This window comes from Chlorocebus sabaeus, chromosome 11 (assembly GCF_047675955.1).
Source record: "Chlorocebus sabaeus isolate Y175 chromosome 11, mChlSab1.0.hap1, whole genome shotgun sequence".
In the NCBI taxonomy this organism is placed as follows: domain Eukaryota; kingdom Metazoa; phylum Chordata; class Mammalia; order Primates; family Cercopithecidae; genus Chlorocebus; species Chlorocebus sabaeus.
In genome coordinates this window covers 94,739,452-95,027,809 of record NC_132914.1, presented here as the reverse complement: position 1 = coordinate 95,027,809, position 288,358 = coordinate 94,739,452, and the positions used below count along the sequence as shown (strand labels likewise).

The window sequence follows — 288,358 nt, the reverse complement described above, 5'->3', positions numbered from 1 at the left end:
AAATTCTGGCTAAACTGACCTAACAGGATTCTTGCTGAAGACCGGTCAGGTTGACCACACATCTCACGCGTGATATTAACGAATGAGGAAACTTAGGTAAGGAGGGTGATCAGATGTCAGTGGTGGGGGTTTCATGCTAAACTCGCTTTGCAGGTTTTTTGGCTACAATGAGATTTTACAAGGAAATGCATAGATGAGCTTAGGAAAGGGTTCAGGAGTCTGATTAAAGTTTGGCCAAGCAAATGATCTTCGTCAGATCATTGTGGAAAGAGGCATGATGATGCCAGAGTTTTATATTTGCCGTGGTTCTCAGGACTAGAAGACTTGAATGCTTAAGTGAGGGAGATGGTAATATATTGCTAAAGAGTTCACTCATTGTTTATCAACAATAGATACTTTCATTTAGGAAAGTAAAATGACCTATGCATTATTTGCCCAGTGTGGTTTTATAGCTTGAAACACCCAGAACACAACTGCATTCTTCTCTCCACTCAGACATCCCTCCAACCTGAGTCTTGTTTTAGCTGGTGTGCTATTGTAGCTGGAAAAGGCAATTTAATGCGATTTCTTGTCCTTTTCATTGATTACAACTATTTGGTATATTCTCAAAGAAAGATGATTACAACTCGCTGGTTCTTAATGCTTAATTTATTTACATGCATGCCTGCTACAGAGTTATTTTATTCATCTCCCAAATGATGGCATAAAATCATTGAGAAATGATGGGCAATAAACATGGCTATTCTCCCGCAGTCCTCAGTGGATAACACCCACTGTCATTCCTAACATAGGTTGACCCATGTTCCATTGCTGTTAAAATCCAGCCATAATGAAATCAATGCAGGCATGAAATTCTTTTATTGCTACTTTGTTCTGACAAAACTTGCACAATAACAGATTTTTTAAGTTAAAATAAAGCCCATACCAAATTGGTATTTTTGTGTTAGTAACTGAAGCAAAACCACATATATTTCTCCTTTTTCTCTCATTCCTTTCTTTTTATTTTGCTTTTTTTAAGAAAAAAAAAATGTCATATTAGTTGGATAAAAGGGTGAATTTTTGGAACCATGACTGCATTCTAATTGTCTCTTCTGTTGTTGCCTGGGCAAGGCTATTCACATTAAGCTGAACAAATGCCACATTTGCATTTCTGCTAAGTGCTAGCATTTCTGTATTATTTTTTTATTTTTTTTGGCAATTCTCATTTCAGTAAGAACACCTGAAAAGTTACCTAAATTAATCTACCAGGTTTGCTCAGCTTCTCATCCAAACTGGGAAGAAAAAAAAAATGGGACTTTTTGCCAAATTGCTGAAAGTCTTGACTCAGCAGAAAGACCTTGCCCTTTTTATTTGGGGATTAGAATCAGAATGAGACAATAAAGTTAAAATGAGCAGAATGAGTGTTTCCTCTTTTTTTTCTTTTTTTCCTAACAAAACAGCAGAGGCGAGTTGGTGCCAGCACGCGGGGGGTATTAGCGTGCATCTCAGAAGGCAGGATGCATTAATGAGGATATTCTCTTTACTACTTATCTAAACAGCATCCAACAACTTTCTACTCTCTCCCTTAAGAAACAAAAATGTAGGGTCTATTTTATTTTTTTTAGTCAAAACAAAATCCACAATCATGCTGTCTCTTTCAAAATCACATTATTATGTTGTTATAAATAAGGACTAGACATTTCCCTTCAAGGAGGTTGCTGAAGGACTGCCATGAAAGTACTGCTTGTACTGTGATTATTGGAACTTCTAATGATGTTTGGTTCCCAAAAGACGGCAGAAAGGAAAACTCAAAAGGTAACCGAGCGTTCTATCTGCAACCTCATGACCTCCTTACAGAACACAATTAACATTGTTAGATTTTCAAACTTATTTCTGTTAAGAGCTAAAGAAAATGACTTTGGAAAATTAAACAGCAGAGAGGCATGAAGGGGTTCTTATTTTCATGAGAAAAAACACATTTCATTTCTTTCCCTTTTAAGTTTTTAAAGGATTCAAACTCAGTGTAAGGCAGTTTTGGTTTTACTAAAATATAAGAAGAGATCTTGCTTCCTAGAAGAGCAGCCTCACCTGTATCATTATTGTGAATGTCTCAAATACCTACAGAAACATACCAAAAGCCTTCCCAGGGTTTTGTCTAAAAGTCTGACTCAAATGAAGGGCATGGTTGTCTTTGGAAGATTATGAAATAATAAAGACTGTAGGTACTTAATCTAAGACAGAATGCTTCAACCAAGGAAAGTTTTGTTTTGTTTTGTTTTTAAAGGAAAGAAAAGTATGGATATTACAGATTCCCCTGTAGAGAGAAAAATGCTTCTGAAAGAGAGAGGAATAAAGGGCAGAATAGGTATATATTAGTTATCAAGTGCATGCTTTGCATCCCCTCTGCCACACTTGCCTGAAATTTCCTCATCATCCATCCTTAACCCTCGTTCCCATCCTTAACCCTCGTTCTTCTTTCAATGGGGCGAAGAATGCTCCAAAACAATCATTCACACCTGGGAAAAGAAATGGTCAATTCCGGCACAATTCCCAGGCTCAGATATGACAAGCCCACCCACAAATGTGTACATACTACTTAGGGTGTAGCTGTAAATCAGAATTAACTGCTGCATTGGATTGAATGGTGGCCCATAAAAAGATAGATCCATATCCTAATTTCTGGAACCTAAGAATGTTACCTTATTTGGAAAAAAAAAGTCTCTGTAGATGTAACTAAGTTAAGGTCTTGAAGATTTGATCATGCTGGATTCTCCAAGTTAGCCCTAAATCCAAAGTCCAGTATCCTGCTAAGAGACATAGAGGAGAACACATGCACAGGAGACAGAGATGTGAACAGGAGGCAGAGATTGGAGTCATGTGGCCACAAGCCAAGGAATACCAAGAAATGTGACAGCCAGAACATAGAAGAGGCAAGGATGGATTCTCCCCTAGAGCCTCCAGAGGAACATAGCACTGTCAACAAATTAATTTCAGATTCCTGGCCTCCAGAATTGTGAGAGAATATATTTCTGTTGTTTCAAGTCACCTAGTTTGTAATAATTTGTTGAGGCAGCCCTAGCAAACCAATACACCTGTGAAGACTGTAAAGATGCCATGTCAAGGTTGCACTCCAGAACAATTAAATAAAGCTTTCTACAGATAGGATCTGGACATCAGTAATTTTTAAAGTCCTCTGAGGTGATTCCAATGTACAGGAAGGCTAGGAACCACTGATTTGGGGCTTAGGCTATTGCCTTGGTTTATTAGTTAAAATTGCTTCCATCTAGATCTCGAGAAAGCCCTATTTTGAGAATTTTTTTGGCTATATGATTGTCATTTTGATTCTTCTGATAGAAGAATAGCTAGATCTTTGGACTTGCCCACAATATTTCACTTAATATAATCATGCCGTAGCAATAATAACAATAAGAACTACTATTCACTGGGTGCCTACTAGGTTCAGGTACTGGGTATAAAGTGATAAAATGGTCCCTGTTGGGCCAGGCACAGCGGCTCACACCTGTAATCCCAGCACTTTGGGAGGCTGAGGCGGGTGGATCACAAGGTCAGGAGATCAAGACCATCTTGGCCAAAGTGGTGAAACCCCGTCTCTACTAAAATACAAAAAATTCGCCAGGTGTGATGGCACGTGCCTGTAATCCCAGCTACTTGGGAGGTTGAGGCAGGAGAATAGCTTGAACCCAGGAGGCAAAGGTTGCAGTGAGCTGAGATCATGCCACTGCACTCCAGCCTGGTGACAGAGCAAGGCTCTGTCTCAAAAAAAAAAAAAAAAATTCCCTGACCCAGGGAACTTTACAGTTTAGGGAGAGATAAAAAAAAAAAATTGCATAAATAGGCAATTGCAATACAGAGTGATGAGCCAATTATGGAGAAAGTATAAGACACATTAAAAGTTCATGGGGAGAGGGTACATAATCTAGAGTTGGCATAAAGGAAAACTTCTGGAGAAAGTGGCATCTAACTAGGGCAAGGAAAAAAAAAGAGCTAAAAATGGGTTTGCCATGTGAAGGGAAGACGGAAGGTGTCCCAGGCAGAGAGAATAAACAGCATGGATGAAGGTGTACAGTAAGGGTCAGCAAACTAAGGCCCAGCCCAATCTGCATTCCCATCAATTGGCCCCAATCTCCCATGTGTTAGTTGAATTGTCATGCAGCCACACCCATTCATGTATGTGTTGTCTACAGCTGCACTGGCACCACAATGGCAGAGGGGAACAGTTTCAATAGAGACTATTTGGCCTGCAAAGCCTAAACAAAATTCCTATCATTTGGCCATTTACAGGAAAAGTGTGTTGTCCCCTGCTTTCGAATAAAACAAAAGAGCTCATTATACTGAGAGAGATGCAATAGGGCTAGAGTTAGAGTGTGAATGAGAAAGTAGTATGGGTAGAAGCTCAAGGAAGAGTTGAGACAGAGAATCTGCAGAGCCTGCAAGCCAGAATGCAAGGTCTGGTCTTTGTTTTAGTCAGAGTTCACCAGAGAAACAGAAATTGTAAATGTATTATAAGGAGAATAGTAACATAGTTATGGAGGCTAAGCCACAACATCTGCAATCAGCAAGCTGTAGACTCTGAGAGCGATGGTGTCATTCCAGTCCAAGTCCAAAGGCCTGAGAAGCAGAAGAGCTGAGGGTGTAATCTTTAGTCCGAGTCTGGCTCTGAAGGCAGATTAAGACTGATTTCCCAGCTCAAAGACAGGCAGAGAGAGTGAATTCTCCGTTACTCAGTCTTTTTACTCTATTCCGGCCTTCAATGAGCTGAATGAGGCCCACCCGCATTGGGGAGGGCAATCTTCTTTACTCAATTGACCAATTCAACTGTTAACCTCATCTAGAATCATCCTCACAGAAACACCCCAAAAAATATTTAGTTAAATATCTGGGCACTCCGTGGCCCAGTCAAGTTGATACATAAAACTAACCATCACAGCCTTTATGCAAAAAGCAATAGTAAGCTACTGAAGTGTTCTAAGGAAGACAGGGACTTGATCAGAACTGCATCTTGGAAAGAACACCCTGGCTGCAGTGTGGGTCATACAGCTGACAAAATTAATAGCAAAGATTCAAATTCAGACCGCTCTGGTGCTAAAGCCCAGGCTGTCTCCATTGGTCCAGGCTGATGCCTGCAGACAAAGCACAATGCTTCGAAGAATTCTTCATCTGAAAGCAGCCTGGTGAAGCAAGTCAGCCCAGGGCCTGATTGAAAACTGAGTCCTGTTTCTCCAGTGTCTGACATTCAGGCCCAGTATAAAGAAGTTGAAGAATCAGTTAAGGGTCCTTAGAAAAGAAGCAAAGGTCTAGAGATCCTCAAGGAGGCAAGGGAAGGCTGGAAGGCATGATTTGTATTTGTTGTCAGCTGTAGGGCTCATTTTCTTTCAGTAGAAAGCAGAAATGATCACAGGCAGATGGTGAACCCCTTGGCCTTGTTACAAATATGGGTTGAGGAGAGAATGTAGGGAAATGAAGAAGGAAGTGCTAAAGTGGTTGGTGGCACTGACCACAGTGAGTCCTTATTGAAAGTCCACCAAATGGAGGGATTTCTTCAAGGCATTATCAAAGAATTCCAGTTCAGTGACCTACCCTACTCCAATTCTAATAGTTTGAGTGTTGTGGATATTCAGAAAGTCAGTGTATCTTCTGCAACCCTCCCTCTCTCCCTCTCTTCCTCCCTCCCTGCCTGCTTGCTTTCTCTCTCTTTCTTTCTTTCTTTCTTTCTTTCTTTCTTTCTTTCTTTCTTTCTTTCTTTCTTTCTTTCTTTCTTTCTTTCTTTCTCTTTCTTTCTTTCTTTCTCTCTCTTTCTCTCTCTCTCTTCCTTTTTCTTTCTTTTTTGGAAAGTGTTGAAATTTCTTCATCTATTTAAATTGGATTTCAACCAATTGGAGATTTGTGAGTAAATTGAGTCATACAGTAATAATAAAGCACTTGAGACTTTCTTGAAGTTGAAGTAGCAATTTCATCTTTTTTTTTTTTTTTTTCCATCAGACGCAGTCTTCTGTAAGCCTTTTTGATGAGTTTTGTGAAAATAAAATCCATGTGGACTGGAATTTCTCAAACTTAGTTTCAGGTTAAAATTAAAGATAAACATTTACTGAGAGTTGATGTCTTGCAAAAAATAAAATAAGTCTTTAAAACAGTAATTTTTTCAAAGTCTTGAAGAACTTGAGAAAAATGGACTTTCTGTCAGAAATTCAAACTTTCATGTGTTAATCCTCCTCAAGCTCCATTGATGTGACATACCTGAAAAAATGTAGCTTAGGAGTAAAATTTAAGCAATCACATTCGTTAACCTTTTCAACATTGGCAGATCAGGTTAGGAAATTCTATGGCTGGTGTCATACGTGATGGTTAAGGTGTCCAGATGGGACAACAGTTAATGGTCATATCTGTCACTGACCCATCACTTCAATGAAGAGAAACAAGGGTCATTGTTTTACAGCTCTGCAGACACACTCCACTGAGTTTAAGCCCACCATGTCAATTGTATTTTTGAAAAAGTTATAGCTTATTTTATTTTATCTACTCATCAATGAAAGCATACTAGAGAATTGAAAAGTGGAATAAATCTATTTGTGATAGAAAAGACTTTGTGGGGTGGAGAAGCCAGAATCATGTATGATTATGGAAAGGGAGATCAATATATATGGAGAGACCTGGGTGATATAGATGGAGCAAAATAATTTGGAAATCCCTCTTCTAGGTGCCAAAGGGCAAAAGTGATACGCTTGCTTCCTTGCTCATATCCCTGGAGTTGATGGCCACTGGAAAAAAAAAAAAAAAAATCTTTAAAAATTTAAAAATTTTGTTGGCCCACTGATTAATAGGAAAAAGTATTTTTTTACCTTTTCTGACAGAAAAGGTATAATGGTCTACACTGAAATGTTAACAGAAAATGGTGTACATATTATTTGAGGTCAGCCATGAACTGTAAAAGCAAGATGACTTTTTACCATAGTCCTTTTGTTACTGTTACAAACTTGTAAAGGGCTAATGTTATTCTAAATCACTGCACTGTACAACCACAAGAGTTGCAAAAATACAAAAGACTTAAGTATAAGAACCAAGTTCCTTAAGTTATGATAAAATATTTTACAAACTGATCTGAAGCAGAAAGTAGGAGAAGAAAAGGAATATTTCCTTTGGACTTTGCTAGATGGAAACACCATTTTGCCACTCTTGGTTTCCATGAAGAAGGGAATTCTTCTCTGGCTTCTTCACCTTGAACATTGGAGAAGAATCATCACTGGGTGTGTGCATGCTGGCTCACTCTTCTTCCTCTTGAGAGGAGCTGCCAGCAGGGAACATACTTCGCTTAACTTTGTTGTTTCTGCAGGGATGGAGATGGAGGAGAAGCACAATACTTCAAAGAATTCTTCATCTGAAAGCAGCCTGGTGAAGCAAGTCAGCCCAGGGCCTGATTGAAAACTGAGTGCTGTTTCTCCAGTGTCTGACATTCAGGCCCAGTATAAAGAAGTTGAGGAATCAGTTAAGGGTCCTTAGAAAAGGAGCAAAGGTCTAGAGATCATCAAGGAGGCAAGGGAAGACTGGAAGTGCTGGCCCCAGCACTGGTGTGACCCAACAGATAGGTCTGCCTAATTCTGGAATTCAATAGTCGTAAGTCCACTTAACTTCCGGACTTGACTTAGTCACCCTAACTTAGTCTCTCCTCGTATTTTAGTTCTCTGTATCACATTTTCTCAAATTGTTCAAAACTCGAACAGAAAAGAAACCCCAACATTTAGCAAGCCTTCTGCATTTTCTGAATTAGTGTTGGCACAGATGGTACCCAGAAACTTAATGGCCTTTGAGAGAAGTTTTAGCTTCATCAGCATGTTGATTAGTAGCTGCTGTTTGTCCTGAAGTCACAATCCATGAATGTGAACACAGTTGGCAGAAATGTTCTCACCAGAGCTTAATTTTGGACACTGCATTTACTATGTATGTGAGAGAAAGTCTTTGTCCTCATATTGGCTTCTTTCTCAGAAAAGGTCTCTTGAGATCTTTCCACCTGCTAGCAATGTGTAGAAATTCAGATGACGGCAGCTCCAGTCACCGGTCTTATTTGAGTGCTTTGCTTTTTCAAGTGTACTTAGAACCTCGCAATTCCCATTCCCCCTTAGGGTCTTGTGTTACTAGAATTTTGAAGATACTTTCGTGAAGGGTGAGCTTTGTTCAATAGTTTGACTTCCATGCACTGCAAAATCTTGTGAGCAGGCATTTCGGTTTTATGTTACTGTGACCACTACCACTGATTCCCATCATGGAATTGCTTAGACCTAAGAGATTTCCCTTTCAAGTATATTTTAACTTCTTTTTATTATTCTTAGAGATAGGGTCTCATTCCATTGTCCAGGTTGTAGTGCAGTAGCAAGATCATGATCATAGCTCACTGCAGCTTCCAACTCCTGGACTCAGGCGATCTTCCCACCGTAGCCTCTGGAGGTGACACACATTTGTAGTCCCACTGACTGACTACACTTGGCCCATACCTGTAGTCAATAGGTGGGACTACAGGTGTGTGTCACCATGCCTGGCTAATTATATTTAATTTTGTTTTTTCTAGAGATGGGGTCTCACTATGTTTCATGGCTGGTCTTGAACTTCTGGCCTTAAGCTATCCTCCTGCCTCGGCCTCCTAAAATGCTGGAATCACAGGAGGGATCAGTTTCTCATGTAAAGTAGAAGTAAAAATAAAATTTTTGCTTCTTAAGCTTGAAATCCTGTGGGGGAAATTGTCTCTTGAGCTGTGAAACGAGCCACACACAAATTTAAGGTTAGTTCCTCTCTTAGCCCTGAAGGCAGCTCAAGACAGTATAAAAGAGAAACAGAACTTGTTCCAGAATTCTTCCCAAATTGAGCAATTAGATCAATTATTTCATCTCCATGAGGACAAAGTAAGTAAAGGGAGTCTGAAAAAATTCACCCCCACCTACCCATGGAAACAGAAGGAAGGATACGGTTCTGAGAACACATTTCACATTACTTCTTGGCAAAATTCACTTTGCTTCTTCAGAGGTAACAAACAGAAGGGAGTTGCCACAGGTACAACATTTGGTAAAATGTCTTCTTGCCTTTTTAGCAGCAGCTGGGAGAAGGGTCTGCACAAAAGCAGTGTAAATAATTGCTATACTGTTTTGGACAACTTCCCAATGTATATTTTCTTTCTAAAAAAAAAGTAAAAATAAAAACAAAAGCAAAAGCAACCCATGGAGATCAACTCCATGTGTGAAATTCACCTTTTCTAAGAAAAATAAAACCCAATTGTCATCCCAGCTTGGGATATGTGCTGGCATGTGGACTGGGAAATACATTTCCTGAAGGGTGAAAAACTGGAGTCTATTATCTATTATTCTAGTGGTTACCTGAACTATGAAAAGTTTAAGAAAAAAATAAGCTGGAGAAGGTTTTGCTGATGTATCCATCCATGTCTGGCTTGCCTCTGGAGTGGCTGCTGATCAGACCTCTGATGAGCAGGATTTACTTGGCATTGCTCACCTGGGGGTAGCAAGGATGCATGTGTACTTGACAGCTTGTGGTGAGAGGCAGTACAGCAGGGTGGTTGAGGCCAGCAACCCTGGAACTCCTTAGGTTATGTCAAATTCTGGACCTTCTGCCTATAGACAGTTTAACCTTGGGCAAATGACTTAACAGCTCTGTGCCTCAGTTTCCTCACATGTAAGACAGTGATAAAACTGTAGGACATGCCTCATTGAGTTGTTATTAAGATTAAATGAATTGCTCTAAGGCACTTAGAACAGTGCTTCTCACCTAATAAGCACCATAACACTGATATGATCAGGTCTACCAAAGCTACAAATGACTGGGATGGTGGGAAGAGGTAAGAGGTCAAGTATTGGACACCTGGTGGACCTGCATTACATTCTGGTTGTGCTCCTACTGCTAATGACTACTATGTATCATTTATTTCTGTGAGCCTCAGCTTTCTCTTTTGTAAAATGTGGAAAACACAGACTACTTCAGAGCATTGTCTTGAAGATTAAATGAATGAAAAGTTTCCAAAAGTCCTGTCCTGTATTAAATCCTCAATATGTCATTCCATTGCCTCTGATTTGCATACTTTTTGTGAAGTCAGAAGTGATTTGTTCTTCTAGACCCATTTGGTCATTTTTCTTTGGCTACATTTAAGAATTTCTCTTTATCTCTGTTTTTCAGCAGTTCAATTATAATGAGTCTTGGTGGGTTTTCCTTCCTTCCTTCCTTCCTTCCTTCCTTCCTTCCTTCCTTCCTTCCTTCCTTCCTTCCTTCCTCCCTCCCTCCCTTCTTTCCTTCCTTCCTTCCTTCCTTCCTTCCTTCCTTCCTTCCTTCCTTCCTTCCTTCCTTCCTTCCTTCCTTCCTTCCTCCTTCTCTCTCCCCTCTTTCTTTCCTTCTCTCCCTGTTTTCCTTCTTTCCTTCCTCTCTCTCTCTCTTTCTCCCCTCCCTTCCTTCCTTCCTTCCTTCCTTCCTTCCTTCCTTCCTTCCTTCCTTTCTTCCCCTTCCTTCCTTCCTTCCTTCCTTCCTTCCTTCCTTCCTTCCTTCCTTCCTTCCTTCCTTCCTTTCTTTCTTTCTTTCTTTCTTTCTTTCTTTCTTTCTTTCTTTCTTTCTTTCTTTCTTTCTTTCTTTCTTTCTTTCTTTTCTTTCTTTCTTTCTTTCCTTCTCTTTCTCTCTCTCTTTCTTTCTCCCATACTTTCTCTCTCTCTCTTCCTTCCTTCCTCCCTCCCTCCTTCCCTCCCTCTTTCTTTCTCTCTCTCTTTCTTTTCTTTCTTTCTTTCTCTTCCTTCCTTCCTTCTTTCTTTCTTTTCTCTTTCTTTCTTCCTTTCTTTCCTTCCCTTTCACTCCCTCCTTTCTTTGTTTTTCTCTCTCTTTTCCTTTCCTTTATTCCCTGCCCTAATCACAATAAAATGAAAGTTTAAGTCATTTATTTTAGACCTTTATGGTTTTCAAATGTAAGTATTTAAAGCTATACAATTCCTTAATCATTGCTTCAGTTGCATCCATAAAGTTTGATGTATCTACATTTTCCTCCAGATCAAAATATTTTCTAATATTTCTTTTAACTTTTTCTTTAACCAAAAAGTTATTTAAAAGTCTATCACTTAGTTTCCAAATGTTTGAATATTTTCAAAATGTATATTCTAACATCTAATTTAATTTTGTGTGGTCACAAAATATATCTTCTATGATTTTACTTTGAAAATTTTTGAATGTTTTTTATGACCCAGAATATAATATCTTAGTAAACATTTTGGGTGAATCTAAAAAGAATATATATTCTGCTCTTATTGGATGGAATGTTCTATATTTGTAAATTAGGTCAAGTGGTTTGATAATGTTCAAATCTTCCATATATTTGCTGAATTTTTGTCTATTTGTTTTATCAGTTGTTGAGAAAGGGATTTTAAAATCTCCAACTATAATTGTGAAATTGCTTATTTTCTTCTTCTGTCAGTTTTTGTTTCATGTATTTTGAAATGCTGTTATTGGCTGCACATGCATTTAAGTTTGCTGTCTTCTTGATTAATTAATATTCTATTATGCTATGTTCCTTTTATCCTTGATAGTATTCCTTGTTCCACTTTCTTTGATACTAATTTAGCCACTCTAGCTATATTACGAATAGAGTTTGTATCATGTATCTTTCCATTCCTTTTAAACTATCTGTATCCTTATTTTTAAAGTCAGTTTTCTATAGACAGCTTATAAAGTGGGTTTTTCTCTCTTATTTTGTCCAAATATTTATTTTTTAATTGGAGCATTAAACAAAATATTTAATCTAATTATCAATATGGTTGAATTTTTATCTAGTATCTTGCTATGTTATTTCTATTTGTGCCGTTTGTTTTGTTCATTTTTCTGGTTTTTGTGCTTTCTTTTGGGTTTGTTGAACATTTTTATGGTTACATTTTATCTCCATGTTGGTTTATTAGCTATATCTGTTTGTGGGGATGTTTTCAGTTGTTTCTCTGATATTTATAATCTACATCTTTAACTAAGTACTATCTATATAAAACAATATTACATCACTTCATGTATAATGTTAGTATCTTGTATTTGTCCCCTCCAATAATAATAGCACAATACTTTGTGCTATTAACAAATGTATTTTATTTATATTCATTATAAGCCACATGATACATTTCATTATATTTTTTACTTTAGACAAGTGTCATTTAAATAATTTTACAATATATTTATCACTTCCTTTACTCTTCATTTGTTTTTGTAAATTCAGATTTTCATTTGATACAGTGTTCCTGTTTTCTAAAGAACTTCTTTTAATATTTCTTGTAGTGCAGGTCTGCTCACATCAGCTTTTGTGTGTCTAAATAAAAAGTCTTTATTTCTGCTTTATTTTTGGAAGCTATTTTCATGGTTATAGAATTTTAGGATAACAGCTATTTTTTAATTTCAACACTTTAAATATGTCATTCCATTGCCTCTGATTTGCATAATTTTCATAAAGTCTGAAGTGATTCTTATCTTTGCTCTTTAAGATCTATTTGACCTTTCTTCTTTGGCTAATTTTAAGATTTTCTCTTTATCTCTGTTTTTCAGCAATTCAATTATAATGAGTCTTCCTGCACTTTTCTTTCCCTTCATCTCTCCCTCTTTTCCTCCCCTCCCTTTCTTTCTTTCTGATATTTTTTCTACTTAAAGTTTCTTGAGTTCCTTGGAGCTGTAAGTTTATAATTTTTATGAAATGTGGAACATTTCTGACCATTATTATTTAAGAATATTTTCTGTCCTACCCACCCTTTTACTTGTACTTCTATGATGTCTATGTATTAGACAACTTGGTATTTTCTTTAACATTTTTCTCTTTTCTTCAATCTTTTTATTCCGTGTATTTAATTTTTGGATAGTTTCTATTATTACGTTTCCAATTTTATTGATCTTTTTTGTAGTGTAAAATTGCTACAAATCCTATCCAGTAAAATTTTATTTTCACATAATTTATATTTTATTTCTACACATTTTATTTTATTTTTTACATCTTTTATTTCTATCTTTGTTACATCAACATTTTTCCTTCAAATTTCTGAGCATATTGGGCATATTTAACATCTTCATTTGCCAATGTACCATCTCCATCACGCTTGGGTCTGTTTACATTGACTTATTTCTTTTTTTATGTTTCTAGGACTGCTTCTTTATATGCCTAGCAATTTTTAATTGGATGATAGGCATTATAAATTTCAAATGGTTGAATGTTTTTGAGGTTTTTCTTTTTTTGGCTTTTCCTTTATTGAGTGTTGGTAGGCAGTAAGTTACTTGTGGATCACTTTGATCCTTTTGAGACTTGCTTTTAATTGTTTTCATTTTTTAATAGTAAGTATGGGATTACTTTATTCCCACTAGTGATTTGTGACTGTTCTGAGCTCTCTACTGAATGCCCCATGCACTCAACACAGTTTCACCACTCTGGCTTCCGGAATCATACATAGTTCCTAGCCCCATGTGAGCTCTGAAAACTTTAGCTTGTATGCCCCCAGAATTGTTCTTTCCCTGAAAGTTGTTCTGTGCTTGATTTCATGGAGTTTTTTCTTATTCATCTGTAAACTGGTATTCAGTCAAAGACTCAAATTGACCCCTATGTTAATTTTAGGGCTTTTTCTCTTGTCACTCAATTTTTTTCTGCTATTCTGCCCTGAACGTTTTAGCTGCCTCAGCCTTCCCAATCTTTGATCTCTGTTGCTTCAACTTTCAGACTCTGTGGGGCTCTGTTTGGATTCCTCCTCTCTGTATCAGAAAAAAAAATTAAGCCAGAGCAATTTTAGGACTCACCTCTGTTGTTTTTCTTTATTAAGGATCACAGTCCTGTACTGCCTGTAGTCAAAGTCTGAAAGCAGTTGTTTATATATTTTGTCTACTTTTGTAATTATTTATGGTGGGAGGATGATCCTGGATCCTATTACTCTCTCATGGCCAGAAGCAGAAGTTATTCACTTTATTTTTCAGTGTTGGGCATGTCAGTCAAATAAAATATTTATCACACTAATCTATAGAAGAAGAGTACAGTGGAATTATTTGGCTTTTTAATAACAATAGCTGGTTATTATTAAGAAACTATCAGTATGAAGTATGGTTCTGGATGCTTTATGTATCTTTTCTTATTTTGTTCTCATAATGGCATTTAAAGCAATAAATTACTATTTCCACTTAACAAGTGAGGGAACAGTGGCTGTAAACAGAAAGTAAACATAGGAGTTAAGATTCAAAGCTTGGGCTGTCTGACTATTAACCCGGCTTCATTTCTTCCCTCCATTTGAGTTGCATGAAAGAGTGGGTGGCAGTACATGAGGAATTAGTAGAGTGGAAAGAAGATGTTAGGGTTAACAGAGAAACTAGAGATGAAAGAGCATGGCCTGGCAAAGCCACTATAGATGTGTGGCCTCTACTCATGAGTCATAAACTCCTCAGTTATAGCCCCATCTTAATCTAAAATGATGTGTATATCTTTCACTCTGCAAAGCTCAGTTTAAATTGACTTCCCCTAATTTTCACTGGTCCTCTCCACCATTCCTAACTCACAGAAAGTTTGCAATTTTTCCTCCTGCCACTTGAAGTCTTTGGTTTGTGAGGTTTGTGTCGGGTCTCTTATTAATTTCCTCTGATTTCTTGCTGCTCAGCTATGTCCCCGCAGGTTTTCTCTTTGGGATTTTTCCATCTCTTTCTGTTGCTATTATAAAATAGACCTTTAGTCTCTGGGGTTCTTTCCGTAGAGTTTTAATCATATTTTTGTGATTCCTATTACTTAAAAAAAAATTCTTCCTCGATCACCAACTTCTGCCTAAGCATGAGCCAATTTCCTCACTTGTATTTTTGGCATAGACTTCTTGAAAATAGAACTCATTCTGCCTTTTCTGTAGACACATAATTGCCTCTCCCACCTGGATTCCTGAGGTAGTCACAGCACACAAATAGCACTCAGAGATCTACTTGAAAATCTCTTAGTACCCAAATCCAATATCTTTTCATCAGCCCTGCTTTTATTTAACCTAGTCTCTGATTTGGGGATTCATTTGGTCATTAAAACCCCTTATCAGCTGTAGTTATTCTCCTTTTCTCTTTTAAGACTTACTGTGTACCCCGGCTGGATTTCTTACAGCTCGGCATTACTTCATATTCTTTTCCTCTCTCGGTGGGTGATAAATTCGGTTTGGAAATCAGGAACCTTCTTTCATCTAAACTTGTTATTTGTACAGTACAACTTGTCCCGGAAATGTGGCTCTCACTTCCTATTACAGTACAAATGAAATTCAATTCAAGAGTGGCAGATAGATCACATTACACATATCAACTCTAATGGTCTCAAAGTGGCTACCAAAAATACTGAGCTGATAAGGCCTCTGAGGACTTCTTAAGATTAAAGAAGGAAAGTTTCGCTATGAATTAGCAATGGTTACCATGTTTATAGGAGGGGAGAATGATGACACAGATGTCAAGTGTTTGCCACTCATGGAAACTTTGCCTTCCCTTGTAACAATGGCTACAGGCTGACTTGCAAAATTTAAGCATGACTAAAATTTCCATCAGTACTGTATTTCACCACAGATGCACATTCATGTCTATTTTCTATATTTTGTTGCCTTAATGAGATTATAATCTTCCTCTCTTTTCATTTATTTTGACCCCTAGGGAAGTCTGTTATTGTGGCAACATTGGGACCCATGTTTTTAAATTTGATGTCTACCATTTCATATTGACCTGGTTTTTGGTCTAATCTCTCCCTATCCCCTAAATATCTCTAGACTAGAATATCTTCTCCCATCAAATATCTTCCTTTTTATATTAAATTTTGATTTCTACACCTAAACAAATAGCATTGTTATTCCGATTCTAGACCAAGGAATAGAAACTCAGTATGCTCCTTTGAGTTTGGAATTTAAAATTCATATTTTGTAGGTTTTTTTTTTTTCCCCCTGGGATATTGCCCCTTGTTTGGTTGGTTATCTAATGTGCATCTTATGTTTCAGACTTGCTGGCATCTTTTGAAATGAAAGGCAGTGCTTAAAGTTTTGTGCTATGCTTTGTTAAACATGAAAACATTTGTGCTTGTTAATATTCTGTTGTTTTTTTGGTATCTGCTATGTGCTATTAAACATTATCACCTTTTTTTTTTTTTTTTTTTTTTAGGTATTTCCATCATTTACTGACATTTCGTGTTTGGAGGAAACCTAAAAAGCACAGAATTGGTGTCAGACATGATGTGATTGTCAAACGCCTATTGGTTTTACCTGAATGTTTCCCTCTTCCCATTCATTCTTTGACTGGTCTCCTTGTTGAAAAGAATGGCCTCCCATCACCAGAATGGTCATACGTGTTCAACAGTGACTTTGGGGATCGAGGTGAGGATTCAGTAGAGATACTGGTGATTCTTTTTGCCTTCATGCTGGTTTCCCCCAAAGAGTTCCATCTTAACAGAGGAAACCATGAGGACCACATGGTGAACTTAACAGTACAAGCCAAAGCATGGTTGGGTATTTGATGTTTGTTTGTTGTGACTGTAAAATGTTATTTCTCCAGAACTTCTTGTTTGTTAATGCCTTTAAAAGTAGTTTTCCAATTTTTTTAAAAAGTGGAATATGTACTATGTAACATTTGAATTTTTTTTTTTTTTTTTTTTTTTTTTTTTTTTTTTTGGAGACAGAATCTCACTCTGTCGCCTAGGCTGGAGTGCAGGCATGATTTCAGCTGACTGCAACCTCTGCCTCCTGGGTTCAAGTGATTCTTGTGCCTCAGTTTCCCGAGTACCTGGGATTACAGACATGCACCACCATGCCCAGCTAATTTTTGTATTATTATTAGAGACAGGGTTTCACCATGTTGACCATGTTGCCAGGCTGGTCTCAAACTCCTGATCGTAGGTGATCTGCACCCCCTTGGCCTCCCAAAGTGCCAGGATTAACAGAAGTGAGCCACCGCACTCGGCCACATTTTTTTTTTTTTTTTTTTTTTTTTTTGAGATGGAGTTTCACTTTGGTTGCCCAGAGTGCAATGGCACGATCTTGGCTCATTGCAACCTCCACCTCCCAGGTTCAAGCGATTCTCCTGTCTCTGCCTCCAAAGTAGCTGGGATTACAGGTGGCTGCCACCATGCCCAGCTAACTTCTCTCTCTTTTTTTTTTTTTTGTATTTTTAGTAGAGACAGGGTTTCACCATGTTGGCCAGGCTGGTCTCGAACTCCTGACCTCAGGGGATCCACCCGCCTCGACCTCCCGAAGTGCTGGGATGACAGACATGAGCCACCACACCTGGCCCAGATTCTTTTCTTTTTAAATTATACTTTAAGTTCTAGGGTACATGTGCACAACATGCAGGTTTGTTACATATGTATACATGTGCCATGTTGGTTTGCCGCACCGATTAACTCATCATTTACATTGGGTATTTCTCCTAATGCTATCCCTCCCCCAGCCCCCCCCCGCCCCACAACAGGCCCCAGTGTGTGATGTTCCCCTCCCTGTGTCCAAGTGTTCTCATTGTTCAATTCCCACCTATGAGTGAGAATCTGTGGTGTTTGGTTTTCTGTCCTTGTGTTAGTTTGCTCAAAATCATGGTTTCCAACTTCATCCATGTCCCTGCAAAGGACATGAACTCATCCTTTTTTATGGCTGCATCATATTCCATGGTGTATATGTGCCACATTTTCTTAATCCAGTCTATGATCGATGGACATTTGGGTTGATTCCAAGTCTTTGCTATTGTGAATAGTGCCACAATAAACATATGCGTGCATGTGTCTTTATAGTAGCATGATTTATAATCCTTTGAGTATATACCCAGTAATGGGATCACTGGGTCAAATGGTATTTCTAGTTCTAGATTCTTGAGGAATTGCCACACTGTATTCCACAATGGTTGAACTGATTTACACTCCCACCAACAGTGTAAAAGTGTTCCTATTTCTCCACATCCTCTCCAGCATCCATTTTTTTCCTGACTTTTTAATGATGGCCATTCTAACAGGGGTGAGATGATACCTCATTGTGGTTTTGATTTGCATTTCTCTAATGACCAGTGATGATGAGCCTTGTTTCATGTGTCTGTTGGCTGTATAAATGTCTTCTTTTGAGAAGTGTCTGTTCATATCCTTTGCCCACTTTTTGATGGGGTTGTTTGTCTTTTTCTTGAAAATTTGTTTAAGTTCTTTGTGGGTTCTGGATATTAGCCCTTTGTCAGATGGGTAGATTGCAAAAATTTTCTCCCATTCTGTAGGTTGCCTGTTCACTCTGATGGTAGTTTCTTTTGCTGTGCAGAAGTTCTTTAGTTTAATTAGATCCCATTTGTCAATTTTGGCTTTTGTTGTCATTGCTTTTGGTGGTTTAGCCATGAAGTCCTAGCCCGTGCCTATGTTCTGAATGGTATTGCCTAAGTTTTCTTCTAGGATTTTTTATGGTTTCAGCTCTAACATTTAAGTCTTTAATCTATCTTGAATTAATTTTTGTATAAGGTATAAGGAAGGGATGCAGTTTCAGCTTTCTATGTATGGCTAGCCAGTTTTCTCAGCACCATTTATTAAATAGGGAATCCTTTCCCCATTTCTTGTTTTTGTCAGGTTTGTCAAAGATCAGATGGTTGTAGATCTATGGTGTTATTTCTGAGGCCTCTGTTCTGTTCCATTGGTCTATATATCTGTTTTGGTACCTGTACCATGCTGTTTTGGTTACTGTAGCCTTGTAGTATAGTTTGAAGTCAGGTAGTGTGATGCCTCCAGCTTTGTTCTTTTTACTTAGGATTATCTTGGCAATGCAGGCTCTTTTTTGGTTCCATATGAGCTTTAAAGTAGTTTTTTCCAATTCTGTGAAGAAACTCATTGGTAGCTTGATGGGAATGACATTGAATCTATAAATTACTTTGGGCAGTATGGCCATTTTCATGATATTGATTCTTCCTATCCATGAGCATGGAATGTTCTTCCATTTGTTTGTGTCCTCTTTTATTTCATTGAGCAGTGGTTTGTAGTTCTCCTTGAAGAGGTCCTTCACATCTCTTGTTTGTTGGATTCCTAGGTATTTTATTCTCTTTATAGCAATTGTGAATGGGAGTTCACTCATGATTTGGTTCTCTGTTTGTCTGTTACAGGTGTATAGGAATGCTTGTGATTCTTGCACATTAATTTTGTATCCTGAGACTTTGCTGAAGTTGCTTATCAGCTTAAGGAGATTTGGTGCTGACATGATGGGGTTTTCTAAATCTACAATCATGTCATCTGCAAACAGGGACAATTTGACTTCCTCTTTTCCTAACTGAATATCCTTTATTTCTTTCTCCTGCCTGATTGTTCTGACCAGAACTTCCAAAACTATGTTGAATAGGAGTAGTGAGAGAGTGCATACCTGTCTTGTGCTGGTTTTCAAAGGGAATGCTTCCAGTTTTTGCCCATTCAGTATGATATTGGCTGTGGGTCTGTCATAAATAGCTCTTATTATTTTGAGATATGTTCCATCAATACCTAGTTTATTGAGAATTTTTACCATGAAGGGCTGTTTAATTTTGTCAAAGGCCTTTTCTGTGTCTATTGAGATAGTCCTGTGGTTTTTGTCATTGGTCCTGTTTATGTTATGGATTACATTTATTGATTTGCGTATGTTGAACCAGCCTTGCATCCCAGAAATGAAGCCGACTTGATCCTGGTGGATGAGCTTTTTAATGTGGATTCAGTTTGCCAGTGTTTTTTTGAGGATTTTTGCATCGATGTTCATTGATGTTTATCAGGGATATTGTTCTAAAATTTTCTTTTTTGTGTGTGTCTCTGCCAGGCTTTGGTATCAGGATGATGCTGGCCTCATAAAATGAGTTAGGGAGAATTCCCTCTTTTTCTATTGATTGGAATAGTTTCAGAAGGAATGGTACCATCTCCTCTTTGTACCTCTGGTAGGATTCAGCTGTGAATCTGTATGGTCGTGGACATTTTTTGGTTGTTAGGCTGTTAATTATTGCCTCCATTTCAGAACCTGTTATTGGTCTATTCAGAGATTCCATGCCTTCCTGGTTTAGTCTTGGGAGGGTGCATGTGTCCAGGAATTCACCCATTTCTTGTAGATTTTCTAGTTTGTTTGTGTAGAGATGTTTATGGCATTCTCTGATGGCAGTTTGTATTTCTGTGGGGTCGGTGGTAATATCCTCTTTATCATTTTTTACTGTGTCTATTTGATTTTTCTCTCTTTTCTTCTTTATTAGTCTTGCTAGTGGTCTATCAGTTTTGCTGATCTTTTCAAAAAACCAGCTCCTGGATTCATAGATTTTTTTGAGGGGTTTCTTGTGTCTCTATCTCCTTCAGTTCTGCTCTGATCTTAGTTATTTATTGCCTTCTGCTAGCTTTTGAATTTGTTTGCTCTTGCTTCTCTAGTTCTTTTAATTGTGATGTTCGGGTGTTGTTGATTTTAGATCTTTCCTGCTTACTCTTATGGGCATTTAGTGCTATAAATTTCCCTCTACACACTGCTTTAAATGTGTCCCAGAGATTCTGGTACGTTGTGTCTTTTTTCTCATCGGTTTCAAAGAACATCTTTATTTCTAACTTCATTTCATCATTTACCCAGTAGTCATTCAGGAGCAGTTTCCTGAATCATTGTTTTTCAGTTTTCATGTAGTTGTACAGTTTTGTTTTGTTTTGTTTTGTTTTGAGATGGAGTCTTGCTCTGTCGCCCAGGCTGGATTTCAGTGGCACAATCTTGGCTCACTGCAACCTCACTTCCCTGGTTCATGCTGTTCTCCTGCCTCAGCCTCCCAAGTAGCTGGGAACACAAGTGCCCGCCACCATGACTGGCTAACTTTTTTGTATTTTTAGTAGAGACAGGGTTTCACTGTGTTAGTCAGGATAGTCTGGATCTCCTGACCTTGTGATCAGCCTGCCTCAGCCTCCCAAAGTGCTGAGATCACAGGCGTGAGCCACCACACCTGGCCGGTTGTGTGGTTTTGAGTGAGTTTCTTAATCCTGAGTTCTAATTTGACTGCACTGTGGTCTGAGAGACAGTTTGTTGTGATTTCTGTTCTTTTACATTTGCTGAGGAGTACTTTACTTCCAACTATGTGGTCAGTTTTGGAATAAGTGTGATGTGGTGCTGAGAAGAATGTATATTCTGTTGATTTGCAGTGGAGAGTTCTGTAGATGTCTGTTAGGTCCACTTGGTGCAGAGCTGAGTTCAAGTCTTGGATATCCTTGTTAACCTTCTGTCTCATTGATCTGTCTAATATTGACAGTGGGGTGTTAAAATCTCCCATTATTATTGTGTGGGAGTCTAGGTCTCTTTGTCAGTCTCTAAGGACTTTCTTTATGAATCTGGGTGCTCCTATATTGGGTGCATATATATTTAGGATAGTTAGCTCTTCCTGTTGAATTGATCCCTTTATGATTATGTAATGTCCTTCTTTGTCTCTTTTGATCTTTGTTGGTTTAAAGTCTGTTTTATCAGAGACTAGGATTGCAACCCCTGCTTTTTTTGCTTTCCATTTGCTTGGTAGATCTTCCCCCATCCATTATTTTGAGCCTATATGTGTCTTGCACGTGAAATGGGTCTCCTGAATACAGTACACTGATGGGTCTTGACTCTTTATCCAATTTGCCAGTCTGTGTCTTTTAATTGGGGCATTTAGCCCATTTTTCATTTAAGGTTAATATTGTTATTTGTGAATTTGGTCCTGTCATTATGATGTTAGCTGGTTGTTTTTCCCATTAATTGATGCAGTTTCTTCATAGCATTGATGCTTTTTACAATTTGACATGTTTTTGCAGTGGCTGGTACTGGTTGTTCCTTTCCATGTTCAGTGCTTCCTTCAGAAGTTCTTGTAAGGCAGGCCTGGTGGTTACAAAATCTCTCAGCATTTGCTTGTCTGTAAAGGATTTTATGTCTCCTTCACTTATGAAGCTTAGTTTGGTTGGATATGAAATTCTGGGTTGAAAATTATTTTCTTTAGAAATATTGGATATTGGACCCCACTCTCTTCTGGCTTGCAGATTTTCTGCTGCGAGATCCGCTGTTAGTCTGATGGGCTTCCCTTTGTGGGTAACCCTACCTTTCTCTCTGGCTGCCCTTAACATTTTTTCCTTCATTTCAACCTTGGTGAATCTGACAATTTTGTGCCTTGGGGTTCCTTTTCTCGAGGAGTATCTTTGTGGTATTCTCTGTGTTTCCTGAATTTGAATATTGGCCTGCCTTGCTAGGTTGGGGAGTTCCCCTGAATAATATCCTGAAGAGTGTTTTCCAACTTGGTTTCATTCCCCCTGTTACTTTCAGGTACACTGTCCTTTTTGTTAATGTTGATGCTATTCCTTTCTGTTTGTTAGTTTTCCTTCTAACAGTCAGGTCCCTCATCTGCAGGTCTGTTGAAGTTTACAGGTGGTCCACTCCAGACGCTTTTTGCCTGGGTATCACCAGCAGAGGCTGCAGAATAGCAAATACTGCAGAACAGCAAATATTGCTGCCTGATCCTTCCTCTGGAAGTTTTGTCCCAGAGGGGCACCCACCTGTATGAGGCATCAGTCAGCCCCTACTTGGAGGTGTCTCCCATTTAGGCTACATGGGGTTCAGGGACCCACTTGAGGAGGCAGCCTGTCCATTCTCAGAGCTCAAACACCATGCTGGGAGAACCACTGCTCTCTTCAGAGCTGTCAGACAGAGACATTTAAGTCTGCAGACGTTTCTGCTGCCTTTTGTTCAGCTATGCCCTTCCCCGAGAGGTGGAGTCTATAGAGGCAGCAAGCCTTGCTGTGCTGTGGTGGACTCTGCCCAGGTTCGAGCTTCCCAGCTGCTTTGTTTACCTACTCAAGACTCAGCAATGGCAGACACCATTCCCCTGCGAGGCTGCTGCTCACAGGGGAGTGTACATATGTACATACATATAATGTACATACATATAATGTATATACATATAATGTACATACATATAAACGTATGTATGTACATATGTTTATATGTGTACATGTATTTCATTATATTTCAGCTTTTATTATGAGACTTGATTCTCTAGAGTGCCATTCATGGAAATGCCACTCTAAATGCTTTCTAGAGGAAAGCAAAGGGCAAAAGAACTGGAGGGACACAACGAAAACACTGGCAAACACTGGCTGCTGCCTCGCAGGTTGATCTCAGACTGCTGCACTAGCAGTGAGCATGGCTCCATGGGTATGGGACCCACTGAGCCAGGCATGGGATATAATCTCCTGGTGTGCTGTTTGCTAAGACCATTGAAAAAGTGCAGTATTTGAACAAGAGTGTCCCATTTTTTCCAGGTACAGTCTGTCATTGCTTCCCTTGTCTAGGAAAGGGAAATACTCCAACCCCTTGCACTTCCTGGGTGAGGTGTTGCCCTGCCCTGCTTTGACTTGCCCTCTGTGGGCTCTACCTATTGTCCAACCAGTCCCAGTAAGATGAACCAGGTACCTCAGTTGGAAATGCAGAAATCACCTGTCTTCTGCATTGATCATGCTGGGAGCTACAGGCTGGAGCTGTTCCTATTTAGCCATCTTGGAATGGACCCTCCATATCACATGTGTTTAGTAGATGGTGTTCATGTTTGTGGAATCCCTTCATTGTAATCACAGTAGAGATTCCTGATCATAGCAGCAGGAAATACCCAATAGGCTTGTCAAACCAGTTTGTTGCAAACCAACTGCCCCTTTCTCCAGAAGTATATGTGGGCAGGCTGGAAGCTGTCTGCCATGCCACCTTGCTGTTAGTCTGTGTGTTCATATGGCTATCAATTTGCAGCCTTCTCCACAACCCTAGGACACATTTCCACACTCCTACTGAGCTATCTCTGCCTGAAAACCCCATGCCATGGAAAGGTGCCCGTGAAACTGCCAAAGGGGTTTCAGAAATTAGAACGGTATAAAGAAATTGAACTAACAATAATAAAAATAATGATTTGGTTTGTCTGTGTCCCCACACAAATCTCATCTTGAATTCCCATGTGTTGTGGGAGAGACCTGGTAGGAGGTAATTGAATCATGAGGGCTGGTCTTTCCCATCTGTTCTCATGATAGTAGGTAAGTCTCATGAGATCTGATGTTTTATAAGGGGGACTTTCCCTGCACAAGCCGTCTCTTTGCCTGCTGCCATTCGTGTAAGATGTGACTTACTCCTCCTTGCCTTCTGCTATGATAGTGAGGCCTCCCTAGTCATATGAAACTGTAAGTCCATTAAACCTCTTTCTTTTGTAAATTGCTCGGTCCTGGATATGTCTTTATCAGCAGCGTGAGAACAGACTAACACAAATAATGTATATGCATGTATAGTTACACACACGTGTATGTATGTGTATTGGTATACCTCTGTGTGTATGTATGTACATATGTTTATATGTGTATATGTATTTCATTATATTTCAGCTTTTATTATGTGACTTGATTCTCTAGAGTGCCATTCATGGAAATGCCACTCTAAATGTTTCCTAGAGGAAAGCAAAGAGCAGAAGAACTGGAGGGACACAACAAAAACACTGGCAAAGATGAGACAGATTTTCTTCTGAGATTAGTGAGATGAAACTAATGAGAGGAGGAATACCCCAGAGAAGGAATTGTTCATCCAGGCCAGCATTTCCTCATTTTCTGGACCAAAACTCATTTTCTGGAGTTCTAGTCCTAGGGGATTAGTAGGTGCTAGCTGACATAGAACAAAGTATTCTATGCTTGAATGAGTTTTTTAAAAACCTGGGTTATCCAAGTTAAACTGGTTTCTTTTCTGCAGGACTTCTAAGGTCTTTCAATATGGTAATGAACCCTTTAACTCCAACAGTGGGCAAGAGGATGGGACATTTCTCAACATACTTGATGACAGAACTTTTCTTTGCAGACACAATAAAAGGCTGGTGTTGCAGGAGCAACTGGTAAAGGTCGTTTTACTTTGAGTCTTGATACATAGATATTTATAACATAAATTTGAGAATACTATGAATAAACACACATAATTATAGGGGTAGGCTTAACAAAATAAAAGTTTCATCATACCACCATTCAAAGGGTCAATAGGAAGCATTTCTTTACGAAATGTTTTGACCCAGAAATTGGGAAACACAGAAAATTTAGGCGCTTTTAAAGGAATTTGATTTCATTTTTATGCTTGTAATGTACAGGCATCGGTTTCATGCTTTTTCTTTGAAGCTGTTTTGGAGATAAATAGCTGTTCAGTAACCATATACAATTTATGAGGGAGAAATTATAAATTCAAGATACTGACTTGATTTGCTTTAAGTTGTCTTCCCACATTCAAGAGGATGGCAGAGAGGGCAAGGAGCCCTGCTTTATCACTTTCCTTCTTCTGTCAGGAAAAAGAGGTCACTGATGACCATCATTTCTTTTCACAACTCACATTCCAGCCATAGCCTTATATCTCCTTATAACCACTCTCTTCTCTGAAACCTCACCCTATCCATTACTCCTCTTTGAATCTGTCACTTTTCACCATATCTTTCCTTCATTTCTATATCTCTCAGTTTTATAAAATGAATCTTCTTTACTGACCTCTTTCTCTTTACTACCCATTCTCTCAAATAATAATCTGTGCTCTGCCTCCTTTACTTTTTCATTTTACCTCACTCCTCGAACTTTTTCCATCTGGTTTTTGTTAAAAAGACCTCTTCAAATAGAAAATATTTGCAAAGTATATATCTGGTAAGGATTTAATATCAAGAACATATAAAGAACTCCTAAAGGTCAACAAAAAGAAGACAACCAAATTAAAAAATGGGCAAATGACTTAAATGAACATTTCTCCAAAGAAGATACACGTGGCCAATAAGCACATGAAAATGTGTTCGACACCTCTAGTCATTAGGAAAATGCAAATCAAAACCACAATAAGATACTACTTTTTACCTGTGAGGATGGCTATACTTTTTTTCTTTCTTTATTTCTTTTTGTTTGTTTGTTTTTGTTTTTTGAGACAGTCTCGCTCTGTGGCCCAGGCTAGAGTGCAATGGCATGATCCTGGCTCACTGCAACCTCCGCCTCCTGGTTCAAGCAATTCTCCTGCCTCAGCCTCCCAAGTAGCTGGGATTATAGGCATCTGCCACCTTGCCTGGCTAATTTTTGTATTTTTAGTAGAGATGGGGTTTCACCAGGTTGGCCAGGCTGGTGTTGCAGGAAGTCAGGGACCCTGAATGGAGGGACCATCTGAAGCTGTGGCAGTGGAACATAAATTGTGAAGATTTCATGGACATTTACCAGTTCCCAAATAATACTCTTATAATTTCTTACACCTGTCTTGCTTTAATCTCTTAATCTTGTTATCTTCATAAACTGAGGATGTATGTCACCTCAGGACCACTATGATATTTGTGTTAACTGTACAAATTAATTGTAAAGCCTGTGTACTTGAACAATATGAAATCAGTGCACCTTGAAAAAGAACAGAATAACAGCAATTTTCAGGGAACAAGGGAAGACATCCATAAGGTCTGACTGCCTGTGGGGTTGGGCAAAATAGAGCCATATTTTTCTTCTTGCAAAGAGCCTATAAACGGACATGCAAGTAGGGAAGATATCACTAAATTCTTTTCCTAGCAAGGAGTATTAATAATTAATACACTGGGGAAGGAATGCATTCCTGGGGGGAGGTCTATAAATGGCTTGTGTGGGAGTGTCTGTCTTATGTGGTTGAGATAAGGACTGAAATATGCCCTGGTCTCCTGCAGTACCCTCAGGCTTATTAGGGTGGGGAAAAAAACCCACCCTGGTAAATTTGAGGTCAGACCAGTTCTCTGCTCTATAATCCTGTTTTCTGTTGTTTAAAATGTTTATTAAGACAATATGTGTACAGCTGAACATAGACCCTTTTCAGTAGTTCTGATTTTGCCCTTGTCCTGTTTCCTCAGAAGCATGGGATCTTTGTTCTGGCTTTTGCTCTTTGAAGCATGTGATCTTTTTGACCTACTCCCTGTTCTTACACCCCATCCCCTTTTGAAATCCTTAATAAAAACTTGCTGGTTTTGCAGCTCAGGTGGGCGTCATGATCCTACCAATATATGATGTCAGCCCTGGAGGCCCAGCTGTAAAATTCCTCTCTTTGTACCTTTTCTGTTTATTTCTCAGTCAGCCAACACTTATGGAAAAAAGAAAGAACCTATGTTGAAATATTGGGGGTGGCTTCCCCTGATAGACTAGTCTCAAACTCCTGACCTCCAGTTGATCCACCCACTTCGGCCTTCCAAAGTGTGGGATTACAGGCATGAACCACTGCACCTAGCTGGCTATAATTTTTAAAAAAGGAAAAATAGGCCAGGTGCAGTGGCTCATGCTGTAATCCCAGTACTTTGGGAGGCAGAGACAGGTGGATCATGAGGCCAGGAGATTGAGACCATCCTGGTCAACCTGGTGAAACCCTGTGTCTACTAAAAATAGAAAAATTAGCTGGGCATGGTGGCATGTGCCTGTAGTAGCTGGGACTACTCAGCTACTCAGGAGTCTGAGACAGGAGACTCGCTTGAACCCAGGAGGCATAGGTTGCAGTGAGCTGAGATTGTGCCACTGCACTCCATCCTGGGTGACAGAGCGAGACTCCATTAAAAAAAAAAAAAAAGGAAAAATAACAAGTGTTGGTAGAACCCTTGTAAGTTGCTGCATTGCTGTTGGAAATGTACAATGTTATAGTCACTATAGAAAAGTCAGTAGTTTCTCAAAAAACTAAACATAGAACTATCACATGATCCAGCAATTTTGTTGGTAGATACACCTTGAAGAATTGAAAACAGCAGCAACCCAACAGATATTTGCACAGCCTTATTCATTACAACATTATTCACAATAATTAAAAGGTGGAAATAATGAATATGTTCATCAACAGATGAATAGATAAACAAAACATGATATAGTATATGCGTACAATAGAATATTATTCGTCCATAAAAGGCAATGAAGTACTGACACATGCTATAGCACAGGCAAACCTTGCAAACTTTCTGCTAAGTGAAATAAGTTAAACACAGAAAGACATGTATCATACGATCCCACTTACATGAAAGATCTAGAATAAGCAGAGTCCTAGAGACAGAGGATTAGAGGTTACTAGGGGCCCAACATTGTGAATGGAATGAACACCACTGAATTGTACACGTGGGAATAGTTTAAATGACACATTTTGTGTTATATATATTTGACTACCAAAAAAAAGATCTCTTTCAAAAAACTTTGTTCCTGAGGCAGGACAGAAGTCTGTGGGTTTTGCAGGATCTTTGTCAGTTGCTCAGAAACCACATTCTCAGGGAGACATTCCTGATGACTTGATTTAAAGTTACCACCCTCTCCCACCTTAGCATCCCCTACGCCTCTTTCATGCTTTACTTGCCTTCATAATACTTATCTAGCTGAAATATTGTGTATTTTAAATTAATTTTTTGTTTTCTTAGTGTATCTCTCCTAGCTAGAATGTAAGCTTTATGAGGGTAGAGATTTTTACCTGGATTTTTTTTTTTTTTTTTTTGCCCCCTCTGCTATATCTTCAGTGTCTAGTGCTGTGGCTGGCATTGTGTAGGCCTCGAAAACCAATCTCTGTGGAATGACAGATCAGTGAAAACATTCCTAGAAGAGTCTCAAATAGTTCCCAAATGGATCTAGTCTTTCTTATTCTTTCTGCTTCAGATGCCCTTTGAACAAGACAAGAGTTTATTCTGCTATCCTGTAACAAAATCAAACCAAAGACTAAGGAGAATGAGGAATGGTGTGAGGTGATAACGTTGCTTATAATGAAATACATTAGAAGATGAGGCTAGCAGCTGAAATAATTTTTTTAAATCTATTTTTTTTTTTAAATAAAAATGCCATGATTGTATTTTAAGAATATTTGCAATTCCCTCTGCTAACCTAAGCAGAAGCAGGCTGGGCTCCAAGGATTTTCTCTGAGCATGCCTGCGTTTTCCAAGGATTAAGCAACAACAACAACAACAACAACAACTGCTACAAAAAAACTCCAAAAGTAACCACTTTTATTTGTTAAATGATAGCATTGAAAAAATGAGAAGAGGAGGTCAAGAAGAAAATCCTCCCCATTTAAATTTCTGGAGGTTTCCACTGCTAGAAAAGCCCAGGTGTCTGGACAGTGAACCAGGTGTACTCCCATTGCTAGATTCAACTGCCAGTTCCTGCTCTTGGTGCTACTACTTGAATCCAGAGGAAGCTTCCCAGCTGCTCAGGCTGCCCTGTGTGCCCCTGCCCTGGCCCCCGCTTCCCTCCTTCCTGGCCTTCCTCTTCACTCTGCGCTCACCAGCCTTGTTAACCTGCCTTGGCCCCTAGATTCTGAGTCCCTGCAGAATGCAGGGCATGTAAGATGATGTTCCTTCTTTCTCTCCCTCAGCCCTTACCTCAAGCAGATGCTCATTATGCATCTGTCCAACCATTCCAGTTGAAAAAGGAGTTCCAAACAATGAATTAGGCATGTTGCCAGCACAAATCTACAGGCATTCAAGAGGTCTAAAATTATTAAAACCCTTGTGGTCTGCTGAAAATTGTTGTTATAATTCAAGGCTCAACTCAATTATCTCCTCTGCTTTTGAAGCCTTTCCTGCACACCCCCACTGTCCTCCCTGAGAACTTTGTTTGCCCCTCTACAGAGCTAAATGATCGCATATTGATGCTTTTTCTATTCTGTGAACCCCTCTAGGATAAAAACAATGTTTACATATATCGGTATGCCCTGTTCCTAGCTTCCTGCCTGTGTAAAGCAATATTCAATATGAATTTGTTGAATTTCTCTGATTATCTCTGCCTGCTTGCCTTCCTCACCCTCTGTCTCTCCCCCTCTCCTTTCCTCTTCTTTTCTTTCCATTCAGCTTCTCAGAGTCTTTTCCTTCCTTCCTTCCTTCCTTCCTTCCTTCCTTCCTTCCTTCTTTCCTTCCTTCTTTCCTTCTCTCCTTCCTTCCTTCCTTCTATCCTTCCTTCTTTCCTTCTCTTCTTCCTTCCTTCCTTCCTTCCTTCCTTCCTTCCTTCCTTCCTTCCTTCCTTCCTTCCTTCCTTCCTTCCCTCCTTCCTTCCTTCCCTCCTTCCTTTCTTCCTTCCTACCTTCTTTCTTTTCTTCCTTCCTTTTTTCCTTCCTTTCCTCCCTCCTTCTAAGACCTAAATCTGGAACTTTTAATGGACTTTTCAGCAACTGAGTCATGAAGATGCATACCAGGATTTGTTCATTTTCCAGGAATCCTTCTACCTGCCTAAACATCTTACTCTTCACTCTATTTTCATCTCTTTATCAGAATCAATGGTTCTTAACTAGGGAGCTGGATTCCTAAATATCCAGCACAAAATTGTGTGTGCACATCTGCATATGTGTATATGCATGTGTGTGTGCACATGTGTGTGTACATGTAAGTGTGCATACATTCATACATGTATGCATACAAGTGTGCATACATTCATGAAGAGAGGATCCAAAGGAATCTTTGAGCCCTGCCTTCCCCAATCCTCCAAGAGTTAAAAACTTTGATACTTTATTTTACTATGATATAAAAGATAAATTTATTTTTATAAAATAAATACAAAGGCCTGAAAAAAGATAAAAACCATTTAAAATGTTTCCACAGTCTTCAAAGCACTCATCTACCCATAGGCAAGGCTTTAAGGAGATTCTTGTAATGAAAAGTAGAATAGTGACCTGAGCATTGTATCAGGATATCAAATCTACACTCTTGATAACTACACAGAACTGTGATAAGCTGTGTCCTACATTCCAGGAAATGTGCAATACTCTGAACAAGCTGACAGATTTAGGGTTTTATCCAGAAACAAATTATCTTTGTTTGTCACTGACCAGCAGAAGTTCCAGTTTCTTGAGTTATGCAGCCTTGAAAGACATTTCCTATTTGAAAAGGAAGTGCACCATGGCTGCCTCGGATGGATGAGGGCATTTGATGGGTGTGTGGTCAATGTATATGTACCAGTGTGAGAAATCATTGTGAGCAATTATGAATATTTTGGAAGCCTAGTATTCGATGGCTTGTGCAGCCACTGGCATCTTGTTCAACAGGGACTTGTTCATCCAACCCTCACCCTTGGTAGGATGGTCATTAACCATTCAGAGCTTTGATTTAAAAAAAAGAAAAAAGAAAGACAAGATCAGAGGCTCTCTTTAAGGTACAGTTCTATTTTAGGGGTTAGTAGAAGAAAGAAAAGAACTGTTCATGCCAAATGAAAATTTCTTTCCCTCTTTAAACATGTGTAGTTGAAGAAGATCATATAAAAAAGTGTGCATTCACTTTCAGGCAGTGTCGGAGGAATCCTTTCTCACTCAGTGAAATCAGGGGATGGCTCTCTTGCTACAAAAGTATTGATAAAACAGGAGGTTCTGGGGCTGAACTGTCAGGAGGCTTGGCTTGAGACCCTATTCCCCCTAACCAATTGTGTGGTCTTTGGTAATCATTTGACCTCTTACAATAATATCACCATTTACTGAATAAGAGATTGTGTATGTTATTACATTTTATCCTCAAATGAAAAAAGTGTCATTGACTCTAATCTAATAGAAGAAGAAACTGACATGACATGAGGTTAGATAATTGGTTCAAAATCCTACACTTAATATATGGGGAGCAGGGTCTCCATCTAATCCCAACGTTTATATCCTAGTCTACTACTCCCTACTGCTTCTCCCTAAAGGATAATCAAAAAGCATTTATACTTCTGGGTTTTTCTTTGGGATGTTTTTTCACAGCTGATGGTCATAATAATAAGACTTATATTTTTTTCCATGTGCATATACTTACAACTGGTCAGGTGCTGTGCTAAATAAAACTTTTTCTCAGAAACCCAAATGAAGAAGATATTAGTCAAGGTTCTTCAGAGAATAAGAGCCGACAGGAGACATATAGATATAAATAAAGATATTTATTATCAGGATTTGGCACACATAATTTTGAAAACTAAGTCCCAAGATCTGTAGTTGGCAAGCTGGAGACCCAGGAGAGCTGGTGTTGTAAGTTCTAAATGAAGCCCAAAAGCAGGGGAAAACCAATATCCCAACTTGAAGAAAATCAGGCAGCAAGAGACCAAATTCTTCATTCCTCAGCCTTTTGGTAGTATCCAGGCCTTCAACAGATTGGATAAGGCCCATTTGCATTGGGGAGAGCAATCTACTTTACTGACTCTACCAATTTGAATATTAATTTCATCCAGAAACACCATCACAGACACACCTAAAATAACATTTAACCACATACCTGGGCACCCAGTGGCCTAATTAAGTTGACATGTAAAATTAACCACCACAATCCCCCTAATATTTTTTAAGAGAAGAGAAAGCTGAGACTCTAAAGAGGTTGTCCAGTGTCATCAGTTTATAAGAGGCAGACGTGATATTTAAGAATTGTGTTTTATCATGAAATACTATGCACCCATAAAAAAGAATGAGATCATGTCTTTTGCAGGAACATGGATGGAGCTGGAGGCCGTTATGCTTAGCAAGCTAATTCAGGAACAGAAAACCACTACTGCATGTTCTCACCTACTAGTGGAAGCTAAATGATGAGAACTCATGGATGCAAAGAGGGGAACAATAGACACTGGGGCCTACTTGAGGATGAAGTGGAGGATGAAGTGGGGGCTAAAAAAAATAACTACTGGGTACTAGGCTTAGTATTTGGGGATGAAATAATCTGTACAACAATACCCCATGACACAAGTTTACCTATGTAACAAACCTGTACATGTACCCCTGAACTTAAAATAAAAGTTAACAAAAAAACAGAAAAAAGAAAGACAAAAGCACAAACTAAGGAAACATTATCCAGAATTATACTGTTCAAAGTAAAAGCAGATAAAAATTATGCTTATACTATTGTTGAAAGGTTGCAAAATCAACAGCAAATTGAAGATAATATTATACCAGGAAAAAAAAATTGTTTTATGTTGCTAAAGCCCAATTTCTTATCGGCTCCTCCTTTCTCTTATCCATACCTGTTTAAGTAGGCTTTATCCTTCTTGATAGTGACAGGAAATGGGAAAAGTAATTGGGCCAGGCAGTTGTGATAATGCCTAGTAAACCAAGTAAATTTACAAAGCCATGAGGTGTGAGTTATGAGCTCTATTATCTACATGTCCTAGAGTTTCCTTTCCTGAAGTGATGGCTCCAGGTGGAACAGGTAAGATATTGAAGAATCACCAACATACATATACTTCAATGATATCAGAAAGAAATGGAACAGGTCAGCAACCGAGAGAGTCTCCAGCCCACATTTATTTATAACTCAAGCCCATCTCCTAATAAGTTCATTCTTTATTGCACATACACCTCAGCCCTACAAATTTCATTCCAATACGTCCTCTCAGATGGAGCTAACTAGCCACATGGTACTCTGCATCTAATTATTTTTGCACCATTTGCATTTTTTATTGCATCATTAACATGAGGAGAGTACTCATTGCTGGGGCAACCAGGAGTGATGTCAGCATCACTTGATCTTAGCCAAAATCTTCACCTCAATTGGAATTATTGGTATCCAACAATATCCTTGACTCCCATTTGTGTTCACAAAAGTTTAAACACTCTGTAGTGCTTTGTGTATATGGGAATTTCTACCTATACTTTCCACAAATTAACTGATAACTTTTTCTACCCATACCAACTAAATCCAATATATTTCCCTTCTTCAAAGCAACAGCTTCTCCTCTATGTTAATAAGCTTTGGAGTTCGACTCTTCAGCCTCTTTATTTGGAAAAGCAGGATAGTAATATCTACCTCGATGACTCCATGGGCTCATGAAAAATGCATGCAATATCTTGAATTCCTCTACAGTTACTTTTTCTTATTTTAATTTTAATTTTATCCAAATAATATATGCAATGTTTTCAATACTGATAAAGCGATTCCCTTGTGATTCTCACTTCTCTTGGGCAATCACTTCCAATTTTCCTTTAGTGTTTCTTTTGTTATTTGCCTCCATATTTCCAAAACATATCCTTTGTAAAAATCATGCTAAGTTTGGTCTCTGTGGGTCACATGGCTTGGTTTTCAGGTTTATATATAGTTTCTCTATTTTCTATAGAAATTTTCACTCCATATCCACAACCCAGCTATGTCTGGCATCCTCAACTAAATAATATCTTTATTTCAACCTTTCCAGAGAATAAACTTTTTGTCTTATCCTGAGTGGGGAGACCTATGCACGTTGATGAAAGGTTTTAACAGTCCAAACAGGAGTTAGTAAAACTATGACCTATGGGCCAATCTGATCTGCTTCTTATTTTGTAAATAAAACCTTATTGGAGTACAGTTATGCCCACTCATTTAAATATTGTCTACAGTTCCTTTCACACTGCAACAACATAATCACATAGCTGTGACAGAGACCATAGGATGCATAATATGGGTTGTCTGTGTCTCCACCCAAATCTCATATTGAAATGTAGCTCCTATAATCCCCACATGTCATGGGAGGGACCTGGTGGGAGGTAATTGAATCACAGGGGTGGGTTTTCCCATGCTGTTCTCATGATAGTGAATAAGTCTCATGAGGTCTGATGGTTTTATAAAGGGCAGTTCCCCTGCACATGCGCTCCAGCCTGCCACCATGTAAGATCTGCCTTTGCTCCTCCTTTGCCTTCTGCCATGATTGGGAGACCTCCCCAACCATGTGGAACTTTGGTCTACTAAGCCATTTTTTCTTTATAAATTACTCACTCTCAAATAGTTCTTCACAGCAGTATGAAAATGAACTAATACAGTAAATTGGTACCAGTAGAGTGGGGTACTGCTATAAAGATACTCAAAAATGTGGAAGTGACTTTGGAACTGGGTAACAGGCCGAGGTTGGAACAGTTTGGAGGACTCAGAAGAAGACAGGAGGACATAGGAAAGTTTGAAGCTTTCTAGAGACTTGTTTAATGGTTTTGACCAAAATGCTGATAGTGATAGGAACAATGAAGTCCAGGCTGAGGTGGTCTCAGATGGAGATGAGGAACTTATTGGGAACTGGAGCAAAGGTGATTCTTGTTATGCTTTAGCAAAGAGACTTGCATCATTTTGACCCTGCCTTAGAGATCTGTGGAGCTTTGAACTTGAGAGAGATGATTTAGGGTATCTGGGGGAAGGAATTTCTAAGCAGCAAAGCTTTCAAGGAGAAGCAGAGCATAAAAGTTTGGAAAATTTGCAGCCTGACTATGCCATAGAAAAGAAAACCCCGTTTTCTGGGGAGAAAGTCAAGCCAGCTGCAGAAATTTGCATAATTAATGAGGAGCCTATTGTTAATCACCAAGACAATGGAAAAATGTCTCCCGGACATGTCAGAGACATTCGAGGCAGCCCCTCCCATCATAGACCTGGAAGCCTACGAGGACAAAAAATGGTTTCCTGGACCAGGTCCAAGGCCTCCCTGTTGTGTGCAGCCTTGGACTTCATGCCCTGTGTTCCAGCCACTGCAGCTGTGGCTGAAAGGGGCCAAGGTACAGCTTAGGCAGTGGCTTTGGAGGGTGCAAGCCCCAAGCCTTGGCAGCTTCCAAGTGGTACTGGTCCTACAGATATGTAGAGGACAAGAATTGAGTTTTGAGAACCTCTTCCTAGATTTCAGAGGATGTATGAAAATGCCTGGATGTACAGGCAGAGGTGTGTTGCAGGGGTGGAGCCCTCATGGAGAACCTCTACTAGGGCAGTGAGGTAAGTATATGGAGAGTCAGAGCCCCTACACAAAGTCCCCACTGGGGTACTGCCTAGTAGAGTTGTGAGAAGAGGCCACCATCCTCCAGACCCCAGAATGGTAGATCCACTGACAGCTTGCACCGTGTGCCAGGAAAAGCCACAGACACTCAATGCCAGCCCACGAAAGCAGCCAGGATGGGGGCTGTACCTTGCAAAGCCACAGAGGTAGAGCTGCCCAAGGCCCTGGGAGTCTAGCTCTTGCATCAATGTGACCTGGATTTGAGACATGGAGTCAAAGGGGATCATTTGGAAACTTTAAGGTTTAATGACTGCCCTACTGGATTTTGGACTTGTGTGGCCTGCAGCACCCTTTTCTTGGCCAATTTCTCCCATTTGGAATGGCTGTATTTACCTAATGCCTATACCCCCACTGTATCTAGGAAGTAACTAACTTGCTTTTGATTTTACAAGCTCAAGGTGGAAGGGACTTGCTTCTTCTCAGGTGAGACTTTAGGCTAGGACTTTTGAGTTAATGCTGGAATGAGTTAAGACTTTGGGGGACTGTTGGGAAGGCATGATTGATTTTGAAATGGGAGGACATGAAATTTGCGAGGGGCCAGGGCAGAGTGATATGGTTTGACTGTGTCCCCACCCAAATCTCATCTTGAATTATAGTTGTTGTAATCCCAGGTATTGTGGGAGGGATCTGGTGGGAGCTAATTGGATCATGAGGACGATTACCTCCATGCTATTCCCGTGATAGTGAGTGAGTTCTTATGAAATCTGATAGTTTTGAAAGGGGCTTTCCCCACCTGCCCCTTCGCTTGTTCTTCCCCTTGCTACTACCACGTGAAGAAGGACATGTTTGCTTCCCTTTCAGCCATGATCACAAGTTTCCTGAGGCCTCCCCAGCCATGCAGAACTGTGATTCAATTAAACCTTTTTGCTTTATAAACTACACAGTCTCGGGTATATCTTTATTAGTAATAGGAGAACAGACTAATACAATGCACAATACCTAAAATATTTACTATCTGGCCTTCTATACGATGAATATTTATGTCCCCACAAAACTCATATGTTGAAAACCTAATACATACATGATGGTATTAGAAGGTAGAGGCCTTTGGGAAATAATTAGATCATGAAGGCAGAGCCCTTATCAATGGGATTAGTGTCCTTATAAAAGAGGCCCCAGAGAGCTTCCTTGACCCTCTTCTACCAGGTGAGATTACAAAAGAAGACATCTCTCACTAGACACCAAATCTATTGGTGCCTTGATCTTGGACTTCCCAGCATCTGGAACTGTGAGAAATAGATTTCTGTTGTTTATAAGCCCCCCAGTTAATGGTATTTTGTTATAGTGCCATGAACAGACTAATACATGGCTCTTTACAGAAAAATTTTGTCAGCCCACAAACTATACTTACCCTGCACTACCAACTTCAAAATTATCTGGTGCCTTCTACTCCCGAAACCTTCCAGGAATCTGTGTTACAGTATTAATCAGGTTCCTTCTTATCAGCATTTCCCCACTACCTGCAGTTGAGTTTCAGTGTTCTACTCCCCGATATGTCAGTTACCATTTGAATCAATTAGTCATCTGAATCCTATCTTCTTAAAAAAAATTGCTGTCTCTGCAGTTGTTTTAACTCACATTCTTGTCCTTGAAGATTTATGCCACTTTTCTTGCCTCAGTGTTCTTTTAGTGGGGTTGAGAAATTTATCAATTAGTACTTTTCAGAAAATGATAAGCCACACAAGGTATTTCAAGCAGGAAATAATTTAATTTAGGCAATGTAAATGTTTAGGACACTGTGGAAAGGGCAGGGGTCAAAGATTAAACAAAGCCTCTACTTGTTCTCAGGTTCACTGTTAGCTCTCACAGTTGGAAAGTTGCAGAAATCACAGGAAACCACTAGTGACTGTCAATAACATTTGGGACACTGAGTCAGGTGCAAAACTGCAAACCACCTAGAGGCAGCTGCAAACCTCACATCCACTGAGACTACGTTTCTGCACAAAAGACCAACAATATCATGTCTACCTCCTACCTTTGCCCTAACCTGGAAACACTCTGGCAAGGGATTTTGGGGGATGTGCTCCCAGGCATCTAGTCCTTGGAACACAGGGGAGGAAAACAGAAGGGGAATGGTGCTGTGTTGCCAACAGTCTAGCACAAGCAGAGATGAATAAGGAATTTCACTCTACCATATTTAACTTTTCAACTTTCACTTTTTCCTCTGTACCATCAAGGATTCCCTGAAGCCACTAGCTGCTCACTAGATGGAACACTGCACTCTGGGTACACAGACAGGGGTTGGATACTTAGAGTAGTGTGACCTTGGGCAAATCATTCAGCTTTGACTTCCTTTGGTCAAATGGAGAGAGAGGAAAAAACAAAAACCCAAACAAAAACCCAAAGACCTACTTTAGGAATGCTGTGAAGAGAATAAGATAGTGCATGCTAAATGTTTAATAAATTATAAAATGCCACAAAAATGGAAAGTATAACTATGTAGACAAATTAATTCTGGCTTATTTTTCTGACTCCAAAGAATTGCAATGTATATCTCCAGGGAATACGTCTACCTGTCAATCTCATCTTGGACTTCTTTTCATCTGTCCTTTTTCATTAAAAAAAAAAGGTATTTCAAACCCTAAATGTAGCAAAATGTCACCATTGTGCTACATTTATATCATTCTTCATCAGCCTATGGCAGATGTTCTGACAGAGGAAACCGTGGGCAGCTCTAAGACTTGAGGAAAAGGGGCTCAGAATCTACTTTCTATTACACAGCCTTGTTTTCATGCACAAGTCTCAAGGTTACAAGATGTCACTTTTATTTTTATAATTCTAACCGTGGTTTCTTCTTGGAAGTACCAATCTCAAATATTAAGTACATGTTACAGCCAAAAATGAAATCTGTCAATATCTGTGGTATAATAATAAAAACTGTGCTTTCACTAATTTGAAAATGCTCCCTTTCTTCTCTTATTCAATGCTAGTCTTCTGCCTTGATTATGGATATTAGTAAATTAATGTGTACTGAAATATGTACCAGGGATGTGACGCAATGGAGGTTAGATTTGTATTTTGTGTTCACTCTTTTTTAGGACAATGGGGCAGAATGCATTATTGGAATCGTAAAGGTGGATTCTTCTAGAAAGATGAAGATGGAGGACTTTCAAATCACTGGAAGCAACTTTATTTAGATGTGTAGGCATAGGGTCATTGTTTCATTGTCAAAAAGAGGGTATATTCAAAGCTTATAAAGGAAAAACTTCTTATACTCTGAGAAGATCCTTGGAGAGAAGGAAAAGAGTATGGTAATTCTGGGTTCACAAAAGGACAAATGTCAGAAGCAATTCTGACACTTAGAGAACCTCCTGGAAGACTTATGCCCCAGGACAGGGCCTCTCAAAGTATGATTCATAGACCCTTGGGGATAGTGAGTACATGAGGTTAAAACTATTTTCATAATATAGTAAAGCATTATTCACCTTTTTTTCTTAAGTTGTATTGGCATTTGCTCCAATAATGTGAAAACAAAACCAGTGGTGGGTCAAACTTAGCACAAATCAAGACAGTGGCACCAAGCTACTGGCAGTTATGATATTCTTCACAGGCCTACATTTACATTTTTTATTTTTTATTCTTTTATTATACTTTAAGTTCTAGGGTACATGTGCACAATGTGCAGGTTTGTTACACATGTATACATGTGCCATATTGGTGTGCTGCACCCATTAACTAGACATTTACCTTAGGTATATCTCCTAATGCTATCCCTCCCCCAGTCCTCCACCCCACAACAGGCCCCAGTGTGTGATGTTCCCCTCCCTGTGTCCAAGTGTTATCATTGTTCAGTTCCCACCTATGAGTGAGAACATGCGGTGTTTGGTTTTCTGTTCTTGTGATAGTTTGCTGAGAATGATGGTTTCCAGCTGCATCCATGTCCCTACAAAGGACATGAACTCATCCTTTTTTATGGCTGCATAGTATTCCATGGTGTATATGTGCCTCATTTGCTTAATCCAGTCTATCATTGATGGACATTTGGGTTGGTTCCAAGTCTTTGCTATTGTGAATAGTGCCTCAATAATAGGCTCAAAATACAGGGATGGAGGAAGATCTACCAAGCAAATGAAAAAACATACAAACAAACAAACAAAAAAACAAAAAAACCCCACAGGGGTTGCAATCCTAGTCTCTGATAAAACAGACTTTAAATCAACAAAGTTCAAAAGAGACAAAGAAGCCATTACATAATCATAAAGGGATCAATTCAACAAGAAGAGCTAACTATCCTAAATACATATGCACCCAATACAGGAGCACCCAGATTCATAGAGCAAGTCCTTAGAGACTTACAAAGAGACTTAGACTCCCACACAATAATAATGGGAGACTTTAACAGCCCACTGTCAACATTAGACAGATCAACGAGACAGAAAGTTAACAAGGATATCCAGGAATTGAACACAGCTCTGCACCAAGTGGACCTAATAGACATCCACAGAACTCTCCACCCCAAATCAACAGAATATACATTTTTCTCAGCACCACATCACACTTATTCCAAAATTGACCACATAGTTGGAAGTAAAGCAATCCTCAGCAAATGTAAAAGAACCAAATTATAACAAACTGTCTCTCAGACCATAGTGCAATCAAACTACAACTCAGGATTAAGAAACTCAATCAAAACTTCTCAACTACATGGAAACTGAACAACCTGCTCCTGAATGACTACTGTGTACATAAAAAAAATAAAGACAGAAATAAAGATGTTCTTTGAAACCAATGAGAACAAAGATACAACACACCAGAATCTCTGGGACACATTTAAAGCAGTGTGTAGATGGAAATTTATAGCACTAAATGCCCACGAAAAAAAGCAGGAAAGATCTAAAATTGACACCCTAACATCAAAATTAAAAGAACGAGAGAAGCAAGAGCAAACACATTCAAAACTAGCAGAAGGCAAGAAATAACTAAGATCAGAGCAGAACTGAAGGAGATAGAGACACAAAAAAATGCTTCAAAGATCAATGAATCCAGGAACTGGTTTTTTGAAAAGATCAGCAAAACTGACAGACCGCTAGCAAGACTAATAAAGAAGAGAGAAAAATCAAATAGACACAATAAAAAATGATAAAGGGGATATCACCACCAACCCCACAAAAATACAAACTACCATCAGAGAATACTATAAACACCTCTACGCAAATAAACTAGAAAACCTAGAAAAAATGGGTGCATTCCTGGACACATACACTCTCCCAAGACTAAACCAGGAAGAAGTTGAATACCTGAATAGACCAATAACAGGCTCTGAAATTGAGGCAATAATTAATAGCCTACCATCCAAAAAAAGTCCAGGACCAGACAAATTCACAGCTGAATTCTACCAGAGGTACAAGGAGGAACTGGTGCCATTCCTCTGGAAACTATTCCAATCAATAGAAAAAGAGAGAATCCTTCCTAACTCATGTTATGAGGCCAACATCATCCTGATACCAAAGCTTGGCAGAGATACAACAAAAAAAACAGAATTTTAGACCAATATCCCTGATGAACATCAACGCTAAAATCCTCAATAAAATACTGGCAAACTGAATCCAGCAGCACATCAAAAAGCTTATCCACCATGATCAAGTGGGCTTCATCCCTGGGATGCAAGGCTGGTTCATCATACGCAAATCAGTAAATGTAATCCAGCATATAAACAGAACCAAAGACAAAATCCACATGATTATCTCAATAGATGCAGAAAAGGTCTTTGACAAAATTCAACAGCTCTTCATCCTAAAAACTCTCAATAAATTTGGTATTGATGGAATGCATCTCAAAATAATAAGAGCTATTTATGACAAATCCACAGCCAATATCATACTGAATGGGCAAAAACTGGAAGCATTCCCTTTGAAATCTGGCACAAGACAGGGATGCCCTCTCTCACCACTCCTAGTCAACATAGTGTTGGAAGTTCTGACCAGGGCAATCAGGCAAGAGAAAGAAATAAAGGGAAAATTAGGAAAAGAGGAAGTCAAATTGTCCGTGTTAGCAGATGACATGATTGCAGATTTAGAAAACCCCGTTGTCTCAGCCCAAAATCTCCTCAAGCTGATAAGCAACTTCAGCAGTCTCAAGATACAAAATCAATGTGCAAAAATCACAAGCATTCTTATACACCAATAATAGACAAACTGAGAGCCAAATCATGAGTGAACTCCCATTCACAATTGCTTCAAAGAGAATAAAATACCTAGGAATCCAACTTACATGGGATGTGAAGGACCTCTTCAATGGGAACTACAAACCACTGCTCAATGAAATAAAAGAGGACACAAACAAATGGAAGAACATTCCATGCTCATGGATAGGAAGAATCAATATCGTGAAAATGGCTATACCGTCTGTGGTAATTTATAGATTCAATGCCATCCCCATTAAGCTACCAATGATTTTCTTCACAGAATTGGAAAAAACTGCTTTAAAGTTCATATGGAACCAAAAAGAGCCCACATTGCCAAGACAATCCTAAGCCAAAAGAACAAAGCTGGAGGCATCACGCTACCTGACTTCGAACTATACTAAAAGGCTACAGTAACCAAAACACCATAGTACTGGTACCAAAACAGAAATATAGACCAATGGAACAGAACATAGTCCTCAGAAATAATACCACACGTCTACAACCATCTGATCTTTAACAAACCTGACAAAAACAAGAAATGGGGAAAGGATTCCCTATTTAATAAATGGTGCCGGGAAAACCAGTTACCCATATGTAGAAAGCTAAAACTGGATCCCTTCCTTACACCTTATACAAAAATTAATTCAAGATGGATTAGAGACTTAAATGTTAGACCTAAAACCATAAAAACCCTAGAAGAAAACCTAGGCAATACCATTCAGGACATAGACACGGGCAACGACTTCATGTCTAAAACACCAAAAGCAATGGCAACAAAAGACAAAATTGACAAATGGGATCTCATTAAACTAAAGAGCTTCTGCACAGCAAAAGAAACTACCATCAGAGTGAACAGGCAACCTACAGAATGGGAGAAAATTTTTGCAATCTACTTATCTGACAAAGGGCTAATATCCGGAACCTACAAAGAACTCAAACAAATTTACAAGAAAATACAAACAACCCCATCAAAAAGTGGGTAAAGGATGTGAACAGACACTTCTTAAAAGAAGACATTTATGCAGCTGGCAGACACATGAAATAATGCTCATCATCGCTCACCATCAGAGAAATGCAAATCAAAACCACAATGAGATACCATCTCACACCAGTTAGAATGGCGATCATTAAAAAGTCAGGAAACAACAGGTGCTGGAGAGGATGTGGAGAAACAGGAACACTTTTACACTGTTGGTGGGACTGTAAACTAGTTCAACCATTGTGGAAGACAGTGTGGCGATTCCTCAAGGATCTAGAACTAGAAATACCATTTGACCTAGCCATCCCATTACTGGGTGTATACCCAAAGGATTATAAATCATGCTGCTATAAAGACACATGTACATTTTTTAAAAACCAGTTTTATTTAATAATTCCTTTGATGACACAATAAAAATTAATATCTTTATTAAACATTGGCCCTTGAGTTGCATTGTCCTTTTAGGACTCTGTGTGACTAACTGAGAAACACCCACAGAGCAAAACTGCTGCATGCTGAGGGTGAGTTACTGGGGGGAGAAGCACTAGTGTGATTATTGGAGTTGCCAGCTGGACTAGTTACTTTTGTCATAGAACACCAGTTTTACTTAAGAGAATGACTGACAGATGAATTACAGTTATTCTGAGTTGGGTATTCAATGGATATTTTCTAAAAAATTAATGCCTCTAAGGACTTTCTCAGTTTTAGCATTGAAACTCCAGCATTTTCCCAGGAGCCCCTTAGTCTTGGGTGAACGGGGTGATTGGTCATCCTAAGTGAATCTGTCATTTTGAGAAAAACACTGACAGTGTCTGTTGTCAATGATAATATTTGAGCTTTCAAGCAAAAATTAGACATTTGGAAAACTTGTATTGACCACCATAAGATTGACAGCTTTCCAAATCTTAAAGACTTTTCTGACAAGATGAAGGAGATATTAGTAAATGTAATATTTTATGTTGCATAATAAAATGTATCAACATTTGGAAGATCTGCATATCTCAGTGAATCAATATTTTCCAAAAGGCAAATGCATGATATTTCAGTTTTGCATGGATAAGAGACTGATTAAAGTACAAGACGGACAGATGAATTTAATGTAACAGAGCCTGAAGAGCTCACTGATATGGTTTCAGTTTCTACATGACAACTAACCATTAAGAAACTACTACCTTTGGAGTTTTGGTATAGTATCATAGAACAATATCCACAATTGTCTGAAAAAGTAATTACATGCCTCTCCCTTTTCCAATGATGTGCCTGTGTCAGGCAAGATTTTCTTCAACCAAAGCAATAAATCATAGCAAAATGAATGGAAGAACAGATAGGAGAATCCAACTATCTCTTATCAAGGCAATGATTAAAGAGATTTGCAAAAATGCAAAAACATAATACATTTCTCACTAGATTTTATTTTGCTTTGGAAAATATACTTTTTTACAGAAATGTATTATTTCTGTTAACATATAGTGGGTTTACTGCTTCTATTTTTCAATAAATTAAATATTTTAAATTTATCCATTTTTCATTTTAAATGTGATAAATATCAATAGGTGTAACCCACATAAACAAAAGCTCTTTGGGGACCTTAATCATTTTTAAGAAGGTAAAGAAATCCTCTAACCCAAGTGTTTAAGAACTACAGCTCTGGGAAGAAGTGTGCTCACTAACTGAACCAAGACCGGGTGCTAGAAGGCATTCTTCCTTTAGGAGTAGCAAGTGGGAGAAGCCGGCCCCTACCATTGCTTTCTGAGCTCTACCTGCTCCCTTCTCCCTTTCAGGAGATCCATACTCCAATATTTCTCAGTTGCTATGTGAATCGCCTTCCTTAGCCAGCTTCTGTGCATTAGTCATGATGGATTAAGGTCATCTGCTCAGCCACAGAAGCTGAGATAACAGGAAGCCAAACTGGAATCTGTCCACATCCAGTCTAGCTTTCTGTTATCCCAGCTTCTGAGACGTCCCTCAGGTATATCTGTGATATTCAGGGGTTCCCTAGGTATGGAATCCCTGAATTCACTGTAAGTATTGAGAATAATGGCAGAGGCAATGGAGCATTAGTGCTTTAGAAGTCTTGGCCACATCCCTAATGGAACGTGTAAGGGACACCAAGGTCACTTAGGGAGAGGGTGATCTTTCCCTTAAAATTGAGAACAGACGTTTCTCTGTTTTGTCAAATTACATATACAATGACATTTCTAAAGGCAATACATTACATTTCACATAATACATTACAGATTATAGGCTATGGAAGAAAATAACATTTTTTACTTTTCCTTCTTAAATATTAGTAAATTCATTTTCTTCCTTCTCATGTTTTACTTCATCTGCCTTTCCAGTCCTCAGTCCTGGATCAATTCAAATTTCCACTTTCTCTACCACTTTTCTCCAACTATTAAGCACAGCTACAGATAATGCCATAGTGGTGCCAACTGGCATGATCATCGATGGATAGATAGTTTTCAAGACCAGCAGAACTCACAAGCTCTTCAGCAATTCTTTACTTTGCCCCTGGTGACAGCCTTTTGTCTCTCCTATTTAGCTACTTCAACTTACTATACTCCTCCATCCCGAGTCTCTTCAAAGTTCTGCACCAGTGTTTTAGGGCAGGGATCCCCAACTCCCAGGCCACAGACCAGTACCAGTTGGTACTGTTAAGAACTGAGCTGCACAGCAGGGTGTGAGCAGTGGGTGAGTGAGCAAAGCTTCTTCTGTATTTACAGCCACTCTTTATTGCTCACATTACCACTGGAGCTCTATCTCCTGTCAGATCAATGGCAGAATTAGAGTCTCATAGAAGCATGAATTTTATTGTGAACTGTGCAGGTGAGGGATCTGGGTTGTGTGCTTCTCATGAGAATCTAATGCCTGATGATCTGTCACTGTCTCCCATCACCTCCAGATGAAACCACGTAGTTGCAGGAAAACAAGCTCAGGGCTCCCACTGATTATACATTATGGTGAGTTGTTTTATTTATTATATATTACAATGTTATTATAATATATCCTATTATATTATAATAATAGACTATTATTAGAATATGTACACATATTCTAATATGTACACACTAATAATAGAAATAAAGTGTACAATAAATGCAACACCCTTGAATCATCCTGAAACCATCCCTCCCCAACAATCTGTGAAAAAATTGTCTTCTATGAAATCAGTCCTTGGTGCTAAAAATGTTGGGGACTGCTATCTGAGAGAGACGCTATGTTCAACAGAGCTCAGTTAACAGCATTAGTGAAAAGAGATCCTGAGAACAATACCTGTGGGAAACACTGGGGCAAACAAAGGGAGAGAGATTTCTTTTCTGCAGAACTTCTAAGCAAGATTTTAGCAGGCTACATATGTCAAAACTCTCTGAGAAGAATCAGTATGTTTCACAGACATCTGACCATGTAATTCTTTTTTTCACATAGCCAGACTTAGGGAACTTGTTTCCATGAGATAGCCTTAGGAAAATATTTATTCCTTCTAGCCATCTCTACTTTCATTTCTTTCAGATTATTTACTTCCTAAAATCGGTAATGACCTTCTCACTACTTCCACTTAAATACTCATAGACCTAATATTCAATACAGCATAATAGTGAAGCAAATAGTTGGTAGAATCAAACATCCTAGGTTGGAATCCTGGCCCAGCCATTTACTAGATGTGTCACTTGGGTACTTAAACTCAAATAATTCTTAATCTTAAGAAATGTTTATTATTCTTGTTTAAAATGATTCTGATTCTAGATGGCTCTTCTATCTTGGGAGAACAATACGCATTTAAGAAATCAAAAGATTAGTTTTTCCATTAAAATACTTTTGTTTTAGGCAGAACATTGCTTTGTTAAAAATTGAAATATTTCAATGCTTTTTTTATGATTTCATTTTTTAGATTATACTACATGGAATGTTAGGTGATTGCAAAATCAGAGTCCTAGTTTCAACTCTGCTATTTCACTTGTATAATCTTGGGAAAATTTTCTAATTTCCCCTCAACCTTTGTGACAATATTCTCATCTTAAAATGGGAATAATTGTACTCATTTATACTGTAAAGATTAAATAAAATATATAGAGAGAATGCTTAGAACACTGTGAGTGCTATAAAAATGTTAGCTAATATAATTATTAACTCTTTGATATAATTAATATTTTGGAGAGAAGAGACAGCTCTTACTCATTTTTGTAACCCTTGTCCATTGCACAGTACCTGGTATAAAATAAGATCAAATAAATGCTTGATGAATAACAATACCTACCATTATTAAAAAGTTTTATAATTTATAGCATATGTTGGCATATATTAACTCATCAGATTCTTGCAAAATCTTACTAGAAAGCCAGAGCAGGAATGAGTATCTCTTTTCCTCTCTAAAGATGAGAGAGATAAACAATTAAGTAAAACAAAGCAAAATGAATTTAGAAAACTTTCCCAATATTACACAGGATAATAAGCAGCAGAGTTGGAACTAGGACTCTGATTTTGGACAATCGCCTAATATCCCATCTAGCATTATCTGAAAAAAATGTATTATAGAAAGTATTGAGACATCCCAATTTTTGACAAAACAATGTTCTGCCTAAAAGAAAGATATTTTAATGGAAAAACTAATCTTTTAATTTTTAAAATGTATGTTTTTCTCCCAAGATAGAAAAGCCGTCTAGAATCAGAATTATTTTAAACAATGAGAATAAACAATTTCAAGATGGTGTTTAGTTCAGAACAAAGAATGACAATTTGAATTTCATTTGGCAGGCAAGACAGAAATGCATAAAAGATGAATTACAGTCTTATTCTCTAAGTCTAAAGGGAGTGTCCCAAATCAAACTACTCTTTTGAATAATATGAAGAAATGTAGAAACAAATTACCCATGTGGAGTATAAAAAATGCACTTTTTGGTGAGGGGGCTGAACTCCAGGGTTGAGATAAATGAAGATGTACAAGAAACTGCTGCTTGTTAGAATGGGAAGGCTGCGCATTTCTGTACAAGCACGTTTTGCTTGGAGGCAGCATCTAGCCAATATCCTGTCCCTATCTGTCCATAAAGAAGGGTACTTAACATAAGCTCAGCAGTTTGATTGTTCATATGCTGTTTTCTCTTTGAACCCAAGTTAGTCTTTTCTCCTTCTTACCAGCTCTTTATGTATTCAGCTCCAGATTCTCTCTGGTCTTCATCCTCACCCATCTTTTCTTGGCCTGTCTGAACTCTGACCAAAGAGTTCTACCAAAGATCAGATACAGTAGTAGCTCCCCGGGCCATCCTACTGATCTTGATTCCAAACTCTTCACCTTATCTATACCTACTTGGTTGGCTTGGATATGCTGACCCTGGCCTCAATTCCACTTTTTGGATTTTTTATACCAGCAGAATACCTTGTTCTGTATCAGGGATTGGCAAACTATGGCTTGTGGGCCAAATCTGGCCTGCAGCCTACTCTTGTAAGTTGTCTTATAGGAACTCAGACATGCTGATTCATTTTTGTGTTGTCTATGTCTGCTTTTACATTACAACAGCAGAGACCATATGTCCCACAAAACTTAAAATATTTAATATCTGGTTCTTGAAAACAAAACTTTTCTGAACACTGTTCTATACTAACAGAAGCCTCAGATGTGGCATATTGCTTATATTGCTACACTCTGTCCTAAACTTCTAGCCAGATTCCCTGCCCTCCACACCTCTCCTGGCTTACCCTCTTCTGAGATGACAGCCTTTCAGTTAACAATTGCTGATTACCAGGTAGCAGAGGCCAATTAGCAACATGTATGTTGGCTTTTCTTTCAGGACTATTATTCTAAGAGGAGAAGCTTCTTGGCTATTGCTTCCTCTATGTTTCTCTAGTCTAGATTTTTCTGCAAACTTTGTTATCTCTTACTTGCATTTTTCTTTAACTTTCTAACCCATTCCTGCCCAATAATTTGTGTTTAAGGATATATTGATTTTGCATAATGGTTTTCTCTTGTATTACACACATGACAACATTCTCTTTAGGTAACCTGAACAAAATTCTGGTTGGCTAATGTGCAGAAACTCCTGCTCTTGTCTTGTCTATGTGCCCAGCCATAGACAAGATTGTTGTGGTTGCTGCTTTCATCCTTTGAAAAGAGGGATACTGAGGTTGAGTCATTCCAGAAATGATGCATGATTTGGCAGAATTTTCAGTTTTCCACAGTATTCATTATCTATAGTTGGGTAAAAAATTTACCCCAAAACTTAGTGACTTTGGACAACCACATATATTATCTCATAGTGTCTGTGAGTCAGGAATTCAGGTGTGGCTTAGCTGGGTCATCTGGCTCAGGATCTCTCCCAGGTGGCAACCAAAGTGTCAGCCTGAGTTGTACTCATCTCAAGACTCTCTACTGGGGAAAAAGCTGCTTCCAAGCTCGCTCCTGTGGTGTGAGCAGCATCCAGTCACTCCTTGGCTGTTGGCTGGAGGCCACTCTAATTTCTTGCCACCGAAGCCTCTCCATAGGCAGCTCTCAACATGGAAGCTGGCTTCATCAAAGCATGCAGGAAATACCAGAGAGAGTGCAAGCAAGACAGAAGTTACTGCCTCTTTACTAACCAATCTTGGAAGTAATATTCTGTCTTTCCTGCCATATTATATTCATTAGAATCGAGCCATTATACCCAAGGGGAGGAAATTACACAAGGGTGTGAAAACCAGGAGGCAGGGACAGTGAAGGACCATTTCAGAAGCTGCTTATCATACTGCCTTCCAGAATGCATATGTGCCTACAGCGTTTAGCCTTCCTCCAGTCTCCTGTCTCTCTCTCTTGTTCTTCTTCTTATGCCATTCAGGGCCAAGATGAAATATGTGGCCCTTTTCACATCCATGCTGAAGCCTTTTCTACTTCCACAATCTGCAGTCAGGCTAACATTTCATTGTATCAACTGAACCATTATGCCAAGGAGCTATCGTGCATTATTTCCTTTTGGATTTGGGAAAACTTTAAATGTTTGAGCAAGTTATGGCTCCAGCTAAAAGCACATTTATTGTTCTCATTGGAGAGCACAGTTACAAATGCTGCTAAAATATGTGCTTTAACATCAGTATCATTTTTATTAGGTTTTCCTTCATGAGCAAGACTACATAATAATGGTCTTCTATTATGTGTATCTTTTTGCATTTTTTTGGTTACACATATTGGATTGCTTTTCACCCATAGCAAAAACTCAAAGATTGCTCTGTGCACAAATGTCTTTGTCAAAACAAAGATTTTATGCCAAAGTGGTATCATGTAGAAAGTAATACTTCTGATAGAGACATTTGTGTTTGCTGGCTATGTTTAGCATGACGAAATTAAAGTTAATTTTTTCTGTAGCCTAAGCCAAAAATAACACCAATGTTCCTTCCATGCCTCACTTCCCACAGAACCAGGCAATAAACACCCCCAGGCCACATACACTCCATGCTTTAAGGGCCATCCTGGACTCATATTAATGCCAGCTTATAATTCCTAGGCTACCTCTAACAGTTTTTTAATGAACATTAGTCCTGCTGCTGCAGCCCAGACAGCAGAAGTGTAAAAGGAAGTCAGCTCTGGTGTATAAGGAACAGCTTCCAAAATGCCTTGAGCCACCTAACTAAAGATTATTTTTAAAAAATAAATAATTATTGCAATAAGCTAGTTTATTTCTTCATAGATCAGTCCCTCCACTGTCCCAACCTAATTAGAGTCATTTGTATTTAAGGGATATTGATTTTGCATAATGGTTTTCACTTGTATTACACACAGGACAACATTTTCCTTGCTTAACCTGGACAACGATCTGGTTGACTGATATGCAAAAACCCTTGTTCAGACGTCCACCCTGGCATCTGTGTCTCAAGAAGAGAAGGGTTCAAATTGCTGTTGATGGTGTTATTGAGTATATAAATAAACCACGAAATAACAGAGGACTATGAAGGGAAGAGCTGCATTTGTTTGACCTTGTTAAAACTGTTATGCTGTGGGACTTGACTGCTACAATTAATATGAGCTTTGCTGGTTTTCCTCTTGGCTGGGGCCCCTGTGTGCTCTCTGAATGATAACTCGGGCCCATCCCAGGGACAGGTAGAATTGAAAAGTCTTTTTATTTCCATAGGCTTAAGCCAAACTCCTCAAAACAAGCTATTCCAGAGCTGAGCTGGAGCAAGGCTAATGCCGCGGTTGGCAACCCATGCGTAGCCTCCTCCTTGGCGAGCCCAGACGCCGCGCTTATCCACTTCAGCTGTCTTTTAAAAGCCTCCTTCTCACAAAAGACAGAGCCGATCTCAAGGGCCTGGGAAAATAGAAAATTCTCACACTGTGATAGGAAACACTGTCAAGACCTGAAACTCTATAGCAAAGTATCAGACACCAGTGTGTAGTCACAGATAAGGTGAGGGAACAGAGCTGTGTGGAATAAACAACTACAAAAAAATTAAAATAGGTGAGTACGCTGGAATTGTTACATTTAAGAAGCAACCAAGAGCAATTCACTTTTCAGAGAGTGTGCCGCCAATGTTCTTGTCATTTATTAACTATGGTATATATTTGTTTCCCTCCATATGTCCTTAAATGAGGTCTTAGGATGAGTGTGGAAATTTCAGGCTGCTGATACCCTGGACATTTTTGCTTGGGGTCAGCATAGTAGATTGACTTGCTCATTTGGAAAATTAAAAGGGAGATATATATGAATACCTAAAATAATACTATACAATGATTCCAACTGACATGCTTTCTTAGAGCTTTGGATGCAGGACCCACTAAAACCAGACAACTAAACACCAGGAACAAGCAATATAAGAAAAGCAACATTTAATATTGAGAGACTGACAGTTCACATCTATCCAGCCATATATTTCTGTAGTTCTTATCACCAAGGTACTTGAAACCCAAAGGATAAAGACCATGTACTCTCCCCCGACTAGGTGATTAGGATGAGCTCCCCTGCTCATGATGAGAAAAGTGAGAAAAGTCAGAGACTGCTTATTTTTTGATGAATGCTCTTCAAATTGATATTAATTTATATAAAAAAGCAGGTTTCACAAGGGTATTAATATACATGACAATGTAGCACACAGCAAAGAGAGTTTTTGCACTTTCAAATATTCTGGGACTGCATCTTCCAACAGAAATTGCAATTTCATTAGCATTTATGACTAGCTTTCCAGGGATGTTTGCCAAAGGGATGAAAGCAGAAACAAAACAAAACAAAACAAAAAACCACAGCAGCCCTTTCACAGGCCCACACAAAGGTGCTAATTAGTTAGTGATGGTTTTCCTCTGTGGGCAATGGCCCAGAATGCTGGGACTTACGACCGTAGACCTATTTCCATTAGGCCTAGCAAAACAACAAACACGTTAAATGAAATGAAAATTTTCCTTTGTGGAGTTTTATGTCAACGAATGGCCTCCAAGCATATAAGGAGTTGTTATGCAGAGCATTATGAGAAGTTACTTTATACAAAGGAAGTTAGCCACTGCCTAGGAAAGGTGAGTCTGGATTTTCCAACTGTAAGACTGTTTCAGTATAAAAAAGATGAGTTGCAGACAGAGGTGGGAGCAACATTCTTGTAATACAGATATTTTTTAATTAAGAAAATTGTTTTCCTTGAAATGAACACATGGTAACTTGACTCAATTTTCTTCTTAATATTCTAGAGTACAGTTTTCAGTGAATAAATACCAGCAGTGACTATTTGTTGAATATGTACCAGGTGCCACATTCTGTACCTTCTAATCTCCTTTTATTTTCACATTAACTTTGTGAGAAAGGCATTGTTGCCTTCATTTTTCAGATGGGGGCGATAAGGATCAGTAAGGTTGCATCACCTCCCTAAAGTCACATAGGTAAGATGTGATAGAATCAGGATTTAAACCAGTCTTTGAGTCATCCAAACCCAACTTCTTTATTCATCTGAAAGAGGCAGAAAGTTAATACCAGGGTCCTCTACCTTGCCCTGTCGCCTAGGCAGAATTCTCATTGTCCAAACGAATAAAACCCTATTCAATTCTGTTGAGCACCTTAAAAGTGGGTTAATTTAATAACTTAATTCTCTACTCCACCTGATACTGTGAGAACCCAGTCCCACAAATATTTGAAGTAGAATCATTCATTCCACAAACCCTTAATGGGCATCTACTATGTGTGACATACCGTGATAGTTGCTGAACCATGGAAAGGGAAGCTTCTCTGCTGGTTTGCTCTTCTTTGCCTTAGGCAGGGCTTCTGGGAAAGAGAAGGAATGATAGACTCCATTACAGGTGAAAAGGGAAGGAGAAAATGAACAGAGTTTGGGAAAGAAGGAACAGCTGTGCCATCGAAGAAGACAGGAGTGGGGCTTCCATGTTCGTTGTGGCTTTATTCATATTAGCCAAGAGATAGAGTCAACTTGGGTATTCATTAATGGTTCAATGGAAAAAACGTGGTACAGATACACAATGGAATACTATTCAGCTTTTTAAAAAAAGGAAATCCACTATTTACAACAACATAGATGACCTGGAAGACATTAAGCTAAGTAAACTAGCCAATTACAGAAAAAAAGAAAAACCACTGTGATCTCACTCAGTTGTGGAATCTAGAAAAGATGAACTCACAGAAACAGAGAGTAGAGTGGTGATTACCAGGGCTGGGGGAGGGGGTGTTGGGGAGATGTTGATCAAAGATACAACATTTCAGTTAAGCAGGAGGAATAAGTCCAAGAGATCTATTGTACCACATGGTGACCATTGTTAATAACAACATATTGTATACTTGAAAATTGCTAAGAGAGTAGAGTTTAAGTATTCTTGCCACACAAAAAAATGTGAGGTAATGCATATGTTAATTACTTCATTTAACCATTCCATAAAGCATACATGAAAACATCATATTGTGCACTGTGGTTATTATGCATAAATATTATACATAATATTTATTTGTCTATTAAAGAAATAATATTTTAAAGCCTTTTTTAATAAAAAAGACAGGAGTGAGGTTAGACCTTTGAAGAATACATGTGCAAATTAACTATCATCTGAATTTTGGAACCGACACATTTAGAAAAGGGCACAAGACATGCTGTACACTGAACTGGAAACATACTTCATTTTAAGTGATGATTTGGGGAGGAGAAATACAGGGTTATTGAGGCAAGTCCATGAGGTTCCTATGAAGCAGCCATTAAAAACGAGAACCCTGCTGAAGCAGGTGGATCATGAGGTCAGGAGTTCGAGACCAGCCTGGCCAAGACGGTGAAACCCCGTCTCTACTAAAAATACAAAAAAAAAAAAAAAAAAAAAAAAAAAAATTAGCCAGGCACGGTGGCAGGCACCTGTAATCCCAACTACTCAGGAGGCTGAGGCAGGAGAATTGCTTAAACCTGGGAGGCAGAGGTTGCAGTGAGTTGAGATCACACTGAACTCTAGCTTGGGTGACAGAGGAAGACTCCGCCTGAAAAAAAAAAAAAAAAAAGAATAAGAGCCATGGACTTCCTGCCTCCTAGGGTCCAAGTCAAATTCAGACCACTTGGCTAGTCAGCAGCAGCCTGATCTTGTATCACAAGATATGGTTTGCAAGTTATTCATTCACAAGGAGGAGTGAGAGAGAGTGCACAGACAGGATGTTGTCAGTGTAGATCCCACTGTCATCTCAGTTTACAAGTGAATTCCCAGAATTAGTTTCAACGTGAGAAGTTGAAAGGGTGGACATGAATAAAGACAGGGCCTAAAGCAAGCCCACTTATGCTGGTGACACATGTAAAAAGTTGCAGAAATGTTCTGGTCCCTGGTCTATTTGTCTGGGTCCTGACTTACCCCCAGCACCCCAAGCGAAGTAACACATTCTAAACAGAATTTTCAAATATCCTATTTCTCTTGAAAAGCATAAAGCAGACTGCTGTACATAACTCGTGGAAACTGTTACTAGCGACTCTACTTTTTCAGTATCCTGTCATTTCCAGGAATGTCCCATTCATTTCCTCATTGCGTATTTCATCTCTCTTTGCACTTCCATCCCACACTGTAAGGCATGTGAGAAAGCAGGAAGGTGCTTTCTACACATCACACTCTTTGTCCCTCAGTGTCAATTCCTCTGAGGAGTATGCTTTGATTTAGCCCCTTTTTAAAACCATAAACACTTCCCAGATTTCACTCTACGTTTCAGACTGTGCAACATAGAAGCTTAAGGAACCCTTCTGGGAGTTATTAAAACAGAAGAGGGGAAAAACAAGTCAGAACTTTGTGGGAGAGAGTGGCAGAGGGCCAAGATGGGAATAGCCATAAGTTAATAATTGTGTCCCTTTATAATAGTATGCAAGTGAAAGCTCCAAACAGAAAGCACAGAATTAGACGCTACCCTTCTAGGGTCACTTGACCCTAGTGAATCCCTGAGCAGTGCAACGTGTTGATTCCCAGAACTGCCTGTGGAACCAATGGAACCATGTGATTTCCAATTCTAGGTCCCATGGAAATATCAGTGGAGTCACAGAATACTCAAACCTGGAATCACCATCATTAGAGTGGACAGCTTGATGATGTTGGAATAGCCATTGTTGACATTCATATAATGGTCTTCCACCTTCTAAAACGAAGCCTGATGCACAGGAATTTATAGAAGTAAGCAGTCCTGGAGTTCACAGGAAAGCTCCCCTGTGGTTAAACAGTCAATGACGTCATCACAGAAAAATGTGGTGAATCCCCAAGGACCACTATTCTGTTTTTAAAGGAAATTGCTTTCCCATTAAATGTTTATGGTTCTCTATCACTAATCTGTAAGAATAACAATATAAATGAAGCCACACTCATCCTTGAAAAGAAAGAAAGGAATCAGGGTTTATGCCACAACTCAAAAGGCAGACATTGAAATGATTAAAAAGTCATTCATTCATTCATACATTCATTCGATAAATATTTGAAAGTGCCTACTATAAATCTCATGTCCTGTGCTCAGCACATGTGATGTAGTGAGTGATAGGCAGATATATATGTCCCTGAGTATCATCAAACTTAGAGTCTATCCAGGAAGTCACAAAGTGAGAATTTATAGGTTCTTTGATTATCCTTATGTGGAGGCCAAAGGGCAGAACCTGTAGTGTTGGTGTAGGACTCACAAAACCTCTCACCTTCCTAAGGAAGGTTCATTTGAACTGAGCTTCAAATGAAAACTATAAAGTACAGGCAAGAGAGTTCCAGGCGGAGGATCCAGCATGCTACCCTTTTGTGAATTTCACCCCTCTGTAATGCTTCCTCACCAGTAACACAGAAGGTTAATCAGTAAGTGGTAGGAAATTTGGGGGAAATGGGTAACTTTTTCATGGCTGCCAGGATGCATAATTCAAATAAAATTCCCGTCAATAGCCTCCTGCTTTGTACTTTAATTGATGTGTGTCAAACAGTCTATCTTCTTCTCAGATCTGTGTCCATGTTCAACATTTCTGGGCTCCTTCCAAAATGGTGATAGGCAGCCTTCTGACAAAAATAGTCAGGTTTTTTTGTTGTTGTTGTTTTGTTTTGTTTTTCTCCCCTCTTCCATTAGCCATGGCCTCTTGCCATGTAGAGTCTCACAAATGGACACAAACCAATCAATCACCCTTATAAAAATGTCAAAATTCATCCTTCCCTACTGTGAAATGAATGCACTGACCTTAACACAAATGTAGAAATGAATTAAAAAAAAATCTATCCCCACCATGGACCCCTGGCTGCCACATTTAGATTTTCAGACTTTTCAGTTTGACAAAGCTGACATTACTGAGAAGAATTTCTCACTTCTTTAAAAATAAAAATTAAAAAAGCTGGAAGCAGATAAATAGACCCCAAATTTACTAATAAGAATTTATTTGCATACAGGCTTTGCCGGTCAAGATAGGAAGAGACATTATTTGTTCAGAAGGAAGAAATGAGACAGAGAGACATTCATTTCAGACTGTCTTTAAAAACAAACAAAAATGAGTTTTCTCAATCTAGAGACCTTCTTCTAACACTTCACCAGGATGTCTGCTTCATGCAGTGTCAAGTTCTAGTTTGTGTGGCATAGAACTGGATAAAAGTGGAAGCCTTAAAGTTGGCAGAGATGTCAGCTCAAGTCCTGGCTCTATCATTTGTCAGCTCCGTGATTCTGAGTAGAAGACTTAAGCTCTTTAACCCTCAGTTTCTTAATTTGTAAAACAAGACAATAATATCTACCTCCTAGAATTTTGCAATGGCCATCTCTTGTTTTCACCAGCCTGGGCACCATTTCCACTCTTTTGGTATTAGCTCTTTAATTATCTTTGGGAGGACACACTTTCCACTCTCGAGGCATAAGGTTCCGGGGGATAACCCCACTTCTGGCTCTTGGGAAGAAACATGCATTACACAACCGCACAATCAGAGTATTCTAACCGCTTGGCCATGGGATCTGTTTCAAGGTTCTGTATGTGACACAGAGTGGGACAATGAGACTCCTACTAAAGATGTTTTAGGAAATTATTGGGAAAGATGATCTCTGGGAGCTGGAGTTACTAAGTATATAGGAATTAGACCTGAAGCTGCTGGAAACCTTGAAGAGAGCCTGCCAAAGCGTGAATCTAGCAGAGAAAAACAAAAGGAGATTGAGGGAGATAGAGTTAAGTCCCTGGATCCTGCTACAGCTCTGGAGTTTTGGGTTCCATATGTCAACAAATTCTCCTTTTTTGTATTGGGTTGTTTGAATTCAGTTTCTCAAAATTTCGATTGAAGTAAACTCAATTTATACATGAATTTCAAGAATTAAACAATAACGTTCATAAGGTACTTAGTACTTGGTATACAATAAGTCAATAAATGGAGTCACACATTGTGTCATGTGCACATGTGTGTTTATGCTTGTTTCTTTCTTTAGCACTTACAAGTTGCTCAAAGAGTTGAGATACAAAAAAATATCCAAGGTAGTAAGCTATGGCTCAGTTCACAGCTACTAGTAACCCCAGGACACTTTTAATTCTGTGTTTGAGAAACAAATCACCTTTTTGGACTTCTCGTTAATTTATTTGGACAATACTACCACTACCATCATTTGCAACATCAAAATTGTAAAAGAGGAAGAATGAAAAGAGGAAGGAAGGAAGGAAGGAAGGAAGGAAGGAAGGAAGGAAGGAAGGAAGGGAGGGATGGATGTTGATAAGCTTTTAAAGGAGGTATGATGCCATAAAACTCCCACTCTCCTGATTCTGTAATTCTTCCACACTCAGGAGTTACCTTCTCCAGGGATCCCATGCATTCCATTTGCCCCTTCACCTTCTTTATAAAAGCCTGTGTTTATTCAGGAAAAAAATAATCTGAAATCTATTCAGGGGCAAATGACTGATAATAGCTTTAAAAAGTTACCCTTTTTATGGATATTTGCATTTTAACAGAAATCAAAACAAAAACGAAAGTAACATGCCTCAGGCATCAAGGAGAAAGGAAGGATTATTTGTGGAGCCCCTACTATGTACAGGGCAATTAATATGCTGTATCTTATGGAATCCTCATTACCTTGTGAGATAGGTATCATACTCATTTTACAGATGGTGACACATGCTCAGAGTTCAATACTTGCCAAAGCCACATAACTCAAAATGGATGAATCTGAAATAAACCGCGTTGCAGTTGAACAAAAGCCCATGTTTTGGGTTAAGATTCTTCCTAATGGTCCTGGAACAGTGACTGTCACTAGCTGAGCATCTCACTGACTCTGGACATGGAAATAGGAGACACATTTGTGACTATTGACCCAGCATTAGGGTGAATGGAGACAGGACAGAGGACAGCAGAGTGACAAAGCAAATTTTATCTAAGATAAATTTTCAAATTCAACAGCAGGAACCACTCCAGCACTTTTTTAAAACTTCAGTGAAACAGATTTTCTAAACTGCATACCAGCACCTAATCAGTTTGGTCTTTCTTTCTCTTTCCTTTCAATTTTACTTTAGCTTCTAGCCTTATGCAGTTGGCTGTGTAAGGAGGCAAAAAAATTCTCTGTGCTTTGTCATCTTTTTTCTGTCATCCTCTACTTTCTCACATTGTAGTCTTAATTTGATCAGCAGTTATGAAAAAGAAACATTAATCCTGGGAAAAAGGACATTGTTCATGGCCAGACAGTTTCAGTATTGCTTCTAAAGTGAAGTGTTTTGTGCTTGGATATGAGTTTTGTCCCTTAGGACACTGTAATTCTTTCATGTGAGAATAGAAGGGGGACAAAGTTGCTTAGTATTGGATAGAGGACACCTGGTACCTGGAGGGCTTGGCAGAGATCATGCTAAATTCTGTACCCCAGCTGAGCTTTGTGCAAGAGGGTCCCAGAAGATGCTGCTGAATATGTTTGTAATCATGAGGGCACTAGTGTTGGGATGAAAGAGGGGGAGGAATGAGGGAAAAGAGAAAAAGAAAGGATGAGGTCCCTCTATCCATTGTGACAGGACAATCTCCTATGTCTAGGAATGTAAATCTAAGTAGTTGCTTTTTTATGATTATAGCTGTCATTTATACAGCACTTACTGGATCTCAGGTACCTTGCTAAGTGCTTTATGTGAGTATCTCACTTTTATTTTTACAGTAAACATTAGGGGTAGGTACTATTGTAACAGTTGAGGAAAATTAGGCTTAAGTTTTCAGCAACTTGTGCAGGACTTGCATGCTTTTCATCACTACACTGTACTGTCTCCTGAATGTTTACTATGTACCAGGCCCTCCAAGGAATAGGTGAATAGGTGAATGAACCAACTGTGATAACCTCAGCACTTGGCACAGTGCCTGGCCCGTGGGAGACATTCAATAGATAGTTATTGAGTAATGGATGGATGGATGGATATGTAGATGAATGGATGGATAGATGAATAGATGGAAGAATGGATGAACAGATGAATGAATGGATGGATGGATTAATAGAAGAAGGGGCAGATGGACAGATGGATGGATGGATGGATGGATAGATGGATGGATGGATGGATATGTACATGAAGGGATAGACAGATAAATAGATGGAAGAATGGATGAACAGATGGATGAATGGATGGATGGATGGAAGAATGGATGGATGGATGGATGGATGGATGGATGGATGGATGGATGGATGGATGAATGGATGGATGGATGGATGGATGGATATGTAGATGGATGGATGAGTGGATGAATGAACAGATGGATGGATGGGTGGACGGATGGATGGATAGATGAAATATAATGCAGTATGATAGCGGCACTAATAGAGGTAATCATGGGGTGCTGCGGGAACATAGAGAAGAAGAAATCAAATCTATTTAAAATAGATGATATTTGAGCTGAGATTTGAAGTAGGGGTAGAAGTTCACTAGCCAGCGGCTACCATCCATATAAGATTGACTTCAGTTGTACTCTCACCATTACTCTGCTCCAGCAAAGCAGTTCTGAGTTTTCTTCCATCATCCAGAGAGCCAGAGACTGCAGAGTAAAGAGCAAAGATCCCAGCCTGCTCAGTCTCCATTCACTCTTCTCCCCAGGGCGTTCCCAAGCCTTTCTCTGGCATTGATTTTCTTCCTTGTCTCCAATACAGACAGGCCAGCCCCCAGGAGTGACATGTATTGCCTACAAACCTGGTATCTGCATTTCTTAGGCTAAGGATCATTAATGTTTTTAAGAGCAGTGTATTACACTTCAGGTCTTCATAAATAATCATTACAACAATTATAACAATAATTAACAAAGCAGGAGCAGCAACAAAAATAGCTTACTTACATTATACAGTGCTTTATGATGTGCAAAGGTATGTCAGTGTGCATTACTTAATGATACATCGTAGCTGCCCCGTGAGAGAGACAAAGCACATAATCCTTCTACCATTTGACATAATTGGAACTGATACTCAGGAGAGAAGAGATAAAGTATTTGGTGAACACCTCTATATACTAGTTTAACACTGGTGATTGAACATCCTCATCTCATTGAGACTTGTGCTAGCTTAGTAAGTAGGTGCTCATGTTTGCCACTGAATAAAATGAGGTTCAGTAAGTGACTTTTCCACGGGCACCAGGGAAATAAATGGGAAAGCTGGGACTGAAAGACAAATTTTCTTATTCTCAGTGCAGTGCTCTTTGTATTTCAATATCTTGCTTCCTCATTCCTCAAGAGATTCAGAGAAAGAGGACTAGTGACCAAGAAGCCCACCTTTTTAAGAGAGTTTGGGGCTATTACAAATGGTAGGAGTCTTGGCAGTCATTGATCCACCCAAACTCAGCCAACCCTGGCTATAGATCACAGACAATTGGGTCCAGGGCCAGCTCTTGAAATATTTGAGGTTTCAAAGTTTGTCTTGGCCTCTTCAATTGCCTTTGAGGGCCATTGTCTTCCATCTTCTTTTTTGCCATTCCCCCACTCACTCCATTAAATTTTCTTTTATTCTCGATTGCTGTCCTTGGTGTTTTAAATGATGTTTTGGTTCTTAGGAATGAGAGATGTGTGTGCATGTGTGTATGTCAGTGAGTGAGTGTGTGTGTGTGTGTGTGTGTGTGTGTATTGAGAAGAGACTTATTAACGCTTCTTAGAATCTCAACACATGTGAAAGTAGCATCCACTGTGTCTTGCTCATTATTTTGTAAGAACCATCCACAGGCAATCTGCTCTCTTACCCTGAGAACAGAAGCAACCTGAATGGTGAGAACACAGTTATAAGGACAGCAAATGCAACTGGACTCTGGCTGCATCTACCATGCAGAACTGAGGCTCCCCAAGAGCTGGGGCAAATGAGAGAAGGGCAGAAAATCTTGACTTAGAGATGCTCTGAGGGGCTAAAGTATCTCCCTTACTCCCGCTGCCCTCACCAATGAAAATGGTGCCACCCACTTCCAGAGGCAGTGGGAGGCAATACATCTGCCCGTGTAGGAAAAGAAGAATGAGAAGTGAAAACAGAGATATTATCAAGGGGTTGGCAGACTTGGTCCAATAAGAATCCTGCAGGCAAAGGCATTGTGGGGCTTCCCACAAAGAGCAGGGAGATATGAGATTAGAGTAGAGAAGACCAAGGGTGGATGGAAGACTAGTTAGGAACCAACTACAGTAGTACTCCGAATGAAAGCTGATGGGGAACATTAACCAAGGCAGCAGAAGGGAGACTGGAAGAATAGGTGCCTTAGTGATTGGAAGGAGAGAGTCTCCAGCTGAGACCCAATCTTGAGGCAGGACTGAATGAAGGCACTCAGCCCTGAAGAAATGAAGGTGGAAACCAACATGAGTTGGGAAGACAGATCCCACAACACACCTGACCCCTTTCATTAGTTGCCAAATGTTTGCAGGCAGATCTATACGTGACATATGGTGAAGCAGGAGGAAGATGTCTGGCATGTAAATCAGTTTTCTTTGCTGTTTTGCCTTGACAATGTTAAGGTGAACACTTCTGGTCTCATAGGACCACCAGGGGCATTTTCATGGTCACGTCTGGTCAGCGCTTCTGATTTATGTCCTGTCGGGAAGATCTATTTTCGCAGTAATAGTTATGTTTCCACAGGTGATTTCCTTCCCCTTAGGATCTGAAATTGTAGCTAGCTCTGTAGTCTCCTGAGTCATATCACCTAAATGTTCCCCTTAGAAATTGCTTCTTTGAATATTCTCTATCAAAACCCAATAAAGTGTCTGAGAGCTTGTACTACCCTAGAGACTGGGAATTGCACACTAAAATCATATCCCAGCATATTAAACAAAAGGCCAGTTCCAGCCCCACCCCAGCAATACAGATCTTTGGAATTACAACGGGGCTTTAATCAATCAAAAGCAAACTTAATTATTGAATTAAGAACTTTTCTCAATAATCTTGAGACATTTAGAAATTGGCACGTGAGACACATTCAAACTGTATTGAGAGGCAGAGGTAGTTTACTAAAAACTGTAATTCAGAGAAAATTTTTCTTTACTAGGATTTTAAAAAAATTCCATGTTATACTTTCTACAACAGAACTTCACAAAAGCAGATATTTATACAGGCCACCACTCCAAGAAGAGTGATGTTTTCTTCCCAAGAAAGTAACCTGCTAGTGGTTACTTAATTCTAGTGGTGCATTAATTAGAGAACAGTCTATGCTGCTGTGACAAGGAGTATTAAACATTTGCTCAAGCAGGTCAAAGTTTTATTTCTTTCTTGGGGTATAAGTCAGAGCAGGTGGGTGATCCAGGTATCATTCTGAGAAGGGATTTCTTCTGTTTTTTTGACCTCTCATTTCCTCTCATGCTGTTCACCAGCATGATTGAAACTGAGTCACCAGCATCATTTTGTATTTCAGCTCTTGGAAAGGGAGAAATAAGAAGCAGAGGCAGGCAGTTTTCTCCTGGAGATGAGACCTAGAAGTTGCTCACTTATTCACAACCTGATCGGCCAGAACTTAGTTACATGGCAATCCCTAGTTGCCAGGGAGCTGGGGAATGTGGTTTTTAGTTGGGTGTCTATACACATCCCCTTCTAAAACTCAGGGATAATGGGGAGCCATTAGCAGTCTTGGCCATAGTGTTTTATTCCTAAACTTGGTCTTGCGAGCTGTTTTCTCTGTGCTCTGCCCAGGCTGAGCTTCTCGAGATTCTGAGCTTTCCCATCGTATCTTACGTCACTGCACCTGTGTATGCTGCACTCACTTCCTGGGATATTTGCTCTCCCTCTCAGCCAGCTCCACTCTTGCTCATCTTCTATAATTGATCTCAATGCTGCTTCTTGCAGAAGAGCTTCCTTTGTATCCTGCTATTTCTCTCATTGAGTGTGATGTTCTTTGTGTGCATATATATATGTAGAAGCAATACATCTGCCAGTGTAGGAAAAGAAGAATGAGGAGTGAAATCAGAGAAACTATAAAGGAGCTGGCAGATGTGGTCCAATAAGGATCCTGCAGGCAAAGGGTGGAAGGTGTTCCTTTAAGAGAAACCACACTTCACTACAGTAGAATGTACTGTTATTTTTGCATCTTCCACTAGGTCAGAAGTTTCTCAAACCAGGCAGCACTTTAGAATGGGGCCTTATTGCAAACTATTTAATTAGACTCTCTGGAGCCGGGGGCCAGGCATCAGAGTTTTAAAATGTTTCCTCAGCTGATCCAATGTGCAGCTAGGATGTGGAATCACAGAACTAGCTGAAGAGCAGAATTTTTATCTCTGGACAATTAACACTTGTACCTGGCACTCTATGAACGCTTCAATGAACTCTTAGTGAATGAATGAATGAATGAAAAATGGCTTTCTGCATATCAGTTAAACTAGATCCTAAACAAGAATTAACAATTCATATCATTTTCTTGAACACAGAATATTAGCACCAGAAGGGACCTTTGAGATGATAGAAATTCATCACATTTGACAGATGAGGAAACTGTAATTTGAAAAGGCCTCATGGTGAGTTCATGGCAGAGATCAAGTTAGTAGATGCCAAGTTTATAGGATGTCACACTACAAGACACCTTAATTTTATGTATCTATCCACAATTTTAAACATAGATGAATTCCTTTTGCATTGCCTTTTAAAGCAAGGCTAAGCTCCAGCTACCAGACCACACTGAATGGAAATGAAAATGTTTCTCATTCTCCAGACTTATGATCATTTCAGGGCATTTATTCATTGTTTGGAACCTGCTCATTATACCATTTTACTATATAATGAAGACAAATGCTCACAGTTTAGCTACAGATTTGGTTAATGACAAGATGTATAATAATACAAGATAATAGGGCCAAGCCATTCCATTCTAATTAAATATTTTTGTCGGATTTTTTTCCTCATTAATCTTCTTTTATTTGCCATGCTTTATGGCTATTTTTCTTTCTACCTTGAATACATATATACACATATTATTAAAATTTATATATATACATGTATATAATATTACATATATATACACACACACACACATAATTTTAAGAACAAAATAGTTTCAAGGGATTTGGGAATTGGGCTTTGTCTTCTTTATATGTGTTTATCTGCAGACAAGCCATTGAGTTTAGAAGGGAATACATCACATGTAACCTAGACAAGGCCTCTAATTGGTATGCTAGCCCACGCAAAAGCTATCTGATTGCATTCAGTAACTGGCAGGGACAGAAAGCATTTCTAAGGGAAATAATATCTTGCTGTGAATCTGGGAATATCTGTGTAAGAACTGAACAGTAAACACCAGCCTTAATTTTAATGCCTCATATTATGCAAAATTTTCAAAAGATGAGGTCTCTGATATTCAAGCTCATCCCCCGGGAAAGTGATGGTATCATAAGACTGTTATAGGAGTCAATGTCAAATTTCCAACTGCTCAGGGATGCAGTCAGAGCTTTAGACCATCGACATTTCCAGATCATCATTTTCTCTCATAAACAAAAGTATTTACCTGTTAAGAACTGTCAAAGGCTGAGATTCCACGATCTATCTGGCTGCTGGCAATCACCCCTTTTAGGTTGAGTTTTGATGGGGCAGTATTTAGGTTCTAATGGCCCTTAAAAGCTGCAAGGTGCAAATGTGAAACGATGAAATCCAGACCGCAATGGCCATTTGCAGAATGATCTTGCAAAGCTGCTGAGAGATTTGGCAGTTGATGAGGCATCTCCATCAAAATGTGCTCCCAGAAATGCATTCTCCATGATTCCTGTTTTATTTAATGGTGATCATTCTCATCCTCCACCTCCCTTCCCACAACTAAAGATGATTACTCTGATAGTAAGCTTTGTCCCACCCATCATTTTCTGTCAATTTTCTTGCCTCTGGAAAAGGTTCTGTTTGAGTTCTTAGATTAATTCTCAAGGCAAAGCACTCACCTCTTATTCCTGGGAATAGATACCCTGGGAGAGTTAACTCGGCAAACAAAACTTAGAGTATGATTTAAACACAACACATCAATTAACGTTTGAGGGGGAAATAGGAAAGGATTCAAGAATAACTTTCCTATAGAAACACGCACTAGACATGAAACATTCTGTGAATTCAGCTATACACATCTGTCAGTTAAGCAGCAGGATTGCTGTTCAATCTCCCATCCAATAATCTAGATTGATGTCCTATCAGCATCTGCACCATGAGCTGTGCATACCTGATGACATTTATGCCCAATAAAAAAAGGAAAGCAATAATCATACAGCAGCCACATAACCATTAACAAGCGATTTTTACTAACCAGTCAGTAGTGCCCCTTCTCTGAAGCCCCTAAATGGAGCCCCAGGATGGCATTCAAAATATTTCTCAGGACTAAATTCCTGGGATTAAAGGATTTCAGACATCCTTCTCTAAAAGCATTTCTGTGTGGCTTTTCTTTCCAACATTGAGCACATTCAACATCTATAAATATGATGAATCCTTAGTGCCCAAGACTATCCCTCCTCAGCTGAGCTGGGGAAAAATCTTGACCTATGCAAAACATATTGAGTGATGCAGGCAGATGTGACATTTAAAGGGATGATAGAGAGGGCCAGAGGCAATGGAGATGAAATCCAGCCTCATTTGCAAAAGGAGCCTGGTTTCAATTGCAAAGCCCTCATCTCTTAATCAGTAGGGTTCTTAGGAGAGTGCCCACTTTTCATTCCCTTTTTCCCACAAGGTAATCAATTACTTGAGAAAATTCCAATTCTGAGGCACGAGAAAAAGGGTTTCTGTTGTTGGTGGTGTTAGACCATGAGGCTATCATTTAAGCACATTAGTCAAAATGTATTAATAGATTAGGTGAAAGCAGGGCGTGGTGGTACAAACTTGTAGTCCCAGCTACTCGAGAAGCTGAGGTGGAAGCATTGTTTGAGCCCAGGAGTTCGAGGCCAGCCTGAACAGCATAATGAGACTCAGTTTCTAAAAATTAATTAGTTAATTAATTAAGTGCTTACTAGAGTAAGCACTTCCCAAGTGGGAAGCTGGAAGTACATTAGACATTAAAACTCACTTTCAAGTTTGTCCTGGTGGCATAGTTGATGACCACGGTATTACTGATATTTGTGTCTGGGTGATGGAGTACCAGAGGATGAAGGATCTATTCCACAGTCTTATGATGATGCTATGGTCAGTGGTGGAACATTTTTCCCATGGCCAAAATGTATGTGGGATAAAATTTTATCTCAGCAGTATGATTCGGGAACCCTTCTGAAATGACAGGTGAGAGGAACACTGATCAAAGAGTTGAGTCTCTCTCTCTCTCTCTCTCTCTCTCTCTCTCTCTCTCTCTCTCTCTCTCTCCCCCCGCCCCGTCTCTCTCAAGCACACACACATACACGCGCGCGCGCACACACACACACACACACAGCATTCCCTGGAAAAATTATTTTGGTGAAAGGCTCCATTATTTGTTCTTCTACTCCTCTTTTAGATATTCACCCAACAACACTGTACTTTTTATTATTAATACTTTTTTCAAACACTAACTCCAACTGGAACCCAACAACACTTTAAAAAGATTCCCAAAACATCCTGCAGGAAGAAACTCACAGAACTCAAACAGACTTATCTGACCGTAGACACTCCTTTCCTTCTGCAAGCACCTGTGAACACCCTGTGGATCTTGGGTCCTGCGGAAAAGAACTTTTGGGAAATGCTAAACTAACTTACAGGTATATTCTCCTATCCTGAGCCCCTGTTTCTTGGTCAGTGCTTTTTCTTCTCGGCTCTTTTCCCATTTTACTCCTCAGCCCCATTTCTCTCGCTTTTCCAGATTCTCTCCATCTCTTCTCCATTGACTCCTTCATACTTCCTCTGGTGATCTTAACGCTCTTCCTTAGGTGGTTTTTTCTTTGATTACCTCTTTGTCACCTTCCAAACCTGGACTTCTGTTTTTCTCTCCACATAATCTCTTCTGCAGGTCAGAGGGTGTTTCCTCCAAAGCAAATTCAAGAATCCAATAAAGCAAGTTGGTCTTTAGTCACTTAATTTGTGGTTTACTGCCTCTGCCAACCATTCTAATTCTTTCTTAAGAATCTTCGCATCTTTAGAAACATTGCTTTCTCAGCATATCCTTTTATTATTATTTCCTTAATATTTGTTTTCTACAAAATTTTTAAAAAATCTTTTCACTCCATTTTTTTCTTTTTTTGAGGCAGGGTCTTGCTCTGTTGCCCAGGCTGGAGTACGGTAGCATGATCTCGACTCACTGCAACCTCCCCTCCCAAGCTCAGGTGATCCTCCTGCTTCAGCCTCCCAAGTAGCTGGGACCCAGGTGCCCTCTACCATGCCAGGCTAATTTTTGTATTTTTAGTAGGGACAGGGTTTCGCCGCATTGGCCAGGCTAGTCTCAAGCTCTTGACGTCAAGTGATCCACCTGCCTTGGCCTCCCAAAGTGCTGGGATTACAGGCATGGGCACTGCGCCTAGCCTCACTCCATGATTTTTATCTTTATTTTTTCCATTCCAAAAACCTGCACCAGAGACTATTTTTACCAGCTTCTATGTTACATCCCTGCCTTTTAAAACATTCACAGTACAATATCACATATGTGTAAATAAATTGGTGTAATAAAGCCTTCCACATATTTGTTTACTTGTGATATTGATTTACCTGGTTTCATATCGAGAAGTCCTATCTATATTCCTCTAATCCTTTTTAATAAAATCTAAAATGGTTTCCCCTATTTTTTTGTATTCACGTACATTATTTGGTGTCATATGAATTATAAGATCTTTATTGTTCTGCCTAAGTGTTCTCAACTAAAAAACAAAAACAAACCTCGGGGTGTTTTGTTTTCCTTCTGAAATTAACATCATACATATACCTGACCTCCTCCAGTTTCTGAAATTCTTAGTAATTATACAGTCTATCATAGAGGTAATTCTTTATGATAGTGTTTTCTCTCTAAATGCACCTGGTATCTGTTTTTCATACAACAGTAAGTATACAGCTTCAAGAGGAACTACTGAGGAGATAGACAGAGAGATGATATACAGACAGGTAGACAGATAAATAAATAGATAGGTAGATACATAAAAGATTGTCTTTAAACTTTATAAAAAAATAAAGTAAGAGCTACCATTTATGAAGCATTTACTATGTGTTGCCAAGCTCTACTCATTTACACATTTGTGTCCTCTAATTCTTGTAACAATCTTGCAGTGTGGACATTTATACTTCCATTTTACAGCAAAGAGAGCTGAGTTTCGTGGAGATAACGCAACTTGCTTAAGGTTACATAGTTTCTGAGTAATCAAAGTGGCATTTGAACCCTGCTCTACCTAATTCCAGAGGTTATTAGGCCATACCTCTATATCTTTATCGAAAAACTGCCAGTTATTTCCACTAGGATGTGTCAAAACAGTAACTCTAGGACTCAGTTAGTGGTGCCCTAGTCCCATATTTGGATAATAAAGACTTTTAGGCTGTATACAACTACCAGCATGGGATAGACACTGGCCAGAAGAGCTGTCTATATCCTAGTGAGGGCAAGTTAGGCTGAATCCTTAAAGCATCATACCAAACAAACATGGGAATGCATCTTACAGAAGTTCAAGCTGGGGGTCAGATTGCACACATACACACATTCCTCCCCCACACAAGAGGAGACTGTGTTTATTGGACTACATGACCAAAAGCCCAGTAGCACACTTGGCTCCAAGCATGAATCAATGCTGAAATAGTACATAAATTGTGTTGTTAAGAATGCTTCTCTCCCTCGCCCCAACTCTTGGCACAACTTTACCTAATTTGGCTTCATTCTCAGGCAGGGTATTTATTCTCTTGCAACAGTAAGGTGGCCATTAGCAGCTACAGGCTTACATTTGTCCCTAGTGGAAAAGAGTCTTGTTTTTCCTTACTGGTTCAACAAAAGTCCTACAATTGACTGGGACAGTGTGGGTGAAGTGTTGCTTCATCAACTAAGCACTTACTCTGGCCATGGGAGTGAGTATACTGATTGTTCATACCTGGACCCTGGGTTCACTCCTAAGGCTGGCAGGAAGACAGGGTTGTCAACCCAAACTGAGCCACATGAACTGAGAGTTGGGAGCAGATGTTTCTGACAGAAGGTAAAATGGGTTCTGGGTGACCATAAATAACAACGTTCACTACTCTTTTATCAGAATTAATACAAAACTCTGCAATAGCTGAGAAACACGAGTGCCAAGGTTGACTCAACTTCTGCACTGCCGAATCAGGTTTCTTAAACTCCAAGTGATGAAGGATAAAATTAGTCATTTAGCTCTATTAGGAAGAAACAAAACATCATAAGGGCAAGGAGCCAGACATTCATTCATTTATATATTCATTCATTCTGCAAACACATGTCCATTTATTCTGACACTAGACATTGATCTACTATGTGTCAAGCCTGTGACTGGTGCAGGGGATGTAGATGAAAGCTAGTACTTTTCCTTAAGGAATTTACAACCTAGAAGAAGAGAGACAGAGAGGTTTCAATAAATAGCTACAACACAAGGAGGTAAGTACAATATTCTGTTTCCCCACCAAGGTGGCCTCTTCTGGTAGCAATACCCTCAGTCTACAAAGTATTTTCTAAAAACAAGGAAAGCACCATTCACGTATTAGGAAAATGTCATAATCAGTCATGTACTTGCTTCACTCATTAGGAATCTATTTGCTTTCTCTGGGCTTTTAACAAGATTTTCCCTCTTTCTTTAGGAATTCTGAATCTAACCATAGCTAACTTTCCTGCAAGTGAAATGGAAACAGGGCACAAATATCCCCAGATCATTTCCACTTATTTTGGAATGACTGGAAAACGTAATTTGGCCTAGATCCTACCTTACTTGCTATGAGGGCAGGGATAAGTCATTTAATATCTGGGGGCCTCTGTTTATACATCTGTGAAATGGAGATGATAATGCAACAGAGGATTGTTGGGAAAATTAAATGAGATATTATACACAAAGCTCTTAGAAAAGCACATGGCTTGGAGTGGGTATACAACAATAAATAGTAGTTGCAGTTGTATTTTTATGTGTTATTGTAATTATTATAATTGAATTGAAGATCAGAGAAGTTGAGTCTTACTCAGATTTCCTCAGCTTGTTAATGGCAGGATCAAAGCTCAGAACCAGGTTTACTGACTGTTATATGAGGGCTTTTACCCTGATATCACTGGGCCTCACCACTGTAAAGTTTACATTCCCAGTCATGCTTGGATCAGACAGGTCCTGAAGTCATTTGTATTCTTTCAGCACATACCTGTGGGGAGAGTGAGTGTGGCACTGACAAGAATAATCATATTTGGCATTAGTAGAATATTTTATACTTTTCAAAGCTTTTGCATGTGGTACCTCATGTGGGATTAAGTATTTGCCTTGGACACTCCATGCATGGATAATCAAAGTTAGAATTTTATGCTAGTTATTAGATTTGACTTCAGCTTGCTTTCTGGGAGACCTACAAATCAGTTTATCAAGTGTAAGTAGTATTCATCATGACCAGTTTTCAGGGAACTTAGGTCAGCCAACATTGAAAGTTTGGTTTGCGTGTCTTAGGAAAAAGCTGTATTTCCAGGGATTTGCCTTGTAACTGTAGAAAGGGGAGGGGTGGTGACAGAGAAGACACTAGGAATATCATGTAGAATTTAAGCTCTTGCCAGTATCCTGACAGGTACTTCCAGGAGATAGGATTGCCTCCCCAGTACCCCCACAGCTCCGAGTGAGCCGGGGGATACACTGGCCATGGGTCACCGCAGAAGGATGGGTTGACACAGCACCCACTGTCTGCCCCTTCTTTATATGAGGCAATATACACAAGGCTGTTGGCATAGTACCCATCACTTACCAAATGGCAGTTTGAGGATAAAAGAAAGGGCTTTAAAGTCAGAAGAATTTGAGTTCAAATACCTACTATGCTGTCTACCAAATGGTAACTTTGAGCAAGCCACTTAGCCTCTCTGGTCCTCGATTTCCTCATACTTTAAATGGGTATTGGGATACCAATCTGGTAAAATTATGATAAAGATAAAATCTATGAATACAGTGTCTGCAGGTGGGAAGTGTGTAAAACAGAAACTCTTATTAATACTAACTCATTATCATTAGCAGTAGTAGTTGGAAGTCATTATTTACTCAATTCTGAAGGCTGGGGTGGTATTCCTTAAGACTGTGTCTCTCACACTGGCGACTAGAAGACTAGAACACTGGTTGGAAGCAGCTTTTCGGGATGCAGCTCAGGATAGGCGCTAAGATTCCAGACAACCTCAGAGGCTTGAAGGTTCGTGCAGTTGAGGGGAAAACAGTTCATTGCTATACTATAGGAAACCAGCATCCACTGTCACTGAAGGATGCTGCTAGGAGGAGTCCTACACTATGTGGGAGCGCCACAAGGGCAGGTGTGGTATCAGTGCCTGAGACATCCTGCACATAGTCCGTGAACAAGGAGAAGCTCTTGAGAGACATTGCTGTTGGGAGGTATCACCTGGACCAGAATTTATTTAACCAGAAGCAATTACAGAAGAGCCCAGGGGGCTGGGCATGCTGGCTCATACCTGTAATCCTAGCACTTTGGGAGGCCAAAGCAGGTGGATCATTAGAGGCCAGGAGTTCAAGACCAGCCTGGCCACCATGGTGAAACCCCATCTCTACTAAAAATACAAAAATTAGTTGGGCGTGATGGCGCACACCTGTAATCCCAGCTACTCAGGAGGCTGGGGTACGAGAATCACTTGAACTAGGGAGACGGAGGTTGCAATGAGCTGAGGTTGTGCCACTGCACTCCAGCCTGGGTGATGGAGCAAGACACTGTCACAAAAAAAACAAACAAACACAAAAGCCCAAGGACCAGGAGTGACCACATTCCAGATTCAGGTGTTGTAGGAAATGTTATAGCTTAGGAGCTCCAGGTCACTCCAGTACCCAAAGGCAATCTAGGCCAGGTGAGTGTGTGCATTTGTGCATCTGGGAGGTGGTTTGGTAGGAAGCTGATCAAAGAGAGTTAGTATTTGAGTGTTTCAATGCCCCATCTCCACTCCAGGAGACCTGAAGGGGCTGAAGACCCTAATTTGGATAAGACCCTGAGACTGCTAAGGAGATCCTAAATTATAACCTGGCTGCAGGTGCCTAGTACGATGAGTAGCCTGAAAGAGGGTTTCATTAACAAAGGAAATGAGAGCCCTTGTATTCTATTTTATGGGAAATAACATTATCATCCCACAAGGAGATTTCAGAGGGAACATAACTCTGAACTAAATTATCCTGCTGCAAGTGCAGCCAAACTTATTGACCCCTTGATCTGTGTAGAATAACCTTTGCCCATTCTGGAATAATAAGCCTTCCGCAAACTTCACAGTGTTTTAAAAAATAAGTTTATAAAGAGCTTTTTTCTCCTCACCCCTTCACCTTGCTGTGGATTAAGGCTTCCAAGTCAGTGCTTTCTATGACCTTCAACAAGTTTATTATCTCTCAGAGCCTTGATTTTTCACTGAAGAATAAGTATATATAAACACATATACACACACACGCACGCACATATATATGTATATATACACATACACACATATACGTATACATATACATGTATACATACATATGTATTTCAACTGTACATTGCGAACATAAAATGGAGATAGGAAACTTTGAATAATGCTTGGCACTAATAATCGTAACAATGACAATAATATTATTTATTAAGTAGTTAATCTATGCAACATACTGGGATTACTGCTTAATCTATAACAATCCTCAGGTAAGGTAGTATTATTATCCTAATTTGACAGATGAAGATACTGAGACTTTGAGAAGTAAAGACGTTTGCCTAAAATATCACAGCAAGTAAGTAGCAGGGCCAAACTTTAAACTCAAGCATGCTAGTGTTAAAGAACCTGCACTTAACCACTTTGTTATATTTTCTCTATATAGTAATGATTCTTCCATTCAGCAAGTAATTACTGTGTCCCTATTATGTACAACGCACAGTAAGGGTCCCATCATGAACCACTGGGAACAACTTTTTTCAACAAACAGATTATTAGTTCTGTGTAAAGCATAGTAATTGGCAAGAAAGTGTTAAAGAAACATGGGTTAGCTGTTGTCTCTGCTGTTATAATATTAGAACTGGAAGGCAGAAAGAGGATGCAAATGGAACCCAAGGGAGTTCCATTGGTTCTGAGAAGGGAGAAGAAGCATGGGAAACTAAACAAGAAGCAGTTTGCACTAGAAGCTTTACCTCTCTGTTGTTTTTTCTTGTTTTCCCCCTCTCGGATGTCATGTATTAATATCATCTCCTTGAAATGATTTTGGAGAATACAAGTCAAGCCTAATTTTCCTGTGGGACTAGCACACCCAGGCCTTCAGAGAGCTACAGGTATCTGCTGTGTCAATTGTACTGTAAGCATGTTTGCCATCAGTGTGTGGCAACTCCTTTGAAGTCAAGACTTTCAAGAGACTGGGGAAGGAACTTGGTGTGAAGCACCATTTCTCAAATTAGGGACTGCCCTTTGGTGGTAATAAATCTACAATCCAGAGGCCTTCTCAGTGACCAGCCATTTCTTCAGGTGAAACTGAGTCTTGCTCTGGTCCTCAAGGCACACTTGCTGTGGCCTGGGGCAGTATCCAGTGTTCTGGCAAGGTGGAAACTCTATGTGAGATAGAGACCCAGGAAACTTCAGTGGGAACACTGGTGTAATCAGAAAGCCTACATCCTAAAGAACCTTGGTCCAAGAGCAAATTTCCTACATCTTCTCCTCATGCAAGATCCCACATGTGAGCTCTGTCTGTCAAGCAGGCACAACCCCATGACATAATTGAAGGACGACTAACAGAAGGATCACTGTACCTGAGGCTGAAGGACTGTGAAGTTGACCTTGCTGTTCCCACCATTCAAAACTAGCATCCACACCCTTCTGTTCTCAAGGATATCTTTCAATATCACTAAAACATGATGCCTATTAAGTTCATTTTTTTTTTTTTTACCATTTTAAGAAGCAAATCACTCACAAATACAGGGAAATATTTCCATTTTCCTGGTGAGAAAATAATCTATGGCTTAAAGTAAAAATGAACTAAGCCATGATTATATTCTGGCCAAGTAGAGAGGCTTGGCTATACCTCCTGAGTAGCAAAGTCAAGCTTTTCCCCTCTCACTTCATGGTCTCTGCTGCTGATCTGCTCTGTAGCACCTGGGCCCAACAGCAGTGGCCATGTTGAAATAGGATCAATTAGGGCCAACCTCTTGGATGTCCCATAGTCAATCTTATGGACAAGCTTGACTAAGGAAAGAAATTCATTATGACTAGAAGAGTAGACAGTTATTAGTTCCCAGATAATTAGAGCAAATCAGTGGGTAGCTTATTAACTATCTTAGTGGTGAGCCACTGTCTGATATTAATAACTCGTAAAATGTTTCAGAACACCCTTTTTTTTTTTTTGAGACAGAGTCTCACTGTGTTGCCCAGGCTGAAGTTCAGTGGCACGATTATAGCTCACTCATAGTCTCGACCTCCTGGGCTCAAGCAATCTTCCTGCCTCAGTCTCCCGAGGATTGAGACTACAAGCATATGCCACCATGCTCGGCTAATTAAATTTTTTTTTTTCTTTTTTGTAGAGACAGGGTCTTCCTATGTTGCCCAGGCTGGTCACAAACTCCTGTCTCAAGTGATCATCCTGCTTTGGCCTCCCAAAGTGCTAGGATGACAGCCATCAGCTACTACGCCCTCCCAGAACATTCTTGATGAAGCACTGGAAATTGAAGAAGTAAGTCCCTGCCTAGCCCCAGTGTGGCTGACCAACTACTCCAGGGTAGGCTCTTTCCATCAGGCAAATATCGTCCCTTCAGTTGACTCCCCTGTGAGACAATATACGAAGTTAGAGCTCTGACAATATTTTCTCCAAGCCACTGAGTTGCCAACTTCTGTGTGTCCTCACACAGGGGGCTGTGAGGGAGATCTGAGTGGCTGAGCGAAAGACCACATTCAATATCACATCTGCTGTCCGGATTTGTGGGATTTGTGGAAACTTCGATCAATTATTTAGGTTTTCGAGCTTCATTTTTTATCACCTATACACTGAAACTAATAACACTTACCCAATAGGGTAATGAAGAGGACTAAATGAGCTAATGTGTATAAAGTGCCCAGCAAAGAGTCTGACCCATGCTTAGCACTCGAAAGTTCTCTGACAAGGATGGGCGAGGTGATGTCCTATACCAGAACACCACAGGGAACAAAGCACTGAGAATCCAAGAGGGATATGCCTCTGGTGACCCCTGAGTGTTAGTCACCAGGGCCTTTCAGCATCCCAAGAGAGGAAGAAATCATCCCATCTGATTAGAATGTTTTGGAAAAGCATCAAGAAGGAGGTAGTATTTGAAATGGACTTTGATTGTTCATGCAGTAATGAGGGGAAGGTCATTCCAGGCAGAGGAAACAGTAGGAGCAAAGTCGAGGAGGTAGGGATGCATTGTGATTTGGGGAAAGTAAGGTAGTCCATATAGTCTGGAAAAAACGTTTTCAAATGGAGGGAGATAGATACAAGACCGAATGGCCAGGCTAGCATCAAACTGTGGAGGGCCTTAAATGTTGAGTCAATACATTTGAACATTATTCAGAAAGCAACAGGGAGCTAGCTGTTCACAGTCTTTTAACAGAGGAGTTAAAACAGAGGACACCATTGTAGACATAAATGTTATAGTAATAGGACCTTATTTTCATTAATTTTCCAACTAGGTATACAGCAAGGATTTCTCAGTTTAGTATGGAAGCTAGAAGGTGATACTTACAAAGTAGTAATGGCAAGAATCACCAGAAACAATAAGGTAAGGATCCTATCAATTAATATTTGTAGTATAACAAATCATCTCAAAATTTAATGGCTTAAAACAACCATTTACTTAGCTCTAGGGGTCAGTAATTTGAGCTGGGCTTAGCTGGGTCTGGAGTCAGCTGCCAGGTCAGCTGGATTTATTGTTGACCAGGGCACCATGGCTCTCAGCCAAGTGGCTTCTCATCTTCCAGCATGCTAGGCTGGGCTTGCTCACTTGGAGAAAACAGGGATTCTAGGAGAGTGAGTTGTGGTGTGCAAAATGGCTTCTTGAAATCCAGGCTTGCGACTGGCATATCATAACTCCTGCCACATGCTATTGGTCAAAGCAACTCACAGTGTCAACCAACATTTAAGGGGTAGGAGAAGAGACTAATTTCTTGTCAAGTGGACCTGCAAAGTCACATTGCACATCTGCCATAAAGAAAGAGTTCTAAGATGTAGGCATTTTTTTGTAATCTACCACATGACTATTGGGATTTAACAAATATAAGGATACCCTGTATACTTACTCCCATTCCTGGTTACATATTCAAGCAAATAACAACAGTGAATCCCAATAGACCATAAACATGAGGCATTCAGAAATCCTAATGTGAGTCTATTGCAGTAAGTTCTAAAGAGGAGTAAAGGGCTTATGGCTCACTGGCCAGGTGTAACCAAATGTGTTTGTGACTTCTTACTCAGGAGAAAAAAGCAAAATTTAATGGGCTATGGAGGAAGAATTGATCCATGAAGCAATTTGGTAGCAATTGCCAACAGCTTACCGAGAATTAAAGTAATAACAGAAAACTGTCTGAAATGGTTCAAGAGAATAACCTCCAACACTGAAAGTGAAATCATTTAGCGAAGAATAAAGATAAAGAGCCAGCATGGTAGTGCTGAGGCTGAAAATTCAAAAGAAAATTTCAGGGACTCTTGATTCTCATCCTTTTTCTTTCTACTTCTTTTATTTTTTTTTTTAATGCATGAAGAAAAAAAAAAATCAGACCCATCATCGCCAAACTCAGCATGCAATTAAAATAGCAGTCAGGACCAGCCATAATTTTGCCAAATCGATTTTTCACAATGATGTTTGCAACCCCTCTGAGGTTTGGAAGTAAAGTCTGCCTAGCTTATCCATTTCTTTTTCCTTACAAGCATGTGCACTCTGAGATTGGTATTGCTGGACTGCTCATGAATGCTAAGTGCCAGACATTGATTTCCGTTTTGGAGCGGGTGTGGGAGAAAGCATTTCAGTCAATGAGTTGGTGGTCTCCATCCAGTTCCCTAGCATACTAGTACCCCTAGCCGCACTGTGCCATGACAATGGGACCCTTTGTTGACAGTCTTGGCACAAGCACTAAGGATTAACTGGGCATGCTGCCTCCGCAACTCTCAGCTGCAGCTCTGCTCGGTTCAGATCACAGCTCAGGACCAGGAGAAAGCCCGAGAAGGCTTCATTTGTTACTGCCCATGGCTCACCAATGCTGGGGACAATCTGTTGTTTGAAAGTTGTACACTGGCTTTTTTATTTCAGACATAAGCTACACATGGCTCTTCTCACTTATGATGAAGGCAGTTAGCTCCATTATTTTCTTGCCAGGAGATATTCACAGTCCAGAGCATATACAGGAAAACACTTTGTTGGGTGACCTACAGCCAAGAAGTGAGTTTCTTTATGCCGTGGCATTTCCCTGTAAAGTGTGCAGTATGGAAGTTTAAAACAAGTTTTTGGAGTATGACAGCAATGGTATAAATGATTACAGAGTAAAATTTAGTGTATCTAGGAATGTTCTTGGCTAGGTTCACCTTTCTAAGATATCAAACTGTAAATACAGACTTTAAAGAGACTTTTAACGTAGAGTAGACATCTGTTTGTGTGGGCGGGAGAAGGTGTTTTGTTTTGTTGTTGATTGTTTATTCTGCCTGTCCAGCATACCTTCCTTTTTTCTTGTAAACACCCCAAGATACTTTTGAGAATTACCCGTCACCACCACTTCATCATACTCAGACCCTTAATTTAGGTGAGGTTGACCCAATCCTCTCAGTTCCAAGGCCGAACGTATGACTCAAGAATGACCAACTGGACTATTCAAACAACCAGTTGGGTAATCAAACTCAGTGATGATTTCACAAGTGAGCCCTTGACTGAAACCAAGACAATCTGAGTCCATTGCAAGATTTTGCTGGTACTCTTGGGAAAGAGGCATTATCATTTCACTGAGTTAGCTAAAGAAGTAAGGTGTAAGTTTGGGACTGCTGCTTGGAACAATTTAATCAACAAAAAGAGAGCAGCGGAAGGAGATGAAGAGGAATCAATTCCAGATGTCATATTTTGAGTCTCTGAATCCAGCCATGCCTAAAGCTAAATCTATTTCTCGACTTTTAAATTATGTAAACCAATAAATCTCCCCTTATTTAAACTAGTTTGAGGTGCATCTCTGTCCCTTGAAATTGAAAGTGCCCTCGTCAATTTCTAAGAGTCTCCAATTTGTGATCATCCTTTGGGTCAAGTGAATGTAGAGGCCACTGGAGGTGATGTTTTCTCATAAGTATCCAGAGATAGAGACCAGCAACACCAAGGGTGAATCACTCCTGTATTTCCCCCTTGTAGGAATGAATGACTTTGTAATGTTCAGAAACATTTTCTTCTAATATGAATCAAGTTCATTTTCTCTTAGATAGCCATAGAGAAATTCCACGTCCTCCTTCTGCAAATCTTCATCTGTGGGAAGACAAAATTTAAGTTGTCCCTTTAGTCTTTCTTTTGAGACTTTTTTCCTTTGGTCATTCTGTTTCTCTTTGCTCTGCTGGCTTAGATCTTGTCTTGGTTATTTTTTTGAAGTAGAGTGACGCTAATCTGATCAAGTAACTTCCCCATTTAAATCTCTTAAGTGGCTCCTCACTTACCTTAATATAATGCCCACCTTCTTTCCATGGGATAGAAATAGTACCTCCATTTCTAGCATCTAATTGGCTGGCTAAGTCCCATTTTACTCTCTTGTACCCAGGGCTCAGAACATTCCACTTCACTAACACTGTTCCTTTTTCGAGGCTTGTATCTGAGGTAAGCAGGGTCGCAGGGACAATATGAGTCATTGTCATCTTGGCAGCTCTCACAGTCCTGGGAAGAAGTATTACAGTAGCCATCAGGAGAGATTTGCTTGTTAGGCCTCCCTCCTGGAATCAGGTGCTAGCTCTGGGGCACGGGAAAACACCATATGTATAACTCCCAGAACTCCTTGAGGCATCATATGGATCTCCATCTACTGGTTTGGATAGTACTCTCTGAAACAGAGAAATGGGGATCTTGGGAACTTTAAAGAATGTGTTTCCAGTCACTGGAATTCACATAGGACAGGTAACAGAGAAGAATTTAGCACATCAAAGTGTGAGGGTGGGAGCATACAATTTTCACCCATTATATCATCTGTGCCCAGTTGAGAGCTTGGAATGGGTAAAAGGTACATAGTAAATATTTTCAAATGGAACCAAATATTTTAGTAAAGGTCTGACAGATGTTGCTAGAAGTATTGATTCTAATTTCTTCCACCTCACAGTTATTTAACAGGACCCAGAATAACGGTAGCTTTCTCACAAAGCACAACATTATTGATTCATATCGTTTGTGGCCAGTTAGTATTCTTAATAAGCTTGTGGCTAATCAAGCAGGTGTTTTGTCTGTGCAAAAAAGAAGAAAGGAAGGAAGGGAGGGAGGGAAGGAGGTAGGGAAGGAAGGAAGGAAGGAAAGAAGGAAGGAAGGAGGGAAGGAAGGGAGGGAGGGAGGGAGAGAGGGATGGAGGTAGGGAGGGAGGAAGGAAGGAAGGAAAAAGGAAGAGGGGAGGGAGGGAGAAAGGAAGGAAAAGAAAGAGAAATAAAGAAAGAATAAAGAAAGAGAAAAGAAAGAAGAAAGAAAGGAAAGAAAGAAGGAAGGAAGGAGAAAAGAAAGAAAGAGGAAAGAAAGAAGAAAGAAGAGGAAAGAAAGAAGAAAGGAAGGAGAAAAGAAAGAAAGAAAGAAAAAAGAAAAAGAAAGGAAAAAGAAAGAAGAAAGAAGAGGAAAGAAAGAAGGAAGGAGAAAAGAAAGAAAGGAAGTAAGAAACATGAAGGAAGGAAAGAAAAGGAAAGAAGGAAGGATGGAAGGAAGGAAGGACGGAAGGAAGAAAGGATCCAGATATTAAAATATTTAGGTGCTAATTGTTTTTTCTTTCAGTTTAGAATACATGAGAAAAGGATGTAGCTTTGCCTCACCTGCTCTACTGTATTCCAGTTATGCTGTTGGACAGATCTGAGTAAATTTATGATTTTATGATAATAATTCTAACCCAGTGAGTCCAGTATGAATCACACCAATGAATCATATCATTTCTCCAGGCACAGGTATGTCTTACAAATGTATCTTCCAGGACAAAATTTTAAAGGTGGTGCATGTATGATCATTTTACTTTACTTTATCTCTTGGACTTCATTAAATCAACAGAGAACCAAAACAGCACCCAAAAAAGTCGAAAAAAAGATCATACTCAAGACAGAAAAATGAACATGAAACCCTCTAGAACCATAAATCATATCTACTAAATATTGTGAAATATTGAAAATTTATCTATAAGAACAGAAATTATGAGCTAAATATATACCCTCAGACCTCTTTCAGCAAAAAGATCTCCCTAAAATAAGGGATGGTTTTATAAAAGTCTACTGAATAATTAAAGATAAGATAAAAGATTGTCAAAATTCTGAGGGAAAGAAGATAAGACTTTAAAAATTTTTAAGTGTGCAACATAATAATTTTTGACATAATATAAACACATAAACCACTGCATGAATCAAAATTTGAACATACCCATCACCCCCCAAATTTTCCTGTGTTCATTTGTAATCTTTTCCTCCTATCTCTCTTCACCACCCCATTCCCAAGGCAACAACTGATTTGCTTTCTATCATTATTGATTAGTTTGTAATTTCTACAATTCTAGAATATAAGTGGCATCATACAATATGCACTCAGTTTTGGACTGGTTTCTTTCACTTAGCACAATCACATTGAGATTCATCCAACTTACTGTGTATATTAATGGTCTATTTCTTTTTATTATCCCATGATTTGTATATACCATAATGTATCCTTTCACCTATTAGTGAACATGTGTGTTGCTGCCAAATCCAGCCGTCACCAAAAAAGTTGCTGTAAACATTTGAATATAAATCTTTGTATGGATATATGCTTACATTTCTTTTGAGTAAGAACATACAAGTGGAATGACTGATTAAATGGTAGATGTATGTTTAATTTTTTTTAAGAAACTGCCAAACTGTTTTCCAACATAGTTGTTCCATTTTAAATAAGAATTCCAGTTGATCCACGTCCTTGCCACCACTTATCAGAGTTAGTCTTTTAATGTTAGCTATTCTAATAGTTGTGCAGGCGTATCACACTGTGGTTTTAATTTTCAGTTCTCTAATGACTATGTTGAGCATCTTTCATATGCTTATTTGTCCTTCATAAATATTCCTAGGTGTAGTGTCTCTTAAAATCTTTGGCCCAATTTTTAATTGGGTTGTTCACTTTCTTATTATTGAGTTTTGAGTATTTTTAATATATTCTGGACACAAGTCTTTTATCAGATATGTGACTGGCAAATATTCTTTTCCAGTTAGTAGTTTGTCTTTTCAGCTTTATGAAAATAAGATGGAATCTTGTATATCATTTTTCTCATGTGTTTGGTGTCATATCTAAGAAATCTTTGCCTAACCAAGGTAACAAAGATTTGATTCTATGTTTTCTTCTGGAAGTTTTATAGTTTAAGTTTTCAGTTTAGGTCTATATTCCAGTTTGAGAACATTTTTGTGTTTAGTGTGAGGAATAGATTGAAGTTCATTTCTTACATATGCATGTCCCATTGTCTCAGCACCATTTGTTGAAAAGCCTGTTCTTTCTCTGCTAAATTGTCTTTTGTCAAAAAAACAACTGACCATATATTTGGGTCTATTTCTGGATCCTGAAATCTGTTCCATTGATCTATTTGTCTACACTTATGCCAATATTATATTGTCTTGATTTCTGTAGCTTTATAGTAAGTTTGAAATCATGTAGCACAAATTAAATAATTTTATTCTACTTTGAAAAAGTTATTGTAGGCCCTTTACATTTTTATCTAAATTTCAGAACTAATTTACCAATTTTTATTTTTTAAAAGGCCTGCTGGGATTTTTATTAGAATTGAATTGAATCTATAGAACAGTTTTGGAAGAATCAATATCTTAGTAAAGATAAATCTTCCAGCCCATGAATATAGTGTATTTTTCAATTTATGTAGTTCTCCTTCAGTTCCCTTCAGCAAAATTCAATTTCCGTTGTATAGGCGTTGTGTATCCTTTTTACTTTTTTTTTTTTTTTAAGACATGGGGTCTTGCTATGTTGCCCAGGCTGGTCTTGAACTCCTGGGTACAAGAAATCCCTCTTCCTTGACCTCCCAAAGTGCTGGGATTACAGGCCTGAGCCACCATACCCGGCTTTGTGCATCTTTTTCAGATGTTTCTGTAAGTATTAAGTTTTTTTGGTGTTGTGGAAAATGGTATGTGTTAAAATTTTTAGGTTTTGACAGTTAATATTATATTGGGATGTGGTTGGTTTGGTATATTGATTTTGTATACTAAAAACTTGCTAAATTTCTCTATTAATTTTAGTAGTTTTTATTAAAGACTCTGTAGGGTTATACTATTCCATAAGATTATGGAAGGCAAAACCTCCTATTTGTTTTTCTTGCATTGATTAGAATCTCAATAGCAATGTTGAATAGAAATGGTGAGAGCAGATATCTTGGCCTTATTCCTGATCTTGGAGAAAAAGCATGTGGTGTTTCACCCTTAAGTTTGATGTTAGCTATAGGTTTTCCCTAGATGTTTTTTTATCAGATTGAGAAAGTTCCCTTCTAGTTCTACTTTGCTGAAATTTGTGTCCAGAATGGATGAGGGATTTTATGTAATGCTTTACCTGTATAAATTGATATGCCATACGACTTTTATTTTTTGTCTATTAATGTGATGAATTACATATATTAATTTGGAACGTTAAATCAATCTTGGATTGCTACATTAAACTCCACTGGTTGGATTCAGTTCGTTAAAGTTTTGTTAAGAATTTTTGTGTCTATTTTCATGGGATATATTATTTTTTGGTTTTCTTTTTCTTTTTTTGTAATGTTTTGTTTAGTGTCAGAGTAATATTAGCCTCATAAAATGGATTTGGAAATATGCTATCTACTTCGACTTTAAGGAAGAGTTGATATAGTATTGGTATTATTTATTCCTCAAATTTTTGATACAAAGCATAAGTAAAATCCTCTAGGCCTAGAGTTTTCTTTGTGAGAAAGACTTGGGCTATGAGGTCACCTGTGGTTACAGTTTACTTTCAACTGATATTACATCACGTTACATATATTACAGAAACTTTACAACAGTATACTTCCATTTCTCCTCTGCTAGTCTTTGTGTTATTGTTGTCATAAATTTTACTTCTGTATGTGTTTTAAGCTTCATAATACCTTGTTATTATTTTTGTATTAACCATTCAATTACCTTTTTAAAAGATTAAAACAATAAGGAAAGACGTCTCCTGTCATTGAGTATCTGTTCATTTTTTTTTCCAGTCTTTTTTCTCTGTGCATAAGTTTGGCTAATTTCTATTGCTGTTTTCAAGTTCTCTAATCTTTTTTCTGCAATGTCTAATATGCCATTGATCATATCCAGCGTATTTTTCATCTTAGACAATGTAGTTTTCATTTTTTAAAGGTTGAATTGGCTCTTTTTAAAACTATCTTCCTCTATATAACATGCTAAATCATTCCTCTATCTTCTTGAACATACAGAATACTTTTTAAATAACTCTTTTAATAAACTTAGTCATTTCATCTGTGTTTTATATAGGTGGGTTTCAGTTGACTTATTTTAAATTCTATCATCTATGTCATTTGTAGTTGGGTTTCCATCACTTAATTTTTCTTTTCATTATGGATTGTATTTTCCTGATTCTTTTCGTGACAATACTTTTTATTGAATTCTAGACTTTCTAATTTGACCTTGCCAGGTGTTGTACATTTTTGCATATCTATAAATATTCTTGAGCTTTGTTCTGAATTGTGGCTAAGTTGTTTGAAAATAGTTTTTGATCCTTTCGGGTCTCATTTTTAACATTTATTAGTCTTGATTCAGAGCACAGTGTGGGATATTTTTCCCCTATTACTGAGCAAAACGCTTTTGAGAAATCTACCCAGTGCCTAATGAATTATGAAGATTTTCAATATTTCATCTATAGCTGGATGATCAGGACAGGAACTCTTCCTAACCCTGAGAGATCTCCAGGTATGTTGCCTCTGACATTTTGGGAGGGTTTTTCCTTACACTTCTGATCTGTACTTACTGATCAGAAGTACTCAGCTGAAGACTGAGATGAACCTGGCTGATCTGCAGATCTCTCGACTTTGTTCTCTTTCTCTCTCTCTCTCCCCTGCACTCTGTCCTGTGAGCAGTAGCCACTTTGGGTTCACTGTGTCCCCAGCTTCTTCTGTTCATTTCAAGGAGACTGCCAGGCTCTGCTAAGACTCTGCCTGTCTAAGCAATGACCTGAAATCTCTCTCTGAGCACTTACCTGGGGCAATCTCAAGGCTTACTTTATTTGTTTAATGGCCTCAATCTCATTTGTTGTCTGATGTCCAATATCTTGAAAACCACTGTTTCATGTATTTTGTCTGTTTTTTGTTGGTTCGTGCTTTTACGCAGAAGAGGAAGTCTGGTCCTCGTTATTTCATCTTAGCCAAAAACAAAAGCTGGATGTAAGAATTTAAAAGAAGTCAAGTTTTCCTTTAAAAAAAAATCAAGCAGGCAAAATTTCAGTAAATTATAGGATTTCTTCCTACATCTTTTCGAAAAAAAAAATATGCTTATAGCCACAGCCTCTGAAGATTTCTTAAAATAAACAATTCATAGGTGAAGAAATCATGGTAAAAGGTGTTGTGGTGAGCTCTGACTGCTTAAATTCATAAATTAAGGTTTTAAAGTATGGAGAACAATATCATAGAATCAAACATGATTGTTATAACTGTTGGCAACCTGATGTAATAATAAATTAAGTAAAAATTAGGGGTTTGCATAGGAAAGAGGATAAAGACATATTTGTCTTGTTTTTAATAGCAGTGAGTCAATAACGATGTTTAAAATTGAAACCCGTTATTGGAAAAACAGAACAAAACACAAATTTTAACTGCCTACTATTTTTCCTGATCTTTTCTTTTTTTAACTTTTGAGGTTTTTTTTTTTAAGAAAATAAGGGGTGTGTGTGTGTGTGTGTGTGATTCAGCAATTCTTTTGCATGTATTCAGTTTTTGTCTTCCTTTTAATACAGCCAAATGAACACAAAAGCTTAACTTTTTTTTCCTGAAAATCCATGAGTATCAGAATAAAAGAATTTAAAAAGGTATAATCTCATCATAATAAAGAAAACAGAAAAGGAAATTATAAGCAGATAATAGATTTCAACAATTTCTGGAAGAGAGAAAGAGGGGTGCTCGCTGATTAAGAAAATATTAAAAAGCTGCAGCTTAAATATACCTGTCTCCTGGGCAGGAAGCAGGGGCTACCGTGGAGAGTATTAGAGAATTACAGAGAGAATCTTGATTAAGAAATCATAGAACAAGTGAAGGGTAGCCATAAAGTTTGGTTGAACACAGGCAACGGATTTAAGTTACATGCATAGGTCAACTGATTCCCTTACCCCCTTACCCCCAATTAAAAAAACAGAGGGTTAGTATTTAACCCTTTAGGAAACTGTACTATTATTACAGATACTTTTGTTCCTTTTTTTTTTTTTTTTTTTGTGGTACATCTGCCTATCCAAGAGTTAAATAGCCTCGTCCTGTTGTACTTGCTCAAGGTCATGTGATTTATTTGGCAACAAATATTAGCAGAAGTGATGTGTTTCACTTTCAAGCAGGAGTGTTAAGGGCCAGCACATGGTTCACCGTGTCCCTTTGCCACAACACTGCCAGTATCTCTGAGAGGAGCTATTTTTGTTAGCCCAGGTCAGATAATAAAGCGAGAGGAAGTGGAACATAAGCCAATGCATGGTAGACTTGTCATAATCTTTGTTCTTGTAAACCATTGGGATTTGGAGGGTTGTTTGTTGCTATAGCATTGCTTAGCCTAAACTAATACAAACTTCAATACAAAACAAGGAAAGAATGCCCCCCGCCCCGACACACACATACACACACACATAAGGTTCTCCTTCAAAGAACAAACTGGAGAGAATTAAAACAGCTATTGTGGCTGTCATTGCTACAGAGGTAAAGCACTCATCATTCTCACTATTGTTGAACTTGGGAGGCCCTTATATAATAACCGTTGCCTTGTGCACTCACACTGAGGAAGAGCCTTCCTGCCAATTTTCTAGCTGTATACACAGTTCTCCCAGTCAACATTCATCTTTCTTCATTGTTAACGCTGCAAATAGACAAGTAAGGTTCATTATTCATTTAGGGAAAGTCCCAGTCTGAAGTGATGGAATAATATAGTCCAAAAATTATGAGGCCAGGGGAAATAGGGAATATTCAGAAAATAGACAGAAACAGAAAGAAAGGAAGAAAGGAGGGAGAAGGAAGAGAGAGAGACAGGAGAAAAGAGTAGAGAAATAAAGATAAATAAAGAATACCCTCTTTATTTTCCAGGAAAGTTGGGAAGATATTTTATCAATAATACAAATACAGGATGGTGTAACAGAGCTCTAGTTTTCCTCCCTAAATACACTTCTACCCTTCTTCCTAACGGCATGCAGCTAGACTATTTTTCATATTCCTTCACAGTTAGTTGTAACATGTGACAGTTCTACTCTATTTAATGTGAAAGGAAGCAATGCACGCAAGTATTGTCTCAGAACTTCTTTTTTCCTCTCTGTGTGGATGTGGCTATGACACAGCTTTGGCCATGCAAAAGAGAGTGACACCTTAAGGGATGACATGGTGGAAGACGGAGGGAACTTGAGTTCCTGAATGGCTTCAGGAAGCACAATCACCCCATCCATCTCCTGTCACTTACCCAAGAATGAAATAGAATTTGGTATTATTTAAGTCACCATATTTTGGGGCCTATTGTGACAGCAACCTAGATTTATGTCAATAACACGGATGATGTGAAAAAGTAACAGAGAGCAAAACAAGCACAGGGAAATTAATAAACAAAATGGCCAAAAAACAAAATAATGGAAGATAACTTGAGGATCTATCCCAGTACATATCACTAAAAAAGACAGGAAACATACAAGGGAACAGATAATAAAGTATCAATACCAAAGCTTCAATGCCTGACAACTAGAAGTTCTAGAGAAAGGATGAAAAATGTGAGCAGGAGAAAATTAGTAAAAAACAACAATAACAACAACAACAACAACAAACATTGATTTTATTTATACGAAATAAAAAAAAAAAACAGAATAACTGAATCTTTCTGTTAGACGTCAGGATAGTGGTTACCTTGCCAGGGTGATTAGAACAAAATGGGAGAAAAGTTTCTGAGGTGCTGGAATTATCCCATTTCCTGTCTTTACTGCTTGTTACAGGGATATTTTCAGCTTGTGGAAAAAAATAGATTATACTCTTATGACTCATGGATTTTTCTCTAAGTAGATTATATGTAAATAAAAATTTTTAAATAAAACAAAATGAAGAAATATGAACAAAACTTTCCAGCACTGAAGTGAGATGAATCTTTAAAAGAGCTTTTCAAGTCCTGGAGAAAGAATATACAAAAACAAATACCATTCTATAATTTCTAAAATTTCCTAATGCTAAAGATAAAGAGATCTTAAAAGTTGCCAAAGAGGAAAAAGAAGTAATTTATGTTAGAATAAAAGTAGATCATCATCAAACACCTCACCATCAGTCACACATGCTGAAAAATGATAAAATAGAGCCTTTGAAATTCTGAGATAATGAATTTGATCCTAGAATTCTATACCTAACCCAACTAATAAGCAATTATAAGTAGTCACATCATTTTCAGATGTGTCAGAACTCACTAAGTTTGTCTCCTTAGCTCAAAGTAGTTATTTAAGGATGTACTCCAGCGAAACAGAGGATAAGAACTAGAAAAGTGAAGACATAGGATATAAGAAACGGATAAACTGCCAGACGCAGTGGCTCACACCTGTAATCCCAGCAGTTTGGGAGGTCGAGGTGGGCAGATCAGGAGGTCAGGAGATTGAGACCATCCTGGCGAATATGGTGAAACCCGTCTCTACTAAAAATCGAAAAAAAAAAAAAAAAAAAAGAAAAGCTGAGCGCGGTGGTGGGTGCCTATAGTCCCAGCCACTTGGGAGGCTGAGGCAGGAGAATTGCTTGAACCCGGGAAGTGCAGGTGTAGTGAGCCAAGATTGTGCCACTGCACTCCATTCTGGGCGACAAAGCAAAACTCCATCTCAAAAAAAAAAAAAAAAAAAAAAAAAATGGAGGAAAAAACCAAGAGTCCAATGAAAAGATCAATTAGAATGACTGCTGTGTGACAGGCCAAAAAAGAATTGACTAATCGTAGAACAAGAAATCACTGTCCAATGAGCATGCCTTCAGGAAGAAGGGAACAGATTCCAAAGAGTAGTTAGAATGATTAAGAGCTAGACAAAATCAATTACATTTTTCTCCTCTCAAGGCAACAGACAATTAAAAACTCCAGAAAGCAAACAAGAATATTGTGTCCTAAATAAAAAACAAATTAGAATTTGGTGAAGTGTAAGAATAAAGAATCTTTTGACCTTGGTTCTGGAAACATTCTATTTTTCAGTGAAATAGGAAGAGAGAGAAGGAATTAGAGTGTTACACTGGTTCTGCAGGGAAACATTTACATAGTCATAATAATGTAAATGCTTTTAAATGCTTTCAACATTTATGGAAAATTATAACGATTCATCACAATTAGAGAACAAAATGTAAATGCTATCAACCTTGATAACACAAAGTAAGAGTACAAATACTTTTAGATCTGATATGTGAAAAAAATGGGAAAGGGAAGAGGCAACAAATATAACAAAAAGGTAATGTTGCTAGTATCTTTATTTAAAAATTGCATGGTCATGGGACATTTTTAAAAATTGTGCTAAAAAGAGATACATAAATTTATCTATGGTGATAAGACTATTAGAAATTGAAACACAGAATAAAAATGTATTACTTTTCTCTATTAATCAAATATACAACTTCCAATAAGTTATGAATGAAAGCACTTGTTAGGTAATGTTACTCAATACTAAAGGAAGCTTCTGAAAACTAGAACCAGGATCTACATGTTCATAGCATAGTGCTTGGCATATAGAAGTTCAAAATAAGTATTTGTTGAGAGAGCCAGTACTTGCCTCTTTTTGTTCTTTTGTTTCCTATCTTGAGTTGCTTTTTTGACAGAGCTGGGGCCCATACTGCTAACGTTTAGTTGGATTTTTAGACTTGTTTGAAAATTGTTGCATAGTACCTAAGATAAAGGTCTTATCAAGGAATCAAACAGAGGTCATCTCAATTAAGATAAATGGAAATCTCTAATGAGTGGTTAGCATGAAAATAAAAGCCTTAGGCTGGGCAAGGTGGCTCATGTCTGTAATCCTAGCACTTTGGGAGGCCAAGGCGGGTGGATCTCGAGGTCAAGAGTTCGAGACCAGCCTGGCCAACATGGTGAAAGTACCCTCTCCACTAAAAATACAAAAAATTAGCAACATGTGGTGGCGGGCACCTATAATCCCAGCTACTTAGGAAGCTGAGGCAGAATTGCTTGAACCCAGAGGCAGAGGTTGCAGTGAGCCGAGATCGCACCACTACATACCAGCCTAGATGATAGAGCACGGCTCCATCTCAGAAAAAATAACAAAAAAGAAAAAAAGAAAAAAAAGAAAAGCCTTAGTTGCACAATGGCTAATTTCCTAGTTTCTTTTGTGAATTTCTCTTAGGAAAAATAAAATCTAGTAAAGATCAAGATGGCGCCTCCCAACTCCAGGTTTTTCTTCAGTCTGATCAGTGAGTTAGAGACATATGCTATTGTGCATCTGGGGTTGAGGGAATGGGGTAGATGTTTAATACTTACTTAGTCCTTCCTTCCAGACAAATCCATTTCCTTTGACATAATTTCTGCTCCTCCATCAGTTGTGAGTATAAAATTTGATTATCCGACAACAAATCCTGGTTTAGTTTCCCGTCTTTAATCAACATTCCAAAGCATCTGTTTATTTAGCTTTTGCAAGCAACTTTTTCTCAAACCCCAGAGAATGCTTTATGAACAGTAACTCACGCGTTTCTGAAAATATTAGAACAATGTTCCTCTATAGCATTTTATTTTTTGGAGGACTCTGTTATCTTCATAGATGACAAGCGGTAACTACTTCCACACTCTCATTATTGACCCCTTTCTCTCTATAATGGGCTATTATCAACCTGATTTTAAAGGAGAGATTGTGCCAAGAGATGGCCTTTTCTTTAAAATGGCAACTTTTAAAACATAAAATAAGCAAGCAACTGATTCAAAACAGTTAAGGAGTTAGGTTTTCCTCATAATGACGTCATCAGTGACAGAATTAGCTGACTGTTATTTCTTTGCCTTCAATTGCTTACTGAACTACTTCAGCCAGAGCCCCCGGTTCTAGTCCTGTTATCTGGTTGGGGCTGAGGAAACTGGTATAGATTCTCTTGCTATGTAAATTCTTTGTATTTTATGACTATTGCCTTGAATAATATTCGTTAATCAAAGAGAACAGAGTTAAACAGACATTTATGTGCTCCTATCTTTTCCCCATTTAGATTCCATGGTCCAAGCTCTGGGAAGCTGCTAGAATTGCCATTTTTCAGGAATTTGTTTGTGAAGTGGCCAATTTACCTCAAGGCCTCTGTGGCTAACACCAAGTGCAAGAAATGACAGGCGTGCCATAGCCTGTCAGCTGCTACAAGTAAGTAACGTTAATGGCCACGACTGCAGAAAGGGGTGCATAAAAATCATAAAACAGTAGACTTGCATAGGACCATCCAATGCCATCATTTTATATATGAGAAAATTGGGTTTAGAGATGAATGGGTTTGTTCAAGGTCACACAGGTACTTTATCAGGGCCTTATGGTGTTGTGATTTCTTTATACTCCACCTGCTCACCACATTCAGCTGCTAGAATGATCCTCTGCCAACCCAGTTTTGTTACATCACTCCCCTGCTTGGAAACCTTTAGTAACCCCCTATTGTTTCTAGTGTCAGAGCTGTGAGGGGTGAGCAGCTGGCAGAAGCCCAGAGCTCTGTCAGGGACCAGGCGCCTGCAATGAGAAATAAATGGTCAGCTCTAGCAGCAGCTGTGGAAGTCAGATGACAGAGAGGCAGATCGTTTGGGTTCTACTCCCACCTGCATCATTCTAACAAGCTGTCTTGAGTTTGGATGAGCCCCTCTGATAGACAATTCAGACCTTGATTTTCTCATCTGCAAAATGAGCAAGTTAGACCGGACAGATGTCCATGCTTCCCTTCAACTTGGGGAGTTCATGTCGCACCCGTGGCTTTCCCCAAAGCCTCAAAGTTGAGATGTAATATGTACACAATGCCTTTTTCTCTCAGTGCTTTGTGGTCTTCCTTTCCTCCCAGGTAAAGAATGAGAAGGTTTTCCCAGTGCAAATCCTGTAGTTTTCCACTTGTGAAGGACTGAAAAACTATGGGAATAATTGAAGTCCAACATTATCCTCTTCTGAGCTAACTTACTGCCTGCAACCCTTGCCCACTCTCTCTTATACCAACCTTATTTGTTCCCAGTTGGATGTATCCCTGTTTCTTTCTCTCCCTTCTACAATTTTCCTCCTTCTCATAGATTGATCCTTTATGGATAACCATATTTCCATTTCTCTTTCCAATCTTTCCCTCTCCCCCTTCCATCTTTTTACTTTTTTCTCTCATTCTTCCTTCAGTTTTTCTATTCTGGTGACAAACGTCACTTGTCTGTCTCCCTCATCAAGAAAAGGATTATTTTCCAGTTTGGAAAAGCAGTCAATCAGAGGAGCTTTTTTTTTCCCCCAAGTTTCAACCAATCTAGATCATTGTGGAGCAGAATCAAGATTTCTAATGGGATGAAGAAAGGTAATTTTTCCCAGGGCAAAGAAATAAGATTGTTGACAGGAAATGACCCCAGTCTTTGACCTCTAACTTAACAGAATACTTAACCACACTGTTTTGTTCATTCAGAGAGAATCACCAGTGTACCTTTGCAGAAAAATATCCAACGAACTTGCAGGAAATCCCATTTCTCTGGTTCCTCATGAGTCGGTGTCTAACAAAGGAAAGAAAGAAAGAGTTTTGCTTCATGTTAAGAAAAGTTGGCAACCAAAGTTGAAGGCAGGTCTGGACGCTCTGTACTCTGTGTAGATTATCTATCACCCGAAGGCTATAGCTTCAGCTTCCTCTAGCCTCTTTTACTGCCACCCTTTGACCCTTAGAAAGTAGCTTTTCTCTGCAGTGAGAAATGAAATGTGAAAAGTGGGTAAAGAAACAGAATACAAAGGGAAAAGGTAGAAAAAAACAACAGAGTAGGATATAGTAGAAGGTGGCAAAAAGTGAAGGGCTTTCGCAAGGGAGATATTATTCTGCTGGCTTTCTGAAAGGTTTTCTCAACATGTGCATGCTGAAAACACAGGATCTGCTGCATGCCCGTCAGTGCAATTCCCAAGGCTCTGCTTTCATTAAATGCAATTTCCTTTCCTCGGGCCCTGCATTTGCGGCTGCACTGGTTATAGTTTGGGATATTTCATCCATTTGTGACCTTTCTTTTGCTGACACCCTGCTTACAGGCAAGTGTTCATGCCAGTTAACCTTCTCTGTTTTCCCCAGGTGACCTTATGAATTTCCAACAGGAAAAATACAAAATCACCAATTTGTTTGTTCATTACCCAGAGGATAAACACAAAGTGGAGAAGCCTTTTATCTTGCTGCACCGGCAAACCTGCTCATTACTCAGCATCGAACAAACATTTGCTAAGAGTTAATAAATCCAGAGTGTGGCTTTCTTTGTGTGGGGAATGTCCTACCATCCGGGGCAATCACTCATTAAGGAAAAAGAAATCCAACACACTCATATTTTATTCATGGCTTCAGAAATCCCGGGGGGGGGTGAAAACCCAAAATTTATAGACACAGAGAAACCCAAAACAAAAGGTTCCCACTTTCTCATTTCAAATGACACCTTCTGACCCCCAGCCCATTTGAGGAGATGCTAATCCGTGTACAAAATGGTTTCAATACCATTGCCATTTCAGTCAGTTGGTCTGATTGTTAGCACTGAGCCCGGCGACCTTTCACTATATCCCACCATTAAAAGAGACCAAGGTATATTAAAGCATTGCTCTGAATAAGTCCAATGGGTAATACATTTTTGCAGTCATCAATCACAAATATCCTCTGAAGATTATTTAGACTTCCTTGCCCAGCTGTCTGCTGTAGAGGTATCTGGGCAGGATTCACATTAACGGCATCAGCATAGCAACTCCAGCAAGTGTTAATTTACCAATGATTCCTGTGTCTGCCAGCCTAGAAAGGCTCTGCTGATTTATTGGACTTGAGCAGAACTCTCATCCATTATAGTTTGTCTTAACTTAATCAAAGGTATCTTCTCCCTTCGGATTGTCTCACCTACAAACTCCGCGGTCACCATGATAAATGTGCCCGCTTGACTTCTTTTTCTGATTACAGGGAATGAAGCATCACAAGTAACTTGATACATTCTGTAAATGCTGTGGCTTCAGTGCTGAGATGGCTGGAGTTATGTTGTATAGCATTGGCTATGTGGGGAGCTGGAAGGTGATTGCACTGGGGTTTTGACTGAGTGATGTAATTCATGATTGGAAGCAGAACAGAATTCACAGGGATTTCTTAGTTGTTTAAAAGATCAAGAAAGCAAAGCAATTTTCTTGTTTGTTAAGGGAGGCCTTTTCATCCCTCTACCAACAGCAATACGCATATCCATCCCCATTCCCACACACCCACCACACACACACACACACACACACGCACACACACACCATAACCCACAGACAGCCACATTCTCTGCAGAAAACGTGAGTGGCTTAAAACAGTTTTTAATCTAAACCCTCCCCAAACACAGTGGTTGATAAAAAGAGGATAAGGATGTATCTGAACAAACAAGAACTGGAGGAAACAACCAATACATTTTGAATTTTCGAGTAACTAATAAATTATACCCAAAGGAAAACGACACCTTTAAATAACCAAGTATTTTTTTGTATGGAAGAAGTGTCTTGTTTTTGTTTTTTTCATGGCTTATGGTAAATGTTCAAGATTAATCTCTCGACTTTGCCTTTGACCTCCTTTTAATTAACAATGGTTTGAAATTGGCAACCATGAATTTAAAATGTTATTATTTGACTAACTCACCTACCTCTTCTTCTTTGTAGATTTTGAGGTCCTCTAAGAAAGTCACTGTTTTATTCCTCTTTGCAACCCCAGCAATTAAGTTAGCGTTTGATCTGCTCAGCGTATTCATAAAATGTGAATGTTAAACCGAATATTCACATTTAGGAGAAAAACCCCATTAATTTTTGTTGTCTCCTATATATGGACATAGTTCCAAGGATAAATATGGACTGATAAAGCCTCCAGTTGACTGCTTCACTTTTAAATCATAGCCCTGTTAAAGAGCAAGCTTTTCTAAATTTCCCTGGTCAATAACTGCCCCACCCCTGCCTGGTCAACCTATGGTGTCTGGCATCCAGAAAGTCAGTATATATATTCCTCTGCTATTGTTTGTGGTGAACATATTTTATTCTGTTAAATACATCAGGTTTCTGTAGTACTGTGTTTAAAACAAAGCCTGCAAAGAGTAGACATTAAGTGACAAGTTCAGAGTTTAGATCAGAAGTCAGAAAAACATGGTCTAGGCAAATCTCGCTTATAGCCTGTTTTTGTACAGCTTACAAGCTGTATATGATGGTTTTGACATTTTTAAAGGATGTTAAAGAAAGCAATAAAAAAGAATATGCAAGAAAAGCCATATGTGGTGCACAAAGCCTAGAATATTTACAGAACGTTTAAAATATTTAGAGAAAAAGTTTGCTGACTCCCAGCTTAGATAATCTTAGACAGCCAACTTCTGAGCATTTTTGAGCATGAAGTAGTTTGATGAAGGTTGATTTTTAAGTATGTTGATCAAAAAACAATGTGTAGAAAAAACTGTACTAATAGATCTAGTATAAGGTAATAAATTAGTGAAAAGAAATGAGAAAATGAATGTGTCATCTTCTCCAGCAGTGTATACACTCCTTAAAGTAAGAAATACATTGACAGATTCTTGATTTTTCTGGGATGATCATGATTTTATATAATCTTATTATTTTCTAGACAGGTAATTTTTTGTTTATATTCTTGTAGGAGAATTTAGCAGATTATAAAATTTTAGTTTGTTTGAAGATGCTATTCCTTTGTATCATAGCACCTATTATAATGGATAAGTATACTATTACTCGAATCCATTTTTATGAAGGTAATCTTTTTCTCTTATTCCATATCATAATTTCTATTTGCATTTCATGTTCTGCAATTTTACTAGGATCTATAGGTTTATTTTTATTTTCTGTAACAGCTTTTTCTAACTAGTGCTTCTTCAATCTATGGGTTGATGTGCTCCTTCATTAAAAAACAACAACAAAACATTTCTAGCCATTGTTTCTTTGAAATCACTTCTTTGTTTTTCTCATTCCTTACAACTCTTGATACAGCTATCATTAGATTTTCTTATTATTGCTTTCACATATTTTAAATGCTCTCCCCAATTTTCTGCTTTATCATCTCTGCTTTGCACAGATGATTTCACTAAATTAGTGTTCCAATTTACTGATTCTCTTACCAGCCACATTTAGTATATGCGTTAATCTGTCCATTTAATTTTTCTAAAATGAAACTATTTGGTTCTTTTTCAAATCTGTATCCTTTTTATTAGGTCTAATTTTTCCATTATTGATTCTATTCCTTTTTATCCTGCAAATATTTTAAACATGCTTATTTTATTGTTTCAGAGTATACTCTTCTATTTATGGCAGTCTTGTGAAGCTCTCCTTGGGGAAAAGATACAAGGCTTATAACTTTTATGGGAGTGGAAAAAACATAGTGTGCGACCTAGAACCAACTTGCCATTTATGGAATAAATGACAATTTAAAGAAAGGAATGAATTATTAGAAAGATAAATTAGGACATAATTGAAAAAGATCATTTTCTTTAAAAATGTTGGAGTTTAAGATGCAAGTAATAGGGAGCAATGGAAGGTGAAGCGGGGTACCCTGGTAAAAAGAGATCTGTAGGAATCTCTTAATATCAGAATTTTAAGAAACTTTGGCCTTTTTCTAACACAAATGCTTTAATTACAGGGAAGGAAAGAGAATGTACAATATAACTTACTCTGCTCAAGAAGTTACAGCTGAGGCAAAGTATTGCATAAAAACAAGAAGATAAATAAAATTGGAGGAGGCAAGAAGATTGATTAGGAAGCTGTAGTAATTCAGGTGTGAAATGAAGAGATCTTGTACTAGGTTAGTAATATTGAAAATAGCAAGAAAAGGATAAAGGAATGATCTACAAGGCTCCTGAATGTTTGTAATATATGGAACAGTGTATAATGGAAAGATAATTCCAAATTGAAAGCTGAGACAACTGTGGGCCCATTAACATTACTATAGACAATAAAATGTTAAAAGAAATACTAAGAAGTTCAAGCAAGAAATAATGGCAGAGAGGAGAGAAGCCTTTTGGCACGTTGTATGCATTTGACATATGTTTATATTATTTTAATATTATTATTATTTTACTGCCCAGGGGAGAAGTATGGTTTAGTGGGGAAAAAAACTTGGGCTTTGGAGTTAAAAAAAAAATGTATGCACTATTGGGCATGTTATAACTTCTTTTTGTCTTATGTCCCTCACTTTCCTGCCTCACTAAAAAATTTTATGGATCAGATGTAACAAGGTGACTTGAAAGGCTTTGTAACCTACAAAGCTTTATTATTCAAGTGTGAGATACTACTTTTCCTTGTCATTGTATTGCAAGTAGAGTTAAGTATCTCTCAGTCATAGATTCTGGAGTAAAAAGTAATGCTCCAGGCTCAGCTTAGCTCCTACAAACTCTGCAATACTGGACAATTTCTTTTTTTCCCCTATATCTAAGTTTATGAATCTATGCAACGTGCATAATTGCAGTATTTACAGCTTGCTGGGTGGATAATATTGGGATCATATGTGTAAAGCACAAGATCAGGCATGCAGTTGATAATTAATGTTAACTCTTATCACCATATTGATTTTAAAGAACATGGATGTGTTGCATGGCTGAAATTACCTTTTTACAGCTCTGTAGTTCTTGTGGCCGATGAAGGCAAAATTCTGCCTGAATTTTAAGGGCTAGAAGATCTGAAAGCTCTCATAGTTAAAACCAAAGGATAATTTGATTAAAGCTGAAGGAAATGAACATAAATGTTGCTTAGCCCATCAAACATATATGAAGTGATAACAAGAACATCACTGTTTACTCAACTTTTGTAGCTGGAAGGGAAAAATATGGGTGGGGTGCCATCTTTTCTTTTCTATTCTATACTCTTGCATTGAGCACATATTATTTCTTTTAAAAGATTCATTTTTAGAATGTGCAGTTCTAGGGGAATCAGATTCTGCCTATTCTCAGACCAACACATGATGCTTGCAATGATTTTTCTCAACCTCTGAAAGTTATGAAATGTAAGTATATAGACATAACATACTGAAATGAACCACCATGGACACTAGTTAAGTTGGATAGAAATTTCAGACATTTCACTGTGGCTTGAAAGCAAGGAAACCATTAATTTCTAATACTCCATATTAGCCTGGCAACTGTATGTACCTAGCAGGTGTTGCCCAGGAAGCCATGTTTCCTCAGAATTAATGACATTCCATAATTGTAGCAATTTTTCTAAGTCTCTAGAGTGTCTGTAATTAAGAAGTTTAACCACACTTAAAATGATATAAAGTGTCATTAGTCCCATGCTAAATCATTTCAGATTACTGCTATATTTGCCAGTGAAATTATCCAGGTAATTTTCTCAAGCTGACTAATGTAAGGTTTCACACATGAGTACTTCCATTGAATAAAACTTCAGGCTTAGTATAAAAAAAATTGTTTTGAAGCTCCACAAAATTGACATGTAGAGCTTTGCTGTTTATTTTCATCTTACTGAGCCAGTTTCCTCATTGAGTGGGTTGGACTAGACCAGTGGCTGCCATTTCATTTGCAAAGTGATTTATTTCCCCTCCATGTAATCAGTGGAACTTTCCTTCAAATACAATTATAATTGAACACCCAGGTCAGCTCAGGCTGAAGAAAAAAATCAGAAGACCCCCCCACCAACCTTGTGTTCACCCCTACAAAGACCCATCCCTCTTTAAAACCTCCAAAATTCCCTGGACTAAATATTGGGTTGGTACATAAGTAATTACAGTTTGGGCCATTACTTTCAATGGCAAAATCCACAATTACATTTGCACCAACTTAATAACGTTTAGGTCCTTTCTAGTTTTGCTATTGTACTTCTAAGTAAGGTTCTACCTCAAGTGTTTAATTCGTTATCACATATTTTTTTTCTCTACAACCTTCCCTTAAAGACAAGTTCCAAAAAGTGAAGTAGTTTTAATTAATATGAAAAAGAAAACTAGGGTGAAGATTTCTCTTAAGTCAATAGCCCAGTCTATTGTCTTAAAATAAAATGGTAGCCAATAAAATATTTAGAATTAGCACATCTTTTCTATACCTGAATCTCCAGTGTGAGAGGGAAAAGAGTCAGATGTTCAACACAAAATGACGGTTTTCATTTATGTAGTCTTCAGCGCATTGCTCTGTTATGTTTCATTTTTCCAACAATACCTGTTCTAATAATGTCAGTTACTTAGGTTTACAGGGTAACCTGATAACCAGTCCAGCTTTATTCATTGATTTATCCCAGTTTCTTATGAGGGGTGTAAGAGATATGATGCTATAATTTAATTAGGTCAGAAACTGATATATGCTATGCAAAAAGGAATTACATGATTCATTTGAATCTTCAATCCTGAAATATATACAATCATAGATCATCACTACTCACCATCCAGCCATTAAATTGTCTTATGTGAAGTGCTTACATTTTACCCTTTCTAGTGATTTTTAGTCTTCTGGCACTTGTGCCATTCATTTGAGATCAAAATGTTCTGCCTAAATCCTTCTGTAAAAAATCTGCCTAAAACACTTCCTATATCTACGTTTTCAAGTCTGCTCTCTCTATTTTTGTGCAAGAACATTATTTGGCCTTCATTTAAGTAGATATCTTCATTTAGGTATAGAATTCTAGTTTTGCAATTATTTTGTTTCATCCCTTCAAAGATACCCCATTGTCTTCCTGCATTCTATCATTTTCATTTAGAAGACAGGCAATGTCCTATGGTTGCTCCTTTTGAAGGTAGTACATATTTTCTATGCTCTGACTGTTTTAAGAGCCTCTTCTTGTCTTTCTTTTTCAGTAATCTTTCTAGACCATGCTTAGGTGTATTTTTCTTGCATTCGTCTTACTTGGAATGTTTGAGGTTTTTTGAATCTGGTTTGAAGTCTTTCATCAGGTTTGAAAACTTCTTACATCTTGAATGTTTATTTCTCCTCCATTCTCTCTCCTTTCCTTCTGACACTTCAATTGCATGTATGCTATAACTTTTTACTATGTTTCATATTCCTGAAGGATGCTTTTCTATGTTATCCTTTTTTTTTCTGGATTTCTATCCAGGCATTTTTTATTGATTTGTCTCTTAGTTTACTAATTCTCTTATCAGTTGTTTCTAATTGGTGATCAAACACATCCCCTAAGTTTTTAGATTTTCTTTGCTATAATTTCCATTTATTTCTGACGTACTAGTACCAGTTTTCTGCTAAAATTATCCATGTTTTTATCAAGTTTTTTTGTACATTAATTATAGTTCTCTTTTTTGGTTCTCTTTCTTAGTAATTTTTTCTCTTGCATTCTGACAAGGCTAGTAATTTTTTGTTAAAAATGGACATAACATATAAAAATTATAAAGATAAACAGAGGGTCTGGGTAACATTATCTTCCTCCATATTTACACCATTCAGTAATAGTAACAAGGCACAGGAAATTATTTCAACTTAAATTAGTTAAAATGAATTAAAATGTATAACTCCTTCATCACACTAGCCACATTTCATGTGTTCAATAGCCACATGTGACTAGTAACTACATCATTAAACAGCACAGATATAGAACATCTCCATCATCACAGAAAGTTCCCTTGGACAGCTTTAATCCAGAGGACTTATTTTTGCTTCTGGATGACAGTCAGTCCATTGTGAGGTGAATAGAAGCTGGGTTTTACTCTTTGGGAAGCTAGATCTATTCCTGCTTGTTTTTATCCTTAAGGTGAAGCCCTGAGTCATTCAGCAGCAGCCCCTTACCTCTAATTTGTTGTCTCTACAGCTGTTAGGCTGCCCATGGATCTGGTCATCTTCATCTTCTTCTTTTTTTTAAAATCATACTTTAAGTTCTGGGATGTATGTGCAGAACGTGAAGGTTCGTTACGTAGGTATATATGTGCTATGGTGGTTTGCTGCACCCATCAATCTGTCATCTACATTAGATATTTCCCCTAATGCTATCCCTCCCCTAGCTCCCCACCCCGACAGGCCCTTGTGTGTGCTGTTCCCCTCCCTGTGCCCATATGTTCTCATTGTTCAACTCCCACTTGTGAGTGAAAACATGTGGTGTTTGGTTTTCTGTTCCTGTGTTAGTTTGCTGAGAATGATGGTTTCTAGCTTCATCCATGTCCCTGCAAAGACATGAACTCATTCTTCTTTACAGCTGCATAGTATTCCACGGTGTATATATGCAACATTTTCTTTATCCAGTCTATCATTGATGGGCATTTGGGTTGGTTCCAATTCTTTGTTACTGTGAACAGTGCTGCAATAAATATAAATGTGCATATGTCTTTATAGTAGAATGACTTATAATCCTTTGGGTATACACACAGTAATGGGATTGCTAGGTCAAATGGTATTTCTAGTTTAGATCCTTGAGAAATCACTACACTGTCTTCCACAATGGTTGAACTAATTTACATCCCCTCCAACAGTGTAGAGAAAGAGGATCTTTCTCCAAATCCTCTCCAGCATCTGTTGTTTCCTGACTTTTTAATGATCACCATTCTAACTTGGGTGTGATGGTATCTAACTGTGGTTTTGATTTGCATTTCTCTAATGACCACTGCTGATGAGCCTTTTTTCATATGTTTGTTGGCCACCTAAATGTCTTCATTTGGAAAGTGTCGTTCTTATCCTCTGCCTACTTTTTGGCGAGGTGGTTTTTTTCTTGCACAATTTCTTTAAGTTCCTTGTAGATTCTGAATTTTAGCCCTCTGTCAGATGGATACATTGCAAAAGGTTTCTCCCATTTGGTAGGTTGCCTGTTCACTCTGATGATAGTTTATTTTGCTGTACCGAAGCTCTTTAGTTTAATTAGATCCCATTTGTCAATTTTGGCTTTTGCTACTATTGTTTTTGGTGTTTTAGTCATGAAGTTTTTGCCCATGCCTATGTCTTGAATGGTATTGCCTAGGTTTTCTTCTAGGGTTTTTATGGTTTTAGGTTTTATGTTTAAATCTTTAATCCATCTTGAGTTAATTTTTGTATATGGTGTAAGGGAGGGGTCCTGTTTCAGTTTTCTGCATATGGCTAGCCAGTTTTTCCAACATCATTTATTAAATAGGGAATCCTTTCCCCATTGCTTGTTTTTCTCAGGTTTGTCAAAGATCAGATGGTTGTAGATGTGTGGTGTTATTTCTGAGGCCTCTGTGATGTTCTATTGGTCTATATATCTCTTTTGGTACTGTACCATGCTGTTTTGGTTACTGTAGCTTTGTGGTATAGTTTGAAGTCTGGTAGCATGATGCCTCCAGCTTTGTTCTTTTTGCTTAGGGTCATCTTGGCTATATAGGCTCTTTTTTTGGTTCCATATGAAATTTAAAGTAGTTTTTTCTAATTCTGTGAAGAAAGTCAATGGTAGCTTGATGGGAATAGCATTGAATCTATAAATTACTTTGAGCAGTTTGGCCATTTTCATGATATTGATTCTTCCTATCCATGAGCATGGAATGTTTTTCCATTTGTTTGTGTCCTCTCTTATTTCCTTGAGCAGTGGTTTGTAGTTCTCTTTGAAGAGGTCCTTCACATTCCTTGTAAGTTGTATTCCTAGGTATTTTATTCTCTTTGTAGCAACTGTGAATGGGAGTTTGCTTATGATTTGACTCTGTATTATTGGTGTATAGGAATGCTTGTGATTTTTGCACAATGATTTTGTATCCAGAGACTTTGCCGAAGTTGCTTATCAGCTTAAGGAGTTTTTGGGCTGAGACAATGAGGTTTTCTAAATATACAATTACGTAATCTGCAAACAGATAATTTGACTTCCTCCCTTCCTATTTGAATATCCTTTATTTCTTTCTCTTTCCTGATTGCCCTGGCCAGAACTTCCAATACTATGTTGAATAGGAGTAGTGAGAGAGAGCATCCTTGTCTTGTGTGTGTTTTCAAATTTAATGCTTCCAGTTTTTGCCCAGTCAGTATGATATTGGCTCTGGGTTTGTCATTAGTTTGAGATATGTTCCATCAATACCTAGTTTGTTGAGTGTTTTTAGCATGAAGCGGTGTTGAATTTTATCAAAGTCCTTCTCTGCATCTATTGAGATAATCATGTGGTTTTTGTCATTGGCTCTGTTTATGTGAGGGATTACGTTTATTGATATGCATATGTTGAACCAGCCTTGCATCTCAGGGATGAAGCCGTCTTGATCAGATCATGGTGGATAAACTTTTTAATGTGCCAGTATTTGGTTTGCCAGTATTTTTTATTATTTTATTTTATTTTATTTTATTATTTTTTTGAGATAGAGTCTCACTCTGTTGCCCAGGCTGGAGTGCAATGGCACAATCTCAGCTCACTGCAACCTCCATCTCCTGGGTTCAAGCAATTCTTGTGCCGCAGCCTCCTGAGTAGCCTAGGTAAATTTTGTATTTTTAGTAGAGACGGGGTTTCAGCATGTTGCCCAGGCTGGTCTCAAACCCCTGAGCTTAGGCAATCTGCCCTCCTCAGCCTCCCAAAGTACTAAGATTACAGGCATAAGCCACCACACCAAGCCACCAGTATTTTATTGAAGATTTTCGCATTGATGTTCATCAGGGATACTGGCCTGAAATTTTCTTTCTTTGTTGTGTCTCTGCCAGGTTTTGGTATCAGGATGAGGCTGGCCTCATAAAATTAGTTGGGGAGAGGTCCCTCTTTTTCTATTGTGTGGAACAGTTTCAGGAGGAATGGTACCAGCTCCTCTTTGCACTTCTGGTGGAATTTGGCTGTGAATCCATCTGGTCCTGGACTTTTTTTGGTTGGTGTAGGCTATTAATTACTGTCTTAATTTCAGAACTTGTTATTGGTCTACTCAGGGATTCAACTTCTTCCTGGTTTAGTCTTGGGAGGGTGTATGTGTCCAGAAATTTATCCATTTCTTCTAGATTTTCTAGTTTATTTGCACAGAGGTTATAAACACCTCTATAGTATTCTCTGATGGTAGTTTGTGTTTCTGTGGGATCGGTGGTGATATCCCCTTTATCATTTTTTATTGTGTCTATTTGATTCTTCTCTCTTTTCTTCTTTATTAGTCTGGCTAGTGGTTTATCAATTTTATTAATCTTTTCAAAAACCATCTCCTGGATTCATTGATTTTTTGAATGTTTTTTTGGGTCTCTATCTCCTTCAGTTCTGCTCTTCGTTATTTCTTGTCTTCTGCTGGCTTTTGAATTTTTTTGCTCTTGCTTCTCTAATTCTAACGTTAGGGTGTCGATTTTAGAGCTTTCCTTCTTTCTCCTGTAGGCATCTAGTGCTATAAATTTCCCTCTACACACTGCTTTAACTGTGTCCCAGAGCTTCTATACGTTGTGTCTTTGTTCTCATTGGTTTCAAAGAACTTATTTATTTCTGCCTTAATTCTGTTATTTACCCAGTAGTCATTCAGGAGCAGGTTGTTCAGCTTCCATGTAGTTGTGTTGTTTTGAGTGAGTTTCTTTATCCTGAGTTCTAACTTGATTGCACTGTGATCTGACAGACTGCTTGTTATGATTTCCATTCTTTTGCATTTGCAGAGGAGTGTTTTACTTTCAATTATGTGGTCAATTTTAGAATAAGTGCTATGTGGTGCTGAGAAGAATGTATATTCTCTTGATTTGTGGTGGAGAGTCTGTAGATGTCTATTAGGTCTGCTTGGTCCAGAGCTAAGTTCAAGTCCTGACTTTCCTTGTTAAATTTCTGTCTCATTGATTTGCCTAATACTGAGAGTGGGGTGTTAAATTCTCCCGCTATTATTGTGTGGGAGTCTAAGTCTCTTTGTAAGTCTCTAAGAACTTGCTTTATGAATCTGAGTGCTCCTGTATTAGGTGCATATATATTTAAAACAGCTCTTTTTGTTGCATTGATCCCTTTACCATTATGTAATGCCCTTCTTTGTCTTTTTTTGGTCTTTGTTGGTTTAAAGTCTGTTTAATCAGAGACTAGGATTGCAAGTCCTCCTCTTTTTTGGCATTCCATTTGCTTGGTAAATCTTCCTTCATCCCTTTATTTTGAGCCTATGTGTGTCTTTGCACATGAGATGTGTGTCTCCTGAATACAGCACACTGATGTAGCTTGACTCTTTATCCAATTTGTCAGTCTGTGCCTTTTATTGGGGCATTTAGCCTGTTTACATTTAAGGTTAATATTGTTATGTGTGAATTTGATCCTGTCATTATGATGCTAGCTGGTTATTTTGCCCATTAGTTGATACAGTTTCTCTATAGTGTCAATGGTCTTTACATTTTGGTTTCTTTTTGCAGTGGCTGGTACCAGTTTTTCCTTTCCATATTTAGTGCTTTCTTCAGGAGCTCTGTAAGGCAGGCCTGGTGGTGACAAAATACCTCAGAATTTGCTTGTCTATAAAGGATTTTATTTCTCCTTCGCTCATGAAGCTTAGTTTGACTGGATATGAAATTCTGGGTTGAAAATTATTTTCTTTAAGAATGTTGAATATTGGCCCCCACCGTCTTCTGGCTTGTAGGGTTTCTGCAGATAGATCTGCTGTTAGTCTGATGCGCTTCCCTTTGTGGGTAACCCGCCCTTTCTCTCTGGCTGCCCTTAACATTTTTTCCTTCATTTCAACCTTGGTAAATCTGACAATTATGTGTCTTGGGGTTGCTCTTCTCGAGGAGTATCTTTGTGCTGTTCTCTGTATTTCCTGAATTTGAATGTTGGCCTGTCTTGCTAGGTTGAGAAGTTCTCCTGGATAATAACTGCAATGTGTTTTCCAACTTGGTTCCATTCTCCCCATCACTTTCATGTACATCAATCAAATGTAGGTTTGGTCTTTTCATATAGTACCATGTTTTTTGGAGGGTTTGTTTGTTCCTTTTCATTCTTTTTTGTCTAAACTTGTCTTTATGCTTTATTTCATTAAGTTGATCTGTAGTCTCTGATATCCTTTCTTCTGCTTGATCAATTTGGCTATTGATATTTGTGTATGTCTCACAAAGTTCTCATGCTGTGTTTTTCAGCTCCATCGGGTCATTTATGTTCGTCTCTAAACTGGTTATTCTATTAGCAATTCCTGTAACCTTTTATCAAGTTTCTTAGCTTCCTTGCATTGGGTTAAAACATGCTCCATTAGCTCAGAGGAGTTTTTTATTACCCACCTTCTGAAGCCTACTTTTGTCAATTCATCAAACTCATTCTTTGTCCAGTTTTGTTCCCTTGCTGGTGAGGAATTGTGATCCGTTAGAGGAGAAGAGGCTTCTGGTTTTTGGAATGTTCAGCTTTTTTTTTTTTTTGGCTTTTTTTTTTTTTTTTTTTTTTCATCTTCGTGGATTTATCTACCTTTGGTCTTTGCAGTTGGTGGCCTTCAGATGGACTTTTTGCATTGTTGTCCTTTTTGTTGATGTTGATACTATTCCTTTCTGTTTGTTAGTTTTCCTTCTGATAGTCAGATCCCTCTGCTGCAGGTCTGCTGGAGTTTTCTGGGGTTCCACTCCAGACCCTGTTTTCCTGGGTATCACCAGCAGAGGCTGCAGAACAGCAAACATTGCTGCATGCTCCTTCCTCTGGAAGCTTCATCCCAGAGGGGCACCTGCCAGATGCCAGCTGAAGCACTCCTGTATGAGGTGCCTGTTGAACCCTGATGGGAGGTGTCTCCCAGTAAGATAGTATGGGGATCAGGGACCCACTTGAGGAGGCCATCTGTCCCTTAGCAGGGCTCGAGTGCTGTGCTGGGGGATCCACTGCTCTCTTCAGAGCTGGCAGGCAGGAACGTTTAAGTTGGCTGAAGCTGTGCCCACCGCTGACCCTTCCTCCAGGTGCTCTGTCCAAGGAAGATGAGAGTTTCATCTATAAGCCCCAGACTGGGGCTGCTGTCTTTCTTTCAGAGATACCCTGAACAAGGAAGAGGAATCTAGAGCGGCAGTCTGGCTACAGTGGCTTGGTCACTCTGTGGTAGGATCTGCCCCGTCTGAACTTCCCAGCGGCTTTATTTACACTGTGAGGGGAAAACTGCCTACTCAAGACTCAGTAATGGCAGATGCCCCTCACCCCACCAAGCTCAAGTGTCCCAGGTCGACTTCAGACTGCTGTGCTGGCAGTGAGAATTTCAAGTCAGTGGATCTTACCTTGCTGGGCTTTGTGGGGGTGGGATCCGCTGAGCTAGACCACTTGGCTCCCTGGCTTCAGCCCCCTTTCCAGGGGAGTGAATGGTTCTGTCTCACTGGCATTCCAGGCGCCACTGGGGTACCAAAAAACTCCTGCAGCCAGCCTGGTGTCTGCCTGAATGGCCTTCCAGTTTTTGTGCTTGAAACCCAGGGCCCTTGTGGTATAGGCACTCAAAGGAATCTCCTGGTCTGTGGGTTGCGAAGACCATGGAGAAAATGTAGTATCTGAGCCAGATCGCACTGTCCCTCATGGCACGGCCCTTCACAGCTTCCCTTGGCTAGGGGAGGGAGTTCCCCGACCTCTTGTGTTTTCCAGGTAAGGCAATGCCCCACCCTGCTTCTGCTTGCCCTCCATGAGCTGCACCCACTGTCTAACCAGTCCCAGTGAGATGAACTGGGTACCTCAGTTGGAAATGCAGAAATACCCACCTTTTGTGTTGATCTCACTGGGAGCTGCAGGTTGAAGCTGTTCCTATTCAGCCATCTTCCTGATTGTCTTCTTAAATCCATGGCTGTCACTTTCTGCTTGGCCTCCCAGCCTTTACTCCAGGTACCACTTATAAATAAGCAAGTGAATTAAATTGGGGAAAAAAAACCCAGCAACAATTGCTGAACTTTCTTCAATGCCCTTCAATCCAGCTTTTCTAGTTATTTCAGCAGGTGGTTCGTTTGACACAAGATCAACCATTATAGCCAGAAGCAGCATCTTCCCATTCTCTGTATAGCTCCCTGCTGTCAGGTTTTCATCTTCCCATGGAAATATGGAAATATTAAACTATTCTTGTCAAAGTCACTAATGACCTCTCTGTCATCAAATTCAGTGGTCAGTTCTCAGTTCTCATCTCACATGGACTTTCAATGGCATTCAAATGCTCCTCCAAATGTATATATTCAACTTCCTACTTGACTTTTCAAAATAAAAATTTAATAGTCATCTCAAATTTAATGCATATAGTTATAAATTCTGGATCTCCCCATTCTGGTTCTCCCTCAATATTCTGTCATCTCCATAAATGACAGCTTTATACAGAATTCTGAGTGCACTGGCAAAATACTTTGTATCATGACTCCTCTCCAATGACTTTCCATTTTACTCAGAACACCATCCAACCTTCAATCCCACAGACTCTGAGCCATAAATAATCTATCCTCCCTTTATCTCTCTGACTTCATTCTCCTGCCATAGTTCGTGTCTCTTGTTCTACTCCAGTTATGCTGGTCTCCTTGCTCTTCCTTGAAGATACAAAATAGCTTCCTTCATCAGCATGTTAAACCAGCTGTTCCCTCAGCTTAGTTATGCTTTGTCCAGATATATATGAGGCCTTTGCCAAAACATTACTCCCCACAAAAGCTTTAGCTGACTATTCTGTGAAAATGAGTACCTTTTCCATCACTCTCTACCCCTTTACCTTAATAAATTATTAAGTAGTGATGAAAACATGTACTTACTTGATTTTTGTCTTTGCTAGAATGCAAGCTCTACTGGAGCAGAGATATTATCTGTTTTATTGCTGCTGTATCCTTAGTATCAGCCACACTAATATAAAAATAATGCATCATCCCCATTTTACAGGTTATAAATGGAAAAAACAAAGAGGTTATTCACTTTAATCCAGGACATAGAGCTAGTAAGCTAAGACTGAATCTAGTAGCTTGAGTCCAGTGTCCATTCTTTTAGCTATTTCCTTGTACCCTCTTCTGATAGAGGAGGTTTTAATTAATAGTCTGGGCTATATGAATCCACACAACTTCTTTTACCTGTAGAAGCTGGGCTCAAGACAAAACAAAACAAAATAAACCAAACAAACAAACAAACAAAAAACCAGTGTTATCTGGCATGCCCACAAACCCTCCAGAATCCTTCTTGCTTTCTAAAAGTGGAAGGGAAGAATTCTTATCCCTAGTGGGAGCAAGACTGAGACACATTTCTTATTACAAGCACTTCCAATGTCAAGGCAAAATAAGACAAATGTTCAAGAAAAGAGGAGGCAGAAGAGGAAAGGGAAGAATGGAGGAACAGAGGAAAAAAAAGAGGGAAAGAGGAAGAGAGCATGCAGCCTCGTGCAGTTTCAGATTTTACTTTTTTTCACATATACCAAAACCATATCACAACTTAACCTTATAGTTGAATAACTTTCCTTTTCATTGATTCTTATTCAAGCCAGGGAGAGACGAGAGGTGTAAAAGGAGTCACGAACTCTTCTTAGTAGACAAAGCACACACTTTCTCTTAATAGTTCCCATTGGTAGAATAGTGAGAAGAAAGCCAAGGAAAATGTAGGCCTAGTTGGACAACAGAGGAACCATGTGATGAGAAAATCTTTCTCTTAGAAAGACCCAGAGCAAGCAGAGGAAGGATTAATCCAGAGAATAGTGTCTGTCTGCTAATGGTTAAACTATGAATGGGTAGGAAGCTCAGCAACTCATGAATAAATGAATTTAGTAGAGTCTACTCGGGTTATGTGTTTAAGATTGGAGGTTAAATAAGCTCTCACAGAAATAATACAAAGCCTAATTAGAACAGAAGAAAGGCATTTGACCCATATTTCCCATATGTTTTTAATTTCTAAATGTTTGCTCTGAAAAAGGGCCAAGGGATTTGCTACATTTTGAGGCCATCTATTCCATGCATGTACAATTATCAATGCATTACATAACTTATTTACATATGTAAAGACTTCCTCTCTATAGCTTTGCCTTACAGAGTTGTGCTGGTAAACTGTGTTCATTTTCCCAAATACCAGTTCTTTAGGTAGTTAAAGACAGGATTCGTATTCCCCTAGAGATCTCCTCTGTTATGTTCTCTACTCTCCTGTTTCAGCTTTCACTCTAGGTAAACTTCCAGTTGTTGGCTGGACATTTGGATCAGGAGGTCATCTTGCTTAGATTTCAATTTCAACGTGATAAAAACGGAACAGAATCACTCCTACTCCTAGAACACTCTTCTCTTGACTTTCTCATCTGCCAAGAAGTCATTTTTGACTCTGTTGTTTCTCTACTGCAATCCTGAATTAAATAGATCACCATGTCTTTGTGAACATTACTCCATTTGTTCCTTCTTTCCCACCTCCTCTGTCTTGCCTGGAATCCACGCCATAATGACCACTCCCTTTGACTTCTAATTGATGTCTTCTTACCTCCGCCTGCTCTTTCTTTCAACCCATCTAACATATCCCAGCTAAACCATATTCTTAACAAAATTGTCAGTGCTTTCTAATGGTCATTTAATACAATACAAACTCCTTAACCCAGTATTTGAGGCAATCTACACTATGGTCTGACTCTATGAGATTGTTTTGTACTAGATTGCTATTAGGTTGGTGCAAAAGTCATTGTGGTTTTGCCATTACTGTTAATTGCCATTAATTTAATGGCAAAACCGCAATTACTTTTGCACCAACCTAATATATCAACAAAAACACAATAATTATGGCACTTAGTAGATGTTTCCTTTTAGTACAGTAACTTGTCTAGTTGACATTTTGTCTCCTTTATTAGACTTAAGGTATGTAACTTTGCATCCTCCATGCTATAAGGTTTTATATGTCACAGATCATCAATAAGTATCATTAAGTAAAGGCTGAAAGTTGAAAAGCATTTCTATAAGTGGAATCACTGTAGGTAAATTTAGTAAATTCTGTCAATTACTGGGTTATTTATTTCTTACCATCCAATGATGTGCATACTATTATTAATCCCATTTTATGAATATGAGAAAATGAGTTTTCTGAAAAAGAAATAAATAGATGTGACATCCCACTAACCAGTGACAGGGTCAGGATTTGAACACAGACTGAATTGACTGCAAAGCACCAATGGCTAATTGCCATTGTCCTGGAAAAATAGCAGACATTATTGTTCTCTATACTGAGTACAACCAAAATGCAGTCTGCCCAGAAAAGCATGAGACCAATAAAACAAGACAGGAGAAAAACTTATACCTTTCTGACAAGAGTTGAGTGGTGGCACTGAGTAAAGAAGAAAGTTTAGCTTGTACTGAAAGGAGGAGTACATTTGAATGTGCTGCAAAAGCTTACATTTTGAGATTTTCTCACATTACAGTGAAAATCTTTGAGTAGTAGCCAACTAAATCGTATGTTGGGCTGAATTCAATTCATCCAACATTTTTTGAGGGTCTCCTATGTGCCAGGCACATAGGTCCTTAGCATACAATAAAGCAGAGCCTGACACATAGTAAACATTAGGAATGTTGCACACATTGTTGAGTTCTTGAATGCCTGAGTAATGAGTAATGATTCATAAAACACAGTTTCTGCTCAAAAGGTACTCACAGTCTGGTGGGGAAAACAGTTAAGAGACAATTATAGCACCGTCTGATCTGTGTTATCAAAGAGTTAAGTCTAGAGGGGAGGGTGGGCATAAGAACATAAGGGCCACCTAGCTGAAGCTCCCCGTGGAAGAAAAAGGCCACAGTCCCTAATTTCTGGCATAGGGAGGAAAGCTTCCAGCTACAGAAGGCTATGGATGCCTTCTACTTAAAATATCCAGGATCCAGGCGTGTGCCCAGCTATTTTTAATTAGCACTGCCAATAGGAAATGTGTTATCTCATGGAATGTAATGCCATCCACGCAGGAACCCAAGGAAGCCTAAACATTACTCTCAACTCTATTTCCTCCTCCCCTGCCTATGTTCAATTGGTTGCAAACTCCTTCCTAATAGTCCTCCTTAATAGCTTTCTAATCTGCCCCCTGTAGTCTCCATCTCCATTGCTACCACTGTAGTTTGGGTCCTGATAAATTCTCTCCCGGATTACTGCGTCAGTCTCCTGATGCGTCTCTCTGCCTCATCTTATCTTATTCTCCCACCCTGCAGCTGGAGAGATCTTCCTGAGAAGCAAAGCTGATCACAGTCCTCTCTGTCTCTGAATGTTAAGTGGCTCTCTATTGCACACAGGATAAAATATAACTCCTTATCTGACATACCCTTCAGGTGTCTACTTGAATCTTCTCTTTATAGCCTGTGATTCTGATGTACTGAATTGATTACCTATCTTGCTTCTTGTCATGGTGGATGATGATTCCAAGCTTACCACAGGCTGCTGCTTTATCCTGAACGCTCTACATTCCTCCTTCAGCTTTCTTCACTAGGCTTCCTCCGACTTACCTTTCAAATCTCAGCTGAGATGTGACTTCCTTAACAAGCCTTTCCTTGTTTGCCAAGTCTGGGTAGGGGATGGCTCAATCTTCTAACAGAGCACTTACCATGATGCATTACAATTATTTTCCCTACTTGAGCCTGGGCATCTTGCATCAGAGAGAAGTTGGTGTCTTTCCAGTGTCTATTTCTTATGCCTAGCAAAGCCCCTATCACTTAGTAGGAACTCAATGAACACGTGTTAGTGTAGCCTTTCTAGTCAGTCAGCACCATAACAAATACCCTCTCTCCTTGAGTAGGTATGAGAATCTAATTAGCGAGGCTAACCTAAGAAACTTCTGCAAGTCAGAGGTCAGATGGTGGTGGTAAACAGAGGTCTGTGGGTTGTCCCAGCGGATGAAGACCAACTATGCAATATGTATTATATAATCAGTGCTAACTCAACAGGCTAGAGAAAATGAGCTTGGAATCAAAAAGCTCTCCCTGGCCAGTCTAGTCAGTGTAAAGCTGTCCAAACCATCATTTAGCTAGCCACCTGGAAATACCTAGTTTCCCAAAGAATACCCTGACAGTCAAAATTGAAAAAATTTCCCATCACCAGTGAGGTTTTATTTTTTTTTAATTTTCTGTTCCAATGACAAGACTATAAAAGTATGTAACCCTCTATACAAATGACAAGAATAGAAAAGTCTGAGTATGGTATGAACTTCATATCTTATTATGCATTACATTTTATTAGGCAGAATGATATCAAAGTTAATAATGTGAAGTTTTGTGTAGGAACTGCTACTATTATCAGTAAAAATACAATGCTGAATTTTACTGATATTACACTTTTGTTTCTAAAGAATTTGCATTAAGCTCAAAGAGAGCAAATAATGAAGAGTGAAAGGAGACTTTGTTATTCAGCAATTTCTGTGATCTGCCAAAATGTCAAATAAACCATTTAATCAATCAGAAAATTAAAGAATGTGGCAAACCTCAAGGTAGTTTGAGATTACAGCTGTGCAAAGTACTTCAACTGTAGCATGGAGCTATGTCACAATAATAATTACTTCATGACTCATTTTTCTATAACTTTGTTGATGCAAAAACACAATTTAGGTTTCAAATTAATTGCAGCTGTGCTCCCATTTGAACCTTATATACTTTATTTGAGGATGTTTTCACAAATTCTTCCAACTTCTACTTTAATGAACTTCACTTTTATAGGGAGGCTACGTCTATTAAAAAGGAATTCTTGCCATATTTCATCCCCAAATTTAATTATAATCCTCAAATTTATTTATTTGAATAATTATGTAGTGAAATCAAGCTTGGGAGGCAATGTGAGGTTTTTGAAAAGAAACATGAAATATTCTAAGTTATCCCAGGATGGAGAAATTATTCACCCAGTCATTCAACAAACATTGAGTTCCTTCTTTGTACCAGGCCCTCTGGTAAACGTTGGAGAAAAATAGGGACAAACCAGAAATAGTCCCTGCTTTCATGGAGTATCAATTACAGTTGAGAAGAAAAACATGAATGAAGTATGCCAATGAATAATTGATTAGAAACCAAGTCAAATGCTCTGAAAGAAAGAAATATGCTTTGATGGGAATAAGTAACAGGTGAGCCTGGTCTGGACTAGAAAACTAGGAATGTGATATATGCGAGAAGAGTCTGAAGGCTGAATAGATGTGAACTACAGAGAGAAAGGTGGAGAAGTGGGCTTGGAAAGGCTTCCAGGTGGAGGCAGCCATGAGGGTGGGCAGAGGTGGGAAGGCACAAACATGTTTGAGGAAGCAAGGGATGCTAAGGTGAGTAGAGTGCCCAGAGAATGGGGATAAACCTGAAAAGGTAAACAAGGCCCAAATCATACAGCACCTACAGACCATGGTGGTGACTTGGGCCTTTATTTTAACAGAACTGGCAAATCATTAAAGGGATTCAGGAAGGAAAGAAAGTCAACACGTCACACTTGAATTTGAAGAGCTATGTCTGACTGCACCATGAGACTAGAGGCCCAGAGAGGATTCAAAACACATTGGAATTGTAGGCCATTGCAGCAGTTTTGGCATTTGACCTTGGGTAGTGGTGGTGAGGACAGAGACACAAATGGATTTCATAGATATGTAAGACATAAAAATCAATATAACTTTGAATTAGATTAGAAATGGGTCAAAAAAGTATTTCAAGGATTATTCCTGGATTTCTGCTTTACCCAAATGGTATAAACCACGAAGACAGGAAAACGTGTAGGAGGCCCAGGTTTAGGGCAGAAGATAACTAATCAGTTTTGAACTTGCTGCAAGTGATATACCTTTGAACCATTCTAGTGGCAATGTCTAGAAGAACTTAGATTTATGGATTTGGAATTCAGAAGAGATCAGGGAAGAAGTTATTGACTCCATGGACCTGGAGGAGATTTCCCAGAGAAAGAAGAGGAAAAGATCTAGGCCCAGGAAAATACCCAGAATCTTAAGTAACTTCAGATTAAATGTTTGGGCAAAAATAGAAAAACCTGCTAAATAAATGAAGCTGTGGCTAGAGAGATAAGAGAAAAACAGAAAATTGTTGTGTCATAGAGACCAGAATGACACGAAAGAAAACATATATATATTTAAAGCCACTGCTCAACAGCATAGATTACTATGGAGAAGTCAGTAAATGAGGATTTAAATAGTTCATTAGATTTAGCTTCATGGAGATTATTGGTGACCTTAGCAGCAGCTATTTACAGAGATGAGTCATGGGTTATAAGGCAAATTAGAGCGAACTGAGAGCAAGGAGGAAGTAAGAAAATAAAGATGATGGTTATAATCATAATAGTATTAGCTTACACTTGTATAACATTTACTATGTTCCAGGCACTATCTTAAGTCATACCTAATTTATTCTCTACAAAAACCGTATGAGAAACATCCTGTGGCTTTACCATTCCTCTATAGAGAGGTTAAACAACTTCTCTAAGGTCACACACGATGACAATTCTCTGAAGAAGTTTTGTACATGAAGGGAAGGAGACATCTATTTAGCAAAGTAGCTGAAAATAGAGGAAAGTAACTGAAAAGCTTTAGAGTTGACTTGTCCTCACCCTTTAAGGGAAACCCCTTGGTTTGTTTATGTAGGAATAGGAAAGATATTTGTATCCCCTCAAAGATAGAGGTGTGGGCTTCTATTTTATACCTATCAGGAGAAATGGGGTTTTATCGCTCAACCATGGTTCAGGAGATACTGGGTCCTGCTCGGCTAGCCAAGGAGGATCAGAATGGAAAATGTTCTGTGTAAAAGTTCACCCTCAACCTAAGAATTCGTTTTAATTTTATTTTTATATCTGTACAACAATAGGAGTAACTACTTTGAATCCTTATTTAAGATATGGAAATGGAGACTGGAAGAATGTCAACTCTATTTTCTAGTTTTATGATAGTCATGATGTTGTGGCCTCCTTCCTCTGAAACCAGAGTTCATATCGCTTCTCCAGGAGGCCATCTCTGATCCTCCCAAAGGAATCGACCTATACATCCATTAAATCCTGGGCTTCCCTTTTCAGCACATTCATTCCACTTTCACCACTCACTCAGTCTGTTCCCCTATCACCCCCACCATGCCATTAGTCCCAATTGGGGACCATGCCTGCTTTGTTCTTGGCAACATCCTTAGCCCCAGGCACAGGACTTGGCACATAAATCAGCAAATGAATTTCAAATCTACACATTACATTTCAACTGAAATGACATTTTTGTCTTTTTCATGTCAGTTTCTAATCTAATAACCCTGGAGATGTTATATCTTCATAGTCTCCATAGTGCTGTTATGGTTTTCAAGCATTTCTGCTTATGTCTCTTGAGGAGAGCCTCAGAACAACCTGAAATGGAAAGGATGGAAATCACCCCCAAGTTAAGGGGTTAATTTGGATTTGGATTTGATAAAACTGAAACAACTATTTATTGAAATTAGCTTCTATAATTTGAATAGGAAGGGGCTATAACCAAATGGTATGTATGAAAATAACATTTGCAAAAGCAAGATGAGGACTTGGGCATCAAAGGAGTAAGTAACCTCTTCATGGCCACATATCTAGCCAGGAGCGGAAGTGGGTCCTCTCATTGTATTAACGATTCCACTGTCCTGTTTACCAGTTGCCATTGCACACGATGTGTTCTGTGTTCCATTATCAAAAGCTTCTGTAGATTGCCACAGGATTGTTGAGCCTCTTTCGAATATCTACTTCCTCAATTTCCCTTTAGTTTTGATGTCACATGCCCTAATAGAATTAGGATATAAGCCTTCCTTAGCTGCACTGTCTGCATAAGGATGTGGGGAAAGTCTGAAAATCCACCCCACAGACACCTAGGGACCCTTGACCCTTTGCTTCCTCCTAGGAGGCAAGAAATGTAATATGTGGGTACTCAGAGGCTTTTGCCAAAATAGGGCCATGCCTACCTGTTCTAGCATCATTCTGACCTTTACCAAGAATATGGGGAAAGACTAGCAATATGGACAGAGAGAAACTGAGGGGCTGAGAGGGCTTGTAAGCTTTCCCTTGACTGGGTAGGCTCAATCATCAGAGGCAACAGGACAGGGGAATGTATCTGGAGGGGTGGTGGGCCCTCTGTTTGACCTCAAAGCCCTGATGAGAAGTAGAAGTGAAGGGATCTGACTGTATCACCTTACACAAAACATAGAAGGTAAGTTTGGAGCTGAGAGACAATATCTTGATATTGGCACACCTAGTATGAGTCCTGTCCTGGGTCTGAGAACTGCCATCAAGGTTATGGTGATAATATTTTGAAAAACATCCCAGGCAATCGCAGTCTCTAAAAGCCTTACTTTCCAAATCTGGAAGAAAAAAAATTAGGGCAATAACTTCCTAGTGAGATTGTTGAGAGAATTAATCAAGAAAATGTGTGCAAAAGACTGGGTATCTAAAAGACTATATTAGTGGATTATTGTGTTCTTAGTTCCAAGGTGTCTCAGAGAGGAAGATAGTGCAGAAATGGAGTGAGAGGCAGGAAAGCCACAAACATCTTAAGACAAAGTTGTTTTCTAGGTTTGAGAGGCTACAACTGTTGACAGATGGTGGGGGTCTCATTGGCTTTTAAAAATTTGAATTTGATGAAACTGAGAAAAATACTGAAATTAGTTTCTATAATCTGGATAAGAGGGGGCCATAACCAAGAGGTAGATATTTTAGATGAAAATAATATTTGCAAAAGCACGTGCAGCACTTGCTTAAAGCCTGGTTTTCTTTCGAGCTTCATGCCTTTTGGTCCTTGAATTTAATAGAAATTTGTGGCCCTGAAACAAATGGGTATACCCACATGTACACATCTACACATACAACCATAGTGAGCATCTATTCAATTTATTCATTATCATTCCTTTTGGATTTCTCCTGTCGACTTAAGTCATCTGTTTATTTTACCTAGGCTATTACATTTTCTTTAGAGACATTAATGCCCATTTGTAAATAACAGTGTATTCTTCATAAATGGAAATTACGGACATCCTGCATTTAGAGTAGTCGCCAGTTAAGATATATTTTCATATACTACTAATTTTTATCAGAACATAGTATCCTACTTAAATTCTCAACTGATTCATCCTTCAAAATCTGGGAATAAACAGTTCTTGTTTATTATTAACAGTAGTTAATATGGATATTAACTACCATTTGATCTATGGCATTCCTCTAACAATTAAATTCATGAGTAATGTAAGAACATCATAGCTGAAAAAAGTCTTATTAAGACTTTTTTAATGTGGAAGAAAACCATAGGACTAGTCTTGAAGATTTCAAAGGAAAAGCAACATATAATTTTAAGTTTTTCATTAATGTATATTTCTCTACAGAGAAATGAGAGACTATATGTGTTTATCTGTGAAGATAGATGTGGATGTCTCTAAAGGCTTATATAAATGTACATGCTGGTGTGAGTCGTCATTCCCACGAAGTCTCCAAATGACAATTTGGTGATAGCTCTGGAAAAGCCCAAGAGCTTTCTCTTTAGTAGGAATACCAACTATCTAATTGTTTTACTTTTATTCAAAGAAATTTAACAAATGCTGCTCATTTCTTGGTTGCCTTATAATTTTATGAAATTCACAAAAAAAGAGACAAATGTGAAGGAGCCAGATTGTGCAAGAGTCTTAGACAAACAAAAGATTCCGGAACAAGCTAACACAGTAAGTAGAACAGGTAGTGCAACTTCAAAGTTATATCATACACACCACAAACAGAGCTAATCTCTCAACATCAAGAGATACTCTTGTGGACATTTTGACCTTAATTTTAACAAGGAACAGGTAGACACTGGTATTTAAGAGTTAGCATGCTGTACTTTGATTCCTATTTGGTGACTCATGGTTTTCAAATATTTTCAGGTGCTGACGTGAGTCACCAAAGTCCTGTGTCTCTCACTCCTGGCCTTGTTAGTAGTCGGCAGTGTGATCTATGAACTCCATTTCCCTGTACGTAGAATGGGGGATTGAAATATATAATTTATGGTTTCTTTCCATTTCTAAAATGATTGCTTTCATTCTAGAAATTTAAGATCGAAGTTGAAAAGTAAATAGAAATAGCGTATTTTGACAGACACTCCCAGAGGGAACAAAAAAAAGGAATGCAGACAGCAAGGGGATCTGGTTAACTTTGTGCAAAATGGCATAACACTGATTAAGAAAAGAAGGTAAACACAAATTTTCTGACATTTACTTCTGCTAGGAGTGTAGACTGGTGCAACATTCCTGGAAAACAATTTGATGATAAAGAGTCACAAAAATGTCCATTAATTTCTAACTTGGTAACTTCACTACTAAGAATTTATTCTAAGGAAAAATAGAGATAAAAGTTGATGGGCAAAGAAAGATTCATTTCAGCGCTATTTATAAGAGAGAAAACTAGAAAAGCAAAACTATGTGTCTTACAAGGAGATAATGGTTAGAGCATGCTGAACTCTGTGAGAAATGTGCTTCTTTGTTGTCATAACATATAATGGTGGTATCTTGACACAATAATGCCAGGAAGTACCATATATGTTTACTTCTTTTAACAAATATTTGAGTGTCTACTATGTGCAGACATAATTCTAGGCTCTGGGGACAAAGTAGCAAATAAAGAGAAAGATTTCTCTTCCAGCCCCCCAGAAGTAGTAAGACTATAAACAAAGAAAGAAACAGGTAAATATGTAGTATATCAGATGATGAAAAGTACTATGGAAAAAAACAAGGTGGTGGGAGTCTGGAAGAGGAGGAGACTTGTGATTTTATAGTCACAGTCAGGGCAAGGCTCATTGATCACAGATTTTGGAGCAGAGATTTGAGTCAGTGAGCTAGTGGACATGTAAATATCCAAGAAGGGTATTCTAGGTCAAGGAAACAATTTCAAAGGCTCTGAAGTAGAAGTACACTTGGTGTATTTATGAAACACCCTAAAGTCAGCAGTGGGGAGAATGGCAAGAGATGAGGTCGGAAAGATGGGGTGAATGCAAGTCATATGAGCCTTGGGTGTCACTATAAGAACTTCGAGCTTAATTAAGCAAGCAATTAAGTCATCAACATTTATTGAGCCCTCATTGTGTAACGTAATTTTGAACTACCAATAAATTGCTTATGTATTCCCTGCTAAAACATACTCTCAGAATATTTGTTATCATTTAAAAAATATTTTTTTAATGTCCAATTAAACAGATGAAAGAGAAAAAAAGCTAATGGAATGAAACAACGAACTGTAAGGGCAAACCTTATTACCTTAAACCAACCAATTTATTTTGCATTCTTCTTGATAAGGAATAAAGGTGAAGAGAAAGGTAAAAAGGCCTAGTATTACTGACTTCCATCTCTGAATTATCATACGTTTCAGTCTCTTTTATGGAAGGTTGTTAGAAGGGCCATCTAATAGTATCAAGAGAGATTTTCCTCAAACCTCATCCCACTCCACCTTTTGGACATCAGTGTTTCAAATCCAAGAATAGTCTAATCTATAAAACCCGGGTCTGGGGAAACCCTTTCTGGAGTAGCTACCCTACAGAGATATGATTCCAGGAATTGGTTTAGAAGCGGAAAACCTGAGGCTCATGACCAAGAGGGTCCCATTACTTGGTGCTCACTGAGGTTTTGGGTTCTGCACTCCTGGTAGACCCCACCCTGATCCCAAGCTGCAGGTTTATTTCTTCCTCAGTCATGTCTCATGTGCAGATGTGGGTGACTTTGCTGATAAAGGTGGGCAAGAGGAAGGGTGTGTGCCAGCATGAGCTCATTCGCACCTGAGAAACACAGTGTACATGTCTACTTGGTGACGTCCAAATTGTGATGAGAAAGATCAGGCTCTGCGATTTGAACCATGGATTCAGTGTGCCTGTTACCACTCAAATAATGAGATAAGGTTTCCAAACTCTCTATTTCACCTTCTTAGGAGTCCTACCAACTCCGTAGCACCATTTTGGGATTTGAATATGTAGGATGATGTATGTTTTTTTTCTTAAGCTGCCCAAACCCAGATCCCGTGAATATTGTCCTCCAGTGACTAAGAAGACAATGTTGTTGGTGAGACCTCTGATGAAGAGAAATTTCTGATGAGGGCATAGAGTTAAGCAACATGAGAAAGATGGCTCTGCAATATTGTCACACTCTCATTCTTTCCTGATGCTTGTGTCTCCTGCTTCTGCCAAGACTAGTGGCAAGATTGAGAGATTTACTCATTCACTTGCTGAGGGAGATCACCTTTCATTGCAGCATTCTGTTCCACTGACCAACATATTTATATGCACTTTACGTAGGAATACCCTGTGAGATTTATTGCCAGCCAATACTTTTAAAAGGTCAGAATCTGGTGACAGAGTCAATATCCAGAGCTATTGGGAGCTGCTGAGCCCTTCTTGGAGACAATCACTTTTGCACAAGTTGCCTCAGAGATGTAGCAAGTATTGGAATTCAGATAGAACCACACAAGAGCACAGGGAAGGGGAAACTAGGCAAATACATGGCCATTCCTGAAATCACCAGCACGCTGGAAGCTTAGACTTATCTCATCCCATATGGGTAATAGCTGATTGCAGACCACTGAGACTCAGCAGTAATTAATTAATCTAAGTAAGTGTGTCCATTAAAACCTACTATCTGCTTCAAAGGGTACTTGTGAAGATATTTAGAAGTAAATATATTCTCCAGGGTAGAATACTTTGTGTGTTGGAAAAATTCCCAAGAACCACTCACTTAAGCTTTCATGAATTCCTTGACACACTAATATTCAATCCTTGACTCTTGCCTATGGAAATTTGATAAAGACATTAGTTTTTCCTTGATTCTAGAAAACTTTCTTTACATGAGGTCCCTATAGTAATTTTTCCTATGCCACTCATATTACATTTTATCTTAAGTGGTGTAGTAATATCTACTCTAAAACTCTCCTCTTTCTTGCAGTAGGCCTTTACGTGCATGTGTATGTGTATGTATGTGTGTGTGTGTGTGTATGTGTGTGTGTGTGCCCATGCATGCACGTCTGCCCTGCTTTCCTAAATATTATATACAATATCTTTCCTATAGGCCTTTTGCTTCTTTATTCTCCTCCTTGCTCCCCCTTCCTCTCTCCCTCCCACATCATCTTTCTCCCCTCTTTTCCCATTCATTTTTTCACAAATAACTAATGCCCTACTATCAGGGATATTTCTAGGACCTGGGGTTATAGGGGTAAGTGTGAGTTTTAAAGAACAAATTTGATGATGATAAAAGAACTCTGGATACAAATGTGGTGTCACTAATTTTCACAACATTCTATTTTTATAGCAATACACTTACATTATTCTGTAATTTTAAAAAGTTTCTGTTACTTGCAAAGTTCTTTTCTTTATGGGCAATTATTCCTAGGCTTTAGTGATAAAGTCAAATTCTAACTTTTATATATTTAAAACATAAATGAGCATCACAGTTACAACTAAATTGATAAATGTCCCCAAACACATTGATATGCAAACAAAATATGGAAGTGGAGAGTAGAGAGGGGATATAGTTCTTTTGGTACTAACAGTGGGTGGTTTTTAAGAAAAAAGAATCATTTGTCTTACTGGGGCAGTCTAGACACAAGGAAATAGAGAGACAAAAGATAACAAAAACTAATTTTTATTATAATTTTCATTGAAAAAATACAGAAAATCAATAAAAATGAGCAGAGGTAAATAGTCAATATTAAAACAGTTCAAGCAAAAATAAATATACAGAAAACAGTAAAAGTGAACGTAAGTCCATAGTCGACATTAAACAGTTCAATAAAAAAATTAAACTACTGATCCAACCTAGGCATTCGGGCCACATATGGAAAGGAGGTGCAACTAGACATTCTTGAAGCAGTCTTTTCTTTCTCAAAGGTGCTGCTTAGATCCAAGGTGCTGTTTTAGACTAACATCTGAAGGAAGGCGAGGGCAGAGGAGGGAGAGAAAAGGGAACAGGGGAGAAAATAGAAAGAGGGGAAGGAAGAAAAACTAATATTTCATGAGCTTTTAAAAAATATGATGTTAAATACTTTGTTAGGTACCATATGCATTACTTCATTTAATCCTCACAACAACCCTACAAGGTAGGTATTACTTCTCTTCATTTTAAAGATAAGAAGGGAGGCTCATAGAGTTTATATCATTTGCCCCAGGTCACATAGTTGATGTGGCAGAGAGATTAGAATGCAACTCCACTCCAAAGTCCTCCCACTTTCCTCCAACATCAGGTATTCCCCATTGTACCACACCCTTACGTGGAAAACAACTCTTGGTGGATTTATGGCTCTCAGGAGGAGCTGATCTAGCCCATCCAATGTATACCTTTTTTTGGAGCTTGGGAGTAGAGAAATCTGGACCACATTTCCAAGAGGGCAAGTCTGATTTGTCTATTTCTTCTTTGTTTCAGAAGAAAGACCTCAACAGGTGTCGAAAGAAGGCATAGAAGGATTGAATGCTGCCTACCCGACTGGCGGGCTATTAATAGTTCCCCTAGAGCATATTTGTTAATAGAAAACGGAGAAAAATGTATGATAAACAAAAATGTGCAAACCTAAATGTGCATGTTAATCAATGATTACGAATATGAATCCACCTAGATTCCTCAGCTGTCAAATCTAAGGATAAAGAAACTCAAAGGAACACCAAGCAGGTAGCAGAGCTATACACTAAATCATGTCTCCATCACATTCACAGCTCCACAGGCTAACGTTCTCTATACTGATGGTCCCTTCTTAGTTGATGATTTTTCACAATGTATTTCATGGCTTCCATCCCTACATGAGACTTTATTACTATCACATAGGAATAAAAAGCCATAAAGCACTAGAGTGAATTTATCTTGGTCGGATGCAAAACTTATTTTCTTCACATGACTTCACAACCATTTCAAAGCTAACCAATCATTTCATGCTACATTAAATAACATTTTAAACTGCACGTAAGTGACAGGAAGCACACTTAAATTGTGACATCACAAATTAACAAGATTTTATCCTTCCATGACATTCTTAGCTACAAGGACCAGGAAACAAGACCAAGAGACACTCAGCGACATTCAGCCATTGAATTCACCAAAAACAAAGGACACTGAGGAGAATTCCTGGAGAAAAGCTCATCACTTTGACATTGAACTTGGAAACACATACGGAAAGACAGAAGACAGACAAATCACTGATGCAAACTGAAACCAGAGGAATTATTTCAAGCCTCTTGCTCCAACTTCTTCCCCAGAAAGCTTTCTTACATATCCATGCTGGCTTTTAGACTTTTCATTTTGGGGCAGGTGGGGAGTGGGGATCTTGGTACCTGTTTGACTCTGTAAGCGTTAAGCTTTCTCTACACCTAAATAACAAAAGAAAACAAAAAAAGCATAGCATACTAAGGGACCACGAGTTCTAACTGCTCACCTACAGCCTTTTATAGAGAGGCACCCCCACCCCATCGACAAAAGAGAGAATGATGCCAGAAACAATACTATGCACTGAAATCTCTCAGTGATCTAAATAACTCAGGTCCAAAGACCAAGAACGTTCTTCATGCTGCATTAAAGTGACATTGCTCTTGGTATTATTAAAACACTTCTAAGTGGCCATGTTGAAACCCAGTTCTCTGTACCACTGAAAACTCAATACCATGAATCCCAATGGTTTTATCTGGCCTTTCAAAAATAAACTTGAGGTGCCTATCTACCAACTCCCAAAACAGCATTCCAGACTATTAAGCTCTGCCCTCTGCTTTATTTTTTAAAAATGTATTATTCAAATTCAAATACAAGAAACAAGAACTTGAGTTTGTCCTTAGGAGTAAAGGCTAGGTACGCTATTTCCATCTAGAGGTGACTACCATGACATCTTGGTTCATGTGAATCACAGGGAAGAGACTGGAAATAGTTAAATGAAAGGAAGTGCACACATAAATTCAATTATCATGCAGAAAACATGCAAATGATTTAAGCACTGCATCTGAAACTCTAGTTTATATTCATTAATCTCAGGTCGCACTTTTGAAGGAGAAAGACATGCTAATTGGGTCCAGATTAATGCACTCCCAAACCTCTCCAATTTGTTTTTAGGTGAGGGTTAAATGATATGTTTTAAAATAAACACAGCTGCTTGTCTGCCTCCACTTTCTACCTCCCAGACTCCACCTCTACCTCCTCCCTCAGCTGGCTCAGCTCTCCCCACTCGCTACCCCCGCAACACCCATCGCTCCTCTACCACATCTCTCCTTCCATTAGGGAAGGGGTTTAAGAGCCCTACCATTTTCCTTTTGAAAATAAAATACACTAGAAGAATAACACTGTTTCTTAGCTAGCTCAACACTTTCCCTTTCCCCACCAGCCACCAAACTCCAGAAACAGAGTCAATCACATAAATGGTGGCATCAAGAATGTGGATACATGGAAAGGCAGCCTTGCATTTGCTCAGGCAGCAGGTTCTTTCTACAAGTTTGGACCTGCATCCTTTGGATCAGTATTGAAGGGCAGTTTTAAAGTGTCAAGGCACATGCTTGCTGAAAGCCAACATTGCTGAAGGTTGGCATGGCAATCCTGTGACTGTTATGTGGGAAACTAGAGACTCAGGAGAGAACTTGGGGGTTTTTGTTGCTGTTCTTCCTCTGTGGCTCACTCAGCCAGCAAAAACTGGCACCGAGTGGAGGGCACTCAAAATGCCTTTCAAAAGGATCCCTTGCTTCCTTTCTCCCTCCTCCCTGACAAAATTAGCTTTAAATAAAGAAGAATGTTATTACTGATTAACTGACTGATTGATTTAATGTATTAAAACATTAGTTTGGGATGCACATTTTAGGAAGAATCTTATCTTGTGAGGAGTGAAGCTTTTGAAATAGCAAAATACTCATTTCCTGGACCTGATCTTTAGAAAAATAAAACAAAGGAAGAGGAACTGTGGGCTACTGGGAGTAGACCCAGGCACGGATCTGGGATGGAAGAAATCCTCTCTGAATGAGCAGCCACCAAGGAGTTAAACCAGGCACACACACACACACACACACACACAAAGCCTTCGAACTAATTTCACACTGAAAGTGATGTTTAATTTGAATCATGCTCGTCCCAAAGGGAAAAGGTTAGTCTTGTCACTTGACTCATATCCCCTCCCCTTCCTACTTTCATGTGAATTGAAAATTCAGATTCACCATTAATCATGATGTGACACGTTCTTTTTTCCCGTTCCAAAAATCAAATGAAAGCCTGGGACCACATCTGAGAACCCAATGTTTGGCTAATTCTCCCAACCTGCATTCACAACAGAGAGAAGACGAGAACAAGGGCACATACAGACACAGAGACATAAATTACTGGACGTGCACTCACAGCAATACACACAAATACGCACAGCTAGTAGCAGTCATTGGCTCGGACGAGAGCCTTTCCGCCTAAATTGATTTTTGCATATTTACAAACGTAAAATTAGTCATAGTAAATAACAACATGGGCAAGATTGATATTAAATCTGTCAACATCTTGGCAAATGCTCTGAGCACTCTTTAGTTAGGAAATACACGTATGATAGTCATTGCTCCTAAAAGAGAAAATGATTATACGCTAACCAAACCCTAAGTACAAGCTAAAGATATTCACCTCATGAAGCCATTCCTCAACTAGCCCCTTGGCACTTGCTGGAATTATTCACAGCACGAGCTCTACTTTCTCATTTTCTGCTGACTCCGTGTGGGTAATTTCTTTCTCATGATTAAAAGTGAGCTTGGCAGATCCTTCAAAGCGTGGCTTTAGGTGTGTTGGGGCTCTGAGTGCATTCTTTGTCTAAGGCAGGTCTCCAGTAATTCATTACTGGACCATTGGATGAGCAGGTCAGGGGAATATTCCTGAACCTAAAATGATTTTTTAAAAGGAAAATTTTATAGATATCTTTATATAAACATATTTGTATACTGCAACATGACGCTGACCAGATGAAATGAACTGTTTACCTTGGAAAGAATAGGTAGGGTTTTCTCTTCCAAGTAATCACTCCAGCCTTTCTGAATGTCATCCCAAAGCGATTCTGCCTCCTTCGACTTATCCAGCATCTGAGGTTGTGAGATAACCCTGGTAGCACTGGCCTCCTTCCCGGCCCCTTCATTATTAGCCTCCTGGTGGGTGAGATAGAATACAGTGAATGTAATAACCCTACTTCACACAACAGGCTTGCTCTCTCTTTTAAATGGAAAATCCCCTTATTACAAAACAAGGGGTGTTCTTTTTCTTCTACCTTTAAGTAGGACTGCCACATTCATTGCTTTTTACAAAAACGCAGCTGCTTTTTAAGCTACAGATAAATAGAATCTGCTAGGCGGTAATTCAACTCAGTCTGAATGCATTATTTTCTAAGACACTTTAGCGAGGGGCTTTTTGTTATAAACTGGAATGAACAAGGAAAGTCCTTTTCTCTTCTAATTATGAATGTGCTTTGTTTCCTACTATTAACCTACAATGTCAGATTGATCTTCTTCTTCTTCTTTTTCTGCAGTCAGTTCAATAAATCAACTTTTTTTTTTTTTCTGGAAAATTAGAGGGGTAATGATTAAGTCTTCATGAACTTCAATGACAAAAATAAAAATAGCACATGGGAAAAGTAAATGCTGAAACCATAAATAAAGACAATGAAGTGGCCCTCTGATGTCCAAGGTAACAAATCCTGTTTTGACACCAAAAGTTAAGATTAAAAGGATTTACTTAATTTTAATGAATTTAATTTTAATAAAGTTTTCCGGGCATCTCATTATATTTGTTCACCTAGAAAGGATGAAGGTATTTTTAAAATAACATTTCTATATAGAGCACCCAAATCACTCATGTTTGTTGTTTACTTGTTCATTATGGGTAACAGTTTGCAATGTAATCAGTCATCCCCACACTTCTAGAAGCAACTAAATGAAGAATTAAAACAGAAGAGGAAACACTGTGATAAAGCATATTCAATTTGAACTCCTGCAGATATTTCTTTAACTTCAAAGATAAACACTGAGAAAAATGGTGAGTTCCTAATAATATCAAAAGGCAGTCTAGAAACTGGAGGTTGGTTTAATTTTGATCCCAGTGTTGATATTCCTGACTATAATATTACAATAGACCATGGTGGTTATGATCTAGGTCTATAAGGATATATTGTCTTGCCAAGGTGGGGGGCGGGGGGGAGGGAATCCCACAGGATATCAGTGGGGTTCCAATTAAGGAAAAATAAATACTGCCGCAGCCCTGACAGTAAGTGGAGATTACCAGTATATCACAGAAGCACAGGCAGATGCCCCACTACTAAATTTACAGATTTAAAGCCAATGCTGTCATTTCCCTTCCTTTGGCAATAATAGAAAGCAAAGTGTTGAAGATGAACTCTGCATGGCATAGTTTCAGAGCAATTTACTCTGTTTGTACAATTTTGAGTTTATTTCCAATAACGGTGAGAGTGGAAATCAAAGGGGCCTTACACAAAACACAAAGTCATTCATGAACCCTAAACTGAGATCACATGCATATTCGAAAGACCCCAGACCCAATGTATACGAGACAGAGAGAGAGAGAGAGAGAGAGAGAGAGAGGAGAGAGACCTCAAAATCATATTTGCATCTAAAACCATGCTGCCTTTATTGTGTCGTTCTGTGTGAATGTTTTTAAAGGGGATATTTATCACAGGTGAGATGCAGACCAAATTTTCAGAACACTCCCTCTAGGAAGAGTATATCTGCAGTAAGTGTTGGTGACAGAGCTTTTGAGATTCTACCACTCTGCTTAGATTTGAATCCATTTTCTATCCTCCTGTTATGCCTGGGAACAAATGAGGCCCGATCAGGTTGCTGGCCTCAGTATCAGGAGTCTAAGTGATGCTGTGGCAACACAAAAAGCCCAGTTTACCCAGAATAAATAACCAAGCCCCTTCCCTGAGAAACAAATTGAAGTATATTAGGCATCACTATAAGAGTGAAATTGAATCCCAGGGCATCGATATCTCCATTGAGCTAACGTCACAAAAATAAGCCTGCTCTAGCAATCAGGAATTTATGTTTGCAATATTGATGTGTGAGGGAAATAGAAAAAAAAATCTCAGCTGTATATCTGAAAAAAATTTAATTTCCTAGATATCCTGATACAGTAACACCTTCTTTTTATAGAAACAGGTTTTACTGAGTTACTCACAAAAATATCTTTGGACATCTGCTATCCTCAATTCATTCTTTCTCCCTTTTAACCCTGAACAATCATTAACACAGACAAAACATAGAAGGCAGATTTGAATGTGAGCTTATGAGGAACAGCATATAATCAACATACTCTGCTACCTGTGTTCATCTTTTAAGTTAATGAAAAATTATGTGATGATAAGTAAACCATCGGCCAGAACTCTTAGCCCTTATCAAACTTCCAAAATAATTAAGTAAGTAGCTCTACTAAGAGCAACTCCATGATGAAGGAGAGAAAAAGACCTGTCCTTGTTGACCAAAACCCAATGGAATAGTGCTTTAACAACCTGGCCACATTTCATTCTGTGTTTGAGAAAAGAAAAATAAAGGCCAGGTCCAGTGGCTCATGCCTGTAATCCCAGCACTTTGGAAGGCCGAGGAGGGTGGATCACCTGAGGTCGGGAGTTCGAGACCAGCCTGACCAACATGGAGAAACTGTCTCTACTAAAAATACAAAATTAGCCGGGTGTGGTGGTACATGCCTGTAATCCAGGCTACTAGGGAGGCTGAAGCAGGAGAATCACTTGAACCTGGGAGGTGAAGGTTGTGGAGAGCCGAGATCGTGCCATTGCACTCCACCCTGGGCAACAAGAGTGAAACTCCATCTCAAAAAAAAAAAAAAAAAAGAAAAAAGAAAAGAAAAGGAAAAAAGGAAAAAAGAAAAATAAAGAGAAGGAGAAGCTAAGTAAAAAGAAAGAGGAGGAGGTGATGAAGGAAGAGGATAGAAAGGAGAAGGAAAAGGCAGAGGAGGAAAAATAAAAATACCAATGATTGCAATGAAGACACTGTTTCATTCCTTTCCATGTAAAAATGATTTTCTTCATACAATCTCTCTCTCTAAGCCTCACTTTTTCTCCTTGTAAGTCGAAGATAGTTGTGCCTGTCTTATTGGGCTCCTGTAAAGATTAAGTTGTATGAGTTACCTGTGATACACCCGGTAAGTAGTAGTTATCCAGTAAGAATCAGCCATTTTTATTATTGGCACTGTTAATTAGGTGACCTATTCCCTTTGTGCCCCTCTACCTGATTCATTCCACAGCCATCTTCCAAACTCTAAGCACACCCAGCAAAGCAAAACAACCCCAGTACAAAGTGACCCCCAGCATCACTTCACTTCGTTCTTCTACCAGATTCAAATCACTTTTGCTTACAATGGGAAGTCTAAACATGGACTTTGTTTTACCTCCAGGTTCTGAAGCAAAGACAGTATATCTCAGAAATGAGAAAGAGGAGGCACTAAACGTGTAATAATTAGAGCAATCAGCTAAGCCATTCTGTGTTCTGAAAGGGTTTCATAGGTATAGCTAAGTTTTCAATTTATTAAGAGGTGGCATCCACAGGGAGAAAATAGAGTCCATTTGTTTTCAGAGTTGTTGCCTTCCAATCCTGAATTTAAGTTAGTATGCATACCACACACATGGCTGCACACATACGTGCAGACATACACACAGTTGAATTAACAACCTCTCAGGTGTACTGCAGCTCCACTCAAGAAACAGACAGCTTTAATTACTGCACCTGAAAGTCTTCACTTTTCCTTGACTAGTGATAAAAACATTAAGTTGCTAGTGATAAAAACATTAAGTTGCATTGCAAATATCAAGTAAATCTGATTTGCAAAACTGCCAAAATACTCCATCTTTCCTAAACAAAATGCCATCTAATGACACCCAAGTCATAAAAGAACATCAGGACTGTGACTCTATTATTAAGACAGGTAAAATTTCAAATGATGAAATAGCAGCTTATTCTTAAACATAACTTGGTATATTCCATTTTAACTTTGACCAAAAACTTTAAGCACCTTGTTTTAAGTGAAAAAGACAAGCCATATTATGAAGATGAACTTTGGCATGAATATACAGTTTCTTCAGGAAAAAAAATACAGTGTTGTAAATATTAAAATTGTCTGCTCTTCGCCTCCTTTTTCCAAGTCTATTTTCTAAATAGGGTTGTCTGAAATAATCTCATTTTTATAAAGTCAAGTATCTTATGATGATCAAACTTGATAATTAGTGTACAAGAAAATGCGAAATCTTAAAAGGGTAACTTCAAAAAGATTTTTTCATCCTGGTGGCTGTTTGCCCATGAACATGCCTTCCAAGCCAGAAAGAGGCTCCAAGCTCCACTGACCACAGGAAATTCCAGCCAAGATTCTAATCTCCTCTGCAGAAGGCAGTACAGAGGCAATGGATGGGAACAACACAGCAGAGAATGCTGTTGAATTTGGTGTGCCCTACAAATGAGGAAACACTGATATCTCCCCAGAATCACAGTCAACATGGAGACGCTCTAAATATAAAAAGTAAGACAAGCTTTTTAATTTCTTGTCAAGGCTTCCTGACATCCAATACTTTCATGAGGTCAAGAAATGTGTCCCCAGCTTCTGTTTTCTGTTCTCCTTCAGGGAACACGGTGAAGAGGCCGCCCAGCTGCCTTTTAGCATGTCACACTTGGCTGACTCCCTTCCTTTCTAAGGGAGTATGTCTACTGCATTTGGACTCACAGAAGAAAAAGCAAAATTAATTTAACGTAAAAGAAATTCACATATTTTTGCCTCTTTAATATTCGAGAGAATGCCCATGATTTGTAAGTTGAAAAAGTCTTACAGAATGAAGATTACTGAGGCATAAATCACATAGGTAAAAACTGAGATGTAAGATGGGATGAAATCTAAAAGCTAATTAAATTCAACCAGGGCTTCTCAAAAGACAACATGCCCACTTATCTTCTTGTGCTAATATTTTATTTTTCAAGGGAGCAATAAATGGAAAGTCGTCATGGTTGTAGATTCCACAGTGTGATCCTTTAGCAAGAACCTGAGAAGGGGGAAGAAAGATTAGATGCATGGGTTTCTGTGCCGAATGGATGCTGGGACCAAGATGCAAAGAATAGATAAGTTAGACCTTCGGAGGAACTAAATTTGAAGCCAGCCGGTAAAATGGATTGAACCTTATTACCTCTAGTCACTGAGAAATTCCCAAGACAGTTGGATGCAATTTGAAAAGGTCAGAAAAATATTTCCTGCACAGCATTAATGCTTCATGGTTTAAGGGTGTACATTTGTGAGATGTCAACTCTAATCATTTTTATTGACTTTGCTTTCCAGAGACAGACGGTCTGTGAGGCAAGACCAATAGATAAGAGAAAGGCAATCTTATAAATGAAAATCTCTCTTATTTTGTTCTCTCACTTGTGACTGTGAACAATTCCAAATCTTGCCCATTTAAAGGGAAATTATACCAGCTTCACTGAGGGCTGACAGAATAGAAATGAAATCTAGGAAACTGTGGCTGTAATTCTAGTGAGATTACTTTCTTTTAACTGCATTTATTTAGCCTCTACTATTTGCTAAACACGTGAAACATAGATGATGTTGGATTTTAATCCAACTGTGCATATTTAAAATGAAACACCATAAAATACACCAAAGCATGGATGTTAATTTACTGTCAGCATTTCCTTGGAGGGAAGGTTTCATGAAAGAAGGAAATCCACAGGAAAGGATAAACATTAAATGAAAGATACCAATATACGGTCAAGATGTTATTTCAATAAAGGCTGTATTGTCATTAGAGCTCTTCCAAATACAAAGAAAAAAGATTTTTCTTTTTACTTGAAATGAGTCTTGGATGCAATAAGAACCTTTCAGCAAATATGTTTACAGGTCTTTTGTTGAGGGGGACATGCAATTAAAGGTCAAAGTTGACTTTTTAGTACAGAATGGGATGATCCATTCCAGTCCTTCAAAGGTTTAATCAACATCTGACTTTTCTTTCTGTGTAATGCCATATGCTGTAGAGGCAAATACAAGCCTATTTACTCTTCTCTTATTTAGCAGCAAGACCATAACTTTTCAACGGCCCTGAGACCCGGCTGTATGCTTTCATATCACGTTCTGGCCCCACGAAGATGTCCTGGAAGATCACTGGAGCTTTTCAACTAGCAAGGTGTATTTTCTTATGGAAAGCCTTCATTCTGATCAATTCCATTCCTCACAATATTTAATAATTTTAAATTGTATCTTATAATCACTACTACCAGCAACAAAAGCAGCCAATAACAACACAATGTTTCATAATATCAGGTACCCCAGAAAAGAGAAAGAGAAAAATCATTAGCTAGACGCCTAGATTCTTGGCAGTGAGGGTAGAAATATCTAGCTTTTAATTGACTTTTTATTTCTATCTCACCTGAATAATTGATATTGGCTAGATATAAGTAATAATATTGTGTGAATCTTCAAAATTTTTACCTTTTGTGCTATCTTAAGACCTTTTTTTTTTTAATTAAAAGTGTTTACTAAAACTTTGTGATGATATACAGGTCTCCGGAGAATCACACTGAAAACTTGAAATTGTCCACATTTATTTTTGTAGGCCCTGTTTTATTGGCAGAAAAGTATCTAATGTATGCATCTTTTGATTTCTACTACTTAAATTATCCATAGGGATAAACTTTGAAACTTCTGCATAACTATTAATATGATTAATAATGATGATAATAACAATCCTAGAAGTATTATTACTATTAAAAGTCATAATGACAATAGAAATTGTCACCATTGGCTGGGTGTGGTGGCTCACACGTGTAATCCCAGCATGTTGGGAGGCTAAAGCAGGTGGATCACCTGAGGTCGGGAGTTCACAACCAGCCTGACGAACATGGCAAAACCCCATCTCTACTAAAAATACAAAATTAGCCAGGTGTAGTGGCACATGCCTGTAATCCCAGCTACTCAGGAGGCTGAGGCAGGAGAATCGCTTGAACCCAGGAGGTAGAGGTTGCAGTGAACTGAGATCACACCACTGCACTCCAGCCTGGGTGACAGAGTAAGACTCCATCTTCCAATGGAGCCCCAGATGCAGTCCATGACTAAAATCCATCGCAGACCCCTGCACCGGCCTGCTAGCCCATGCTCAGATGTTAATGACATCAAAGGCACTCCTTCTGAGGAAATCTCAACTGCACCACCCCTACTATGCCCCAATTCAGCAGGAAGCAGTTAGAACGGTCATTGGCCAACCTCCCCAACAGCACTTGGGTTTTCCTGTTGAGAGGAGGTACTGAGACACAGGACTAGCTGGATTTCCTAGGCCAACTAAGAATCCCTAAGCCTAGCTGGGAAGGTGACCCCTTCCACCTTTAAACACAGGGCTTGCAATTTAGCTCACACCCGACCCATCAGAGAGTTCACTGAAATGCTAAGTAGGCAAAAACAGGAGGTAAAGAAATAGCCAATCATCTATTGCCTGAGAGCACAGCAGGAGGGACAAGGATCAGGATATAAACCCAGGCATTCAACCGGCAACAGCAACCCCCTTTGGGTCCCCTCCCTTTGTATGGGAGCTCTGTTTTCACTCTATTTCACTCTATTAAATCTTGCAACTGCAAAAAGAAAAGAAAAGAAAAGAAAAGTCACCATTAGTTGAGCATTTACTATGTGTGCATACTATGCAAATACATCATCTCATTTAGTCCTTGCAGTCAACTTAAGTAAACTTGATTTTTTTTTTCAATTAATATTACTCACGCAGGGAATGAGGCTTAGAGAGGCTTAGAAGAGATTGAAGTTGGTCAGAAAACTAGTAGGTATTGACGCTGGGACTCAAACCCAGGCTTATTTGATTTGAGTCTATATTATTTCAAAGCTTCAAGCTATTCATCATGCTCCAGGGGCATTACAGGACCAGGAGTGTCAACTGTTGAAGATCACACAGCATTTCTGAAGTTGAGTTAAGCCAAAGTTCACTGCTCATTTAGACTGAGGCATGACTACAACACATTTGCTAAAAGTCACAACCTGCAGCCACCTTCTAGAGCTATGAGCTAAGAGTTGTTGATAGACATATTTCCTGCCCTCATGGAACTTAGTTCATGAAGACAGTAATACACTCCTAGCAGGCTGCTTAATCAGCTTGCATAGCTCAACAGCACCCCACAAATTTTGGAGTCTAACTGCACACAGTTTCTTTTCTATTTGAATTATCTTTGAATTGTGTTCTGAGATGAGCAAGAAAAGGCCATTTCTTTTCAGTTGGGGCTGCATTAAGCCAAATGTGCTAGTTAAATGAATTATTCTCCAAATACAACTTTAAAAGGTAAAAAAAGGTGTAGCTATTTTGTTATTATCCCAGGCAGATAATTAGAATAAAAAGAAAAATGTGATGGGTAACAGGATTTGGCACACAAACCATTATAGGTCTTTTATTTTAACAAAATGCACTAAATACAGTCATGTTTCAACTGGTAAAATAACATTTTACCAATCATTTATTCTAACAAATCCATAAAATATGTCCCCAGCGATAGTTCTTATTTACAGAGAGGTTATGACCATAAGTGTTGAAATGCTGGTAGGCTGGTCTAGCACATGTTGTTCAGTTACCTGTCTTCACCTGACTTTTGTAGGCTCACTCTTACCCCTTTCTGTCTGGAGGAGAGCCTAGTTTGCTTGTCAGGACTCCTTTCAGAAGGAGACCTTTCTTCCAACTCTGAGAGCAAACTCTCCGACTAACAAAACTGTCTTGTAGATCAAGAGGCACTAAAATGAACCAAGAGAAGAAATACCAGTTATTGAGTTGCATTTCTTACAGAATGAAGTCACTGCTGAGGTCTAAAAGTGAAAGCATTTAAGAGCAACAACAAAATAGAAAGGGATTTAGGTGCAGCTACTGAAAGGTAGAGGAATGAGTAAAGAGGAGGCTGGTACACAAAACGAACTTAAACCTAGTGTACAAATTCCTCAGTGTTGTTGACTCCTTGCTTAAGAACAGAGTAGGGCAGAGAATGATACAGTAGAGGGTGAAATGATGCCCTTTATTTGTACCCCTGAAGGGCTTTGGAACAAAAGGAGTCCAATTCTCAATCAAGGGAGGAATGATAAATGCCCTCCAAGGTAAACTAGGAATCCTAGGAATTCACATCAAGGAATCCGTTTTTAAGCTTTGATTTCCTTAAAAGATGATGCCTGAATAAATATTTTATGTCAGGTTAATTGGCTGATTTTATTTTATTTTTAAAATAACAACCTACTTTCAAAATAGATTATGACTTTATTTAAAAATCTCTGTAATAAAAGTTCTGGAAGAAAACATTAAGCCGGCTTATTATATGAGATTTCTATTTTATCTGATTCTTCCTCTATGCACAAACTCAGCTTCAGTCCTTAGTATTGTTAAAATTAACTTTCTAGAAATGATACAAAGGAAGGATAACATACAATTAAAATGCAGTATTTATAGCAATCGAAGCAGGTAACACACCTCAGAGACTGGGGAGAATGAAAACAGCTTTTCCTTTCTCTTCTTTGGATTAAATGTAATAATTTAGCGACTTCTTACAACCTATGACTAGATTCTTTATTTTAGTCGTTCATCCAACATTTTAATGTAACAGCATTAAATATTCTGGGTAGCTAGCTGTCCTTCTCAAGAGGATTTTGGTAGCATGCAACTCAAATGTTATCCCAGTCCATTTTCTGCAAATTACAGGACTCTCCAGAGCATAGTCTTTCCTATGTGGGGAGAGAGCATGGCTTAAATTTTTCTGAATAATTTTCAAAATCAAATTTGAAAGTTTTTATGAGATATGATCCTCCCTGGTGGGTGATATGAAGCATAACCTAAGGGACAAACATGAAAATAATAAGCATAAGACATATTAGCATATAGATGCCTTTGAAATAATAAACAGCAGAAACCAAAAGGCTTATCCCCAAAAGAAACTTATGAGAAAATAGGAAATTAACGTACACTTCTTGCATGACAACCCTAGCTTGAAAGCCAAATAGAATACACTTATTCAGTGAAGAGTGGAATGGCCAGAGAGATGGAGAAATAACCCCCAAATCAACTCTTCTTTGTTCCTTTTTTTTTTTTTATCATTATTACCACATCAATATTCTGTATTTATCCTTTACCTCATGCCATTCCTTTCCTCCTTTAAACAGAAAAATAATTAGCAGGAAAATAAGAATTTTCCTTTTGCTTCCTCTATGAGCCACTACCAGGTAGACAGATGGAATATTCTCTCTTTTTTATTTTTATTTTTTTCTTCTTTATCTACCTTTCTATATTGCCCATTGATGGCATACAAAAGGCAGGGCTTGGTTATTCAATTACCAAGAGGACTAAGGAGGTTTAGTGGAAAATGAAACAGAACTTAGTCCTTTTTTTTAAAAAAAAAAAACAATGAGCCGTGAATGCCATTAACACTTTTTCTATTTAAATTGGTAGAGCCTCTCAAGATAATAAGAGAGCATATTGTGGTGTTATAGAAAGAATATGGTCTTTGGAGTCAGCCTCATTTAAGGGTTCGATCTGAGTAACTTTAGAAAAGTTGATTTGACACAATTAGTCAAGTTTTCTCTTCTATGAAATAGTGATAATGTTGTCCACTTTTCTGGGTTGCAACAATTAGAAGTTATATATGTAAGCTACCTGGAACAGAGTCAGTGCTCAATAAAGGTAGCTCTATTCACCTGGATGAATGGATCAATGACATTATATAGACTCCATAAATTTGCAATTCTAGAAAAGCCAAATGCTTTCCCACTTGCATTTTGCATGTATGTGAATAAATGTATGGCTCCAAAGACAGTTATGAAGGAGAGATGCCACAAAGTATGATGCTATGTTCTAGATCCATGGTGGCATGGGATTGCGAAATAGTTCCAACTGCACTAGGAAAAATAAAGTCGAGAAAATAGAGATCCTATAGAAATATTTTATCTCATGAAGCCAAGAATGGGGCTTTAAATTTAACTTTGCAACTACTGACAGGAATCTATGAATATTTTATGTGATTCCAGGAAAGTGAGAATTTGCTAACTACATCTTAAAATATCTGACACAGGTGAATTCCCTCAGCAGCTTCATGTTGGATTGTTGAAACACAATATTCCTATATCTGGACACTATGGACATTATTTCAGTTCTTTTAATTAATTAATTAATTAATTTGAGACAGAGTTTCGCTCTTGTTTCCCAGGCTGGAGTGCAATGGTGTGATCTTGGCTCACCACAACCTCTGCCTCCTGGGTTCAAGTGATTCTCCTGCCTCAGCCTCCCAAGTAGCTGGGATTACAGGCATATGCCATCACGCCCAGCTAATTTTTGTATTTTTAGTAGAAATGGGGTTTCTCCACGTTGGTCAGGCTGGTCCCAAACTCCCGACCTCAGGTGATATGCTTGCCTCAGTCTTCCAAAGTGCTGAATATTTATTTTTAATGGCCATCAATACAATATTTAGAACACTGAGAAAGGGTGCTTCACCAATGATACCATTTGATATTCTCCATTTGTTTTAAACATTAAACTTTTGATTGATACTAATCACTTAACAAACATTGTATGTTTTGGTCTCTTGGCATATACAATGGGAAAGAAAAATGTTTATTACAAAATGCCGAATTCTATAGGTATTTGAAAATCAAACTTGGTTTATTTCACTTTGTTCTCTTTCTGCGGAGCACTAGTCTTGAACCTACCCTTCATTAACGAACACCTGCTTATATGTCAACCTTTCCATTTCTATCAAAATTGACCCATCTATTTCTTTAATGTTTATGATTTCTCATCAGTATCTCAGACACTGCTGATAGATAGTAATGAGATTGGAACTGGGAAAAAACTAAGAAAGAAAAACCTTCATAGATACATTTTCTTGACACCTGAGCTGCTTCATTGAGTTTGTGAAAAGCATGTTGCCGAGAAAGTTTTGACTGCTCTGCATGAACAGAGTAATGGTTCTAAATGTTTACTTTTTCCTGTTTAAACTTACCTCATTGGGTCTACACCTTGAGACAGATACCATGTGAATGGTATCCTTGCTGAAAGTCCTTTAATCCTCATCTTTCTTATTCACTCAGGCCTAAGAGAGGCCTAATTTATTGCCCTTTGGGGCTAATTTTAAAAAGAATGTTTAGAAAGACATACCCCAGTAAATAAACCAAGAGCTACTTCTGGCTTTCAGGCTTTGAGAATATTTTGATTGCCCATATGCTCTCTGAGAATGGCTCTTTTGGCTATAAAAGAAAAGATTCTGTTTCATGAATTAAGTGAATACATATTTATACAAAATGTGTATTCTTAACTCTCTGCCAGTGATTTGGTATGATAAAACATACTTTTTTTTTCTGAAAACTATAAAGGACTTGAAGTTCTACCAATGTTCCCTTAAGGAGATTTCAACTTCTTATGGAACCTCGTCTGAATGCTGATGATGTGCATACACACACACACACACACACACACACACACATATATATGCGTGTGTATATATATGTTTCATAGTCTCTCTCAGAGTTCAAAGCCACCCAAAGTGCATAGTAGGTTTTGACTATCATATTATAGGTTTTGACTAATTATAATTAATTAATAAATAGTAAGGCCAGACTTCCTGCAAACTCTCAAATCTTTTTGTTTTGTTGATGTTCTCAAATCATTCTTTCAAAAGTTTCTGCTGTCATATCTTAGTGTATGTTAAAGCTTGAAAAAATATCTATTGCAAGGGATAAAATGAAAATAAACCTTTTCAAGTCAATCTCCATTATTTATTTTAAAAATTCAATTCCTAGACTTTTTCCATTTGTTTTTTTTATATGATCAAAATATGTTTTCTGCATCCAAATTGGAAGGAAGAGGTTAAATTGTCCCTGTTCACAGACAACATGATCTTATTTATAGAAAACCCTAAAGATTTCACAAAAAACCTGTTATAGATAACAAACAAATCGAGTAAATCTGTAGGATACAAAGTTACCACATAAAAATTAGCAGTACTTCTATGAACTAATAAACTATCTGAAAAAGAAATTTTTAAAAATCCCATTTATAATAACTATAAATAAAATACTCAGAAATAAATTTAACTAAGGAGGTAAAAAACCTACACACTGAAAACTATAAGACATTGACAAATGAAATGAAAATAGACAGCCCATGTTCATGGATTGGAAGAATTAATATTGTCAAAATATTCATGATCTACAGATTCAAAGCAATCCCTATCAAAACTCCAATGGCATTTTTACAGAAATAGAAAAAAAAAATCCTAAAATTTGTATGGAACCACAAAAGATTGTGAATAGCCAAAGCAATATTAAGCAAAAAGAACAAGGCCGAGAGCATCAAACTACCTGACTTCAAAATATACTACAAAGCTATAGTAATCAAAACAGCACAGAACTAGCATAAAAACAAATGCATAGACCAATGGAATAGAATAGAGTGAACAGAAATAAACCCACCCATTTATGGTCAATTTATTTTTGACAGAGGTGTCAAGAATACATAATGAGAAAAGAATAGTCTCTTTAAGAAATGTCAAGAAAACTGAACATCCACATGGAGAAGAATGAAAGTAGGCCCTTATTTCAAACCATATACAAAAATCAACTCAAAATAGATTAAAGACTTAAGAAGAGAAAATGTAAAACTACTAGATTAGAACATAAGGAAAAAGCTCCATGACATTGGTGTATGTAATAATTTTTTTTTAAATGTGACCCCAAAGCACAGGCAACAAGAGAAAAAATAGACAAATGAGAATACATCAAATTTAAAACCTTGTGCACAGCAAAGGAAATAATCAACAAAATGAAGAGAAAACCTACAGAATGGCAGAAATTATTTGCAAACTATACATGTGATAAGGGGCTAATATCCAAAATATATAAAGAACTCAAACAACTCAGGAGCAAGAAAACAAATAATCTGATTTAAAATTGAGCAAAGCACCTGAATAGACATTTCTCAAAAGAAGACAGATGAATGGCCAACAGGTATATGAAAAGAGGCTCAACATCACTAATTATCAGAAAAATGCAAATTAAAACCACAATCAGATATCACCTCAACCTGTTATAGTGGCTATTATCAGAAAGAAAAAAGACAACAAGGGTTCTTTTGGATGTGTAGAAAGGGGAGTCCTCTCACACCATTGGTTAGAATGTATATTAGTATATCCATTATGGAAAACAGTACGAAGATTCCTCAAAATATTAAACATAAAACTATAATATAATCCAGCAATCCCACTACTGGGCTTTTTCCCAAATGAAATAAAATTCATATGTCAAAGAGTCAAAGAGATATCTGCATTCCCATGTTCATTGTAGCATTATTGACAACAGTCAAGACAAAGAATCAACCTAAGTGTTCATCAACAGATGAATGGATAAAGAAAATGTGATATGCATACACAGTGTAGATGTTATATACACATATTATTATATTATTATTATTATTTCATGATAAAGAAAGAATAAAGTCCTGTCACCTGCAGCAACATAGATTGAATTGGAGGTTATCCTCCAGTTGACCTCCAGTTCAATCTTTCTATGCCTGGCTATTTCATGTTAAGTGAAATAAGTGAAATAAGCCAGGCACAGAAAGACAAACACTGTGTGATCTCACTTATATGTGGAATTTAAAAAAGTTTAACTCATAGAAAGATAGAGAAAAATGGTGGTTACCAGGAGCTGGAGAGGGTTAGAGGTTGGAGAGATGTTGGGCAAAGGATACAAAATTTCAGTTAGATAGAAGGAATTAGTCCAAGAGACCTATTGTACAATATGTGACTATAGTTAACTGCTTGCCTGAAAAATCACTAAGAGTAGATTTTAAGTGTTCTCACCATACACAAAAAAGATAAGTATGTGAGATAATGTATATGTTGATTAGCTTCATTGAACCACTCCCCATGTATACACACATATTTCAAAACATCATGTTGTACATGATAAATATATGCAATCTTAATTTGTCAATTAAGAAAATTTTTTTTACCTTTCACCACCATAAAATAGACACAAAATTTACTTTGGCATCAACATTTCCTTGATTTTTTATTATTATTTTTTTCGAGGTGGAGTGTTGCTCTATCACCCAGGCTGGAGTGTAGTGGTAAGATCTCGGTTCACTGCAACCTCTACCTTCCAGGTTCAAGCAGTTCTCCTGCCTCAGCCTCCCAAGTAGCTGGGATTAAGGTGTGTGCCACCATGCCTGGCTAATTTTTGTATCTTTAGTAGAGACGGGGTTTCACCATGTTGGTCATACTAGTCTCAAACTCCTGACTTCAAGTGATCCACCCACCTCAGCCTCCCAAAGAACTGGAATTACAGGCCACCGCACACAGTCCATTCCCTTGATTTAAAACATAGATGTGAAAGACTAGATCTTCCCACAAAAAAGGATTTTTCAAATATTCTTAGTGACAGGGAAAAATTAAAAGTCCTCAAAAATAGCAATGCACCTCAGATATAAGCCCTTCAAGGATAATGACAACCAAATTATCAAATTTAGGATATACATTAGAAATAACAATAGTTGATGGTAATAATGATTGAGGCATATCTCCTTCAGCTCTACTTAAGTCATCCTTTTAATAGTTCCTACTTTCTTTTTGTGCCAGTGATGACTAAACACTCAAAATTGCACCAGCAGGCAAATCCTTCCTGTTATCTGAAGTGTTTATGTCACTTGATGAACTGTTGTTTACATAAGAAACTGGCATATTCCCATTTCTCATCCCATTCTGTGACACAAGTAATTTATAAAAAGTGTGCCCTATCCATCTCTTCTTCCATTCTAAAGCTGTTAGACATATTTATGTGGAGTCATAGGTAAACTGCAGTATTAGAAATACGACTAGAAGTTGCTAATCCCTAGGATTTTGTCCTCATCCAATCCCATGAACTGCCATATTTCTGCCCTTGACATTTTATAGTCCTAATGAAAATGCAAATATCCCTATCCCTATCCCCTGATTATTTGCTTGCATTTCTACTTGCTAGAAAAGTTTCGGGGTAACTGGAAGCCAAAAACTGGGAGCCCTTTCCAAAGATGCTAACTGAAGGTGATAGAAGAAGAGATACAGGAGAGAATATTCACATTCCTTAAGGTCAAGCTCAATGACTGATTAGTTTAAAAATATTGTTCTCTGAGGGTGGGGCATATCTGCAGGGTTTATTCAAAATTAGCCATAGCATTAATAATCCCACAAATCTCTTATTTATCATTGTCAAGGACATCTAAGAGTCAGAGTCTACATATTAGATCTGTCCCTCACCAGCTCCATGATGTTCCCTCTATACTTGCAATGTAAACCACTATGGACTGTGGAAAGAAGAAAACATATGTAAAGGTGAATTATAAAGTATTCCATAAATGTTGGTACTATTGTGGGGAGATATGATTATCATGGTGATGATGATGGTGATAATGATGGTTGCTAGTTGAGTACCAGTTGCCTTTATAACACAGTATATGAAAGGAAAAATATGGAAATAGACTAGAGAGAGCCTGAAGTGCAAAAATGTAATTTAATGTAAATGTGATTTTGTTGATCTGACCCAGAATGGGAAGAACCATGGGCACATCCAAAAGGTCTTGTGAAAAATGATTCTCTTCAATTATCTTCCATGTATTGAATATGTTTACAAATAATAGATGCCTATTAATAGATGTCATTTATTGGAATTTTTTACCCTGTACTTAGTACTGCTAAGTATGCTGCATGAATCATCTTATTCTGTTAGTGGGGGCAGAAATTGATATTCTATCATATTAGGTAATAAATATATATTATATAGAAGGAATCAATAAGATTATATAAACCCTCAAAAGTCATGTGATTTTTAAATGGGATTTCATGAAACTGATTAATTCAGGAGAAAAAGAGATACAAGAAAATTGATTTGACCATCTGGACTGATTGGAGTAGGTTGCAGGGAAATGAGTTGATAAACTAATATTGCTGTGTGGATGGACAATAGGAAAGGTTTCAAGGAAATTAATAGGTAATGAACATAATTTACAATTCTAGGAAAGATATGGTACCCACCTCTGGCTATAGAACTCGATTCCCCCAGTACACAAATACACCCCTGAAAATTGTGCCATTCTTCTGAAAACTTAGCCATTACATTGTACATACTGTCCACTCTCTGATTACCTATGTGTCTAGAGGTGATTTTCATCAGTTTTTAAGGAATTTACAATTCTGGCACTAACCTAAGACAAAGCTTACATCATCATGTGGGTTCTCTGCTGAGGTTTACAAACTAATTTTTACTATTAGGCTAACCAAACCCAATTGTGCAGGCACAATTGTTAGTAAAAGTTATATAATATTTCTTAACTTCAAATCTAAATCTGATTATTCTATCACAATTTGTATTAGTAAGAATGACCTTGAGTAACCATGAGTAAGCCAAGATAAAATCCCCAATGCCGATTTTTCCGTTGATTTTGACAATATGCTTTGGACTTGTTAATGCAATATTTTAACTAGCGTCAAAACCTGGAGTGTTTATTTATAGCATTAGTCTTTTAGTCTCCTCTTCTTTCTTTTTGATAGAAGGACAAGGAAGTAGGCAAATCACTGAAGAGATACAATACAAAATAGGAAAAGTGAATGCCTCTGCAGATTCCTACTTCTTAGAATAAAATGGGAATAATTATCTTTGCACCACTGGGCTAAACTGAATTGCATATTTAAGAATAGCACAAAACTAAGAGATCATAGTTATAGGATGGCTTTCTTTGCTTACTGAAATGATGGATACATTCCTGAGATGACTTATTTTCAGACCCCAGAAGCCACATTTTTACAACACGAGATGTAGAAGATCATACTGGTGAGTTTGAATCCTGGCTCTATCAGGTAGGATTTGTGCTTCCATTTTCCATTCATAAAAAGGAGAGAATAGCAGCCTCCACCTCAAAGGGTTGTCAGAATTAGATGTAAAGTACGAGAACAGTGTCTGGCATATAGTAAACATTATATAAATGTTAGGCAGCAGCAGGAGCATTATTCATAGTCATAAGCACATCACTTAAGAGACAAAAGAAAACCTCCATGTTATGCCAGCTTCAGCACAAAGGGAAGGGAATTAAATATGATTTCACTATCTCAGTGATTGTGAATTTATTCATTATCATATATAGAGTGCTCATTATGTGCCAAACACTAAAGTATTAAGCAGGGCAGAAAAATTGCCAGTCCTTATAGCATTTGCTTTCTAGAGGGGATGATAGACAACCAACAACTTTATGGTATAAAGTCTTGTAGTGGTGAGAACTATGGAAAAAACTAAAAGGAGGCAGAGAAATGCAAAATGGCCTTTACTCTGTCCTCGTATTCGACTGTTTTTGACAAAAAGGCTTGGTGCGGGCCCTGCTTTCCTCCTGGAAGGAATGCTCGTGCTGACATTCTAAGTAACTGCTTTACTGAAATCCCAACCATTTGGATGCAACAAAAATAATCCAGCATATGAGCACATCCAGATAGACATATGTACACTGGTTTTTAAAAATGTAATGTGTATGTAATTTCCCGAATGGCTGGTTGTCACATCCATCTGGTCTTATTTCCATAGCACTTGAATGCACCACGAGGATATAAACCCTAAAAGCTAGAAAACAGAATTTAAATACCCAAACACATACGAGGTGTGTTTTCAAAAGCAGCAGACCTCAAGTGAACACTGTGGTAACTTCATTAACTTCTCAGCCACAGTTGAGAGTAGCTGAGACTAAGCATAAAGGCCACAGAACATAAAAGACATTCCACTGCAGACCTCATTAAGTGGACTTAAGAGAAGCTTGACAAGCTAATGACAAAAATCTAATTTGGACTTTCTGGATGTAAGAACCCTGAACAAGTCCAAATACACTGAAACTCCGCCATGCGTGCTATCTGAAAAGGCAACAACCCTACGTCAATTAGGGCCATGTAGTTCATGAATCAAAGCCCCAGGGATGGATGTGGTCCTCTTCAGCCACACTGAATAGGAAATCATATTCTATGTGTTTTGGGGTTTGGGCTCTGGTCCTATTTAAATTGCACAGATGTTGCAGGTTTCTAAATTAACAGTGGTCCCCAGGGAGGTATTCATCAGGCTGCATATATTGAACAAAGACATGGCTAGATGTAGACACCACACTGTACAGAAAACATTTTTGGCATTATTTTCTCTTTTTCTAGAAGTCCTTTCCTGTTTCTAAATTCATCAGCACCTGTAGAGTCCAGGACAAGTGAGATTGTATTATTTTCATGTCATATTAAAATTATCTAGTTGCTTCAGGTGTGTTTATTTCACTCCCCAACTACTTGTATATCCCCTGAGTGGAGAAGCACGATAATAATAATAGTACCAGTATTTGTGTATGCCACGCACAAGGGGCAGTACCTTGCAAATAATAATTCTCATATCAATCTTATGATCAACTCAATTTTATAGACATGGAAGCTAACATTCATATAATTGTTCCCAACTCTAATTAGTGGAGAACCAAGGATCTAAAATCAGGCTACCTGACTTCCAAGCCCACATTCATATTCCACTACCTAATGCGAGAAGGAATAAATGCTTGTTGAAGGAATACATGAATGAATGTGTTTCTTAATATCCATAGAATTAAAAGACAAATAATTTATTGGCTAATGATATCATTGTTGCAATAAGCATATAGTAATAATTAGAATAATAAGGATAGTTCTTTAGGATCCTTGAAGACATTGTGCCTGCATGTTTTATGTTCCTATAGTGCCTTTTCAATAGCTCACATACAGAAGGTATTTGTAAGACAATTGTTAAACCAGTAAAATATATTAATCCAATGGCTTCCTTGGGTCATTTTCTGTTTCCTATACAAAACCCCTTATAAAAAGGAAGAACCTTCTTAAAAAAAAAAAAGCTGGCTCCGTGTGCTAATTTATTAAGAAATCTCTAGACGTTTTATCATGTTTAGATCTCTGGGCTTCTGTCTGAACATGAGGGAGACCTAAGTTCCTGGTTCCAGCTTTTCTAACTCACCTACTCCATTTTCATACAAGCCCTATTAATAAGAGTGGGAATGAGAATGTTTAACTGTTGTAAGGAAGGCAGTGAGTCAGAGTATCTTAATAAAGGTTTACTGAGGAGAAACTAATTCTATCCACCTTTCGAAACCTGGATTTCTTAATATACTCATTTCTGTGCCCTACACTTAAATGTAGTATTATTCACTTAAGACATTTTTGTTTGCCAATATTCCATGGAGAAATAGAATTATTAGCTTGTTTTTCCAAACAGTCTGGAAAAAGACTCCAAGTGTATTTTCTTACCTTCATCTTTCCTGTTTTCACTGAAGTAATACCAAGTATCACTTAACATCTCTGTGTATTTTATAGAAAATGAATGCAATATCACTTGTCCTGTCTTGCTGCTGTGAAAATCAAATATGATAATGTGTATAGAATTATTTTTGAGCTAGGAAGTGTTGTATAGCTGCTAGAAATCATTAGAAAATAAAAAAGCCAGAAGTGTATGTACTATATACTTTCAGTAAGCCAAGTATTTAATTTTGTCCTTATATAAATGATATATGTATGTGTACAAAACACATATATATACACCTGGGACAAAAATAGACTTGTGTATCTATCTATCTATCTCTATCTAATCTATGGATACACTCATGCTGATTGGAAATTTTAGTGCATAAAGGTTTAAGTAAATTAATGAATGCCGGATTTTAAAAACTTCTCTAATTGCCTCTGTTGGTTTCTAACACAGAGCTACTGTACTTTATGCAGTAATTACAGTTTTTATTTACTGAGTGTCAACTTGATGTTAGGCATTGTGTTAAGGCATTTATATACGTTATCTAGTTCATTCACAACACCACTATAAATAGGTATTATTTTCTTTCTTTTCCTGATGGGTAAACTAAGGTCCAAAAGATCTAGGAAAATGCCTCCCAGTCACACTGCTAGCAATGACACAGGCAAAATTTGAATTTAGGTCTGCCTGTCTACAAAGCTTTGCTTAGCAATTCAAGTCCCATTTGTCTGAAATTTGCATTAATCCAAGTGTATATTAATCCATGTGCTATATTTTTTAGGGAACAAGTTCAAATGAATTCTATTCTCTGTGAAATGTTATAGAGTTCCTTAGTATCCATAGAATTAAGCCAACCAAAAATATACATCTTTTTCAAAAACAGCTTTAAATTTTTTAAAATGTCTTCAGGTGGTTTATGGCCCCTGGGTCCAGGTAATATAGTGATCGTAAAATATAGGTGATTGACAGTTACAAATGGAGTTAATGGTCATAGTTTTCATTCATGGTAACCACTGTTCACTTTCTTAGCACTTCAAGTGTCCCTACTGTGTGCACACCACTACAACACTACTCAGTGGTAAAGCTGTGGCTGTGGTTAGGCGGAAGGTTAACAAAGAAATAGGCGATTTCCCTCAATGTGCCTACAATCTATCCTTTGGAAAGGAAATCAGGATACACCAAGCAGTCAGAGTCAAATTAATTTTAGAATATATTAGCAATACTTAGAAGTAATAAAACTAAATCAAAATTTCTTCAAAGGATTAAGTCCTTCAGCCTTTAACTCAGTCAGACCTGTCTTCCTCACATGCCAATTAGAGTTCAAAGACAAGATTCATTCACTTCATTTACAGATCCGTTGAACCTTGGGTACAAATGATAAATCCTTAATAAGTCAGAAAGATAGCTATATTTATTCTTAAAATTAACTAATTTGCACACTGAGGTTGGGTGATTTGCCTAAAGACAGTTCATTGAAATGTCTGATAAAATTTCGTAGGCCTGTTTTTTGACTTGACATCACTGACCTGTTTTCCCATTTTAAAGTTAAAATGTAGAAATGTTCATATGTGTCAAGAGTCTTATACAAAACAAGTTCGCATCTCCACATGAAGATTAAAACAAAACAAAACAACACTTCACTAAAATATTTAGATAATCTCATGATAGCAAAAAGTGCCCAGGCATTGTTTTATTTTGAATAGATTGCTATACTTTTAGGAAGGAATTTTCTTCCTTTGTCTGTGCTGTAAAAGCAGACTTAGGTTTATTTAGCAGTTGCCTTAGTGAACTCAGCAATAAACATACTTGACAAATCAAATTGGCTGGCCGAATCTAGTGTCTCAATTCAACGGTCAGGCAATTTTACGAATGTATGTGCACACACAGTTTACATACACACACACTCTGGTTCTGTAACAAAGAACTCTTCTGCACTGTCCATGGAGTATTTACCAAGCTACCTTCAGCCACAGGGAAATGAAACTTTCCAACTTTTCATCTCCAAGGATTAAGGAATTTTACATTAAGCGCCTTTGAAAGGCCTAATGCTTTTTAAATGATAATCAAAGGCAAGATAATTCTGAAGGTGACTACGGTATTCTTTTTTCTGAAAGTGTACTATTAAATAATCATAACTGTAATGCACACACATTTTATTTTTAAAATACCGAAATTAGCTTCATTGATTAGACAGTAAATAGCAATAATACGTTAAAATTAGTATTGATGTAGAAAACGGTAATCAAATGGCCCAAACAGTTAACACATAATGCCCTTTTTTCTATTTTTGATTTAAGCCATTTCTGGCCCCTCCAGTTTTCCTGGGCCAGTTAACAGTATGTCAACATTTCTGTGCCTAAGATGTAACTAGCTGTGAATCATTTTCACAAATTTTTTATTTTTAGTATTAGACTCCATTGTAATTCTGCAGGATCTAAACCTGTTTTAGAGAACCCAAATTACACAAAACTTTGGGGATAGAAATTAGCATAATTGAAATAATTCAATTTTTGGTAATTATAATTCTCACTTAAACCTAAATTAAATGTGCCAAACTATAATTATGTTCAAATTTGCATCATGAAAATCACCCCCATTTAGCTCATGACATCTTAAAATATCTAATAGGGATCTTAAACTCTTAAGGTTGAGTCAAGAGGCCTTATTTTCACAGCCTTTGGGAAGAGGAGACTTATTATGCATTAAGCACAGTTATTTAGCCTCTTGGGAAAGGAAAGATGGGTCCATTATTTCTTCACTATCTGATGTGCAGGATTTGTACTCTAAGCTTCAGATACCTCTAACTTACACTGCCATTAATGAGTTCTGAGTGCCACAGCAGAAAGTAAAGATTAATGCTTTCTTTCAAGAAAAACCTTAAGCAAAGCAGGTCATGCATTAAGACAAAAGTAATGGAAACCAAAGACAAAAAAGGCTGTTAACACTTTAAAACTAGGCACTAGAAAATAAGCACTGTTTTGCTATCCATTTTTAAACGATTAAAGATTCAAAACAACCTGAAGGCAACGAGAATTCACCTTTCAGTCCTGTGAATTGCTCACTGATTCTTAAGAATCCTAGGATCAAACCTTTATTATTATTTTTGGGGGGTGCAAAAGGAAAACATCCATAAAATATTACTCAGTTAAGCTGCCTGTTTAACTAACCTTTCTATTATTTGATTTGATTAAATTAACCAGCTGATGTGATTAAGCTTGCAAGATGGCTTATTCGTCTTCATCTTTGGCATGGTAGGTGGATATAATCTTCAAATATATTGATCAAGAAATAGATGTGTCTGGATGTACAGGGCTGGCATATTGTCAAAGCACATGATGAGTTTCCCACAAAAAAACACATGAATATATCTCCAGTTGAGTAAAATATTCACATTAATACCAGAATAAGGCAGAAGAACCCTGGCTGACATCCCATCTGTTCTTATGAATTAAATTTAGAAATCATATGTAATATAGACATTTCTGTCTGAATATCATGAAACCCTGACACATCCAGGCTTTCATTAGAAAGCTCCACGATGTGACTTGAATAACAATCTGTCTTACCTAATTAGTATTTTCAGTTTAGCATATTCACTTCCAGACATATTGCTGTTTGCACATGGTAATTTGGGTAAACAGATACCATCCACAGCTGCATCAATTAACACTGCTAATCAAAACTGAATTCAGGTAATTAGGCACATTTATGCAAAAAAAATGTGTAATTTTGCAAAAAAGTGAGATTTTTCAATAATATGTCAATAAGTAAAAATCTCCTTTTGCTTGTGAAGATAAAGAGTGAGACAAGAGAAATCATCATTGATATATACATCACGCAGACAGAGTAAAATTCCTAAATTAAATCTCAGTCTTTAATTGGCCTGTATTTTCAGAAATTGGATCATATTTTTTATAAATGTTTTCCTCAATGTTTCCACATAGTAAAGTTGATTCACATCTGCCTAAGGGCTTAATCATCGAGCAGGACTCAAATGGTTAATGAATTCTCAAGTATTTATGTAATTAGAAAGGATGTTGGTCAAACTTGTTCTTCCATCTTGTCTAGCATCTCTTAGGAAAGATTCTCTCAGAACGTCTCATTTTATTACACACTTTAATTTTCTCTGCTACAAAACACTTTCATTTGTAATTAGAACTACAATAGCAATTTATTTTCCTGCAAATATTCTTCAACTTCTCTAAGTCTACACAATGCCCTTTAGTTGTTTTTTCATTCATTTTCAAAATGAAGACTCTACGTTGTTTTTCCTCTCTCTCTACAAACATAAGCCAAACTGATCATTTTGATTAAACATTTTAATCAGTTCAGAAAAACTAGTTTCATTGTTGTGAAGTAATAAGTGGCTAACTAGTGACTAACAAGTTCTGGCTAAGGGGAGATTTATGGGCATAAGTTAAAGCTAAAGTAAAGAAATCTGGATCATTTAAAAAAGCATCTGAAGTAGATATAAGAATAACCTAGGATGGAGATTATTTGTGTATAATATACACACTGACAAATTTCTACTTATTTTTCCTCCTTCAGACTTTGAAGCTTAGGTTTATTTCTTAGTGTAAACACCAGGCCTTTACAATGAAGTACTGGACTCAGTGTCCCTACTTTTATCTTAATGGTAATAGTCACTTTCAATCCAAGTTAACAAACACCTCCTCACTCTCTACCACATATCAGGGTCTCTTCTAGGCCCTGCAGATAAATATAGAGATGGATTTAAACCGACCACACTTCTCTGTGTCAGCTTCAGAGAGTTTACAAACCAAAAGAATCAACAATGAGAAGGCTGATGAAATCACCAAGTGAAAATCAATCTGTCAATCCCAAATTTTTGGAACCTCCTGGTTTAATTTTGTAGAAGTTTACTTTTTGCATAACTCAAGTTAATTCTTTTATTCTCATAAGAAAAGGAGAAAACAAATTTTTTTCAATTATTTTGCATGATTTTTTTCTCACATTGCAGCAATACTGTACTTCTATATTTATTTTTTGATATTTATCAAAAATATTTTTTCTACGTATTTCTTTAAATGCATTTGTCATAAATAATTGGGCAATTCCTGACAGCTAGACATCTAACAGACTTATACTCAGTTTCAAGAGCAGGAATTATAAAATATAGAGACATTTACCAACAGGTTGTCAAACTGTTCACACCAAAGAAACCATATGAGGTAGGACGGATGCCTCTGACTTTAAGATTCTGTTAAACATAATTATTTATGAATCTTAAAAGAAAGATAGGTAAGCACAAGCATTTGAAAGACAAGTTTTTTACAGAGCCTAATGATTGGTTTTCAATGAACTAAACTATTAATATCTGCGGAAGAAAACGTCTTCTCTCTGTGAAAGAAGCCCACTGAGTAATGTTCATTGCATGGGTGACCCAGTGTGTTGTTACTCAAAGCACTCTAAACCCCTTCTTCTCTTACTTCCTCTAGAGTGAATCGGTACAGAATTAATATCTCATCAAAGTTCCTGAGTTTTAGTAAATTCCTTTTTCTGCAGAAATGGTTTAAATTTGTCTTGCAAGAATCCTGTTCTCACAGTCTCCAAGTTTTAGCAAAGTGGAATGCCATGATTATCCCAAAGACAGCTTTGGTGAAGGAAAGGCTTCAGCAGCTTCCAAACCAGGCCGTGCCACTGACTAGCTATCTGACTTCAGGTAAAACCTTCGCCAGTCTGAGTGTGAGTTTCTTGTTTATACAACATGGCTCATAGGCTCACCTCACCAGATTGAGGGGAGTACCTGAAACATAGTAGGTGCTTAATAAAGGCTTGCTAAAACTGAATAAAGGTTAGTCAATGATGGCTCCAGAAATGCTAATGCTGAAGGCATTTGAGTTAAAAGTATCTTTTTACAAAGTTCTCTGATTCCAAAGTAATATACAGAGAGAGTATGATAATTTTAATACAAATAGCATAAATTGTATCAAGTAGGCCACAGACCACTGCTATATTAGGTCACCTTCCAACTCATTTGAAAACTAGTCCTAGAAAACTAATCTTCCTAATTAAGTTGGAAAGTTAACACTGGGACACTTATTGTTTCTAGAGCATTTTTTTATGATTTTATTAAACAAATTACAAGAAGTAATTCCATTGACCATTATTAACCAAATAATTTTTTTTAGAATTATTATCAGTTAAAGAGGATAATCTCAAAAAATTTATATGTGACTACGTTTTAACTATGAATAATTTTTTTAAAAAACTTAGGAAATCCTTGAGTCTGCCACTTGCCATCTCTCCTTAGTCCAGCAGAATAAAATCGCTTATAGAACATCTACTCTAAATTTCAATAAAATTAAACTAAATTGCTGACTCAGAAACAATGCACAACAAATAAAACAACAGCATTGGTCACTTTTTAAAACAGTCTGCTTTTTAAACAGAAACACTCCAGCTAAAATATGCAGTCTATAAAATATCAGATGGATTAATCTTGGCTTATTCATAGCAAAGAATGTTATTTCACAACTGTAAGAGAAAATGTCAGGGCTGGGACTGGGTAGATTAGGTGGAAACCAATCTTGATAGAAAACAAAGGCAACATAAAGAAATAAAATGTCTTCGAAGTACACTGAAGCAAAATAAATTATTGGATCTGGGATTTAGCAAAGTATAATCTTATTTTCCTTTGCTCTTTCACTAATACTTTTTTTCTACACTGAGACAATATGAATTTCACCTTCCAAACCCATAATTTTCTTTAATAAAAAGACTGCTAATAATTAATGACAATGTAGAGAAGGATGTATCTGTAGTTCAGCACATTAGCTTTTTGTACTTCAGAGAATGTTGTATTTATAACGAATTTTAATACTGAAGATTATTTTCATTTAGTTCTGTTGAGAGGTAAAATAAGATTAAATTAGAGAAGATAATTAAATTATGTCTGAAGAATTAATATTGCTTATTTTAGAGATATAATTTAGTGGTCATGTTTATCTTTTAGTTAAAATTATCTTTAATAAGAAAACAAGTATTATCATGAAACAATTGAATTTTTTAAAGTTTGACAATGGAATGTACTGAAGCTAAAGTTGATAATCTACACTTTATCAGACAAGGTACAGAACTACATATTTGTTTACAATTTATGGTTGAACACTTGTCCCACAATTAAGAATTAGGAAATTATCCTTACAGCAAACAGATCTTAGTTAAACATATTATTAATCTATGCTTCAACGTATTATCCAACTCTCTGGAGGATGCCGGAGTGACTTTGCCAGCTGAATAATCTCAGTCACTCTATCACAAGTTTTTCATCTTTGACTTTCTTCACAGGCTTGGAGTAGGAGCCTATCTTTCAGAAGGATGTTAAAAGAATACATGAAAAGCTTGTGCAAAAATAAAATAGCACCTCCAGGCTTCTTAATTTTTACACTATAATGCCTTGGACTTTTCTACCTTGACAGATTCAGAGTGAATTCTTTGATGAAAAGAGAGAAATAAATTACATATGGAAGGAAAAGAACCTTTATTATCATTTTAATAGTTCACAGACACATAAAAGGAAGATGCATTCACTATGTGATGGGACCTAAAACTAAAAATATTCACTGACTTAGAACTAAACAAATTAATATGATATGAAAAATAGAAACAGTTTTTGAAGCAATGTGAATACACAACTTTTCACCAAGACTCAGAAAATTTAACAAAGAAAAATAAAACTAAACCATTAAATGGCATTGCAAATAATTAGTTAGCTTCTCCTACAGCATTTTGAACTTAATGAAAACACTGAATATATTCAGAAAGTATCAGAGATCATGGAGAATGAAATTCCAGACATCAGACATAATCAACTTTTAGAAATTGCTTCATAAGCAACTGTACCAAAAAGCACGCATTTTCAGGAGACATCTTGTAGATTTAACATGGATATGATATGCAATTTCAGTGGTTGGCACTGAACTAGAATAGAGATGTCATTGTTATTTATTCCTAACTCCTTCAGGACATCCCTAGGTTGTTTTTCTATTGGGACCATACATTTTCAGTGTGCATAGATTGGCTTCATGCTCCCTGCTTTTGTTGGGATGGTGGTTTTGATGTTTTGAATGCAGGCAGTAGTGCTTGGGACTCTCTCTGTATGTTCCCAATTATCTGTAATGTTATTCTATATTCTCTGCCACCAGAATGTTTTTGCGAGAGCTATGGTCCCTCTAAAGCAGCATACCAATCAGAAGTGCAAAAATGAAAAATAAAATAGGAAGATTTTCTTCTTATTATTATTTGAATGACATACGACCTGCTCAGTGTTTGCATTTAAATTGAGCAGGATAATTCAGCTCTGAATTTAATTTCAGAAGGGTTAATCACCCTAACAAAGGTCAATCAAACTTTAATCTTCAATAAAATTGCTACAACGCCAATCACCTGCAGGACATTTATTATATTCCCATTTCCATGCGAAAGAATGCATTGCTTTCATTATGTATCACTAATCTTCTAACTCTTTACATTAGCACATTTTACCAAAAAACATTAATTCCTTTGAAACTCTGATGAGAGTTCATTTCTACACATCTCTGGAGATAATCTTGTTAAAAAAAAAAAAAAACTAAAAACTAAAAACGGGACATCAGCTGTGAACCACTTCCTGGGCACTATCTAATCCTCATAGACCTTCAATACTCCAATAGAGTTCTGACAATACCAAATCTCAATTACACAAAATATTATGGTGGTTTAGGTTAAAATAACAATATATGATTTTAGGCACTTAATCCTCCCTATTGTCTGTGATTGTGCCATTCATCTACTTATTTCTATTCACAATGTTTACTGCATACAAAACTTATTGATTTGGAGGAAGCAAATGTTAACCAGCTTTGACTAACAGAGGAAATACTTAAATTCATTACTTCATTCACTCAATAAATACCTACTGAATGTCTATTATGTGCCAGACATTGGGCTAGGGTGGAGAATCAAAGTTAAGGAAACAAAAGACAAACAAAAAGATAGTTATTACAAGAATAACACTCTCCTGTAAAAATGGTGTCCCGAAGTTAATAAAATAATGATTTAAATCTCCACTTTCAGTTTTTCTTACTGATGTCATTAAATTTCGGTTAAGTCAATTTCCACCAAATCTGTTAAGTCGAATTTCCACCAAAATTTTGATAAACAGTGTTTAAAATTATCTGGACACTCAAAGGCTTTAAAATTCATAATCCCATAAAATGATTCATTTTTTATTTGAGAACATAAAATGTGACCGCAAATTTTAAAATGAATATATTGATAACGTCTAGTCTCCCATCATTAGAAATAAAACCATGAGAAAGTTTCAATGAACTTATTAAAATATACATGCTGTGCAAAATTTGTTTCCAAAATGTTATTTCATGACGTTTAAAAACTGCTATTAACACAAAAGACAATAGTAATGGGCAAAAGACAAATCATTGCATTTTGCTATGATATAGTGACCCAGATGACCGTGGAGGGAAAGAACCTTAATATATGTCCCCAATTATATTGCAAATTGATTGCCTAGATATTGTAACGGTGGTGTGACACAGCATAAATAACCCAAACTTGCCTTCTGCATATTTTTTGAGACCTCTTCCTCCCTCTCTGTACTTAGATTAAGTGCACAGTCACATACACAGAGGTGCATGCCGTTCCTCATCAATATTCACACTAATTAATTAGCAATACAGGAAGGCTGCCGTTTGGGAAACTCCTCAAATCTTGCATAGTCAATCAAGCAAAGCAAATCACAGTAAAAAGAAAATACACGTAAATAGTCTGACCAGACTGGCCCTGGAGAATAGCACATAATTTCAAGAGATAGTCGTCTTCATAAATGTTGTTTCAAAAAGCCCCAATTACATTGTGCGACTTAAGTCAAGACCTTAGCTTTCCTTTGAGCATGTCTTGAAACTAAAATAGAACCTCTACATATTCTATAACTACACTTTGCTTTTTCTCCTTTCCTAGAACTAGGTTGACACAATAGAATAAAGCAGAGCAACGGCTTTTACATTGTCGAGCAAAATAAATCCAATGTTATACAATATAAATGTCCCACTGATATTTGTTACCAAATACTTATTCTGAAAACTGATAAAGATTAGCTAGACCCAACGGGAAAATATTGCTTTATATTCCATTTTCATCATCAAAATCTGTTTAGTTATATTATGAATTTACAGATTTAGGGGAAAAAAAAAAGCTTTCAGAGAATATGTTATAAATGCCCGAAAAGCATATGGATCTTTTTCTGAATCATTTCGGTCAAGAAACAAAAAAAGAACCCATGAACCATCAAACAAAAATCTTAATAAGAAAACCTAGGATGTGGAATTATGAAAGAAACATACCTTTGGCCGAACAAGTTTGCAATTTCTCATCTTGCCTACACAGCTCTGTCGTTCCATCTTGAGCAAAAGTCGACTCCGTGTCCCTTGTGATCTCTGTGACAATGCCATCATATCACTGGCAAATTTTTCGATTAAACTTTGCAGATGTAGTAGCAACTTTGTTAATTATGACATTAGCCAGCCGGCGGGTACGATCAGTCACCCACTGCAAGGAAAGCCAGACAAAGAGACATCTAATCATTGCAACCAGAGCAGATAAATTTTGTTCCTTTCTCATACGTGTCACAGATTCTATTCCTTCTGACCCTCTCCTCAGCCATCGACTGTCACATTTAGATTCCGAGAGCTTCCAGTTTCCCTTTATCCCTGCCTTAGATCTGAAACTCCTGGTTATCAGGAAGACACGCGTCACCAGCTGTCTCAGAGCAGGAAAGCAATCAGGTGAATACTACTTATTATCTTGCATTGCTTTCCGAGGAGTGACAAGATTGATTTGGAACCAAGAATACATTCAGATCTCAGACAGTAGTTCCTAGGGTTTTGAGTTCAGACAGTAGAGTATGTGCTAAGTTGCAACAGGGAGGATTTCAATCCCAATGTTAAGGCTACAGGACATTAGAAATTTAAGGAAAGTTTTACGAAATTGATCACAGCTCCTTTTTCAGATGCCCTTGTATTAATATTTTCTTCTCTACCTCTGTCTGTGCTGTGTTGGTGATGCCTATGAGTCAGCTGTTACCCAGCAGAGCCAGCTTTACAGCAAGGTAGCCCAAGTCAACCTGTGGAATCAGTATTCTGACATTATGAAATTATCTCCATATATCCCTTTTTTGTGAAGATGAGTACTCTGTAAATCCAAATCCTGAAACTTATCTTTGCAAAAAGTTCAAATTATATTTTTATGTAATAACGTTAGAAAACTAATTCAGGCATGTCAGCTACAAATAACATACAAATTTAAGCTGGGGGAAGATATCATCACATTTTAATGCAAATTTTTCCTTCAAAAAGTCTGTCTACTGATTGATCAATATACACAACACATGCATAATGAATTTACTGAAATCTCAATATATATTAGGTAATGCATAGAAGCATTCCCACAAAATGATATAACAATGTTTTCCAGAGTGAAGCATCCAATGGAGCAGCAAACGGCTTGATCTACATGGTAAACTGTTACCTTGATACGATTTTTACTAAAGAATTACCACCAACATGTTTGCGTATCAACAAAATAAAAAGGTTGCACAGCAGAATTTGAAAGAGAATTATATATCATAAAGTAATAAAGTTATATTTATCAATAAATTAGTAGGCCTTTCTGGGATGGAGAAATTTAGGGAAAAGTTAAAATGTGATTCTGAAGTTGATTTTACCTAAGAAGTGTGTATATTTGGTTGCTGAACACAACCCAAAATGTTTTATCTCTACCTGTGAAAACTGCAGTTGCAGTACACTATATTAATAATTCATGATACATATCCTAAATTACATTTTATTTTTACATGAGAACATTCCTGCCATGGAGGGCCCAAAATCTCTGTTTAGCTTAAAGTGCTGCAAAGATAAACTGATAAATGTATTTAGATGCAACCTAAGATATACACAATGAGGATAAGATGATTTAGGGATTCCTAAAACTACAGAGCAAGATACTTTCATCCTCGGAAGACAAAAAGGTTTCTAAAGTCCCACCAGAACGGGCATGGGAGGGAGAAAATACGATTTCAGAAATTCTTAGAAATTATATATCTATATCTATATAGATATAGATATCTTTCTGAGAGTAAGATACTCTTTATCCTTTGTATCTTGGGCTGATAGTAAGAAATGAGTCAGATTCCATAAAAGCAAAAGAACAAAGAAATCAGAAATGTCAGGACAAGAGTGTGTTGTGGCACAATGTCAAGGACAAAGACTCTGTGATATGACTTTCAGTGATGCCCTATTTGGAAATAAGCTGTTTCTGTCCCATCCATTATCATAGCCTTGGCAACAGCTGTACAGCCTGGCACACAGCAGTTTCTCAAGAAATACATGTCGATGAAGAATAAATACTTACCTTGCATATATCATCCTCCTCAGCCCACTCACTTACTTTTAAAATTAAATGATGCAAAAATTAACTCTTTAGGCTTTATATGGATTACCCATATTTAATCGCATATGTATTCAAAATTATATCTTTAAAATACTGAAAAGGCTTTATTCTTTTTTTTTTTTTTTTTTTTTTTTTTGAGACGGAGTCTCGCTCTGTCGCCCGGGCTGGAGTGCAGTGGCCGGATCTCAGCTCACTGCAAGCTCCGCCTCCCAGGTTCACGCCATTCTCCTGCCTCAGCCTCCCGAGTAGCTGGGACTACAGGCGCCCGCCACCTCGCCCGGCTAGTTTTTTGTATTTTTTAGTAGAGACGGGGTTTCACCATGTTAGCCAGGATGGTCTCGATCTCCTGACCTCGTGATCCGCCCGTCTCGGCCTCCCAAAGTGCTGGGATTACAGGCTTGAGCCACCGCGCCCGGAAAAGGCTTTATTCTTAAAGAGTTCAAAGTAGACATTTCTCTTAAGATTTTAAAATAAGCATTAATAACGTTCACTCTATTTGTTCCTATGAAAATGACTTTGACTCAGGGAGTTAGAATGAGTCAGAAAGATCTTTACTCTTTGAGTGGAAGAGGGGACATTTTCCTAGGAAATTCCCAGAGAATAAAATAATGCTATATATACAATATTTTTTCATTGCAATAGTATCTATAAGAGAGAATGGAAACAATGTCTCCAAAGAAGGAAACCAAGATATAATTTTGGCAATTAATCATAGGCAGTCATTATATGGTAATATGAAAGGCGGATAAAACCAAGTTTTTATGACTATACTGAATTTAAAAAGCAGAATACAAAGTGTGCATATATTGATTACTGAGTATACCTGAAGAAAGACTGGATGGAGAAGTGTTAACATAGAAAATATGTTTTGTAGAATTAGAAAGTATTTTCTTCTTTTACAAAAGTTTGCTTTCTTGCCATTCTAATTGTTAATCCCAAAATGTAGAAAAAAAGACTCCATCTGTAAGATGGGAACAACAGTAATAATTGTAATACTTACCCGATAGGTTCTTAATATTAAACCAGATAATGTACATAAAACTCTGCATATTTTCTGACCTACAGGAAACACTAATTATATATCTTGGTTATTATTTTTAAAATTATAACCATCATATAAATAATTCTGACATATTTGTGTTATACCTTTTTTTTCTGTGAAATATTACCAAAACTTCACTGCATTAAACGAGATATTCTGAAACAGGAAAACTCAGTATTCAAAACCTAAAAGACCAAACACAGAAATATGGTCTAGATAGTAAAATTGGTTTATAAAATAATAACAGCAATAATAATAACCAATAGAAGGCCGGGCGCGGTGGCTCAAGCCTGTAATCCCAGCACTTTGGGAGGCCAAGACAGGCGGATCACGAGGTCAGGAGATCGAGACCATCCTGGCTAACACGGTGAAACCCCGTCTCTACTAAAAAATACAAAAAATTAGCCGGGCGAGGTGACGGGCGCCTGTAGTCCCAGCTACTCGGGAGGCTGAAGCAGGAGAATGGCGTAAACCCGGGAGGCGGAGCTTGCAGTGAGCTGAGATCCGGCCACTGCACTCCAGCCCTGGCGACAGAGCAAGAATCCGTCTCAAAAAATAAAAAAAATAAAAAATAATAAAATAACCAATAGATACAGAGGACTTCAGTTAAAATTATAATTTCTATAAGATCTACATGACTTATAATTTTACTAGACCTGTAGATCGTACAGTTTTGCCTTTATACGGCTGCTTATGGCATACCTACAAAGAGGCAGAACTGCTGGAAACAGAGATTAAAATAAGAGAAATTGACCTGGAGAAACTGGCATTGCCTTGAAGAAACTCAGCACTCTTACTTTTCTCGGCACTCTTACTTTTATTTTCTAATGCGGGCACTTGCTGATTTCTGCTCCCTGTGGCCACAAAGTCCAACTCAGAGCAGCCACCTAAGGCTGTTTTTTCTCTAGGGCATGCAAGCACCACAGGTTCCATTCTAATTGTTGCCATTCTAACGACAAGGGGTTGTTGAAGGTATAAATACAATGTACAGGTGTGGAATGTTTTTCTAAAGGTTGAAGCAGTTGGTGAGAACAAAGCAATCTAGATTTGGAAACATTCTCCATAGAGAAGAGTGCATTCTGGATCCACACGGACCCACTAAGCCCTCTTCTCTCTGCTACAGACGCTTTTATTTTTGTGCCCCACCAACTGTCTTCCATTGGTCCTTGTAACAGCCCTTCCTATCCCTCTTACCACTTCAATACATTTAATTAAGCCTCATATGTATATTAGTTTTATTTCTGCCTTCCAGCCTGCTAGATGTAGAAGCAATACCTGAAACTCCCTTCTCTGTTGTGCCTTAGTCACAAGAGTCAGACATCCTGCTTCCAGGCCATTCCTAGCTCCTTGCTTACTAGCTCTGGGACTTTGGGCAAGTTGCTAAACATTATTAAGAATCTGTTAAACACCAACAACGTCTCATGGTGCTATCATGAAGACTGTGACTAACACGTGTCATCTGCTGAGCACGTGGTAGGTATCCAATAAATGCACTCTCATATCTTCCTCTAGATTTTTAAGAATTAAATGTATACTGATAAATTACTTACCACATAGTAAATACCATTTTCAATTATTATTATTTCCCTGCCTCCTGTGCTACTTGGTTATTTTTTCCCCATTGCTAACCCAGTTTTAGTAAAAATAAATCAGGACTTTGAATGTGAAGACCTGGACATATATATAGTCACACATGCTTGACAATACATGGATAAGGATCATAGTTACAGCATTATTTATGATAGCAAAAGACTGACACTAATCTAAAAATCCACCAAAGGTAACTGGTTAAATAAAGTATGTTATATTCATACTGTGGAATGCCATGGAGCCATTAAAATGAATAAAGTATAAGTAGGAGAACTGATACGAAATTATTTCTATGATACATTTTAAGGAAAAGAAGAATGGTGCAGAACAATGTGTATTGTATATTACAGCGGTCCCCAATATTTTTGGCACCAGGGGCCAGTTCCAAAGATGATAATTTTTCCATGGACCGGAAGTGGGGTGGGGGGTGGTTTCAGGATGATTCAAGTGCATTACATTTGTTGTGCACTTTATATCTATTATTAATACATCACAACATATAATGAAATAATTATACAACTCACTATAATGTAGAATCAGTGGGAGTCCTGAGCTTGTTTTCCTGCAACTAGATGGTCCCATCTGAGGGTGATGGGGACAGTGACAGATCATCAGGCATTAGATTCTCATAAGGAGTGTGCAACCCAGATCGCTCACATGCACAGTTCACAACAGGGTTCACACTCCTATGAGAATGCAATGCTGCCACTGGTGACAGGAGGCAGAGCTCAGGTTGTAATGTGAGTGATTGCGAGTGGCTGTCAATACAGATGAAGCTTCTCTCACTTGCAGGCCACACGCTTCCTGCTGTGCAGCCTGGTTCCCAATAGGCCACAGACCTGTACTCTGGTTTGTGGCCAGGGGATTAGGGACCCCTGATATATTATCCTTTTGTTTAACAAGGATTTTGCATATACTGTTTATTTATGAGGATGTTTCATAACTCATTATGAGGTATTTAGAGGATATTTCTGAAAAAGATACAAGGAGCTGCTCATGGAGGTTGTGTCAGTAGGGAAACTTGGGTCTGGGGACAGAAGAGGTGAAGCAGCTACTCTTCACAGTATATCCTTTGATGTTGTATGGATTTATGTTATATATGTAGCTCTCATTTTAAACCAGGAACAAATGTAATAACTTTTCTAAAAAGTCATTATTCCTACTTGAATATGCAATCAGTTTATCCTAGTTCATTTACAGAAATTCTTCCATTTCCTGTACTCGTGGCCATGATCCACCAGCTAATGTCTACCTAGTTGATCAGCACTACACACAGCGTTGTTTTTCTGCACCATAAAATGACCTCACTACCTTTTGCTTCCAATTCGCATTTCAATGCGATTTTCAAAACTATTTGTTGACTGAGTTGATTTTTGTCACCCAATAAATGTCAAAATGTTGGTATTCCTGCATCTCCTTCCTCAAAGGATGACTTCCTTTAAAAGGATTTAATTTAGCACACAAGAGACAAACCACATTTCTATGTTCTGTAGAATTCTAAAGCCATTTCAAGTAAAGAGTCCTTTCCCCATGTTACAAATGTACAAACAATTGTCCTCAGAAAGGCAGCTCGCACTCAAGCCATCCTTTAGATGCCAGTTGAATGTCCAGGGCTAAGGGCCTCTCATGGGGCTTAAGATGCCACACAGCACATAATACATAATGAATTGTGATCTGATAGCCTGAACACATGATATGAGCTTAAAACAAGGCTTTACTTATCTTTTCAAATACACAAATTGGAGAACATATTGCTCATTACAAATATTATCTAAACAAATTTCAATTGACACCTTCATAGAAATCTTTCAAGTGTCATAGTTTCTTCCTAATTCAAACAAATAGTCTGTCTTACTTTTAAAAAGTTCAGCTCCCAGTCATAGACTCTACCTTGGGCATACCTGATGCTAGTCATCAGAATGCTTGTATTTACAAGGGGGTGGTGATCCTAGGTAACAATTGTCTTGTCTGTAAAAGAGCATAAAACTCAGGAGGTAGACGATAGTTAAACAGGTTAGTTGACATATTAGACAAAATGGCTAACACTTGGAATCACCTGATAATGGGTGTTATCCACAGCAGCAGCAGTGTCATTGTCATTTTTAGACACCATTAGGTGGTCAATCGCAGCTCTAGGGTATGAACAGTTGCTGACCCTCTCTACTGGTTCAGTTTTCTTTTCCAGAGCAAATGTTAACCATGAAGAGAACATAGGTCTATACGGCAATTGGTAAGACTTATCCTGTATACCAGGCCTTCTCAAACTTTAATGGTTATGTATATCACATGAAGATCTTGCTAAAATGAAGATTTTGATTCAGTAGGTCCAGGATGGAGCCCGACATTCTACCTTTCTGCTAAGCTCTCAAATGCTGCGGCTGCTGGTGATGGTTGTATAATACTAAGGTTATATTCCACCACAGATGTTACAGAAAGAATGACATACTTTGTAAATAACACAATGGATATTCAGTCATATAGTTATGTGAATTTTTTTTTTTTTTTTTTGAGACGGAGTCTCGCTCTGTTGCCCAGGCTGGAGTGCAGTGGCGTGATCTCAGCTCACTGCAAGCTCTGCCTCCCGGGTTCACTCCATTCTCCTGCTTCAGCCTCCCGAGTAGCTGGGACTAGAGGCGCCCGCCACCATGCCTGGCTAATATTTTGTATTTTTAGTAGAGACAGGGTTTCACCATGTTAGCCAGGATGCTCTTGATCTCCTGACCTTGTGATCCGCCTGCCTCGGCCTCCCAAAGTGCTGGGATTACGGGCCTGAGTAACTGCGCCCAGCCAGTTACGTGAATTCTTATCTTCTCTTTCTCATGCTTACCTTGCTGAACAGTACTTAAATATTTTTCAGTCATGAGATAAGATGCAAGCGTGCAATGGTAGTACAATTAGAATTTCCTCCCTATGCTAACTTCTGGTGGATACGGAGGCCATAATAAAAAATTATATCATTCTTTTTCATCGTTGTTTTAATTCACATGTAATAACTAGTATGGAGTACAGTGTGATGTTTTAATACATGTATACATTGTATAATAATCAAATTAGTATTTAGCATATCTATCACCTCATACCTCTGTCATTTCTTTGAGGTGATAACATTCAAAATCCTCTCTTCTAGCTATTTTGAAACATACAATACAAGGTTGTTAACCAAACAGAACACTTGAACTTATTCCTCCTGTCTAACTCTAACTTCATCCCCATTGACTAATCTCTCCCTATTCCCCACATATCATTCCTAATAAAAACAGTGGTCACATTTACAAAGGTGTTTTTAAATGAAAGGCAAAGATTTTAATCTTCAGATATTTTAAAAGAGTGATAATTATTATTTCCTTTCTTGTCATAACACAAGTATACAGTCATAATTTATTGACTCTGCTTGACCCAACCACAAAATAAGGTATTAACAAAATCCTTTTTCTGTGAACTGTATGCTTCGTTTGTGCAACTAAATGCTCGTGTCTCTTTCTTATACGACTACCTCAAACTAAATGGTTCAATCAGTAAGAACATTTTACCTTCAGTAAGCTGATACAGCCTAGCTTGAAACAATTCTGGAAGCATTTACTAAGCTTCCATTATTATTTGCCTATTGCTGTGAGCTAATGCCCTTGATTTTCTGGAGGATAACTCATGAAAAAAATAATCAAATTTGGATATGGTAAAATAATCCTCTAAATTCTAAACCCAATAATCCACGCAAAAGCTTATTAGAGGCTATATGATCTCACTCAATGCTCTGTTTTTCAGGCTTTTTTGACTGAAATCTATGGTAAGAAAATATTTACCATACAACCAAGTAGTGCACACACACTTGAAATATATTTGATAAAATATATTCATGAAATAATACCCTTACTAACATGAAATGCATTCATATTTCTCATCTTTTTATTACTTTTTTAACCTAGGTTATGATCTACTAAGTTGATTTCATGACCCACTAATGGGTTGTTCAAACTTCTGAGTTTAAAAGTAACACAGCCTTGGGCAGTTTCTGGAACTCAAGGTTGAGTCTCTGAAATTTTATAGGTATAGGAGATGGTCAAGAAGTGAGGCCACATGTGACCATAAAACAAAAGACATGATCAGAGAACATAAGGGCATTTAATGGCAGTTCATAGCTAGAAACCATATCCCAACCCACACAGCCTATGTGTTTTCTCTCCTACTGTTTCTGAAGAGTAGTGTAAGAGGATCACTTTTCACATTTAGGAAGAATCATGGAGGTAAATTTACTCACCCAATTACTATTAGGATATAATAAGAAAGCAAGTTAAGAATGAATATAGGTCAGAATTGATGAATACAAGGAAGTGTGCATGGAGCAACTTAGCATCTTTTACATGAATTCTCATATAGTAACATGCACTTACCTGGGAGTTATATCAATGGAGCAAATTGACATGTTTTAACAAAGTTGGAACTTTTAGGGACTTATAAATCACAAGAAAGCATGGAAATAAAATGGTGTGTGTTGATCCACTTTATGCAAAAGAGGCCAGATCATAACTTTCACGAGTTCAAGTAGCACAAAATCATCATAGACTAAGAGTGTAGACATTTTCATTTCACTTTAATAGAAGAAACACAGCCATCAAGTATGTGAGATAAGAAACTAAAACAAATAAAATTAGGAAACCTAAATCAAATGCTCACTGAAACCAACTATGTTTCCTTGGCTGGTTTCTAGATACTTTCTTTCAAACTGAAGTGTTAACTGGGAAAATAAATAAATAAAGTCACATCTCAGTTTGTGACAAGATAGACAAACTGAATGTTGGGGGGTAAAATGATCTTCAGGGGGTTTCAGAAAGGCTCTGCCTAAAGAAGTATTGAGTAACCTTTCACATTTCCTTCCTGCACAGTTATTCTCAGATTCCATATGGGAAGTACAAAAATAGTGATGAAAATCTCCCTAGTTCAGGATTGAGTACTATGCGGGGGCTTGAGAGATACTTTTGAATGGAAGAAAGTTATCTGAATGTTTTTAAAACAGCAATATTATAGAGTTATGATTAGAAATCAACTTCTTTACATATTTATTTTATGTCTCAGTGTAACTAAGGAAAAAGTGTATTCTGGTATTTCATAAATGGTTATTAGTATATTATACATACATCCATACATATGTATGTTGGGATAAAGTAAATGTTTAATAAACTAAAAGGTCATTATCACAATATTCCTCCTCTTGGAGAGAGACTTTTTCATAACTCTCTCAAGGGCTTTTGGCTCTTAGAAAACATCAGTTTTTTGCTCAACTGAAATTGTTCTGACAGCTTTGACATTGCCTTATCATCACAAGATTATCGTATACTTAAAGATAAATGAAGATTCATAGAGAGTCAAAAATAATTAATACAAATCTCCAAAATACCAGATTAGAATATCAAAGGTCACTCAGATAAAAACAGCTACTTTCTGGCTCAATTAATCATAACTCTAAATGATTTTGGGTGGGTAAGCAAACAATATCTCTTCACTGTTTCCTCAATATTCCTTCACTCCCACCTCACATAAGAATGTACACATTTCATTTTAAAAATTTGTTTCAAGAAAGATTATATTTTAGCACCCTATGACCTAGAATGGATTCTCCATATGGATTTGTTCTGATTCTAACTGATTTTCTCTGCAACTCAGACTTTCTCACTCCTATCAAACAGAGGAACACTGCCCAGCAGGATCCTTATGTTTCCATGGTAGATTTTTCTACATAGGTTGTATGCCTTTTGCTACAATATGGTCTATCAAAAAGATATTATGCTATCATAAAATTGACTAAATTGTAAAGATTGGCAGTTCCCATTTTTTAGGCAAACCTGACTCTACAAAACACATACACACTCATAGGAACCTAATTAAATACTCTCAAGTCTGGTAGTCCCTTATAAAGCAACAGAATTAAAAATTGTTTGGGGGATTTTTCAAGAAAGTTTATCATGCCAAAAAGAGAAAAAAAAAAAAGGCCAAGATGAAAAGTGGAATTTGTGCCTAGGTTTTATAATGGCAATTTTTGTTTGTATAATTATTAATTTATTTTAGGAGCACCCACTAAAATAAGAGTATGGAGGACTGCATTAAGAGGAAGGATGAAACAGATGCAATACACAGTTAAGATCAAAGAGCCCCATCAATTCATTGAGAGAGTCAAAAATCCAGCTGAGGCTCAGAGCCCTGTCTGCATAATAAGAAAGGTTGACTAAAACATAAGGATTAAACAGATGAGCTGTCTCCTGCAGAGGCATGGCAGGGAAGCCCCACTGCGACACTTGTAAAGACAGTTTGGAAGCTCGCACCTGCTCCTCCACAGCCAAACCTACAGGAGACCAGGATGGCCAAAGACGTTCCACTATTGTACTAAATTGTTAACTTTAAGAGAAAGAAATATATATGTCTGATGGATATCTTTTTATTTGTCAAGACATTTTCAGTCCAGACAAACAATAAATTAATAAATCACATCCATTTTTCCAAGGTGACTTTACTAAGCGCTTGACTTTCAAAATAAGAGAAGTAGATACTGCAAAATTTCCTATTCCTTGAAACAGTATTTGCAATATTCCTACCTCATGATCAATTATTTTTTCCAAATGAATAATGCTTTTCTTGACAATCTTGAATAACATTGGTAAATATATGCTAGTCCTGTTTTCCATTCTCAGAAAATTATCATTTTTAGTAGCATGAAGTATATTTCAACTTTTATGAACACATTGCCACATTATACTCAAAGCTAAACCAAATTATATAACCTGGTTCTATAACTATAGTAAGAAGATAGCACAGGCACTTAGGATTCTGTGCCTGTGAGAAATGTTGTATTTAATGATCTCACCAAAAAGTTATGTTGTAGCTACTGATAAGAACTGATTCTGAACATCTAAACAATTTTCTTTTAAGAAAGCTAAACTACTTTAAAAGAGCTAAGCAAGCTAGGCCTTTGGGAACATAGACCTACTGGGGAAAAAATTGATTGTATAACATTAGATTTCAAATAAAATTATAAAACTCTAACTTTGATATGGATACAATTTGTCAAGCACTTGATATAGACTGATTCAAATATGCAATTAATAAACTCGAACAAATGGTAAGCATTAGCTTTTGCTGTAGTCACCAAAACAAGCAATATCCAATTTGAATAGATAGCAATGAAATCTCCCTGGAGTAGAACAAGCCACCAAATGTCAAGAAGTGATTTCCTAGGATTGATATACAGACTCTGACCTGCTCCTTCATAGTCTAATTATGTGATCACTCACTCAACCAACCAACACATTTTTACAGTGTTCATTATGTGTAAGGGACTGTCAGAGACAAAAAGAAGAATTACACATGAGCCATAAGTAACAATACTAAACCCTAAGTACCAAATGTGTGATGAAGATGTACGATGCAGAGGATGACCACTGAGGGATAAAGATATAGAATTCTTCATTGAAGAGGTGAGATTTGGCTGGGTGCAGTAGCTCATGCCTGTAATCCCGACACTCTGGGATGCCATGGCAGGACAATAGATTGAGGCCAGGAGTTCAAGACCAGCCTGGGCAATATAGTGAGACCTCATCTCTACAAAAACAACTTTTTTTTTTTTTTTTTTTTAAATTAGCTGGACATGGTGGCAGGTGCCTGTAGTCTCAGCTACTCTGGAGGCTGAGGCAGGAAGATCCTTGAGCCCAGAGTTTGAGAATGCAGTGAGCCATGATTGTATCAGTATTCTAATTTATTTTTTAAGAATGACTGAAGTTGAACTAATTTCAATAAAATATTTCTATTATCTTTTTAAAAAACTTTTAAAAAGTGCTCTACTTTATCTCTGATAACTCTACTTCAAGATTAATAAATCATCCATAAATACTGAAATATTTGTCAAAAAATAAGAGACTAAGTAATATTCAGTGCTGGTGAAGGTCCTGGGAAGAGGACAATTGATACTTATTTATGGGAGTTCAAAGTGATACATCATTTCAAGGGACCACTGGTAATACATAAGAAAATTTGTAATGCACATACTCCTTAATGATAAAAAATGACTATAGTCTAGCTTAGAAAAGTAACTACAGAAGTCTATGATGATAAATAGAAGGATCACACAAACACACACAGAGACACACACACAGATGTTCATATAATTATTAATTTACAGGAAAAAGTGTGAGACAATTTACAAGAACATCAGCAAAGGCAAAGTTACATCAAAGTGCATGTGTACTATGGAAAACTATGCAGTTATGATCTCAGATTCTGAAAAACCTGTTATTGTGGGATAATGCTCAAGATAAATAATTGATTTGAACAAGTAAATTATAGAAAAATACATATACAGTAATCCAATTTTTAATGAAAAAACCAGTATTTCTATGTGTATATATGTATATTTTTCTTTCTTTAAAGAAAAACCTTAACTAGCAGATCTGGAGAATGGAAAAAGAAGTGAAGATAAGGCTTTCCCCCTTTTAATTTACATGTCTGTATCACTCAGATTTTTTTTTAACAATGAGTACAACTCTTCTGTAACTTAATAAATTTAAAAATTTAACTTATATAATATTTGAAAAATATATTAAATGCCTGCCAAAGATTTTCAATAACTTGAGAAAACAGTGTCACTTGAAGATGGTGTGAAGGAGAAGCTGGCTTCCTTTCTGTTTGATTCATTCTCAAAATTAAGTGAAATTACAGTCTTTAAAAATCATTCAGAAAAGTGAATGATGTATGTATTGACTTATGTTACAAAACTTTCCATTTTTATTCATCTATCAATCTTTCCATCTGATAAGAGGAGACTTTATGATATTTAATCTTTAAAGAGTAGAGTCTAAAATAAATACATACACATATTACTGGAACTTATAGGCTAAATTATGTAATTATGATACTTGATCATTTGTTAGATACCTTTCATAAGACTATACCACTCATAATAATACTATTAGGTATTTACTTCCCACAGAATATTGTAAATGTTAGGTATTTACTTCCCATAGAATATTGTAGCTTGTAATATGCAGGAAGTAATTTTACAGCAATTCATTTTCAAAATGATGCCCAATAGATGCTCTTTAAATTACTAATTTTATATAATATAAAGATAGATTTTTTCCTATAGCCTATATAGCAATTTCTAAAATAATTAACACAAAACTAACATAAATCTTTTGAGTCAGAAAAGTTCTTTGAACTTTTAAATACCATAGAAAGAACATAACTTCATCATGAATTTCTCTATATAATTAGGTAGATCTATGTATTTTTAGGGTTTACCTGTCCATTTTTCGGCAATGTGTTCTAATCTACCTTCACCCCTAATGGTAAGAAATATGAAGGAAAAAGTAAATTATAAATATATACATTATAAATGTATATTTAATATACATTGAATCAAGTTTTCAAATATGTAATAGCACCACTGATATACATGTATCCCTTGCTGGCTGTGTATGTTACAGGGAAATGAACAAGTCTATTGCCAAGTCTATTCAGCTAGGAAATGATGACTAAGCTATTTACTGCAGGGTTTTATAAAATGTGATGGCAATTAGCACACCCTACACCTGTTGTTTTATTTAAGTTACTTTAAAAGTCATGTTTTACAAACTGTGAGAATATAAGCAAACATTAGTTTGTTGAGCAAAATTATTCTTTCCATAATGTAAACTTACAATTCCAATAAAAGGAAAAAATGATAAAGGATTTCTTAAGATATATGATAAAAAGAAATAGTCAACTATTGTTGACATAGTTTCTGTATCATAGTTCTCTAAAAACTGAAGATTCATCATAGGAATGACCTATGATTTTTAGAAACTCTTTGAATACAAAGTTGTAGTTAGATGATACAGATAGCATCTAGGAAAGACCAAAAAGAAAAAATTACCAACAAAGAGTTTATAGAAGAGACAAAGCATATCCATGTGAAACAATTGGAAAATATTTTAAAATAGTAGCACATTACTAGGTCCAGGACAGTCATAGATTTAAAATATCCACAGTAAATTCTCTGGTGTTTCTCAAATCCTCAGGCATGGCCATTTTTCTTCATAACCATACCAAATACATAAACATATATTTTCAGAAGCTATTGAAATATTATTCAGCTTCATTAATGCTCATTATTTTCTTCTTACCCCACCCCGGGACTTATCACCCTGTAACAATGTAAAAATTATAAATATTAGAGATAAAATACATAAGTTCTATGGCACAAATTAGTAACTCAACAAACATTGATTGCTATGATGATTTTTATTGCTTTTCCCTATTGGAAAAACATATTTATTCACTTAACAATTATTATTGAGCTCTTACTATGTGCTTGATACTATGTTTGGTACAATGCTAAGGTGATGGGGATGAAAGATTAAGAAATTGGCAAGGTCCCTGAACAGACATGAACTGGTTTCCTTGTTTTAAAGATTTTTCAGAGAAAGTAATTCTGTACTTTAGACATGCATTGTCTTCCAGGTCTGCCACAACTTACTTCAACATCTCTGTTTCTTATTTCTATTCTCTAAAAACGTACATTCAGATTATAATAGATGTGCAGATTTTTTGTTCTTTTATTTTTAATAATGTTTTTTAGGTTATAAGGAAAGTGATACTGAGAAGCAAGGAAGAATAATAAAGCATATGAACATTTGGTTTAGTTTAGGCCTAACTATAAAAAGTTAAGAGTGAAAAGGAAACTAGTGAAATTTTAGAGCATAAATCATATCAGAAACATAGACTGCTCCCCATAGACTTTTTAATAGTTCAAATTTAGTTTTCATTGATCATGATTTACTTTGGTCCTAAGTTAATTGAAAAATGTCTTTCAATATAATTACTATCACAAAGCATGCTTAGGTAAGCCAGAGATCAATATCATAGCTTTAGGTTTGCAAACAATGAGTATTAACTTTTTAAAAGGTTTCATACACACACAAAAAAGGTTTCACAAAACCAGCACCTCGGAAGTACCGAAATTGGTCTTAATTCTTGACAGCATTTGTGTAGCAGCAGAACTTTTCATTTTTCTCCAAATACTTCTATTTCATTAGCAACAGATGAATTCATTAACTTCATTATTAATTCAAATGATTTTTTTCACTTTTATAAGCCCCAAGGTTGTCTCACTAAGATCAGCTCTTACTCCATGTTCCATAAAATGTAATCAATCTCTATTATTGTCATGAAAATGGTATTTGTCACTTTGCTAAGAAAAAAAAATCAATATACTTTCCAAGAATGAACAGGCATTTAATGCAATGAATCGTTAGATAAATTTTGCTTGTCAACAGTTCCGGAGAAACTAATCGAAATCCAGAAAATTTACAGAAGATTGACCAATGAAATATATAGATATGGCATAGAAATTAATATTTGGGCATTAGAATAACCTGTCATTTTCAATCCTGGTCAAAAATTTGGGGGATTTAAACAGGCAAATCTCCAATCAGTATTTTGGACAACAAAAGTGAAATCCATATGCTCGGAAAACATTTCTTGAAGATGGCTGACAGTAAGAAAAGCTTCATTGTCTTTTCCTACAGAATTTTCCAGGTACAGACATAATTATGGAGTTGCAAAATTCTAAGAAACCTTAAAGGTCAGAAACCCATAGGGATATTGTCATCTGAAAATATGTTGCCTCTGAGCTTTCCTGGGCTATGAATTATTGCAGTAATTAATGACAGAGCAAGAATGGTGTTTCAGAGTCATAGAATCCAAAGCACACTTTTCTAATCTCTTACCCAGACTTGACTCTTGCCCCTGTACTTCCAGTTACTGCTGAGTTACCTTCTGGAAAGAGAAAGCTGGTGACTTCTTGCTCCTTGACAACCTCTTATTTAAGAATAACTTTTCTAATTGGAAAGTTCTGTCTTGAGCTAACATCTACATCATAAAAAACTACCACTCTTTGGTTCCAGACCTACAGTGCAAAAATGTAAACTCCACCTGTTGCCTTTCCTTTGAATCAGCTCTTCACTGCTCAAGGTCAGCTGTCATTTCTCCTCACCCTGTTCTTTTCTGGACATAACCTATCTAGTTCCTTCACCCACTTCCCATAGCATACCATTTACCATAGCACATGGTTTTCAGAAAAATTCACGGCGTTATCTTCCCCAGACACTCCAATTTATCCATACCCCTTTTGATTTACATCACCAAAAATAAATGTAAGAATATGGGTGTGTTCAAAATCAAAATAAAACTCATTACAGTTCTAATTTACTGTAGTTGGAAACTGCATCTATATGGGTAATGTAAGAGCTAATTCCCTCTTTCTCTCTCTCTCTCTCACAACAGCTTCATCAGATTTGTTTAGGGTTAAATTTATAGGTTAACACTAGAATAGAAGCTCTATGAAGGCAGAACTTCTGGTCTGTTTTGTTGACCCTCTCTCTCTCCATCTTCAACATCGAGCACACAGTAGGCACTCAACTCAATAAATAAATATTTAGAAATGAGTATAGGAATAAATCAGTCCATTAAAGCTGCTGGATCTTTGCTTATTTGTATTTTTGACAAGTCAGAGCCCTTCCATTCTCTATTCATGAAACTAATTTTTAAAATACAAAAACCATATAGGACTTTATAACTATTGAATATTGTCTTGTTGGTTTAGATTGAGTGTTTCCAATAGCTAAAACTATACCAACAGGTATACACATGAAGGTGTATATATAAAAGGGGCTATAAAGTAACGGCCCTAGTTAGCCTATGAGACTTAATGGACACAGTCATTTTGCCACTGTCATACCCCATAGTTTCAACCACAAAGTAAACATCTCTGTAGGTCAATCATTCCACTTTTAACCCTGCTGCAATTAGTTATTTCATTTACTCTTCAAAATAGTACTTACCATTTCCTATACGCAGCAACTGAGGCATAGTAAGATTAATAACTTGCTGTGGGTCACATGAAAAGGAAATTCCAGGGCCAGGATTCAAAATCAGATACTTCAGAATTCAAACCCTATATTTCTTTCACTATCTCATGCATTTCTTTTTAGAAAATTGAAAGATAACATGAAAGGGAAAAAAATGACAAGAAATTTCTAAAGAGAAACCCTCTGGAGTAATTTGTATTTGCTCTAATAAAGGGAAGTACAGGCCATGGTGACTCACACACTTTGGGAGGCCAAGGCAGGTGGATCACTTGCAGTCAGGAGTTCCAGACCAACCTGGCCAACATGGTTAAACCCCATGTCTACTAAAAATACAAAAATCAGCAGCATGTAGTGGCACATGCCTGTAGTCCCAGCTACTTGGGAGGCTGAGGCAGGAGAATCACCTGAACCTGGGAGACAGAGGTTGCAGTGAGCAGAGATTGTGCCAGTGCACTCCAGCCTGGCTGACAGAGCGAGACTCCATCTCAAAAAAAAAAAAAAAAAAAAGTACAATTTCCCAGAGAGTTTATTATAATTGCCCACTAAACAAACATTTTCCCTGAGGTAACTTCCCTCCTCTGCTGCAGTCTCAAACAAAAATAATAACACAAATTTCAACTTCAAAATGTAAGTCAAATTTTGGATTTTCGTAACTATGGCTGCAGAAATTGATGAAATAAAAAGCAATAAAAAGATTCCAGAGAGGAGAAACAAGATCCCAATTATGGACTCCATGTGAATAAATTGTGTTTCCACAATGACAAATCAACTACTCAGTTCAACTTAAAAAAAAAAGTGACTGGAAAATAACATTGAGCCTATCTAGTTGATTGGTGGGAATGGGTCAAAATAGACTAGTGACTAATTGAATTGTTTTAAATTTTTGACTATCTTGGTGGATGTCACATAGAGTGAACATGCAAGACAAATGTTTGTTTCACCTACTGGGCTTCAGGACGTAATGCCCCAGGTGACCAAAGATTACGGCAACTTTAATCAATGAATTGAAGAATTTGGCAATTTGGTAAAAATATTCCTTTCAAATAGAATAACTAAGATTCTACTGTGAGGAACTGGATAATCACCTCTTTGAATAATAGCATTATGAACATACACTGTACCAATTTTTTAAACTATCATGAAAATTTACTTTTGAATTAAATAAGAGCACATAATGGTCCATCTTCATTGGTAACAAAGCTGTGGATGCTAAATTCATTTTATTACTTGCTCAATTACAAAATAAATAAGTGACTCATGGAAATCACTTATTAGATCTAACAATGAAAACCAAAGATCTTATTTTCTCTATCGGCTTAACCTGACCCTCTGGTTTTTATGAGTGTGATTTTTCTATGCCTTTATCTGTTGTTGGCACCTCAGAAAATGCTTCTCAGAGAAATTTAACTGTAACTTTCTCTAAAATCCTACATTTGCTTCATTTCTAAGGTCACAGAACAAATCAAGTTAATTAAATGTATTTCGTTGAATTAAACATAGCAGATACTATGTCTTCCATAAATACTTCCTCTCTTATAAATCTCAGAGTATAAATGAGTGTACATGTATATTAATCTATTAGCTAATAATTAACTTATCCAGCAATCTTTTATTGACCACCCTCTATGTGTCAAACATTGTGCTAGACCATTGAGATCTGAGGAAATAAGGCACAATTCTTTCCCCACGTAGCTATAGTCTAGTGGAGAAGTCATAAAAATGAGCATAACATTTTAACACAGTGAAATAAAAGTAGTATTACAGAGAATTGGGTTCCTGATGTCACCATCACCCAAAAAAACACCTATCACACAACAGACATTCAATATATGTTTGTTGACTGGCTGTATAATTGAATGAGTTACATTTGCACTAGGAAAACAGAGGTGCACCTCCATCAATCTAGGAGTCCTGTACTGGGGACTGGAGTGAGGGACAAGGAAGTGATGTTTGATCTTACTTGTATTTGTCTCCAGAATATTCTGACTTTATTCAGCATGAGAGGGGAGGAGAAGGGTCAGGGGAGGGAGAGAGAGGGGGAAAGAGAGAGAAGGAGAGAATGTAGAACTCAGTTGTCCATCTAAGGGAATTTTATTATAAGGTGATTTCTCCTACGAGGCAGGCTCTTTGTCTCAACCTCAGAGGAAAGAGGTTATTTTTATGCTAATTACATTAAGGCTCTAAAATATAAGTGACGTATTTGGACTTTTAAGTGGCTGAGGGCAGAACCTGGCCTGCAAGTTCAGTATATAGTCCACTACGCCATATCCCATACAACAAATTAATGAAAAAGCTTTTTATACTTGAAGGCAGACTTCAACAGATTTCAGTAACATTAAATAAAAGGTTTGACTTAAGACATCAACAGATCAGAGGAACTCAAGTATCAGCTGTATGCCTATGGTGAAATCTTTATAAATAAATTGATAATGCTCCCTTTCCAGAGGTCAATCTTTTATTATTCCATTCTAACTAGAATGCAGGGGAGAATGAAAGCAGTAACACAGACAGCTGTTGAAGCAAAGTAACAACGGTCTCCTGGTTAAAATCCTAGTCAAAGGACAAATTTTCTGAGAACTCATTTTACTATAAAAACTCAAGAAAATTAAGCCAGTGAGTCTAGGTTTCCTCCATTTAATGCTGTCTTCCACAATGATGAATCTAGTAAAAAGGGAAGCTGAATTCTGTCTAAATATTTGTCTTCCTTTAAAGCTGCCTCAGAATAAATTAAGCCTTTCTGCCTAAACCTCCAAGATTACAGTAAAAAGCAGAAGCAATATTGTAATTCTTGACTGTCTAGTTTCCATCCTACTACATTACTACTTTCAGACATTTGTATTTTGGCCTCTTGTCCTTCTGTTAAATTCCTGGATTAATCTCCTACTCTGGGTAAATTAATCAATGGATTTCCTCTACTGCTCTGAAGTTACTCAATGATGCTAAAAAAAAAAAAAAAAAAAAAAAAAATTACACCCTGGGCAGACTGATGCCAGTATAAGGCAATGGTTTCCAGTCTTAACTTGGCATCTCACTGCTTCTCAGAAATTCCTTCACTTGCATCTGCTCAGCTCCCTGTCCTAGTCTTCAAACCAGCTATTACAAATCTCTACATTCTCCTTCTGTCCACTCTCAGCTGACCACCTTGTCTCCTCCTTCCGAAAGAATAAAAGACCCCAGGAGGAGGAAATCTCATTTTACCAGTTGACAATCATGCTTAGCTTCTTTCCTCCAGTCTTGGAGGAGGGAGGTATACATTTTTCTATCCATAGCACTAGCTTGCACTCTCTTCCACCTCCCCCAGGAGTTGCTTCATTAGTGTTTCTCTTCTTTTCTTTCATTATAAACATCTTTTCCTTCTAATGTGCTCAACTCTCTCACTTTCTTGAAAGCCTTCCTTTGATCATACCACTTCTTACAGATAATATCTTATTTCCCTTCTTACCATTGCTGCCTCTGAACTTCCTCAAGTCATATTCATTAATCCATCCATTATAACTTACATTCCCACTAATTCACTCTTTCTGAGGTAATCATAAACATTTTTTCCAACAAAAGTCTGATACTACTCCAACCTGTCTTTATGCTACTTGGCAACTTTGTGAAATTTGATACCACTGAGTTTCTTCTGCTCAAAACCATTTTTGCCTTCGTTTCCATAGGGCCACTCTGGTCTGTCACTTGCTTCATTTTGTCTCCTTTGACAGGCTCTTCCATTCTATACCTCCTTTTAATGTGAGCTGGCTTGCCAAGTGACCAGCTGCGATGTTCTTCCATGCTTTCATTCATTCTCCCAGGTTAAATGTTGAGAAAAAAGAAGTTCTACAGCCTCACAAATACTACCTCCTACATTCAACATTCGTCTATCTCAAGACATACAAAATGAGAATGAAACAGTCACAGCTTTTGAGTTCCATGTTAATATTACTAACCTCTGGAGATCTCCACCAGGATTTCTTAGAGGCATTTTAAACAATATTTATCTCCCTCTCTAGCCCCATTAAATTGGCCTACTTCTGGTATAAGTCATAGTGGCATTACCATCCATTGTGGTACTTTCAACCAGAACATTCACTGCAGTCATTAACTTCTCACTCTCTCTGCTCCATCTCATTCAACTGGTCACTAACATCTGCGGATATTAACTCAAAAATGTTTATTGAATCTAGCCTGTCTTCCTCATTTTCATTACTATGCCTAAAATCACCTCATTATTTTGGGGGCTGGAAAATAATGAAATCTTTCTAACAGTTCCTCTCTTCTTTCTGCCCATGCCAGTATGTATATTTGTCTATGGTTGGCAGAGTTAGCCATCCTTTTTTTTTTTTTTTTTTTTTTAAATAACAGCACAGCATTTCAAATCATAAGGCTGTTTAAAAAGCAGACATGTAATCATATACCTTGGTCAGCTATTACCTACAACATTAAAAATCCAGATTTCTTCATGTGTCTGTTGGCTGTATGAATGTCTTCTTTTGAGAAATGTCTGTTCATATCCTTTGCCCACTTTTGGATGGGGTTGTTTGTTTTTTTCTTGTAAATTTGTTGGAGTTCTTTGTAGGTTCTGGATATTAGCCCTTTGTCAGATGAGTAGATTGCAAAAATTTTCTCCCATTCTGTAGGTTGCCTGCTCACTCTGATGGTAGTTTCTTTTGCTGTGCAGAAGCTCTTTAGTTTGATGAGATCCCATTTGTCAATTTTGGCTTTTGTTGCCGTTGCTTTTGGTGTTTTAGACATGAAGTCTTTGCCCATGCCTATGTCCTGAATGGTACTACCTAGGTTTTCCTCTAGGATTTTTATGGTATTAGGTCTAACATTTAAGTCTCTAATCCATCTTGAATTAATTTTCGTATAAGGAGTAAGGAAAGGATCCAGTTTCAGCTTTCTACTTATGGCTAGCCAGTTTTCCCAGCACCATTTATTAAATAGGGAATCCTTTCCCCATTTCTTGTTTCTCTCAGGTTTGTCAAAGATCAGATGGCTGTAGATGTGTGGTATTATTTCTGAGGACTCTGTTCTGTTCCATTGGTCTATATCTCTGTTTTGGTACCAGTACCATGCTGTTTTGGTTACTGTAGCCTTGTAGTATAGTTTGAAGTCAGGTAGCATGATGCCTCCAGCTTTGTTCTTTTGACTTAGGATTGTCTTGGAGATGCGGGCTCTTTTTTGGTTCCATATGAACTTTAAAGCAGTTTTTTCCAATTCTGTGAAGAAGCTCATTGGTAGCTTGATGGGGATGGCATCATACAGCCAACAGACACATGAAAAAATGCTCATCATCACTGGCCATCAGAGAAATGCAAATCAAAACCACAATGAGATACCATCTCACACCAGTTAGAATGGCGATCATTAAAAAGTCAGGAAACAACAGGTGCTGGAGAGGATGTGGAGAAATAGGAACACTTTTACACTGTTGGTGGGATTGTAAACTAGTTCAACCATTATGGAAAACAGTATGGCGATTCCTCAAGGATCTAGAACTAGATGTACCATATGACCCAGCCATCCCATTACTGGGTATATACCCAAAGGATTATAAATTATGCTGCTATAAGGACACATGCACACGTATGTTTATTGCAGCACTATTCACAATAGCAAAGACTTGGAATCAACCCAAATGTCCATCAGTGACAGATTGGATTAAGAAAATGTGGCACATATACACCATGGAATACTATGCAGCCATAAAAAAGGATGAGTTTGTGTCCTTTGTAGGGACATGGATGCAGCTGGAAACCATCATTCTCAGCAAACTATCACAAGAACAGAAAACCAAACACCGCATGTTCTCACTCGTAGGTGGGAACTGAACAATGAGATCACTTGGACTCGGGAAGGGGAACATCACACACCGCGGCCTATCATGGGGAGGGGGGAGGGGGGAGGGATTGCATTGGGAGTTATACCTGATGTAAATGACGAGTTGATGGGTGCAGCACACCAACATGGCACAAGTATACATATGTAGCAAACCTGCACGTTGTGCACATGTACCCTACAACTTGAAGTTTAATAATAATAAATAAATTTAAAAAAAAAATAAAAAAAATAAAAAAAAAATAAAAAAAAAAATAAAAATCCAGATTTCTTTGCTTTATATTCAAAGTTCATCACCACCTGGTCTCATTACGTTTTTCTAACTCCTTGTTTACCTCCTTTCCCTCACATACATGTACACCCAGAGCTCCACTATATTGAAATTCCCAACATAACTGTGGCATACTTTTGCAGGTGTTATTTTCTCTGCTTAGAATGATTCATCTGGCTGGGCGCAGTGGCTCATGCCTGTAATCCCAGCACTTTGGGAGGCTGAGGTGGGCAGATCATGAGGTCAGGAGTTCAAGACCAGCCTGGCCAACATAGTTAAACCCCGTCTCTACTAAAAACACAAAAATTAGCCGGGAGTGGTGGTGCGTGCCTTTAATCCCAGCTACTCAGGAGGCTGAGGCAGGAGAATGGCTTGAACACAGGAGGCAGAGGTTGCGGTGAGCAGAGATTGTGCCATTGCACTCCACCCTGGGTGACAGAGCAAGACTACATATCAAAACAAAAACAAAAACAAAAAACAAAAAAGATTCCCCTAATGTCTTCAGTCTGCATGCTTCAGCAATCAGCTTAAATGTCATCTTTTTTAGATGACACATTTCCCATTTACCACATAGGGATTTACTGACACTAAATTTTCTTTACTTTGTATGGCAATTTATTGATTTTTCCTCTTATCCCAACTTGACAATGTCCTAAAAGACAGATAATTTATCTCATTCATCTCTATCTTTGAGCCTAGCACAGTGCCTGGAATATAAGAGTTTATCAGTTCATATTGACTAATATTTTTGATAAGTATTTTATATTAATTGCTGAAAAATAATTATGGAATTTCACATAGGAAAAGCAGCTCACCATTATTTTGATTTCAATATGTCTCTCATGTTAAATACAGATTAGTTTTATGAATTAGATAAATCAGTCATAAAAGAAGTAGGGTTTTGAGCCATTCTATAAAGTTTTAATTATGTTATAAATTTGGACAGTTAAAAAGATAGCTTGATAGCTAATAAACGCCTTTTAATTGTACTATAATAGAAAATCTAATGTGGTCATGAATGTTTATATTTTTCAATCTACCTATCTGGTTTATATATTAAAAGTGTAATGTATCATTACATGTACTTACAATAGTTATAATGACTACTTTTATTAAAATATATGGGTTTTTAGAATAATTAATTGACCTCATTTATACAGGAGTCAATAAATATTTTAAATGTTCACACATGCATGTATTACATTTATTGCATATTTATCCTCTTGGCAATGTATAAGATAATAAACTGGTTTTCAGGTATTAAGATCTGACCATACTTTCTTTCCATCCCATCTGAAAATGTACAAATTGAAATTCTGAATTTTTTTCGTAACAAGAATTTTATAAGTTGACATCTTAAATTCATTTTAAGCACTCTGTCATGGCAGTTATATCAAAAGTTAAACTCAATTCTAAAATTTTATTTGGATTATATTGAAAGCTGTGGAAAAATAAAAGTGATCTTAGTAAAACAGAAGCCACCTGTGTACCATCCACACTATTATTAATATGCAATAGCAGATAAATACATTTTGTGAGTTAATGGATAAGAATGACTGAAGCTAGTAAAACATGCAATACATGGCTTTGCCACCATTTATATTTATGGTTTACATGAAAGAAACCACTTGTGATTCACAGTGAGAATTCATTACTGCAGAAGACAAATGTTACTCAGTTTTCACTGTCAACCTGTTCAGTCTTTGTTGTCAGAACCAAGCATCTGCCAGTGCGCTACCATGCCAGAGATCTCAACAGAGCCCTATGCTGCTGTCAATTTTTGCTTAAAGTTTTGTCAAAACCCAAATTCTTTTCAAGCAGCCACTCATTTGACGAGACTGGCATTCATCATTGATTACCCAGACATTCTTAAATCAGAACTGTTTTGATGCTCATTTGTGATTCTGTAAGCATAATGAGTTAACTATTAATATTTTTTTAATTGCTCTTGCAAGTACCTTAAGAAAAACCATTATATTGATTTTGCTTTAGTCACTTCTGAATAAGTTGCATGCCAGACACTAAATTTCACTTATTTCAAAGTATAAATCCCAGAGAGAAAATAAGAATCAAATATTTTTCAATTAAAATCTTTCATAAGCCATGACTAGCAAAGTGAAATAAAAGTGAACATAACATGAAGATTAAAATGAGAGACTCTCTAACAGGGATGACCAAGGTTTCCGGGAAGATAATCCTTTTTATATTACTTCCTTTACTATTTCCTTCTCTAATCAGACAGAGAAAGTCCAACAGTCATTTTCTATGTGTCCAAAGGCTAGAACTCAGTAGAGCAATGCACGAGGAGAAATCACTCATTTTCCCTATCCTCATATCCTTGTTATAAAACAAACTGAAGTCTGAAACCATATGCATTAGGATAGCCAAGGTATAGTGAAAACAAATATTTAAAATAAATGTAAGTGATCCCTTTAGGCAAATCTAACTTTTCTAGGAACTCCTTTTTTCTTCATGTTCACAAAAATAAATACAATTCTCACAATCCCTCTTTATTGGTAATACAAAAGCCAAAAAGTAAAAGGTAAGGTTTTATGGTATCATACTCTTTACACGTGAAGATCATTGAGCTGAGAATGCTTTTAAGACAATACTGTAATATTATGATGAAAATACTGACATAAAATAAGAAACGCATTTTAGGAAACCTAGTATTTAAGATTTAGATTAAACCTATTCATTAAAATTTGTGCATCTGTGCATTCTTTTTCTTTTTTTTTAAATGAAGTCTTACTCTGTCACCCAGGTTGGAGTGCACTGAAGCACTGTCTCCTCTCTGCAACCTCTGCCTCCCAGGTTCAAGTGATTTTCCTGCCTCAGCCTCCCAAGTATCTGGGACTACAGGTGTGTGCTACCAGGCCTGGCTAATTTTTATATTTTCAGTAGAAATGGGGGTTTGTCATGTTGGCCAGGCTGGTCTCCAACTCCTGACCTCAAGTGATCTGCCTGTCTCGGCCTCCCAGAGTGTCAGGGTTACAGGAGTGAGCCATCACTTGAGGCCAGGAGTTCGAGACCGCCTGGCTAACATAGTGAAAACCCATCTCTACTAAAAATACAAAAATTAGCAGGGCATGGTGGCACATGACTGAGAATCGCTTGAATCCGGGAGGCAGAGGTTGCAGTGAGATGAGATGGCACCATTACTCTCCAGTCTGGGTGACACAACGAGAAGCTGTCTCAGAAAAAAATTTAAAAAATGTTTTAATTGGTCTTTGTTAATAAATGAATAGTGACGTATATTTATCAAGCAGTGACTGTGAGCATCTTAAGATGCATTAGTCATTATCCATGTCTGAACTGCAATATTCTAGATGGGAATAGAAAGTGTGTCTCTACAAAAATAAGATCTGAGATGAACTTTTTCCACTTTCTTGAGGCATGCAGGGATTTGCTCCCTTCACACTTTAGCTGACATTTGCTGTAGCATTGGCATTTGTTAATGACTCCAAGTTTGGGTGGATTCACCAATGTCTAATCTGTAGTCAGACATCATGAGGAGGCCTATTTGGCTCACTTGGGGAATTTTTCCCATTCTTAACCATTATCTTTTTTCTCTGTGGACTTCATCTGGTTTGCCAGTTAGCAGTGCATGGTTACAGTCATTAGTCCTCAAAGTACTTATTTTTTTTTAGAAGCATCCCACCTTTTCTTTTCCTGGAATTTAAAAAAAATACACAGTAATAGAAAGGGAGCGTTTTTAAAATTCTCTAATCTTCCTATAATTTACCCATTTTAATTTTGTCAAACAAAAGTCTCCATGTGGTCAAAGTTCATGCAGCTAAATTTGAGTCAGTATAAGCTGTCATTAAAAAAAATTAAATACTATTTAGGTGTGCCTTTTATTGCAGATCCTGGCAGGCAAGGCTAAAGTCCTATTTAAAAGTTGAGAGCCTGTTAACTCTTGATGAATTTTGTTATAGGAGAAGGAAATTAAAATAATCACCAGATGCTAAGTTTTTGAAACTAGAAGGAAGCTGCTGGCAATCAATATGGTAAAGACAGGCAGTGGAGAGATATGGAAAGCATAAACAAAATTTGCTTTTAGCCACACTAACTTTTAGCTATTGCCCAGACATAAGGAACATGACACGGAGAAGCAGAGAAACAACATGAAAAGATTCCATGAAAGCAGGTGCTCTATCGGGAGACTAAGACTCCCAAGAACATAGGTCATGAATAAAAAGAGCCCAAGGAGGTTACATTGTACAAAAATATCAATATAAGTGTTTACCATTACTACATTTAGAACTCTTACAAAAATATCAATATAAGTGTTTACCATTACTACATTTAGAACTCTTATTTACTTTTCCTTATCTAGGCTAGATGTCAACTATTTTGTGAAGCACTTCCTGACTTGACAGCCAGAGCTTGCCACTTCTACATTCATAGAGCCTCCACAGTGGCTCACGCCTGGAATCCCAGCACTGTGGGAGGCTCAGATGGGTGGATCGTTTGAGCCCAGAAGTTTGAAACCAATCTAGGCACTTAGTGAGACCTTGTCTCTATTAAAAATAAAAGAAAAATTAGTCAGGCATAGTGGCACGTGCTTGTTGTCTGAGCTACTCGGGAGGCTGAGGTGGGAGGATTGCTTGAGCTCAGAAGGTGGAGACTGCAGTGAGCTGTAATTGCACCATTGTACTGCAGCCTGGTGGCAGAATGAGATTGTCTCAAAAAAAAATCATTTATTACAGCAGATGCTACAATATTTTCAATCTCTGCCTCTGTGTGCCTCCACAACCAAGGTGGAAACTTCTTTTTTTTTTTTTTTTTTTTTTTTTTTTGAGACGGAGTCTCGCTCTGTCGCCCAGGCTGGAGTGCAGTGGCCGGATCTCGTCTCACTGCAAGCTCCGCCAAGGTGGAAACTTCTTGAGGGCAAAATCAAGTATTCAGAGTTTTATCTCCAAGATCTAGCAATGTCCCACAGGACCTGGTACATAAGTGTGCACTCCATAAATGAATAATCAGTGCATGAATTGTTACATTACATTTAAATAATAGATTTGACACCAAGACAAAGCATTGCTTAAGAACAAGAATGAAGGAGTTTCAGTTGAACTTCAGAACACTAAGGTCACCAATTTAATGGCCAAGAAAGGCTCCATTATAGGACAAACAAGGATTCTTTCTACTTTCTGCCGTTATTTTTACCTCACTGATTGCAGAAAAAGTCCTACATTGAAATGACTACAACACACATAACGCAATGATTGGTCCAAAGAGATCTTCTAATCTAGTACCTCTTCCTTGAAGTTAAAGCCCAATTATTACTAATCGTAACTCCTACTAATACTGACTTAGTGCGGCATTCCAAATAGCAGTAATGTGCTTTGAGGGGGTGGGCCAGGAAACAAGATAAACTAAGTTTTGTCTTGAAGTCTGGCACATAATATTGCCAAATAAGCACAAAAATAGCAACTTTTGCATCGTCTATTTATTAAGACTTGTTCTCCCATCTATTTTCTGTGGATATTTCTCAAGGGGTAGAGACAGGTACCTGCTATAGTCCCTGTTCTCCCCTGAATGACACTAACCAGCTATTTTTCATGGCCATTCTAAGATCTGCTTTGACAAATGCTGAAAAGGGGACCAATGCTGAGCTAACTTGCTCTGCCCAGCAAGGAGAGGCAGGTGACAAGCATTTCTATAGTGTCACTGTGGGAACTAACCAGAAATGTTTGCTTTTCTGGCTTTGTCATCCGGCATGTTTTAATTTCTGTAACCTGCTTGGATACAGTGGGTGAGAATGTTAATTAATCAACACAACAGTGAGTCTGTCTTCTGGAGAAAAAGTAATATACCTGCAATATAGTGGTATACCTATTTTATCAAAGAAGCTAATTTACAATGGTCTACATTTCTCGGTTATGTAGGTTACAAGACAGTAGGCCTTCGTATTCCACACAAAATTAATTTAATTCCTGTGGGTATATTGTTAAGACATTCCATTTAACATTCCCTAGATAAAAAAGCACAAAAAGTAGGGGCAATGACTTTTAACATTTAACTGTGTTTTAGTCTATTTCCTACCTGGGTATTATCCAAGGCCTTACTGGTAAATATTGAAATTAAATCCATGCCTACAAGACTTCTGCTAATGAATAAGGAAATCGACTTATCTTCAGCTAGGTCATATTCCACAGTCCTAGACAAGTGCTCCTCAAAGTCTCGTCTGTGGCTGGCTGCTGAGTCCAGCAGTTTTGTTACTGGTCCACCACAAAATAGGCACAGACATTGTGAGCAATCATTTAGAAACACCTACAGCAAAGTGGCAGAGTAATTTTATGTTTGTTGAATCTAATAATAGAAAATTGAGTTTCTGTTTTGTATGTCTCGGTTTTAATTTTATTTTTCTAGTAATTCAATTGTATTCTATCTTATGAAAGTATCAACCATAGTTGATTGTTAATTAAAAGAAAACTAAAAGAAAGATTCTTCCCAAGATTAGAAATATTCAGCAAGTTAGTGCAGTGGAGTGTTTAGGGTCAGGTCGACCTGATTGGGATTGCAGCTCTTCCACATAGAGCTATGTGGACAAGTTACTGAAACACTCTGTGTCCCAATGGCTCTAGCTGCAAAACGAACATCATAATATCTGCATCTCAGGATCCTGGGGGAAAATCCAATAAATATTGGCTTTGGTGTCAGACCACCCTCAGTTTCCTCAACTGTTAAGTGGATGTAATAATCCCAGTATCACTGAGTGGTTTAAGGATCAAATAACTTGGATAAAATCTGTAGTTCAGTGCCTATGCAGTGTCTAGCAAAAACCTCAAGTCAGCAGTCATTATTATTTGAAATGTCTTATGCATAGTATCTCCTCGATAAATATTAACTTGTATCATCCCTCATTTGTGTAGAGGATCCTGAAGCACTCGTGCCTCCTGATTTCAGTCCCTGAATCATGGACTGATGCTCATGAATCCATGACTGATGTTCTCAAAAAGGATCTGAACCCTTTGAGAAACAGTTTGTGGATGTGACCCAAAGCAGCAGGACAGGCTGCTTCTGTTTACCAGCAGAAGTTTCTTCTCTTCATTTACATCTGAGAAAATTCTCCTCTCTGTGCTGAATTATATAATGCTGGGAGAAGGCAATTGACAGCCATATCATAGGAATGCACAGAATAGTTCTTTCAGGTAATGGGGAAAAATGTCAAAAGAGAGATCATCCTATCACTTCTTTCACAAATTATTAAACATCATGTGTCTCTTCATGCCCATCTTTTTAAAAACATGCATGAGGGGCTAGCTGTAATAAGTAAAAAGAAGACATAGGCCGGGCATGATGACTCACGCCTGTAATTCCAACACTTTGGGAGGCCACGGCAGGCAGATCACCCAAGGTCAGGAGTTCAAAACCAGCCTGGCCAACATGGTGAAATCTTGTCTCTACAAAAATACAAAAATTAGCCAGGAGTGGTGTTGTACACCTGTAATCCCAGCTACTCGGGAGGCTGAGGAAGGAGAGTTGCTTGAACCTGGGAGGTGGAAGCTGCAGTAAGCCAAGACTGTGCCATTGCACTCCAGTCTGGGCAACAGAGTGAGACTCTGTCTCAAAAAAAAAAAGAAAAGAAAAGAAAAGAAAAAGAAAACATAAAAACCTCTACATCATTTTAGAGTTTACAAAACACTTTGATCTGATTTGATTTTTACAATACTATGGGCAGAGTCTTCTATTTCTACCTCTGATAAACTCAGCTGAGAAATTAAATGGTTTTCTAAGCATACATTCCTAGTGAAGGCGTACCTTAAACTTGAACGCAATCATTCAAATCCCAAAATATGGGTACAGAAAATACAGGTGAAACAAGTTACATTTTAAAAAAGAGTATTTCAGGAGAACGTCTTAGAAAAATAGTCAGATATGTGAAACACTTTAAATTATGAATACAGATCTCTGAAAGAAATACAATGGACAACCAAGAATGAGAATATGGATGGGATGTGGGTAGAAAGAAAAAAAAACAATTGATGTATATCCAAAAATAAAGAATATTAGGAAAAAATGTTCAAAGGATTACAGTTGTCTTTAAGGTATAACTAGATACAAAACCCACAGATATAAATGGGAGAAAAGAAAAAAAAAAAATTGAAAAAGCTGACAGACATTCCTAAATGGCCCTAGGCTTAGAGACAGAGGCAGCCTTTGAGGATGTCAGACAAACCCCATAGAGAGCCCCAGCAGGCACCTTCAGCAGCAGAACTAACCTTACCTGTTGGCCCACTTAACCATTACCACTCTGAGGAGAGCTCCTGAAGGCAAGGGGTAGATCACACTGTCAAACAAATGTCTCCAGCTGCTACCGATGCCTGAAACCTCATCAACTTAGTATCTGACCCTTAATAAGAGGTCAGTGACCTTCACAAGGGCAGCACCTCAAATGTTCTCAATCATCTAGATCTTTGTGTGGATGAATTTCAGGTCCTTATTGAAAGGAGGTCTTAGCAGTAGAGAAAAACAGACAGAGCAAATAAGGAGAGAGTGTACCTTCTCAAGAAAGGCTGGTAATGCTGACGGAAGGTACTGCCTTTTCACGTTTTTCCCAGTTTCTGTAGTTACCACGATCGCCTGACACAATTTTCTTTAATATTTTTATTAGGTAATTTTAGGCAACATTTTTTGAATCATAATGAATACAGAAAAACTGTATATAGAGGATATGTGTATACATGCAAAGACAGGCAATAAATAACAACAATATTAAAGATCATTGCTAAGACTCATCAACCTCTTAACATAGGCTTTATATTCATTATCCTGTTTAATCTTTACAACCACTCTGGGGATGGGTATGATTACTTTCCTTTACTTTCCTCATTTTGTAGGTGAAGAAGCGGGTTTAGACACTGTTTATACAGCTAATAAGTGGTAGAGCAGGAATGCGAACCGGTCCAATTCTGGTTCAACCACCATATTTGTGCATCAAACTTAAATGGTAATATTTTCATCATATTACCCACATTCATACATACATCAATATTCTAGATTCCCGTAGCAAGGAAGCCAAAGCCCCTTATTATTAAAACTTCTAAAAATAGTAAAATAATCATAACAGAATAGAGTGAATTTCTAAGCTAAATCACAAAGCTTCCAATTAAAAATGATTTTGTTTGAAACTTGCTTGGGGAAACACCCCTAGACCCAAGGAGTCCTTGTTCTCTCCCCTCCTCTATTTGTATTATTACTTCATTGAAAAATTTGGACTAGTATGCTCAGTAAGTATGTGTGAGCAGGTATTTGACCTGAACCATGGATCACTGATCTTCATATTTAAAGACATATCTGTTCAAGGGGTCTATTAACTTTATGTCACATTAGAGAGAAATGGTAGAGCCTTCTTTTGAGCTGTAAACTTATTAACATAGCATAGTGGACGCCTACAAACCACAGTAGCTGAAGGGTGACTGCCTCCTTTCCCTTCTCCTCACCATGACAATTATGCTCTAATTCACATTGTATGTGTTTCTTTGATTAAAAAACAAAACACATTTTATTCTCTAGCATTTTTCATTTAACAAGTTAGAAAAAGAAATGCCAAAAAAGAAAAAATCATCCTTGTGCCCTACCTCTCTAAATTTTATCCTCATTCATGACTATCTTGGGAAAGGGTTTTGAAAACCAGAAAGCACTAAACAAATGTAAAGGCCTCATGTTATTAGACAATGAGAGGGTAATTTAGTGTACCAGAGTGCTGTGGAGTTGCCCTGTTCAGTGTCTGAATGATTTTGGTTATATCCATGGCAGTGCTGCTATACTTAAACAGAGAAGTGCATGGCAACTTTGAAATATTTTGAACTTATTGATTTTGAACCTCTCTTTAGAAAATAAATGAGTGTCCAAAATTCCTCATGGACCCAAAGGACATTTATAAATAGAAAATCTTTGTCAGGTTGAGGCCAAACTGGCTACAGAATTTGTCTAATTACTGAGACAGAGGGACCTCAAGCCCTTGAAAAGATCCTAGGTACAGTCATAACATGCACATGCATTCATCTTTAATTATTCATATTTTTCTGGCTAAAACTTTGGAAATGTTATTTTACTTTTCCACTGTATTCTCTGTTAACTGTTGATCTAATCTGATAAGAAATATCTACAGGATGGTCATAGAATATAAAACCAGGCAAAGCAGGTTTATATTCCATGGTAAGATGGCACATGTGCAGACTCCAGGGAAAGAAGAGGCTTTGTAAAATTTATTTCAATATATGAGTATGTGGGCACCAGCTAAGGAACTTTTTGATTCATTCATAAAATGAGTTATGATATTATCACTCTCATCTGACCCATCTCAGAACTTTAGTCTTCCTACTGCAACTGTGTATTGCATTCACTCATCCAAGATGACTCTTATAAAGTGATCTAAGCTTCCTTAAAAATGCATTCAATGTCAATAAAAACTGATAATATTCATCCCAATTTCACTGTTACCAGGGGAAATCCCCTCCAAAAAGACAATTCCACAGCCCATTACTATTCAGGGAGCAGGGCTAATGCTTTTCCTCACTCTTTCTGTCCCCAAGCTTCATCTGCATGCACATGAGAAAAAGACATTCAACACAAGACAGTGACAAGCCAAAAGGTCAAGGATCAGCATAGTAATATGATAATGTGCTTTTTAATATTTGCTTGATTAAGTGAGCTTCACAAAATACATAAGGAGGTTTATACTTACCACTTAGGACACAGTAATCAAATTAATAGAACACTGTGAAACCCATTCTCAATTTCTTGTTCTAGTAGGAGCAAATAATGACATGTAAAATTTTGTAAAACAAAATGTTTTGAGGTACTTCACAAACATGTACATTTAATGGGATTTTTTTTATCCCAGATATTTAATTTTTAATAACCCAGGAGTTATTATTAAAACTACTTGGACTTCTTCTACTACATTCTATTTTGGCAGTGGTAGAAAGTAGCCCCATAACATGCTGGAGAGAAGGGTACACCCATTTGGGTTGAAAAAAAATCCACCATAGTTAATCCTCAAAAGTGAAATTTTTGCATCCTATAATCAGGAGTTGCTGGGCATTTGATTAAATACCCCAGGCATTTCATCCCCAACCTACTTTCATTTCTCCCCCCAACTGGCAAACAAGAAAAATTAGACCAAGAACCTGAAGAAACAAAGTGTATACTTTAATACAGAAATGCTTTTACCTGCCATCCTGCTGTGAATGAAATGGGCTGGGCTTTCAAAATGTTAGTCAGCTTAACTCCCAGTTGGTGGCACTGGGAAAATGTAGCCACTCAGTCTTATTACTGTGTTTCTGTTCTTTAACTGCCAACTGGAATACAATAGAGGATTCAAATGGAAACAAAAGAGAGATGGATCCAGAAAGAACCAGAAGGATGACAACAAAGCAAATCAAGAAAATGCTAAGGAGCCAAAGACACTGTGTTCCCCAAAGTCAGCATCCCAGACCTTCTTTACATTGAAGATAATTATGCTTCCATTAATTGCCACTTCCCCTCAGACAGTCATGATATTATCAAATCACAAATTATCTAGTAGATGCTTATCTTCACGACATTTTAGGAAAATCATAAGATATGCTTAACCCAAAGAGAGAATGGCTATATCACGTTGCTCAGACATGGATAATATATATTTTACATGTTATGAGAGATTTTAATATAGCATACAGGGTAGCAGTGTTGAACACACTGATATTTTTGGACTTGAAGACAGTGCCTCCATTCTGATGGATTACAGGATATACAGCATACATAGAGGGCTAGATATTTTAGTATCCTCATATTGCATCAACAGGTACCTGGAATTTTACTTATGGTCAGCTTCTCCATCATCTCGCCATTGTTTTTTGTACTTTTTTTCTTCTCATGCAGACATTATATTATTACAACAGTAGACACAAGGCTGCCACTTATCATACAATCCTCATGTCCTCTTTTAACTTCAGAACGTGTCAAAGTATGTATGCCATTGTCTTTGGTTTGTGCACATTTAAGAATTCACACATCAAAAGTCAAATTTTGTCCAGGGTTACAGAATAGCATGCCTTTCCCAGCCTCCCCGCCCCCACATAAGAATAATGATGTACACAATTTATATTTTAATTTAAATATGCTGTATGGTGTACTGAGTCATATTTTTCTAAGATGCCAAGGATAGAAAAAAACAGTAAAAAGAATGTGACTTACACATAAACAAAAGATATTCAATAGCCTGGCTTTTAGATCACAGTTTAAATAACTGTATATGAAGCTTTATATTATAGATTTCTACACCGAATGGATAAATGAAAACTTCCATGGGGCTGGGATAGTCATAAGTACAATCATATGAAATCACATCTTAAGAGACATAAAATCTCACCTTATCAGATGTGACATCCAAAATGTTGCATTTTCCCTGTGATGTTATTAATAATGCAGGAGCATCCTTCTTATAGAGAATATCTTTTAGAGAATATTGTCTTTGGTAATAATCAGAATCAGAGTATTAACCAGGTGATCCAAAGTTAGAGTGCAGATTGCAAACACCCGTTGTGGTTTCAGCCAGTCTGAAAGTTCAGAAGAAGAAAAAAAGTAAGAATTTTTGACTGGTCAGCAGAAAGCAAAAATCTAAAAAAAATACTAAGGTTTCTATATTACTGTGAATGTGCTAGCATTTTATATTTTAACTATCTTTTAATGTTATTTTATTTATAGCGATGTGGTCTCTGCTACCCAGGCCGGAGTATAGTGGCACAATCATAGCTCACTGCAGCCTCAAACTCCTGGGCTCAAGGGGTCCTCCAGCCTCAGCCTCCCAAGTAGGTGGGATTACAGGTGTGAGTCACTGCACCTGGCTTAATTTTCTTATAATCCATTTTTGATCCCACAAATTACTAAAACTCAAAGTTTAGTTTTAGTAAACTAAATAGATAGATATACTCAAAGTATATCTATCCCAGACAAAGCAAGATGGTAATTTTTCAATTTTCTACTTTGAGGCCTAAATTATTTTCCTTAATCTTCTACTCTGCTCAAATTCATTATAAAAATGAACAATTTACCATCTCACTTCACATGAGAAAGATAATATTATAGAATGTGGATCCCAGGATAGAACAACCAAATGCTACCTGGGGACAGATGAACACGAGTGTGTGCGTAACTTGAATTGTTCCAATTATTCTTTTGCTTATAAAACAATTTCTATATGAGCTCCAGAAGCCACTTTGAAGCAACATCCATTAGCATACAACATTTTCTACTTCTGGAAGCCAACTCACAATAAATCTCTTACCTTATAGAGAGACAGAACAGCACAGGGCTCGTAACAGGATAAGTGATGCATAAAATGTTCTTCGGCTGACTTCCCATGGGATTTATATTTCCAAACCTAGGAACACCGTCTGCCTGCATGGACGGAATGCTAAGCAATGCAGTCAAACAACCAATATGTTATGTATAGTTTTTTAGCTTTAAGAAATCTAGAAGAAACTGTAAAATATGTAAACAAGCAAGTTTGTGTCTAAAAATTATAGCACAAATTAGCTAGAAAAATACATAGCTTAAATAAGGAAGGTTAGTGATGGGCTCATATCTGTAAGTGTGATTGCGATTATGTAGGTAATATGTTTTTTTTTAGAAACTGACGGGTTGCTGCATTCTTGGTTATAGGTTTGAGAGAGACTCTTTTATATCGTATAATGCAAGTATTCCACGTGGAAATCATAGGATCTGAATTACAGATAAAATATCAGTCAAGGAGTCCAGTTTTGGGGGTTTATTTTTCAAAAGTACTCAAGAGGATAAAGAAAAGAATCTAAGAAAATAAATAAGAAAAATGCATATGTTGAAATTCTACTTACATTTTCTCATTAATTTGTTTGAAAATAAGGTATCACTATTTTTTTTACAGTATAGTTTCAAATCAGACTTATTTCCTGTCCAAATTTAGCCTCTGTTCATTGTGTCATATTTCTGCAGGCATGGAAGGGAAATCAATGCCCCTACTCACCTTTGGGAGAATTTCACTGCCACGCCTCCATGGTTCTATGGGATCCAATAATCCTTGGCTCAGTATTGATTTTTCTATGACACCTGTAGAAACAGTCTCTCCTTCCTTTCTAACAAAATATAGCAACAAAAATCATGTAGTTTCTGAATGAATTAAGCATAGGTTATTAAGCACAACCTCATCCTGTAAAGAAATGTGGTTTGTATTTTTTAAAAAATGTTAACTTTGCTTGATTTTTCTGAGCCATTTAACAACTGTTTAAAGGTGATGTGAACATCTATTTGTAAAAATAATTTGAACATAACTTTCTTAGGTTTCTGGCAGCTAACTCCTATACTGTAAATAGTATTTATTCTTCTAAGGAAATAGACAAATGGTAAAGCCTATCTGAGTTCAATTCCCAATTTTAAAATATCTCCAAAATCAAAATCTTTTTGAATATAAAAATCTACAGTCATGCTTTTAAAATCTAAAGTTTTGATGAAATAGAGGACCTTCAAGGGAGTAAATAGGGTATATCAAATCCTAGGAGAGAAAATGGGTTAAATTTGGGGTGTATTTTGTAGCATTAAAAGAGTTGGAAAAACAGGCAAGAAGTATCAGCCTTTCTACTTTTCTTGACAAACACAAATGCAAAAAAAACCACAAAAAACAAAAAACAAATCTTGTTTGCAATATTCTTTACACACCTGATTTAAACCTCAAAGGTATTTGTTTCACCCTAAGCAGACTTCTTTGGGCATGTCTGATTATATTTCCCCGCGGCCATTCTGCGCTGAGTGGAGTAACTACAGTTAGCAACCTATTCCATCACTCACTCCATCATCCTGAGAATCTGCAAAATAAAAATGCAGTGTTTAAAAAAAAAAACAAAACAAGCAAACAACAACAACAAAAAACTTTATTTTACATTTGCTTTTCCCAGTAAAATCCTAGAAAAAATGCAGAGCAGCGTGTTTCCCACAATATATGTGACATCTTGGTTAAAAGTGACAGGACCATGTTGCACTCTGGCAGGTTTAGTGTTAAGACCTGACAGATAAAAATCTGCATGAACAACCTCCCTGCCACAGATATTTAAACTCATGTGAAAACTTTGATTTGATAGTCCCTTGATTAGCTTTTGCAACGGTGAATGCTACTGCCTTTCGAGTTCATTATAAATTACAGAATTCTTCACAGTACTGTCAATTTAAGCTCTCGTTTCACTAAAAGGCAGGCATTTTAACCACACATCAAACCTGTGTACATTTTTGAGTTAAATAATTAGATCAATCCAAACTCCAGTTCGCAAGGGAGAAGTTCCATTGTTTATCAGGCCATGTCTACACTGGCTGAGCAAAGCGCTCTGTTCAGAAGGAGAAGCGCCTTTGGCAGCTAGAGTCCACATAGCTGACCCATGGATGCTCGGGTGGAGTTTCTTCACCTAATTACACAGTGCAGTGAAATTACTGAACATTTGACGAAAATGACCCATGACAACAAAAAAGCATGACATGATTGTTGTTCTAATCCATTGACATGGTAGTCATTTAGAATGTAATTCAAAGAATCTATAAGAATGAGAAGATGCTTACACTTACAGCAGATGATGAATATGGGTACCAAAATACTTGATAACTCAACATTTGGTTTTACCCAAGTCATTCTTCCTAAACAAGACAGTGGTGGCACAATTTTAAAATGCAATTTCAATACCTTTTCCTAACTGGTCCAGGTTAAGCTCGCAATGCTAATCTTATATTAACAGAGAAATCCACAGAGTTTAAATAATTAAAAAGATGATTTTGATCACACACACACACTCACAAATGAGTTAAAAGGTAATCAACGTTTTGGAGGAAATATTTACATTTTTATGACTTGATCAGTTAAGATTTAGTAACATCTACGGGTGCATTCGATTCTGGTGACAATACCGTGCCCTTGACTCATCTTGAACGTTTTAGATAAAAAGTGGTTTAGCAGAAACGTTCTACTAACAGCCATGAAATTATAGGCTTTCCCTTCCATCCATCCAAACACACTCCACCCTGTGAAATAATAGAAATGACACTAATCACCTTTGGAATTTTGCCAGCCTTCCCCACAGGTGAGCTGCAGAGTTGGACTAAATTGCATTGGAGGAATAAAGCCTGTTTCACCCCTGTGAATGCTGTCAGAGGGCTTCAGAGTGCATGCATTTCGATTCATTGAAGAAAGCAGAAGCAAAGGTTTAACTGTGTGGGAATCTACCAGAACTGTTATCCACGAGGTACACTTACTTCTATCAGTATCACCCCAAAATAAATTAATTAGGCCAAATGCAAACCCATTTTCCATAATCACTTGAACTTTGCAAATGGGAGCAGCTCATTACTTTTCTTTTTTTGCCAATCCCAACTTCAGATTTTCAAGATAAGTGTTCAGTCACTCTGTTTCAGTTTGATAGTCATGCAATTTATACATCAAATCCCCTTTTGCTGGGTGCAAACTTCCAACTTCAGATGAAGTCATGACAACATCTGGCTGATCAATTTTTTAAAGTGTCACTCAAATTATAAAATAAAAGAAATCTAGTTGCTCTAATTGCCTTGTTTAGCAAAGTTCATCTAAGATCAGTTGAATTTTATATCTTCTTTTTCTATATGAAAGCCCTGAGAATATCTAAATATAAATATAAATATAATTGTTGCCAAACATGTTTTAGTCACATATTGATGATAATGATGATAGTGGTGGTGGTGGTGGTGGTGGTGGTGGTGGTACTGGTGCTGGTGCTGGTGCTGGTAATGATAATGAACTAGCAAACATCCTTATGGTACTTGACTATGGCCCAGGTACTGTCCTAAATGCTTTGTGTATAGAAACTCATTTAATCACTCAACAACCCTGTAAGACAGATGCTGTTAGCCCAATTTAACAGATGAGGAAACAGGATTACAGAGACAGCAAGTAACTTGCCCTGGATCACATAGTAAATGGTAGAGATGGATTTGAATCTGCGCAGTCTGGCTCCAGCATCCGTACTTTCTTAGATGGTGCCGTGCTTGGCCTAGACACAGTGATGAAACTGGCATATCATTATGCATACAGATTTAAATTAAAAGGTGGTGTTTTTACATTGGCTCTTTCCTTCCTATATGAGTGGAATTAACATGCCTAGTGGAACTAGGACTTTACTCTGTAAACTACTCTGTCCATCCGACAGGCTCATTCTTCTATTTCTCACTCATTCATTCTTCTAAATCTCATTCAGGATTTCCTTTACACCTTTCAACACTTACATTCTAAGATGTTTGTAAATGTGAAAAATGTCACATAAGAAAGGAACTGTAAGAATAAAAATGATTAAATTGGGTCTAAGAGTAGAGCTTGTACCTAAATGTAACCTCATGGGATCAGGCCTACTGAGGTCAAATCCTGACGCTACTTATTCCAGGTTAGATAAGTTGTTTTATTTCTCTATGACTTAGTTCCATTATCTAAAATGGGAATGAAAATTGTACTACAGTTTAGTATTGTGAAGATTAAATAAATTAATCCATATAAAATGCTTACCCCAGTGCATGACACATAGCAAGCATTTGATAAATATGAGCTCTTGTTATTATTATATTTGGTTTATATAGACTAGCCTTCAGTTGCAACTAAGCATTAAAAATTAAAATTTGACATTGTAGTGTGAAAGTATTAACACAGATGTAAGAAAAATTGGTTGTTCTCACAGGAAATCCTTTCATCACAGAGACAATTTGGCTTTAAAAATTCACTGAGACATATTTTCACAAATAATTTTATTCCCCCTATTTTCAAGAACATAGACAAATTACAGATTGTGACAGACCACCTAAAAAGTCATTGGAGTTTACAATGTTATCACCTAACAAACTAAAAGTAGTCTTTTTTTCTTTTCTTTTTTTCTTGAGACAGGCTTCTCTATGTCATCCAGGCTGGAGTACAGTGGTATGATCACAGCTCACCACAGCCTTAACCTCCTGGGCTCAAGGGGTCCTCCTGCCTCAGCCTCCTAAGTAGCTGGGACTACAGGTGCATGCCACCATGCCCGGCTAATTTTTTGTATTTTTAGTAGAGATGAGGTCTCGCTATGTTGCCCAGGCTGCTCTCAAACTCCTGAGATCAAGCAATCTTCCCACCTCAGCTGCCCAAAGCGCTGGAATTATAGGTGTGAGCCGTTGCGGCTGGCCTAAAAGTAGCTTTTCCTATACAGCAAGGTTTTAAATAACATAAAAGTATCGCTTGCTTAATTGTTTTTATATCATAATTCATATTTCTAAGTAGAGTTACTTAAGTCAAATTGACCTTGATGGCAGTGATGCAATTTTAACAATTGTGCAACTAAACATCAGTAGAATTGTCCATATCTTCAGTTTGTCCATTTTCTATGCATACTTCTCGATAATCTGAGTGCTTAGGCTGATGTTTAAGTCCCAACTCTTTGAGGTCAGTTAGACATGGATGAGTTAGACATGGCTACTCTGGAGCATAAAATAGAAATTTCCATCCCAAAGAAAGTGTAACGCAAGGACTAGGAGAAAATTAATTACTGAGTGCCCACTTGCATGGAGGTATTGGGTAAATGCTATACAAAGAAAACGGAATGGATTGAAACCTTTTTGCTTCAGTTCTAAAATGGACACCTTCACCAAAAACAGTGTGAAAACCCCAGAGGCCCAGAAGCTATTCTAGGTAAATCTCACACTTTCGCCTGGATATTCCCAGGATGCACTGAACTGCCTTTTTCCAGTTTGGCCACCGTGGAACTTGAGAGCCGTTTGCTGGTCCCCAAGGAGCTAGCAGTGAAGAGAGACACCTTTGCCTCATTTCCTAGTACCTCAGGGACCAGATATTCTTTGGCAATCCTCAAAGAAAGAAAGTTTTGATGTATATAGATAGTGGCTTGATCAAGAATTAAAGTTTTGAATAAAGGCGTTGGTGTGTAGCCTCATCAGGGACAAAGAGAGTAGACTGAAAACAAGGCACAATCAATGTGTCTCAATGTGAATCCTAACTGCCCCACCTAGGTTCCTCACTGCAACCTCTGCCTCCCAGGTTCAAGCGATTCTCCTGCTTCAGTCTTCTGAGTAGCTGGGATCATAGGCATGCACCACCAGCTAATTTTTTTATTTTTATAGAGATGGTGTTTCACCATGTTGGCCAGGCTGATCTCAAACTCCTGACCTCAGGTGATCCACCTGCTTCAGCCTCCCAAAGTGCTGGATTACAGGTGTGAGCCACTGCACCTGGCCAGAAAACTCTCATTCTGACATGGGATCTCAGCAATCATCAGTCTCCAGGTCTCTAGATGGGGACGGCATGTCCCAGAGACAGCCTTCTGCCGAAAGTCTCACAGAGTGAGCAGCAGTTTTAGAATTACAACCAGTGGGGGTAAAAGGAGACAGCTGAAGTGTTAGAGAAGAAATAAATTCTTCACAGCAATTAACTGATTAGAAGGAAAATGGAAACACAGGGAAAGACACACATGACTTCTACTGGCAAGAGATGTCAGCAACCTCAACCGTGAATTATTGGCACAGACAACCAGGGGGATGTGAAGAACAAAGACTGTGAAGAGCTAAACAAGGTAACCTGGTTTCACTGGAGAGGATGAGGCTTCCCTAGCAAAGGGAATGGACTGTTGCAGTAACTATGTGGGGAAGTTATCTGATATTTAGACTTTCTATGTTAAGCACAGTGTCAGTCACAGCGTTATCTCCAGTATCTTCAACAAACATTATTAGCTGCAGCTGTTTCTGCTGCTACTCAATGCCCCACTCCCTCCACCCCAGCTGCTTGAGGTCCATCAAATGTGTTTTTCAGATTTTCTGAACAAACTACAAAATTACTATTTTCTGTGGCAGTTTCATCTTTCTTTTTGTTGCATGTTTAGGTCTCTTAACGACATTTAGATCTTTTAAGTTTTAGAAAGGATACTCCTTATTTCATATCATATACGAAGTCTAACAAATAATCTCCAAATATCAAATGGAAAGTTTAAAAAAGGTCACATCTACCCAGTGTCTCTCGTTGGCTACTCCATAGACCTGCTGTCATTTCTCATTATCCTTTTCTTATGATTCCACACACAAATCCAACCCAGGTGATTTGGTTCTTAAAGAAATGAATGTGAATTAATTCTGATGATCATAAATTTTAATGAGACAACACTTCAGATGCTCTCAGATGTTCCAAATGCAAAACTTATCTTTTCTGTGGTGAAACTGGAAATTCTTTTCTTAGGAAACCTTGATTGTTTCACTCCTGCTATTTTTTACATAATGAAACAATTTGCATATCAGCAAGGTCAGAGGGGACAGAACTGGAATCTCAGGCTCCTCATCTCCCTGCTGCTCCCACGTCAATGCTACACATTTCTCATTCCCTTTTGTTCATAAGTTTTATAATTTCACAGAATTACAAGTCATATAGCATGACATCAAGCTTGATCTTGTCATTTTGCTTGATTGTGCAAAATTACAGTCGTTCCAGAATGTTGACAGAATTCCTTTCAATATTTTCTCTGTTCGTTTATTAAGTGGCAATGTCATACTTAAAGAATGATCATTTCTGGGACGACTCATTCAAATCTTTGAAGACTGACATACCATTAAAAATTCGTTTCTCCCAATCACCCTCTATTCTCTCTGTCTCCAGTACACTCAACATGTCAGAAATAATTATAAGTGGGTTAATATATACAGAAGCCATTTCTCTTTAATATTCCAGAATGAATGAATGTAGTATTGCTTTGTTATCAGCTTTATTCTGGTTGGAAATTTACATTCAGTATCAGTAATATCTCATGAAAAAGTTGAAACCTGCTCTAATGTTTCCAATTTCTCTAGATCAGTCCTACCTTCAGACATCATTTGTTTCTTACAAATAATTATTTAATATTAATGGGAAAGGTCTTTCTTCCTCAAAGATGGCCCCTACCTTCTTTTGCTGCTTTTCATAGGAGGATGTCAAGGTAATGACTTTGCTATGTCATTTATTCACATTAGGGCAGCTTGTTTAAAAACAGATTTCTGATTAGAATTTTTTTTAAAAAGCAGGAGGTGATTATTAAGCCCATTCAGAGTTCTCTCTTATTTCACATTGCCTTTTTAGAGTGGGCACTGCCTGTTGTTTTTATCAGACAAAGGCAGAAAACTTGTTTTGTATCCAAGGTAAATGGAGAATGTCTATACCTGTATTTTTTTTTCAAAGCTTACCATTCTTACCTATGGTAAAAGGCTGTTACAAAGAGTACTACTCTATCATGGTCTGGCTTGTAGAATAAATAAAGCAGCCTCTACAAAAGGATGCATTCTGTGTACCTCTCTCCAAGTTGATGGAATGCAATGTATTATGGGAAACATTATCCCTTTGCACAGATAATCAGGATTACAAGTTTTCTGGATCTCTGGCTTGTTGGCTGATATTACCTGCTTGGACAAGCTCTAAAAAGAAACACTGCTAGGTGGGCCTACATGTGGAGAGGCCCAAGGCTTGCTGAAACGCCCTGACATAAATGCTAGGAGACTAGTTTCCAACATGGCTGCGCCTTGATGGAAAAAGTTCTTGACTTGGACAGATGGACCTGTGTCTCCTCTTTGCCACTTATTAGCTATGTAGCTTTGAGCAAACCACTTATGCTTCCTGAGGCTTATTTTATAAAATACTGGTAATAATGCCTTTGGGGGCTCATATAATAAATAAATTAATGTATGTGACAATGTTGGCTCATAACAAATTATCAGGCAGATGCTTGGCATTATTTTTCTTAAGTAATTACCTAAAGCTAACAAGCAAGTCAGTCAAGATCATGTATATCAAACAGAAATCTAGAGGAAATGTGTATATAACATAACCACATTTGCTCAACACTAGGAATAGGAATTTCTTCTAATGAAATATTACTGTGAGTAAAATTTAATCTTATGTATCTATCATATGTATAGGTAACCAATTTTCAGTGAGTGGAAATGCAGTAAAATACTCAAAAACTGCATACAGAGTAGACATAAATTAACACTTTTTAATAATTCAGGAGGCATTTCATTGTCTTATTGTACCTAAGGGTCATAATTATGATTATCAGTGGCTAATTTACCAGATAAATGGATGGAATGCAAATGACTCTATGGTATAACTGAGAATAAATCTTTGGAATTAATCGATGCTATCCATTTTTAATAGTCACAGGTCTCTATTTCAAAAATGCAGCATGAGTTCAATCATTCTAAGTTATCTGATCTGAGCTTTTTGATGATTTGTATTCTCCTAAGGGGATGTTAACCTCAGCACAAATGTCCACATTCTAACATATCACCAAGCATTTTGCCGAAACATAATGCCTTGTGGGTAGTGTTCAAGGCTGGAAGCCTTCTACATGCCTGACCCTGATCCACCAGGTGTGGAAAGAACAGCAAGAAGTAACTGCAGAAAGGGGAAATAGAGAGGAAATAATAAGCTCTGTGCTGACTAATTGATGAGACTGTCAAAAAGATGAAAGGAATTAAAAGCTAAGGAAGACTCTGTAAATTATATGGCACTAGAAAAGTCTAAGGTATTATTATAATTATTGCTATTAATAGTCTTACTCAGTTTACAATGGAAGAGTTATATATAGCTTGAAAGAGAAGAGCTCTTTTCCAAATGATGATACATTTATTCCTTCATCATCCAATTCTTGCTCTCTCAGCTTATGTCTCAGCCAATGTGAGTGACATGTATAGTCTATCCTTGTTTTCTTCTGTTTTTATCATAGTTTGACACAGTTGAAATAGATGGGAAGATCTTGCAGAGAAAAAGGCTGCAAGCAAATTCTGAAATTTTAAAAATAGCTGTCTCTGAATAGTAAAAAGGTTTCGGCACATAGGAAGCTAAAGATGCTCTTGTTAATATGGCTAAAAGCATGTAGCAATTATTGTAGAATGGTAGAATATTCTAAAAGCTCAGCATCTGCACACTATATCTGTTAGGATGTCATTGTCACAAAAGGCAGATACATGTCAGAATGATCTCCAGTTCTGAGCTTGGCCATCGGAACTGTCTACTTGAAATAAATAAATCTGCATATGTGAGTGCTCGTGCATGTGCAGGCATAGCTCTTATGGTTGTATTGCTATAGACACACCCATTCACACAAAAATATATCACTGTAAGAACTGACGACATATTTGGCAGAGGGCTATAAAACTCTACAACGCCATCGACAATCATTCATAAATCACTTAAAAGTAGAACTAGATTAATAAAGGTAGATATTCATTTCCCCACCACAAGAAGAGCTGTTTCCATCTCCTTAATTAACTAATACAAATATCTTTAGCATATAAGCAAAGCACAGTCCATAGTGCTTAAAGAAGAAAGAAAAGAATGTATAAAATGGTTATATAAAGGGCAGTACAGTAATAAAGACAATGAAGGAGGTTTACATTGGCTAGCACGGAATGATACATTACATATACTAGGTCAAAAAGCAACTTGTAGAATGTTAAGTATAATATCGTCCCACTTGGGCTTTACATACACGCAAAGACAAGTGTACTTAAAGAAAAAAGTGTAAAATGACAAAAATCAATTAATAGTTCTTCTGGGAAAAGAAGTAGAATTGGGGAGGGTGGAGGTACAGTTCCTTTTCACTATTTAAATTTCAATATAGCTATTATTTTTACAATTATTTTTTAAAGAAACAAAGGAGATATATGTCATAGCACCTCCACATAGAGAACACTGAGTGTAATTACAAGCTTTTTTTAATCATCGAGTCTACCAATTTCTGTTGATCACATTGTTCTGCAAAATAAACATTTTTTAATTGAAGGACATAGCATCTTTTCTGGCTTACGGCCACTTACCCTTCACAAGTACTTCCAAAGCTTCATCCAGGACATTATGCTCATGTTAACCTCAAATCTAAGGAATAGAAAATACTAGTAAATCCATCTTGCTCTCAGCCCACATTCACCACAAAAAGAATGTTCTTTCTTGTTTTTAACTGAACAGATTTAAAGCACTAGAAATAAAAATTGTACCCTACTTTTTAAAAACCTATCTATACATGCTTACACAAAAACCTCCATGAGTAGCTGTTTCGGAACACGGGCTTAGGTGAAAGCACATCCCACTTTCACCATCATCAACCGCGTGGTTCTTTAGCCCTTTATCTGTGTAACTAATATGGGAAGCTTTGAAATAACAGAGCACAAAGGGCCAAGAAACTAAAAATTCAAGTCTCATATTTTGTCTACAATATTATCAAACTGACAATAGCATACAGTGCCCTAGTCATTCATTCATTCATTTGAAAATATGACTGTCCCGTGAGCCATGCACCTGGTCATAGTGAGAGTATAAGACAAATTCTCATCTATTTGCTCCCCTCAAGAAACTTACAGTTGTGTAAGCAGGAACTTCAAAAACAGAAAAAATCTTGGGTGGTGCTTGGCATGAGGGGCTTCTGGGTTCCTCTGCACTAACCACCCCCATAAACAAATAAATAAAAATGTGGGAAAAAGTCTTAAAGAGTATCATTTTTTTCTAATCTTTGAGAAATTCCTGCATTTGTCTTTGATATAACCTACAATTTTACTCATGATGGAAGTAAAGCATAAACCTTTATTTCCATGAGGTCAAAAATCAAAACAAAAAAAAAAGTTACCAATGGAAGTAATGAGGAGTAATGGGAAGCTACATGGAGGGCTGGCAAACCATGACCAGTGGCCTAACCCAGGCTGCCGCCTGTTTGTGTCAATAAAGTTTATTGAACACAGTCACACTCTTCTCTTTAGGTATTGTCTCTGACTGCTTTTGAGCTACCACAGAAGAGATGAGTATTCATAATAGACCTCATATTCTCCACAAAAACTAAAATACTCACTAAACTAGCTAAGTAAAAGTTTGCCAATCCCCAAGATGCTAATAAAAACTGGACAATGTACTTAAAACCTGGAATGTACTTTTTGTCTATTTTCCATTTTGGTGTGTGCTTTTGGGAAACTTTTGTTTCCAAAGGGATTCCTTAAGGCATGTATGTTTGTTCCTTCTCTGATATTAGGAGGAACAAAAAGAGACAGTGAATAAACAGTGTTGTAAAACATAGGTTGAGGGAATTTAAATTAAAAATAGAATGACTTTACAATGTTTGTAAATCTGAACTTTGCCACTACATTCATGTTCGTGTTGGCCAAGGGCTGAAATTTTGAGATGGATGTCGAAAGAACAGCCTGAATCAAATGAGTAAGAACACAATGGGGCTTATTTAGTCAGTCTTGGAAATATTTATAATATCATGAGTACTGCCCAAATTTCTGAATGTCCCAACTTTATTCTAAAAAGAATCTGGCCAAAACATTTTTTAAAAATGTTTCAGCTAAATTTTCATAAAACACTTGCGCGGATGGAACAATGAAGACTACTGCCAAAGACGCTCCAATTTAATTCTGCCTGGCACATCAGCCAGGCTTGTTTGGCATTTCATTAACAAAAAATAAACCTCACTCTTCTTCCTGAGAAAATAGCATGTGTAGTATTTTTGGGGACAGCAAAGCTCAGCATGCTATTTCTCGATATGAAAAAAATATATCTGAAATGTGGATAAATAAAGCTTTTAAAAGACTGTCTTTGGCATGGTAACTGGCCACCCTGGGAAATCCGTGTTCTTAGTATGTGACTGAATAAAGCTAACATAAAATAGACCTTTAAATGTTTAAAAAATCACAGAGAAAGAAGGTAATAAAATAGTAAGAGGATTGTTCTGGAAACAGAAAACAGATTCTTGTGACACTTTGACACTATGATGCTCCAGGCAAGCCAATAACTTCATCTTCCTTAATTTTAGCCTCTTTTTGGAGTAAAATGTACATAAAGTATGGATGTCATAAGAAAAGATAAAAGATACTTGTATCTGTGACTCATTTGCTCTTCCTCAGAAGAAACGAAAGAAAAAAATTAAAAGTTAAAAAAATATATAAATGCATCCTTACATGAACAGCTTCACGACTCAATTATCAGCAGTGGAACAGACAAAGATCATTCCAGTTCTGCGCCAAATTCTTATTCAAGGAAGTCTGAATTTAGTTGAAGAAAATAAGTTGCTAACAGCTATCAATGGACTGAATAGCTCAGGTTAACACAAATTGGATACTGATATAATCAATATAATGACTGGATTATGTACGGGGTATTGATGAGGCTAAGGTTAGCTGGATGGGGGTGGGGACAGGACACATAAGGGAAAGGTTCTTGGAGGAGGTGGTACACTTGTGTTGACTGAAGAAAAAGAAGGAGTGGGCCAGGAAAGAAGAGTGAGAAGAGACTTAGAGGCAAAGTAGACAGTATGTGCAAAGAAATAATATGGTTCATGTGTAGAATTCCAAGCTGTTGCATGTATCTGGAAAGCAAAGTGCAAGACAGGAAATTGTTAGAGATAAGACTAGAAAGAGGGAGGAAGCAGCAGATTTAAGGCTAGAATTAAGCTTAGGAATATTTTGTACTTTATCTGGCAGAGTAGGGAAACACTGGAGGGTTTTAAGCTTGCACACAGCAGGTCTGCTTTGGGTTGTATGTTAGGTGGATTGCATGGTGACAAGGCTAATGGAAGAAAGGTCATTTGTATGGTGCAGATGTCCAAGCAAGAGATGAAACATCAGAAGTAGCAGTAGTTCTCAACTACAACAGTGGTAGTGATTGTGAGCCTTGCAGATGGATTCACAAAATATTTAGCATGAAAAATTAGCAGTTCCCTAATCCCAGCACTTTGGGAGGCTGAGCGGGGCAGACCACGAGGTCAGGAGATCAAAACCATCCTGGCTAACATGGTGAAACCCCATCTCTATTAAAAACAGAAAAAATTAGCCGGTGTGGTGGTGGGCGCCTGTAGTTCCAGCTATTCAGGAGGCTGAGGCAGGAGAATGGCGTGAACCCGGGAGGCAGAGTTTGCAGTGAGCCGAGATCACGCCACTGCACTCCAACCTGGGTGACAGAGCGAGACTCTGTCTCAAAAAAAAAAAAAAAAAAAAAAAAGAAAAGAAAAGAAAGAAAAATTAGCAGTTCCTGGTACCGGGTTTGATATGGAAAACAAAAGTGGGCAAAAAAGAGCCAAAAGTGAGTCTTAAGTTTCTAGTTTGGATGAATGAGTGGACAGTGGTGCCACAAAATGAGACAGAGAGCATAGAATGGGGAACCAGGTTAAGGAGGATGATGATGAGGTTAGTTTGCACATGTTAGGTTGGAGGGTGCATGTTGGATATGGCAAACGGTTGGATATTTGAGTCTGAACTGCAGACAAAAGACTGGGCTACAAATAAAATGTCTGAGTAGCTGCAAACCATGACGGTGGATGAGAGTACTAAGGGAAAGTGTACAGGGCAAGAGCAACAGGCTGAGGATGAACCCAGGGGAAGAGGAAAAAGAGAAGTCCAGGAAAGAGGTGAAAAGGCATAATTAGAGGACCACCCAGAGGGTATGGTACGGTGGAAGCCAGGGGAATGGAAACCTTTCAGAGGGAGGGAGGTATCAATGGGGTCAAATGCACAGAGAGATCTAGGAAAGAATTTTAAAGCCCATTGGATTTAGCAATTCAGGAATTACTGGTTCATCAGTAGTGAGGCAGGAGCAGAAGCCAGATGCTGGAAGTTGTAAAACTAAGAAAAGGCTGGACACTGTAGCTCATGCCTATAATCTCAGCACTTTGGGAGGCCAAGGCAGGAGGATCATTCGAGGCCAGTAGTTGTAGAATAGCCTGGGCAACATACAGAGAGCCTCATCTCTACAAAAAATAAAAATAAAAGAATTAGGCAGGTACAGTGGTATGCGTGCCTGTAGTCCTAGCTATTTGGGAGGCTGAGGTGGGAAGACTGCTTGAGCCCAAGAGTTTGAGGCTGCAGTGGGCTATGACTGTGCCACTGCACTCCAGGCTGGGCAACAGAGTGAGACCTTTTCTCAAAAAAAAAAAAAAAAAAAAAAAAGGAGAAGGGACAGTACATCATAGTTACAGGAGGTTCATCTGGGTATAAATAGCTTTGAGACTTTCCTGGCTCTGTCACTACCTAGCTGTGTGACATTAAACAACTCCTTTTTCCGAGTTCAGCCTTCCTTATGACAATAAAATGAGATGCTTCCACTTCATGGTTTCTTCTACCAGAATTTCCAGTTAAGAGAAGACTACAGATAATTTAGTTATACTTTCTACAATGTAGGAAATTAAATCAAAATATGATTTATAGATACTGAAGCAAATATTGAGTAGTTCTCAGGTCATAAAATTATGGTGTACATCTTAGCAAAGAAATATCTGATAATAATTAGGAACACTAGCTATACAAAGAGCCTTTTCGTTTTCAAATGAAAAGCTCATTTGAATTACACAATATTTTCCTTCCCTTTCAAAGTCCAATACCAAGTGTTTGATGACAAATCAAAGCAGAATTGTTCCAGCCTTAGTACATATGCCACTGTCTCCAAAAGCAAAGTCAGAAAGACAATTTCTGGAGACAAATAATTCATTTCTGTTTCTGCTCTATTCACTAGAAGGATATAACCACAGCTGAGATTCAATCTGACAGTCAGTCATACCAAGTCTACGGATTTCTTTACCACACAGATTGCAATTTCTCCTTGCAGTGTCTCCCTAGACAATGCTGAATAAAATGACCTCAAAGAACTGGCAGAGGGGAACTAGACAATTAAAAAGTGCTTTTAGCTTTATATAAATTTAAGCAACACATACTTGTGATCCTGAAGATAAAATGGAATAAATCACAGTGCAAAGAAATAACCTTATCCTTTCTCTTCTTCATTCCAGAGACAGAAGAAAAACCATGCAATAAGTATGTTTGGTCCCTTAAAGGTTTGCTGGGATCCTGCATATTCTTACTCAGTCCTGCTCTATGAGTAGCTTTTCTATCAGAGAAGCAAAACCTATAACCAGTTGTTTTTAATTTTTTTCTATCCTTTAATGTTTCGGAATCCTCCTCTCCTATAGTGTTAAATTGTGCTGATGTTGTTATTTTGTTTTATATAATCTTTTACAACTATTAAATTTATCCTCCTTTTTGGTTTTCATGTTGTAGCTATGGTCTCAGTCCTGGATCTGTTGCACTCTCACCTGGATTATTGTGGCCTTCCCTATCTGGTCTTTTGATTTCTGAAAATTAAGATTCTTCATCTGCCTTTCCATGGCTTCAAGACTTCATTAAAAAGACTATCATCAATACTCAGCAGGACTGCTAGGGTTGCTTCCACTGCTTATCCATGGACCTCACCACATCTACTTCCTCCTTAGGTTTCCACATTGATACTTGATATTGTTGGCTTTCCTAACTTCAAAGCGCATGTGGGCACCTGACTCCGCCCCATCCACTATGTCTCTTAACCCTTCTTAGTCTGCCATATTATTCTCAGTCAAGTCACCTCCATACCCTCATCATCTAACCATTCCTATTTTATTTCTAAACCTTCCCCTGAAGTGTGTCCTGAGTCTTTAAATCACTTAATCTTCCACCTTCCTTCCCTCAGTAATGCCTGGCTCTAGAATTCCATAAGAAGCCCATCTTTGCTGGCAACTTCTGGAAAGCAAATATCCCTTAGTTGCAATTTCTGAAGTACACACCATTCTTTCCTCCATTCCTTTTTTAATACCCCAAATTACCCTATGATTTGAATATTTTATGTCGTTATGACTTTAGTAGTATTTTCTAATTCCAAATGTATTATATCTATATCTCCTTTTTTTAAGATCTTCAACCCCTCAAGTGCAGGTATTGTATAACTATAAATCAGCCTTTTGGAGTACTGTCCAGATACCATTTTGAAAATGCAGAAATTTTAATGGTGATAATAAAATAGAAAGTATTACGCAAATTTGCCTATTCTTCCATGAGGACATGAATGAACAAATCATTTTGGAAACCACATAGCTTGGCTCTATCAGTTCCCCAGTGGGCCTTGATAGCACTAAGCCTATTTCTTACCTTGCTCTCTGTCCTGTGGAGCTAATCCAACCATAGACTTGCCTTTGAAGTCCACTGGAACATCATGCATGGGTGAGCTCCAGAGAGCACACAAAAGCAAGAAAAGAAAACTGACATGTTATTCTTAACCAGAGGGACTGTGCTATTTCCGAGTTTCTATACACACTTGGACATCCCACAGACTTCAAGAGCCTGCAGATGAAGCGGGAGAAGAAGTTGAATTTATCAGTGTCCTGCAAATGGGCAGCAGATGAAGCCACAGTGGAATGAAAGTTTTAAATTCCAAGTAAATAATTCTTTTCTTTATTCTTTATCAAGAGTCATACAATCACAAATATAAAATTCTTTTAGGCTATAAAATGACTCCCTGAGAATGTCAAGTTCTTCTGCAAATGGCATCCACTCTTCATCTAAGGTATAAAAATTGCCTTGTAGACTAGCATTCAATTCCATGCAACAGACATTTATCCAGAATCTTTACTGAAAAGTTGTGCTCATCAAGATGAGAGCACCATCAACATCTTCAAAAAGAAAAGCATAAAGCAGCTCTCATAGCATATAGTCCTCCACAGCCACTTAAAAGCACACTCTCAAACAGCATCAGTATGTGATGCAGCAACATGGGTGAAATAGAAATTACAGCTTTAACACTGCAGTATTAATACTTTAGTATATCTCTAATATACACCCAAGGGCTTAAACTAAATCACATGGGGGAAACTATATTTATTAAGTATATATTTTTGGACCCTGCACGTCCTTTTCTAAAAACAAATTCTACTGAAATAAGAGAATCAACAAGAGGACCCACTACTTAACAACTATGTGTGTTCTTGGGTGTTTTTTTAACCTCTCTAAACCTCTGTATAGTAACTTGTAAAGTGTGAAGGATCATAATGCTTGCCTTTAGTCCATGTGAAAATGATGCCTGACATGTGGGAAATGGTTAAAAAAATTACTAAGGTGGGTATTATAATCCTTATTTTACAGAGGAAGAAACTGTGTTTCAAAGATACTAAGCAATTGGTCCAAGGTCATAGTAGGTCTGGAGTTTTAATCTAATTTGGTTTGACTCCAAAGGCTGTACTCTTCCACAAAGGTTGCTGCTTCTCTTATGGTCCCAAAGTGAAAAAGAAAAGACGACATCAGCTGAGATCTTCCAAATACCATCAGACATAGATGCCTATATTCCAATTACCTTCTCTTGAAAGTGTACGCTCAGATATTAGAATATTCGACCTTCAAAAGCCTTCCAAGGCCCTCAAATCACAGGGTACAAACTCCAAGGTAAAAACGGCTGAAACCACGACTGATCAATGTAGCCTAGAAAAATAAACATGCACCTGAGAAGTAGAAACTCACTGATTACTGACAAGATATGAATTCACCAGAGGTGCAAGAAAATAACTTTGTGCTGCTGGACATTGACTGATGCAGCGCTGCAATTCAGATTTCAAGTTTAAATATTTCAAGATGAAAGCTAAGGAGTTGTATTTGTTTTCGGAAGCAACATTACTCAAAATACGTTGGTTACATTATTGGGGAAAAGACAGAAGGCAATGAGCAATTTATGCCAAAGTTACATTATTATGAATGAGTACACTGGAGATGAACCAAAGAGGTGTACCATCTCCTAACAGTAAGTATGCCTACTCTCAAGCATATTTACTTTAGAGGGACGACACTAAAATTAAATTGGAAGAAGAAATTGGACATTATGATCGTTATGATCCAGCAAGTGAAAGTGAAACTGGGAATAGCTGAATCTGCAATTCAATAAAAACAATTTTTTCCACATATTTTCTTTCAACTCTTCTGATTTCTAAATTTAACCATATACCATATTTTCTTAATACTATAATCCTTTGGCCTTCTCAAGGTTTTGTTTTGTTTTGTTTTGTTTTGTTTTTTGGCTTCTTTTTTCTTCAAATTGTGTGAGTCTTAATGTGTATTTTTAAAGGTGGGTCAGATATACTGTCTCTAAGTACCTAATCTTCAAGCTCTAAATCACCCAGAGGAAAATGAGGGTGGTGGAAAGGAGAAGAAATTCCACCGAAGAATTTCTCAACCACATCTTTTACATTGCATGGAGTTCAAAGGTGTCTCCTGCAAATGGCTATCAAAATGAAATACAGCTCAGAGCAGACAGCAGTGAGAGGAGTTCCTTATTTGGGAGCACCAAAGGCATTCACAAGTCACAGGGAGAAGGTGTGTAGCACCTCTGCTGTCATTATCTGTTTAGACAAGTGGATGGCGAAACTTGCTTCCCAAAGACACTGAGAATTGAGAGTGGCTGCATCCAGGAGTGGGTCTCATTAAGCAGCCTTCTTTCTGATTTTCTCCATGATGTGTCTAGTATAAGTCCCTTCACATAATAGGATCTCCAGGAAAATTGGTCCTTTGCTACATCCTCTCCCTGCCCCCAATAAAAGGGCATCTGTCTTCCACAGCTCACAGAATACCATACACTGTCAATAAGAAATATCTGCTAGCAATGTGTACTTTTTTAGCCAATTCTTCCCTTCCCTGGGCAGAGAAGCCAGAAATAGTCAAGGCTCTTTTCTCTACATCTACAAAACACAAACTCCACTAGAGAAAAGAAGAGAATAATTAAGTCATTATTAGGCCTTTGCTTTTCAACACACAGGTAACTAAGGGCAAAAATGTCAAGGCTTTTAAAGTGAAGTTTTCCAATTCTTTTTGGCCTGCTAATCTTTGGCTTTCCTGGAAAATGGTAATGAACATGCATACGAAGTTGTTTTTCCTTAAAATCGTAAACTTTCATATTTGAGATAGAAAGTGAAAATTGAACCAATACCAAAGCTCTTTGCTTAATGTTATATTTTGTTTGAAATAGTGTTTTTATCTATGTGGGTAAATGGTATAATATTTCTGCCAGAGAATGAAGCTATGGGCAGGGCTTTACACATCCTGAGATGTGAAAGACAGCTTTGAAAAGTTTTCCATCACATAGAATGTGTTAGCCTATCTTCTCAAGATAGCGAGGAAGTTGACAAATTTCAGAAGATAGGCACAAGCAATGATGTAAACTATTTTTAAAATATTTCAATTTACATTCATGTCCAAACTTCGGAAGACTATTGCAAAGTTAAATAAGGGCACCAATAAATCCACTAAGCCCCCAGTCTTCGATACACATACACGTATTTTACTATAAACCTTCAATAAACTAAAATATTTGTAATTTTTAGACAGTTGAATTAATCACTAACAGGATGACGTAGTTACATTTTTTTAAGTTTTTATGAAATGAAAGCCTTATGTTTTTGCTGATGAAATCAATTGAAAATTCTAAAATCCATTTCCAAGAATTAGCCTTTATTCTGAATATTCTCATTATTCTCACAACAAATAATCTGAACCTATATTCTGAGCCTGAAAGTTATATTTGATGGTTAATACTGCTTTCTACCTGTGCAGAAATAGCTTTTCCCTTCACACTACTAAAGTATGATTGCTAACAGTAATTTCATTATATTATTCAATTAGTTCTTCAAGGTTTTCTTTTCTCTCCAATTCTACTACAGTTGACGAGAGAACGGTTATATTTTCTCCTTTTATAAAATCCTTCACAGTGCCATTAGCAACATTGTTCAGATGAGATAATTAGGGAAAAAAGCCAATTGAATGATTGAGTGAATGAATGATTGAAAATCTTTCCAAAGTTATAATAATAATTGTAATTATTGGGGTCAAAGAGAAACCATTTTAGTCTGAAAGATTATACACTATACCGACTTTTACCCAATTTGGAATGAAAAATTAAATTTCCAAACCATGTAGAAATTCTGAACTCTTTGAAATATTTTGTTTTGTGGGAAAGAACCAGAAATTCTTTGCCATATGTACCCATCTATCTTACTGTAGTTACCCAACCGAAAGATGAAATAATACGACGAAAGAGATAATTGACTGGAGGAGTTTAAAATGTTTATAAATATTAGAGATCCAATCAGTAAGTAACTGAGTGAATTGTCGTGGACTGGACTGCATTGCCCTGAATCAGCAGGATTCAAGTGAGGACTACTCGACTCTGGATTCGGATCTTCCTAGCACTTTAAAAACATCAGGTTTAAAATAAAATAGATCTGAGTCTTTAAGGTGATCCGCCTGGTTATACTGGCATTCTGCACTATACCATATTCTTACTTGTCAAACTGTTTCCCTGGATTGAATATAAGCACAACATCTGATGAGAGTCAATGTATGTCTCCTATTTCCATTACGTAAGTATATACCTTCTAGATGGCTTCCTCACCACTTGAAAGTTACACCATTCTCAATATTTTTTAAAATTAAAATTAAAAGCTGCTAACACAAAACTATTTCTGTAAATGTCACCAAATGGAATTTCTTTTAAAGATCAACAGCATCATCATACAACATGCCTAAAAACGGAATGGTATTATTCGTGCGTCACTTACAGTCTTTCACATATTAAGTCCGCAGCCAACTAACAAAACAGAGGACTCCAGGAGCTTTTTAAAAAAATCTTTTAACCAAAGTGAGCTATGAATTTAGCATAAAAGTATCTTCTTTATGCTTGTATGTTCAAATTAATATGCAATGTCCCCAAATTTGCATAATATGAATTCAAGAGGAAGCCAAAGGATTTATCTTCACAGTGACAAAACAAGCCGTTAATACAGAGGAAGAAAATCTTCAACCAACTCAACTGATGGAGACTGTACTGAGAAAACTGGCTGATTAAATATTTCCCTTTTCAACTGCATGTTGTGTGTTCTTGTGGCAAATCACAGAGGCTAAATATTGTTCTCCATTTGCTACTCTCATTGTGCACCCAGGTGGCAGCGAGATACCAACAATTACACACTGTAGCTAAGTGCCAAGGTTCATGTCGGAAATTAGTGTCAAAATGAAAGCACCATAGAAAGTTAGGGTTAAAGGGGAGCCCAGCTCATCCTCTGCATTTTACCGACGTCAACACAGCATGTGATAAGCATTTGGAGCACAGTTCGTTTCTGGAACTCTCATGGACTGTTCAGTTACTACTACTACAAGACAGACTGTGGAAATATCTCTTGTTTCTTAAAAGCAGGACAACTCAAAGCCTTATGGCCAAAGCTTTATGCTCACTTATCTCCACTAGCAGGTAGGAATTCTCAAAAACGGGGCTGCTTCAGCAGGGTCCTCCCATATAAGTTCATTCACTGGTTTAAGAAGCAACTTTTCTAGCTTGCTTCACCCAGGAAAATTAACACACGCTACACATATATTATGCAAAAGTAATGCCTCCTTGAAGGAAGCCCTATCTATGTTTATATCTATGTACATTAATCTGGCTCTTATAGCCAGTAAAACAGCCTTACAGCAGAGGTCAGATATAGTAGTTGATTTTTTTAAATATCCACATGGATTTTCCTATGAAGTAAAATTTCTACCTTAATAACTTGGTTTGAGTGTTCATAAAAATACAGACCCATATCTCTCTTAAGATTTCAAGGCTACACCTTTGCATATAATCAAGCAAAAAAAATAATAAAATTAACCACAAGTACTGTTTATTGATACAGGAGATTTGCACTAGGAGTTTGAATGTTGAATTTGGCTTTTATTGAAAATAAAAACCCAACATGAGGTATTAGGTAATAAAACTTTATGATGGTTAAGGAAATGGCTCTTTTTTGAGGAGTGGTGGGTGGTCAGCAACTTTTATGGTACTGAAATATGTCCCAGGAAGTAGAAAAATCATCATTTACAGTGTAAAACAGCAAAATCAACTTAGAGTTAACAGCATTGTAGGCCTGAATTGTGATGGAAAACAGACAAACACAACACAATTGCACTTTTCCTTAGAAACACCAGAATGTCCATTCTATATCAAATGTATTAATATAGATAAAAGTGACAATCTATTCCAGGAAGAATCAAAAATATATTGCATATATTAATATGTTCCTTAATGATATCTCTAACCCTAATATAAATATTTGAAGACATTTAAAGGCCTTAGGATATGATTTTAGGAGTATTATTTTCTCCTTCCCTGTAAGCTTTCCTCCATTGTCATTCTCTTCCTCCTCACTCCCCTTCTCCTCTTTTCCTGGCCCAAAACATGTATGAACTGCATACCCTATGTGAGGCACTATGCTAGGCAGTGGGGGCTCTTACTTCCTAGTCTTCAGGTCCTATCTTTTGAATAGTCTTTTCTTATTTCACTGCTAGGTCCCTGAACTCTTAGCCAGTATGTCAGTTGGGCACACCTACAAACATAGACATGGTAAAAAAAAAAAAAAAAATGTGGGGGATCATCTCGCCTTGAATAATCTTAGTTGTTACAAGTGCCATGTGTCAAATAATCAATGTAGATAAAAGAATTTGGGGATTTTATTTCTAAGACACGCTTCCTCAGAGCCAGGGGCTTTGACGTGGACATTGAAGGTTTGAAGTCTTTGAGAAGGCAGTGGCAGAATTATTTCAGGTGCAGGAATGGCCAGAGAAAATGCAAGACAAACTTTGTGGGGGCAATGAGCAAATCAGCCATACAGTGTAGAACATCCCTATTTAGAAATAAACAATGATACAGTTGGAAAGAAAGACTGAAGCCAAATGGTATAAGATCTAAAAAAGTTTGACATTTTAAAATTGTATCCTGTTGGCTCTGGGGAATCCCTGAATGCCGAAGAAAATAACATAATAAAAGTGTCAAGGTAGTTATGAGGCACCTGTATTCTCAGGGCATTGACTTAGGCAATAAAGTACAGGGTTTTAAAGCCTGTTCTAGCCACTGCTTTATTCTGAACATCTTGAACAAGCCTAGGACATTGTAGAGGCTCAAAAATATGTGTTGAATATCAAGAAAAATTAATAGCACCGGAAGGACCTAGATTTTAAGTCATCTCAGCTGCTTGTTAGCTCTGTGACCTTGAAGAAGTTATTTAACTTCTCGAAACCTCAGTTTCCTCATCTACAAGCAGGAGTAATGATGCTACCATTCTCATAAAGTGATTGAGAAGATTAAATTAGAAAATGAAGGTAAAGGGCTTAGCACACTGTCTGACATATAGAAGGTAAATGTTAGCCATTGATAATTAGAATTAGAAATCCCTTAAAATAATACAGGAAGCCTTGGAAGGAAGCATAAAAACAATAAAACCAATTTAGTGTCTGCTGCAGAGTGGGCCTGAATAATAAGGAAAATGGGATAAATTTAGACTTTCTAAATACATATCAATAAGATAACTTCTTGGAGCACATTCTGACTGTTTTACTAATATCTTCTTCTAAATTGGTGTATATATATATTTTATGTATACACACACACACACACACACACACACACTCTGGTTTCACTTCAGATTGTATAAATCTTTCCCTTTTTACTAAATTGGTATATATGCCTAGAATATATCTTAAGCTATTTAAAGAGTAGAAAAGAGAAATATACACTCCAAAATAATATGGATTGTGATGTGTGATTCACTGATGATGTATAAATCACTAGTAAGATTCCCATAATCTACAAAATCAGGAAAATATATGAAATACTGAACTAATGGTGACAAATCAAGAGCCACAAGAATAGTGTCTGGCACATGGTAGGCACTGAATAAACATTTGATGAATGAGTAAAGGAATAAATGAATGCTTTCTAAATCCATATGGGAGGAGATTTTTAAAATAATTCATTTGACTTCCATGTTTCCAATTTCTAGCAAACTGAATTCTTCAAATATTTTCTGGAAATTCTGCATGTTTTAAGATCTCTACAGTAAACTATGTTAAAACACTTGAGATTGTGATAATTAACTACAAATCATATGTTCCTAACCACTCTGTGTTACCTTGTCTCTCTCTAAGGAAACTACTAGCCTACTAGTATACTTCAGTAACTGCGTTTGAACTACGAACTCAATTGTCAGAAAAACACAGGACATTCACAGACTTATAAATCACAAGCATGCTGTGCTTAAATAATGTCAAGTAACATAAAAGGCATGAATGCATGGCTTAGAGATATTAGTAAGGATGCAAAAAGGTTTTGTACAATATACAGTATAGTATTATAGGATCATAAAGTCTAGCAACTTTAGAAGGATTAAGGGACATAACGAGCCTATATAGCCCTTCTCTTGGAAAAGAGATTATAAACACAGTTAAGCAAATACGATGCTCACATTTTAAAATCTGAATAAATTATTAGTGAGTCCTAGAGTGTGTAATTAAGCTTTCTAGGATAACTTTTTTCTTAAATCATTCTGCTAGCATTTAAGCAACAGCTATCCAACTGATAGCGAAACAAATGAAAATTTGCTGTTGGATTACAAAGATGATTACATACAAAACCTGTAGATAAAGCTTTACCATGTATCCTTGCCAACAAGGTAGAACAGTAACTTGGAGTGCTATTTTTACTAGCTATCTAAGAGGACCCCTCCCTGACAGTGCATTCTGTATAATAAATTTCCTAGATGATGCTCTGTTTTGTGGAAAATAAACCAAGATAGCTGAAGAAAAGATTTTATTGAATTGCACAAATAACCGGCTACTACTAAGAAAATCCATATCCTAATATCAATCCCGTGGACATACCAAAGCCAACTCTTTTAGCACTTCATACACAATTTCTAATGAACCAAGTTTTAGCCTTTCCCCCACCTCACCCAAATTCAGGCAAATGGGTCAGATAAATAGCTTCAAAGTCAATACACCTTTCTAGGTGACAGATAAGAATAATGGCACAGCACAAAGACAAAGGCAGAATTATAGTAGGCAGAAAGGAACTATAAGTAAGTATTATAATAGCTGATCTGTAATAGTGGTATTTGAAAAGGAACATAATGACAAAAAGAAAGCAAACTTGGAGAAATGTAGTAAACATATCAGGAGAGAATAATGTAATCAGATGCCAGAGCTTAATTTTACTTCTATAAAAAATTACACTAATGGTGTGTTAATTCAGCAATATTATATTCTGACTAATTATTTACTATAATCAAGTTAAATTGTATAAAAATTTGTCTAATTAGCATTTAGAACAAAGCAGTCTGGAAGCTATTGGCTTTGTGTAACTTGCACAGAAAAACTGATGTAAGGATTTCATTTTGACTTACATGAAAATTGATCTAATATGTCATAACTTTAGCACCCAAAAGATTTGATTCTTTAAAAGCTATGTGATTAACTTTACTTATGTGTACATCTCCTGAAAGAACTGAGGTGCAAAGATGTTCCTGGTAACATTAGCTGTAATCTTATTAAGTTTATATCTCTGCACTTACCTATTTAATAAAGATAACTATAACAACAGCATATTTACATACTTTTTTATTTCTTAATCCAATTTTAAATTTTAAAGTATATATGACATCTGGCAAACAAAGTAAAACCGAGCAAAGTAAAATCACTCAGCATTTATTCCTTCTTTCCTTTTTCTTTTCTCAGCTTTCTCTGACTTGCATGCCTCTTTGTTTTTTCTCCTTAAACTACAAACTATCGTATCAAATATTCTTCCCTTTAAGACACTCCTAATTCTCCTAAGGAAGTGTCGAATTAAAGTAGGCGCAATCTGGAAATACTCACTGTTTTATCTCAAGAGTTCAATGCAATTGCTTCATCTGAGATAAATGCAAGAAGGCTTTTCTGAAATAACTTTTACATAAGGATAAAATGATTTCTATACAAGAAACAATTACCAGCCAACATTATTATCACCACAAAATTGTAAGCTAGAATGAGCAATAAAAACATTGTATTTGGAACAAGATATTAGAGAATAGCTATTAAAACATTTTACTCAATTTCTATTACACCTTAAAATGAAAGTCATCAAAATGTCATTACAGGCCTTTTCCCCAGATTCTTCAGAGAGTGAATTTAATCATTTCAGGAAATTGAGCACTATCCACCATTCACTTAAATCCTTTGAAATAACAGCAAAGCAAAACACAATGTGAAATTTATAAGACACTTTATATTAAAATATATTCATATACATACATAGATACATACTGAGGAGTACTTGTCTCTGAATACCTAAAATTAATTCTTGGGAAATTAACCACTTACATAAAATATTACCTTCAAGAGGACTTAAAGTAAGAAACCCAAGTAAAGGAGCCTCAAGTTGAGCTCTATAAAATCCCAGAGTTAATAAAGCACTAACATATCAGGGTTTTTTTTTTTTTAATACCTTCAAAAATCAATTATTTGGAAATTACTTCAAGCCACAATTATTACTTGTATACCGAAGCATGGAACTTTTGCTGCTACTCTACTAAAGAAAGCTAAACATTGGTTGAATAAGTGCGATTACAATAATATAGGCATGGTTATTGGCTCCTTTAGAAAACTGGTACTTCATAAAGAATTTTCAAGCCAGAAGAGACCTTTTGACATCACCTAACCCTGGTTCTTAATTTACTAGTTCTAGAAATAAAATCCACATAAAATAAGTATTAATTTTATTGATCTCCAAAATGATCATTTTCTCTAAAGAAATGAAAAGCTGCTTATTTTCAAGGCTGAAGGGAAACATAGGGAGCACCTGATTGCATTTTATCACCAAAGTTAGCCAATCTTCAGAAAATGACTAACAATCAAATTTTCTAAGCTCTTCTCTTTAAACCTTTAATGTTAAAAAAAAGTCAAATTTTAAATAATTATATTTAGAGAGCAGTTTTCTAATGCTACTGGCAAGAAGTAGAGGAAATGTTTTGAAAATTGCACTTTTAAAAATGTTGAATGTTTACCTTTTGATTTGAGGAGGATGTCACTTCTCATGGAACCCATTTTCCTGAAGATATTCAGCACTGGCCGATTTAGAATAAAACTATTAGCATATTACTTTAAAAAATAAATAAAAATAAAAAACTTTACTACAAAGCCACAATCTCACTCGGAAGGAAGCTGATGGTGCTTATAAGCAATAAATGCCTTTCCTGATACCTATTTTGTCATCACCATCTTATTAGCAGAGTGCATGTTTTCTGCAGCATCCATCAATTAGCCGTTTTTAAGGAAACGGGAAATGTATCAGGGCTCATCTGCTAAGCAAGGCTGTATACTCCATAGCCTCTTAATCACCACGGCTCCTTTCTAACAAGGTTCTAGAAGACAAGGAAGCCTAGAGACCATTAAGTAGCACACCAGCAGAATATTCCCAGGAGTCACCAATATTGGATACAACTTTCCCCCAAAGAACCAGCCTGCGACTGAAGGCGACAGAGCCGCCCGTAGTAGAGCCACAGCACATCTGCCAGCTTGTGCCTTAGCGCTTGGCAATTGCAAAGCAGAGCCCAATACCATCAGACAAACTACTCCTGACTTCTTACTCCCCCAGCAGAATCCAGGCATTTGGAGAGAGCCTGACGGTTTCACAGGCACCCCAACTAGAGAGAAGGTAAGGAAATGGAAGGCTCACCCTTTCATAGTCAATCCACCTAGAGCTGCATCATCCGAATCACAAATGAAATGCTAATGTACAAGAAAATGAATGCCAATTTCCTCCACTTTGCTCCAAGTTTCAGTGGCCCCTCCACAATAAAAGATAGCTGTTTGTGGAGGCTGCCTTGTTCCATACCATTAACTCGGAACAAAACATATTTTTAGTGGGACAGCAGTGTTTACTTGTAAGAACTGATGAATTGCTCGGCACCATTTATCACTTGCAGACAAAGACGTTCAGCCACAATTTTGGACATAAATCAAGGTACATGCTCCTCAATAAAAAAAAGACTGCTAAGTCCCCAAAACCACGGAGATTGAGGTCAGACTGGCCATAGCAACCACGAACAGGACTTGGGCCTCCAGAAGGACCTAGCAACCGATAAATGAGTTCAGATCTCTTTTCATCTCCACTGGTGTGAAAGCCAAAATTAAAAAGATTAGATCACCCTGCACCCATTACAAAAGGCGCCACAATGAAAAAGTCATTTCCAGCCTTTGAATCACATCAAATAAATAACATTCATCCCTGCTATAATGAACAACTTTCAAAGTAAATTGAATCTCCATAGTACTGCTTTCCCTGGCTGAACAGTATTTACATAACAATATATCACAGGAAGCTCCGAATGGGTCTTATAAATGGGGACCTGGGGATAAAAAACATCTTTAGCCCCGATTACTGTATATTCAGACTGCTTTTCGGTCCCCCTCATTTAAACAATGTGTTGTATCAGGATCGTAAACAATGTTTTTAAATTGTGGGAAATGAAAGTTTTTGGTACATTTTCAAATGTCTGCACTCATCCCAATAGATTCCCTTTTGTGGGGCACTGAGAACATAAAAATCACTTAACCTCCTAAATCGATGTCCTGGACTCATTTTTGTGACAAAGAATTCTCATCTATGTGTACACTTGCTTCTTTGTTCATGCCAGCAATGTTTCACCCTAAATATCTGCTGAGTTCCTTTGTATCACTTAAAATGAAAACACATTTGCAGATTTCTTTTTAGCGTGCGACTCATTCATTATTTCTTATTTCCTCGAAAGTATAAGATATTCTCCACTGCCATAACAATAATGTCTATTAAGTTTTAGTAATATGTCTACACAAAGTGTTCATCCTCTACAGTCTAATTTTGAGTCAATTTCTCCTCGTCATTAAAAAAAACCCGACTAATTTCCCAAAACATAGAGGTTTCTATAAACTATTGTACATTTCATATATATTTCAAATGGAGTATATTCCAAATAAGACAGTTAAATCTATGTTGAAAACATACCATCATAATCTTATCTTTTTATGGCAGCTCACGTAGATATTACTATTTGAACTCCACAGGGACTCTCATTAATTTTTGAAACTCTCTGACCTCAGTACAGTTGAGTGTAAAAATAATTACAAATTAAGAATGAAAGAGCATCCCTTGAATTCTGCATGGCCATATGCTGCTCTATGTTGCACAAAACATTGCTAACTATCATCAAACAGAATTTTTTTCCAGATATAAATTTAAACAGCATGCTGAATATCACCAGACAGACACAAAAAGCAGCTCACCCTTCCACTCAGCTCCGCTCACACTTCACCTCCGACGATTCCAGTAACACAAAGCCCCAAGAACACAGGTTTGCAGGCAAGTGACAGCACAGATGATACCCTCACAAAAATATTTTCCTATCCAGAGTTGCTTTCTATCTCAATGTTGCAGACACAAAGTGTAGAAATACAAGAATCAGGGCGTAAATGTTTTCTTACCTAAAACTTGTCTGAAGGACGGTCTTGTTATTGTAGTCACCTCCGGTGCCCCCTCTCGCCATCGCGGAAATCGGCTCCACTATATGTACTGCTCTGTGCCTCAGTTACAGCTGTGACACTCATCTGCCTGCACAGAACCTATGAGGAGAAATGAGAGAAAGAGAGAGAGAGGATTTGCGCTTGTGTATGTGTGTGCTTGAGTGTGTGTGTGTGTGCGCGTCCCTGTGTGTGTGTGTGTGTTTGAGAGAGAGAGAGAGAGAGAGAGAGACTGCTGACTTGAGACTAAGAACCTAAAACCTCCAGCCAAGTCAAGCCCGAACAAAAATGATCAAAGCTTTGTCCTTCATCAAGAGAGTAGACAGATATTTTGTTCTCCTCCACTGAAAAGTGGGACTGTCATTGGGGATTCTCACCAGGAAAGTGCAGACAGCGGCAGACCTTCTCCAGAGTGCTAGTGCTGCCCAGCAGTCCGTGCGGAATACAGGTACCTATTGTTCCAGAGACAGATATGTAGCCAGCCAGTCAGACTCTGACAGATCTCAGCAAACCAGCGAGCCTGCCTTCATTTTAACTCCTTATTTACTAGTGCTTTTTGGTCAAATGCAAGGTCTTCTCATCACCCCTGAGAAATAAATGGAGATGATACAGATAAACTCACAGCAGAAACTAATCCTGTATCTTTTACAAAGAGGGACTTTTTTGCTATTGAAACGCTGAATTTGATGCAAATATCTTATTTTTCTGGGAAGAAATGAAGCATTAGGTTACATGAGCAAGACTTAGCAAGTATAGGAAAACCTTGATATTCAAGATGAACAGTGCAGCCGATTTAAAAAGAGAGAAATAAGGGTTGCTCAAAACATCCCAAGTGTAAATATATAGACTCCAACACAAACAGGGCGAATAAAGCCAAGGGGTCCTATCCTTTTGCAAAGGGGTGTGGCACATTGAAAACCTGCAAAAAAAAAAAAAAAAAAAAAAAGCCACCCCAGTAGACCTATTTCCCTAGAGGCTAGAGTCTTTGGCGTCTCTTTTTTAGATCCCACTGCTTTCTCAAGCACCCAAAACACCTCCCACCCCCAGTACTGCTCCAGTGTCTGAATTATACCTAAGGCAGTGAAACAAAATTAGGGAAGGTCAGAGAAAAATAACTTACTCTACATTCTCCCCGATGGATTCTGAAACCCAGAAGGTACATTTGATTCTTTAAATTCCTGGACCTTAATAGATTCCAGTAGGTTTCTAACTTTTATCTTTGTGTATTAATTGATTGATTTTCTTTTAAGGAGTTAAAGAAGACAAAATACCTTGCATTTGATTGTTTAGCAATACTAGAACACAAGGAATAGAAAAACGAAAAGTAGCTTGTCATTTAGTTAAAATAAGAGATGAAACTCTCCTTCCCCAGAAGACTTTATATACAAGCTCTTTGAATTTTTTTTGAATAAACATCAATTATCATTAATTGCTACCATTCACCCAAGAAACATATTCTGATATAGTAGGTGTGCTGCAAAGTGTAGAAAATGGTTATGAAACTCCTTTGTAAAATCCACACTCAGGCATCACTTAACAAAGCCAGAGGGTAAATCCTCAGTGCAATAGGGGGAGGTTTAGCCATGCATGGCTGTTAATGGTAATGAGACGTGTAGAACATATCTGCGCACTGCCAAACAGCTTCTTCTAAATATCTAGTGTTTGTATTCTTTATTTTTTAGAAAGAAATTAATAAGAGATTGCATGATGTTTCAAAACTCCGCACACACAAAAAAAACAACCTAGAAAATACAGTTACCTCCTTTCACATTGTCTCTTGTCCTAATCCCAGCATTTTAAAAACATTTCAGGTCATGCTAATTTAGCTAGGACTGAGCAATTAATATAGCCTTTAGAAATGTTTTCAGAAGTCAAAATTGCTTAACTTGGTGACTTCTGAAAAAGCTGCCTTGTGGTTTCAACTCAGGGAGAGCTTCTATTATGTTCAGAAGGGAAAGGACGTCAAAAGACTGCCTGAATGACGAGAAAAGTATACGGGGTTTCTGACTAAACTCATCATAACCTATAAGCCAAGAACAAAACAAGAGAATCTTGTAGCCTGCTTCTTCTAAGTGGCGTGAACTGATGATTTTCAAGCCCATTTTAAAGAACATGTATATCTTTGTAAGGTCAAAGGACAACCTTATTTCACATTACTATCTTAAGAGCAAAATAGCAGAAGCCCATTCAGCGAAAGAAAGTAGGATAGATTATGGGTAGGTACACATATAGAACAAAGCTGAATCACAGTGGAGGTGACAGCTTCCATGCAAGGCCCCCATGACTGACTAACGTTGCAGTTTGAAAGAGGCATCTAAGCGCTCACTCCTAAGCATGTGATAAGACTTAGGTGTAAGTACATTTAATTAGAGCATTACCCAGGACCTATCCAGATGTTATTACCTTTTATGTTTTTTTTTTTCCTTTTGATCTCTTTATCCCACTTCTGTTGTCTTCAGAAAGCCAAGCTTGGTAAGCCAAACAAATTTTTAAATATTCAGCTCTTAACATGTTTGAATAGACAGTTCTCACAGTCAGCGTCCATTATTTTCTAGAGGTGGATACAGAGGATTATCACCATTAATGAGAATCATGGGCACATGTAAATAAAACACAGAGACACCATAAAGAGTGTAGATGTGTGTGTGTGTGTATAAAGAAGTATCATACTTGTGCAAAATACATATGTTATATGCTTCATGAATATGCAAAACCATCATTTCTTTCTCAATAAAATTTTTTGTGAAGTCCCTACTAAAATATCTGTCCCTAGAACACCCCTGAGGTCCATTATATAGCTCTGAGTTTATAATTCACACTTCAGTCCCTAATTTGCCAAATAATTCATGTCAAGCCAGAGTCCAACATGAAATGTCAACTGTTTCTTGAAAGAAAACAAACCATAATTATTGCATGTGCTAGGATTTTAAGAAATAAACATTTGAGGATTAGAGGCACCACTTACTAATAGTAGTAAGGGACAGGCTAATGCTCCTGAGAGTCCATTGGGTATCTATCCCTTTTCATCCACATCACTTGATTTGAGAGACTTGAAATTAGGTTTCCCAGAGAAAAAAAAAGTGAAAGGAAAACAGAATCTCTTCTTTATATTACAGAATGTTCCGATTTTTATAATATTCCCCAGGACATGCTCCAGCCACATTCTGTTATTTATTCACACAGTAAACTTCATGCTGACATAACTTCTGACAGAATCTCTGGGAATGCTAAAAGTAACCAAACTCTACCAAAGTTAAAAATCATCTCTCCACCAAATTAAACATTATCTAAGTTTCTCCATGCAGTTATTAAATACATAGAAGATCACCTCTGTGCATAATCTACAAATGGCTTAGATTACATATTAAAATTCTAATTAAAAGTCTTCATCTTATCTCAGTTGGCCAATTTGAGATTAGAGAGCAAATACAGGTTTGGCATGAAAGCTCACGCGGAATCAAGATTTCTGATGATCGCAACTTAGAAATTAGTGGCAGTGTTACAGAGTATTGTTAATAGAAATAAAATAATGCAAAACTATGAACAACTTCTGAGATCCTCCTTAGATGGTGAGTATAGAGTGACATGAAGAGATTCTCTGGTAACTTCTATTCCATAGGAATGTACTTGTTTGAGAGTTGGAGAAAGACATGAGAGATGAAATTTCTGCAAGTGTGAGAGGAAATTATGCCTATTATTACATTCGAAATTGAAATATTGAAAAATTTGATCATGTAATTTGACTGACTAGAAAACGTATTATGCAATACAAATTAAGGCTTTTCAATATTTAAGATCCAGGTTAGAAGAAACATTAGATTTCCACTTAATCCATAACTAAGTGAAAACAGTATTTCTGAGAATGATGTTCTAAAAAGTCATGGAACATTTAATGGAAAATATTAGGAATTACTTCATACTATCTATGTGCTTACAACATTTTATAGTATGACCATTTGATAATTAGCCGAAGGAAAGATATGTGTTTTCCCTAACAATCCTCTCACTGCAAAGCAATAACACATTTTACAAAGTCTACCTCATCACTTCCTGATATACAGTTTAAATTAAATAAATTTGTTTCAGAAAAGCTCAATGAAGTATTTTACTCATTAATTAGTAAGCAAGCAGACATTTAGAAGTAACAGTGGTGTATTTTGCCTTCTTTATTCAAAGGTAGCTGCTGGAAGTCAACTCTAAGAACATTCACACGGAGACCAGAATGTGAACATTTTGAATGGTAACAAAGGGAAAGGACGTGTATTGCTGCGTATGAAAATGAAACAATATGTTTTCCATAAATGTTTCTATAAATGCGCTCTTAAATAGTCTGGGGCTTACATCACAAAGAAAAAAAAAATGTCCATGTAGCTGATTGATGAGAGTTGATATTTAACACACAAGCATTTCATAGAAGTTGGGAAACTCCCAAAAGGAACTGGGCAGAAAAAAATTAGTGAAGATTTTCCTACATTTATTTTGTACAGCATTTTTGAAAAATCTCAGAATATTCCAGAATATGCATATTTTCTTCAAGAATTGCCATTCTAGAAATTTTTCTTACAAAACATATGTTATTATTCTACATCCCAGTCTTTAAGTGACACAGGACCTACCCAGCTTCTCCAACAGCTGACTGCAGAGCTGCACAGCCATTGGTAGAGTATTATTCTGAGATAGGTAGAGCATCACATGAAAGTGCTCATCTCCCTTCCTTCTGTCATGTGGAGCCTTCTCCATCCAAATCTTCTGATAAAAGTCAGGATAAAGCATGATTTATTAACACGGTAAACTCCTTATACTCCTGACCTAAAATGTTACTGGACCTTTCCCTAGCTATTGCTATTTAAGGAAGTCTTTAAAAAACAATTTAATTTCCTTCCACCTAGTCAAGTTTTTCTCCACAGATTATTGGCTTTCATTATATCCACACACACACAAAAAAAATCAGTGAAGTCAGTATGTATGAGGCATTTAAATATTTTCAAATTAAAGTATGCCTGTATTTATGTTAGGGTACCCAAACACACACTTCAGTTTGATTCTGTATAACTGATCTTATAACGTATGAGAAAGCACTGTGGAAATGCTAAAGGCTACACAGCCAAGTTAGTCATTAATAGTAGCAGAAGTCCAAATAAGTCAGTATTGCAGATGGCACATTTTTTTATTTTAAACAAGCACCTCATTGAAAAGCAATAGAGTCCCCTTGCTAATTTTACTGAATTTTTGCATGCTTACTATTAGAACACTCTAGTTTTATTTTCTGATTTTTTTTCTAATATCATTTACACAACAGCCCTTTTGGGATTTATAGAACTTATCTCCAATATTATTGTCATCAAAACTGTGTTTGAGATGCTAGTGCAGAATTGCTAATTGTTCATAAGTACCTTGAAACATTAGATTAGCAATGTTTACAATTATCTAAATATAGCATGACCATATGAAATCAATTACTATGCATATCAATCTTTGACATTTTAATGCATTACAACTGTCATACAGTTGCCATAAACTTTTGTACAAAGCCAGAGTTTCTATTGCCTGAAAATCGAATGAAGTAGTATTTGATTGTAAACACTGGAGAAATAAGCAGAGTAGCATATGCAATGCTGAAACTGGTCTACTTACTTGAATATTCATCTGCTCTAAATTTAGACTCTATCCTTCAATGTGAAGAATTTCACATTGGAGAAATTTTCAGTGTCCTCTTGATCCCACAGTCTCTCTTCTATAGGTGAACTCTTATCAAATAAAAAGAGCCCCATCTGAATAATAATACAACTCTTTTATAAAAGTCACTTAACTTCTGAGAACTGACCGATGTTCTGAAATGCTTCCTGACACAGGTGTCTGTTCTGGTCATTGTCAGATTTGATTCGTTGGAGCTTATGTAGTCAAAACTGTTTTCATTTTTTCCTCCTGGAGCCCAAGGTGGTGAAGTGGGAATGGCTTCTCAGTAATCTTTATTCGCTTTCTGATTGGAAGGAGAGTTAGCATTTTTCAATTCAAGATCAAAGACAGACATGTCCATGGGACAAAACACAGTTTTCTGGTTAAATTTGGGTCTGATATTTGCTCCATTTCTGAATGACACAAAATAAAACAAAACAACAAAACACAGGGTATAACATTTTGGTGTGTTTGATTCCATCAAGTCACTGTGACTTAAAAGAAAAAGTCAATCAAATGAGAAAAGAAAGGAAACATTCTAAGCAAATTAGTTTCTTCTCTCAGTCCCACCACATCCCCTGAGCCCCGAGACCTGACTGCCGACCAGGCTTTTCCTCCTGTTGAATAGTCACTGTTTCTGAACCGACAGCACTCAATGAAGCTAAGGTCAGGCTATATCGAGTTGGCATTTGCAGTGATAACAAATCAGAAATGATAGCATCATAGAGATTTATGAATTTTTTACCCCTGCAGTCACAAACATCAGACGTTTACTTTATAAAGAGAGCTTTTAGATCCTTCCTGCAGTTTCCATAGTGATTTCATTTTTTCCCTTTTATCACAGATTGGCTGAAGAGCTGCTACCCTTTGTGAGTTAAAAGGCTTGTGCTACCAACTGTCGATATAAAAGGTGGCTGAGGCAAAGACGCAATATATACTGCCAAAAATAATTGAAATAGAGAGAGACATGTCGGTGAAAGGTTCCAGAAGATTTTTGTTTCTGTATCAATGTGATAGTACAGGAGAAAACAATTTTGCCTGAATTCTCATAATTACTTTGAGTTGAATGTAGTTATATTTTATGCTGTGTACCATACTTATATTAAAACACTCATCATACAAAACATAATCCTTTCATAAAAGGCTTTAATATAGCTTATGCTGTTCCAAGTGTCTGGGCTTGTTAAACATCAAAGTTCATTATGAAAACATTTTCACTTCAGTTACTTTAGTTTCGGCTGCACTGTTTACTCCAACGTTTATTCTTCTTTTCTCATCTCTCAGTTTATTCAACTTTATTTTATTTTTTCTGTTAAGGAAAAGTTCACTGCATTTTAAAAATTAATCCAGACTTTCCATAGCATAATAGTGAAAACTTGTGGAAAGAACTAATGCATTTCTAGCTAGCACATAAGAAAGTGAGGGTTCAGTTCTTAATTTAGTTCTACCTTGTTTTATATAGTTCTTCTTCCTATTAAAATTGAGCATTTAAATGAATTTTAAATGTTATACTGATTTTTCTTTCAATTTTCATATTATTTAATAATGTTGGCACCTGAATAATCCTAGTCATAGGCCGCTATAATCCTAAGAGAAATGTCTGCTTTCTAACTACTTATTAAATATATTGAATTCTTGTCATATGCTGTAGATGTTTTACAAAGAAACTTTTAGCTCAATATGCTGTTTTAAGACTGTGGAGAAAATAACATCATTGCTAATATCTACTACAATTTATGTTATTTATAATAGAGTCAGCCTTCCGTATCTGAGGATTCCACACCTGTGGATTCAGCCAACTACAGATCAAAAATATTAAAAAATAAAAATAAAGAACAATACAATGATAGAAAATAATACAAATAAAAACAATACAGTATGACAACTACGTACATGGGATTTACATTGTATTAGGTATTGTAAGTCATCTAGAGATGATTTAAAGTATATGGGAGGTACAAGTATATGACAAGTATATTATATTAAAATATTATGCCATTTTGTTTAAGGGACTGGAGTATCCTTGAATTGAGGTGTTTATCAATGGTCTTGTAACTAATACTCTGTGGACACTAAGGGAAGACTATATGACAATAAGTATAAAAATAATTGTCATTTTAGAACAAAATAGTATTTCTGCGAAAGTAGTTAAGATAGACACTTGACCTTTAAATAATGTGGGGTTAGGAGTGCCAACCTCCCATGAAGTCAAAAATCTAGGTGTAACTTTTGAGTCGCCAAAACTTAACTATCAATAGCCTACTATTGACCAAAAGACTTTCCAATAACACAAATAATTAGCATATATATTGTATGTTTTATATGTATATATTGTTTTTATAATAAAGTAAGCGAGAAGAAAGAAAATATTATTAAGAAAATCATAATGAAGAGAAAACGTAGTTACTATTTATTAAATGGAAGTGGATCACCATAAAGGTTTTCATACTTGTCTTTACATTGAGTAGGCTGAGGTAGAAGAGGAAGGGTTGCTCATGCTATCTCGGGAGTGGCAGAAGTAGAGGAAAATCTGCATACAGATGGACTTATGCAGCTCAAACCCATGTTGTTCAATGGTTAACTAATATATCCTTATATATTATATTAAAATATTTCAATTTCTAAAAAGATATAGGTATCTATGGTCTCTACTGCATGGTTATTGCAACATACACTTTTTTCCAGCTCATATTTTTTTCTAATTTCCAAAGTACATATAGCCTAAATAGGATAGTTGTTTCTGAAATTTTACTCAGTGTTACCAAAATTATGCACCATAGTAAGATTTATTATTTTCCTTTTCATCCCACTTTCATCAGGGGAAACAAGAAATAAAATGGATTTTGAAAGAAAAGATATGAATTGATTGATATGCTAAGAATTTCAAGACTTCATGGGACAGGTAGGCATGGTATAAGGAATCCATTTTAGTTAAGCTCTTTGAGGGTCAAGGAATAGAGTTTTGTTTGTTTGTTTGTTTGTTTTACTCACCTTGACAAATGGTATAGTTATGTGTAAGAAAACACAAAGTATGCCAGGTGCAGTGACCCATGCCTGTAATCTCTGCTCTTTCCAAGGCTGGGGGAGGAGAATTGCTTGAGCTCAAGAGTTCAACACCAGCCTGAGCAACATAGTGAGATCCCACCTCTATATAAAAAAAAAAAACAATTCTTTAAATGAGCTGGGCATGGTGGTGCATGTCTATAGTCCAAGCTACTTGGGAGGCTGAGGTGAGAGAATCACTAGAGCCCAGGAAATTGAGGCTGCAGTGAACCATGATCTCACCACTGCACTCCAGCTTGGGCAACAGAGCAAGATTTTGTATCGAAAGAAGGAAGGAAGGAAGGAAGGAAGGAAGGAAGGAAGGAAGGAAGGAAGGAAGGAAGGAAGGAAGGAGAGAGAGACAGCAAACACGAAGTAATAATTAACATGGAGCTCTCACTCTAAACTATAGAATCATACTTCTGAACTGCACGACACAGAAACAGGAGTCAAAAAAGTACTGGAGACCTGGTCTGCTAGAATTTATGGATTCAGTCATTGAACAAATTCTTAAACACATCCCATGCCAGACACTTTGGTATATGTTGGGCATATCTCCATTTGTTAACCAGAGACAGCATCCTTGCCTTCATGAGCCTTGCAGTCTAGAGAGGAAGTAGGGGGAAAAAAGAAATAGTAAGCAAATAAGATATAATTTTATTAAATAAAATAGCAGTGTCTTCAAGACAGTCATTTATAATCTGGCACTTGAGGAATGAAGAGATGGCTGCCACACATGAACCATGTGAGAGGAGCATTTCAGACACAGTGAGATAATTCCATGTTTGAATAAATGGAGGGAGGCCAGTGTAGATGCAGCAAGGGAGCAAGGATGATGGCAGCCCCAGATTTGATTACAGAAGGCATAGACTGTGGTTCGGGTCAATTAAGTTCTAAGCATAAGGAAATATCATTGAAAAGTTGCAAGCACAGGAAGAATATGATCAAGTTTTATTTTTAAGGATCATTCTGGATGGCATGTGTAAAATAGCTTGGAATAAGATGAATATAGAAATAAGGAGATAAATTAGGAAACTACTGTACAGACTCAATAAAGAGATGCCAATGGACTGGACCAGGGAAATGCTGTCAAGAGGAGACAATGAAGATGTATTTGAGTAGATAATGGAGGTAGAATTGTCAGCCTGTAGAGATGGATAGGCTGTGAGTGGGGAGTCAGAATAAAAAGCCAAGGACTCCCAGGTTGTTGTGACACAGTGGGTGGGGGTTGGGGCCATGCAGGGAGGGAAGAGGACATAGTGGGATGAGAAATACAAAGGAAAAAAATATTTTTCAGGGTAGAAAGAGCAAAATTTTAGTTCTAGACTTATTAGATTTTATACATCTATGGATGTCTCAGAGATATGATATGGGTTGGAGACACAAATCTGTGAGTTGTCAGTATATGGATAGCATTTAAAGATATTTTTTTGTTTTCCAGGAAAAATAAACCATCTAGGAAAATCCTATACAAAAAGAAGACAATGAATCCTAAGCTGGAGATCTGAGAAATGTCAACATTTAAAGGTCTGATAGAAGGAGGAACTGAGAAACAACCAAAAAGGTAGGAAGAAAACTAAGAAACTAGAGTGCCTCAGAAACTCAGAAAAGAGGCTATTTCAGAAAGGGGGAAATGGCCAACCATACAAAATATTACAAAGAGATCAAGTAAGACAAGAATGGAAAACATATTTTGAATTAATTTACATGTAGTTCACTGGTGGCATTATGAAATGCTAGAGGTACAAGTTACATCATAAGGGATTGAGGGATGATTGTGAAGTAAGAAAGTAGAACTCTCATGTTTGACAAATCGTTGAGAAGTTTAGTAATAAAAGGAAACAGTCTAAAAGCTGTTGGAAAGGTGATGGGCTCAAGGGTGGTTTTCTTAATTTTTGTCAATATTGAAGATTCTGGAATGTGTTAACAACAATGAGATTAATCCTTCAATAAAGGATTAAGGAAAGAGAAAATGAGGAAAGCACTGAACTCTTTGACAAGGCAAGAAAGGAAGGGATTTAGAACGCAAGTGGGAGGATTGAGTTTTGCTAGGAGAAGAGACATTTCCCCCACTGTTAATAGGAGAGAAGATGAATAAAGAGCTAAGTAGGTGTGTAGATTTAGTGTAAGAGGAGAGTGAGTTCTTGACTGACCGTGGGCTTTCATTTTCTAAATGAAGTATGAGCCACAGTGATCAGCTAAGAGCAAGGGGAGGAGAGAGAATGCGGAAGTTTAAAGAGAAAGTATAAAATGTGTCATCTTGAGTTAAAGAAAGATTATTCAAGACACTTGTTAAAGACAGTAAGAAAGACTTTATATAAAAAAGCATCCAAATTGGAAAGCAAGAAATCAAATTATCCTTGTTTGCAGATGACATGATCTTATATTTAGAAAACCTAAAGACTCCACCAAAAAGAAACCTCTTAGAACTGATAAAAAAATTCAGTACAGTTGTAGGATACAAAATCAGCATGCAAAAATCAGTAGCATTTCTATTTCTTAACTGTAATCAATCTGAAAAGGAAATCAAGAAAACAATCCAATTTGCAACAGCTACCAAAAGAAAAGAAAAGAAAAAAAAAAGACAAAAACCTAGGAATAAATTTAACCAAAGAAGTGAAAAATCTCTACAAGGAAGACCATAAAATGCTGAAGAAAAACACTTGAGGTGTATATAAAAAATGGAAAAATATTCCATACTCATGGATTGGAAGGATTAATTTTGTTAACATGTCTACTCAAAGTGATTTACAGAATCAATACAATCCCTATTAAAATACCAATGACATTTGTCACAGAAATGGAAAAAACTCCTAAAATTTATATGAAATCACGAAAGACCCGGGATAGCTAAAGCAATCCTGACTAAAAACAGCAAAGCTGGAGGCATCACATTATCTGATGTCAAATTAGACAATGAAGGTATAGTAACCAAAATAACAATGTACTGGCATAAAAACAGACATACAGACCAATGGAACAGAATAGAGAACTCAGAAATAAGTCCACATACTTACATTCAACTTACTTTTGACAAAGGTGCCATTTTGACAAAGCTGCCATTTTACCAAAGGTGGCAAGAACACTGGGGAAAGAACAGTCTTTTTAATAAATGGTGCTGAGCAAGCTGGATCTCCATATGCAGAAGAATGGCATGAGATCTCCATTTTTCACAATATACAAAAATCAACTCAAAATGGATTAAAAACTTAAAGTAAGACCTGAAGCTATGCAAGTACTAGATAAAAACATTGGGGAAATGGTAAAGACATTCGTCTGAGGAAGGATTTCTGGGGGGGGTAAGATATTGAAAGGACAGGAAACAAAAGCAAAAAATAGACAAATGGGATTAAATAAAGCTGAAAAGATTCTGCATAGAAAGGAAACAATCAACGAAGTGAAAAGACAACCTACAGACTGGGAGAAAATATTTGCAAACTATCCATCTGACCATCTGACCATCTGACAAGGAATTAATGATCAGAATATATAAGAAATGCAGACAATTCAATAGCAAAAAAAAAAAAAAAAATCTGATTAAGAATGGGCAAAAGACCTAAATCGACATTTCTCAAAAGAAGACATACAAATGGTCAACAGGTATATCAAAAAATGTTCAACATCATTGATTATCAGGGAAATGTAAATCAAAACAAAAACGAGATATTAGCTCACCCCAGTTAGAATGGCTGTTACAAAAAAGACAAAAAATACAATGCTAACAAGGATGTGAAGAAAGGAGAAACCTGCTATACTGTTGCCGGGAACGTTAAGTAGTACAGCCACTATGGAAAACACTATGGAGGTTCTTCAAAAAACTTAAAATAGAACTACCATATGATCCAGCCATCTCTCCGCGGGATATATAGCCCCCAAAAGGAAATTCATATATTGAAGAGATATCTGCTCTCCTGTGTTTATTGTAGCACTATTCCTACTAACCAAAAAATGAAAATCAACCTACGTGCCCATCAGCGGATGAATGAATTTTTAAAAATGTGGTATATATGCGCAGTAGAATATTATTCATCCATAAAAAGAAGAAAATTCTGTCATTTGCTGCAATACAGATAGAAATGGAGGTCATTGTGTTAGGTAAAATAAGCCAGGCACAGAAAGACAAATATCACATGTTCCCACTCATCTGTGGGAGCTAAAGAAGTGCATCTCATGGAGGTGAGAGTAGAATGATGGTTACCAGAGTGAGAAGGGGAGAGAGGAGGAAATAAATGAAGAGAAGTTGATTAGTGGGTATAAAAATACGGTTAGATAGAGGAAATAAATTCTAATATTCAATAGTACAGTAAGAAAATTATAGTTAACAATAATTTACTGTGTCTTTCAAAATAGCTAGAAGATGTGTAATGTTCCCAGTGCAAAGAAAAAAATAAATATTTGAGGTAATGGATATCCCAATTATCCTGATTTCATCACTACACACAGTATACAGGTATCAAAATATCACATGTACTTCTAAAATGTGTGTAATTATTACATATCAAAAATAAAATAACTGAAAATCTAAAAAAATAGACTACTGAAATGACAGGTTTTGCAGTAGGAAAGATCAGCTCAACTCCAAATACAACAAGGATGAGTGGGGATTCATAGTCAAGAAGCAGAGTGGGGGTCAGTGGATGGAAAGTTACTAGAAGAAACATCAGGATAGGGGAGATTCTGGCTAGACTGACTTGATAGGATTCTTGCTGAAGACAGGTCAGAGTGATAAGATATCATGCACAGGGGATGAGGAATTTGATCAGATATTAAGTATGATCAAATACTCAGGATGAAGGATTTTCACTAAATGGATTCAGCAGGATTCTTGCTTAAATTTGACTAAGGAGGGCAAAGACAGAGCCCCAGGTCAGGTCCTCATTACAAAAGGGGTCAGAGGAAGCTGTCTAGAGTTTGGTCAAAGAGAGACATTCTCACATATATTGTAGAAATATGAGCTTACTACATAAATACAGAAGGGTTGTCAGGCAAGCAGGTTTCAGTGTTCCTTTAAGGTTTATTACCGTAAATTTAATGTGAATCAAAATTCTGAATGCATGTTTGATTTTTTTTCCAATAAAGTTTAACTGCTTGACTCAAAGATACCAGGCTGGGGCTATGCCAAGCAAAACAACAGAGCGAATTACATAAAATAAATTAGGAGCATTTGCTGAAGCATGGTTATGTTAATGGACTATGGAATCCTGTCTTGGAAAGGAAAAAAGGGAAGCCTTCCTCTCTTCTCGGGAATGAAAATGGTTGGTGGTCTATGGATTGTAGGTCTTGATAAGGCTGAAGGTTGTACAAATGAAGAGTCAAGATGAAAGGATGGGAGACAGTGGTCTCAGAATGAGATATTTGAAATGCAGATATCAGAAGTAGTAAAGTCTCCATCAAGGCCAAGGGTAATGGCCATGGGAACACATGACATTTCTATTTCTTGTGGTTTGTAGTAGCCACAAAAGTGAAGTGGGTACTCTATGGATAGAGATATTAGAAAGCTCCAAGAAAATATAGATGGGAGTCTATGTATTCCAAAGGGAATATCAAGTGGAAAGATGCCCAAGAGTGTTGAGAACTTATCAGAATTTCAACTTTGGAAAAAATACAAGTGATGAAGAAGAAAAATCAATACAAATTTGAAGACAGTAGCAATGTTTGACAGGGTGCACTTTAAGAGAGCTTGATTAAATGAAGGCATATATAAGAGAAAAGGGTTGGGCACAGTGGTTCACGCCTGTAATCCCAGCACTTTGGGAGGCCAAGGGGGGCAGATCATTTGAGGTCAGGGGTTTGAGACCAGCCTGGCCAACATGGTGAAACCCCATGTCTACTAAAAATACAAAAGTTAGCTGTGTGTGGTAGTGCATGCTTGTAGTTCCAGCTACTCGGGAGGCTGAGGCAAGAAAATCACTTGAACCTGGGAAGCAGAGGCTGCAGTGAACTGAGATCACGCCACTGTACTCCAGCTTGGGCGATGAAGTGAGACTGTGTCAAAAAAAAAAAAAAAAAATAGGAAGGAAGGAAGGAAGGAAGGAAGGAAGGAAGGAAGGAAGGAAGGAAGGAAGAAAGGAAGGAAGTTAGGGCAAGCACATGTCCAGAAATAAGAAAATAGGATAGCAAAGACCATCAGGGAGGAAAAGACCAGAAGTTGAGTTGGGTAAAAAATGTAATAAATGAAACAGATTTTTAAACCTATATTCTGACTAAGAGCAAGAAAGAGATCGACTACTTGGGGCAAATGGAGTCATTCATTCATGCAGTTATTCCATGAGCTTTTACAAATTTCCTACTGCGTGCTAGGAATTAAACAGCATGAGATGGAAAAGTATAAACCTTACCCACAAATAAAAACAGACACAAATTTTAAAATGACAATTACTAATAAAATGAGTGACTACCATGAGATAGGCACTGTTTTAAGCAATTTCCATATATTAGCTATTAAATCTTAATAACAACTCTATGGGTAAGTACTAATATTATACCCATTTTATAGATGACAGTTCTGAGGCAGAGAGAAGTTAACTAAATTGTTTAATAACACACAATTTATATAGAAGAGACAGTGTTTGAGTCCCATGTATCAGCCTTTAAGATATGCAAATCTATCAGAAACTCTTGAAGCAAGATGTGTTTTAGAATTCAGAAATCTTTTTAAATTCAGAAATATAAAATAATGCATATACAGTCATCCCTTTATATCCATGGAAATTGGTCCCAGGACCCCCACAGATAACAAAATCCCTAAATGCTCAAGTCTCTCATATGAAATGTTGTAGTATTTGCATATAACCAATGCTCATACAGATGGTATACTTTAAATTATCTCTAGGTTACTTGTAATTACTAATACAGTATAAATGCCATGTAAATAGTTGTTGAACTGTATTTTAAAATTTGTATTATTTCTTACTATTGCATTATTTCTTATTGTTTTTTTTCCCCAAGTATTTTTTATTTGCATTTGGTGAAACCCATTTTTGGTAGAACTCATGGGTGTGGAGGACTCACTACTTTTATTTCATAATGTCCCTAGGATAGTCCAAGTGATTATGATGAACTTACTAAATGTTTTTGGAGTGAAACATATTTGTTTAATACTAAATGTAATAATAACTAAAGTTTATAAACTTTACATATCAGTCCAGGTTAAGTTTTGAGATCAAATGAGTTTTACCATCAAGAGAAGAAATGAAGAAAGAAAGAAAAGAAAGGAAGAAGAGAGGAAGGGAGGGAGGGAAGAATGGAAAGAAGGGGGCAAAAAGAGAAAAAGAAAAAAAGAGCAAGGAAATCTTGGTTTTCAGTTTCTCTCTAATTCTGAAATTGCAGATAAAGGATTTGGGCCTATATTCTATATAGATCACAGAGTGATAAAACAGGTGAAATTCAAAATGTTTAACAGTATAACTAGGGCACTGGCTAACTAGAAGGAGAGGCTGGAAACTAGTCTTCAGGAGGAATCCTAAAGACCACACACCATGTTGATAGTTAATCTTTTAGTTGCTGTATTTTAAGAAAGTCCAAAGAATGACAGAGATGTGACTTGGGACTGCCAGGGAGACAGTGAGTGAGAACACGGGATGGAGAAGTAGTTTTGAGGCAACAGCTTCTAAAAACAACAATAGGAAATATTTTAATATATTACCAGTTAGTACCTTGGAGAGAGATCACTATACAACACCATTACAATACTATTTTACATATATATACACATAGAGAGAGAGTGAGAGAGAGAGGTAGAGCAAAAAGGAGAAACATCTATACATAGGAGTGGATGGGGGCATGGAGGAAGGGAGTCAGAGGATGTTTTCTCATTGTTCTTATACTTTAATAATGATAAGAATGATAGCAAATACTGATATCTCATATGTACCAGGTACTCTTCTACATACTTTATATTCTAAATACTTTATATTTTAAAAAATACTTATTGAATCCTCACAATAGCTCTGTAGGAGGGTGCTGCTATTATCCCCAGTTTTCAGATGAGAAAACTGAGGTAAAGAGCAGTTAAAAAACTTTCTCTGGGCTAAATAGTTGCTAGGTGGCAAAGGCAGGACTTGAACTTAGGCAGTCTGGCTTCTTGCCCATGCACAAAACCACCACACTAGACACGTATTATAAATTCAGCTTTACACAACAGTCCCTTACCCTGCACTAAGGATCTCAGCCTGGGACCAGGTGTCATTCATTTTCACATCCTCTGCACAATGCCTAGGTCATAATAAATACACAATAAGTAGTTGTTGTGATTACTGTTATTTTATGAAATAATGCCCCAAAGATACTGAACAGTTAGGAGAAGAACTGAAGGAAAGAGTCTTATATGGGGAGCACAGTGTGAGCAAAGACATGGAAGCCTTTGGCAGCAACTCCCATTGTGATTCCATTTTCACTACCAAAGGAAATAATCTTCAAATTGAAAGAGGTGGAACCAACAGGGGTTGCAAACTCAAAACACTTCATGGGGCAGTCCAGTAGCATGAATGTGTGAAAATGCTAAGTGAAGAAAACAGAAAACTCGGTAAGGACTGGAGGAACCAGGGTGTGAATGTCCTGCCCACAGGCATTCAAGTTCACACTCTCTGAAGCACTTCTTTTGTATCCTTTGGCTTAGAGGGACTTAAAGGGAAATGATTTTTTAAAGTATTTAGGGGTTTGTGGGAAAAAATTACACTCAAAAAAAAATAATGAGCTGATAGAGCCATTTTTGGTCCTATTTGTGTAAATAGATTGAGGAAGAATCTAGAATATAGAACACGGACGTACTCATACCAAGACAAAGGAGAATAGTTTGATTCCTGAGTCTACAAATCAATGAGTCTGACAATGATTTCTGGGGAAGACTCTAGTAGAGATGATTGAATTGATAAGTTATGAGCAATTAGCAGAGAAGTCAGAAATAATTGGAAGGACTCTTGGATTATTAAAAAATGAGTTAAACTAAGCTTAGTTCTTTCTTTGATAAGAGCTTTCCAGACTAGTAGATCATTGTCTTTAAAGACCTTTTGTGGACAAGATGGAGGACCCCAGGATGGATCTGTGGTTAAGAAACCTTGGTCTCTGTCATTTATCCTGATGAGATTCTGTAAAGAGTATTAGGTTGCAATCAAGGATACAAGGAGACCATAAGCAGTGGAAGCTCATCTAGAGAGTGCAACCAGGTTGGACCAGTAACTTGAAACTACCTCATTATATAGAGTAACAAAGATATTTGACCTAGAGAAAGACAAGGGTAGAAAGAGGGGAACAAAATGCTCTCTTGAAGGCTTTAGAGCATGCTACGTGGAGGAAGAATAAAGTGTATAGCAACATATAATAGACTCCTTTGTAAGACAATGAGATTCCAGTGGCTAGACCCCCATGGCTATTGGGAAAATGTCTTTCTAGTAAGTGGGGCAAACGCAGACTTAGTCTTTAGGTAAGACTTCCAACCAGTCCTGTAACTTTATTAATAAGAAAACGGATAACTGAAGGAGAAAGAGGATTTTGTCATGGAATTTTAGTGCTAGGAGGAAACTCAAGATTCTGACTTCCTAGTTCAATGTTGTGTCAAAAATTCCATGGCACTTGGAAGCTAATTTGGCTCCTCCTTCACACGGTACTAGAACCTAGAGGAAGATAACGTTAATTATCCCACTAAACTCTACTGCCTTTCCCCAAAGCTATAGGGTCCTAAGTGGAAGAAGCTAGAATCTGCAAGTTTAAAACAATATTCAGCCTGACAATATTTCAGTGGTATATTCTTTTAAGTGTCATGTAGCAATTGCCTCCTTTTGAAGAATTTAATCTGCTTCATGAGGCAGACTGAATTTGACTTGCTGGTTTGTACTAAAATTCTGTTATTTTCTGGTTGATAGTCAAATCTATTAAACTGACAGAACTTTAAACCAAGTATGCAAATACTCTCTATCAATACATTAACAAAAGTTTGGTGTGCCAGTAAGCAGCAGTTTTCAATCACGAGTACATGCATGTTTTCTTGTCATTTACAGCAGCAACCACTGTAAGGATCATTTTATAAACCACTTAAATACTCACTACAAAACAAAAAAAATACTCAGTACATGTTCCATGTCAGGTAACTCTGACAAGAAATAGTTCCAATAAGGCCCTTCCTAAGAGCCCTCAAATAGCCTATCTCTGTAAAATGAAATGCAAAGACTTCACCCAAGCAGAGCTAAGTGGCTCCATCAATTTAGAAAAGGAAGGAAGTTAGGATTTAGCATACATCTTTTGTATACCAGGCACTGTCAGATCATGTATTCCTCATAGCCATCTGTGAACTATTTTATTTAATAAATGCATATTTATCTGCATATTGATTTATAAAAATAATTTCAGTTTGTCTATGAAGCAGGAACTAATATTCTAATTTTTCAGATAAAGAAACTAAGGTTCTAAATGTAGCTAGTTTGCCTAAGGTTTCAGTTAATAAGTAAAGGGATCTGGAGTTGAACATCTTTACACTAAAGTTTTGTGTATCCTTTCTGCTGTATAGGTACTACATGGATCAAAAGTGGTACCTTCTAGATGATAGAAAAGTGCCAAGTTTAAGAAAAATAGGCTTGAAAGTTGATATGCCTTTATGCCATTATTATGGTATGTCTATAAAATTTATGTATTTTCAAGACAAAGTTTTTCATCATTCTATCTTTAAGCCAAGTCAACGAGAAAACTAGTTTTGATATACAGATAAGGTGCATCACTGAGTCTAACCTTTGTCTTTCTTTGTGAGTTGGTGTGATTAGAAAAGGATTGGGAGAAGGAGGTGTGGGAACCAGATTCTCATCACTCTTTCAGCATGTGTGCTTTCTGGGTACCACCTTCTTTGTTGGTAAAATGACAGACACTGAGTGTCTATATTTATACAGCCCCTTCTACCTCTGACCTTCCATAATTCTTAGTTTCTTCACTTTTTTCTCTCAAAAACTCAAAGTAGCTCCATATGGGAACATATCCAGAAGGCATTGCAAAGGGGAATAAATATGAGAAATTAAAAACCAAAACCTGAAGCAATCTTCTTTTTTGGTTCCAGAAGACAAAGGTCTTGATTACAATACATTAAAAAAATATATTTCCCCCTTGCTACCTCAGGCTTTCTGATTTAGTATAGGATCAAGAGTAGAAATAAGAAATGTGTGGGAAAATTTGATCTGCTTCTTGTAATTCTAATCCAATTATAAGCAGAAAATGCCAAATATATCTTCTAAAAACCCATCATTAAATTCCTTGCTCATTTTTATAAGCTTAAGAATTTAGATAGTTTTGATGCAAATTCTAGACTCCTGGGTACCTTTCATATTCAACCAACATAAGAAGTAAATATGCAAAATTTTACAAGATCAAAAATTCTTCCTCAAGGACACTTAATTACACTCACTTCTTTTCTTTCTCTTTTTCTTTTTCTTTTTTCCTTTGTTTTGCTTCATATTCTCTGAAAAGAAGATCTGCTTTTGTGGTAAAATAAGACAGATGCTGACACAAGTTAGCACTCGATAATAAATGATAAGAAGCCTTATTAATTATTTCATTCACTTATTCATTCAACATTTATGAAGTGCCTACTACATACTAGGCACTGCAATAAGCACTGGGAATAAAACACTCTGTGAAAATAGACATGTTCATGGAGCCTAGAGCTGGTGGAGGAGAAAAGAAATACAAAGGGAAGAGACAGATTCTTTGAGGAGATATAATAGGACAGCAAGACCAGGAGGTCAGTGAAGGCTTCCTGGAAGAGGAACAGTTGGGCTGAGCTCTGAAGGATGAGTATTACTCAGATATGCAAAGATGAGGTGCAAGTTTGTGCGGGCAGAAGCAGCAAGCACAAAGCACTTGAGATGGGAGTGCACATGCCAAGTATGAAGGAAGTCAGGAATATTTTCTGCTGTTTTTTTTTTTCTTTTTCATTTTAATCACTATAAGTTACTTTACCATTTTGCTTGGAGACTCCCCCCAAATTTTTGTCTTTGTACTTTAGTAAAACTTCTTACTAACTTTTACTGAGTATTTGGAGTCAATTTTTCTGTTTTTTGGAAATGGTGCACCTTCCCAATAGGGAGATTAAAACATGTTGTTACTTTTGGAAATTTTTCCTTATATGTTTTAATATTTGTTTTATTTTGCTAATTTGAGTTTCCTTTTCTGAGATTCTAATTATGTGTATGTTGGATTTCCTGTGTCTGTTCATAACTACTCTCCATGTCTTTTTTTGTCTTTTTCTTTTCTTTTTTCTTTTTTTTCTTTTTTTTTTTTTTTTTTTGAGACAGAGTCTCACTCTGTCTCCCAGGCTAGAGTGCAGTGGCTCAGTCTCAGCTCACTTCAACCTCCACCTCCCAGGTTCAAGCAATTCTCCTGCCTCAGCCTCCCCAGCAGATGGACTATAGGCATGCACCACCACACCCAGCTAATTTTTGAATTTTTAGTAGAGATGGGCCAGGCTGGTCTCGAACTCCTGGCCTCAAGTGGTCCTCCTGCCTCTGCCTCCCAAAGTGCTAGGATTATAGGTGTGAGCCACTGCACTGCACTGGCCATTTCAGTTTTTTTTTTCTATCCTTCCTCCTTCCTTTTTATCTCCTCCCTCTCTCCTCTCCTCCATTATTCTCTTCCTTCTTTCTTTATTCCCTTTAATTTGATTTGCTCAGTTTTCCTTTTTTTTGTTGTTTTTGAGACGGACTTTTGCTCTTGTTCCCCAGGCTAGGGTGCAATGGCACGATCTCAGCTCACTGCAACATCTTCCTCCCGGGTTCATGCAGTTCTCCTGCTCAACCTCCCAAGTAGCTGGGATAACAGGCATGTGCCACCACGCCCAGCTGATTTTGTATTTTTAGTAGAGATGGGGTTTCACCCATGTCGTTCAGCTGGTCTCGAACTCCTGGCCTCAGGAGATCCACCCGCCTTGGCCTCCCAAAGTGCTGGGGTAACAGGCACGAGCCACTGTGCTCAGCTGATTTGCTCAGTTTTCTCATTCCTGGTCTTTGCATCTCTTACTATGTTTTCAACAATGCCTGTACTCCGTATACTCCTCATTCACCTTTATCTCCAGTTTTTTTTTTTTTTTCACTTTTTTCCCCAGATCTCTAGGTGCTCATGTTTCACCTGCTACTGTTTTTGATCATCTCTTCTCTGAAGTTCTGTATTCTAGATTGTGTTCTTGTTTCTTAGAGGCAATTAACATATCACTATTATTATTTAATTTACAGTTAAATATATTTTTAAGTTTTCACCCACCGAATTGAAACTTCAAAAGAAAGTTCTGTTGAGTATTCTTCCTCTACCATTATATTAATATTTGTGATTAATTTTCATATTTATGTGTCTATTTATTTATTTTGAGATGGAGTATCACTCTGTTGCCAGGCTGGAGTGCAGTGGTGTGATCTCGGCTTGCTGCAACCTCTGCCTCCCGGGTTAAAGCGATTCTCCTGCCTCACCCTCCCAAGTAGCTAGGACTACAGACGCCCACCACCACGCCCAGCTAATTTTTGTATTTTTAGTAGAGACAGGGTTTCATCATGTTGGCCAGGATGGTCTCGATCTCTTGACCTCGTGATATATCTTTATCTGTTCTGTGTTGACAGTTCATCTTGAAGTAGAAGATTTTCTTTTTCTGAACTCACTATTTGCAGGAGGGGGTCTATGTGTGGAGGAGACCCATGACCATGTTTTAGTTGAGTAGGAATTTTCTTTTTGACACAGGGAATTATGTGGGACTTTGGCCTTTAGACACCTCCCAGCTAATAAGAGGGAGCCAAGAGTGAAGTGGTTCATGATGCAAACTCTTCTCCACACTGCCACAGGCTGCTTCCTGTACAGTTTGGCTTTTGTGTGTTTTTCTCCTTTGACCAGAACTCTTTTGGTTTTCAGAACCCAATCAATTCCAGGAAAACTCCTGTTTCCAGCTGGTGCATATCTCTGTTGCAGTAATAGACCCAGTATTTAGGGTTTTACATTATGATTGTGGACAAATAATTTAATAACATTGTGAATTCTTCTTCCTCCTCTATGTACCTCCACATGATCTACACTACTGTTGGCAGTCATGCCATCTGTTTTCTGATTCAGGGTTTCAGTCTATGGCCATACCTCCCTGAACACACCTGATCTCAGCTAATTTAGGGTCTCAGCTGTCTCCCCTAACTTAATCAGAAATAGAGCTTGAATTTCTTATTTACATTTGCCTAATTCCTTGGAAGAGGAGGAGATTTCCAACAGGATAAAAAGAAAATTCTAACTTTACATCACCATATTAGAATAAGAAGTATTTATAGTTTAATAGTTTAACCCAAACACTTATTTAAAGGCATTTCAATAGTGCTTTTTAGGCTTGATCAGAAATAACCACATCTCTCATGATGTGAGTTAACCGAAATGTTTTCATTTACCTAATAGTTTATTCTGTTCATTTTTCTTTCAGTCAATTTTTAATGATGAATACATTACTGATTATTATTTTCAATAAAGATTAAATAAAATCTGCTTTTACCTTAAAATTTATATTTCAGCCTTTATTTTAGAAGAAAAAACAGGAACTAAATAGGAACCTAAACAATCGACAGTGTCACCCCTCTAATCTAAAACTATCCAAAATGTCCTTTGAGTACAAAGAAAATCAAGTTTTATACATTAAAGAATGCAGAGAATATTTTATACAAACAATTCATGAAGAATATACTAGAAAATATACCTAAGCCAACTAAAAAATAACAGAATGGAACTTAAAAAGAAATAACTGAAACACATACACACATAAAATCATAATACCATGGCAAAAGACTACGAGTGAATATTGAACCTATTTAACTGTAGGATTGAAATTAAAACAAGAATGAAGATTGTATGACAGAAGAGAATATAATGATATAAACATGAGAAATCAGACATATTATAACAAACACTTGGAGAAGGTAGACTAAAGGATGAAACATTTAAGTATACTGATTTTCTTATATTTAATAGATGGAGGTCAAAGAAAATCAATTTAAACTGGCACATCATGGAAAAGGCATAAAAGTTTGTTTAATGTTACAAAGGTAAGATTAGAAAATAATATGATCATCTAAAACTGGGCAGTAAGAAAGAAGGGAGAAAGAAGAAAAATTTAAACATTTCATTATTACTTACGATAGGGAACTAATAGATAATGCCAAAAGAAATGGAGGAAATTGTGAAAAGTTGTTATAATGATAAGCATGTGCAAAAAATGGATCAACTTTCAAACATATCAGAAGAAACATATATACACAAAAAATCATAAAAACAAGCTGCATGGTGAGAGTATTTAAAAATAATAAAGACTGAATTCAAACATAAGGTAATAAACCTAAGAACAGACATGTCTATCATATCATTAAATGCAAATGGCCTAATCTCACTGACTAAAAGAAAAATATTTGTCAATAGTATTACAGAGAAAATTCCATTGTGGGCTATGTAAAAGATACATAAAGCAAAGAGATTAAGAATGGTTGAGAATAAAAAGATGGGCGATTACACAGCAAGCAAGTCTGAACAAAAAGAAATCTGGGATGGTGATCTTAATCCCAGACAAAGGTTAGTTCAACACAAAATATAAACTAAGAAAAATAAGGGAATTCATAGTACTAAAGGATACAATCCACAAAGAAGTTCTCAATATCAATAAATACTATACCAATATTCCTGAGGGAAAAACACAAGTAATACAATTAAAAAATAGCGCCACATTAGTTGTACGGAACTTACTTTAGTCTACAACATACCAAATGTACCCCTCAAATTATAAACTTATATATCTATGGATATAGCAGGCCTAAACATAATATGATGGCTCTAATGGATACATAGGAAGTCTCTGTTTTCAGATAGCCAAGTAAATGGTCACACATACACAAAAAGAGACATGTTTTAGGCCACAAAGAAAACATAGAAAGAGAGCACTCCAAACAGTAATAGTAGTACTGAACACATTACCTGATAATGATGCAGTAAAATTAAACCAGAAAGCAAAAATCACCAGCTATTGAAAATGTACAAGCTCTCTGTCAAACAGCTATTAGGTCAAAGGGGTTATTCATAAATCAAAATGGCAGAATATCTGAAAACTAGCAATAAAGGCCGGGCACGGTGGCTCATTCCTATAATCCCTTCACTTTGGGAAGTGAAGGTGGGTGGATCACTTAAGGTCAGAAGTTCGAGACCAGCCTGGCCAACATGGTGAAACCCCATTTCTACTAAAAAAAAAAAAAAATTAGCTGGGAGTGATGACACATGCCTGTAGTCCCAGCTATCTGGGAGGCTGAGGGAGGAGAATCACTTGACCCCAGGAGGCAGAGGTCGCATTGAGCCTAGACAGCACCACTGCACTCTTTCCTAGCCAACAGAGCAAGACTCTGCTTCAATACACAAAACAAAACAAAACAAAAAATACCTAGTAGTCAAAACCCTACATATAAGAACTTACGTGATTCAGTTAAAGCAGCAATCATCAGTGAAGTCATACTTACCTGTATTACTAAACAAGAAGAAATTCAATGAACTGAGTATCCAACTCCTAAAATTAAAAGCAGATCAATGACATAAACATATGAAATCGGAAAATAAGTAAATAATTAAAGCAAAAGTTAATACATTAGAATATAGAATGTGCAGAACTCAAATCCAAAAGATGATATTTTTAAAAGTAATAACACACCCACATACAATAAAATAAGCTGTTATTAATATAGTCAAGAAAGGATGGGGGACACAAACATAGAAAATAAGAAATAATCACAGATAAGCAAATTTAAGTAACCATATCAGATGTCTTTGATCAACAACTTCTAACTTAATTTGAAAATTTGGTTGAGATAGATAATTTTCTAGGAAAACGTAACTTATTAAAACTGATTTCAGAAGAGAGAAAAACAATCTAAACTGGTCAATTGTTACGAAAGAACAACTTGTTCTTGTTTAAATTAATTTGTTAAATAATTTCATTCCCCACCGCCTCCAAAAAGCCCATGGCTCAGTTGGTTTCACAGGGGGAGTTCTAACAAACCTTTAGAGAATAGCTAATTCTCATGTTATTTCAAACTGTTTCCAACCATAGAAAAAGGAAAGAAGCCTCTACTTCTTTTAATGTAGCAATGAAAACATGGATGCAGAAATCCAAAAAAGAAACAAAACTACAAATCAATCAGATTTATAAATATAAATAAGTCCCATATATAATATTATTATAGAGAACCAGGAGGCATGTTAAAAACAACATACCATGACCAAGTGGAGTTTAATTTAAAAATGCAAACTTGTTTTTTTTATTTGGAAATCTATTACTGTAATTCACTATTTTAGTAAGACTTAAGAAGGGAGTCCAGTTGCAGTGGCTCACACCTGTAATCCCAGCACTTTGGGAGGCTGAGGCGAGCAGATCACAAGGTCAGGAGTTCGAGACCAGCCTGGCCAACATGGTGAAACCCTGTCTCTACTAAAAATGTAAAAGAAAAAAAAAAAAGTAGCTGGGCATGGTGGCGGGCACCTGTAATCCCAGCTACTAGGGAGGCTGTGACAGGAGAATCCCTTGCAACCAGGAGGCGGAGGTTGCAGTGAGCTGAGATGGCACCACTACACTCCAGTCTGGGTGGCAGAGCAAGACTTCGTCTCAGAAAAAAAAGAAGGGAAATCACAATCATTACCAAACATGTTAAAATAAGTGTATGATAAAATTCAATATCAATTTTCAAGAGATATTCTTAATAAACTAAAAAGATATGAAAAAATATATGGCCTCTTTGCTTTCACCTTTTTTTCAAATGTTTCAGATCTTTTTAACATTTGAACTTTCGCATCATAGCCCTCTTGGTGCTTGCTTTTTCTCCATTGCACCAATCACCTTCAATCATTCTATCTTATGTTCTTATTTATTTATTTTTCATTGTCTGCTCCCATTGGAATATAAGTTTCATAAGATTAGATATTTTTGTTCATTTTGCTTTCTGTTCTGTTCACTGATGGCCTGGTGTATAATAAACACCTACTATATATATGTTGGGCAAATGAATAAATGGATAAATTAATGATATATTATACAAAAGTGTGAAAATATTCTTTATATATAGTTACGGGTGAATTTCTAATGTATATTTCTAAGCAAAAAAAGTATGATACAGTAGAATATGTAAAACATGCTACTATTTTGTGTAGAAAAACGAGATGGAGAAGAGGAGCAGAAAGAGGAACAGGGCAGTGAAGAGGAAGAGAGGGAGGGAAAATAAACACCTATTTGTATAGGTATAAATTATTCCCAGAAGAGTCTGTAAGGAACAACTAAGACTTGATGCCTTTGGGTAGGACAAGTAAGGGGGTGAGGAGCAGAGACAGGAGGGAGACTCTTTATAATACAACCTTTTGTTTCTTTTGAATGTTAAGTATGAGACTATTTCAGTGACACTTTCTTCAAAAATAAAAGTAATTCACATGACTAAACAAAACTTCATAGGGAGAAACAGTTTAATATCAATTAAACTCGCACACATACACACACACACACAAAAACATACAAAATATATTAAATTGAATAAAATAACATCTTGTCTATTCTAATTTCTGGAATGGGAGAAAATGACTGCAGAAGATATTTGTATGTTATATAATTTAATATATATTTCAGTAATTTGAGATAGCTTTAGTGAATTTATGAATTTGAAATCCCTGAAACAGTACTTCAAGTTAGCTTTAGTGGACTTATGAGTTTTTCGTTATTTTGGTGTTTCATTTCATTTCTCTGCTCAATGTCCATTGCCCTTCCATGGTATATATTTAATTTTTACTTTGAGGAACCAGACTTCCCATCTTTTTCACGCTGAGTGTGAGTGATGGTGTGCACGATGCTAGTGTAACCAAGTAGAGCATTCCAACCCCCTTACCACAGTTACTGATTCAGACACAATCCAATCAATGACAACAACATTTAAGCCCAGCACTTTTGGTTGATATGTTGAAAATGACTCTCTTTTATACTGGTCAGATACTGTATGAAAGTCTGAAGTACAGAGCGGTCACTAATGGGAACTGAGGATATACTCAATCATTGAAAGTACAACTAAGAAAGGGATCTTTGTGACAACATTGAAGCCCTGGATCAAACCATACCTGAAGGTAGAGAGTTCTACTCATGGATTTTTCAGCTCATAGTAGCTAACAACTTTTTTTTCCTTATGCCGTCTTGAGTAAGGTTATATGTTATAATACTTTTAACTGAAGAGTCTTAATAGATATAGTAGCCATTATTCTCCTGCCCTGTAAACTCTAGAATAGCAAAACATTGAGAAGTTAGAAATCTTGCCTAGTGTTACAAAGCTAGAATTATTGAAACCAGGATTTGAATTCAGAATTATCTGGCTCCAAAGCTCTTATTCTTCTGGTAACACCTTGAGAAAGAGAGAGAGACAGAGAGCCCGCACGTGAGAGCGAGTGTATTATTGGATAACAACATCACATATGAGAAGAGATCAATAACTAAGAAGGGAAAAATCTCTGAACGAAGTTGATGAAACCATAAGATAGAACAGTTACACAGTGTTAAAGACCTAAGGGTTATTTTATATGCCCAGCAGCACTCTAACTGCTGAATGCATTTAAATAATCTTTTAGAATGGTTGAAGCCATCTTTTGGGGTTTCTCTTATAGAATGTGACCAAAGACTTTTGTGTATGAGAAAAAGGGTGAAATTCATTGACGTTTCCTTCATGCTTTCCCCAAGCCCCTGAAGAATAGGAACATAAGAGATAAGCTAATGAAATATAGTTAATAATTTAAGTTAGGACTTATTCTTTACAGCCAGTATTTCTTTTGACATTTTCTAAAAAGAAAAAGAAGTGAACAAAAAACTTGCCCCAGGATTCCAAACTGCAGGTGGCATCAAAGGAACTAAAACCAAGAGAAAGTTCCATTCATCAGCTTCCCGCTGGCCAACAATTTCTTCTGATAAGAGCCTGTGGAAGATCACTGTAAGACACGGTCATCCACTTTTTCATACTGTTTTCCCTGGTGACCAAAGAATTGATTTTCTGAAACATATTCTTAGAGCTTTGTACACTAAGAAGTGCCAGACAAACAGAAGGTATAATACTCGTAGTTGCTCTCATTATGAGAAAAATGTGATTTAGAGAAATAAGCCTCAAGTAAGGGCAATTTTTGCCCTCCAACAGACACCTGGTAATGTCTAGGAGACATTTTTGGTTGTCACAGTTGCAGGGTGGGGGGCTGTGGGGATACTGGCATCTGGTGGATAGAGACCAAGAATGCTGTTGTAGGAGGGTCCCCTAGAATTATTGAAACCAGGATTTGAATTTAAGATTATTGGACTCCAAAATCCTCATTCTTTCTACAATACCTTGATACCATTGAGATATTGAGAGGGAGAGAGAGAGTGAGTGAGAGAGAGAGAGAGAGACAGAAAGAGGGAGAACATATTGTTGGACAACATCGCATATGAGAAAAGACCAGTAACTAAAGGGGCAAAAATATCTAAACAAAGCTGAAATGCACAAGATAATCTCCCACATCCAAGAATTTCTGGCCCAAAATGTTAGTAATGACAAGGTTGATAAACCCTGGTTTAGAGGGAATACAGCATTTGTTTCGTGTTGCCACAGTGATATGATGTCTGTGTGTGTGTGTGTGTGTGTGTGTGTGTGTGTGTGTAGGGGAAGGGGTATTTGTAGATTTTGTATATCTCCTCAGGTACCTACTGGGAATTCAGGTTTTTGAGGCTGAACTCATCAGCATTTCTGAGGTCAGCATTTTGCCAATCAAGTCATTATCACCCTATGGCAATTTCAGGATGCCGTTACAGAAGGAAAACCAGATGTTCATGCAGAAAAGATGGTTTCAGTAGCATATATAAGATTAGCCTCAAATCCGAGTCATTAAAATATCTCCAGGTGGTCTTTTTGGTTGCTGCAGTTTGGGGCAACCTCTTTTCATCATTTTGGAAGTATTGTCACATCTCTGGGATACGTTTTTATCCTGTCCCCAGTTTCAGCACCTGTTTATCTGACAAGAATGAAAATTACTCTCTTTAAGCCTACATTGCTATGTACTAATTTCCTAAGACTGTCTGTCTCTCTCATACATTATGTCTCCACTCATCGCCATTAATAGGTAAGAAATCTTCCAAAACACCTGTGGCCACACTTCAACACACTTAGAGAGGCTCTTAGAAAAATGCATTTTAAATAAACTCATTAGAGAAATGCATATAATCAAATAACACGCTTAAAGGAAACAGAAATCCTAAATAAAGAGTGGGTCCACTAGCAAAACTTTCCCCCTTTCTCACAAACCTGAAAGTTCCTTCCTACACAATTGGAGGGTGATGGTGAGAAAACTTCTCATAGTTTCTGTCCCCCACAGAGATTCCACTGAGGGAAAAGATGATTCCGAAAATAAATTAACGAATATTCATTACTTCCTAGTCAAGTCTGAATGTTTTGGTTTAATGAGATAGTTTAGTGATAAATGTGACTCAGACTTACTGTTTTAAAAAATTAACAATTAAGAAGAAAACAGAGTAAAAAAAATAAGAGCTTCCTCTCCCTAGCTTCTGTAGTTTCTGCCTTCCTTAAAAGGAATCAAGTTAATAGTCTATTGTGAATCCTCCCGTATCCACATCAATTTCATAGTCTTTCACTCAGCAAATGTTTGTGGAGTACCTACTATGTATATAGTTCTGGGGTTATAATAGTGGACAGAACAGACATGATTCCTGCCTTTAGGTACCTTATATTTTAGTGAAGAAAGGAAATAGAGAAAAATAATTTCAGATTAACATACAAATAAAACAATTATGAATTATGATCTGCCCAAGGAAGGAAATAAATACAAAGCTGAAACAGAGAATATTGTATGGGACCCACACACTAGCTAAAGGGCTCAGAAAGTGCTCTAGAGAAGCTAAACCCTCAAGGATAAGAAAAGGCAAGTGTAGAAGGGAGAGGAAAGTTCTGTAACACTTTTTTTCACTTACTATATAAGAGACATCCTTCTGTTAATTCATAAAGGTCCATATTTCTTTTAATTAATAATCACTGAAATCCCTGCCTATAGGTCAAGTCCTATGCCCTCAGGATAAAATTGTGAGCAATAACTTTGCCTTCATCGAACTTACAATCTGATGGTAGAATTTAGATACATCATGTTGATGTTAATGAATGCACAATATTCTATATTGTAATGCACTAATATTCCATATTGTAATGCACTAAATATTTACTTAGTCATGTATCTATGCATGGGTATTTTGGTTGTTCCTAGTTTTCTACTCTTAAGCATTTTTCAGTGCTTCTGAGGACATCTTTGTTCATATATAACGCACATTTTTGTAGACACTTTAACGTATTTACCATGTGACAGTACAATTGTTAATGTGTCATTCACAGAATTCTCACATTCTTATTTTAAGGTGTGTAAAGTTTTCATCCCCATTTTATAAATGTGGGGCCAATAACACAGATATGTTGAAAAACTTATCCAAGGCTATAAGATAGTAAATGACAAAGGATAAGTATCCGATTATAAAAATAAATAGTTTAGTATCTGCTATACCTACTCCCAAGGGCTAGAGCCCTAGATTTTGTTTTCTGGTTACAAAAAAATAATATGTGCTTACTATTTCGAATTTAATAAATACAAATACCAGCATTTAAAAAAAAAATTTTTTTTGACATAGGGTCTCACTTTGTTGCCCAGGTGATGCAGCGGTGCCATCATAGCTTACTGCAGCCTCTAGCTCCTGGGCTCAAGCAATCCTCCTGCCTCAGTCTCTCAGGTAGCTAGGACTACAGGTACACACCACTATGCTGGGTTAATTTTAAAATTATTTTGTAGAGACAGGGTCTTGCCATCTGGCCTAGGCTAGTCTTGAACTTCTAGGCTTAAGTGGTCCTCTGCTTTGGCCTCCCAAATTGCTGAGATTACAGGCATGAGCTGCTGTGCCTAGCCAAACTTGACTCTTTTTCACAGTAATATGTAAAAGATCTTTTGTCATTAAAGCCATCCAGAAAGAAAAATAAATAAATAAAAGCAATGTCGCATTCATAAAAGAGCCTGATGAGTGCATTCAACAAAAAGAAGTTCCTAAAAAGTATTCTTGTCTTCCACAATCTTGACCACTCCCTGAACAGTAACTGGTAGACGAGTTGTATGTGGAACTCCACAAGCTCCCTATAATGAAGGAGTAGTTAGGGTTTGGGGATTTCTGCCCTCTTTACAAATAGTTTTCCAGCTGCACCACTTGGAGACTGTAAGCTTGTTGCACATTCCCCAGGAAGCACCACAAGCAGAAACAATGGTATCCCAAATCCTTTCAGAATGTAGATCAGTGTCCAAAATCCTCAGAATCCGGGGCATGACCTGGAAGTTCTGGTGCACTGTAGGTAGCAGCACAGAATAGAGGCTGAGGACCTCTGGAATCAGACAGCTCTGGTGTCAGATAACCTACACTCAAAGATGTGTGACTTTGGACAAAAGACTTTTTCTGTGTGTTGGTTTTCTCATTTGTGAAAGGGGGATAATGTTAGGATGTATTCAAAGTTGTTAGTAGTAATTGTAAGTAGTATATTATTTAATACCTTTTTTTTTTTTTTTTTTTTTGAGAAAGAATCTCACTCTGTCATCCAGGCCAGAGTGCAGCAGTGTGATTTCAGCTCACTGCAACTTCCCGCTCCCAGGCTCAAGTGATTCTCACCCCTCAGCTTCCCAAGTAGCTGGAACTACAGGCATGCACCACCATACCCAGCTAATTTTTGTATTTTTAGTAGAGACAGGGTTTCACCATGTTGCCCAGACTGGTCTTGAACTCCTCTCCTCAAGTGATCCACCTGCCTCAGCCTCCCAAAGTGCTGGGATTACAGGCATGAGCCACCATGCCCAGCCATTATTTAATATCTTTAAAGCACTTAAGACAGTGCTGCCAGAGTTAGAACTTAATAAATATTATTAATTATTGTATTATAAAGTTACTTTCAAGTTTCTCTAAGATTTCTTTTTTAGTTTCAAGATAAATACTGGAAGATACTACCATCAGATAAACATAAATGAACATAAGAAAAAACCTCAAAGAGCCAGTTGCCAATGGTTTTCTACATTAGAAAACCAATTAGACTGATATTTTTCTTTTTCCTTTTGATTTCCTGTATTTTCTACATTGTCTTTACTGAATGTGTTTTTTTAAAATACCAGGAAGAAAAACCACATTATTTTTAAACAGTTTTTACCAGCTCAACTAGATGACAGAAAATTGAATGTTCGAGGCCAGATTCTAGAAATAAATGTTAGAAATGCATTCATGGTAACTTAATTCTTAGTTACTTAACCTCTCTTGACTGTTAGCTGTTGTCATTGTGATTGTGAATATTATTATCATCATCCTTAAGACCAAATGCTTTTACTGGTATTGATATCTCAGGTAAGCAAGGCAATTCTAATATTAATTATATGTGTCTATACTCACTTCCCTCATCTATCACATGGGGTTAATAATATCTGCTCTACCAATACCAACACTTTGTAAAACAATAAAATAATATGAAATATTACAATGAAATAATGAGATTGACATTGAGACATATATTAGGAAAACATAATTACGACTTTTATTATTACATTTTAAATTATTTCATTCTGACAAGGTAAAAAAGAGTTCTTACCCACTTGAGAAATAAGAAAATGAAGTTGCAGAGCATTTGCAGTAGTTTATCAACTCACACATTGCATAGCGGTCAAGACTAACCTAAAATTCAGTGTCTTGATGCTCAATCAGTTCTCAGCAGTCTCTTAGTGCATTTACCTGCCTTATCCCAAATGGATCCTCCTCCAGCAACTGACAGTTTCTATACCTCTACTGATTGCAGTTCTAGTCCACAGCAAGTCTTGGAACCCTGGGGAATTTTTAGAACCATTTAGACATGAAGTAAAGTCTCAACGACCTTTTCAGTTCAACAGTGCTAAAAGGCAAACTGAAAAGGTTTAGAGAACGTGGTGAGAAACAAGGCATTGCCTGTAACTGTTTATTGTTTCCCTGGTAACTCCACTCTTCAATGTTCTTTGAAATATCAAGGTTCTAACTGTTACAGAGAGAGACTTCTAATATAGGTTCAAAAGTAAAATAGGATATAAAACTGAAGATAGAAAAATAGGTAGAGTGAAAGACACAGACATAGTGAAATCTCAATATTGTACCTTTGATTAAAAGAAGATACCCCAAATGTTCATGGTTAGTTGACTTTGGCTAGTCATAATTTCCACAAAGTAAGATTATGAGTGATTTTATTTTATTTTATTTTGTTTTATTTTATTTTATTTTATTTTATTTTATTTTATTTTATTTTATTTTATTTTATTTTTATTTTGAGATAGAGTCTTGCCCTGTGACCCAGGCTGAAGTGCAATGGTACTCATCTCGGCTCACTGCAACCTCTGCCTCCTGGGTTCAGACAATTCTCCCACCTCAGCCTCCTGAGTAGCTGGGATTATAGGTGCCCACCACCACACACAGCTAGTTTTTGTATTTTTAGTAGAGACGGGGTTTCACCATGTTGGGCAGGATGGTCTCGATCTCCTGACCTTGTGATCCGCCTGCCTTGGCCTCCCAAAGTGCTGGGATTACTGGCATGAGCCACCGCGCCTGGCCGATTGTGAGTGATTTTAAAAATTACCTTTTTTTTTTTCTTTCTGAGACAAAGTCTCACTGTATCACCCAGGTTGGAGTGCAGAGGTGCAATCTCAGATCACTGCAATTCGCCTCCCAAGCTCAAGCGATTCTCATGCCTCAGCCTCCGAATTGCTGGGATTACAGGCATACGCCACCACACTCGGCTAATTTTTATAATTTTAGTAGAGACAGGGTTTCACCGTGCTGGCCAGGCTGGGCTTGAACTCCTGACTTCAAGTGATCCACCCACCTCGGCCTCCCAAAGTGCTGGGATTACAGGCATGAGCCACTGTACCTGGCAAAAATTACTCTTGAAGACATTTTTCAAGTTTTCTACAATGAGCATGAATTACTTTTATGGTCTTTAAAAGTTGGAGGTATATAGATAGCTATGGAAGTTGCAGTTGTTTACCTTGTAACTACGGCACAGTGTTGAGAGTGGGTGGGGAGAGGATGCAGTTAGAGTTGGAGTCCTGGAGTTGGAGTTCTTCCTCCAACTCCAGCACAGACCCAGATGGTTTACTAACAGGAGCAGAGGTTGTTAGAAGCAGCCAGGCCACAACTTGAATGCTTTGCTGCTTAGAAATGTCTTGTGCCAGATATCCTAAGTCATCACTCTTAAGTTTAAACTTTCACAGATCCCTAGGACATGGACGCACCATTGAATCCATTGTTAAGTTTATGGTGTAACCCATCTCCCTGCCTGCTTGTCAGATAAACTCACGCTTGAGGAATTCAACCTATGCAGTGATTCCAGCCAGAGGTATTTGGTCCAAATGAAGCATGGGAGACAGTTTTCTGGAAGCTTCTGGGGAAGAAGTTGATCTATCCTTCTGAGAGAACCAGGATTTTCTCTTTCGATCAGATATGATACATAAATATAAAGCTAATACTGCCAATGCATCCTGCCATTCTTAGGAAGAATCTAACAATATAGAAAGACGGAAAAGAAAGAAAGACCTTTATGACATGAATGAGCAGCCAAATTAAACTAACCCTGAAACTGACTGACACATTCTTAGACTCTCCAATCACAGAAGCCATCATTGAAACCAGTTTACGTTTTCTGTTTCTTGGGGTCAGACATTTGGGTATATAACATCTATATGACTATATAGTGAGAGGCCCCCCTTCATTAGTACCTCCAGTTTGTAAGTCAATGCTCTATTAAGAGTAATTTCCCAGTTGAATTTTTTCTGCAATATTTTCTTTTGACAAAATAAATAGGGATCGGATGAGATAATCTCTATAACAACCTCCCAGATCTAAAAACTTATGCTTCTTTGAAAATTCGAACTATAATTACAGGATATTTTTGAACTTCAGATACTTCAAACTTAAGCTTCAGGTGTTTTGTGAAGCTATTTGCTTTATGACAGACTCCCCCAATTTGAGAAAATTCTGCCAGTTGTGATTTTATGCATATTTGTAGCCTTCAAAAGTGGAGAAAATAAACTGTAATTCTAGCAAGAGGGCTGGAAAATGTAGACAAAGCTCATTAGCCTTGTCAGACATTTGATAAATAATTATAAACTGCAACTGTGGTAAGATGTGTGCATAAAACCAAACTTTGATCTCTTTGGAAAACAAATGTTCCTGTAACAATTTAAAACTTTAATCACACTTAACGTATCTTCAAGTATAGAACACACAAATACTCTTTCGATTCTGCCTGAATCTGGATTATTTTCCACATGTTTGTTAGTTAAGAAGACTTATCATAGACTGCATTTAAATAATAAGCTAAGTAGTTGGGGACTAATAAACAAAATGTTTGTCACACACTAAATGTAATCTTTTCCACATTAACACTGTTGTTAGACTGTAGAAAGATTAAGGAAACCAAAGAAATATACTTATTAACTTTTAATGATTGTTATAGACTGATACCAGAGCTTTAAATTGCTTTTCAAAGTCTAGATTTTATTTTTATAATCAATGTTCTAACTAAGCATTCATCATTATGAAGACAAATCCTGTAAGTCATACACATATCTCTGTCTCCCTCTGACAGACATTGATTTAGAAAGGAAAGACTAGATCCAACCTCCAGGAAACAGCTGTTCTCCTTAGATAAGGAAATCATTGAACTGGCTTTTAATATTGTAAGAGAAAGGGAGAGAAAAAGGAAAAGAGAGATATTTACTACAGGAGCAAACAACAAAAATCCAAACTACCTAGATGACACAATACAATTTATAATTCACAGAACATAACTTAATTATCACATTTCTTGATAGCTGACTTTAAACTACAGGTTATGTTTTCTCCCGAAGCAAAATGGCCAGCCTTGCCATTGATAGCAAAATAAAACATTCTGAGAAAAATCGGGTGGCATGAAAAGGTTAAAAGAGAACAGCTGAAATCTTGAGACCTAATGAAGTTGCAACACCTGACAGACCACTCTTGAAAGCACAGGTAGCTTGAAGAACGCTAAATACCAAGGAAAATGTTTGATTTCCCTCTTAAACTAATAAGTCTACATTGAAGAATGATTTAAAACATGCACAAGACTATCAGAATTCATGCAAATTTCCCAAGGTATTCAATGCTGGAGTACTATTTGCCCAAACTTCAGAAATTTTAGAAATGAAGGTACACTTTAATTTGGTTGCCAGAAATGTTCCCCTTTTAAGAAATTTAAATTAGATTCTCCTTTTCTCTGTTGCTTCAGTCAAAGTCTCTACTGGAACCTTCATAATGTCAACATTAAAAGAAAAATCATATCTCAGATCCTTGTTCTGACACTGAAAAAAAGGAAAAGCATATCTTTTTTTATATTTGGAATTAGATACTGCCTTAAAAATGAAAATATGTATTAAGGGAAGACTATGTCAAGTCTCTCAGCTGTGTTTTAGCAACGTATTTCCTTGGTCAACAATTCTTTTTTTAAGAACTGGAGAACATAGAAGTGATTTCTCTTTCTCAAACCTACAAAATACTTCGAGGCTCTGTGAAGAGAGGTGTCCACGGAGTAAATGAAAGAAGATACTTCGAAATTTTTTTATTAGCTTGTCAATGGTTCCTCATGCTGCATGAACTACCAGAGCAGGTACTTATATTGTATGTCATGCTATTCAATCTCAGTATACATTTTGTTTTCTTATAACCAAAAGTGGTTTTAGGTGATGTATTCGTAGGATTAAATAAATCAACTGCTAATTTTCAATTAAAACAACTCCGTCATTGAGGCATTCACCAGCCTGGAGAATACAAACCTGAAGACAATCCTCAAATCCTTGTTTGGGGGGATTAAAATGCATTATATGATTTAAAAGAATAGATTTAACTTTCTAATTGTATTTACTCTGCCCTAATACTAAAATGAGTTTGCTTTTCCAGGCCACACATCAATGGTAACCTGGTATTTAAAAAATAATAATAAATGTTATAAATAGATACAAACTGGCTAATACTGATTTTTAGAATTATAAATGTGCAATCTACCATTATGTTTTATTGAAAACACATATAACATTAAAATGCATGATTCGTGATAGAGTAGTAACGAAATCATCCATAATCCAGCCATGCAAATAGAATTACTATAATTGCATTCAAAATTACAGATCAGGCTGGGTGCAGTAGCTCATGCCTGTAGTCCCGGCACTTTGGGAGGCCAAGTCAGGAGGACTACTTGAGGCCAGGAGTTTAATACTAGCCTGGGAAATATAATGAGATCCCTGTCTCTACAAAAATAAAAATAAAAACATTAGCTGGGAGTGATGGCATGTGCCTGTAGTCCTAGCTCTTTGAGAGGCTGAGTCAGAATTGCTTGAGCCCAGGAGTTTGAGGCTGCAGGGAGCTAGGATCACACTGCTGCACTCCAGCCTGGGCATAAAGTGAGACCTTATCTCAAAAAAAAATAAAATAAAATAAAATTAAAGTAAATAAATAAAATAAATTGCAATAATCTTCTCTGTGCATTCTTAATTCTTATACTTGCTCTCTTTTTGGAAAAGAAACCCAGAGACAGAGCAGAAAGAGTTGGGGTGGATAATAAGGGGAAGAAAGAAACAAAAAGAGCCACAGATGATGGAAGAGAGATGAGATACAGAAGGAAGGAGATGGGAGAGAAGGAAAAATGAAGAGATTGAGTAGAAAGAAGAGAGACCAAGAGGAAAAAATAGGCAAGGGATATCTCCAAAAGGAGGCTAAAAAAGGCTTCTATTGGACATTTTTTAAAAGTCTGGAGGTAGACAGACCAGCGTTGAATCGGGGGCTCGTAGCTTTCTACTCCACCATCCCAGCATCTGGCTTCAACAGCAAGATCGTGTCGTTTTTGATTATGCCAACAATCACATACAAGTTGTAAGCCTGCAGAAGAAGGAAAAGCAGGACAGGCAGGAGGTACCTCTTAGTGGATTGGCTCCCTTTAAACTGTTTTCCTGGGATTCCCACGCAACACTTTCTCTTGTATCCCATTGGCCAGCACATAGTCAAAGGCACACAGGGTTATAAAGGAATACTATAAAGCAGGCTGTGGATGTAGTCCAAAATTGAGCAGTACCCCAGTGAACTTTGGGATACTGTTACTACACAAAAAGGGGAAAATTGAGCAGTGGCTTCCACCATGCTACAAATTCTTTAATTAGCAGTAGTGTTGTCTGCACTAGAAAACAGCAAGCTGGATCCAGATTGTCTCCAGTGAAATCCTGGCTCAGCCCCTTATGAGCCCTGTGACCTTGCACAAGATTCTGTGTTCAGTTGTCATAAGGCTTATGTGAATTAATATATGTAAAGCACTTGGAATGGTGCCTGGCACACAGTAAATACTCAAGATATGCTAATTAGTGACAGTTTATTTTCTAATGTTAGTTTATTCTCAAAACAATGGTTTGCTGCTTCCTGAAATTCTGTGCATTTAAATATGTGTGAAGAAATAACTTAGATTTTAGAAAATTTCTTTAAGATCTTAGCTGTGTTGGTCTATTTGCTAAGAATCTTCTAAAAGTTCCTTGTTATTTAAAATTTGGCAGGTTTTTAAATTCCTGCCAGTAGTAACATTGTGCGATTCTGTGATTGTGATTGCTTTATCTTTGTTATTTGAGAGATTGGGTAAGGCTGCATCACTCCTTAATGCCCGAGGGTTATGTAACATTTGAAAATTGCATTTATATCATGTTGCTGATACTTTTTCAAAAATGTCAAGTCCACTTTTTTTGTAATTGAGTTTGGATCTAGTGGGAATGATGCTCTTGAGGGCCGAGAGAGAGAGAAACAGAAGGAAAGAAAGAGAGTGTGTTAGGGAAAAATCCTTCAGAAATAAAAAGGTTAACCCCTGTTACCAACTCATGAACTATTCTTATGAACTGTGAGCCACTGACTAATAGCCCTCCTGTGGTCCTTGGCCTCTGGCTGGGCAGGAACACTCTTCATCTAAGGATGCAGCAATAACACCAACGATTTGCTTAGCACATTTCCGTGTCTCTCTTTTCCCACCCACAGCTCAATGAGTGCATTATTCCCATTTCAGCCATGAGGAAATCCAAAGCTCAGGAAGCCTAGACTGAAATCTCAAAGCCGTGGGTGGCTAAGTCAGACACAAATTGCATACAGCCTCTTCCAATATACCCCACCCCATGTAGAACTTTACTGATTTCATTAAACTCCTAAAAATGTATTTGAAAGGATTGAGCAGTTTCAGAAAGAGGCACACAGCCTAGTGGAGAGCAACCTTATCTCTAATTATAGGATGTGAGTTCTGTCTTTTCCAAGGGTTTGAAGAGAAGGTAAGTCTCTCTGTTTGCAGAACTGGTTTGCCAATGACGTCAGCGTGTATCTGCTATCACATGTAGATATGTAGAGGGGATTGGAGGGTTTGTTTTCAGGAGGGAAGGGGATTGTTTTATTTTGGTTCAAGGAAGAGGACTGGAATGTTGTTTCATGTTTGTGTTGTGCATAAGTGTGCACATGTGCATGTATGTGTGTGGGAGGGGGTGGTTTGGGGTACCCAAGAGAGATAAATAAAGCAGATGGCAGAGAGGTTGGCATGACATCTAAGGGTTATTAGCTGAAGGACACACTTTTAAGTTTTCCTGACAGAAGGTGTAATCAGGTCTCAGGCTATGGAGCCAGAGACAGCAAAACTAAAGGCACCAGCAATGCTGTTTTAGGAGATATATACTGAGCATACCGTTCTAATCAAATCTCCAAGAGAAAGAATTCTATTGACTAGGAAGTGTGGGTCCTTGATGATGTATTCAACAGGTTTGTTGAGGACCTACCATGTTACACCAAGGTGTGAGACACTGCCAGCTGGGTTTGGCATTAGGTTTTCAAAAATGCTAGACTTGGGAGTATCCGTGCTCTGGGTCTAGGGGTAGGCATTGTTCCCGTACTTCAGTCACTTATAAAGAAGACACTAACAACACCGTTGAAATTCTCTATAGGAAAAAGGCATAACCATAAGTGATATTTAGATATAACTGGAGCTACCCATTATAATTGCTCTAAACAAACAAGTATATGGAACAAGGAAGACAGAGGGGTTAGTAAGGACAATCTGTCAGCTGAGCTCCCCTGCCTTTTGAATAACAATAAAAATGTAATAACAATAATCAATCATTCAATGAATGCTTTTTATATATGCTTACAGTGTCAGTGCCTGTTCTCAGTGGTCTGTGTGCCTTGACTCATTTAATCCTCACAATGCCCCTTTGAATGATAAACTATTAAGCACCTACCATTATGAACCCAACTGGACAGATAAGGTCACATGACACACAGCAGTTAAGTAACTTGTCCAAGGTCATACAACTTGTAAGGGGGGAGCTGGGATTTGAACCAATCACAAACAAAATTGGGTGAAATCACGTGTCACATGTGGTGGAACAGCCTCATCCCTACTGATCTCTCCAGAAATTTTGGAGACAGAGCGGCAGCTTATATATTTCCTCATCACTAGCTCCAATTTCATGCTTTTGCTGAATGATTTCAGTTCATAGATTGTCTTATAATCCCCTACATATATTCCTTGTTCTGTACCACAATACACAGATGTGCTACACAACTCCATTGAAAAAATTTTTCTATATACATATATATATTCACTCACAATATTCATATGAGTCCCAGAATTAGCAGAACAATTTTGAAGGAATTATAATACAAAAATTAGATTTATGAAAAAAATTAGTTTTTGAATCCCATTATGCTTGAGATTAGGAATTATAATTACAAAACAGCATTACCAATATGGTAATAAACATGTATTATGTTTAGCTAGAATAGCTTTTAAAAACATAAATTTGAATACCTTCAGATGAGTCAAGCACTCTTTTATTCAACCCAGACCCTACCTCTCCCAACTGTTTCAGGCCAACTTCATTAGCTTACAATATTATCCTGGACTGTGAAAGCATTTTTACTTGCCATCCTAATAACAACTTACACGCACCAAGAAAGTTCAATGCATAGGTTGTCTGTCAGCTTTTAGAGTCCAAAGTCAAAAACCAGGAGGCAGGATGTGGAATTTGATGTAGTGAGAGTCTAGTGTGAATCTCCTCCATATTCTAGAGCTGGAAAAAATATCACCGCTCAAGTGAGGCTAAATCATAATATTAATAAATAAGAACAGAAAAAAAAATTATTTCTAATTAAATTAGCAGTATCTACAAATCCATAAGCCTTTTGCCAACTGAAGAATGATGAGGTTAATGAATTTGGAAAGGAGAACTTTATTTCTCATAAAGGGTTGCAGCTGGCGGGGTGGCCATTCTGCCGGGCTGGGAAATATAGCCTCCTGTCAGAAGCCAGAAACAGATACTTTGAGGGTTGGCAGAATAAGACAGGAATTTATGCTGAACTGGGTGGTGAAATATACATATTCAATAAGCGATAGGAGGAGTCCTGAACATTTATGAAAGGAGAAATGTATGCATGTGCAATTGAGCTTCATGCCCCTTCATGGGTCCCATGTACAAAAAATGGCAGCATTAGCACGATCAAAGGGTAGAGTTTTTGGCCCTTTGATATCAAAAGGTGAAGCAGAAGACACAAAGACTCTTACTGTGCATTCTCTGTAGACTGGCCAGAACCACTCCAAGATTGGTGATCTCTTATCAGGCAAGAAAGGAGGGTCAGCATTAGGCAGTTGGTTGATATCAGTTAGGGGAGCCTCTTTAAAGGGCTGGTTTCTGTTTAACCCTCAAGGAGGAAAGCCTAATGGTGGTTAGAAAGGGAGGGGTTCTGACCTCCCCATCCTGTCATGGCTCAGAGCTCAGTTTTCAAGGTTACACTGAGGTCCCCTTGGCCAAGAGGGCATCTGCTCAGTCAGTTGAGGGACTTAGGATTTCATTTTTATTTCTCATCCTCATAAAACAGAACAGTATGCAATGTAGTTCATGCACCTGGACTAGGGAGAGAGACCATGGGTTTATGTAAGTATAAGCTAGGTTACTGGGAAACAGAAAATTGGGAAAAGGGAGGACTGTTAGAACTTTAAAATAACTGGAACCTTTGGATGATACCAGCTGGTGGATTTAAATAAGGTCATATTAGGCAGGCTAGCAGGCTCCTCTGGGTCTGTCCCAATTTTGCTGAAAGCCTTAAAGATAGTGGTAGCTCTCATTCAATCATTTATTCATTCTTTTAAAAATATTTATCAGCATCCATTCTGAGTCACACACTACCCTAGATCCTTGGACTATATATCATGAAATAAAATGGACAAAATCTCCTCATTTGGTAAGAAAAGCCAGACCATAAACAAACATAAATTATATAAAAGCTTCTGAAAGTAGAAGTTCTCTAAAAAGGGAGGGGGTGGTAGGGTGAAAGAGCCACTTTGGACTTTATGAAAGGTTTTGAGAGAGTGAGGGAGCTTATATTACAGAAGACTCTCAAAATTCAACGTTCAGCTTTCTGTTCTTAAAATGATCATCACTTCTGCTGTTCAGAGCCCAACTCCTCACCAGTGTCCTGGCTTTCCTTTCCTTCTGTTCTCCTCCCCTTTATTTGTTTCTTTTGCAGATGTCCCATTCCTATTTAATATGTAGTCAGACTAGTTGAGTTCTCTTCTATTTTCACTCTCCTACCAACCTAGACTCTCAAAATTTACCTTCCACCCCACGGTAAATATCAAGTTATTTTTTCCCAGCCAAGACATGTATAGCAAATTACCAATCATCCTGAATCTACAACTCATCTTTATTCTCTTTGTATTCACCCTCTTTCCAACTTGATTCCTAAGTGTCTGTGCTGAGCCATTGCACTCTACCTGGAAAGCAAGCTGCAACAAAGCCATTACTTTGTGTGGTACTATTTGCACAGTGACTTTTTTTTCACTAAAGTAGGACGAACTTTGCTTGCTGATATTTTATATGAAATGTAAGAAAGATTTCTACATTCAATTTTTGCCGAGGACATAATATGTATTGTAGAACAAAATATATTTGCTGTTATCTGAAGAAAAATGACTTTTCTTTTACAAAACAAGTTTCATTTTGGAAGAACCATTAGCAAATAGAACCATTTGTTAAGAGTTGTAACGAGTAATTTTAGTCACGGGTGCTAAAGATAATGAACCGCCTCTCTTTTGCTTATTACTGGAAATGGCCAAATCATTATGGATCTCGGTAGTAACTAATGGTCTAAAACAACAGGGTTTGGCAAATGAGTATTTTATAGCTCAGCGACTCTTTGAATGAAGGCTAGACCATTCAGGTATTTAAGTGTTATCCAAGGCCTCTTCAATTGAGCAAATGGGTCTATAATAATTAAAATACTGTAAACACAGTGTCACAGTTCCTGAGTTTTCAGAGAGATCCTCTGTATTCCTAAGGGAAGGAAATGAGGTGTAGCCTTGTTAGGAATGCACTGTTTATTTACATCTAGAAACATCTTGACAAGCTGGTGGAAGAGCCTCATTTGGGAACCCCCAACCCCCAGCTACCCTCCTCTAGAGATCCCCCAGAAGTGTCTGTGATGGGGGCAGCGAAGGCCACAGCAGCTGAGCACTCTCTAATGAGCTTTTCTGGAGCTTCCCATCTCCATGAGCAGCCCTCAGCCTTCCTGAGTCAGATTTCACCAACATATCACCCTCTACACAAGAACTCAACTCATCAGGGAGACAAATTGTAGTTTCTATTTTTAAAATGATTGGAGACACTCTACATATAGGAATGCTTTCCTTCTCCTCATCCTTTGGCAAATATTCCATTTTGACCAGAGAAAATGTTATTACAATCTCTTCTGGGGAAAGGAAGTGTCAAATTGTTAGAAGTGTTTGAACCAGAGCAACTCCATCTTGAATAGGGGCTGGGTAAAATGAAGTTGAGACCTGGGCTGCATTCCCAGACAGTTAAGGCATTCTAAATCACAGGATGAGATAGGTTGGCACAAGATACGGGTCATAAAGACCTTGCTGATAAAACAGCATGTGGTCAAGAAGCCAGCCAAAACCCACCAAAATCAAGGTGACGATGAACGTGACCTCTGATAGTTCTCAATGCTATACTCCCACCAGTGCTATGACAGTTTACAAATGCCATGGCAATGTTAGGAAGTTACCCTATATGGTCTAAAAAGGGGAGGCATGAATAATCCACCCCTTGTTTAAAGCATATAATAAAGAAATAATCATAAAAATGGGCAAATGGCTGCCCTCAGGGCTGCTCTATCTATGGAGTAGCCATTTCTTTTGTTCCTTTACTTTGCTAATCAACTTGCTTTCACTTTACTCTGTGGACTCATCTGGAATTCTTTCTTGCGCAAGACCCAAGAACCCTCTCCTGGGGTCCGAATTGAGACCCCTTTCCTGTAACAAAATGAAGTAATCCTAATACATAACAATTTTAACTGTGGCCAGCAAATAGTCACTGGGGGGAGATTACTATTCCTTCAAAAATTTATTCTAAAGAACAAAAGCTATATTATTAATCATAGTTCTGAAATATTTTGTTGACCTTCTGCTAAGGATATATGAGAACACTGAACCAAAATATAACAAAAGGCACTGAAAGGAGGTCAGGCAGTGAGGTCAGGTACTAACATTAATTAGTTGTAGCTCTGAGGTCTGAAAGAAACTACCTGAGTAGCCACAATAAATTGGCTTGCAGGGAATAGAAAAAAAAAAAATCCCTCCAGGGACACTTTCAAGAAGATATGACCCAAAAAAGGATGAGGTTGATTTTTGATTGAGTATTTGGGGAATGTCATCTCCTATAGGACAGAGTTCATGTCTTTTTTCATTAATTCCAGAATGCAACTAGTCCAGGGCACTTACCAGATAAAGATTTAAGTCATTCATAGAATTAGGAATTGAAGGAAGCTCAAGAGGCTACAAGTTCCCTGCCTATAGGAAGAACTCGATTCAAAAAAATTGTATTTTTTAAAATGGAGATTCTTGTCTTATTTTTCCTCAGAAGAATCCAGAACAAGATATTTCAAAAATTTTATTAAGGCAAGTTGTTTTGCTTAATATTTCTTTAGAATTCCTCTTAACCTGTCAAATGCAGGAGCAGACAACAGCTGCTTAACATCTTTCAAATAGCATTGCTTCCTTCCCATGAAGGTGGTGATTAAGGTCTTCCTCTCCCCAGGGTTCTAAGCTCGGGGAGAGAAACCTAGGTCTTTAAGGTCTTTAATATTTCTTCTCCAGACTGTTCCCCAAATTATTAATAACATTTCAAAAGGAATGTCTTAGCGGTCTCCTCCAAGTTCTCAACACCCTTCCATCAAAAGATTTATGCTTCTGCAAGCAGTTGCTTTTAACATCCTTCTCTTCCTATTTTAAGCAAAATCTCTCTCTCTTTTTTTTTTTTTAAGAACTATTCTTGTCCTATGTACTATAGAGTGACCAAATGTCCCAGTTTGCTAGGGATTGAGGGGGCTCCTAGGACCTAGGGCTTTCAGTGCTAAAACCAGAAAAGTCCCAAGTTAACTGGAATGAGTTGGTCACCCTATGAATTAAAGTCCAGCCTCCTCTGACTGGTGGTGAGAGTGGTGAGAGGCCCACTTCTTGCCACCTGGAGTGGTTCCTGAACCACTTTACAGAGCTCCTAAGTCTCTAAAGAAACCAAACTGAAAATCATGCTCTAAGGAATATTTGGAAGAGTGCTAAGTATATTGCAGGGTTTTCCAGCAGGCATACTATTGCTTTTTCAGGCAGGATAATTCTTCGTTGTGGGATAATTCTTCATAGCTGTCCTATGTATTGTAGGATGTTTTATAAAATCTCTGGCCTCTACCCACCAGTTTCCAGGGGCACCCTCCCAATTGTGACATCCTTCAAACATTTCTGGATATTATCAAATCTCCTTAACACCTGTCCACTTGAGAACCACTGGTGTAGAGTGATAATTATCTCATCCTTTCCAGGTTGCAACCTATAGGTAGGTCATAAAACCAATGCAGCAGAGCATGCCAACATTGAAAGAAAATAAAAAGGAATGAAGGCAAATAGAATAGGGTAGGATAGGACAGAATAGGATGGGATGGAATGGGATGGGATGGGATGGGATGGGATGGGATGGAATAGAATGGAATGGAATGGAATGGAATAGAATAGAATAGAATAGAATAAGAAATAGAGTCTCACATGTAAAGATGAGTATTATTCTGCAAACTTTTGTTTCATATTTATACATATGTGAGGGTACATATTCTAGGTCACAATGTAAAATTATTTTTTACTATGAGTTATGGTCAAAAAAGTTTGAAAACACATATGCTAGTCCTGGTCCATCCTATTTGCACATAGGACATTTCCACAATAGGACATTTCCAACTCTGCTTTCAACTTCTCACTCCACTTAGCCTGATACTTAGTTATCACTCTGTTGCAAAATCAATCCCATCAATAAATCATATTTACAAAGTTTGAATTCTCCTACATGAATTACCACTGAAACCTCTGCTTGCTTTTATGTGTCCACTTCTCCAAATTTTCAACATCACCTTGAACTTAAGTGCACTAAAACAAGTGTCACTGACAAATTTAGTATGAATATATTTTACCCCACGATGTGAGTCGCTCACTGTAATTGTGTAGGCTCTCAGAGAAATACTCTCAAGGTGGAAGTTTCTCCTACTGGGTAGCACCATTCATCTCTGTCCCCTCAGGCTCTGCAAATATAGGAGGTGCTCAAATCCAAGCCATTTCTCACTTTGAGCTTCATTTCACTGCCTTTCTCTGAGCCCACTACTATTTGGGGAAGTCAGTCCATCCACGGTGTTTTGCTTTAAATCAACGTTGTTCAGCATGCAGTTGACTTTTTCAGATTATGCACAGACCACACCTCACGGACACAGCAATAATAAAAATCAGACCCGGGGGACTCTGACGGAGTGCCTAGTAAAGAAAATAGCTGATGTTTTAGTCTTCCTGAAGCCGTAAGAACTGAGGGCCTGGTAGATTTGTAGGCCTTCATCAGGGATCCGTTGGTCCATTAGAAAGAAATTATGGTGGCTTTGATTTTTAGTGGAAATAAACCTTGCCAATAGTCCATCAAAGATCATTTGTCTTGGTCTTCCATTCACTTAGGTCAGGAAGTAAAAGTCAGTGAAACGGAAGGATTTGTGTTTTTCGAATTACGCTAAGCATAATCAGCCTAGGCTGGTGTGACCTCAAGGCCAGGGAACAGGGAGGCTCAGGAGCTGTCTCTCCACAGTAGTTCCGATCTAACCCCAGGTGGGCATGGGATGACAGTGAGGGACGTTCAGGGCCCCCCAGATTCTTCTTCTCTTTTGCACTGACATTGGGGGTGTTCTGGGTTGAATTGCATTCCCCATAAATTCATGTTTTGGAGCCCTAACCCCCAATACCTCAGAATGTGACCTTTTGTGGAGATAGGGTCTTTACAGAGGTAATCAAGTAAATATGAAGCCATTAGGGTGGGCCCTAATCCAACATGACTGATGTCTTTTAAAAAATGGGAAAATTTGGAGGTACAGAAGCCCACAGGAAGAACACCATGGGAGGATTGAGCTATGCTGCTGTGAGCCGAGGAACTGCCGTGAGCTGAGAGGCCTGAAATGGGTCCTTCCTTGGCACCTTCTGAGACAGCGTGGCTCTGCCGACACCCTGACTTTGGACGTCCAGCCTCTGGAATTGTGAGAGAATAAAAGTCTTTGTTTTAAGCCACCTAGTTTGGATACTTTGTTATGGCAACACTAGCAAACTAATACAGTGGAAAATTGAACTATTCTTTTCCACATACCACATACACACACCCTACAAATACATACTACATGTATAATACATACCACATATGTACACACAATGTATACACTGCATATAACACACACATACACACACACACCCTGACATTTTCATTTTTCTTAACTATCTTTCTCTTCACTTTTGTTACTAAAAGACCTCTTTAAAATGAAATAGAATCCTCAAAAATAAGATTAGACCAATTCCCTCTCTTTTTCTCTCTCTCTCTCTCTCTCTCTCTCTCTCTCTCTCTCTCTCTCTCTCTCTCTCACTCTTGCTCTCACTCTTTCCTGTGAAGTAATGAGTAGAGAAAGTTTAAAGCACATGTCCTAGGTGGCATTTTGCTAATAGCAATTTTTAAAGCACAACCTAGATTTTCTGAGTCAGGGTCAATATTCTTCACAGAAGCCCATCTCCAGCTTTCATATGTTTATGCATGGAGTTCAGTTTAAAATGCTGACTCTGGTTGGTGAGTGGGGCCTGAGGTTCTGCATGTAACATACCCCAGGTGAGGCCAGCGCTGCTGCTCTGTAGCCACATTCCATGAAGGGGGCTTTACAGAAAAATGGTGCTTTTCAAAGCTGACCCATCATCAAACTGACTGAAAACAAAATTTCTACCAGTTTGGCCCAGAAACAAACAAACAAACAAAAAACAAACAAAAAAAAGATCCCTAGGTGATTAAGATTATCACTGAGGTGTGAGAACCACTGCTCCATATCGCACTGCTTTTTGGTTGGATTTTCACATTATAGAAACAAGGAGGAGAGACTGCAATTCCAGAATTAGGCAGCATAGGCTCAGACAACATGGAGGCAAGGCCACAGGAGGATTCCTGACCTAACTGAGAGTGGGAGTTAATCACCATACGGTAAAGTTGGGTGAGCATTTTGAGCTCTGTTTTGAGGAGGAGGGTGGCATTAGGAATAAAAGAAGGAAACGGAGGAGGAGTTAGAAGTGTAGACACTAAATCCAGTTAGAAACCTATGATGTCTCTGACACATGGCCCGCTTTGAGTTTCTAGAGGCACAATCCTGATAACTAACAGAGTGAGATTTCCACTTAATGTTGGGAATTGAAGAACTCCAAAATGATAATTCAATACTCACACCAGGACCAGGAGACATCACAGATGTGGACTTCCCAGGATATGGGCAAATTTCCATACCAACCTTGTGAATACTACCACAGCAACAATGGCATAATATCAGATTTAATGCCATTTTCTGGATTAAGGGTAAATAAAGCTACGTTTGTCAGTATGAAGCTCTTAACCACACTTAAATCTCCTACCCATTGAGCTGAGTTGTAAGAAGTTACTGTTTATGCCTGGAGTGCCCTTCAAAGTTATGTGCCCCATGGATCCTCGATAAATACTTGTTAACTCTCTGATTGAACCCCGCCATGAAAGCTGAGCACCTCTGTATTTTCCACATTGGATACATCAGAACCAAAGAAGTGCCAGGGTGGGAGACTCCTCCCATCTCTATTTCTCTGTAAGAACTCCCTGCACTGCTTATAAATATGCTAATTAAAACCTGCATCAAAGAGAAACCACATTTCCATATTCCCAGTTTCCTTTATGATCAGAGAATGGATCAAAGAAAAAACACATCACCACATTCCTGTTATTCTTTTAATTCCTAATTTAGAGGTCAGACAGACCACATGTGGGAATAGAACAAGCGATGCCAAGTCTGTTTAGGGGTAGAACCTCATATAAGCTCAAGCGATAAGTATTTTCAGATTCTTCCTCCACATGCACTTATAGGGATGGAAAAATATCTTAGTTCTTTTACCAGATATATTCTTTTACTAAAAGATGATAATCAGTTTTATGCTCAGATATTTGAAATAAGAATCATTGTAAGCCTTAATGTGGTATGTAATGGTCTATTAAATTTTAGACATAATGCCTAATTTAAAAAATAATATTTAGGCTTTCAATTGTAGCTTAGCTATAATGAAGAGATGAAAAATGAATTTGGCCCTTTTAACTGAAAATGTTCTAAGATGCATCCCAAAACTGACTCACTTCTTTGGTTATTTAACTGACGATGACTAGGTTAAGTTTGAAAATTATAATTGTTGACTTTTCTTTCAATATTGTCATGTCATTTCTTTTTGTTTTAGTTTTGCAGACCCAGAAGTAAGAACCTATGCTGTGAACATTAGTAATTTTTCTAACAACTTAGTGTGAATTAAAGAAATTAAAGTGTGCCACTGTATTTGTTTGAATAGCTTATTTAAGATTATATTAGTCATTTTGCTTTCCTTTTGTGAAGGTGCTATTGACCCTAAAACAATCTTATTACACTTTTTAAAGCAAGAGCCTATACAGAATACAAATCAGCATTTTATTTCACAGTTCCAATTAGATAAACAATTCAGAATACATTTCAATATACTAAATAATTTGAGTCTAATAACAATGTATTGACTATAGTGAACTAAAATGAATACAATTTCTTAATGTCTAAAAAGTAATTATTCACCCTGTTATTAAAAGGGTTGCTAAATACACTTCCCAATTTGAAAAAGAAGGGAAGAGAGGGAGGGAGAGAAGAACTGAGATACTGGAGGGAGGGAGGGAGGAAGGAAAGAAGGAAGGAAGGAAGGAAGGAAGGAAGGAAGGAAGGAAGGAAGGAAGGAAGGAAGGAAAGAATGGAGGGAGGGAGAGAGGGAGGGACAGAGGGAGGGAGAGAGGGAGAGAAGGAAGGAAAGAAGGAAAGGAGAAAAAGGGAGGGAATCTTTAAAAGCAAATTGCTACTGAGTTCTTCTTATTATTTTTTTTTGAGATGGAGTGTCAGTCTCATCACCCAGGTTGGAGTGCAATGGCATGATCTCAGCTCACTGTAACCTCCACCTCCCGGGTTCAAGTGATTCTCCCGTCTCAGCCTCCTGAATAGCTGGGATTACAGGCACCCACCACCATGTCCAGCTAATTTTTGTATTTTAGTAGAGATGGGGTTTGCTATATTGGCCAGGCTGGTCTCGAACTCCTGACCTCAGGTGATCCACCCTCCTTGGCCTCCCAAAGTACTGGGATTATAGGCATGAGCCACTGTGCCTGGTGTTGCTACTGAGTTCTAAGTTCTCTTTAGCTTTATGTGACCCAGCTGTGTCACTGTGGCTGCACCATAACTTCCTGAAACTTAGCTTCTAGAAAATGAAGTTATTCAATCAGACGGCATCTGAAATCTTTTTTAGTTCTGCCATTTTCTGATTTTGTGCAATAAAATCAGTCTCAAACTATTCATAAAAGTTTTTTTATAGACATTTGGTACTATAAGTTTTACTTTAGAAAGCCAGAATTTCTAGAGCTCTCCCACATTCTTTTCCGGTGCTAAAAAAAAAAAAAAAAAAAAAAAAAAAAAAAAAAAAAAAATTCCTCCAACTTCCACAAGGAGATTTTACAACTCTCTTCACGGGTCCAGAGCAGAAAGTTGCACAGTCTGCAGCACTATCAGTCGTCCTTTTAACTTGAGAGAGAACTCTCTTACTGGAAGTTGCTTCACAGTCCACCTTGCAGAGACTTGTCACTAAATGGCCCCAACGAAGCTCCCTTGAGCTTCCTCTTCTTTCCCACACAGCCCAAAAAGCATTGCTTCCCCACTTCCTCAGCCCAAGCAGAGGTACCATCATCTTTCTGTTCTCTTGAGTCCCAGTTCTTTTCTCTACGCCATTCTTCAATGATAAATGTCTTGCTTCAATGTGATTTCATAGCTATTGATATCATCATCTCATCATTGCTAGCTAAGTTTTCTTAGAACCACATACACACACACCACACACACACATAGCCATAGACATGCTTTTGCTTTTTTATTGAAGTAGAACTTCCATATGGTAAAGTACATAGCTTGATGAATTTTAACTAACATACTGTAAAGTGCACAGACTCATAAATGAGCATATGGATTCACCAATGTAACCACCACCCAGTTCAATACAGAGAACATTTCTAGTACCCCAGAAGGGTTCCTAACACTACCTCCCAGCCCTGTGACTCGATTTTCCTAATTCCAAACATCCACACGTGTAGAAAGAAAGCATCTTCTCCACTTGATGTTTAGTCATATCATGGCCTCCTAAGATTGTCTTGGTTTTCCACAAGTCCTTCTTCATCTTGCTCTCTTCCAAAAAGCTCAGTGATTCTTAGCCTGCTCCAACACTCTCATTTCATTCTGCGCAGAGCAGACCCTGTGCTTAAGCATGATAACAATAGCAAACACTACCCCACATGTATCAAATCTCTATCTACTCAAAATTAGCTCCTCCAGAAAGTCTTTCTGATAACAACGTCTGTCACTTATTGAACGCCAGCCTACACGGTCACCTGGAGAAGAAGAGGAGTGATTACTAGTCTCACTTCTACAATTCAGGAAGAAGTGACACATACAAGAACAATGCTAGACAGTAATGAACAGAGATATTCCTCATTCAACAGATAAGGTTCACAGAAGATATTGTGCCTGGGATTACACAAAAAGTAAATGGCAGAGACAGAGTTCAAAGCCTATGTATCTCCTCCTTTTCTTCAACGCAGTGCTTTCATTTATTTATTCAACACATATTTTTTGAGCTCTTACTATGAGTTAGCTCTTACTACGAGTCAGGTCAGGTCCTATCAAAGCTACACTATGCACTGGAGACACGACAATGAAGAAGACACACTAAAAACAGTGAAGAAATCTCTGTTCTCCAGGAACTTACATTTTTGTGAGAGAAGGCAGCAAAAATACAGGATAAGTAAGTAAAATATATAGTAGTATCAGATAGTATTTGATGTGTGGGAGAAAATTAAAGGGAGAGAAGTGCAGGCATTGCATTTGGCAGATGTTACAGTTTTAAACAGAATGGTCAAAACAGGCCTCACTGGGAAGGATAGTAGAGGGCCAGCTATGTGGTTATCTATAGGAATAGCATGCCATGAGGAGGGAACAGCACAGGCAAAAGTCCTGAGGGAGAAACAGTCAGTTGGCCAATGTGGTTGGCATGGGGCAAGAGGGATGAGAGAGGGAAAGAGCAGTAGGAAGTGAAGTTAGAGGCATGGGGGTTGGGAGTGGAGGATGGCATCCAGGTTACATGTGGCTGTGTAGATTACTGGGATGATTTTGTCTCTACCTTATAATTGTGACTACAGAAGAATGCACTCTCTGTGTGTGGGGCTATGTTATTAGAAATCCAGATTTTTAGAAACATTTATATGGACCACTTCCCAACTATGAGCTTCTTGAGAACATTATTTCTCTGAGATTCCAAAATACCATACCAAAGAAAGCAAATATACTATCACTTCCCACCTCTCACATCCATACAGTTCATGGCATCAATATTTTCTGCCAAATACTGGCATGGCCTCAGAATTCTAAAAAACTAATTGCACTTCAAAATGTTTCTGCATATCTATTACCACTTTTCAGCTGCATTCACAGTGGTAATCATTCATACCTACATCAGAAACCATTAAAGCCTAGTATTCCTCTCCATAGAACATTTCTAGCTACATTATATCAACAACTGTGTGCATTATGAGAAACACATATCAATAAGGACGGTGATATTGTAATTGTGTGTTGCAATTTACAAAACATACTACCAGAAATAAGAAAGCAATATAATGTTTCATTTTTTCAACAGCCACCAATGGTATGACTATAGATTGTGAGAACACATCACACTAATTGCCAACACACTGTGCCAGTGCAAACATGAAACAAAATGCATCCTGGATGCAAGCATCTAAATCAGAAATTCTTTTTTGTTGAGACAGAGTCTCGCTGTGTCACCCAGGCTGGAGTGCAGTGGTGCAATCTCTGCTCACTACAACCTCCATCTCCCAGGTTCAGGCGATTCTTCTGCCTCAACCTCCCAAGTAGCTGGGATTACAGGCACCTGCCACTAAACCTGGCTAATTCTTTTTGTATTTTTAGTAGAGATGGGGTTTGACCATGTTGACCAGGCTGGTCTCAAACTCCTGACCTCAGGTGGTCCTCCTGCCTCGGTCTCCTAAAGTGCTAGGATATAGGCATGTGTCTCTGTGCCTGGCCTCAGAAATTCTTAAGTGTAATCCAGGAAACACAAGCTATTCATTCATTTATTTAATAAATATTTATTAAGACCATACCTTGTGCCAGAATTGGAAACTTAACGGTGAGTAAAAATAGACATAGTCAGTGCCATGGTGCAGTGTCCATTAACCAAATTGTCATACGGGTGCCACTATAATGAACACAGGGTGTATGTGCTATGAGAGCCTGTTGGAGGGGAATGTGACCACGGAGGTGAAGACTTACCTGAGAAAGTAAAACTGGAGCTGCAATCTGAAGGACTAATGGGTAATTAACTAGGAAAAATGGGAAGTAACAGTGTTCCAGAGAGATGAAATGACCTGTGCAAAGGCCCTGTGGTAGGAGGAGCATGGCAAGGGCATAAAGGTTGCTGGTGTTGCCTCCACATTCTTCCCATGGGAAATGGGTGTAGAAAAACTTAGAACAGAAAGTGTAAATATCACATGGGAGATCCAGAAAGTGGTTACTGGAATGAAATCTGATGGAAGCAGTAACAGGGGTGGCTTGTCCACAATGTTTTCTCTATCACCTCTTCCCAAACTTGCCCTTCCATGTCTGCAGCCCAAGAGGCTGGTTTTATTTAACATTGAGAGCAGTATAGTGGCTGCCTCATTTCTCCAGAGACAGGTACAATGAGGTTCAATAAATGAACAAATGACAAGATACATCTTAAAGCATATGTGAGTTATAAAGATGAGAAGAGAGAAAGAGAAAAGGTGGGGTATGGAACATGGATTCTATAACAGCAAGAAAGAGTAGTAAGAAAAAGATTCCCTTTCTTAATATTATACTTGAACACCAAGATACTACAGTGTCTATTGTGTTCTTAAGAGTTGGCAAAATATTAGTTCTTTTGGAAAGCATATAATCAGGTCTATTATTACAACTATTTCTTACAGCTAAAATTAATATTTTCTGAAAAATGGCAGTGATGTAAATGAAAAGGCTATGCTGAAGGAGTTTTTATACACCTTACGGAGTCCTGGATTATTTGAATATTACTACCTTTTTTGCTGATGGACAATCACTCTGATTTAGCTTACAAAACATTGAGCAATCAGTGTGAGAACTACTTCGTTATCCCAGTCTTGAAGTTCTTCTGTGTGATGAATCTGAGACCCTGATGATATTTATTCATTACATTTTTAATGATATATCAGGTTTCCATAGCAATTCTTGTTCCCTGGAAACTTCTTCCTTGCAACACACATTTATTGCATGCTGCATTAACAGCCTGATCCTATTGTTCGAGCTGTCTCATTAGCTTGAGTAATCTGAATCTATTTCAAAATGTTAACCAGTAACAATATATAGAAAATATGCTTATTTAGGAATAATATGTACTTAAGGAAAAAGCTCACCTTCAAATCACCCTTTGTCCATGAAGCTTTTCTTGACCCTGCAAGCCATAATTTGTATTGCCTTAGCATACCTAAGGGTTTATGTCACTCAGTGTAGTGATTAAATACATACTCTTTTATATTGTTCATCAATTTTTTATGTTAGTCCCATTGCTGCATCTAGATTATGGTTTCTATAAATGGGAAGCTGTTATGAGTGGAACTGTGTTTCCCAAGGGGCTGTTGATGTCGTAACCCCAACTACCTGTGAATATCACCTTATTTGGAAATAGGGTCTCTGCAGGTGATAGGGCCACGTTAAGATGAGGTTATTAGGATGGGCCCTAATCCAATGTTGTCATATCCTTATTAAAAAGGGGAAATTTGGACACAAGAGACAGACATGTACAGAGGGAAAATGGCAGAAAGAAGAAAGAAGCAAAGCTATTGGTGTTCAGGGAAGGAAGATACGATAACTGGGTAAATCAGATAAAACTTAAATGGAGGAGTTTACCTTTGAAATAGACAATGCTGGATAGGATTCGCAAAGGCAGAGAAAAATATTCTAGACATAGAAAATAACAGAAACCTAGAGGCTTCTGCCATTATAGATTTTTTTTTTCAGGAACATGGAATAAATATTCAAAAGAGTCTAGAATAATATGCCAAGACCAGATATGAAGAGTTTTTATGCAATGCCCTGGATTTATTTGGTAGGAAATAGGAAGACAGTAAAATAATTTAAGCACAGGATTTCTTTAGGAAGATTGATTGGGATGCATATTGAAGTAAAGAACCATTTAGGAGATCATCATAATAGTCAAGAGGTAGTCAGATTAAACCAGAATGACAGATCTAGGAACGCAGCAGAGAAACTAAAAAAGTTGATTGGGGAGGAATATAGATAGAGCCTGATAATCGAGAAGACCACGATGTTTTAGGGTGGTTGGCCTGGCAGCAATGCTATTACCAGAAACAGGGAAATCAAGAAGATAAGCTGGCTTTTGAAAGGCCCCAAAATTAGAAATGCTGACAAGGCATTTGGAAAAGTAGAATTTGGAGATGGAACAGATTAGAATTAATGATACTAATTACAAAGTAAAATGCATTAATGTAATTGTTGAAGCCATTATTATAAACAAGACAGCCATGGAAAATAGTGGAGAGATAGAAAGTGGACGGGAAAGAAAACACTATTAAATCCTCATTAACTCACACAATTCCTGACATGCAGGAAACATCAACAAATATTTGTCGTTAAATTAATATGGATGAAAAGGAGGAAGAGAAAACTAACGGATAATGAAAGAGACATTAAAAGAAGCAGGGCACGGAAACGTCAAGAAAGAGACAATTTCACAACCTAGAGGTCGGTCAATAGTGTCAAATACTGTGAACAAATCAAAGCACGTAAAGCTGAGAAAAACTTTGGGTGATTCAGAAGAGAAAGAATGATTAGAAGTTGGAGAAGCAGAAGTAGACTAAGAATGCATGAGAAAAAGGAATAGTAGATAGGCAGGTTATCATAGTTGAAAACAAACAAAACCAGGATTCTAGAAGCCATCAACACAGATGTTGCCATCATGAGGGTACTAATATGGAACACAGTGAAGAAGGAACTTAGGTACTGAAGTTTCTGGGCAAGATTGGTATGTCGTAGATGGTTGGGTCCTCTCCAAAAGACTGTATCCATTTTCAAGAGGAAGCATTTTGCTAAGAGATAGTGGCAAAACAAAGATATAGGAGTATCAGTCAAAAGTAAGAGTTGGCTCATCCCTCTTCCTAAACAACTGGCTCAAGATAAAGTGAACAACAGGATTTCTTTCAATGGACGCAATTTCTACAGAAATGATGCTGTCACAGAAAATAGACATTTTAATTGGGGAAAGTGGAAGAAGCCTTTGAAGCAAAGGTGGGGGTAAAATTTCTTTCTGAATAAATAAGCATTCCATAGATTATAATGGAAGGGGCTAGTGGAGGGGCAGGAGCTGCAGAGTGAGGTTGGTAAGGATCCCTACCACATTCCTGGGAAGACCTCTTCCACAGATGTATGAGAATTATAAGACCATCAGTGAAATCTTATATCCTGAACTTAACATATGGTTAGTGGGCAGTGATCGGTACCACATGCTAAGCTTTGGTAAGTAATGACAAAATAAGAATAATGTAATTTTTTCTCTCTGGTTGCGAGTTTATGGTCCTCTTCATAAAATCCTACATTTTTTTTTTCTTTTCATTGCCGGTGATGCTTTATTTCCATTGCTGGATTTTCTTTTTAAGTCCTGGCAACGGTCTTCATAGTTTGTAATGAGTCCTGTTGAATGGAACTTGCTTTGATTAACATAAATAGAATCTGAGGTACACTATACACTGGCCTCCCTTCTCTCTTTCTGTTACTCTTTGCATATGGGCATGTATAAAAGATTTGAAAGAAAACAAATGTTTCTGATACAAACATTTGATGATTGATGATGTTTGATGATAAGATGAAAAGTATTGGTCCCACTTTCTGGCCTAACATCAAAGAGGTAAGTATGATAACACAAGCCTATGAATTTACCAGGAGGAAGAAAATAACAAGACAGTTAACACTCACAGAGTAATAAGAGGACACAAACTCAAGTTTGATGCCTACAGAGAAAAGATCTTAGAAGGGTACCTTAAAAAAATACTGATTGTAAGCCCTGATGGCTGAAGAAAACTCTGATATCCAGCTCTCTAGGATACAATTCAGTCGACCCATCCTTGGGACACAGGAGAAAAGATGAAACCAGAATCCTACATATCCCTCCAGTGAAGCACAGAAAAACAGATTATTACAGAACAGGCTTGGGATTCGGATGTATTTAATTTCAAAGATTCTAAAAATTGATATTTGAGATTGGAAATTATACCTCATTCACTGCTGGAGTTTTGAATGAATTAAGAGACAAAAGAATCAGGCAGATGGAGACTAAAGTGTCAGCTTTATTAGCCTTTTGGAAAACCTAGCTTAGACATGCGACAACAATGGGTTTCCTAATTTCAAAGCCAGTGATTACAAAGACCTACTCACTGGGTCACAGACAGCACTGCTACTGCAGACATCCCACTTACACCATGGAAAAGCAGAGCAGAATGGGTTCTTGGCTTGGAAAGGAGAAAGAAAAGAAGGCACTCGGCTACGTGTCCTATTCCTGTTTCCATGTTTCCACTCAGACAATTCACTCCCTCACCTCTGGGAAGAAATGAGTGAAGAAGCAGAAAGGAGAAGGTGACACTTTCTTTCAGGTCCCTTCCCATGGAAACATCAAGCTGAGGGAAAAATTTCCACCTGAATTCCCCACCAGTCAACTCTGAGTACAATCTCAACTGCCCTGAAGTTGACCCAGGAAAGCCCTGAACCCTATTGTTTTGGTGGCCCTCCTTAGAGGAGGTGACTAAAACTCAAGCAACAATGAGAACCAATCCCCCAGGGAAGCACGGGGAGATAAGAACAGGAAGGAAAACATTTCTAGGGGTATGCAAAAAGGCACTGCAGGCCCTTTCTACCCACTACTCTATTTTTTTCCCCTTCAAAAAGTTTAAAAAAGTAATTGAATTTGATGCCAAAATTTTAAAACCAGGATATTGCACTTAAAATTTGGGGTTACTGTCTTCCGTTGAAACACTGAGTGACCTGGTACCCCTCAGCCTATATCCGACATCCAGCCAGATGTATTGTTCTTGCACCTTTGTCCCAGCCACAACCTGCTTGCCTGATCATTTCTGTGTTCTTCTGGCCCTTGGAGGGACTTGGGTTAGTAATTCTTATCTATGTGAAACATAGATTGATTGTTTTGCCTTTGTACTCCTACAGAAAAGTATTAAACAAGAAAGCTCAGCCTGGCACAGTGGCTCACCTGTGTAATCCCAGCACTTTGAGAGGCCGGGGCAGGCAGATCACTTGAGGCTGGGACTTTGAGATCAGCCTGGCTAACATGGCAAAACCCAGTCTCTACTAAAAATACAAAAATTAGCTGAGCATGGTGGTGCATGTCTGCAGTCCCAGCTATAGGGAGGCTGAGACACCAGAATCATTTGAAGCCAGGAGGTGAGACTGCAGTGCGCCGAGATCGCACCACTCTACTCCAGCCTGGGCAACAGAATGAGACACTGTGTCAAAAAGAAAACAAGAAATCTAGGGAAAAAAACAAATTGAAATGGTAAGAAAAATTTCCCATATGCAAATTAGAAACCGGCACACTTAGAGAGGTAAGGGAAGAAGCAGCAATGGAGAGGAAAAGGCAAATGGCAGCTGAATTGTCAAGAACCTCATTCTGGAGTAAGAGAATCAAGATTATAGAACTGCAATGTAAGTGACAAAAGGCAGCCAGCTGAGAAAACCAAAACACTGCATTTAACCAAGAAAAATATTACTTTGAAAGTCACTAACCTTCTTGCCAGTTAGTTTTTGCAAAAGACAATGTTCTATAAAACCAATTGTAGGTTAAAAGTATTACTGTGATTGAAGACAATTCAGATGGACAAAGTGCAAGCCAAGGAAAGCAGTGGGCTTGGATTCTGGCAGAAAATCACCTCCAATTCGAGACATGGGTAGCTGCATGCTCCTCCTGCCAAGTCCATTCTTTCTGTTAGTAGGAATCTGAACTATTATGAATGAATTAAATACACAGAACATCCCCCAAATTCAACTCTCTGATTTAACCGCTTCTCTTTTATTTGTCAGGCAGCAAAATGTAATAGAATAGTTATCACTGGATGACTTTGACATCTGTGAAGCCTGGTCAAAATGGCCATTATTCAAAAGGCTATTTGCCCAGGAACTTGGGCCTGCACTTCAGTTAACTTCCACCAGATGGTGATGGGTTCGTGCAGCAGGTCTCACACTTTTAGCTGCAAATCCTGGAGGTTGGAGGTGGGAGGAAGAGTTTAAAGGTAGATATTCTGGGCCCCACCTGAAAACATACTGATTCCATAGGACTAAATAGGTTACAGGTGGAGCCCAATATTCGTATGTTTTTTAAAACTCTCCCCCAGGGAACCCTGACCTGCAGCCAATCGAGGGAATCACCGATATTGACCACAGCTTTACAAATCTGACTCCCTCAGAAGATATTAATAACTGCAAAGTCAGACATAAACATTAAGAAATACATTTTGAAAAGCAAAGTAAATAAAACGAGTATATTATTTCAAATAGTAATCTAAACTCTTCAAGAAATGTGTGGGAATTGGTAAACCACACATGCAAAACTGTAACAAAAATAGCTTCCTAGTCACATGAAGTTGCTTTCAAAGTAACTTCCTTGAATGAATCTAACCTAAATACCCCCAATGAACCATTGGCTCATCCTATCAAGGATTTTCACTGGCTTTATATGCAGCATAGGGCCTTTTATATCGTAGAAGGTCAATCTGGTCTTATGAAGTTAATTATTGAATTTAGTAAAACCAAAATATCACAACATCTAACAACTTGTTCACTATGAGCTTATCTATGAATTAGATAAGGCATTTAACTTCTCTGGGTCCTGATTTGTCAAATAAGGCAATAAGAGGATTTGACCAAAGTGCTAAATTACCAATGAGAACCATTTCATGTCTAATACCAATAGCCGACATGTATATAGTGCCAAACACTTATATATGCCAGACACAAGGCTAAATAATATAAATGTAAATATAAGTGTATATACAAAATGACTATATTGAAATATATCTTCGTAACAGTCTTCATAACAACCTGTGAGCTAGATCCTATTATTATCATCCACACTTTATTAATAAAGAATTTAGATACAAAGAAATTAAGTGACTGACCCCAAAGGTAAGTAGCATTTGCCAGAGTGGCAAATAAACAAAAATGTCAGGATTTCTTTTCTTTCTTTTTTTTTTTTTTGAAACAGAATCTCACTCTGTTGCCCAGGATGGAGTGCAGTGGCACGATCTCGGCTTGCTGCAATCTCCACCTCCCGGGTTCAAGCAATTCTCCTGCCTCAGCCTCCTGAGTAGCTGGTATTACAGGCGCACGCCACCATGCTGAGCTAATTTTTATATTTTTAATAGAGACAGTTTCACCATGTTGGCAAGGCTAGTCTCAAACTCCTGACCTCAGGTGATTCGCCCACCTCAGCCTCCCAAAGTGCTAAGATTACAGGTGTGAGCCACCCGGCGCCAAAAGTCAGGATTTTAATCCTGAAAGTTTGAGTACACTGACTCTTAGAACCAATGACTGCATTCTTTTCCACTGTCTTGATTGGTTTATAAAGTCAGCCACATAAAATGTATAAATATGTCTTTATCTCTTTTAACATCTAAGAATACTAGTTATATTACTAAAAGCTTAGACTTTTAACTAGCCTAAATTGGATAGGCCATTATCTAAAATAGGACTTAGGTGTGAATTGCCTGACTAAATAAAATAACCGTAATTATGGAGCATGTCCCAGGCTATCTCTTTTTTTGTTGTTGTTGTTTTTGTTTTTGAGACGGGGGCTTGCTCTGTCACCCAGGCTGGAGTACAATGGCATGATGATGCTCACTGCAGCCTCGACCTCCTGGGCTCAAGAGACCCTCTCACCTCAGCCTCCCAAGTAGCTAAGACTACAGGCACATGCCACCACATCTGGCTACTTTTTGTATTTTTTGTAGAGACAGGGTTTTGCCATATTGCCCAGGCTGGTCTTGAACTCCAAGACTCAAGCAATCCACTCTACTTGGCCTCCCAAAGTGCTGGGATTACAGGCATGAGGCATGAGCTACCATGCCTGGCCACCACAGTCTATCTTAATAAACATTTATTGAGCACTTGTATGTGCCAAGCTTTGTGCTAGGGATTGGGACAAATTAGACAGAGGCCTGAACTCAAAGGCCTCACATGCTAGAGAAGAGATGGGAGAGATGTGGACCATATTTGCTGACATATAAGTCACACAGGTATCTACATTATGTGTTAACTTTCCCAAGAAAATTTTTTTGGGTAAAAAAATAAACCATGTAGGTATTTTCATCAGATATATTTTGACAGTGATTTTTAGAGGGTAATATATGGAAAATACATTTTTAAACATAAAGTATGCTGCATACTAAAATCTAGTAAGACAATTAATGGATATCCATTATTAGTCTGCTAGCTGAAAAAAAAAGTTTTCATAGATAAAATAGAAAAACACTAACATTAATAAACACTGGCACCAATTAGGGTGGTAGAGATAATAAATTTAAATCTCAAATGATTGGAGAATGACAGAGAATCTGATCAGTTTGGTAACCTGTGCCTTATCATCTTCATTAAGAAAACTTCCAGTAGGACATGAAAGCTTAATCTTTGTTAAATGCTTTGTTTTGGCTCACTTCCCACAATGTACATTTTCCACTGGGTAATGCATACTTATTGGCCAAGCTGATATTTGGAAAGGCTGTTTGGGGAGCTGGCGAGGAACATTAATATACACTAGCAATTATGGTATTAGCCAACTATTATAATATCGTTGAGAAGTGTCATAATTAGTAGCCAATGGCTGTGTGAAATCAGGTAAAATATATACAACTGTCAGTAAGAAATACATGGAGAATTGGGAGCAGAAAATACAGATTTGCAAGTTAGCATACGAGAGAAAAGCAGAAGTGGAAGAGAGAAGGGATTGCCCCTAGAGAAAATGTAGAATGAGAAGAAAATATTCAGGACAGGTGATTTAAAGAGTTTCTCTTTTCCTCTTTCTCTTTTATCAGAATTCATAGTGCTGGTCTCATGGTTGTTTTGGCCTTGTGAGAACTGGAATTTAATCTTAATGATAAATGTACATCCCAGAGCAATCAATCAAACCAATGAACTATTGCAGAACGCCTGCACTATAGGCTCTGATAAAGTCTGCACTAATGTAAAAGGACTTAGAGTTAAGATAAAATTAGGATAGAGGCCCTCTTATACAAAACAATTTGGAAATTTCATTTGAAAAGGTCAATTGATACAAAGGACTGTAAAAATGATACATATCTAACCTCAGTGTTCTATTTTAACCAAACTTTTTTATGTAAAGTAAAAGCTTTTTCATGAAGTGTGGTTCTGCTGAATTGAGTTTTTCTGTTTTTTGGGGTTTTTTTCTTTACTTTTTCCCCCAAAA

General features: G+C 37.5%; 1 protein-coding gene and 1 long non-coding RNA gene across 20 annotated transcripts; both read right to left on the bottom strand.

Moving 5' to 3' along the window:
- Positions 1-50,364: 50,364 nt before the first annotated feature.
- On the bottom strand, positions 50,365-66,804 carry LOC140712789 (uncharacterized). Of its 2 annotated transcripts, XR_012094573.1 has the most exons (4): positions 66,538-66,804; positions 65,005-65,117; positions 52,857-52,928; positions 50,365-50,996 (listed from the first exon to the last, which is right to left on the bottom strand). It is a non-coding gene; the product is annotated as an uncharacterized lncRNA (long non-coding RNA). The 2 variants fall into 2 exon arrangements; XR_012094572.1 differs by lacking the exon at positions 66,538-66,804 and having other exon boundaries at positions 65,005-65,561.
- Positions 66,805-77,029: 10,225 nt separating this feature from the next.
- LOC119623841 (uncharacterized) lies at positions 77,030-224,826 on the bottom strand. 18 transcript variants are annotated; one of them, XR_012094568.1, is made up of 14 exons: positions 224,660-224,820; positions 224,247-224,384; positions 221,792-221,851; positions 204,945-205,002; positions 195,789-195,934; positions 195,100-195,208; positions 194,383-194,495; positions 193,468-193,654; positions 192,288-192,415; positions 157,387-157,591; positions 126,664-126,825; positions 90,404-92,611; positions 84,942-85,153; positions 77,030-79,585 (listed from the first exon to the last, which is right to left on the bottom strand). XR_012094568.1 is itself a non-coding variant. In XM_073021024.1 (12 exons), exons 10-12 carry the CDS (start codon positions 157,495-157,497, stop codon positions 92,519-92,521), a joined length of 366 nt encoding a protein of 121 aa, XP_072877125.1. In that variant the 5' UTR covers positions 157,498-157,591; positions 192,288-192,415; positions 193,468-193,654; positions 194,383-194,495; positions 195,100-195,208; positions 195,789-195,934; positions 204,945-205,002; positions 221,792-221,851; positions 224,247-224,384; positions 224,660-224,820; the 3' UTR covers positions 88,591-92,518. The 18 variants fall into 18 exon arrangements, 1 of the variants encoding a protein (XP_072877125.1); XR_012094569.1 differs by having other exon boundaries at positions 77,030-79,022; XR_012094570.1 differs by having other exon boundaries at positions 84,942-85,119.
- Positions 224,827-288,358: the final 63,532 nt, after the last annotated feature.

Coding starts and splice junctions, on each gene's coding strand:
- LOC119623841 (XM_073021024.1), bottom strand. CDS start 157,497: ATGATGGCATTGTCACAGAGATCACAAGGGACACGGAGTCGACTTTTG. Junction 126,826..157,386: donor GCAAACTTGTTCGGCCAAAG/GTATGTTTCTTT, acceptor CTCACCCACCAG/GAGGCTAATAATGAAGGGGC. Junction 92,612..126,663: donor CCCTACCTATTCTTTCCAAG/GTAAACAGTTCA, acceptor TTCCTTTGTTAG/ACACCGACTCATGAGGAACC.